The sequence below is a fragment of the Mustela putorius genome, unplaced genomic scaffold (assembly GCF_011764305.1).
Source record: "Mustela putorius furo isolate JIRA1106 unplaced genomic scaffold, ASM1176430v1.1 tig00000127_pilon_pilon_pilon, whole genome shotgun sequence".
Classification (NCBI taxonomy): Eukaryota; Metazoa; Chordata; class Mammalia; order Carnivora; family Mustelidae; genus Mustela; species Mustela putorius.
In genome coordinates, this window is record NW_025421288.1 from 16297781 (window position 1) to 16503690 (window position 205910).

Below are 205910 nucleotides of genomic sequence, written 5' to 3' on the forward strand. Positions count from 1 at the left end.
GACATCTTTGATCTGTAAGTGATTTAGAACTCACTATGTCACTTGATTTTCAAATACTTCCTCGCTGCCTTATTGGTACTGGTTTTCAGTTAATTTCTAGTTTGGTGAGAAGGCGTACTGTAATGATTTCAGTCCTTGGAAACTCATTGAGCTGTATTATAGCCTGGTGGTGTTCTCGAGATCTTGATGAATGGTCCACATGGGCATGTAAAGGACATGTATTGGGGACTCCTGGGTAGATTGAAAACACTATAGGTCAAGTCCACCCATGGTGTCTTTCAGATCTTTGCCAGCCTCACTGAATTTTTGTTTATTTGCTTTACCAATTACTGAGGGGGGAAAGGTTAAATTCTCCAAATCTGATGGATGTATCTGTTTTTCCCTTAAATTTTGTCAATTTTTACTTGGTGTGTTTTGAACCTTTGTCATTAGGCATATACATAGCTAACATTGTCACGCTTTCCTGTGAACTGGCACTTTATCATTGTAAAATGACCCTTTTTATCTCTGGTAATAGTCCTTGTCTCGAAGTCTCCTGTGTCTGATAGTAATGTAGCCACTTGGGCTTCCTTGTGATTCTCAATCACAGGGCATACATGCTCCCATCTTTTCACTTTTAACCTCTCTGCATACATATGTTTACAATGTGTCTCTTACAGGCAGATTATGGTTGGCCCATGCTTTTATGTATCCAATCTGAAAATAATTGCCTTTTTAATGGGAGAGTTTCATCCACTTACATTTATTGTAAATTTTTATATTATTGGATTTATATCTACCACTTTATTATTTGTTTCCTCTGTATGCTATGTGTATCTTTTCTCCTGGCCACTTTGAAGATTTTCTTATACTTTTTTTAGCACGTTGACTATCATGTGCTTACATGTGATTTTTTTATCATTTATTCTCCTTAGGGTTTGCTCCTTGGAACTAAGATCCTTAATTTTTAGTCAAATTAGAAAACATTTGGTCATTTTTTTCCCTTCAAATATGTTTTCTATCATCTTTTTCCTCTCTTCTCTATAATCAACTTAACTTCTGACATTATCTCAGGTCACGGAGACTTTTTAGAACAAGCATTTCGTCTTCATTCCTCAGTGTAGATCATTTCTACTCACCTCCTCCAAACTTGTTGATTCTTCCCTGTGCACTACCCTATCTTCTGTTAATGATGACTCATTCGTAGCCATTACATGACTATTTTATTTCAGATTTTTTTTTTTCAGTTTTAGGGTTTCCACTTGGTCATTTTCCAGAGTTTCTCCTGAACTTCCTCATCTCTTTTCCTTCCGTTATATCCATGTTCCTCGGAAGTTACTTCACATCCTCATAATGGCTTTTTTAAAAATTGCGTTGTAATTTCAAAACATAATCTCTGTGGGGTTCTCTTCATCTCGGCTGTGGGTCACACTCTCACGCTGTGCCCTTCTCACCTCGTGTGCGACACATGGCAGAGACTTAGATTCTGTCATCTTCACTGCAAGAGTGTTCTGTTTGGTGCTAGCAGGAGGCAAACTATTGGTGGATTGGTGATCTTGGGGAAGATGCTTTAGGCTCTGTTATCTGGACATCGTTCAGTTTTGTGTCGGGTTTCAGTGACTCCAAGCCACAGCTCCTGTCCTTACCCCAGACGCAGTGCTGATGGAGTTTTAATGGGAAGTGCAAGCCATCCATCAGGTGTCTCAAAGGTGGCCGACTTCAACTCCAGACTCGTGCCTCTGTCAGCCGTCCACTGTTTCTTTCCACCGCACTGCTAGAGTTGCTCCCGACTATGTGCCATGTTTAAGAATTCAACCAATAACCTATGGCTACCTTGTTTCCATACCTTCCTTCCTAACTTTCAGTCTCTCAGCAGCCTTGAGCTTGGACCTGAGACTCCTGAGTCCCATGAGCAAGCCGCATTTTCCTTGAGCGCTGCCCAGAGTGCTTGCAACTCGGGGCTGTTCTTCCAGGGGAAGCCAGCAAAATGTGGACCATTCCTCTTTGGCTTCTCTTTCTCAAGGGCAGTACGCATCTGGTTGCCATCTGCTATTAGTTGCTCCCCATACTTAAAACAGTCATACTTTATCTTCCGACTCAAGTGTATCATCCTTACTGGCAGGCGTGCTAGTCTGATATGACCTGTTCCAAAAACACTGACCACTCACACCAGTTCATCCTGTCATCCTTTTCTTCTTTATTCTAAAGAACTTTTGACATTGTCCACACTACTTGTTCAATGCTGTGCACCGTCCCCCTGCTCTGTACTGGTTTTGCCCGAGACACCCGCTCTCCCTTCTGTTTCCTTCATACCCCTGCCTGATGGTCGCCCTCTCGCATCTTGGTCTGTTACCTTTCTCATCCATCTTTCACTTTTGGCTTCGCTGAGTCAATGTTGCTTGAATTAATATTATCTAAAATATGCTTCATTTTCCTTTTTATTTTTTCCCTCCAAAACTAAGCCCCCCACTTCCCAAGGGAAATGTCTGCTGTAATAGTAATGAATCTTTCCACTTTAGTTGGTTTGACTTGTTCGTTGCTTGCTTGTTTTGAGATGGCTTCTCCTGACCTCTGGTATGTCCCTACTCATAAGGGCCATGGGTTCAACTCATTCCCAGACTCACGAGTCAGGTCGGCCATCAGTCAGTGACGACATAGGACATGACCACATCTTCCCCCAGGCCCAGCCTCTTCACTCAAGCCCTGCAGGTGAGACCCACCCTGCAGACGGTCTGACGCTGGTTAGGGGCAGGGGGAACAGGCTGACACTGGGCTGTGGCTCTAGGTGCGTGTGATAAGGGTAGGGAAGGGTGCGTCTAACATGGCCCTTAGAAGGAAAGCCACAGGGCAGTCCCTGAGAATTGGCCCCAGCCAGGTGGGTCTTCTGGAGCTTCACGGTGGGAGGAGGATGGTGGGGTAGATCCCCAGCCTGAGCCCAGGACCATGGCCCTGGCTATCCCTCCTTTGGCCCCTCAGGAGGCTCCCAGAGGTCTCAGAGACACGGGGAGCTTGCTCTGAGAGCTTCTGCATCTTTGTCCAGGTCCTCTCCCCACTGCCTGGGGCTGGACCTGTCTAGACTACAGGCTCCTCAGCCCACCTGGCTTTTGACTCCCTGATACCCTCAAGCAGAAGCCAATGCTGCAGACGAAGGGGTGTTTGCTTTCCTCTCCCCAGCTGGTGACTTCACCCTGGCTCTGGGCCAGCCTTGGGGCCCTGGGCCCCGTCTCCCAGTGGGACAGAGGCTGGAGCAAGTTCCCAGGAGGCCTGGGCATTCCTGGGGCTCAGGCTGAGGGCCCAATCTGGGAGCTTGACCTCAGAACCCCATCCCCTATCTGCAGACACAGAAAAGGGGAACAGGAGGTCGAGGACAGACTCCAAGACTTCGCTGCCTGCAGGGGGGTGAGGCGGGTCTCATGGGGGTGTCCCAGCTAGGCTCGGATGCAGAGTATGACTTACAGGTAGACATGGGGCTGGAAGTGGGCAGGCATCCTGGGGGCCAAGATTCAGAACGGGCATGGTCAGGGGGTGAAGAAGTGGGAGGAGGAAGGGGCTCCTGGGTGCCCTGGGGAGGTCTCAGCCTAAAGCCCCAGCATCGGAGGGTTAGCCTCCCACGGCCATGGGGCGGGGGTGAGCCGCGCTGCCCGTTGGTGGCCTGGGCACGCCCACCCCACCCGGGCCTGCCAGCTCCACCTAAGACAACATCCTGGGCCCGATAAGGCCAATTTCACGCACTGGGGTGCACACAGCCTTAATCTGCCAGGTCATCCAGGCCAGGCCCAAGAGAAGCCCACACCAGGCGAGGACAGGGGAACAGGGAGGGGCTCACTCTACTGCCCCAGCGCAGCTGTCCAGCAGGGTACCCCCCCTTCCCGGTAGGGGTTACCTTGGAGCTATGCCCACCTAAAGAGCAGCTGGGCCAGGAGGGACCTCCATCCATGGAAGTGGCCAGGCCCCTGGCTGGCGGGGATGCCCATATGTGGCAGGAAAATGTCAGGACCTCTAACCCCTTCCTGGATGGCCGGACACAGACCAGTCTTGCAACCAGGACCAAGTCCCTGGACCCCTTCTCAATCATGCTGTGGGCAAGGGGGCATTCGCTGGGTGACTCTGGGTCTCCATTCTCTGGCTGGACACTGAGAGCACTGGGGCAGGCGCATCATGGCCCCGGGCTCCTCCCCGGGACTGGGCACTGGGCACGCAGAGGGAGGAAATGAGATGCCTGCCCACAGAGCTGTCTGCCAGGGTACAGGGCATGGGGAGAGGGAGAGCTTCTCCCTGTCCCGTGGGGTGCAACAGGTTGGTGGGTGCAGGAAGTGGTTCCAAGGTGGGAGCTGAAGGGGGTAGGCCCCGGGAAAACCATCTGGGAGTGAGGCCAGCATGCCCGCACCCTGCAAGCTGCTTGGGAGCAGACAAGGGGGCACCGAGAAGTGACTGGCACGGTGGGCACCGTGGAGTGACATTGGGCCGCTCTGGGACCACAGCCCCGTCCCCTCCCTCGGGCCCTGGAAGCACTGGCTATGAGACTGGGCCAACCTCCCCGGGAGCAGCCCGCCGCCCCCACAGCCCGCTTCCTGGGCACACGGGCCCAGCCCCTCGTCCCCGCCCCGATGTCCCCAAGCACCAGGACTCCCAGGCCGGTGCATCTACCCACAGAGACGCCCCTCACCCTACAGGTGGTGCTCCCCACAGCCCTGCCCACCCCTGCTCAACCCCTCGGATGGGCCAGTGTCTGTTGCTCCCTCTGTGTCCAGAGAAAGGCCTGCCCGGCTCCCGGCAGCAGGTGACCACTGCCGCTCAGGGATTTACTCCACGGACGCAAAAGTAATTGGGCTGAACAAGGCACATTCTGTCGCCAACCCAGAGCGTGTCAAAGAGCAAATGCTCCACAGAGGCCCACTGGCCAGCGACTTCGCCCCTGGGCATTGCCCCACGTGCTGTGGGGCTGGCAGGAAGTGTGCTGGGGACCCGGCGGGTCGGGCCCCTGGTGGGACACTGTCTACGCCACACTGCTGGTTGTCGCCCTCAAGAGCGGCTGGGTCCTTCCAGCGGAGGGCCTCCTCTGGCAGGTCGACCCAGCGCAGGGTCCAGCTCGGGGAGTCCCCAGCGTCCCCCCACCTGGAAGAGCCGGTGCGCCCATGGAGCGGTGCCCGCACACAGAGGCTGCTGCCGCTGGTACTGGGCACAGTTGGGGACAAAGCCTGCTGGCCTTTCTGGCCTGGGGTTGCCGGGTGCCTGGCACCTCCCATCCTGCCCCAGGGGACAGCACTGGCCAAGCTGACTTGAGGGGGTGTGGCGGGGCGCGGCGTCCCCAAGCAGACAGGTACAGGAAGGTCACGCCTGCTCTCCACCCGCCCCCACCGCCCACCAGCGCAGCCGGCCTCTGTCCACCACGGGCAGTGCCAGGAGGGGCCTGTGTCACGCTGGCCAGCAGACCCCAGTTCCCTGGCTGGCTGTGGACTGAGGAGGCCGCGGGCCCCTCACCAGACCGTTCCACTCTCCTGCTCCCCAAACTCCTTCATTCCTTCCTCGGCGTCTGTCCCACACGTTGGTGCGTCTCCACCCTCTGGAGCACGTTGGGGCTCGGGGGACAGACGACTCACACGCACTGGCAGTGTGAAGGGGCAGCTTTGGGTCAGCGCTGGGAGCCGGGGGGCCCTGACCCCGGAGAGTCCTTGGGAGGCTTGAGGCCAAATTCCAGGCCCCAATCACTGGGCCCGAGCTGGGTGGACGCAGTGTGTTCTGAAAGGCTCACCCGTGAGGCCGCAGGCCTGCTGCATGGGCCCGTCCCTGTCCCTGGGGCCACCTCACGGACCACGCTCACCTGCTCGGCCCAGAAAGTCGGCCCTTTGCACCCCTCCCTCCCCGTCCCGGGCGCTCCGCGGGGACTTAGTGCTGCTGAGTCCGCACTCACAAACCGCCAAGCTGGTGAATTTTATGTTAAGTGGTTTTTGCCTCAGGTAAGAGAGAGAGGGAGAGGAACCCCTCTGGCTGAGGCAGCGGGCGCAGGCACGGAAGGCACCCGCTCTGCTCGGCATGTGACACACCGGCCGCCGCCCACACGAGAGGACAGGACCGCGTGGGCCTGCAGATCGAGAGGCCTGGGGACTTGGGGGCTCCGCAGACACGCGTCCCGGCGGCCGTGGGTGGGAACACTCTCCTTCTCTCGTTCAGCAAACGGGGGTTGAGCTCGACCATGCAGCAGGCACCGCTGTGCCCAGGGGAGCGCTCGTTCTGCCCGGAGCCCTTGACCCACGGGGGGCTTCCTGGGGAGCCGTCTGAGCAGGTGATCTTGGCAGAGGGGGCCTGCCTCCGGGAGGCCGGGCCCCAACCGCGGCCTTTGCTGAGGGTTGTGGTGGATTAATGGGCGTTTGATGACAGCGCAGGATGACAAAGCCGAGGGCTCCGGCCCCGGGGCTAATCCAGGATCTCCACAGCGCAGGGCACAGCGGTTCCGGGTTCCCTGGGGAAGCCTGAGTCACAGGCTGCGGCCCCGTGAGGTTCACAGGCCTGTTAGCCATGTACTTGGCACCAGGACAGCAAAAGTCACGTTGGAAAATGCGGTCTCTGGTCCCCTCCTCCCTGGGAAAACAAAGGCCTGGTTCATCGGTGCCTTCAGGGACATGCCCTGGGCTGGAGAGGCCAGGTCCTGGCGGGAAGGAGGGGAAACATGACTCAGCCGCGACCGAACCCTGGGCCATCGGAGGCTGACCAGTGTCCCAGGAGCCACTGCTCAGGCCTCAGTCACGAAGGGGCTAGGGCACTGGGGGCCGACAGCCGGACCGAGGGTCTCCAGATGCCCCTTCTGAACAACCCCCCCCCACAATGCCCGGGGCCGATCTCAAGGCCTGGGCTCTCGCCCCTTCTGGCAGGTCGGGCCCGGTGAGCAGAAGCCTGTGGCCCAGAGCCAGGTTTCCCCAATGGCCAGACTGCCTCCACGCACCGTCCCTGGGGCTGGGCTGCCCGGCAGAGCACATCCCAGCCAAGGCCCAGGAGGACAAGGGACAGGCAGGAGGTGGCCCCACCCCTGGACCTCACAGCTCAGGGGACAGGATGGCAAATAGTAGTCACACGGGTGGTGACCAGAACATTCAGCAGAGTCTCGGACCGCCGCCGCCCCAGGCAGCCCCCGTGCAGGGCGCTGGACCGCGGGATCCTGGACTCAGGGACCTTGTCCTGCCACCCCCCAAGGGCTCCCAGCAGCCACCCACGCCAGCCCACTGGGCTGGAGACCATCCCCTTGCTGTTTAACGACCGCTATGTGGGGTGCTCAAAGCAGAACTCCCTTCGGGGCACCCGTGGGGCGGCGGGGAGGCCATCGGTCCACCTGCAGAACTCACACCCGCCCTTTCCAGGGCCCCCATGACCAGGCCCACAGGAGCGGCCCAGGGAGAGCAGGACCTCGCTGGCCCTCCCCGTCGTGTTGCAGGACAGGAAACCTGGGGTCACCAGAGCAAGTCTTCGGGTTTACGTGAGCAGCGAGGAACATGTGGTCTACCCAGCCCGGCCTTTGTCCAGCCCTGGCTGTGCCCAGGGCCTGGAAGGAATTGGGGAGGGGGGCGTGCGTACTGGTAGGTCAAACAGAGGCAAGGGCCCCAGATGTCAGGTCACGGCGTTTGGGGCCCGAGCAGCCCTACCTCGCCTGCTCAGCTGAGGCCAGGAGGTCCGTCAGAAGGACAGTCCCCTGGCTTGCCCTGTGCCCAGCTTGCAGCCATCTGGGGCAATGTGGAAGGGCAGAGCCTGCCGGCCACTGTCCCTCCCCAGCAGGGCCACCGCCCCCAGAACGCACAGGGTTCACTCTGCCTCGGCCCCCACCGACCGCGAGGGGTGGCATTGGCGGGGACAGGCCAAGGTCAGGCTGTGGCACACAGGTTCCTAGCTGCCCTCGATGCCAAGGCAGAGGACAGACACCCCACGGTGCGGGCCCAGGATGGTGGAGAACGGGCCACACAGCCCTTCCTACGGAGCCCCCTGCCGCCACCCCCGCCACGCCCCAGGATCCAGTGGAGACGCTGGGGAGCGCGGTTTCCACGGGTCCAACCTTCGCCGCGCCCCTGTCATATGAACCGCGGGGCTGCCATGGGTGGAATGAGCCCGCCGGCATCCCCAGCTGCCCAGGCCGGACCCGGGAGCCGGACCTGCAGGGCCCCCAGCCCCAACCGAGCCAGACCTAGGATGGAGCCAGCACAGCCCCGGCAGGCCACACTGAGCAGCCCCAAGCTGCTGCCTCCGGGTCCTGGGGCCTGTCCCCTCCCACGGCCGCTCTCCCTTCTCTTGGCGAGTCACCCCATGGGCCGGGCCGGGCCGGACAGCAGGGATGAGGCTACCGTGGTCCCCGAAGCCCCTGCCCTGTCTCCGGGACAGCTCGACCCCAGCCAGACCAGGCCACTGTCCCCTTGCACTCGGAAGGGACCTGGGTGAGGACGTGTGGGCGCTGCTGGGAGGGACGGTCCCAGAGCCGGGGCTTGCGGGGGGCTGTCCATCCCCACCCCCTGAACTGTGGGGCTGTCCCCACGGTGCTTCCTGTTTGCACATGGGGCCTGGCCTGGCCGCCCCGTTGGGTTCTGAGATTGACGGGGTTTTAGTGAAACCTCACTGATGACGCACTCGCTGCTTAGCACCAACGTGGGAACTGGTCTAGGAAACAGACACACAGAGACGCGGAAGGGCGCAGAGACAGAGCCCGAGGCTGCTTTGCTGGGGGGCAGCTGAGCGGGAAGGGGCAGCAGGAGGCCGCGGGGACGCAGGCCAGTGAGGACCCGCCACTTCTCCCAGCCTCGTCCCGGCCCGGCTCCCAGCCGTGGGGGTCGGCAGTCAGCCGCGGTGCCCGTGGGCCAAGGGGAAAGATGTGTATCGGGGCCATAATGACGATGACCAGCCAGGGCCATGGGCCAGACCCCCCGGCATCTGCTCCCCTCAACCTCCTGCATGCGCCCGGGCGGCTGGGTCGGAGCTCCCACAGCTGCCCAGCCCGGCTCCAGCAAGGGCCCAGCCCGGGGGTCTGCTGAAGGGGACACATCAAGGTGGGGCTGAGAGCCTGGGCTTGTCACTCCTTCCTCCCTCAGACTCTGGGATCCCCCAACAACTGAAAAGGGGCTTCCGACAAGCCCACACGGTCCATCCACATGCCGGACTGTCCCTCAGCCTGAACACGGAGAGACACGCTGACGCCTGCCACAGGATGGACCGGGGGGATGGGGTGCGGAGTGACTATGACGCAGAGGGACAAACACTGCAGGATCCCACCCAGATGGGGTCCCTGGAGTCTCCAGATTCGCAGGGACAGAGAGTGGACGGTGGCCAGGGGCCGGGGGAGGGAGGGGGTCGGTGTCTCAGGGGACGGAGAGTGGACGGTGGGCGCCGGGGGAGATGGGTGTCAGCATCTCCTGGGGACAGAGTCTCCATTTGGGAGGATGGAAACCCCGGACACGGGCGGTGGGGACGGCCGCACAACAGTGTGAATGTGCTTCGTGCCCCTGAGCCGTGGGCTTACAGACGGGAAGACGGCACGTTTTTTGTATATTTTGCCACAATCAGAATTTTTTAATTTCATGAAGAGGAACAACACTGGGGCAGCTACGGGGTTCTACCCCAGCAGTAAAAGACAAACGGCCTCGGAGGGGAGGGACCTGCTCTGTGGGGTGGGGTCTCGTCTGGGCACTGCTTTCACACAGGAGGCCACCGTGAACACCAGTGAACGGGTATGGGCTGCCTGTGCCCGAAGCCCTGTCCGGCGCCCTTCCCCAGGAGGGTCTTGGCCAGCAGCACTAAGTGGGGTCACAGCGGGGCCCACACTCACTGCAGGGGTACCCCCCAGGTTCTCAGCATGGGTCCAGTTCCCTCTGGGGTCCTCAAGCAATGGTGGGAGTCGACTCTGCCGGCAGTAGGGGGCAGCTCGGACAGTGGAGGGGGGCAGGCAGCTGGGGTCCAGGCTGCAGAAGGGGCAGTGTCCAGGCTCCCTGGGGAGGGGGCTGGCTGGAGCTCAGGGACAATGGGCAGGGAGGGGGCAGGCCGGCCCCATACACCACTGCTCACCTTGCAGAGCTGTGGCAAAGCCCGTCCCTGTCGTGGGCAGACCAGGAGTGCCTCGCAGCCGTGCAGGATAGTGGACAGTGGCTGGAGAGCTCGCTGAGCCCAGACAGGCAAAGTGCAGTGAAGCGGCGCTGGCCCGGGGACAGCCCAGTGACCGGCTCCGGCCGCCGGGAGGAGCCCGCTGCCTCTCTGGACCTCCCCCCCCAAAGAAGCCGGCTGACAAGTGAGATCAGAGGTGGACATGCCCAAGCCCCCGCCGACTGCAGGGAGGGAGCCCAGGAGCAGGGCTGGGGGGACCACGCTGGCCGCAGTGCGTACCGAGGCCGCACTCCCGTTTCCGCCAGCTCGCCCTCTGTGAAGTGAAGATGAGGATCGACCCCCAGCTCGCCGCGCAGACCCAGTGGCTCTGCCCCTGGCCCAAGGCGTGAGCGGGCGCGTGCTCCGCCTGCCCCGTCCCCGCCTGTCCCCCGAAGCACCTCGGCTGTGCGGAAACCGCACGGCCGGCTCTGGGTTCCCGGCGGGCACCCGCTCCTCCCTCCCGCGCCACCGCGGCGTGGGGCAGCCCGCGAGGGTCCAGCAGCGCCGCCGCCTCCTGCGCTCCACCGGGAGTGACCGGAACACGCTGCGAGGACCGGCTGTGCCGCGCGGTGCTCGAGAAGCACCGACAGATCCACCGGCCACGAGGGGGTTCCCGCTCCGCCCACGTGTCCGTCGGGAGAGAAAGCCTCCGCGGCCCCACGCTGGAGACCGGCCGCTTCCTCTGTCCCTGGAGGCCGGCGGCTTCCTCCGGAGCCTGCGGGTGCGGCGCTGCCTGTCGCCGCCCCCTGCTGCTGCCCCGCGGCGCTGCACCTCCTGCCGGCCCACGGCCAGGAGTGTCCTTGGATCCTGGGAAAGCCCCACTTGGTTGGGGTCGTTGGGACGCGCGGTGCGGAGCGGGGGGGTTGGTGCACAGCGAACCCCCCCAGCCTGAGTGCCTGAACCGTCAGAAGGTGGCGAACAGCCTTGGCCGATTTGGGCAACGGTCAGACTCCTCTCGTCTGGAAGTCGGATTCACCGGCCGTAAGCCGCCTCGGTGGCCGCTGTCCGGTAAATGTCAGCTGCGCCGTCCCATGCCCACCACGGAGCGTGTCCGCGCCACCCCCCGGCCGGTCCCTGCCCCAGGCCCCCGTCCCAGGGAACCATGGCTCCGCCCTCTGCCCCCCAACTGTGTCCGCTCCGGACCCCTCAGCAGGACCCACAGGTCGTGGGTCGCCCACTCCTGCGAGAGGCACCCGTGGTGCACGCCAGCACAAGCCCGTGTTCACCACTCGGACAGCCGGAGCGGCTCTGACTCCAGACAGACGCACCCCTGGAGACAGCGGTGGGGCGACAGCCAGGAGGGGCAGCCGCCTCCGCCCCCCGCCCTGCCTCCTGCTCAAGGAAGCGCTGCTCAGGGTAGGTTCTTTCCACGGAGGCCCCATGACTGAGGGCGGGACGGTGGGACCCAGGGGTCCCCTCACCCGTGGTGCCCGGCAGAGCCCAGGAGGAACACCAGCGTCTGGCTGGACGTCACGTCCCGACAAGGTGACCCCAGAGCCCCTTCGCTCTCTGGGGCCGGGCAGGGGCCCGGGCTCTGCCACCTCCCCCCGTGGTGAAGAATGAGCCCCCGTGAGGCCTGGTGGGCAGCAGGCTGGCCACTGTCCGTTTGTGGTTATGGTCACGATCCCACTGGGAGGGGACGGGCTGGGAGGGCGTCCCAGGCCCTCAACAGACCGAGGCTGGGGCATAGCCGGAGTCTGAACCGGACAGACCTCTGGAGGCCACACCAGGCCCGTGAGGCCGTCCTGCTGAGAGTGCAAATGCCCCCTGCCCCACGGGACACGGTGCCCCCCCCCCCGGAACCAGGGGCAGCAGCACTGTGAGGCACGCATCTAATCTAGGGGACGCGTGTGGACAGACAACGTAGGCCAGTGTGGTCAAGAGAGGCCCTAACCTCTGGACACTACGTCAAGCCCTGGTGGCCAGGCCCCTCTCCCCAGAGCACCTTCAGGCGCAGCAGGGACCGCGTGGCCCAGCGTCCAAGCTTACAGCAGGAGCAGCTGCCACCTGGCCCTTGATCCACGTCCCGCATCCCCACCGAGCCCCCCACAACGCAGCTCAGGGGCGTGGGCCGGATGAGGCAGCCAGAAGAGCCGGACGGGACGGAGCCTCTCCCTCACTGCCTGTCACCCCTTCCCCTTCCCCACCCCTCCTCCTCTGAAGAGGACGCCCCAGCACCTGCCCATCTGGTTCTGGGCAGAGGGACCCCAAAAAGCGTGTCCTGGCCGGGCCAGCAGGGCGAGGGGCTGGGGGCTGCCAGGCCCCTGCTCTGCTGAGCCCTCACTGAGAAACCCCAGCTTGACAGAAGGGCACCAGGCTGGGTTCCCCGCACACAAGCTGGAGCACATCTGAGGCCGGGCCCCTGTGGTCTGCTGCACCCAAAGGCTGCGAGAGGCAGGGCACAGAGCCGCATCCCCAGTGGGACCCAGGCTGTCAGGGCACAGGAGGAGGGCCCTCAGCGGGGCGAGGGTGGCCTCCACACTGGGGTCTCCACACGGACCCCTCCCTGGCTGGAAACCAGACCTGGAGCAGTGCGGGGCCCCCACAGAGCAGGCTCGGGCACTCTCTGCCGGAGAGCCGAGGCCAGGAAGCTGCGGAGAGAGGGCTGGGCGGGCACGGCCAAGGCGCTTGCTCCTGGGCAGAGGGCATCCCCAGCAGGGCCCTCACGGACACAGAGGGGCAGAAGGAGCATCCTGTAAGACGCGAAGAGCTCCCCCAACCCCCGGGCTCGGGCAGGGCCAGACTGCCGCGCAGGGCACACAGCGTCCACGCGTCCCTCCAGGGAGCGCCTGCCCGGCTGCCCCTTGATGACCGCTGGTCACCCAGAGCCCCTGCCTCACAGCTGGAGAGCCAGGAGGTGGATGAGGACACTGGCCCGAGGCTGACCATCCTCCCAACCGGATGCAGGCCCTGAGCACCCCCACCCCGTTCCTGTCCTGCAGGTGGTCCGGCTGGAGGGGCTCAGCCAGGCAGGGCAGAAGTGACCCACCGCCAGGACAGGCCAGGAGCCCAGCTCCACGTCCACGGAACACACCATGCTCCAGGAGCTGCGAGAGCTCAAGGCCCTGGAGGCCCTAGGGCTGGGGGTGGGGACCTCGAAACAGGTGCAGCTGCGGGGGAGACACGGTGACTGACGACCACTTTACAGAAAGGCTGGTTCTGACGCCCCCAGAGACCCCACGCGGCCATGCAGCAGAGCCTGGGAGCCCCTACCCCATGCCCTCAGCAAACCTCCTGCTCCAGGAGGTCACTTGGCGGCTGCAAGGCCAGTCCAGGCCACCTGCCCCCTGGAAAGTCCGCAGGTCTTGGCCAGGGACGATGCAGGTTCCTGCCATCACCAGAGGGAGCTGTGCCGGGGCTTCTGGGCCCCACCCTCAGGCCAGGAGGGCCTTGGACTGTCCTCCGGGTCCCAGGGTCGTGGGTCCCAGGGTGATGCGCAGACGAATCCTGACGGCCCATCACAGCCCTCCCTGGGTCCGGCAGGGGCAGGTCGGGGAGGGCTCAGCTGGCTCCTAGGGATGCAGTGAGTGCACAGGAGGGGGCTCTGGTCTCCGCAGTGCAAGCCCTCACTGGCCCCCAGCATTGCGGAGCCCACCGTGGGCACCAGCCTCCCGGAGAGCCTCCATTCGGCCAAGGTAAACTGCCTGGGGGCCTCCCCTCGGGCTCCAAGGGTACTCGCAGGTGACTTCACCCCAAGCCCTCGCCTGCCGGCCAGGCTGGGGGTCTGCCCCCTCGGGAAACACAGCGGGCCCCGCCTGACCTTGCGAGCTCTGGCTCAGGTCCAGCTCTCTCCACGGCCACCCAGACAGCCCAGCAGCCCGGCACTCTGTCGGAAAAGGACCAGAGGAGCCCCTTCCTGAAAATTCCCATGTTGGTGGCTCCGCTCCCACAACCGCTTCCCAAATACCCACGGGCCGGTGGCCAGGCGGTGGCGCACACACACAAGGTCAGCCTCCTGCTGGCATCCGCAGAGCCAACCTGAACTTCCGCACATGGGGTCTAGGGGCTGGTGGCCCTGTGGGCACGCCCAGCAGCAGGAGAGACCGGCCAGGCCTGCCTCGGCCTCAGAGCCAGCTTGCTGCCCCGGTCGTGGACCAAGAACAAAGCTCTTCGCAGCAGAGAGACCCAGGTCCAGGCACGGTCCCCTCACACAGATGCAAACGCGTGCACATCCCCACTTGAGTCACACATGCACACACGCCCTGAGCCTCTAAGACCCCGGACAGCCCCTTTGTGCAGTCAAAGCTGGAAGTCCCGGAGGGGACACCTGCTCCGCCCCGGCTCTGCGATGTGCCAAGAGCAGGACAGGACAGGGCTTCCGCAGGTGACCTGGGGGAGGCGGTCCCTGGGGTTGTCCCCCCCGGACTTTCGCACTCGCTCACCCCACTGCAGCCACCCAGAGCCCAGCCCCCACTGAAACACACGGGCACAGCGTCTGCCTGAGTTTATTTGGGAAAGCGAAGAATCGAACAAAGACTCAGAAAATAAATATGGACCGAGACGAGGCTGCTTGGTGAGGGAGCTCAGAGGCCAGCGGGAGGGCACGGTGGAGGGCGGGGGGTCCTGGACGGCAGGCCTGCTCTCAGTCCCTCCCCAGGGGCAGGCCCCGGGGGCTGGCGCGCCGCTCGAGGCCGGGGGCCCTGCGCTGAGCCCGCGGGAGCCCGCACACGGTGTCCTGGCAGGAGCAGCTCTCGATGTGGGTGTAGCGGTGCTTCCGGGAGCTGCCGTCGGGGCAGCTCAGCTCTACCTCCCGCTGGCTGGTACGCCCCTCCTTGCAGCAGGAGCACTGGTGATCCAGGGCCTGGGCCTCGGCCGAGTACCTGGGGCACGGGAGGGCCAGGGTGAGGAGCCGCTCCCAGGCAGAGGAGCCCCGTCCCTACCCCCACCCCCACCCCCGGGCCTGGGCCTCACTTGACGGAGGTCCCGCAGGACCCAGAGCAGGAGTTCATCACGACTTTCTTGGTGCAGCCAGAGTGAGAAATTTCCTTGGTCATGGGGACGGTGGAACAGAAGATCCTGGTCTCATTCCGAGGGATGCCTGGCAGGAGGGGGCGGAAGCTCTGGGAGAGGGTCCGGCGGAGCTCGGGGCAGGGGTTCTCCACACCTTCAGGGGCCCACGGCTTCCTCCCTACGGCTGCTTCTCCCTCCCCAATCTCATCCGGCCTCGGCTGCCCCCAAGCCCACAGGGCATCCCGTCAAATTCAGCTTCCAGTGGACAGAGGCAAAACGCCGTCCCCCGTGCCTCTCCCACTCCAGGGTCCCGCACTCCAGGGCCCCGGCTGGACCGCCCCACCCGGGCGCACTCACATTTCCTGCAGCATCCGTTGGGCATGAGCGTCACAGAGCCCTGGAGGGAAGAAGAGTGAGCCAGGACCCAGGACCGCCCCCCAACAGTAAGCAGCCCCTGCTGCCACGGGGTGTGGAGCGACAAGGACCGGACTGCTCCTGGGGACCCCCCACTCACTGGGAGGCAGATGCTGGGGTCGAAGTCAGGGCAGGTGATGTTGGACACGGAGGAGATGAGCTGGTTGTGGATGTTCGCGCAGCTGAAGAAGGTGCAGTTGTTGGTGGGGTCGTGACGTATGTCCCCGGGCTGTAGGACAGAGGGCGGTGTGGTGAGGGACAGCAGGACACCCAGCCGGCGGGCCCCGAGCCACCGGGCAGGGGACACCCAGGAGGGGCCTCGGGACAACTGCCAGCCTGCAGTCCAGAGACACATCCACACCCTAACCGCCGGCACCTGCCGATGGGCCCTCGGGCAGAGAAAGGTGTTTCTAGATGTGACAAAGTTAGAGGTCAGGAGAGCAGACCATCGTGGATGACACAGGTGGCCCTTCATCCAGCCACCAGTGTCCTTGCAGAGAGCAGGGGCCACGGGACAGGGGGCAGAGAGTGCACGGATGTGGCCACGAACCCAGGGCTGCCTGGAGCCCCAGAGGCTGCAGAGGCAGGAAGGGCCCCCAGAGCCTTTGCAGGGAGTAGGGCCTCCCTTTGATCTTGGCGCCGGACTCGCCGGGGGGCAAGAGTCAGCCACTCACGGTGTTTCCAGCCCTCATCTGTAGTCCCGGGTCATGGCCTCCCCAGGACCCTTGCAAAGCCGCACCCAACCCAGCAGAGACCCAGCTGGGGACAAGGAGTGGTCCCAGGCTCCGCCGCTGGCTCCGGGTCGCCCGCGCCCCACCCCGCGTGGAGAGGCAGGACGAGCCCTGTGAGCTGGGGGGGGGGACTCCCCGCGCACCTTCAGGATGATGGTCTCGGTGCCGGGTCTCTTGATGATGCAGTGGGTCTGCTGACACTTGCCACAGCACTGCCCGGGCACGTCCACCAGCTCGAAGCCCTGCGGGACACGCACGCTCGGGTCGGCGGGAGCAGGAGGGGCGCCGGGAGCCGGGCGGGGGGCCGGCGGGGGCGGGGCGCTTACGGGGCTGCAGCTGTCCTCGCAGTGCACGTGGGTGCAGGAGATGATGTTGAGCCGCGAGCTGCTGTCCGTGCGGTTGGTGCAGACACAGTCCTCGCACTTGGAGGAGTACACTGGCGACCCGGGCTGGGGAGCAGGAGGCCGGTGAAGCCGGCCCCGCCCACACCTCCCGCCTGCCGCACGGGGTCGTCCGCAGGCCCCAGCACAGCCCGGAAGGCCCAGGGCGGGCACACACCCCACCCCACTACCCCTCCCCCCGGGGCTCAGCTGGTACTCAGCCTAGGACCCCCCCTTGGCCCAGGACCCTCCGCCCGGGACCGCCCCTCGGCCGGGGCTCACCTGGTACTCAGCATTCGCGTGAACACACACGCCCTTGGGCACTGGAGGAAGAGAAAGGGGACGGGGTCAGGCAGGCCCCGCACGCGACGCTGGGTGTGTGTACCGTGTGGGGCCACCCCCCGCGGCTCCCCGACGCCAGGCCCCACTGACCACAAGAGTAGGATGGGCAGCACTTCCCGGGTTTGGTCTCGCTGCTCACGTCGAAGCCCAGCGGGCACTTGGGCGGCTTCTCCTGGCACAAGCTCGTGTTGCACTCTGCGGGGGACAGAGCACGCGGTAGGAAGGGCAGGGCCTGCAGGCCGCGGCCGCCGTCCACACGCAGCTCGGGGGGACGCGCCCTGCTGGCCCAGCCCCTGCGGGCCCCCAGGTCGGAGGTGCGCGCTCGGTGCGGAGCTGGGGATCCCTCCGGGGCTCTTACTGCAGGACGTGATGTTGCAGCAGGTGTCGGCGGGGTTGACCTCGGTGAGCGGGTAGGTGCCGTCCTCCAGGCACGCGACCGGCTCCTGGCGGCACTCCTTGGGCTCGCAGATGATGCCGCGGCCGCCCTCCAGGCACACGCAGTCCTTGCAGTCGAACTCAAAGTGCTCCCCGAACTGGGGGCAGAAAGTAGGCAGGCGGGTCACAGCGCCGGCCCCCTCGCCCCCTTCCGCGTGCCGGGGCCGCCCGCCAGGCGCCGGCACTCAGCCGGGAGGGGCACCGTGGCGGGCGTGGTGCCGAGGGTCCTGAGGGACCCCGTGCCCTCCCCGCGTCCCCGCACACGGGCCACATCACTGACAACACAGCCGTGACCCAATCCTAGCATTTACCCCCACGGGCCTGGCACGCGGCAAATCGCCACACGTGTGTGTGGGGTTCGTGGGCTAGAACCAAGGATCCAGCGCACGTGGAAGACACGGACAACACGGCCAAGATGTCATGTTGGATTTGGACGGAGTGTCTGACGCCCGAGGGTGGGTGCACAGTCGGACGGACAGAGGGAGAGAGGGTGGCTGCGTGCCGGTGTGGATGCGTAGACGGAGGCGGGGGGACGGAGAGGCAGGGTGGGAGATGGGGGGGCACCCAGGGGGCAGCCAGGGGGCACCCCTGCAGGCTCAGCCTTCCAGGACTTGAACGACAGGACGCAGGGTTTGAGACTCCCAGGTTCCTGTGTGCGACCCGCCCTAGCCCCCCAGACTCCGGGTGTGTGGGTGAGTCCCTCCCCGCGCCGGGAGGAAGGGCCGACCTTTCTGGGCACGTCATCAGGTCCCACGCAGCCTGGGGAGGGGGAGAACACAAGTCCGTTAGCGGAGCCCAGCGCCGCAGGACCCGGGGGCTTCGCCGAGCCAGGAGGGCGGGCGCCATACCGCACATCTCCACGCAGACGTCGAACCCGGGGGCGTAGTTCATGGTGCCCTCAGGACAGAAGCAGCCTTCCACCAAGCGGGCGTTCTTCTGCGCCATGGGCCTGGGGGGGAGGACATCACGAGACGGGTGTGTCGCAGGCAGGGCCAGGCCCGCGGGACCACGACGCCCGACAGTGCCTGCCACCCTGGCGCACACCCGTGGGGCGAGCTGGCTGTCCCTGCGCACCTTAGAGCAGCTGTGCTAGACTCGCAGGAAGGCTCATCCGCGGGGCCGCAGGCCCGGTACTCCCTGTGCGGTGGGCACGTCATTGCTGCGGGAGGGAGAGGGATCAGAGGAGCCGCAGTCCGGAGGGAGTGCCCGCGGGCCCCCTGGCGAGGGACAGGCCTGCCCAGCAGAGAGCGATCAGCCGTCCAGCGCCGCCCACCTCAGCCCCCCACGCCATCCCCGAGCTGGGATGCAGGTGCCCAAGTGCCCAGCCAGGCTGGCGGGAGCCCCAGGCCCCCCGGCACCCCCAGCCCGTCTTTCCTCCCGCCTCAAGGCCCAGGCCTGCGTGCGCTCCCCGCCCACCCGGCCCTCCCACCCCCGACGTGGCTTCAGGCCAGACACAGCACCCAGGGAAGCCCAGAAGCCCAGAGACCCGCGGGCCGCAGGTCTGGGGTGGGGGGACACGCACAGCAGACCCCGTGGGTGTGGTTCCTCCAGTCGACACAGATGTTGGCCTGGGCACAGAGGGCGGCGTAGGCCTGCAAGCTGGCACACTCCAGGCCCGAACCGGGCACGAAGCAGCTGTCGAACACGCAGGCCTCGTAGTAGTGCTTGGGGGGCACCACAGCGTGGCATGGCGCGAACAAGCTGTGGGGGAGGGGCGGGTCATACTCAGGCCGGCCCTCCGCAGCCACCCAGCACCTCCACCCAGAGGCCCTCCTGGAGCCTGGCTCAGCCTGCATCCCCCCAAAACAGGCGCCCGTGGGAGGACAGTGTCCGGGGAGTGACCGCGCGACCCGGCCTGGGGGTGGAGAGGAGCTCCAAGCTAAGTGGCTGCCAAGGGCCGGGACCCCCGCCTGCAACCCCAGGGAGTCCCCCAGACTCAATTCGCACAGCTCTGGGGATAAGGCCCTCGCGCGCATGGCCGCTGGCTCTGGGCTTTCTCCCGGATCCCAGCCCTGAGTGCTCGGGCTGGCCCCGCAGCCCCTCTCCCTGTGGCCTGCAGCTCAGCCAGTCCCACCGAGGCAGGAGAGATCGGGAGGTCAGGAAAGGCACGGGGCTACGTGACAAGACAGCTCAGCCCCGTAGACGTGAGAAGCCCCAGTCCTGGGCCCCCCGCGACCCAGTACCTGCCCACGGCACCCTGACTGCCCTGGACGTCCCGGCCCCGTGCTCAGCCCTGGGCCTCAGCTCCTCTTTGCAGATGGGAGTGCAGCACGAGACGCCACTGCTCCCTGAGACCCTGACCCCGCAGCTTGCAAGGGGCTGGCAGGGGCACCTGTCTCTGATGAGCTCGCAGAGGGGAGACGCGCAGTCCTTGCCGGAGGTGGTGCTGGCCCCTGGCGGCGTGATAGCCGGACGCTTGGTGGTGACGCTGGTGTGGGGACAGTGTGGCTTGGAGGGATCGTTCACCACCCACTGGTCAGCCGCCAACTCGCAGTCAGACACGACCTCCCCGCTGGGCAGCATGCAGTCGTCCGCCGTGTCATTGGTGCACGTGCCTGTGTGGGGAGGGAGCCCAGGTCGTACACACCAGCGCCCGGACCCTCCCCTTCTCCCGCCTGGGGCCCCCGGAGACCGTCAGGCCAGGGCCAAGGGCACAGACGGGACAAGACCCCCATCGGCCTCTTCCCACGGGGCCCGGAGCTGGGAGCGGGAGAACCACGGAAGGGCTGGCAGGAGCCCTCACCCAGCCCCCCACCTCCGAGCTGCCCTCCTGGGGGGGGAGGGGCCCGCAGGGGCCAAGGGGCTCACCGCACTGGCCCTTGGTGTTGTTGCCAAACAGGCGGTGAGGCAGCGTGATGGAGAAGGAGAGTCCGTTGTAGGTGATGAGCGCGCCCAGCTTGGAGATCTCCACCATGTAGCTGATGCCCGACTGGTACACGTGCAGCTCGTTCTTCATGTAGGGCAAGGCCACGACCTGCCTGTTGACCTGCACCTGTGACCGGACACGGGGTCAGGACAGCCAGCGGGCAGGCGGGGGACCCTCAGCTGACCTCAACCTGGCCACTCGGGAAACAGAGCCTCGTGGGTCTGACAGGGGTGAGTCAGGGCAAGCTGAGACCTCCCAGAGCACCTGGGATCACCCCACCCCTGCCTGTTTTCAGGCTGGTGTGTCCAGTGGGTGGACCTCAGCCTGTCCCCCGGCTCCTGGCGGCGGCCCTGGTCCCTTTCCCACTTCGTTCCCATCGCTCTCGCCAGACTTGTCCTGGCCAGTCCCCGGGGGGAGGTCACAGGACACTGCACTCAGAGGCCCGGGAGACGCCGGGGCTGAGGGTGCGGCTCCGGCTCCAGGACACGAGCAGCCCCACGCGAGTGTGTGGCCAGCGCCGTGCTTGGGAAGGGGACTCCGCCCAGAGACCTGGGGTCCGGGCTGGTGGTGGAACATGAGCGCGGAGGTCAGGGGACAGCGCGGTCCACAACAGAGCGAGGGCACGGGCGCACGGCGCAGCCTGCATGGGCGTCCCCGACCTGGCCGCACACCTGGACCTTGATGGGCATCATCTGCAGGGTCTTGATGAGAACCTCCTGGGACTGGTAGCGCACCACGAGCGTGCGGGGGCAGGACACCCGGTCGTTGGCGTCACAGTGGTAGTTGTCGATATAGACACCGAAGTTGCCGAGCGTGGGGGTGATCTCCTCCACAAGCACGTACGTGCAGTTCCCTTGGTAGCTGTAGTACAGCCCGTCGAACGTGACATAGTGGGGGTCCCCCCAGCCCGCGCAGTAGCCTGTGGAGGGTGCGCCGCTGAGCCACGCAGAGACCCCGGCCCGGGCGGCGCTGGGGGCAAGAGCCGGCGGAAGCCCCGGCCGGACGGGCACCGTGAGCAGGAACCCCCAGGGCGCGTGGGGCTTCCAAGCCCGTTCTGTGGGACGGAGCCTCGCTTTGGAGCCAGAAGACCCAGGCTCTAAGCCCAGCTCTGTTCCCCCAGCCCCGGGAGCAGCACCGTTCTGCAGGGGTGGCCCTGCTCCCCCAGGCAAGCCCCTCCCTCCCCCGGACCCTCTGCCGAGGAGGGGCAGTGAGCAGGAAGCCCACCGCAGGCAGCCACGGCGTCCAGCCCAGGCCCCGCACCCAAGGGCCTCAGACCCTGCTGTCACCCCACCACCAAGGGTCCCGCGCCTCGGGGGGACCTACAGTCGCACTCCCAGTGCGGGCAGCACTCCTCAGGGCTGTAGACGAGCGTGGGCCGGAGCCCGTTGGCGCAGGTGGGCTCAGGCGGGACCTCGCACTCCACCTCCACGAGCTCTACGGTGTTGTTGTACTTGCAGATCGCCATGGTGCAGTTACACAGCCACCACTTCTCATTCTCCTGCGGCGGGAGAGCGCGGTTCAGAGGCACCGGCCGGGACCCCCTCCCACGCCCGCTGGAGGCCGAGCCACCCGGCACCCCGTGCAGGACGCGGCTCACTGCCAGCCGGCTCCCCGCAGCAGGGGAGGCTGGGGGAGATGCGGGGGCTCCAGCGGATCCTGTGCCCAGAAGGCCAGTGGTGCAGCCGCAGAGACGGGGACAACTTGGGGTGACCCACGGAAAGGCAGCGCCTGGGCTCCAGACGCCTGGTGGCCCGGTGCGTGTGCTTAGTGCCAAGGGGACAAAAACTGGCCCACGGCACACTGACCTGTCTGGGAGGGTCAAAGTCCGGGCACCCAGGGGGCTTGGTGGTGGCCACTGTGCTCAATGCTGTAGGCGTGGGTGGTTTGTGTGTTGAGACGGGTGTCGGCTTGGAAGGGGTGGGTGCCGGGGAGGGCGCGGACGGGCATGACCAGCTGAAGATCTCAATGGCGCAGGCCAGCGAGCAGTTCGCGTAGTAGCAGGTGTCCCCGTGCGTGCCGTTGTACACCATCTCGCCTGCGGGGGGGGAGGCCGGTCCCCCACTGTCCAGACAGGGCTGGCCACCGGGCTGTGCAGGTGCGTCCCCACGAGGCCACCCACCCCCACGCCCCTGGCACACGGCTGCAGCAAAGGGGGCTGAGCACAGGGACAGCCGCCCGCACCCAGCATCCAGCTTCCCCGACGAGCTCCCGGTTTCGACTCACGCCTGACCCCTCACCCCTGGTAAAGCAGAGGCCAAAGCCCCACCAGCCGGTCACCAAAGAACCCGAGTGAGAAGCTGGGATACCTGGTGCGTAGTATGTTTCGTTCAAAACGCAGCAGCGGACCTGAGTGGAGGACCTGACCGGGCCCGTGCTCACACCGACGTTGGGGGTGGAGATCGGGGTCAGGGTGGGGGTGGGCGCATAGGAGGTCGTGGTGCTGGCGGTTGGGGGCCTGGAAGGCGCGGGCGGCCTGGGGGTTCCTGTGGTGGTCGTGGACGCAGTCGTAGGAGTGGGTGTGGAGGGGGTTCCTGGGGTGGGCGAGGGGGGCCTGGTGGTGGTCTCGCTGGTAGGCGTGGTCTTCGAGGAGGTGGGGCCAGAGGTCTGCGGGCCTGTAGGAATGGAGATTTCAGGGCGGAGCTGACGGCACCGCTCTCTGAGAGGCCACAGGAGCCTGATGGCAGATGCCGCCTCCTCGCAAAAAAACCTGCTCGAGGTGTGGCACGTGGCATGGAAAGGCCGTCGTCCACTTTCCTGGCTCTCGGCCTCGAGGGAGGACAAGGAGCGCAGGGCCCACCGTTCCACAACGTTAGGTCCCCGGCGGGGAGGCGGAAGCCGTGGTCACATCGGTCCCACTGAGATCGTGCTGACCAGCTGCCCTCCAAAGCCTTACTGGGAGGTGCAGACGCAAGTGGCAGACAGAAGGAGGGTCCCTAGGGCACCTGGCCAGCAGCTTCCTTTCCCCACTGGCCCCACATGCCATAGTGGGGCTCCCTCCCTAGGCTGCTTTGCCCTGGTGCCCATCACTCTGCCAAGGACAGAGGAACAAGAACCGCGGGCAGCTGGGCCTGTGGAGAGACACCTTGGGGAGCAGTGGGGAGCCCTCAGCTCTGCCGCTCACACACAGCCTGACGCTCAGCAGCTCCCTCAATGCTCAGTAGCCACCCTGCCATGCAAGCGAGGCAGGCCGGACCCTCACGCGGGGACCCTCTCCCCGGGCAGCACGGGGGCAGCACCTCACATGTGAGAAGCCGTACAGCTCCCTGGCAGGAAAGCTCGCTCGCCTAGACCAAGGGGCCTGAGCACACCACAAGCACACAGTCTCCATGCCGATTACGTGCCTGGAGGGCTGCTCCCAGGCGAGGGCGGAGGGGAGGCCGAGGTGCCCCCAGTGGTAGTGCCCTTTGGTTCAGTTGGCGGAGAGGGAGACAGTGTGCTGGAAATCTCCACGATGGCTGTCGTGCTGGTCAGAAGCGTCGTTGATTCTGTGGAAGCAGGAAAGGTGAACTGAGAGTTGGAAGGAAAGGAAGGCTCAGGTCGGGGTTTGGGGAGGGGGGATGGGGGTCTTACCTGCAGGTGTAGAGCCCATGCTGGTGCTGATGGTGGAGGTCGAAGTCGGGGTCACCGTGGTGGTGGTCGTGGTTGGCGTTGTGGTCTCGGTGCCCGTGGTGGTGCTGATGGTGGAGGTCGAAGTCGGGGTCACCGTGGTGGTGGTCGTGGTTGGCGTTGTGGTCTCGGTGCCCGTGGTGGTGCTGATGGTGGAGGTCGAAGTCGGGGTCACCGTGGTGGTGGTGGTGGTTGGCGTTGTGGTCTCGGTGCCCGTGGTGGTGCTGATGGTGGGGGTCGAAGTCGGGGTCACCGTGGTGGTGGTGGTGGTTGGCGTTGTGGTCTCGGTGCCCGTGGTGGTGCTGATGGTGGAGGTCGAAGTCGGGGTCACCGTGGTGGTGGTCGTGGTTGGCGTTGTGGTCTCGGTGCCCGTGGTGGTGCTGATGGTGGGGGTCGAAGTCGGGGTCACCGTGGTGGTGGTGGTGGTTGGCGTTGTGGTCTCGGTGCCCGTGGTGGTGCTGATGGAGGAGGTCGAAGTCGGGGTCTCCGTGGTGGTGGTCGTGGTTGGCGTTGTGGTCTCGGTGCCCGTGGTGGTGCTGATGGTGGGGGTCGAAGTCGGGGTCACCGTGGTCGTCGTCGTGGTTGGCGTTGTGGTCTCGGTGCCCGTGGTGGTGCTGACGGTGGGGGTCGAAGTCTGGGTCACCGTGGTGGTGGTGGTGGTGGTTGGTGTTGTGGTCTCGGTGCCTGTGGTGGTGCTGACGGTGGGGGTCGAAGTCGGGGTCACCGTGGCGGTGGTGGTGGTTGGTGTTGTGGTCTCGGTGCCTGTGGTGGTGCTGACGGTGGGGGTCGAAGTCTGGGTCACCGTGGTGGTGGTGGTGGTTGGTGTTGTGGTCTCGGTGCCTGTGGTGGTGCTGACGGTGGGGGTCGAAGTCGGGGTCACCGTGGCGGTGGTGGTCTCAGTGCCCGTGGTGGTGCTGATGGTGGGGGTCGAAGTTGGGGTCACCGTGGTGGTGGTCGTGGTTGGCGTTGTGGTCCCGGTGCCCGTGGTGATGCTGATGGTGGGAGTCGAAGTTGGGGTCACCGTGGTCGTGGTGGTGGTGGGGGTGGGCGTTGTGGTCTCGGTGCCCGTGGTGGTGCTGATGGTGGGGGTCAAAGTTGGGGTCACCGTGGTGGTGGTGGTGGCCGGTGTTGGCGTTGTGGTCTTGGTGCCCGTGGTGGTGCTGATGGTGGGGGTCGATGTTGGGGTCACCGTGGTGGTGGTGGTGGCTGGGGTGGGCGTTGTGGTCTCGGTGCCCGTGGTGGTGCTGATGGTGGGGGTCGATGTTGGGGTCACCGTGGTGGTGGTCGTTGTGGTCGGGGTGGGTGTTGTGGTCCCGGTGCCCGTGGTGGTACTGATGGTGGGGGTCGAAGTTGGGGTCACCGTGGTGGTGGTCGTGGTGGCCGGGGTGGGTGTTGTGGTCTTGGTGCCCGTGGTGGTGCTGATGGTGGGGGTCGACGTCGGTGTCATCGTGGTGGTGGTCGTGGTGGTCGGGGTCGGCGTTGTTGTCTCGGTGCCTGTGGTGGTGCTGATGGTGGGGGTCAAAGTCGGGGTCACCGTGGTGGTGGTAGAGGCCGGGTTGGGCGTTGTGGTCCCGGTGCCCGTGGTGGTGCTGATGATGATGGGGGTCGAAGTTGGGGTCACCGTGGTGGTGGTGGTGGCCGGGGTTGGCGTTGTGGTCTCGGTGCCTGTGGTGGTGCTGATGGTGGGGGTTGATGTTGGGGTCACCGTGGTGGTGGTGGTCGTGGTGGTGGTCGGAGTGGGCGTTGTTGTCTCGGTGCCCGTCGTAGTGCTGATGGTGGGGGTCGGGGTCGGGGTGCTAGCAGGAGGCAGCGTGGAAATACAGTAGTCCGGCAATACACAGCATTCAACATTAATCTCGTAGTTGAGGCAGATGGGCGGTGTGATGCCCCCCGGCTTCTGGTCTTCATTTTTGCACACCAGCCCAACAGAGAGGTCGCACACCAACTTTTGCCCAAGTTCTTCGATGGGAATGTGGGGAAACATCACAGCTCTGCAAGAGATGTTGGCTGCCCAGCCTTCTTTACAGAGGCCCTGAATCGATTCAATATCCCCACCTGGTCTAGAAGGGTTCGGTTTCCCGGAATCCACCCAGCCTGTCCAGTTGCACTGAGGCACACACGGAGTGATTGTTGGCTCTGTGGTGCTTAATCCTTGGGTAGGCGTGGTGGTGCTGGTGGTCGGGGACACTGTGCCTGTGGTGGTGGTGGTCGGCGTGGTGGTGGTGGTGGTCGGGGTGGGCGTTGTGGTCTTGGTGCCCGTGGTGGTGCTGATGGTGGGGGTCGAAGTCGGGGTCACAGTGGTGGTGGTCGTTGTGGTCGGGGTGGGTGTTGTGGTCCCGGTGCCCGTGGTGGTGCTGATGGTGGGGGTCGAAGTTGGGGTCACCGTGGTGGTGGTCGTGGTGGCCGGGGTGGGTGTTGTGGTCTTGGTGCCCGTGGTGGTGCTGATGGTGGGGGTCGAAGTTGGGGTCACCGTGGTGGTGGTCGTTGTGGTCGGGGTGGGTGTTGTGGTCCCGGTGCCCGTGGTGGTGCTGATGGTGGGGGTCGAAGTTGGGGTCACCGTGGTGGTGGTGGTCGTGGTGGCCGGGGTGGGTGTTGTGGTCCCGGTGCCCGTGGTGGTGCTGATGGTGGGGGTCGAAGTTGGGGTCACCGTGGTGGTGGTTGTTGTGGTCGGGGGGTGGGTGTTGTGTGGTCCCGGTGCCCGTGGTGGTGCTGATGGTGGGGGTCGAAGTTGGGGTCACCGTGGTGGTGGTCGTTGTGGTCGGGGTGGGTGTTGTGGTCCCGGTGCCCGTGGTGGTGCTGATGGTGGGGGGGTCGAAGTTGGGGTCACCGTGGTGGTGGTCGTGGTGGCCGGGGGTGGGTGTGTTGTGGTCCCGGTGCCCGTGGTGGTGCTGATGGTGGGGGTCGAAGTTGGGGTCACCGTGGTGGTGGTCGTTGTGGTCGGGGTGGGTGTTGTGGTCCCGGTGCCCGTGGTGGTGCTGATGGTGGGGGTCGAAGTTGGGGTCACCGTGGTGGTGGTCGTTGTGGTCGGGGTGGGTGTTGTGGTCTTGGTGCCCGTGGTGGTACTGATGGTGGGGGTCAAAGTTGGGGTCACCGTGGTGGTGGTCGTTGTGGTCGGGGTGGGTGTTGTGGTTCCGGTGCCCGTGGTGGTGCTGATGGTGGGGGTCGAAGTTGGGGTCACCGTGGTGGTGGTCGTGGTGGCCGGGGTGGGTGTTGTGGTCCCGGTGCCCGTGGTGGTGCTGATGGTGGGGGTCGAAGTTGGGGTCACCGTGGTGGTGGTCGTTGTGGTCGGGGTGCGTGTTGTGGTCCCGGTGCCCGTGGTGGTGCTGATGGTGGGGGTCGAAGTTGGGGTCACCGTGGTGGTGGTCGTGGTGGCCGGGGTGGGTGTTGTGGTCCCGGTGCCCGTGGTGGTGCTGATGGTGGGGGTCGAAGTTGGGGTCACCGTGGTGGTGGTGGTGGCCGGGGTGGACGTTGTTGTCTTGGTGCCCGTGGTGGTGCTGATGGTGGGGGTCGAAGTTGCGGTCACCGTGGTGGTGGTTGTTGTGGTCGGGGTGGGTGTTGTGGTCCCGGTGCCCGTGGTGGTGCTGATGGTGGGGGTCGAAGTTGGGGTCACCGTGGTGGTGGTCGTTGTGGTCGGGGTGGGTGTTGTGGTCCCGGTGCCCGTGGTGGTGCTGATGGTGGGGGTCGAAGTTGGGGTCACCGTGGTGGTGGTCGTGGTGGCCGGGGTGGGTGTTGTGGTCTCGGTGCCCGTGGTGGTGCTGATGGTGGGGGTCGAAGTTGGGGTCACCGTGGTGGTGGTCGTTGTGGTCGGGGTGGGTGTTGTGGTCCCGGTGCCCGTGGTGGTGCTGATGGTGGGGGTCGAAGTCGGGATGCCTGTGGTGGTAGTGATAATGGGAGTGGTAGTTGCGGTGCCTGTGGTCATGGTAGGGGTCGGGGTGCCTGTTGTGGTTGTGGTAGGGGTGGTGGTGGTCGGGGTGCCCGTGGTGGTGGTCGTGGTGCGGGTCGGCGTCGGGGTGCTAGCAGGAGGCAGCGTGGAAATACAGTAGTCCGGCAATACACAGCATTCAACATTAATCTCGTAGTTGAGGCAGATGGGCGGTGTGATGCCCCCCGGCTTCTGGTCTTCATTTTTGCACACCAGCCCAACAGAGAGGTCGCACACCAACTTTTGCCCAAGTTCTTCGATGGGAATGTGGGGAAACATCACAGCTCTGCAAGAGATGTTGGCTGCCCAGCCTTCTTTACAGAGGCCCTGAATCGATTCAATATCCCCACCTGGTCTAGAAGGGTTCGGTTTCCCGGAATCCACCCAGCCTGTCCAGTTGCACTGAGGCACACACGGAGTGATTGTTGGCTCTGTGGTGCTTAATCCTTGGGTAGGCGTTGTGGTGCTGGTGGTCGGGGACACTGTGCCTGTGGTGGTGGTGGTCGGCGTGGTGGTGGTGGTGGTCGGGGTGGGCGTTGTGGTCTTGGTGCCCGTGGTGGTGCTGATGGTGGGGGTCGAAGTCGGGGTCACGGTGGTGGTGGTTGTGGTGCTGGGGCTGGGCGTTGTGGTCTTGGGGCCCGTGGTACTGATGGTGGGGGGCTCTGTGCCTGTGGTGGTGGTGGTCGGCGTGGTGGTGGGCGTGGGGGTCGGCGTGGCTGTGGTGGTAGTGGTGGTGGTCGTCGGGGGTTCTGGTGTAGGTGTGGATGTAGTGGTGGTGGTGGTGGTGGCCGTGGTCGTGGACGGGGGACACTGATCCATCGGCACACAGCAATTGACGCGAATCTCGTAGTCGTAACAGACCTCAAATGGCCCGTTTCCAAACTGGTCTTCATTGTAGCAAACGAACCCGAAGGTGACATTGCACTGCGCATTCTGACCCGCCTGCTCCCAGCTGAGGTGGGGCTCCACAGCTAGCCTGCACTCGATGTCCTCAGGGGCCTTACAGACGCTGTCAAAGGTCTCCCAGTCGCCACTGCCGCTGTGCACGCTGGGGTGGTTCTCGTTGATCCAGTCGGACCAGAAGCAGCACGTCCCTACGGAAGGAAGACCCAAGATTGGTCCCCACCCTAGACGCCGCTTCCAGGGAGCTCCCGGGGACTCAGAGAAGTCAGAGTCCCCATGACCACCCTTCCTATCATGGCCAAAGAGCCAGCTTAGAGAGTATAGAGCCAGACACGGTCCTGCAGCTGAACGCTGAGCCCGAGACAGAAGAGCCCCTCGTGCCACACCTGGGTGACAGACCCCGGTCTCAGTGCCCAAAAAAAGTAAATCCAGGGAGAGTCACCCATTGCAGTGAGGAGGCCCATGGGAAGGGGCCTGGTCTGGACTCCTGCCCGACAGTGCTCTCACCCAGTGCCAGTCTGCTCCGGGCGCTAAGCCCGGGGACCGCTGAGGGCACCCGTCTCTGCACAAGGGAGTGTCACTGGCCACCCAGCCCCACAGCTGGGTCTCCCGGAAGGTTCCCTTTTCCTCCTGGCTCACCGGGCACGGGGGCTGCCTAGGACCTACCTGGAGTTTCTGGGGTGGAGGCCAGACCTACAGAAGAACGGGGAGGGAAGGAAGCCTGTCAGCAGCTAGTTGGCCACATCTCAAAGTCTTTTTCATTTTTACGACTTCCTCTTTCCTCCTTTATTCTCTCTCCACGCCCCAGCGGCTTGTCCAGCGGCGGCTGCCGCCTCAGCAAGGCTGAGCGCATGGGAGTCTGGGACATTGGTCTGCTTTCGCAGAGACAGCCCCGGAGGTATGCCCCTGCTGGTCCAGGAAGTGTCCCCAGGAAGTGTCCCCAGGTCCTTCCCTGCAGTCTGGGCTCGGGGGTGTGGCTGTGATGCCGGCTGGCATCTTAAGGTGAAAGGCTAGGGCCCAGGAACACCCCCGAGCTGAGACGCCCGTCATTGTCACCTCCAGCCCATAAGCAGAGGTGAGAGCTCACTGTGACCCGTGCCCCCGCCCCACTCTTGGGCCCTAGAAGGGCCGCTTCCACTGGGCTCAGGGCAAGGCAGGTGCTCTAGGGGTGAGGGATGCATGGCCCTGGGGTCCTACCTGTGCTGGGGGTCGGGGAGGGGGTGGGAGTTGGGGAGGTGGTGGTGGTGGTGAGGGGGGTGCTGGAGGTGACGGGGACCGTGGTGGAAGGCGGCCGGGAGGTCGTGGACACACAGATGTTGAAGTGTCTCTCCACCGTCCCGTTGGGGCCACAGATCTCCCAGTAGCAGAAGAAGCCGTCCTGGGTGTAGTTGAGAATCTTCCCTGGAGAGCGGGACAGAGACCAAGGTCAACACGGCCGGAAAAGGACAGGGACTGTCAAGAACCCCCCCGGCATCCCTTAGCCCCCACAAATGCCAGACCCGTGCCCCCTCGGGACTCCACCGACAGGGCCCCCCATCAGGGCACAGAAGCCAGACGGCACAGAGGTGGCCTCAGCTCCCATCACAAACATGGGGAGGCTGCTGCGAGTCAGAGCCAGCTCTGAGCCGGGAAAGGCCCCTGGGGAGCCCCGGGCCCAAGGAGGGCAAGACAGAGCCCTGCCCCCAGAGTCCAGAGCAGACAGCCTGGGGGCTCTCCTGGGGGCCGCTGCACTGGGGTAGAGGCGGGGAACAGCTCACCTTCTTCTGGCTGGCAGACTTTCGAGGTGTTGGTACACACGCTGGAAAGCAAGCGTCGAGCTGCAGAGCACGGGGACGGGCCCTTCCCGGCCTCCCGGCCTCCACCCCCCGCCCTCAGCGCCCGGGGCCCAGCCCCAGGTCCTCTGCCCGTGGACGGGAACTCGCCCGGCTCCCACAGCGTGCCCGTGGGGCTCTGTGTCGGCCCGTGCGTGTGGCTGTGCGTGCAGGTGTGTGTGCACGCGCGTCTGGTGCACCCCCAGACCCCAGCGGGCTGAGCTCAGGTACCAAGACTGGCAGTCCTCCTCGCTGGGAACAGATGCTCCGGGTGGGTAGCGGGTGTCCCCGACATAGCAGCCACATTGGTCCGCCGTGACGCACCGCTTCAGGTCCTCGTCATAGATGGGCCTGTCCTCCGGGCACCGGGGATAGCAGCCTGGCGTGCACAGGACACGGGGCATGGGGCTTGGACCATGGCAGAGGGTCCCACGGCCACCAGACCCCACCCACTGTCCCCACCACGGCAGGTTCTTCTCTCCAGGATGCTCCTCCGGGAAGGCCAGGGAACAAAAGGACAGTGGACCGGACCCCCCACACTGGGCCCCACACACTGCCAGATGGCCAAGGGGACAGCCAGCACCCCCTCCTGACCCCGCATTCCTCCCATGGGCTAGGACACTCCCTCCCCAGAGCAGGCTCACTCCCTCACGCCCCGAGTTCTCAGCTCCGAGGCCGAGTCTGCCGGACCTGGAGTCCGAGACACCCTATCTTGGGCTGATCTGCAGCTTCCTGGGGGCCCTGTCCTCTCCCGGATTCTTTCTGCCTCTCTAAGCTCATGGAACACACTCTGCAGCGCGGTGGGCCCGGTCCACCTGCACCTCGGGTCCCCAGCGGCATGGGGACAGCGTCCCTCCTCGCCGAGGGCCGCTTACCCTCCAGGTAGGACACGGAGATGTTGGAGTGGATGCCGTTGATGGTCCTGCAGGTCTCGAAGCTGCGATTCCCACAGGGCTCATAGTGCCACTCACACTCGTCTGGGGGGTTGTAGTAGTCACAGAATACGGCTGCAGGGGCGGGGGTGGGGGTCAGACTCAGGGAGGGCCGAGGCCAGGCCAGCGCGGCCCCTGAGGAGCGACACTCAGCCCCTGGAGTCAGGGAGGCGGCAGGAGACCCCGATGACCCATCACTTCATGGTGAGGACTACTGTCCCCACACAGCGCAGCCCCCCCCACCCCCCCGCTCCAGGACAGGGCGGACACTCACGGCACAGGTCCGGCGTCCTCCAGAACACGCAGGCTCCCTCCTTAGTACACTCCTGAGCGTAGGAGGCCACGGCCGAGCAGAAGCACTCACAGTCCCCGCCCGTGTCGCAGGAGCAGGAGTCGTGGACGCAGGCCTCGTAGAAGGGCTTGGGGTCCACCTGCGGGAGAAGGCTCTGTGTGCCCGGCCCCGCCCCCAGGCCCCGCCCCGCCCCCAGGCCCCGCCCCGCCCCCAGGCCCCGCCCCACCCCAGGCCCCGCCCCACCCCAGGCCCCGCCCCCCACCTTGCTGTGACAGACACTGAAGACCGAGCTCTTGATGATGCTGCATTGCTTCTCGGCCCAGGAGAGGCGGTGTGGGTTCCGGGCACAGGGATCCGGGGTGACGCTCACGTCCGGACAGGTGGGGGCCTCCTTCCAGCTGTTCCCGAAGTCCAGCTCGCTGTCCACCACCATGTGGTCCCTCGTGGTGAAGTCGTTGCTGGAGCGCTGGTCAAAGTTCCCGCACAGCCCGCAGACCCGGCCCTGCAGAGACAGAGAGCAGTGGGACCGGTGGGGGGGGGGGCTCAGGGTGCTCTGGGAGCGGGCTGGGGGCACGGGGGACGGAGTGGGAGAGGCTGGGGGACTGGGGGGACCTGGGAGGCAGGAGGCGGGCAGGTGAGAGCTGCCGCGCACCTTGTAGGACGGGGCCAGCTTGATGAAGACAGTGGTCTTCTTGTCCCAGATGACGATGACGCCGATGCTGGCCTCCACCACCAGGTACTGGCCCACCTCCCGCGTGGTGTAGGCCACGTGGTGGCCCGTGTCCCGCTGAATCACCAGGCGGTGCTTGTCCTCCAGCTTCAGCTCCGTCCTCTGTGCCCAGGGGAGAGGCCCTGTCACTGGCCGCGTCCAAGCAGCCGCGAGGGCTCACACGTTCCCCGGGGTCCGGCAGCACTCACCCCCAAGAAGATTTTGATGGCCTTGGAGCAGGTGACACCCGTGGTGCCACAGGGGACGTTCTCGGTCATGACGCTGAAGGAGCCTGAGGAGGAGTTCTGGCCGCAGTAGTCCTGGGGGCCCACCCGGGACGTGAGCCAGACCGGCCAGGCCACCGGTGCCCCCCGGCCCCGCCCCAGCTGGGCTCCGCACAGACGCAGCCCTCCTCGGCAAGAGGGGTAACCACGAGGTAGGGGCCCTTGACCCCACGCACAAGCTCCTCGCTCCCTGTGCGGCGTGGGAGGGTCACAGAACGGACGGTCAGAGGCAGGGCTGGGCCCCAACCGCACCCCCTTCGACGGGGCCCCCTCGCCGGGCTGATGACGGCTCAGAGTGTGATGCGGGGCCGCGGGACAAGGGCCGGGGTGGACCGGGCCTCACCTGAACCGCCACGTAGGAGCAGTGCCCGTCGAAGTCGTAGTACTTCCCGTCGAAGGTGACGTAGTGGCCACTCCCGTAGATGGAGCAGGAGCCGTGGCACGGGGACTCGGTGCACGCCCAGCGCCCTCGGCGGCAGGTGCTGAGGGGAGCGAGAAGGGCTGGAGGGGCCGCGGGGGCCCAGGTCCTCCCCGCTGCTCAGAGGGCGGCCTGGCCGCCGGGCAGCACGGGGCCACCCCTTCAGCAGCGCGCGCGCCCGGCCTCCACGCCCTCGTCCGTGTGCACCATGCGCCCCCCCGCCCCGCCACACAGTCCCGCCGGGCCAGACCGCGTACCAGGTGTTGCAGTCCACCGTGATCTCGTCCCCGGGGGAGTACAGGTCCTTGTTGTGCGCACACGGGCACTCGGCCTCCTCGACGCAGCCGCCGCGGCCGTCGTCCATCAGCCCGTCCGGGCAGACGCAGCCGCTGACGCACTCTGTCTGGTACTGCAGGGTGCCGGGGAGGGGACAGCAGGCTTCAGGCCCCGATGGCCAAGCCGGCCTCTCCTGGAGCCGCCCCCCTTCCTGCTCTGCGGACACCCCTTTCTCCCTTGTCCCCCCGACCTCTGTGCGCTCTCGCTCGGCCTCACCACAGGCCCGGGAGACAGGCGCAGGCTGCCGGCCAGGGGTCCCCACACGGCCCCGAGCCCTCCATGGGCTGGGCGGGGACCCCTGGGACGGGGAGGGCCGAGGAGGCCCATGCGTGTGCGGGACCCGGCGGCCGGACCCCAGGGCCAGTGAGGAAGCCCGCGTCCGCCCTCCCCCATGGCGGGCCCCCGCACGCACGTGGCCGGCGGCTCGCGTCTGACAGCTGGTGGGCCGCGAGCTCTGGACGGTCAGGGCCGTCAGGTTGCTGCAGTCCACGTAGATCTTTGGGGCCGAGCAGCCTGGGGGACAGAGGGGCCACCTCAGCTCAACGGCAGCCGGGGTGGGGGCGGGGCCAGTGAGGACGGGGTGCGGGGCGGCGGCGACTTACTCTGGCCGAGCAGCCTGACCGGCCTGCAGTGCAGCCTCCCGTTCTGGCAGACGCTGGGGGGAGGAGGGCGGAGGTGAGCGGGCCGGCTCCTGGCGGGCAGGGGACGGGGCGGGGGGCGGGGGGACACGCCAGCGGCGCGGGGACGTGGGCCCTCCGCCTCCCAGCCCTGGCCACCTACCAGCGCTCCTCCTGCCTCAGCACCACCTCCCCGGCCTCCAGGTAGAGGCCATGGTGGTAGCAGGAGCACTTGGCCAGGGGCACGCAGCGGCCCTTCTCGTCCAGGAAGGTGTTGTCGGGGCAGCCGCAGCCGTCCACAGGCGCGAAGCCCTGCGGGCAGTGCGCGTCGGCCTCGGAGAGCGAGCGGCAGGTAGGCTGGCAGGTGGTCAGGTTGTACAAGAACACCTGGGAGTTGGGGCAAGAGCCCACGTCCTCGTCTGCGGAGATGGGAGGGGCGGCGTGAGGCGCGGAGGGGTGACCCCAGCTTCCTTCCCCGCCGGCCACTCCCGAGCACCCCACTTCCGTCTGGGAGAGGCAGAGGCCTGTCCAGCCAAGGGGCCCACGAGGGTCCCCAGAAGTCCCCAGCCCACCCCCAGGGAGCCCCTCACGAGGAGAGCAGTGGGCCGACCCCCCCCGCCCCAGGCGCCCGGGGCCTCCCAGGGACGGCACTCACTGCAGACTTGCTCCCGCCAGCCCCACAGCAGAACGCCCTTGGCAGCACAGGCGCGGGCGTAGGAGGACAGAGCGGCACACATGCAGCCCTCGCTGTTCTGGCAGTTACACGCGTCATATTTGCACCTCTGGGGGCGGAGGAGGCAGGCCGTGACGGGGAGAAGCAGGCGGGCACACCCCCACGTGCACACACAGTCGCACACAGACGTGCACACGCAGCAACACCCGTGCACATTCGCACACGGACGGACCTTCCCGTGTGACGGGCAGACACACGCACGCACACACACACGGACACGCCTTGCAGGCCGGGGTCAGGCCCAGCCCGGGGCACACAGCACACTGCGCGGGCCCGGTCAGGTGGCGAGTGGTGCACGTGCGGAGCCCACGCACCTTGTAATAGTCTGAGGGGTCCACAGCCGAGTGGCATCTCCCAAAGGGGGTCTCCGTCTTCTTCAGCAGGGAGCACCAGTGCTCGGCATAGTTGGCTGGAGGGGGGGTCAGGACCTCAGCAGGGGCGGCCCCCTCCAGCTCATCCCCTGAGCCCCGCTGCCTGGTCGCCCGGGGCCCCTCCCTCCAGGGCAAGACCACCGCCCTTGGAAGGCGGGGTCGCCACCACCACCCCTCCCACAACCTCCCCTGGCAGGGTAGGTGACACGGCACGGCATCGGCCCCGGGACGAGGGCCGCCACCCAGCGACGGAGGAGCAGGCCTGGCCCCTTTGCTGGGTCTCCTGGCGGGCAGCCACCGTGGGCCACCGTCCACCAGCCACGTAGCAGAAGGCAGCAGGGGCGCGAGCGGCCACCGGCCTCCGCCCGCCCCGCCCCCGCCGCACACCCCGCGAGGCCGAGCCTCACCGCTCTCGATATTGAGGGAGCAGGGGTCGTCCAGCCAGTCCAGCTTGTCGTGACAGCTCGCCTGGGCCTTCCAGGTGTTGGCGAAGCCGGCCCCCGTGGCCTCCACCAGCCCGCCGGCCGTCCTAAAGTCGTCCCCTTCCAGGCCGTTGAAGTTCCCGCAGAGGCCTGAGGGGCAGCACAGGGTTGGGAAGGGGCAGGGGGCGGGGAGGCAGGCCCGGTTCGGGGCCTCTGAGGGGGGCCCGCCGAGCGCGGCACTCACCCTGCACGCGCCCCTGCGCGGCCCGGTCCAGCGTCACGAAGAGCTGCATGACGGGCTCGAGCTGCACCTGCAGCCTGAGCCCCACGGCGGTGCTCACCATGAGGTGGCGGGAAGACGGCCGGAAGACAGAGAGGCTGGCTACGGGACGGGGCGTCGAGCCGGTCAGCGGGGGCTCTGCAGCTGCGGGGTCGTCTCCCGCCCGCAGCCCCCGAGCCGCCAGGCGCTCCCGGGGAGGGACTCACCGGTCGCGTGGGGCAGGCTCACCGGCCGCTCGTTCAGCAGCACGCTGCCGTCCGACTGGAAGGCCACAACCTGCAGGAGGGCGGGGGGGACAGCCACGCTGAGAGGGGCTGGGGGGCTCTGGGGGGCCGCACGGGGGCGGGGGCAGGGGCGGGGGCACCCACGTTCTTCCTGTCGTCCGCCAACAAAACCACCGTCTTCAGGCAGGTCTGCTTGTCGGTGGAGCCACAAGGGGCCAGCTCACCCAGGAGGGCGTAGGAGTCGTTGTGGTCGCCCTGCCAGGCACGGGGCGGTGGCAGTAACTGGTAGGAAGCCCGGTGCGGGGCCGAGCCCCACCTCAGCCCGCCCACCCGCCACCCGGCCAGCTACCTTGATCAGCACGTAGTAGCAGTCCCCGTGGAAGGTGTACCTCTTCCCGTCGAAGGTGGTGATGTGAGAGCCGCCCTCCAGGGCACAGGTGCCCGGGCACGGCAAGTCTCTGCACACCCAGCGGCCGGCGGTGCAGACGCTGTGGGCAGTGGGACACACAGCAGGCTCAGTGGTGCCGCCGGCGCTGCCCCCCAGCCCCTCGGACCGGCAGCCCTGCCCCCCAGCCCCTCGGACCGGCAGCCCTGCCCCCCAGCCCCTCGGACCCGCAGCCCTGCCCCCCAGCCCCCCGGGCCCCGGACCCACCACTCCTCGCAGTCACTGCTGAGCTGCTGGCCGGGCGAGTACAGGCGCCCGTGGAGTCTGCAGTGACAGCGGCTCACAGGGACGCAGCCGCTGCCTGCGATGTCGTCATACACGGTGCCTAGATGGTGCGGGACGCGACGTTACCCTTGGCCGGCCTCAGGAAGCCCCCAATCCCCACACCGGGGCTCCCGCGGGTGGGGCCAGAGCCCTGGGCTGGTGTGTGAGAGGTGAGGCGACCCCCGAGGTGGGGCCCCAGCCACGCCTCCCCCTCCTCCTGCAGGTGCCCCTGCTCCTTTGGGCAGCACCTGTGCCCCCTCCCCACGCTGCGGGAGCCGGGCCTCCGGACCGCCTTCCTGGGGACCTCCAGGCTCTGCGAGTGGGGCTGGAGGGCATGAGCCCACAGAGCAATGACCAGGAAGGAGCCCCGCCCAGACTCCCCAAAGCCACCACGGCATGCGTTTAGGGGGAGGGGGTCCTCCACACTTGCCAGGGAGGGGAGCACGGCACCTTACTTCCGGCACCGTGGCCGGCCCCCACAGCCCGGTTCCAGGGTGCACCGGCCTCAGGGGGCCGCATCGGGGCCACGCCCCCACCCGCACGCCCGTCCCGTGGCCTCCGGGGCGCACACCTTCTGGGCAGAAACAGCCATCCATGCGGTGCTCCTCGCACAGGCGGCTGCTCTCCAGGTGGGAGCAGGTGTCCACGCAGGGTGAGCCGCTCTCCAGGTAAACCATGTTCCCGGGGCAGCTCTTGGCTAGAAGGGCAAAGGCAGGCCCCTGAGCGGACACACACGCCCAGGGGAGGGGAGTGCGGCAGGCAGCGGAGCAGGACGTTCCCCGACGGCACCCCGCTTAGGGCCCCAGGGGCGCCCGCCTCCCCGGCCATGCCGGCCGCCCCGTGGCACTTACGGCAGAACTCGGCGGTCCTCCAGTTGCCAGGCCGGCCGCCGGCGTGGGAGCACTGGCGGGAGAACTCGGCCAGGGTGCTGCAGGCGCAGGAGGGGCCGTCGGGGCAGTGGCAGCGGTCCTGCACGCAGGCCTGCACGAACGGCTGCCGCGGCACCCGCCCCTCGCAGTCCTCGAAGGCCGCGGCCACCAGCAGCTCCTCACACTCGGCGCGCTGCAGACACGCGGAGCGGGGTTCGGTGACGGCCCACGGCCGCCCCTTCCCGCGATGCCCGCGGCACCCCCCCACCCCCAGGCAAACCACCCCCCGCCCCGGCCCTGACTCACGTGCTGGGAGCAGGACTCTGGGGCCGGCTCCTCCTCGGGGTCCTCGCACACCGCCTCGGGCTTATGGACCTTCTGCAGGTTCCCGAACTCGATGGCGCTGAAGAGCACACCTGGGGGCGCGGGGGGCCGTCAGCCGAGGCGCCCAGAGCCTGCACGCCCACCGCCCCCGCCGCCCCCGCCGGCCCCGAGGAGGCCCGCACCGTCAGACAGGAACTCGGAGTAGGTCTGCAGACCATTGTAGTCCCCACAGAGGCCGCACGTGTGGTTCCGGAACTTGCTGTCCAGCTCCAGCTGTTGGGGGAGGAGGGGCGGGTGAGGGGCCGGGGCCCCGCAGGACCACAGCCACGGCGGCCGGGGTGAGCGTCCCACGGCCGGGGTAAGCATCCCACAGCCGGGCCGGCCTCAGCCTCGCCTCCAAGTGGCACTGGGCTCGGCCCGGGCGGCGCAGGCGGCAGGGGTTACCGAGGACCAGGAGGGGCTTGGGCGGGGGGAGGGCGAGCCCAGCTCCCCTCTCCCTGAGGTTCCCCACCCTGGGAGGGCTGCACGGCCCCACCCGGGCTCCCCCACAGCACTGCCAGTCCCCACAGAAGCCCCCTGACAAGGGTCGGGCCCCAGGCACCTGCCCTCCCCTTGGACCCCAGAGGCCTGCAGGAGGCACCTGGCCCCAGGCCCAGGAGGGGCCACACCCACCATGAGTGAGTCCTCCCGGTTCCACATGAGGGTGAGTCCCGCCCGGGAGTAGACCTTGGTGTAAGCATCATTCTTCTCGATGAGCAGCCCAGAGCTGTAGTGCGGCATGCTGACCCTGGGGCAGGGGTGCGGGGCGGGACTCACTGGCCGGCCCACCAAGCTGCCCGCCACAGCAGGCCCTCCGCCATCCCTCCGCCCCAGGGGACAGGAGGGCCTGAGGCGCGCGTGGGAGTCCTCAGCTCCCAGCCGCTGTGTGGGAAGCACAAACAGCGTGGCCGCCCTCTGGGCCGGCTGGGACCCCGGCGGCACAGCCCCCGTCTGCCCCCTGGCTGTATGTCTACCTGTCCGCACCCCCTCTGCAGGGACCTGTCCTCAGAGCCGGGCTCTGCCCACCCCGGACCAGGGCTGTGCCCAGCCCACGGGGACTGGGGAAGACAAAGAGCAGGAATGAGCTTACAGCCTCATTGTTCCAGGGACAATGGGGGACAATGGCCTGGGAGCGGGAGGGGCTCCCACCGGCTCCCCCTTCTGTAACTGGAGCCTGGGTGCTGCCTGGGGCCCCCAAGGGAGGGGCAGGGAGCCCCTCGCCCGCACTGGGGGGCCGCCGCCCAGCCGCACTCACATGGCCCCGTTCACTACAACCAGCTGGCGGGTGAGGTAGATGGTGTCATCCTTGATGGTCAGCAGGATGTACTCGAGCCCGGGGCGCCCCCCTTCGCGGCCGGAGACCCGCTTCAGGTGCACCGCGAACTCCTTGTAGGGGCCCCTGCAGTCGGATGCGAAGTTGTAGTCGCACAGGCCGGGGAAGCGGAAGACGTCGCCGTCGAAGGTCTTGTAGTGGAAGTCGCCCCAAGTGCTGCAGACGCTGTGGCTGTGGTTCTGGGTCCTGCCCTCTGGGGGAGCAGGGGTGTGCGGAGTGAGCAGCCCGCGCCCCCGGGAGGCCTGTCCCGAGGCCCGCCCAGCAGCCGCCCTCCGAGTGCCCTCCGTGAGGCTGTCCTGCTGGAGTGGCCCCTGCTGGACCCTGGTCACCCTGCCCGGGGGGGTCTCAGCCTCCCAAAAGGACATCTCCAGCTGCCACACCCTCACGCCCCAGCCTGGCCTGGGATCTGCCAGGCAGGCAGTGGGGACAGAAGGGCTTTCCGGAAGCCCACGTACCCTGTCCGCCCAGCCCGGGGTCCCCTGCCCTGTCGTGGCCGGAGTCCGTGCACGCTCAGGTGGTGCCCACATCACATCCACATATTGGAGACCAGCTCCCCTCCGGGGGCTTTTTCCCCCAACCCGCGTCAGATGGAGACGTCCCCAGTTTTTCCTGGAACGACCCCTTCATCGTGTGTCCAACACCCCACTCTGCAGAAGGGCCGTCTTGGCCTCGGCCCTCCGAGGGTCCCTGACAGCTGGCCCCTCTTGGCTGCCCCTGCCTGCCCCACGCAGGTGTTTCCAGAAGGCACTGCATTCCGGACACACGCTCTGGCCAGGAGATCGCTGTCGAAGGGATGGCGCGGACCCAAGACTACGTTCCTCCTTCCTTCCCTGCACTCGACGTCTGCAGGGCTTGGTGGGCAAGACCCTGACCCCTGTGGTACGCCCCAGCGTCTGGGCAGGGAGGGTCACGACTCCCAGGTAGAGCCTCTCCTGGGGGCCGCCCTGGTCTTCCCGTCGCCTCTCACCTCTCTGGAGCTCTGCAGCCCCGGGGGAGCTCAGGGCCAGGCCGACGGCCACCAGGAGGGCGAGCGGCAGCCCCATGGTGGCTCCGGAGGGCGGGAGGGAGAGCAAACTGGGCCAGGGGTCCGGGCCTTATATGGCCCAGCAGGAGCGGCAGAGGCGGGGAGAGCAGGGGAGGGGCGAGGGGAGGTGGGGCGTTTGCCAGTTTATCGAGAAAACAGGTGTGGGGGCTCCGGAGGGGCCCCTGGGAATATTGACTCAGGCTATCTGTGGGTTATCTTTTTATTGAGCCCTCAGTAAAGCCGCCCTCCTCGGGATGCCTCCGCACCTGGGCAGGCGCGGCCCCTCCCAGCCCCGGGCCACCCTCCCCGGTGTCCCCACAGGGCCAGGCTCGAACGGGGCGCCATCCCGATGGTGGCTCCGGACAGGACCCCTGCCCCATGTGAGCTCCTCTGTCCCACTCTGGTCCCACGAGGGGCCCCAGGCCCCCAAGCCAGGGGACGGGTGGGCACCTGGGAGGTCCCGGGGCTGCCCCGCCTCCGTGTGGACTCGGCTCCCTGGCTCGGGTCAGCAGGCGGCTCCACGTCCAGCTCCCCGGCCCCCCCGCCCCGCCCCCGCCCCGCACACCCTCTAATCCCCTCGTGTTCCCAGGCCAGGCCAGTCTCTGGAATTACCTGTAACTGGAACTTGGGAAGCCCAGCCAGGGGCCGCCTAACTGAAACACATCTTCCGGGGCCCGGGAGGCCTGGCGGGAAGCTGGAAGCAGACGTCCTCGCGGGGAGTGAGGCCCAGACGCCGCGCCAGGCTGGGGCCGCCCCTGCAGGACCAGAACGTCACCTTGTGAGAAGTAGTAGGCTCGGACGCCGATTATAACCTCGCGGTCCCCAGGCTTCGGGGCAAGCGGGGAGGGACTCGCGTCAACAATCAGCGAGACCCTGGGGACAGCGGATGCCGCAGGTGGGGGCGTGGGACACCCTGTCTCCCTGGCCCAGGCTCCCCTCTGAACCCAGCGGCACCGTGGCCGACCGTCTCACCTCCCGGTGGCCCTTCCACTGCGGACAGGACCTCCACGCCACAGTGAGAGCGTCTAAGGACGAGACGCTTCTCACACCACCTGACGACTCCTGGGGTCGCATCGAGGGCCGGGATCCGACAGGGTAACCGGGAGCCCGCCCCTGCCAGGGGACCTGCGATGAAGCCCCTTCTCCCGTCTCAGTGTGACGCCAGCTGCAGGCCTGGAAACTGTCCTCATTCGGGAACCCAGGGACCCGGGCCCGAGCGTGTGGTCTGAGCCAGGAGCCACAGGGATTAGGAAACCAGAGCCGGAGGGGCCTGCCGGCCCATTATCCACTTCCCTGTGGGGCCAAACAGGCTGGCACCGAGCCCTGGGGAAACCCAAGGACAGGGGCCCCTCCCAGCCCCCGAGGCAGCGATTTTCCATGACAGGCTTCCTTGGCCCTGGTGGGATTCAGAGAAAATCCTGGCCCCGCAGTGGTCACCGGCCCAGCCCCTCCTGCCCTGAGCATTAGAGGCAGGAATCCTCCCCTGGGATTGAGAACATGGGGTCCTTCCCTGAGACTGAGAAGTTGGGGTTCTCTACCAAGATGGGGATGTGGAGTCCTCTACAGGGACTGAGAAGGTGAGAGTCCACTACTGGGGTCTGAAAAAGGCAGCCCTACGTGTCCTGTGTGGGGGGCAGCTGTGCTGACCTGAGGCCCAGAGGTCTGAGCCAAACCCTCCTGGCCCAGCTGCGGGGTCTCGGGTGGCACCCTGAGCAGCAGTGACATCAGGCCGCCAGGCACAGGACAGAGGCTCAGAGCACGTCGGGGGAAGGAGCCTGCAGAAGCAGGTGGTGAATGCATCAGGCCGGGGTGACCAGCGTCACCCCACTGCCCCTAGCAGAATCTGGGTCAGCTTCCCACGCTCAGCGCAACCCTCGCAGCCAGCTGGGCTTCCTCACTGTGGCCGTGGGGCGGCTCACAGGTGAGTCGGTGGGACACAGGCTCTGCTGCGTACGGGACGGAGATGCCCATACCGGGCCGCGGGCGCCTGGTACCGGCAACACAAACCCCCACCACCTCTACCGCGGGGACAGACGTGTGGAAGTGTCCCGTCTGCAGCTGGAGCGTGCTCTCCCCAGGGCCCCAGGGGGACACAGCCCGGCCCAGCGGCAGTGGGAGGTCATCGAGGAGACACTGACTGCCCATCCCCAACAGGTGGACCCCCAGCACAGGGCCGGGACACCTGGAGCCTCCCCGCCAGGCCCCACGCCCGGCAGTGTTTACCCTGACAAGACACCGTCCCTGAGGCTTGCGTGACCTCACCACAGGGAGACCACAAAGACGTCACGAAACAGCCTGAAGTGACTGTCCCACCGCTTTCTGTCCACAAACCTGACTCATCAGGAAGGGGGGCTGTGGGGGAGGGGCGGAAGAAGGAAGGAAGGCTGTGGAGGGACGAGGGAGCCTCACACCTGTCGGAGAGACCTGAAGGTAGCAGGTGTGTCCCCAGCCCACCAACACCCCGTTTTGAGTCACCTGGGGTGAAAGTTAATTTTATGTGTCAACAGGGCTAGGCCATGGTATCGTCGAAACGCCAGTCTAGATGCTGCCATGAAGGCAGGTTTTATATGCAAACGGATCAGCCTTCATGGTGTGGGTGGGCCGCACCCAAGCAGTTGAAGGCTGTCAGGAGGAAATAGTTCTGCTTCCAGGTGGCCTTCGGTCTGGAGCAGCAACATCAGCTCTTCCCCGATGTCCAGCCTGCAGCCCCCCACAATTCCTTCGAATGTCTGTCTCTCCCTCTCTCTCTCAGACCCTACACCCAAGCCCAGCTCCACAGCTCTGGCCAAGCCTGGTCAGGCAGATGGAGAGTGCGCCCACAGACATCATGGGTTTCATCCCATGGACACCCAGGGCGACTCCAGCCCCAGCCAGCCACGGGGACAGAGCCCCTGGCATGTGAGCGTCTGAGGACCCACGAGCAGGAAACAGCGCGCCGGCCGCGCCCATGTCTGCCTGTGTCCTCCCCAAGACATCAGAAGGGGGAACTCAAACCCCACCACGTGCCCACTACACGCACCTTCAAAGATTCTGAAAGATCTGGGGTGCGCAGGCCCAGGCCCCACAGCCGCCTTTGGGCAATCACCCCCACCTCGAGATCTGGTCCAAGCGTCATGCCCTTGCCCTGAGTCTTGTCCTCGCCACCCCAGCCAGAATGCGTCCCGCTGCTGGCCTTCCTGCTGTACGGGCCTTGAGGGCAGCTGCCTCTGTGGCCTCCTCCAGGGGCCATCTGGATGTGCTCAGTGGCTTTGCTTCTGGGGGGGCTGAGTGGTGGTCGAGGGATGACGAGCGGACGGATGGACGGACGGACGGATGGACCGGTGGACGGACGGACGACTGAATGGTTGGATGGATGGATGGATGGACGCACGGACGGGAGGATGTGGGCAGTGAAGACACGGACGTGGGGACGGGTGGCTGGTAGGTGGGCTAAATGCGTGGTAAAGAAATGACATCCGGGCTGATGGCGGACGCCCTCCATAGCAGCCCGCAGAGCTCACGCGCCGCGAAGCCTGTCATCTACAGGCCGTGGCTGGGTGTTGAGCCGCCACGGCTCATCGAAGCCCCCACGGTTCTGGGAGGCTCGGGCTCACATTACTCCATCCTAGAGGTGAGGAAACCGAGGGTCGGGGAGGGTGAACCATCACCGTGAGCTCTCGAGCCAGAGAGCGGCGGAGCCATACGGTGGATCCCGGGACCGCCTCTGCCCTGAGCCCACGGTGTCCGCGGAGCGACAGAGCCGCGGCCACGTTTCGCAAAGGGCTGGCGGCGGCTCTTTGGAGAAAGCCGGTGTGAGTGACAGGAAATCAGATGTTCCGGGTGGTATCGGGTCCCTTGCGGAGCCCCCAAGGACAGCACCCTGCACCCCCCAGCCCCTAGGGAAGTCACTTCATGTATGTGCAATACAGCTGGATGGTCTGTCACACCCCCGCACGCACCCTGGGGTCCCCGACGTCCTCACTCGGTTTTCCTCAAGCGTGTGAAGTTGTGTGAGTCGGAGCGACCGCCGCGCCGACGCCCACTGCCTCGGCCTCCTCAGCCCTCCTCAGCCCTCCCTCAAGGCCGCCGCAACCCCTGGTGTTGTTCTACCGTCATTACAGTTGTGCCTTGAATATATTTTTATGATTACTTTCCAATCTCTAACTGCCTAAATAATTTTAGCATGTCATGTTCCTCTTAAAAATTACGGCTATGGTTTTGTGAGACACTCCCGATTTCTGCTCTGAAATTTTCAGAACAAAATTTCATCTAACAGCTGCAACTCAAAATATTTTAAAACGGCTTTTCTGAGATGTAGCTCATATGCACACACCGAGCCTGCCTAGGGTCCAGGCCGTGGGTTGGACATAAACACGCACCTGAGGCAGTCGCCGCAGTCAGGCGACCCTGCGTACGGCCGGTGACCCGTGATCAGGCGACCCTGCGTACGGCCGGTGACCCGTGAAAGACTCCGCGTGGCCCTTCCCGGCTCAAGAGGTACCTCCGACCTCTTTTCTGACGCTACAGGTTAGTTTGCCTCTCGCGGGAGAGGAAATCCAGCACACATTTAAGGAAGACCAAAGAGCCTGCTCGGACTTGGGCTGAGACCGCATTGTATCCACAACCGAGTTTGGGCAGAATCCGTCTTACGGACCCCGCGTCTTCCAACCCGCAGACGTGGTCTGGCTCTTCCCGGTTCATGCCTTTCATTTTTTCCAAGCAGCGTGTGGCGCTCAGCTGCAGGGGCCTTTCGCGTCCACTGTCAGATTTTTTTTCAGTATTTTATGTTTTACACACTTTTGAAAATGGGGTTTTTATTTCAGTGTTTGATTGTTGCCAGATTATAAAAATATAATTGATGTTTGTACATTTCTCTTATGCTACCTACAAGCTTGATAAACTCACCCACTAATTATAGCAGCTTTTTTGTAGATTCTAGGTTTCCTACGTAGAAGGTCATGACGTCATCTGTGAATAAGTCTTACTTCTTCCCTTGCCAGATGCTTCTCATTCCTTAATGTGCCCGCCGTGGTTTCCGGCACGCGTCGCCCAGACGAGGTGTGAGCCTGGGTCCCCGTCACGTTTCCACTTTCAGGGAAAAGCACTCGATCGTTAAGTACGATGTCAGCTGTGGCGGTTCATAAATGCCCTTTCACAGGAAAGTCTTTTCTACTTTGAGTTTGCTGAGAGTTTGTATAGGAATGGGTGTTGAATTTTGCTAAATGGGTTTTTCCAGCATCTCATGAGAGGGTTATATGGTTTTTGCTGTTTAGTCTGGTAATACGGTGACCTGCGCAGACTTTGAATTCTCAGCAGCCTCGCCCTGCTGGAACAACACCCAGTTAGGCATGACTGTCACGTGGTTAGGTTTGATTTGCCGAATTTTAGTTCGGAATTTTTGCAACTATGTTCGTGAGGGACGTTGGTCTATGGTTTTGTTCTACTCCACGTCTCTGTGTGGGTTTTGGCATCAGGATAATTAATACAGCCTCAGAGAAAAGGGCAGGAAGTGTTCCTTCCTTTTTGATTTGTCTGGAAGAGCCTGGGCAGCACTGGTGTTATTCCTTCCCTAAATGTTCGATGGGTTTCACTAGTAAAGACGAGTCTGGGCCTAGAGCTTTATTTGTGGGAGGTTTTAAGTTTGTTTTCTCTTTCTTTAATATAAAGAGCTTTCCAAATTACTTCAGCTTGAGTGAGCTTTGATAAATTGTCTTTCAAGAAATCTCTCCGGGGCTGTCTGGGGGACTCAGTGGGTTTAGCCTCTGCCTTCGGCTCAGGTCATGGTCTCAGGGTCCTGGGATCGAGCCCCGCATTGGGTTCTGCTCGGCGGGGAGCCTGATTTCCCTCCCCTCTGCCTGCCTCTCTGCCTGCTTATGATCTCTGTCTGTCAAATAAATAAAATCTTAAAAAAAAAAAAAAAAGAAATCTCTCCATTTTGTTTCAGTTGCTACATTTACTGGCAGGAAGTTGTTCATAATGCTCCCTTCATCGTCATCCCAACGTCTGTGGGCTCTGTAGTGATGTCACCGCTTGTTCATAGTGTTCAGACTTCCTGTCTTCTCTGTTTCCTGTCAGTTTATCAATCTCATTGACCTTCTCAAAGAACCAGCGTTCCAATTCATTGACTTTCCTCTGGTGCTCCATTTTGTTTTCTGCTTCATCTGATCTGTGATCTTCTTTTCTGGGTTTAATGAACTCTCTTCTTTTCTGATTTCCCAAGGTGGAAGTCATGATGTCATTGAGGCAAGACCCTTCTCTCTTCCTCTCTGTTCTGTTTAGTCCTATGCATCCCCAAAATCCTGCTTTTGTGGCACCCACAAGTTGTGACTGTCACGTCACAACTGTGAAGCCCCTTCTCCCGGACGCTCGGTGTCTGGGGACCCGCCTGACCCCTCACCTTCTCTGTGGTCTCTCTCCAGCCATTGCAGCCTGGGCTGAACCAAAAATCCACCCTGTATCAATTACTGCCCCAACAGAAAAAGGAAACCATACTGGGTGTTTCAAACAGAGAGAATTGGTTACTCCGGTGCTGGAGGCTAGAAGAGCAAGGAAAAAGGGGTCCTGAGGCACTGACATTAGCAGCAGCAGAGAACAGCGTCCACACCCATGGCTGGGGGGTGGGCCACAGAAAGGGGCCCTGAGGGGTTTGGCATGGCTGGTGGTGGGGGTGCCCAAGAGAGCTGTGGCTGCAGGGGCTCTGGTGAAGCTGGAAACGGGAAGGAAATGCATTCCTGCTCCCCGCCCTTCAATGAGGGCTTCCAGAAGCCAGCTGGAAATACAGTTTGCAAAGTCCCAGCTACATGTATCAGTCAGCTATTGCTGCATAACAAAACACCCAACCCCAGTGGCTTCAAATAATACACACTGGGTAAATAGCTGATGGATGATGGATGGATGGATGGACGGACGGGTGGACGGACAGACAGGCGGATAGACGGACAGACGGATGGACAGACGGATGGACAGACAGACAGATAAACAGATGGATGGATGGACGGATGGATGGCGGATGGATGGACAGATGGACGAACGGATGGATGGACAGACAAATGGTCAGACGGATGTATGGAGGATGGATGGATGGACGAACAGATGGATGGATGGATGGATGGATGGACGGATGGATGGACAGATGGATGGACGGACAGATGGATGGATGGATGGAGAGATGGACCGACAGATGGAGATACATAGGTAACAGAAATAGGTAAGTGAATGACCATGTGTATGTAGTTAATATACATACATGTATTGTTCTAGAGTGGCCCACTGAGAGGACCTACACCCCCGGAGCAGCTGACCACACCCAGGACCCAGGTCTTGGTTTTTATTATTTTTATTTTTTATTTTAAGTAGCCTCCACACCCAACGTGGGTCTTCAACTCATGACCCTGAGATCAAGAGTCAAGCGCCCCTGGCTCTTGGTTTTTAAATACGATTCTCCAGTAGAAGGAAACAGGGCTCCTTGGAGGAGATGTTGAGCTTCTAGACAAGGAAATTATGAGATAAACCTGGAGTGTTCGTGGCGGCAGAAAATAAGGAAGTGTTCAAAAAATGATGGAGGAGCATCAGAAGGGCCCAGGAAGCCACCGGGGGCCACACCCAAAGGCCGGAGCTGGAGCAATTTAAGCAAAACAATTAGTAGCTGTAAAACGAGATTATCACCTGGAGAATAAAACAAACATCAATGATCCCATTGCGATACAAATGACTAGACCAGTAAATGCGTGAGCAGGAACAGCTCACTCGTAGGGAGGGATCCCAACTCCAGCACCACACCCTGCGGGACGGATCGTGGCAGCATCTCCCGACCGGTCCTGCCATCAGCCGGCCCACGTCCAAAGAGAAACAACTTACAGATTCAAAGTAACTTCCTACAGATATTCATCTGTTAAAAAGTAGAAAAAAGGTAAATTAGTCAAGAAGTAGGAAAATGGTAAGAAGCAGAGGTGCTTGGGTGGCTCAGTCAGTTAAGCGGCTGCCTTGGGCTCAGGTCCTGATCTCGGAGGCCGTGGCGGGGTCCAAGTCTGCTTCTCCCGCTCCTTCTGCCTCTCCCTCCTGCTCATGCTCTCTCTCAAATAAAGACATAAAGCCTTTTGAAAAGAAAAATGGTCAGAAGTAGCAGAAGTGGCAGAGAGACCCGGCAGATGCCCCGTCACCCCCACGGGTATGGAGCCCCGAGAAGGGCACCTCGCTTCTGCAAAGCTTCCACTGGGCCCTGAGAAATCATCCACCAGACTCCAGCTTAGGGACGTTTTACAAGACGCCTGGCAGCACTGCTGCGAAGCGTCAAGGTCAGAGGGACAAGGAACGAACAAGGAGCTGCTGCCCAGCAAAAGAGCCGCGACCGCGAAAGGGCCCAGCGGACGCCGGAGCTGAGCGCCGCAGGCTGTCCTGCCTTATCAGACCGGCGCTTACGGGCGCGTGTGTCTCGCTGTCCGGCTGCCCTCACTGCTCCAAGAGGAAAGCACCGGCGGGAAGCTGGGGAGCCGAGAGGCACACGGCTGTGAAGGAGATACTGCTGGGTCTACGGACGACGGGCCAACAGCAGCTCTGTGAGCAGGAAAAGCAAATCCATGCCCAGGGAAACTGTGGGGACCGACTGCTGGACAGGTACCTGGCCACCGGGGAGTGGCCTTGTGGTCAGCAGGGGGGCTGTGCGTTCCGCTGTACAGAGCCTGCAACCTGCCACGAGGGCCACTTTGTTCCTGGGCCACCAAGCGAGCCCCGGGGAGACTCGGGCGCTGGGCCCCTCGGACCCGGTCATCCCTCTGCCAACCACCGTGACCCCCATGGCAGGTGCTCACACGAGCCACCAAGGGCTCTGTCCACCTCCAGAGGCCCGTCCAGACCCCCACCGCGGACCTCCCAGCCCTGGGCTCATGACGCTGTGTTCCAGGGCCAGGACATTCAGCCGAATCCGCTTTGGCCGCTCTGGGAACCAGCGCAGAACCGGACGTCAGGCCGCGCCGCAGTCCAGGTGGGCAGCCCAGGCCAGAGCGCTGTCCTCGGGGAGCGCCCCGCCGGCGTCAGCAGCGTACCCGGCCGGCGCCCGTGCGGGCACACCCTGGGGGACGCTCCGACCCATGGGGGAGGGTCACCAGAGGCAAATCCTCCCCAACCCCCACCAAGGGACCATGAAGAAATAGTGTTCGCAGCTGCAGGGGCCGGCCCCAGCGTGAGTGACCCCCACGCCCCCACCAACCTGCTCAGGGCCGCGTCGGCACCGCACCCCCCCACCCCTGCAGATCCCTGAAAGACAGCACGGCTGGATTCTGTGCCTCAGACTCCGCTCTCAGGCAAGCTCCCTAGGGTCACACCCCCATGACCCCCGAGAACCAGGCCCCGGGCCTCGGCCAAGGGAACACAGAAGCCTGCAGGGGCGTCCACGGCGAGGGACGCAGGCAGGGGCGCCACGGCGGCTACTGCCCTCGCGTGGTCTTCCCGGACCTCCAGGAGCCGCAGCCCACGTCTCCGCCTCCGCCCGTCAGAGCTCCCCCGGGCCCTGCAGCTGGCCCACAGCATGGTGGGCCGGGACCCCACTCCGGGGGCAGGAGGGCTCTGTCCCAGGGCGCCCCACGGGGACTGGGGGCGAGGCAGGGCCTGTCCTTCCAAAGCAGAGCAGAGGTCATAGCCTGGGCTCCCGCCAACAGCCAGGGCCCTGAGCTGCAACGCCCCCAGCTCTGAGCGGCTGGCTGGGACGTCGCCTGTCGGCCGCAGAGACCTGGAGCACGTCCGAGAGACCCGAGCCGTGACAGCTGCCTCCAGCAGAGGCAGATTCACAGAGGGGACTGTCACTCGGTGCTGGGAGGCTGAGGTGCCGAGAGGGACTCCAGGGTTTCATAAATGCAGGCTGTGAGCCCCGAGAACGGGGAGGCGGGGGTCACCAGGACACGGCGCTGAGACACCTGGGGCTCCCGGACACAGGCTGGTGTGTGCGGGGCCGGAAGGAGCAGGAGACCCCCGGCCCCCGGCCCCGCCGCTGCTCCCACACTTCCCACAGCCTCCCCTCCACACTGGCCCTTCCCCCACTGACGCTCCCCCACCCTGCCCCCACCCCCACCCTGATGCAGCCCCCAACGTCCTCCAACGCATCCCCCCGAGCCCCTCAGCCCCTGCCCTGGCCAAGGATTCCCCCCAGGAAGCAGCTGGAAGGGGGTCTTGGAGGGGCCCCAAAGAGCGAGAGCAGAGGGGTGGCTGGGGGCTGAGAGGCAGGAGGAGACACGGGTCTGTTTGGGGAAGGGGGACTCATCGCCCCGCACGACACCCAGCACAGAGCCTGATCCCAGAGTCTTGGCCACACACTGGGCATGCGGCTCCGGCTCCGGCCAAGCGGTAAGAGCTGAGGCCGCAGGACTGGAGAGCCCCGACTGGAGAGCCCGGACCGGAGCACCGTCTGTGCGGCACCCGTCCCCGGGACCTGGAGCGTTCGCTGCGCCACCACAGGCCCTCCGCTCCGAGGGAAGGGGACGTGAGCAGGACCGTCCTGCGTCCGCCACAGCCCCCAGGCGGCTCCAACCCCCCATTACCGCCAGCCTGCCACAGCCGGGCCGGCAGGGAACAGGCGACGTCCCCTTCCTGCCACCGTGGCTCTCGGCCAGGGTGAAACTGTGACCTTCGGCGTGCTCATGCGGCGGAGCATGCTGAGAGTAACCCGGGGCCAGAAGCGTCTCAGCCGGCCCGGCCCGGCGCCGGACGGAGTCAGGGTGCCACCGGCTTAGTGCGGGGGACGCAGGATCTTTACGCACGTCCCAGTGTCCTGCAGTGGTTCACGGTGCCCCAAAAGACACGTCCACCTGGGGACCTCGAGGGTGACCTTATTTGGAACAAGGGTCTGAAGGATAGTGAGACGTGACCCCCCAGATTGACGGCCTAAATCAAACAAAGGCATCCCCACCAGAGCCCAGAAGAGACACAGAGACACAGGGATGACGGCCACGTGACCACGGCGGCAGAGGCTGCAGCAACGTGGCCACAAGCCCCGGGACCACCAGAAGCCGGCTGGGCGGGACAAACCCCCTGAGCTCCAGAACCGTGAGACGCACTTTCTGTTGTTCTCAGCTCCGGGGTCCGTGGGCCTGGGGGCCTGAGCTGGCCGGGAACGCGGCTTCCACACGCTGCCGTTTGAGTTCGCAAAAAACAAAGGCAACACTTTCACATTTTAAAATAGTGTTTATGAGAGTCTGATACCATGAGCAAGGCTCGTGCGGTAAAAATAAAGTGATCTTTAGGGGCGAGCGCCTCCCTGAGCAGGAAAGGGAAGGACACCGCGAGGAATGTCCCCTCCGAGCGCGGACAGAGACCAGCGCCTCGCCGGGCTCCCGCTGCCGCCCGACGCCCGCCCTCTGCAGCGGTCGCCGGGCTAGGACGGCGGAGCGGGAAGCGGGGGGAAGCAGGGGGCAGCGGGGGGGCAGGCCAAATTTAGGGGCGCAAATCTGCACCCACGGAGCAGGGAGCCCACGGTCCACGTGGCAAGCCTCGTGGCCAGTTGGTGGGACTAGGGACAGGGAGGCCCAGAGGCCTGAGGGGTTGACACCTGTGCCATCTATCGGGGAGCCTCTCGCCCACCCCGAGGGGGCCCGGACATGCCTGTCGCACCGTGACCGAGGGGACCCCCCATGCAGGCCTGCGGGCGTCCGAGGTCACTCTTCTCTGCAGGGGACGGCAGCCTCTGACCTGGAACGTAGACCCCGTGAGAGCAGCTGGATCCCGGGGGCAGGGGCCCGACAGGGCGCTCAGCCGCCGGCGCAAGCTGGACGTGGCCGGCGGGATAGACGGCCAAGAGCAGGCGGCAGGCGGCCCAGTCCGGCCGGCAGAGACCCAAGGGACGGCTGGTGGGTCTCGGCATTCCCAGCAGGGAAGTCGACCGGGGCCCCGGGATCCGTAGCCCACGTCTACGAGGGTGCAGCGAGCAAACCTCCCCCCGAGCCCCGCCCACAGAGACACACGGCCCCCCACCCCGCTCAGCTCCGAGGCTCCAGCCAGTTCATGGACCCCGACCCCTCGCATGGAGGGAGGACCCCGGGGCCCTGCTGGTCGCCGTCTCCCCACCTTCCCCAAAGGGCCTGCAGCGTCGGCCAGGGTGACTGTGCCCCGGGGGGGGTGGCTTGCAGACTTCGGGGGCTGCGGGACCCTGCTCTGAACCGACCCCGATTCCCAGAGGCCTCGAACGTCCCTGTCCCCACCCGGCGGGGCGGAGCTGGTGCAGGCCGGGCCGTCCACGCAGCTCTAGCCCAGGACCACCTCGCACGGGGGCCGGGGGTCCCGACCCCACCCTGCAGCGGCCTCTCCAGCTCCAGGGGCACAATGGGACCCCAGCCTGTGCTGCCCTGAGCCTCACCAGCCTCGAGTGTCGAGGGGCCGTGACCAAACCCACGAGAAGACGCACCCCCAGGAAACACACAGGGAGTGACACGCAGCTCGGGCTGTCCAGCCTTCTGGCAAGGGCCATAAGCACTCTGGCCAGTGACCGAGTCAGGTCACAGACACACAGCGGGCTTCTATGCTCTCCAGCAGGACACCCACGTGTTTCCCAAACACCAGAGCTGCCAGCCCCCCACTGTCACTGTTCTCAGCAAATATTTCATGTGAAATTCATTTAGGAGCGCCCACATGCCCAAGGGCCAGCGCAGGGGGACCCACAAAGGCTGTCCCAGCCCCATTACACCCCAGCGACGGCAGCACGATGGCCAGCCCACTGTGGAAGAGACTCTGCGTCTCCAGGAGGACAGGTGCCCGCCACCCTCCGGGGCAGAGAAACCTCGCCCGCCTTCCCGACTCGGCGCAGCCCAGACCGTGTGCCCCTCTGGTTCTGGGGCCTGCAGACCTTCAGCCAGGACCCCCCTGCGGGTCGGGTGTTCGGGGGTGGCCGTGGTCACCTCCCAGACTCTGGCCCTGCCCCTGCCCCTCACGTCACTCCCCCGGTCAGGGAAGCCTGCAACAGCAGGCGGGCACTGTTATCCCCATGTCCGGGGCCTGGGACTCGGGGCTCAGAGGGCAGGCGCCGGGGAGCCCTGTGTCCCCAAAGGCCTATCACTGGGGACCAGGATGGAACCTCAAGGGAGGAATTCCTAACACGTCTGAGCTGGTCACGTCCTCGGGCACAACATGGGCTTCTGCTCGGAGAAGTTACTGTGACTAATGAAGAGAATCAGGTACACGTCCCCGAGAAGGTGCAGAACGGAAACCCTGGGCAGCACTGCCTGCGGCGCTCTGCTCACGCATCCCCGCTGCCCCAGTGCCGTCCAGGGCCGTCCTGGGCGCCTCTCCAACCTCCTGCCACGTCGGGGGCGTTCGAGCGCCTCGTGGGGCCGCCGAGGGCAGGGCTGATGCAGACGCACCTCACAAAGCAAACACGGACCGAGGCAGGCGGGCTCCGGGCGAACCCACAGCCATAAAGTCCTGCTTCCGGCACTTCGGGCATCAGCTCAACGCAATCAAACAACACAATAAAGGACGACCATAAAGTCACAAATGTCAGCCCCGGAACCCACGTCCAGTGTCCAGCTCCCTGGGTTCCGGCCGGACAGGGAGGCCCGGGCCCACATCCCAGCCAGATGTCCAGGCCTCGGCTCTGACCCACGGACCCACCGGGCATTCCAGGGGCAGAAGGCCTCGGGGCTCCCCGATCCCTGGGTCAGTGCCCCCAAGACAGGTGTGTGGCTCAGCCCCTCTGCCTCTGACCAGACAGGAGCCAGGGATGGTCTCTCCAGGGAGGAGAAGGGCAGCAAGCCGAGGGCTCAGGAGCCGGGCAGCCTGAGACCCACCTCGGGCTCCGCGCCGTCCTCCCCAAGCCCCTCAGCCTCTGAGAATAGACTTGAAGCCGGAAGACTGTCACCTCACACCCACTGGGCTGCGTGTGACCAAACAACACAGAAGAGAAAATGACAAGTGTTAGCAGGGGTGTGGGCAGACTGAGCCCTCGTGCTCCACTGCTGGCAAGAAGAGGCAGGTGCTCTGGGACACTCTGAGGGGGCCCCCGGGGTAAAACACGGAGCTTCCGTGTGTCCCGCCACCAAGGGCTGCCCCAGAGAACCGAAAGCAGGGACACGTGTGGACACTTGCACGCCCGCGTTCACAGCCGCTGACCCACGGGAGCAGCCCCCACGTCCATCGATGGACGCGCGGGTACACATGGTCCATCCACAACACCAGCCTGTCCCTCGGTCCCACGGAGGGACACACAGACACCTGCCACAGCTGATGGACTTGGGGGACGTGGTGAGGAGTGAAATAGGCCAGACACAGAGGGACAAACACTGCAGGATCCCACCCAGATGGGGTCTCTGGAGTCTCCGGATTCGCAGGGACAGAGAGTGGACGGCGAGCGCCGGGGCCAGCGGAGGGAGGGGGTCGGTGTCTCACGGGGACAGAGTCTCCGTTTGGGAAGATGGAGAGTTCTGGAGACGGGTGGTGGGGACGGCCGCACAACAGTGTGAATGTGCTTCGTGCCCTGAGCCGTGGGCTTAGAGACAGGGAAGCCGGCACGTTTTATGTCCTGTGTATTTTACGACGACTGGAAACGAAGACTCTGCGAGTGGCCGCGCTGGGCGGCCGGGCTCGGGCCCTGAGGCCGCGTCGTTGGCTCGCTTGACAGGGGCGGGAGTCACCCCGTACTGACCGACCCGCGTGGCCACGGCGGGGGGCCCGTGTTTGCAGCCGTGGGTGCCTCTGCACGCGTGGCCGGCCCCTGTCTGCAGCCTGGGGCTGGGCCACGGGAGACTTGCCTGAAAACGCGTCTCGCGTGGGGCTCCACCCGCCTGACGCGGACGCTCCGACTCACCATGGCCACGACGCCGGCCCCTGTTCTCCTTGAAGCGACGGGGCCCCTCGTTCGTTTGGGGAGAAGGGCCGCCGGGACCCCGGGTCCGAGCAGCCACGGCACGGAGGCCGGGTTCTCCCGAGGGGCCAGGACGGCCGCGGCAGGAGAGCGCTGCCTGGGGCGGCCTGGCCGTGGGCCTCAGCTCGGGGCACGGCTGGGTGGAGAGAGATGAGGTGGTTGTTCCCCGGGACTTCGCACCGCCCCGGGCGCGCGTGGGGGGAAGGGGTGCACCAAGCCTGGTCCTTGCAAAGGAGCCAAGAGACCCCCTCCCCAGGGTCGCTTTAGCACCAACGTGAGCCGGTGAATAAGGCACATTACTTCTCCGTCTTGTCGTGAAGAGAGTCCGGAGCTCACAGGCCCCCAGAGGGTCTCAGGGCCCTCCCGGAATCGCGGGCCTCGCTAGAGAGCGGCCAAGACCGCCCACATGGGGCAATATTATCAGAATCACCTGGTGAATGTGGACGCCCGGACGGGGTTGTGGGCTGGGGACAGCTCTGTGGCCCAGCCCCTCCAGGGGTCCCTCCAAAACCTGAAATAAATCACAATGGTCAATTCTGCCACAATGGGCCGCCGTCTTCCTCAACCCGAGACGAGGCCAGGCCACTCAGAGGGTGAGCACGGGTTCCCGCTCCCTGCTCGGGGCCAAGCCGGTAGCCGCTTGGGGGCACTGGACACACACAGCGTCTTCTCGGGGCCCCGGTTCCCTCCCTGGTCACTAGGCCCTGCTGGTGGGAGGGGCGGGCTCTGTGTCTGCCGCCCCCAGGTCCAGGGCTCAGGGACAGCCTGGCCTCCCACCGGCCCACCTGCCAGGGACCCAGCGAGGAGCCTGCCGGGGCTCAGACAGGCAAAGCCACCACGCTCCTTCGAAGGATAAACAAGGTGCCAGTTCCTGGGAAGCGCTGACAGCTGGGGGCCAGGCTGCGGCGAGAGCCGGCCGGGGTCTGTTGTCCACAGCACGGCCCCACCCTGTCCCAGTTTATGGCCAGGTCCTGTTGCGGGCACGGGTCCAGCGCCAACACCCTTCCTCCTCCTGGCATCGGCCGGAACCAACCTCGGCTCCGGGAACCTCGGCTCCTCGGCTTCTCACTCCCCTGACACGGAGGAAACGGGCAGTCTTCCCCTTGTCTGGACCCCAGAACCGGGCAGTGACACAGGGAGTGGACGAGGATGCGGCATCCCCAGCCCCACTCTGCGCACCTCCCCCGGAGTCCGAGCTGTCCTCTGGGCCAGGGCAGACATGCCGTGGGCATCCCAGACGCAGCCAGAGGGGGCCGGGGCTCACGGCCCGCGTGTCTCACACTCACACTGGGGTCGCAGCCTCAGCGGAGACCCACCTGCCTCCCCTGAGCCCCGTGTAACCAACCAGCTGTGGCTGCGGGCATAGATAGGACAAGAGTCTGCACAACTGGGGGGGTCAGCCCAGGGGGTTGGGGGCTTCCTGGAGAGAGGTTAGGCTGGCCCAGGGCTGGGTCTGTGGGCACGGGGTCCGGTGAGAGGCTTGGGAGCAGTCAGGGCAGGGCCAGGCTGGCTGAGGTGGGAGGGAAGGAGCTGGGTCAGGGAGCTACGACCACGTCAGGAGCCCCATGTTAGCCACCAGACAGGGCAGGACGCGGTGCCACGCGGTGCCCTGGGAGGGCCTTCCCCGGTCCTGCGTCTGTCCCCAGGCGGGGGGACCCTGGCCACACCCAGCCCACCACTCCCTCCAGCGAGGGCCCAGGAGACCCGGCAGGGCCCTGCCCAGCCATGGCGGGGGAGAGTGGCCAGGCCGCCGTCCGCTGGGACCCACCTCTCCAGACCCAGGTAAGGTCCCTCAGAGTCATCTTCTCCCAGGTCCAGCATGGGCGGGGGGGGGGGGCCAGTGGCCACATTCCCTGGGCCCCCAACTCCTGCAGCAGCTCAGCCAGGTGCCCTAGGGGGACCCCAAACAGCCGGAAGCTGGGGAGGAAGAAGGAAGTGGGGGAGGGGAGGACCAGGGGCTGGGCCCAAGCCCCCAGGGCTGGAGGTGCCTGTTTCCGGGGCGTTTGGAGCCACAGACCCTCACTGGCCTCTTCGGAGCCCACCCACTGTTTGCTCTGGGGCCTTCCCCCGCTGCAAGCTCAGCATACAGCTGGTGTTTAATAAAAGCTCATGGTTGTTGATGGCAGAGGACAGTCCCTGTGCCCGTGTGGGTTGCCACTTCCTATCTCCATCTCTACCTGAGGTCAGCGAGGGCTCTTGGGGGGGCTCTTGCACACTGCCAGGGGACAGCAGGGTCCTGGGAGGCACAGGCCGCCCACAGCTGGGCTGCTGAGGACCAGGCCATGGGCCAGCGTCTCATCATCCCATGGGGGCCTCCGTGGAGGGGTCTGCCCATGAGGAAACAGGCAGTGACTTTGGGGCCCCCGAAAGGGGTCACCTGGGAAATGGGTACGTGTCTGGCTGGGAGTTTGAGGGCCTCGGGCCAGACATGGCCCTCAGCTGCTGCCCCCAACAGCACCCCCAATCACAGTGACCACCAAGATGACTGGGCCTGAGGGGACCAGCCCGGACCAGGCTCCTGAAGGGCATGACCCAATGTCACCCGCTTCCCTGACGTGGTTCGTCCCCATCTGGGGTGCATGAGGAAACAGGCCAAGGTCCCACCAGGGGCAGAGCTGGACCAGGCAGGGTCCGCTGCCAGTGTTCCCAGGAGTGGGGGCGCCAGGGGGTCCCATCCTGAAAAGCCTTGTGGAGAGAGCCCTCCCCCTGGGGCTGGGGTGCCCGGGCCTGGGATCTGGGGCCCACCACATTGGGCTGACGCGCCCCAAGACCACTGACCTCGGCCTCGGCTCTGACAGCACAGAGACTGACCACCAGGGTGCTTTAGGGGAAGAAGGGGGTACCTCAGATTTTGGAACCTGTGCACCATGACCTAGAGCCCCCACGAAGCCAGGAAGGCCGGCTGGGGAGGCAGAAACCAGCTCCACCCCTCCAAGTCCACCCCCATGTCCCTAGACTTGCCAGGTACTCGGTGAACAATGCAGAGTCTCGGGCCAGGCCCCAGACCACACCGCACTCTGCAGAAACCCGGATCCCCAAGGGATCAGACAGCACACAAGGCAGCCCCCCAGACTCTCTCTCCTGGGGGCACAGGACGGTGGGTCTGGGGGCCACCAAAGCTTGTGGACATTTCCCAAGGGGCATAATCAGATCTGGGGGCGGGGAACAAAGCCCCAGGGGCAGGGGAGGGGCACCCCTGGGAGGTGAAGGGAAAGCAGAACGGGGTTGGGGTGGTGATGGGGCAGGGAGGGGTGTCCAGGAGACTGGATAGCACCCAACGTAGCAGAAGGATACGGGGGAAGACCCCGCCCGAGTCCTTGGGCACGGGTCCCCCAGGGGCTGGAGGCTAGGTGACCTTCCTTTGATCTTCAGGAAACTGCTCCTACCTCCTGGGTCATCAAGCCACCCGGTCCTTGTGGGCAGCAGGGGTGGGAAGCAGCTGTCCAGTGTCTGGGGCCTTGAATATTTGCAGCAGGAGAGGGCTCTGAGTCCCTCGGGTGCAAACACTGGCCTCCGCCCCCCGAGACACGCCCAGGCCCTGCCGGCCCCGAGGTCCCAGGCCCATGTGCCCACCTGGGCTGTGCTCTGGGTCCAGGGGTTCCGACAGCCTGATGTGCAGAGACCTGGCCCCCAGGCACCCCGAGGCGTGTCCGGGCCACCCTGCACCCCTCCGCCCACACCAAACCAAGCTGGGTCCAGCCGGATCCCTGAGCCAGGCCACTGGAAGTTTCCGCAGGAGGGCGGCCCATGAGGGTGCTGAGGCCACCAGCAGGTGGCGCCAGCTCCAGCCCTGCGAGGGGGGGGGGCGCGCGGGGGGCGTGGGGTCGCGAGATCAGCGAAATCACGAGATCAAGCAGGCGTGTGGGCCCCAGGGGCGTGGGAAGGGCGAGGCCTGAGTTCACGAGCGTGAGTGTGACAGTGCGTGGCCCCGCTGTCGGGACCCCCGCCCTCAGGGGTCAGGCAGGCCAGCAGCCTCATGTCCCTGGAACCGGGTTGGAGGACATCCCGCTGTGACCTGATGCCCTCTGTCCTTGTGCAGTGTGGCTCCCGGGGGCGTCTTCCACCACTCTGGCCGCCTGCAGGCCCCACGGCCACAGGGACACGCAGGTCTGCGGCCTGCACGCAGGGTAGGTGTGTCCCCTGTCTGTCCGTGGGACAGTGGCTCCTTCTCCCTCTGCTGAATGGACAGTGATGGTCACTCGCAGCCCAGGGACCCATCGCTCTGAGAGTCACACTCGATGGGGACTCTGCCCCAGGAGGCCAGAGATCCCCTGCTCTGTCACGGCCCTGGACCCTCCTTGCCTGGTTCCTATCCCACGGAGGGCCACCGGCTTCCAAGCCTGGGCCACTGGGCTACGGTGACCGAGGCTCGAGGGAATTCCTGAGACTCGGCCTGAGGAGCAGCAACACCAGTCCTCGGAGGGGTTCCCAGGCCCCACCCAGAGGCCCCAGGGCTCAGCACAACTCCCAGAGGACCGTCAGGGCCCACCCTGGCAAAGCCGGGGCCGTCCGGGCAGTGGGTCCCTGGGGCAGGGGACGCATGATGAGTCCAAAGGCTGGTGAGGCTGGGGCATGCCCAGAATGACCACTGGGCTCCGGGGGAGGGAGGAGATGGAACCTGTCTGCACCTGCCGCACAGCCCCCCGCTCCCCATTGGTCAGCCGAGCCGCTCAAGCGCATACGGCCCGCCCCAGGGAAAGGGAGGCTATCTTCCCAGGAGGGGCCCAGCCAGCCTCAGCCACGCCACAGGCTGGGGAGCCACAATGGGACAGCTTCCGACAGCCCCATCTCCCTGAAGGAGAGGCTGTGGCCAGGGAGTGCAGCCAGCCAGGGACGGCCACTCCCAGGAGGGGACAGGGCCCCACGAAGCAGGGCCCACAGCTGGACCAGGGGCCAGGGTCCATGGTGGCCCAGCTACAGCAAGGGTGGGGGGCTCTGCCAGTGGCCACGTGCACAGGTCTCCCGGAAGCGGATGTGGCCTTTGATTACAGATTACAGAGGGGGGTGGGGGGGAAAGTCAGCGGAAAGCTCTCAAGGGGCAGCTGGGAGGGGCCTGCCTGCCTGTGGACGCAGCACGGGGCCCGCACCAGAGGTGAGGTTCCTGGTGGAGGCCTGTCGATGCAGCACGGGGTCAGCCATCGGCGATGGGGCTCGTGGGGCTGCCTATGTACCCGGCATGGGGTCAGGGCTGGGGGTGGAGATCCTGGGGAGCCCAGAGAACACCGGCCTCAGACAGAGGCCGGCGAGAAGTGCAGGCTGCCCTGGTTAGCGGTCACAGGCACCCTTGTCCTATAGACTTCAAGGGCCCCAGGGAGGCTATGGGGCCCTGGGGGTTGGGGACTGACTCTGGCGTCCAGGCCCAGGCCCGGGGTCCCACATTTATCTCGGCGATCTCCAGGACGAGGTGAGGGAGAGGGAGACTCATATCCTGGGGGGCCCCGGGGCAGGGCAGCCTGTGAGCAGCTCAGGAGGCCTGGGGGAGAAAGGCCTAGCTCAGGGGTACCCACAGCGCAGACGCCTCTCGGGCAAGGCAGAAGCCTGCATTTCCCCCAGCAACAGCCCAAAGGGCCTCCAAAAATGGGCTCCTCCTTCTGTGACAACAGCCTGCAACGGAGGGCAAGCCCAGAGGCCTTGGGAGGACTGGCCCACCCACCCGGTGCCTGGAAGATGAAAAAGCCGCACCACACAGCCGCCAGAACGGTCTCCAAAGAGCAGAGGAGCTCCTGCAGCGTGACCCCGCGACATGTCACTGAGCACAAAAGCCTATATCTGGTGCTTGGTCGTGCCCCCACATTCCTCAGGGGAGGTCCTGACCCCAGGACCTCAGATGGGACCTGACTTGGGAATAGGGTCCTTGCACGTGAGGTCTTTAGGGCACGCCCCTCATCTGATACGACTGCGTCCTTACGAGAAAGGGAAACTTGAACTGGGCTAGTTTGCAGGGAGAGGAAGGGTTGCCAGTGAGCGGAGGCAGAGGTGGCGTGCGGCTACAAACCAGCGAGCCCCGGGAAGCCTGGGCCACCAGCAGCCAGGGGAGGGACACCGCAGCAGGAACGAGCCCTGCCCACGCTGGGAGGGGCCCCCAGGGCCCGGAAGGTGGACACTGCTGGTGTCATGGCTACCCCAGGACAGTTGCACGGCCCACAGACCAGGTTCATGGCTTTGGACAAAGGGCGTGTCTATCTTCTTGTGGCCTTTCCGCGTCTTTCCACATTTTACTGAGTGACTCTCAATAAAAAAATGACTCTGCACAGTACAGTTTTTTTTTTTTTTAAATTTAAATTCCATCTCATCAAGGACTTCGGTCTCCGGCAAGGAGAGCAGTAGAGCCTGGGTTCTCCTGCAGCCTGAGTCTGGAAGGTGGAACAGAGTGTGGGGAACAGTCGTGCAGAGGCTGGGACTCGGCAGTAAGAGCCGTCGTCCCAGGCGAGGGAGACCGCATGGAGGGCACCGGAGGAGCTCGACTGCCGCCCCGGACAACAGACGCGGGGTCCAGGCAGGAGGCCCTCCGACCCGCCGGGCAGGGCATGCAGTGGGGAAAGGGCTGCGTAGGGGGGTGCTGGGCGGGGGGCGGGGGGTTGGCTGGGTCCCGAAAAAGCCAGCAGGACACCAGCCGCCTGCTCCAGTCATCGGGGGACGTTCCCCGAGCCGGGGGAGCCAGCACGGAGGCCCGGCAGCACAAGGGGACGAGCTGAACCCCAGCGACGTCCCTCAAGACACAGAGCCAGGTTCGCAGACCAACCTGGCGCGCCTCGTGTGCTCGTCTCGTGTGTAGCAACCGCGGCAGGTGGCTGTGCTGTGATGCGCACGAGGCCCCAGAGGGCACGAGGCCCCGGGCACAGGGGAGCAGCCCCCCGGGGTGGCTGTCGCCATGGCGGGGATGGTCGCAGGGGATGGGTGCGGGCCGAAGCCCACTCACCGGGACTCTTGCACCCAAGCGGGCTTCTGCAGCTGTTACAGTGGCTAGAGCTGCCGGACGTGCTCTCACCTGCCGGCAGGGAAGGCTCCCTCCCAGGCCTGTGGCTCCTACGATCTCTGGAAGCTTCCAGAGGATTGTGGGGTCCCTGGGACCCGGCTCTGAGCCTGGAGAAGGCCGAGAGCAGGGAGAGGGAGGGCCATCCTGCCTCGCTACGTGGCCGGGAGGGGCCCACACCGCCCTGCGTCCAGCCACCGGCCCCCAGGGCCTCTCTCGGCTCCTCCTGCACCTGGGGTCCGAGGCCCCAGAGGCCACCGCCCGCACACAGCAGATGTCAATGCCCCAAACCAGGCTCCGAGGGTGAGTCGGCTCCGTCCTCGTCACCCCCGCCTGTGCTCAGGGCCGGGGGACGGTCAGGATCCCTGAGCAGGGGAGCAGCCGGCTCCTCCAACCCCCGGCCGCGGGTCTGCTGTAGCAGGAGGGGGCCGCACGAGTGGCTGCTTGTCTCAGCACCTCCCCTGACGCCAGGTGGGTCTGGGGCCTCTGACCCCTGGGGGCCTCCCCCCGACCGGGCATTTCCGGGGCCTTGGCCGTCCAGTCCCATGTGTGGTGGGGCCCACGGCAGCCGCCCCTTACGGGCAGCCAGCGGTCACGGGTACTTGCTCGACACCCCCCTGCTGTCAGCGGGACAGCATGGCCCCCAGGCGGCAGGTCCAGGCCCTGAGGCTCCCCCGGGCCGGCCCAGAGGTCCACCTGGCCCCACAGAGAGTTCCAAGCTCTCCTCGAGCAGCCACGTAGAACGGCTGTGGCCAGGGGAGCGCCGGCCCACTCCTCGTCCATCTGGAGGCCTCAGGGGGCCAGTGCAGCCCACTGTGTCTGAATCGGAGTGTCACCCCTTTGTGCAGAGCCCCTGGGTTTACCCATTTCACCCTGGGTTTACCCAGGTCACTCTGGCCAGGATCGTCTCTGGCCTGGCCCCTGCCCTCTCACCAATGTTCCCACACGGCACAAACACTCCCAGGTCTGGGGAGCCTCTCCCTACCTTGGCCCTGGGGGCTCCCCTCCCCTATGCTCCATCACCACGGGGTCATGTGCACCCCGGCCCTGCCCTGGCGGCCACCAGCACCAGGCCACCTGCTCCCGGGGTCACACGGACAGCGGCCTGGGTCTCCCCACCCTGCAGAGCCCCTCACCGGCCGCCTCGGTGGCAACGCGCACTCGCAACCTGGGAGGCAGAGGCAGCGCAGAGCACGCCCCGGCCCGGCTAGGGTGGCTCCTCACCCCGCCGGCCACGGACCCAAACCCCGAATCCTGCCTTACCAACCTTATCTGTTTTCCGCTCGACATCCGCTGGCACGGAGAGGCAGGTAGCACTGAGCCAAGGCCGGAGGGCCGCTGGGGGCCAACCAGCGGCTGGTGGCCCGCCACCGTGGCCGCTCCCGGCTGGCCCCCAGCTGAGGGACAGCTGTTAAGCCACAGCTGCCGGGAGCGCTCACGCCCCGGGCGCTCGGGGGAGTGAGCCAGTGACGGATGGGGAGAGCCGCACAGGGTCCCCCAACAGAGGGCTGGGTACTCTGAGGAGCCCTGACCACAGGTGGGAGACATCAAGGGGTCCGGCGTGGGTGCCCCCGCCCGCTGCCCCCCCGAGCCCGGCCCTGGTGGAAGAGGAGGGTCGTCCAGCCCCCAGCCTGCTCTCCCAGCACCGCCGGCTCGAGCTGCCCTGGAGCTCCTCCAGCCGAGCCTCAGCCCAGGGTCAGGCCCAGCAAAGGAACGGAAAGTCAGGAGCCTGGGAGAGGCCATACAGGGCACTCACCACCCTGTTCCGGAACACGGTTCCACCAGGCCTGCGGCCACCAGCCAGTAGCTCGGGCGACAGTTTCCCCTGCCGGGGACTCCCTGACCTGCCCTCCAGGCCCAGAGGCCTCCACAACTGCCTCCTGCAGACCCAGACACGACGTCTGTCCACCTGATGGCCACACAGTGGGGCCGCAGGCATCGGTGTTCAGACTGCCCCACCAGAGGCCAGGGCTGGGCAACAGCCACCCCAAACCCAGGTCCAAGGGCAGGAAGAGGCTGAGCGTGCAGACGAAGCCGGCTCAGTCGTGGGAGGGCAGCAGGGTGACCCGGGTTTCGAGAATGACACTTGGGAGGAGAAAGAAGGAAGGGCACCTGCTGGGACCTGCTGGAACCCCAGCTGCCCCCGGATCTTGGGGTGAAGGCGGAGCCGGGGTAGACACATGACTCTCATTGCAGGCCTGAGGTCCTGGTCTGCAGGTCCCCTCTAGACCCAGGGTCTCCTGGCCTCCACCATCTGTCCAAGCAGCGGGCACCGAGGGGCTGGGCCTGACCCCCAGGGGAGCCACAGGAGGGGCGCCCTGCCCCCAGCCCCTCAGTCTTGCCCGATGCCAGGGGTCTAGACGGCCCCGCTCTGCGCCCAGCAGTGGGGCATCTAGGGCCGCACACACCAGCCCGCCTCCGGACGCTGGCCCCCCACTCCCACAGGTAGTGGCAGCTCACCAGACAGGGGCACAGCTGTCACAAAGCCACCGCCTGGCTCCCACATGGAAATCCCTAACACACCCCAAAGCCATGGCTTTCAGTCCTTTGATGTGACAGGGATCGGGAGGCCAAGCCTTAGGGGGTGAAGCCATACCCACCCGTCCCCAAAGAACGTCACACTGACAGGTGGGGCCCAGAGGGCTTAGCCGACCACTGTGCACTCGGGATCCTCTGGAAACCGGAGTCCAGCAAACCCAGGGTCTTGGGGGCTCCCTGCCTGGGACGAGAGCCAGGCCCCAAGCTTGGGCAGGAGCTTTCTGGAAGCCAGAGTCCTCAGGTAGGCTCTCAATCCCACGCCAAGGTCAGGGCAAGGCTGCTGGGATAGCCACTGCCTCGGGGCCAGCACCCACCCTCTCCACTGAGCCCCGAAGCTGGAGACGGTGGGCAGGGCCCCAGAGCCTACACACTGGGTTAGGGGCTGGTGCTAGGCCCGCCCCAGTTCCCTGCACCACGTCAGCCGGGCCTGGGTCCAAGGGTGCGGCTCAGGGCCCGGCCATGCAGACCGAGGACGAGGGCAGGGGGTTTGTGCTGGGCTATGAGGCCGGACAATCACACACTTGTGCGGCCCGCGGGTTCCGCTGCCCAAGGCTGGCCAGCAGGAGGGGCCTCTGTCACCCCCACGGCCAGGGAACAATGGCCGCACACACACACTTATCTCACGCTGTTTGCCCAGCACACACGAGCCTCCCGGGGTGGCACCGGTGTACAGAAAGGGACATGGGGCCCACCGCCAAGGAGCCCCCGCCCCACCGGGATGGAGCCGGACCCGGGCATGAGCAATGCTGGAGGCCAAGGGCCGTCCGCTAACCGTGCACACGCAGCGTGACCAGCCCCGCGGTGACGGGCACTGGAACGCATAGTAACATTTTCCAGGAAACTCAGAGTCTCACGTACACACGTGCCCAGGCTTCTCTACTCCCGGCCGCGTGGGCAGCCCAGTCCCAGTCCCCACCCCTGCTGAGGCCAAGCCTGAGCCCCTTGAGCTGCTGGGGGGTGACACTGGGGACTCCAACATGGGAACCCCCGGCCTGCCACAAGCCCTGGCCCCTTCCCCAGAGTGTGCACGTGACCACAGTCCCCTGCCTCTGGTTCCATCCGTCCCTGCCCCCTGGCGCATCCCGAGGCAAGGGCACCCTCCAGGCCATGGGACACCTGGACACGTGGAGGACGGGAGGGGTCGAGGCACTGTGGGAGACGGGACGGCACACTCTGCGCAGGGCGCTGAGAGGGAGGTGCTAAGAGGGGCAGTCAGCGGGGAGGCAGCGAGTAGCCCGTGCCCAGGCCCTGTGGTCGGGTGCCTGTTGGGGGTGCTGGGGGGGACACCACTAGCAGGTAAAGCAGTTGGGGGACCAGCAAGGCCTGGGGCTCCCTCAGCCCTGGCCTCGGGACCGAGGAGCACAGCCTCAGCCGCCCACCTTAGGAGGGGCTTTAATCGGCGGGGAGGACCCCGGCAGCCCCAGGACATTTTCTCAGCGGGGTTCTGGCCTCTCTCCTTATCCTGCTCGCTCCAAGACCTGACACGTCTCCTCCCCCTGCCCCCCAACCTGGGTGCCACCCACCCAGCTCCCTGGCCAGGACTGAGGTTCAAGGAGGGCCCACCCCGCTCCCACCCGTGGTTCAGAGCTTCAGAAGCCCCCCGATGAGTGAGCTCTCCGAGGTCAGGGAGAGCACGAGGCGGCCCTACGGCCTGTGGACCGAGAGCCCAGGCTGTGTCCCCTGGCCCTCACTGCCGTGACCCCAGCCAGCGGTGCCAGAGCATCCAAGACAGCGTCTCAGAACTGTGCCCTCCCCACCCACCTCTGCTTCCAGTGAAGTAGGGGACAGGAGCACCGAGTGCGCCTGGGGACCTCCCATCCGCCTGGCCAGGGCTGGCCACCCGCTACGCGCCGTTCTTTGTCCAAACAAGGTTCTATCAAAACTAAAGTTTACAGGGCGCCTGCGTGGCTCAGTGGGTTAAGCCTCTGCCTTCGGCTCAGGTCAGGATCCCAGGGTCCTGGGATCGAGTCCCGCATCGGGCTCTCTGCTCGGTGGGGAGCCTGCTTCTCCCTCTGACTTCTCCTCGCTCATGCTCTCTCTCTCAAATAAATAGTGTTTAAAAAAAAAAAACCTAAAGTTTATTTAAGGTAAACACAGGGCATCTACTGTTCGTGGCTGGGGCTCTGGGGGGAGGGGGCCTGTGAGGCAGGGCGCAGCCTTCCCAGCCCGGGGGGTTCCTGCACCCCAAGTTTCCGTGGGGCCAAAACCTCAGGAAAGGGGGAACCCCTGGACCAGGGCCCCAAACTCCCACACGGGGTCCCAAAGAGGCTCCCACTTAGGGCCAGCCCGCCCCAGAGTCACCAGACCCACACCTGCTCCCCACCTGCAAGAGGATCCCACAAGATCTGAGACACTCACACCTGCTGACCTCAGCTCCCTCTGACCGTAACGCTCCCCGATCTTGACCTTCTTCCGGACCTCACCTGGACCGTGATCTTGACTTTGCCCTGATCATGTCTCTCATCCTGGGTTTCACCCTGACCCCTCATGATGCTGGCATGTGTCCTGCCCACTCCCTGCTCCCCGAGATTCTGTCCCCCAGGAACCATGTTCTTCTCCCGGGGGTGGCAGGCACACCCCTGCTCCCCCACCCAGGAGGTCGGCACCCTGAGGCTGGCACCCAGCCTCCACAGAGATGTCCTCCCAGACAGGACGCCAGCCCACCAGGCCACTGCATCCCTCTCCTGTGCCCACGAGCAGCTCAGAGCCCTGAGGGTTAGAAAACCATACTGGGGGGCGCTTCTGGGTACAGCGCGACTCTCCACGCTCCCGGCCAGCCCTGCCCTTGGTTGTGCCGTCAGCCTCACCCTGGAACCTCACCCCCAAGGGCACTCTGCATCGGCTTCCCCTCTCGGGGAGTCCTCCCATGGGGGTGCCCCTCCTCCAGGTGGGGTAGGGCCCAGCATATGGGCACCTCTGAGGGCCGTAAGGTCTGAGGGAGGGTAGAGCTCACCCCAGGAGCTGTCCCGGCACTCTGGGCTCCCCCCACAGGGGCAGAGGGGTGCCCAGGGGCCTCAATCACATACCCTGGACAAATGCCCCTCGGCCCCAAGCTACGGCTGACATGCCCACACAGATCTTCTCGCCCCCAGGATGGCCCCGGCTGTGCCAGCCTGGAGCAAACCCAGGACATGTCTGCAGGGCTCTGGAGGGCCTGTGCCAACCGCTGCCCGGAGGCCCGTGATGATGCGGCAACTGCCCCCCGAGGACCTTTCCAAAGGCCAAGTCCTGATAACACGGAGCCCAAGATCCTGCTTGGCACCAGTGCGCCCCGTGGGTGCGGCCAGGGCCGGGACTGCAGCCCCTACATAAGGCATCCAGGGCCGGCCTCTCCGGCCGGCGGAGCTCACACAAGCCTGCCCGTTGTCCTGCTGCGGCAGGGGCCAGGGCCACTGGTGACCTCTCTTCTCCGCCGTCATGCTCGGGGCTCGGCTGCTGCTGCTCCTGTCCTATGGGGGGGCCCTGCTCGGCACTGGTGAGTGGGGGCCCACGGCCACACTCTAGGGGGGACAGAAGCCCTCAGAGGGTCCCTTGTTGCCTCACGGACGGGGCCGGAGTCAGGCTGGCCTCCAGGCAGCTGATGGACGACAGGCCCCTCCCTGCCCTGTAGCCATCCCACACGGCCAAGGCCGGGGTCTCGAGCCCAGCCCAGCCCAGCCCAGCCTGTGCCCAGGCTGCCGCTTACCCCCGCCCTGGGCATAGCGGCCAGGGAGGCACGATGCTGGGCTGTGGCGGGCAGACATTCCTCGGGGACATACAGTTCCCTCAGCGCCAGTGAGCGTGTGGGCCAGGGGCGTGCTGGGGGCCCAGCACCCAGAGCCCACGGCGCCCCTCTCCCCACTGGGCCCTGGGAGGGCTGTAGGACGGACGGCCGGGGCAGGGCCGCACCTTCCGCATCTGTAACAGTGGAGGAAAGCCGCCCCTCACGTGGCTACCACAGGATTAAACAAAAGGGCCGAAGGAACACACGGGAGGGCCCAGGACCCCCACCGTTTTACGAGGCTCAGAGGGACCGCCCCTCCCAGCGCCCACCGGGTCTTGCCCACAGAGCAGCATCCGCTCTCCCCCGCCCCCCAACCCACTGGTGCTACCACCCCAGGCCCCAAGCATCCCCAAGCATGGGAGGCAGCCAGCCCCGAGGGGTCCCACGGTGGGCCAGGGACCAGCCCCTCCTCGCTGACGGCAGGCACCAAGCCCTCTGCGGCCTGCCCTCTGCGTCTTCTCTATTCTGCCCGAGAGCCCAGTGGGGCGTGTCTCTCCTGTCTCCACAGCGCTTCCCTAGTGCCCCTCCTCGGGGGCCCCAGAGCCTTGGCCCCCAAGCCTGCTCCCCAGCCTGGCTGGACCCAGCCACTGGGGCTGGGCTATGAACGGCTGAGCCGAGTGGGTTTCCCCTGGGCCTGCCCCACCCCTTCCCTCCCACAAAGCCTGTGGCTCTGAACACTCAGGACTTGGGCCGGGCCTGGGCCTGTCCCTCTGAGACCTGGACCCAGAAGCAGGACAAGAAGGGAGGCTCCTGGAAGCCTGCCGGGGTGGGGTACTGGTGTGGCAAGGGGCTGCAGCATGGCTGGGCCGTGGGGGTCCGGCTGTACCTGCGGTGGAAGGGGACGGCCAGAGTCCTACAGCGGAGGGGGACGGCCAGGGTCCGGCCACATATCTGCCAGCGCCCTTTGAGGACTGGTGGGCTCTGCCCCCTGAACCAGAGGCTCCGAAAGCATGAGTTCAGATACAAGAGCCCCGGGGGACCTGGAGCTTGAGGCAGGTGGAGGGCAGAGCCCGCCGGCCAGGGCGGGCAGGGCAGCCAAGCGCCCAGGGGGAACAGCGCAAGCTCCGGCAGTCGCTGGCCTGTCCCGGGGCTGGGAAGGGCTGGAGGAGGCGGACCATGGGGCCAGGGACTCTGCACTTGTCCTGACATTCCGAGCGGGAGGTACAGAGTCCCTTGGCTGGTCCCTGGAGCGCCGCCGCCCGCAGGGGCCTGGGCAGGGGCCGGCAGCGTTCTGACAGCCGGAGACACACAAGCGTGAGGCTGGTGCCTGGAAAGCCGGCAGAGGAGCCACTGCAAGTAGAGCAGTGAAGCCACTGGGGGCGGGCGGTGGAGGCCGCGGGAAGTGTCCTGGGGGTGGGTCGTGAGCTGAGGACGAGCAGAGACAGGGGCCCACGTGGCGCACACGTGGGGGGGAGGGGCACAAGGGCAAGAGCACTGGCCCGCGGGAGCCTGTGTGCCGCCCGCCCCACCCGGGGACCCCCTGGCAGCCGGCTCTTTTCCCTGTTCCCTGACATCACCCAGAGACCCAAAAACACCGCCGAGCAGAGTGGGGAGCGGGCAGGGTCAGGACCCCCGAGGGCCGGGTGGGAGTCACGGCCGAACCGGGGGCCCCGCGCAGGTCTGCAGGGTGGGAGCGCCAGGACCACAGTGAGGCCGGGAGGAGGGGTAAGGAGACAGTGACCCACGGGCAAGTCCTCCCCTCTCCGGCCGCCCTCGCGTCACCAGTGAAGTCATGATTCCCGCCTCTGCAGTCACAGGACTGACGCTGCCTGGCCATTTCTCTGGCAACGGTCATCTCGCTCCCAGGACTGTCTAGGAAGGAGGAAGCAGTTAAGCAGCCACTTTCAGAGCCCGACAGAGGGAGACATCCACGGGGGAGGCTCAGACCTCATCCTGGGAACTCGGGGGTGGGGTGCAGCCAGACAGGACAGCTTGGACAGCCGCACGCCAACCCCAGCCCTGTGCTGGCAGGTGGCGGCACACCTTTCCCCAGGTCTCCCGTGGTCTCTTGCTCAAAGCCCGCCAGGCCCCTCCCCGAGCAGGGCCCCTCCCACCTGCGGTCCACAAGAACCACAGACCCCTGGAGCCCGGGCTGTCGAGGCTGCCGGTCTGTCCTACGTGGGCGGGGGGCGGGGGCGGGGGGCAGGAGGGGCCGCTCTGTGTCACAGCCAGTTGTGCTTGGGCCGGCAGAGTAGGGCGCGCAGCGGGCCCAGGGCTCCTCCCCCAACTCCACCCAGAGGACTGGCCATGGGGAGAAAGGCTCACCCTCTCCCCCGCCGCCCAGGGGTCTCCCACCCCTCCACCAGCAATTGCCGACCCTTCCCCCTCCCCAGGCCCCAAAGCCCTGCCATTCTGGGCTCGCAGATGGGCCCAGCTCTCCACAGCTGAGGCGCTGAACCCAGCCAGTGAGAGGGCGAAGAGCACAGCCGGAGCCGGGTCAGCCCCACGGCCAACACCGCCCTCCCCACCCCTTGGCTCCGGGCCCACACGCTGCACACCGCGGGCAGGGCAGAAGCAGGCGGTCCCAGCGCTGACCACAGCCCCTGTCCACACAGGTCTAAACAAAACGTCCTCTGTGCGCCCAGACCTCCGGAGGCTGCAGGACACCCCACCCACAGGTGAGGGCCACAGGCAGCTTCCCGTCCTCCAGAGTCACGCAGAGCCCATGTGCCGCGGCCCTACCACGGAGTGGCCGTGGCTGGGGCTTTCCATGAGGCAACTCCAGCAGCTCCAGCAGCCCCTCGCCCAGAAGGAAAACTAGCCGGGCTTCCCGGAGGGTGGGGGGCCCTGGGCAGGAGCCGAGCTGCCACAGGCATCCCACAGACCCCAGGCAGGGCAGCGGCTGAGCCCCTGTAAGGCCTGGGAGTGGGAGCAGACCCCGCCTGCAACGGGGCTCGCCCTAGGGGAAGAGGCTGTTTCCCGCCCGACCCGGAGTGCCTGGGACTTGGGAAAGGAGCATGAACTCCCCAAGGGCCCAGCTCGTGGGGTGAGGACTCCCACACCTGCCCCACCAGCCGGCGGCGGGGGGGGGACACAGGGCTCCAAGACGCTGCCCACGATCTCCACAGCTCCAGACAAGGGCTGGTGCTCCACCTGGGGGGCCGGCCACTTCTCCACGTTCGACGGCCACGTGTATGACTTCCTGGGGACCTGCAACTATGTCTTTGCGGCCACCTGCGAGGACACGTCACCCACCTTCAGTGTCCAGCTACGGCGTGGGCCCAGCGGGAACATCTCCCGGATCATTGTGGAGCTGGGCACCTCCGCGGTCACCGTGCAGAAGGCGGTCATCTCCGTGAAGGATGTGGGGTAGGCCACGTGGCTGGGCTGGGAGGCTGGGAGCCAAGGGGGTGGCCCCTGACCACTGTGCCCCCGCAGGGTCGTCAGCCTACCCTACAGCAGCACCGGGCTCCAGATCACACCGTTCGGCCGGAGCGTGCAGCTGGTGGCCAAGCAGCTCGAGCTGGAGCTTGTGGTCATGTGGGGCCCAGGCAGTCACCTGCTGGTGAGAACACCGGCCGTCGGGGAGGCTGGGGTCCCGAGTCCGGCCGTGGGCCTGGGCTCCGACGGTGGCTCTGGGCACCTTGCTGGGCAAGTTCCCGGGGCACTCTGACAGCACTGCCCGCCCGCCCACAGGTGCTGGTAGAGAAGCGGCACATGGGCAAGCTGTGTGGTCTCTGTGGGGACTTCAATGGCAAGCGGACGGACGAGTTCCTGAGCGAGGAAGGTAGGTGGGGGCCGGGCCCAGAGCCCCCGCGGCCCCGGCCGCGGTGCTGACCGCACCCAACCCCTCCCCAGGCAAACCGCTGGAACCCCACACGTACGCCGCCCTCCAGAGGCTGGACGACCCCAACGAGATCTGCACCTCCACGCCGGTCCCCAGGCCCCAGGCCCCACAGGCAGAGCACGTACGTCAGGCCGCAGGGGCCCCTGAGCCACGGGTGGCGGCGGGGGGGGGGGAGGCGGGGGGACGGGGAGGCCGGTGCTTATGGCTGGCCCCCAGGGTGGGGCAGGGTCTCCCGCCGGCATGGGAGGCGGCCCCGACCCCCGTGACCCCGCGTGGTCCTCTGGCCAGGCCCAGACTTGCGCCCAGCTGCTGACCCAGGTGGCCCCCGAGTGCAGCGTGCCCAAAGAGCCTTTCGTGCGGAGCTGCCAGGCGGACATGGCCGAGTGCGCGCCGCGGGGCCGGCGGGACTGCGCCTGTGCCTCGCTGTCCGAGTACTCACGCCGCTGCAGCATGGCCGGCCAGCCCGTCAGCCACTGGCGGCGCCCCGGCCTCTGCTGTGAGTCCTGGGGCCGGCGGCGGGGAGGGCCGGGAACCTTGCCTGGGAGCTGGAAGGAGACTGGGGAGGGGGCAGGGCAGGCGGCCGGGGGCCCTGCCCCCCCGCCCCCCCCCCCGCCCAGGGCCCTGTCTCAGAGCCCCTGTATGTCTACAGCCGTGGGCTCGTGCCCGGCCAACCAGGTGTACCAGGAGTGCGGCGCAGCCTGCGCCAGGACCTGCTCCAACCCACAGCACACCTGCTCTAGCTTCTGCACCTTTGGCTGCTTCTGTCCTGAAGGTCAGGGCAACCGCAGCCCCGGGACCCCTCGGAACTCACCTAGAGACAGAGGGGAGGCCCCGACCCAACTCCCAACACGTCAGAGCCAGGCTCGACTCTCCCCAGGGGAGGGAAGGCCCTGCAGCAGGGCAGAGATGGGTGGCCCTGGAAGACGTGGGACTTGACCCAACTAGGGGCAGCGTGTGGGTCTGGGCACAGTGGCTCGGGGGCGTGAAGCTCAAGGGCCGGGGCTGGTGGGAGAGCACCGAGCCACGGGCCCAGGAAACCTGTGTCCTACAGGTATGGTTCTGGATGACGTCTCCAAAAACCATACCTGCGTGCCGGTTGCCCAGTGTCCCTGCATGCTCCACGGCGTGGCCCACGCCCCCGGGGAAGTGGTGACAGACGCCTGCCGGACGTGGTAAGGGCAAAGGCAGGAGGGAGCGAGGGGTCACGGGGGGTCCTGGGCACCCTCGGCCCAGCAGCGTCTGGGGGTGCCATCTGGGTAAGCCAGTCCCCGCCTGCAGCCGCTGCTCCCTGGGCCACTGGGTGTGCACAGAGCGGCCCTGCCCTGGGCGCTGCTCCCTGGAAGGCAGCTCCTTCGTCACCACATTCGACGCCCGGCCGTATCGCTTCCACGGCGCCTGCACCTACATCCTCCTCCAGGTGGGACATGTGGCTCCCGGGGTGGGGGGAGGTCACGAGAAGCACCCCCAGACCCCTGGACTAAGCCGCACCACCCCCCTCCAGAGCCCACAGCTCCCTGATGGGGGCTCCCTCGTGGCCTCGTACGACAAGTCTGGATACTCTCACTCCGAGACCGCCCTAGCCGCCGTCATCTACATGTCCGGAGAAGTAAGGCCACCCCGCCACGCCGCCTCGGGCCCCTCCCCACTGTGTCCCGCCGGGCCGGCAGGAGGGGAGGCCTCCCCCTGTTCTCGGCACCCCCGTGACTCAAGCCACCCTCTCTCTAGGACAAAATCGTGATTTCTCGGGACGAGGTCCTCACCAACAGCGGGAACACCAAGTGGCTACCGTACAAGACTCGTACGTCCTCAGCCCCTGCCCAGCACCTACGACCTCACTGGGCCGGGCCCCAAAGCAGCCTGCTTCCTAAGCCCCTCTCCCCCCAGGCAACATCACGGTCTTCAGGCAGACGTCCACCCACCTCCAGATGACCACCACCTTCGGGCTGGAGCTCGTGGTGCAGCTGGAGCCCGTGTTCCAGGCGTATGTCACTGTCGGGCCCCAGTTCAGAGGCCAGACCAGAGGTGAGCCCCTCCCCGTCCCTGCCCAGCGTGGCCACAGCACAGAAAGAGCCCAACAGAGTCCTTCACCTTCAGCACTCATGACCGCAGGCTGGCCCTCGGAGGGGCCAGTGACAGCCTTGTGTCCCGGGCATGGTGACGGGAAGACAGGGGCTTCGGAGTACAGGGTGGGGCAGGAGTGCAGGCCGGCCCCCTCACGGCCCGGCCGATGCAGGGCTCTGTGGCACCTTCAACGGGGACACGACGGATGACTTCATGACCAGCACGGGCATCGTGGAGGGCACCGCCCCGCTCTTCGTGGACTCTTGGCGGACAGGGAACTGCCCGGCCTCGCTGGAGCGCGAGATAGACCCCTGCTCCATGAGCCAGCTCAACAGTGAGTGCTGGGCCCTGGGAGGCCTGCGGGTGGGCGTGAGGCCCGGGCCAGGCACGCGAGACACCCACGCCACCCCCGTCCCCGCAGAGGTGTGTGCAGAGACCCACTGCTCGGTGCTGGTGAGGGACGGCACCGTGTTCCAGAGCTGCCACGCCACCGTGAACCCCAGGCCCTTCTACAAGGTGGGCAGGGCCCGCGGGCCAGGGAGGGCTCCGGGGGGCGGGCAGCGGGGGCTGGGGGCCGGACACCCGGCTACCATGCCGTGTCCACCGCAGAGGTGCGTGTACCAGGCCTGCAACTACGAGGAGACCCTCCCCCACGTGTGCGCCGCCCTGAGTGACTACGCCCGCGCATGTGCCACCCATGGCCGCCTCCTGCGGGGCTGGAGGGACAGCGTCAACTGCAGTGCGTGCCGGAGGGTGCGGGGTTGGCGCGGGCGCGAGCGGACACCCGCCCGGCCCCACCCAGCACCCCGAGGGCCTGACCCCCAGTCCCCCCACAGCCACCCCCTGCACGGGCAACCAGACATTTGGCGACAACATCAGGGCCTGCGGCCGTACATGCCTATCACTGTCGGACCACACGGCCGAGTGCCACCCGAGCGCCGTGCCCATGGACGGCTGCGCCTGCCCCGAGGGCACCTACCTCAACCACAAGGCCCAGTGTGTGCGCAAGGCCCAGTGCCCCTGCCTCCTGGACGGCAGCAAGCTCATCCCGGCGGACGAGTCCACCATGGTCAACGGCGCCATCTGGTGAGCGTGGGGCTCCCTGGGGGGCCGGCCCCCCGCCTGCAGCCCCCAGCCCGCGGCTGGCGCGCTCACACGGCCCCCTCTTGCAGCTACTGTGTCAACGGCAGGCTGAGCTGCCCTGGGCGCCCACAACTGCTCCTGGGTATGTAGCTGCCCTGAGGCCAGGGGCCTGGACTGCCCGGTGCGGTGGTCCCTCCGAGCCCCTCACCCCAGCTCTGCCCCCTCCGTGCAGCGACCTGCTCGGCCCCTAAGACCTTCCAGTCCTGTGACGAGTCATCAGAGAGAACATTTGGGGCAGCCTGTGCCCCCACGTGTCAGAGGCTGGCCACCGGCACCCCTTGCGTAAGGCCTGGGCTGAGTGAGGCACACGGCGCTTCCCAGAGAGTGCTCCCCGCTGGGTGGGATGGCCAGTTGGTCGTGGAGGCCGCCCCCAGGGCCTCTCCCTGGAGAGATTTTCACAAACTCCCCAGGGAGGCCGGGCCCGCTGTCCCACTGTCCCCATCGCCCTGTGATGAGGGTGGCTGGTGCCCAAACGGGACTGAGAGGGTCAGAAGGGGCCCTGGCAGCCAGGAGCTGGAGGGGGCGTGTGCTTTTGTCAGGGAGCCCCTGAGGACTGTGGGCCAAGCCCCCACCGCCTGGAGAGGGGACAAAACAGCTCAGGAGTGACACAGAGGCACCAGAACGTGCCTCATGGCCCCGCTAAGAGTGAGGCCTGGAGCAGGGGGCACGCAGGGAACAGACCGGGGGGAGCCCTAAGGGTCTCAGAGGGGCCCGGGGAGAGGGCGGCCGTCGGCAAAGCCACCCTCCCAGGCCACTGACCCCACCCTGCAGGTACCCACCAAGTGTGAGCCTGGCTGCGTCTGTGCCCAGGGGCTCTACGAGAACGCCACCGGGCACTGCGTACCCCCCGAGGAATGTCCGTGCGAGTTTGCGGGGGTCTCCTACCCCCGGGGCGCAGAGCTCCACACCGACTGTAAGACATGGTAAGCCACACCTGCCCGGAGCCCCTGGTGGCCTGGGCCTGTCCCTTGGGGCCCCAGCAAGGCCCTGGTCCAAGGGGAATGCATGTGCAGCCACCGACAGCCCCCTCCGTCCACAGCACCTGCTCCGGGGGCCAGTGGACGTGCTGGCAGAGTGCCCGCTGCCCCTCCACCTGCACACTCTACGGGGAGGGCCACGTGGTCACCTTCGACGGCCAGCGCTTCCTGTTCGATGGCAGCTGTGGGTACATCCTGGCCACGGTAAGGCCCGTCCAGGCCATGGGAGCAGGGGCCCAGGGGCCCGCAGGTGGGCCCCTCCTCAGCGCCCGTGTCCCCACAGGACGGCTGCGGGACCAACCACTCGCAGCCCAGCTTCACGGTCCTGACGGAGAATGTTGTGTGTGGAAAGTCAGGCGTCACCTGCTCCCGGGCCATCAAGATCTTCCTGGGGGTGAGTGGGCCGGGCACCCCAGCCCCCAGAGCCCCACGTCCCAGCCTCTGGGTGCCCCCAGATCACCCGTCCGCAGGGCAGGCAGCCGTGTCTCCTGGGGCTGGACAGCTGTGCGAAGGGAAGGTTTTCTCCCAGAAGCCTCACCCTCAGCCCTTGGTGCATTTTCCACCATTTTCTGGAACGTTCTGCCAACCCCAGTGTCTAGAGGACAGGCCCCCAGCAGAGAGCCGGCCCGGGCAGGCCTGGCCCACACGCTCCCTTACAGATGGGGTCCCCCTGCCTCAGAGAACTTGCGCAGGGGACGCTAAGCCTGGGGGCCAGGCAGCCGCGTGACCGCCCCGCCCCACAGGGTGTGTCCGTCGTGCTGGCGGACAGAAACTGCACGGTCCACGGGGAAGACCCGCACGTGCGGCTGCAGGTGGCCACCAGCCCCCTGAACCTGGTGCTGGACGTCGTCGTCGGCAGCAGCTACAACCTGACCCTCATCTGGAACAAACGCATGACCGTCTCCATCAGCGTCACGCGCGGCAGCCAGGTACTGGCGCCGCCCCGGGGCCCGGGTCCACCCACGGGCAGGGGCAGCACCCGGCCTGACGCCAGCACCCCCCCAGGGTGCCCTGTGCGGCCTGTGCGGCAACTACAACGGGAACATGAAAGACGACTTCGAGACGCGCAGCAACTATGTGGCATCCAGTGAGCTGGAGTTCGTGAATTCGTGGAAGGACAGCCCGCTGTGCGGGGACGCCGGCCTCGCGCTGGACCCCTGCAGCCTCAACGCCTTCCGCCGCAGCTGGGCGACGCGCAAGTGCGGCATCATCAACAGCCCTACCTTCGCCGCCTGCCACAGCCAGGTGTGCCCGGCCCCGGCCCCCGCTCCCGGCTTCCCCGTCCCCCGACTCCCCATGTCCCGGCGCCCGGCTCCCCGGCTCCCGAGCACCCAGCACCGGGCACAGGTGGCGCTGACAGCCGGCTCTCACAGGTGTACCATCTGCCCTACTACGAAGCCTGTGTGCGAGACGCGTGTGGCTGTGACACCAGCGGCGACTGTGAGTGCCTGTGTGACGCGGTGGCCGCGTATGCCAAGGCCTGCCTGGACAAAGGCGTGTGTGTGGACTGGAGGACCCCGGACTTCTGCCGTGAGTGCCCCCCGCCCCTGTCCATAGGACCACACACTCTGGGGCTGGCACAGGTGCGGGTTCGGACCCCACGACCCGCGCACCGAGGGCCTGACAGGAGCCCCTTCTCCCAGCTGTCTACTGCGACTTCTACAACACGCACGCTCCGGGAGACGGCGGGTACCAGTACGACCAGGAGGCCGACTGCACGTGGCACTACCAGCCATGCCTCTGCCCCGGGTACCCACAGAGCGTCCCAGACACCAACACCGAAGGTACGGGCCAAGCAGGGAGCCCCTGCGCCCAGGCTTCGGGCACGGGCGGGGGCTGGGGGTGGACAGAGCGGAGGGACCAGGCCCGGGCAACGGGGGCGTCCCCATCACCTTCTGGACCCCTCCTCTCCAGGCTGCTACAACTGTTCCCAGCACGAGTATTTCGACCACGGCACGGGGACCTGCGTTCCGTGCAGTAAGCTCCGCGGGCCACCCAGCCCCCCCACCCACCGGCCTCCAGCAGGAGCCGCCAGCCCACACACACTTCCAGTCTCCTTCCTGGCAGCCCCTCTGCGGGGCTGTGCCCTGGGGTGCGGAGCTTCCTGGGAACCCCGGCAACCTGGGCCAGGGCAGCAGAAACAGGAAAGGCAACAGCCTCCACGCTCCGCCCCAGTCGCTAGCCACAGGGCAGACCCCCGCCTCCCCTGCACCAGCGGGCTGGGACGTGTGGGCACACAACCTGCTGGGGCCTCAGCACCAGGTCCCCCGGGCCGCTGCTGATGGGGGGACGGGGCCGGGAAAAGATGGGGGTGAAGACCAGGAGCAGGGGCCCGGCCCCCCATGGCAGCTCACCCCCGGGGTCCTCGGCCGGGCGAGGGGCAGCGCTCCTGACGGCTCCTCTCCTTGCAGCGCCGCCGCCCAGCACGCCAAGGCCCAGCACAGGTGATTGCACACACTGGGTGCCACGGTGAAGCAGGCCTACGCCAGCCCTGCCCTGGCTCGGCGGGACAGCCCCCGGCCAGCCCAGGCTGCGTCCCTCGGGCACTGCGGGGCCCAGGGTCCTGGCCACCGACACTGCCGTTCCTGCGGCCCCAGCCATCGGGTGTGGGACAGGGCAGGGACGGAGTCTGGCCCGCCCCTGGGGCCGCTCTGCACGGAGGGGGCGGCAGAGGGGAAGGGGCCCGCCGGAGCGCCCAGCCCCAGGTAGCCAGGGGAAACAAGACGGCTGACCGGGGCTTAGGTGAGGGCAGGGGACGGGGCCCCACACCTCCCCACAGACAGAACGCGCCATGAGCTCACTCGTGCCACAGAGCCCCCGTGCTTCGGACCAGGGCTTGGTTTCCGTGAAAGCCTTTTTCTGAGGATAACTGGTCACAGAATGGGACCGTTCTTTGCTGCCTGACACTAGTGAGAAAAAACATGTAGGACAGGTCACCTAGAGAACCCCTGGGAGCCCACCCTGTCCCACCCAGCAGAACCCCTTCCAGCAGCCCAGAAACCATAGGGGAACAGGCCATCTATTCTATTACCAATGGTGGGTGGACGGAGAGGCAGTGGCCCCGTGAGCGCAGGGTCCTGGAAAACAGCAGCGAGACCACTTGAGCCAGGGCGGCCGGGGGTGTCTGCGGGGGCAGCCACAACCCTCCCACAGCATACAGCAGTCAGGGGGGCAGGGAGCCCAGGTCCAGGGGGAAAGTGCACGAGCTCTGGAGGAATGTTCTGAGCACTGCTCCCTGCAGAGTCACCTCGAACCATCCCTGCCATCACTCTACGGCCCACGTCGGAACCAGCCCCAACGGTAACTCTCAAGTCCACGGCCACAGGACCCATGGTGACAGGGGCCACAACGAAGTCCACAGCATCCACACTCAGCTCAGTGACGCGATCGACAGCTCAGTCCACAGAGCACAGCACGGCTTTCCCACGGACCCCAGAAACTTCAGAGACCTCTACACTACCCCCACCGAGTAAGCACACCCTCATGCCTGTCCCCAGAAAGGGGCAGAAGCTCATATGCCTGCAACGCACCAAAGCTGTAGGGGCCGGCATGGCGCTGCATGGGCCACAATGGGCCAAAATGTGTGGTGCGCCACCAAGCCACAACTCCAAACTCACAGCACCAGCGACACGCCACCCAACTTCCCACGACCACAACGCCAGAGCCCCAACTCACCGCAACCACCGCATCCCACGTGACCACAGACCCAAAGTCATGCCACAGGTCACAATGCACCTAGAGCACACTTCCCACACCCTCAGAGAAGGCAACACAACCCCAGTCTTCCCAGGGCATTGAGAGAAACACACGTCCCAGGACAAAAAGGGGATGGCCAGGGGGACAAGCCCAACCCAACCCGAAGGAAGAACTGAGAGTACGGAATGTCACAGGTGCCACTAAGGGCCACACAAAAGGGACCACAGTGAGCTCCTGACAACTATGCTGAAAGGAGTAACAAAAACAATTAAAAAAAACATTTAGAATGCGTGAACAGACACACTCCGAAAACCCCTGGACCGTCACCATCGGGGATGTGAGAAGCCCGGGAGAGTAGGGCCATAGGCAGGCACAGGGGACAGGAGGCGCGGATCGCCACTGCGCATTCAGAAGCAACAGGACAAACTGACAAATAATGTTTCCCCAGCAGCCACGACTCACACGAGGACCCCAACCGCTCATGAGACTGCAAGGACACAACACACAGAAGGAACGTCGTCACAGGAGAGCACGAGCAGCAACAATAGCAACCAAACGACCCCCACACAGCACTCGACACACACGGCCTTCAGGACCACACAAGGAGAAGCCACTCCCAGCAGGCCACACGGAGCCCTGACTTCACAATCCACATCCATGCCCCCCGTATCCAACAGCGCCCACACGACAGGTCCCCCCTCGGGGACGTCCTTCCTGACGACCACAGCTTTACCCACCCCATCGCGCCCCGAGACCACCCTCTCCACCCACGGGGCACCCCCTACCACGTCCTCCGTGACGCCCACGACCCACCTAATCATCACCCCAACGCACCCGGAGACCCCTACACCCCCCTCCACTTCTACCAGACCCACGGGTTCCTCGTCACCTTCCCCGCACGTGCCCATCACGCGCACACAGCCCACGCACACGAGCCTGCCACTCACTCAAACCACGCACACCCCGAACTCCGTCAGCACAGCCAAAACCTCCACGTCCTGGGAGACCTACCCTTCCGCACCCAACCACCATGAAACCTCTTCTGCCCCCAAGCCCACCGTCTCCCACCAACCAACGGCCACGGGAACCCTGAACACCGTGACTCACGACGCCACGGCCACGGCATCCACGAGCAAGCAACACACGCCACACACGTCTCATTCCACACCCACTCCCCCTGTCCCCAACAGCGCACACACGACAGGTTCCCCCTCAGGGACTTCCTTCCGGACAACCACAGCCTTACCCACCCAAACGCACCCCGAGACCACCATCTCCAGCCACGCTGCCCCCTCTACCACGTCCTCCGTGACGCCCACTACCCACCAACTCATCACCCCAACGCACCCGGATATTCCTACACCCCCATACACCTCCACCAGACCCACAGGCTCCTCATCTCTGTCCCAGCACACCTCCCTCACGGGCACACAGCCCACGCACAAAACCCCACCACTCACACGGACCACGCACACCCCAAACTCCATCAGCACAACCAAAACCTCCACGTCCTGGGAGACCTACCCTTCCTTACCCAACAACCATGAAACCTCATCCGCCACCAAGCCCACTGTCTCCCACCAACCATCAGCCACGGGAACCGTGACGTCCGTGACTCACACCGCCACGGCCACGGAGTCCACCAGCAAGCGACACACGCCATATACGACGCAGAGTGAGTCTGCGCAAACGACGACTATCCCCAACAGCGCCCACATGACAGGTCCCCCCTCGGGGACTTCCTTCCGGACAACCACAGTCGTAGCCACCCCATCACGCCCGGAGACCACCGTATCCACCCATGCTGCCCCCTCTACCACGTCCTCCGTGACTCCCACTACCCACCGGCTCCTCACCCCAACGCACCCGGAGACCCCTACTTCCCCCTCCACGGCAAGACCCACGGGCTCCTCGTCTCCGTCCCCACATGTCCCCATCACGGGCACACAGCCCACGCACATGACCCCGCCACTCACCCGGACCACGCACACCCCGAACTCCGTCAGCACAGCCAAAACCTCCACGTCCAGAGAGACCTACCCTTCCGCACCCATCCACCATGAAACCTCATCTGCCCCCAAGCCCACCGTCTCCCACCAACCACCGGCCACGGGAACCCTGACCACTGTGACTCACACCGCCAAGGACACGGAGTCCACGAGCAAGCGACACACACCAAACACGTCTCATTCTACACCCACTCCCCCTGTCCCAAACACAGCCCACACGACAGGTCCCCCCTCAGGGACTTCCTTCCGGACGACGACAGCCTTACCCACCCCATCGGGCCCCGAGACCACCGTCTCCAGCCATGCTGCCCCCTCTACCACGTCTAATGTAACTCCCACTACCCACCGACTCATCACCCCAACGCACCCGGATATCCCTACACCCCCCTCCACCTCTACCAGACCCACGGGCTCGTCATCTCTGTCCCAGCACACCTCCATCACAGGCACACAGCCCACGCACAAAACCCCGCCACTCACTGAGACCACGCACACCCCGAAACCTGTCAGCACAGCCAAAACCTCCACGTCCTGGGAGACATACCCTTCATTACCCAACAACCATGAAACCTCATCTGCCCCCAAGCCCACCGTCTCCCACCATCCAACGGCCACGGGAACCCTGACCTCCGTGACTCACACTGCCGCAGCCACGGAGTCCACCAGCAAGCGACACACTCCGCACACGTCTCACTCCACACAAACGACCCTTGTCCCCAATGGAACACACACGACAGGTCCACCCTCGGGGACTTCTTTCCGGACGACCACAGCCATACCCACCCCATCAGGCCCCAAAACCACCCTCTCCACCCACGGGGCACGCCCTACCACGTCCTCCGTGACGCCCACTACCCACCGACTCCTCAGCCCAACGCACCCAGAGACCCCTACTTCCCCCTCCACGGCCAGATCCACGGGCTCCTCGTCTGCGTCCCCGCACGTCCCCATCACGGGCACACAGCCCACGCACACGAGCCCGCCGCCCACTCGGACCACGCACTACCCGAACTCCGTCAGCACAGCCAAAACCTCCACGTCGTGGGAGACCTACCCTTCCGCACCCAACCACCATGAAACCTCATCTGCCCCCAAGCCCACCGTCTCCCACCAACCACCGGCCACGGGAACACTGACCACTGTGACTCACACCACCAAGGCCACGGCATCCACGACCAAACAACACACACCACACACGTCTCATTCCACACCTACTCCCCCTGTCACCAACAGCGCCCACACGACAGGTCCCCCCTCGGGGACTTCCTTCCGGACGACCACAGCCTTACCCACCCCATCGGGCCCCGAGACCACCGTGTCCACCCATGCTGCCCCCTCTACCACGTCCTCTGTGACTCCCACTACCCACCGACTCATCACCCCAACGCACCCGGAGACCCCTAGACCCCCCTCCACCTCTACCAGACCCACGGGCTCGTCATCTCTGTCCCAGCACACCTCCATCACAGGCACACAGCCCACGCACAAAACCCCGCCACTCACTGAGACCACGCACACCCCGAAACCCGTCAGCACAGCCAAAACCTCCACGTCCTGGGAGACCTACCCTTCCTTACCCAACAACCATGAAACCTCATCCGCCACCAAGCCCACTGTCTCCCACCAACCAACGGCCACGGGAACCGTGACGTCCGTGACTCACACCGCCACGGCCACGGAGTCCACAAGCAAGCGACACACTCCGCACACGTCTCACTCCACACAAACAACCCCTGTCTCCAACAGCACACACACGACAGGTCCCCCCTCGGGGACTTCCTTCCGGACGACCACAACCTTACCCACGCCATCGCGGCCCAAGACCACCGTGTCCACCCATGCTGCCCCCTCTACCACGTCCTCCGTGACTCCCACTACCCACCACCTCCTCACCCCAACGCACCCAGAGACCCCTACTTCCAACTCCACGGCCAGATCCACGGGCTCCTCGTCTCCATCCCCACATGTCCCCATCACGGGCACACAGCCCACGCACACGAGCCCGCCACTCACTCGGACCACACACCCCCCGAATTCCGTCAGCACAGCCAAAACCTCCACGTCCAGAGAGACCTACCCTTCCGCACCCAACCACCATGAAACCTCATCCGCCCCCAAGCCCACCGTCTCCCACCAACCAACAGCCACGGGAACCCTGACCTCTGTGACTCACACTGCCGCAGCCACGGAGTCCACCAGCAAGCGACACACGCCACACACGTCTCAATCCACACAAACGACCCCTGTCCCCAACAGCACACACATGACAGGTCCCCCCTCAGGGACTTCCTTCCAGACGAGCACAGCCATACCCACCCCATCAGGCCCCAAAACCACCCTCTCCACCCACGGGGCACCCCCTACCACGTCCTCCGTGACGCCCACTACCCACCGACTCCTCACCCCAACGCACCCGGAGACTCCGACATACGCCTCCACAGCCAGACACACGGGCTCCTCATCTCCGTCCCCACACGTCCCCATCACAGGCACACAGCCCACGCACACAATACCGCCACTGACTCGGACCACGCACACCCCAAACTCCGTCAGCACAGCCAAAACCTCTTCATCCTGGGAGACCTACCCTTCCGCACCCATCCACCATGAAACCTCATCTGCCCCCAAGCCCACCGTCTCCCACCAACCAACAGCCACAGAAACCCTGACCTCCGTGACTCACACTGCCACAGCCACGGAGTCCACCAGCAAGCGACACACTCCGCACACGTCTCACTCCGCACAAACGACCCTTGTCCCCAACAGCGCCCACACGACAGGTCCACCCTCGGGGACTTCTTTCCGGACGACCACAGCCATACCCACCCCATCAGGCCCCAAAACCACCCTCTCCACCCACGGGGCACGCCCTACCACGTCCTCCGTGACGCCCACTACCCACCGACTCCTCAGCCCAACGCACCCGGAGACCCCTACTTCCCCCTCCACGGCCAAATCCACGGGCTCCTCATCTCTGTCCCCGCCCGTCCCCATCACGGGCACACAGACCACGCACATGACCCCGCCACTCACTCAGACCACGCACACCCCGAACTCCGTCAGCACAGCCAAAACCTCCACGTCCAGAGAGACCTACCCTTCCGCACCCATCCACCATGAAACCTCATCTGCCCCCAAGCCCACCGTCTCCCACCAACCACCGGCCACGGGAACCGTGACGTCCGTGACTCACACTGCCATGGCCACGGAGTCCACCAGCAAACGACACACGCCGCATACGACGCACTCCGCACAAACGACCCCTGTCCCAAACACAGCCCACACGACAGGACCCCCCTCGGGGACTTCCTTCAGGACGACCACAGCCTTACCCACCCCATCGACCCCCGAGACCACCGTCTCCACCCATGCTGCCCCCTCTACCACGTCTAATGTAACTCCCACTACCAACCGACTCCTCACCCCAACCCACCCGGAGACGCCTAGACCGCCCTCCACCTCTACCAGACCCACGGGCTCGTCATCTCTGTCCCAGCACACCTCCATCACGGGCACACAGCCCACGCACAAAACCCCACCACTCACTGGTACCACACACACCCCGAAACCCATCAGCACAGCCAAAACCTCCACGTCCTGGGAGACCTACCCTTCCTTACCCAACAACCATGAAACCTCATCTGCCCCCAAGCCCACTGTCTCCCACCAACCACCAGCCACGGGAACCGTGACGTCCGTGACTCACACTGCCCCGGCCACGGAGTCCACCAGCAAGCGACACACTCCGCACACGTCTCACTCCACACAAACAACCCCTGTCTCCAACAGCACACACACGACAGGTCCCCCCTCGGGGACTTCCTTCCGGACGACCACAACCTTACCCACGCCATCGCGGCCCAAGACCACCGTGTCCACCCATGCTGCCCCCCTCTACCACGTCCTCCGTGACCCCCCCACTACCCACCACCTCCTCACCCCAACGCACCCAGAGACCCCTACTTCCAACTCCACGGCCAGATCCACGGGCTCCTCGTCTCCATCCCCACATGTCCCCATCACGGGCACACAGCCCACGCACACGAGCCCGCCACTAACTCGGACCACACACCCCCCGAATTCCGTCAGCACAGCCAAAACCTCCACGTCCAGAGAGACCTACCCTTCCGCACCCAACCACCATGAAACCTCATCCGCCCCCAAGCCCACCGTCTCCCACCAACCAACAGCCACGGGAACCCTGACCTCTGTGACTCACACTGCCGCAGCCACGGAGTCCACCAGCAAGCGACACACTCCGCACACGTCTCACTCCGCACAAACGACCCTTGTCCCCAACAGCGCCCACACGACAGGTCCACCCTCGGGGACTTCTTTCCGGACGACCACAGCCATACCCACCCCATCAGGCCCCAAAACCACCCTCTCCACCCACGGGGCACCCCCTACCACGTCCTCCGTGACGCCCACTACCCACCGACTCCTCAGCCCAACGCACCCGGAGACCCCTACTTCCCCCGCCACGGCAAGACCCACGGGCTCCTCGTCTCCGTCCCCGCACGTGCCCATCACGGGCACACAGCCCACGCACACGAGCCCGCCGCCCACTCGGACCACGTACTACCCGAACTCCATCAGCACAGCCAAAACCTCCACGTCGTGGGAGACCTACCCTTCCGCACCCAACCACCATGAAACCTCATCTGCCCCCAAGCCCACCGTCTCCCACCAACCACCGGCCACGGGAACACTGACCACTGTGACTCACACCACCAAGGCCACGGCATCCACGACCAAACAACACACACCACACACGTCCCATTCCACACCCACTCCCCCTGTCGCCAACAGCGCACACACGACCAGTCCCCCCTCAGGGACTTCTTTCCGGACAACCACAGTCATAGCCACCCCATCGCGCCCCGAGACCACCGTCTCCAGCCATGCTGCCCCCTCTACCACGTCCTCCGTGACGCCCACTACCCACCGACTCATCACCCCAACGCACCCGGAGACCCCTACTTCCCCCTCCACGGCCAGACCCACGGGCTCCTCATCTCTGTCCCCGCACGTCTCCATCATGGGCACACAGCCCACGTACAAAACCCCGCCACTCACTGGGACCACGCACACCCCAAACTCCGTCAGCACAGCCAAAACCTCCACGTCCTGGGAGACCTACCCTTCCTTACCCAACAACCATGAAACCTCATCCACCACCAAGCCCACCGTCTCCCACCAACCAACAGCCACGGAAACCCTGACCTCCGTGACTCACACCGCCACAGCCACGGAGTCCACCAGCAAGCGACACACTCCGCACACGTCTCACTCCGCACAAACGACCCTTGTCCCCAACAGCGCCCACACGACAGGTCCACCCTCGGGGACTTCTTTCCGGACGACCACAGCCATACCCACCCCATCAGGCCCCAAAACCACCCTCTCCACCCACGGGGCACGCCCTACCACGTCCTCCGTGACGCCCACTACCCACCGACTCCTCAGCCCAACGCACCCGGAGACCCCTACTTCCCCCTCCACGGCCAGATCCACGGGCTCCTCGTCTGCGTCCCCGCACGTGCCCATCACGGGCACACAGCCCACGCACACGAGCCCGCCGCCCACTCGGACCACGCACTACCCGAACTCCGTCAGCACAGCCAAAACCTCCACGTCGTGGGTGACCTACCCTTCCGCACCCAACCACCATGAAACCTCATCTGCCCCCAAGCCCACCGTCTCCCACCAACCACCGGCCACGGGAACCCTGACCTCCGTGACTCACACCGCCAAGGACACGGAGTCCACGAGCAAGCGACACACGCCACACACGTCTCATTCCACACCCACTCCCCCTGTCACCAACAGCGCCCACACGACAGGTCCCCCCTCAGGGACTTCCTTACGGACAACCACAGTCTCAGCCATCCCATCGCGCCCCGAGACCACAGTCCTCACCCACACTGCCCCCTCTACCACGTCCTCCGTGACACCCACTACCCACCGGCTCCTCACCCCAACGCACCCGGAGACCCCTACTTCCCCCTCAACGGCCAAACCCACGGGCTCCTCATCTGCGTCCCCGCCCATCCCCATCACGGGCACACAGACCACGCACATGACCCCGCCACTCACTCAGACCACGCACACCCCGAACTCCGTCAGCACAGCTAAAACCTCCACGTCCTGGGAGACCTACCCTTCCGCACCCAACCACCATGAAACCTCATCTGCCACCAAGCCCACCGTCTCCCACCAACCATCGGCCACAGGAACCCTGACCTCCGTGACTCACACTGCCACGGCCACAGAGTCCACCAGCAAGCGACACACGCCGCATACGACGCACTCCGCACAAACGACCCTTGTCCCCAACAGCACACACACGACAGGACCCCCCTCGGGGACTTCCTTCAGGACGACCACAGCCTTACCCACCCCATCGACCCCTGAGACCACCGTCTCCACCCATGCTGCCCCCTCTACCACGTCTAATGTAACTCCCACTACCAACCGACTCCTCACCCCAACCCACCCGGAGACCCCTAGACCCCCCTCCACCTCTACCAGACCCACGGGCTCGTCATCTCTGTCCCAGCACACCTCCATCACGGGCACACAGCCCACGCACAAAACCCCACCACTCACTGGTACCACACACACCCCAAAACCCATCAGCACAGCCAAAACCTCCACGTCCTGGGAGACCTACCCTTCCTTACCCAACAACCATGAAACCTCATCTGCCCCCAAGCCCACCGTCTCCCACCAACCACCAGCCACGGGAACCGTGACGTCCGTGACTCACACTGCCATGGCCACGGAGTCCACCAGCAAGCGACACACTCCGCACACGTCTCACTCCACACAAACGACACCTGCCCCCAACAGCACACACACGACACGTCCCCCCTCGGGGACTTCCTTCCAGACGACCACAGCCATACCCACCCCATCAGGCCCCAAAACCACCCTCTCCACCCACGGGGCACCCCCTACCACGTCCTCCGTGACGCCCACTACCCACCGACTCCTCAGCCCAACGCACCCGGAGACTCCGACATACGCCTCCACAGCCAGACACACGGGCTCCTCATCTCCGTCCCCACACGTCCCCATTACGGGCACACAGCCCACGCACACAACACCGCCACTGACTCGGACCACGCACATCCCGAACTCCGTCAGCACAGCCAAAAGCTCTACATCCTGGGAGACCTACCCTTCCGCACCCAACCACCATGAAACCTCATCTGCCCCCAAGCCCACCGTCTCCCACCAACCAACGGCCACGGAAACCCTGACCTCCGTGACTCACACCGCCACAGCCACGGAGTCCACCAGCAAGCGACACACTCCGCACACGTCTCACTCCGCACAAACGACCCTTGTCCCCAACAGCGCCCACACGACAGGTCCACCCTCGGGGACTTCTTTCTGGACGACCACAGCCATACCCACCCCATCAGGCCCCAAAACCACCCTCTCCACCCACGGGGCACCCCCTACCACGTCCTCCGTGACGCCCACTACCCACCGACTCCTCAGCCCAACGTACCCGGAGACCCCTACTTCCCCCGCCACGGCCAGACCCACAGGCTCCTCATCTCTGTCCCCGCACGTCCCCATCACGGGCACACAGCCCACGCACACGACCCCGCCACTCACTCGGACCACGCACACCCCGAAACCCGTCAGCACAGCCAAAACCTCCACGTCGTGGGAGACCTACCCTTCCGCACCCATCCACCATGAAACCTCATCTGCCCCCAAGCCCACCGTCTCCCACCAACCACCGGCCACGGGAACCCTGACCTCCGTGACTCACACCGCCACGGCCACGGAGTCTACCAGCAAGCGACACACTCCGCACACGTCTCACTCCGCACAAACGACCCCTTTCCCCAACAGCACACACACGACAGGTCCCCCCTCGGGGACTTCCTTCCGGACGACCACAGCCTTACCCACCCCATTGCACCCTGAGACCACCATCTCCACCCACGCTGTCCCCTCTACCACGTCCTCCGTGACTCCCACTACCCACCGACTCACCATGCCAACGCAGCAGGTGACCTCTAACTCCCCCTCCACGGCCAGACCCACGGGCTCGTCTCCGTCCGCACCGGCGACAGGCTCGAGCTCCCGTGGTCCCACTTTCAGCTCCTCACGCTCCCCAGGCACAGCGAGTGGAGTCTCCAGCTCTTCCTCTGCTTCCCCCCCAGACGCCTCCACTGCCCCACTGTCCGCGGTGCCTTCCCCGCCCACCCACGCCTTCTCCACCCCTGCTCGATCCTCCACGCCTCCTCCCGATCGGACTCCTGGCCCCCTGGGCAGCACCAACGTTGTACCTTCTTTGCCCAGGACCACACCCAGCCCCCCCATGTCCCACACCCTCTCCTCCCTGTCTACGACCTCCCAGTCTACGACCCTCACCACCCGAATCCCTCCATCCAGTCTCTTCTCATCCACCGTGGGGGTGACAGCCATCCCGACTTCTCCAGTCACGAACCTCACCACCGGACAACCCAGTAGCACTGGAGTTTCAATCACCGTGACCCTCGCCAGCTTGACCTCTGTCCACGGAAGCTCATCCCTCCATTCCACGGGGTCCTTGTCTCCTGGGGCACCATCCATTTCCTCTCAGGTGACAGCCACGTCCCGCTCTCCAGGTAAGGGGTAGGACTCTCGCCCACCTCACGACCTTGGTGCCCCGCATCTTCCGGCTCTGCATCCTCAGTCTGGAGAGCACGGTCGTGCCCTCCCGCAGAGTCCCTGCCTTTCCCTGTCCTCTCGCACTGCCCGATCCCCTTCTGGGCTGTGCTCCTGCCTCCTAGTCTGTTCCTCACTGTGCCGTACGTAGTCCCAGCCCGACGTGCGTGCCCCAGACAGGAGCTCCCTGGTCATCCTGCATGTGACCTGCTTTCTTCCCCTTGAAGCCTTCATTCTCCTGAGGCCAGCAGGCAGACAGCATACTAAGCTCAGACCTAAGGCCACAGTCATCCCTCGGAGCATCCCCATGTCCTCCGGGCGTCTGCGAAGGCCACATCCCCCAGCAGGCAGGGACTGCGCCATGCCTCCCTCTTCTGCGTGTCCCCAGTCCTTAGGACAGTTCTCACAGCCTCCCGTTAGCTGCCTCCTCCTCTCCCCTCGTCTCTCTACACACCTCTCTTCAGACACTGCCATGTGGCCACAGTGGGTGCGTGGCCTCCCCTTGGGGCACCCTTTCCGTCACCTGAGCCTGCACGCCAGCCCCGTGCCTGGCCCACCCATGCCCTGCCATCGTCCCGGCCTCCGGGCGAGCCAGCTCACTCAGAAGCCCTCCACGGCTGCCCCTTCGGGAGCTCACAGGCGTTCAGGGGTGGCAGGGGTCCCGTCTCAGGTATCGCCCTGCCTGAGAAAACGGAGAGAGAAAAAGGAAGCGCCGTAACTACAAGTGTCCCCGCTGGACAGCACTGGTGGCAGGCAGGACGAGCAGCCGAGGCCTCCACCATTTTCCTGCCCCGCACCGTCCTCGAGAGACACCCCTCCCCTCCAGGTGCTCACTGCACTGTACTGTGGGTTCCCCCTCACACGTGCCCTGCCGTCCCCCAGGCAGGCCTGTCCATAGTGACGAACGTCCTCCTGGGAGACAGGCCAGGCACAGGCTGCCCGTGAGCAGACAGGGTGTAGGAGCAGAAGCCGGAGGCAGGGTCAGAGGACAGCTGAGGGCCACAGGGACCCGTGGAGACGGCCCTCCTCTCCCCTCCTCCAGCAGCCACGCAGGCCAACTGGGCAGTAGCTCAGGAACGCCTTCACTGTGTCACTTCATCTCTCCACGGGCAGCTCCTAATGCCAGGCCGGCCGAGGCAGCTCGCCAAGCAGACCAAGGTCTCCAGCCGGGTGCACACCCCGCCCCTCCAAGAGCACAGACCCCAGCAGGGAGCTCCTGGGGCGCCATCCATCCCCCCCACGGATGTGCAGACCCTGCCCCCATCCCTCCGGCAGCCTCTGGCTCCAACAGGCCAGAGATGCCCACAGGCTGCTGCTGGACCACGAGAGGAGGGGCCTGAGGGTTGCTCACCAGAGCTCAGAAAACTCTTGACCTGGGGGGACTCCCAGGGTACCCAGGTCTCGGGAGGAACGCCCAAACGGAGAGCCCATCAGCGTCTGTTCCCATGCAGAGCTCTGAGGTCCGAGGTTAGCGCGGCGGGGACAAGGCGAGACCACCTGGGGCCGCCAAGTGCAGGGGGCGGAGCCCGGGGAGGACCCACCGCAGCAGGAAGGGCTACTCGTCCCACGTGAGCAGCCGCACAGCTTTACCCAACTGAGCCACGTTCATCCCCCTTGCCAGGTCCTGTGCCCGGCGGCAGGTCTGTCAGCCCCGCAGCCACGCCCTGGCCTGGCATCTGACCGCACCTCTCTCGTCCCCCAGGCGTCTGTGACGTGAAGGAGCTGCAGCAGGAGGTCACCTACCGAGGGTGCACTGCCAATGTGACAGTGACCCGCTGTGAGGGCTTCTGTGCCTCCTCGACGAGGTGAGTGCCGGTCCCGAGCAGCCTCCCCACAGGGCTGGGCCGGACACGCAGAGCCTGCCCCACCCAGGAGAAAGCTCCCCAGCAGTCAGGTCGCCCTGGCCAGCAGCCTCCCTCCATCACACCTGCGGAAGGCAAAGGCAGACCCCGGCCGACGGCCTCAGAGCCGGGGAGGGCGGCGAGGGCCAGGAAGGTAGGGCAGGCCCGAAGGCCCCTCCTGGGAACTTGGGACCCACCCTCCTCTCTGGAGTGGTCCGGGACGTCCAGGAGCACTCACTCCTGGGGCAGCGGCCCTGACCCAGGCTCCTGGCTCCTGCTTCATTGCAGCTTTGACATCCCCACGAACCAGCCGGAGACCCACTGCAGCTGCTGCGAACCCCTCGGCTCCTACCAGAAGCAGTTTGTGCTGCCCTGCCCGGACCCTGAAGCGCAGGGCCGGCAGCTGGTGCTCACCCTACAGATGTTCAGCAGCTGTGCATGCAGCCCACAGCACTGTGGGGGCTAGGGCACACGGCACCCCCGGCGTGAGGGCAAAGCAGCGCTCCCACCACCCACGCCCCCCTCCCGGCGCTGGCTTGCCGTGCCTGGCAGCCCCCCTCCTTCCACAAGGCAAGGCCTCAAAGCGCCCTGGCACGTGACTTCCCGGGGCAGCCGAGGGAAGGGGGCTGCCAGGCAGGGGCCGCAGACCCTGACCAAGCCCAGCCAGCTGAACCACACTGGCGGCCTCCTGACCATCCCCGCAGATTGTCCACTCAGCCTCCCCGACTTTGAAGAAGGCCTCTCGTCCCTCCCAGAACGGGTCCCTGGGAACAGCCAGAGCAGCAGGTACCTGGGTGGGGTAGCGAGAAAGGCCTCTCTAGAGGTAGGCCTGAGGAAGGGGCCACCGGCCCCACGCGTGCAGGACGCCTGCGCTGGGACGGGCAGAAAGAGGCAGGGGCGGCAGCGAGAAGAGGACCCCGGAGCCGGAGCCGGGATGGGACGGGAGGCGCAGGGCCACCGGCATCAGCACCTGCGCCGCAAGCCAGCTCTGCCTGGGGACAGGCATCACGTGTGCTCCGCACGACAGCCCCACCCTGTACAGACAAGGAATAAACAGCATTGCTCAACGCACAGGTGCCGGCCCGAATGCTCTGTCTGTGTCGTCTCCCACACACGTGCGGCATTTGTGAGCCTCCAAATCCACACCCCCAGAGTGACAGGCCCACGACCCTGAGCGCGGGCCTCTGCAGCGGCACCAGCACCAGACTGGGATGCCCTCCACCCGCCTCCCCGAGACCCACACCAAGGGCTGCCTGTGCCCCTTGCCACCACCCCAAAAGGCCCCCAGGGCCTGCCTCTCAGGAGCCCAATTCCTGCTGCTTGGCCAGAGGAGCCCGCAACCGAGCCTGGCTCTCCCTGGGCCCACAGGTGCTGAGAACAGACATGCCTGCTCAGGATGGACGGGCCTGCCGCCCCCCCACAGCGACGCGGCACGGCCATCCCAGAACACAGGCCCTGGCTCAGCTTTGCTCCCGGCCTGGCCCCTCAGGCTGCAGGCAGGTGCCCGGGCAGGCGGCTCATAGTTCCAGCAGCCTGTGAGAGCCGAGGCCAAGAACAGCCCAGGCTGGCCGGCGGAGCCAAGGCCGGGCTCCAGCTCCCCCTCGGCATGGCTCTGCGCTCCCTGACCACACAACGAGCCCCTCCTCCACCCACACAAGGGCCCGTGGGCCCCAGGAAAGAGACCAACTCACCCTCTAGAACCTGCTTTGCCACCCACACTTGATCCTCTGATCAAAACCAGGAACTAGTCCAAGAGGACCATGGTCACGGCGCACTTCCTCAAAGCCCAGAGCTGAGCAAGACCAGCTACACAGCCTCCGAGCCAACAGCAGCCCTCCCACCGCTGGGCCATAAACTCAGGGCCTCAAAACACTCAGACACCGCGCGCTGTGGGTACCCCGTGAACACCACCGTGTGGGGAAAGAGATACAGACCTCCACCCAGTCAGCACACACGGTCTTGTGGGTCATCCTGAAAAACACCCAATGTTTGCAGCTTCTGGGTTTCAAACCCTGCCCACAAGGCCCCCCCTAAGGCCACTGCAGCAAGCCCACGCACACCGTTCTCCCACAGCCAGGTCCCTGAAGACAGCAGCCGGGCCGCACATGCCCGTGGACCTCGTCACATACCTCCTGCCCCTGGCACCACCCAGCACAGCAGCCAAATGGCCCAGAGAAGATCCCGCCCCAGTACGGACAAGCTGCTGCTGCGTCTCTCTGAGAATCGGAGATGAACTATGACCAATAGGGCAGAAGCGTTTCGACACCATTTCAAAAAAATCTGCATTTTCATTCAGATTGTCACTTCCCTTCACTTGGGAGAGGCCGCTCAGAAGTGCCCTGACCTGTGTGAACACGGAGCGCGGGGCCCACTCTCCTTCTGACCCGACTGCAGTGCGGGCTCAGCCGCTGGCTCTGAAACACACGCAGGTCCCGCCATCCTGACCCGAAAGGGATCCGGTTTGGAGAAACGAGGCTGGGAGCCACCTGGGACAGGCCCGTTTATTCGCGACAGGACAGCGAAGACAAAGACGAGGGACAGCGTGGCGCGCAGGAGCCCGGTCCTCCGTCCTCGCCGGTCAAAACTGCTCGGACAGCAGCGCGCACAGCCTCCGCGAGACGGCCTCCTTGCTCGTGCGCAGCGTGAGCCGGTACATCTGCAACGGAACCCGCAGGTCAGCGGCTGCTCACAGGCTCCTGCCCGCAGCCCACGGCCCCCGAGCTCCCGCAGCCCAGCGCGCCCCCGCGGGCAGCCGGCGCTTCGCAGGGACGTAGCAAACACACTGTCACACAGCCACGACACAGGCAGTTTGACAGCAACCAACCGCAGCCTGCGTGCGGAGACGCTGGGAGCCCCGGGGTCCGCACCCCCAGCCCAATCGCTTCCCAAGTGAAGGGAAGATGGACAGCCGCACCGCGGCTCCACTCCAGACGGCCCCAGGCAGCTCCGTGGGGCTCGGTCAGCTAACGGGCACACGAAGGGCCACCGGGGTGAGGGCTGGAGCGCGGGGTCATGGCAGTAGTCTCTAGAGGAGGTTGAGCCGGGTGGAGGGCGAGTGGCCCCCAGGGAACTTTCCGGAGTGATGGAAATGTTCTCTGTACCAGCAGGATAGCAAGGGGCTACCCAGGGGCACACATCGATCAGAAGTCGTCAGAGGACTCCGCTCGGGCCCCACAGCACAGCACAACCAGAACACAGCTCAGCCACGCACAGCAATTTGCTCAACAAGTCGGACCTGGGCTTGCAGATTCGGCTCCAAACGCAGTAAGCATCCGATCTGGGTGGTTCTGGTGTGTATGATGCCGGCCCCCACGAAATTCGCAGGATTAGGATCAACGTCTTCAAGGAGCGCAGAACCAAACCCGATGATCTGTGCCACAGAGAGACAGGTGCATAGGGCAGCGTGACCGCGGCCACAGAGGAACAGCAACACAACCGGCCGCCCTCCGGAGCCCCGGCGGGCGTCCCGACCCTGGGAATACCCATCAACGGGCCCTACCTTGGCTTTGGTGATTTCTGTGTCCATCGGATGCTTTGCTTTGAAAATGTTCTGCACTTCCTGTTGGGGACTGTGAGGTAAAATCAAGGGTCACCACGCCAAGCCGCGTCAGCTCGGGAGGACCGGGCCTGCCCCTCCCTGGAGCCCCCTCGCTCACCTGCTCAGCTGCTTCCAGCGCTGGAAGAAATCCTGAGAAGCCATTTCTGTGGGCTGGAAAAATTTGTTGAGTGTGATAGGCAGCTTAACAGACACATTCTGAAAGGTTCCCCCATACCTACGAGCAACACAGAGACACAGTGAGCAGAGCACGTGAGCCGCCGGAAGTTCTGAACCTCAGCTACACACCTGAACTAGTTTGCGGGCACAGGAACACCCGCTGCTGTGGGAGACGGCAGGTGGGCACGGAGTGTTCTGGAAGGGTGGCACGAAGCCACAGAGAGGCCCAGTCCATCCCCATGTGCAGCGTCACTGGCGGACGAGGACTGACCAACCGTGCACCGCGCCTGCCTCTGTGAGTGCGGCCAGGGGTGTGCCTCCGACCGGGCACCGCCGGGCCCATCAGACCAGGTCAGGGATGGCCCAACCTTGGGTTTCTACATCTCACTTTTCCCCACAGCCCATTTTCTACGACTCCAAGTTGGTTTAGATTATATGGGATTTTTCATTTTTCCATGAAAAGAGACGAAGCCAAGGATTTGCCTACAGAATAAAACAGAAATTCCCCTGAATTCTATAGAGTACACAGTCTTCAATTCTGTTTTTAATGTTTGAAAATGCACTCTTCCAAAACTTCAAACCTTACACACGCCCATAGGACTCGGCTGTTCACACATACTCTCTCCCACTCACTGAAAAGGACAGCCCGAAACCAAGGAGCGACAGAAAACATATTTAAAAAAAATAATAAAACGCAGGGCACCTGGTTGGCTCAGTGGGTTGACTCATGGGTCCCGGGATGGAGCCCCTGTGTGGGGTCTGCACTCAGTGGGGTCTGCTTGAAAGTCTCTCTCTCTGCTCCTCCCCTGCTCTCCTTCACTCTCTAAAGTAAGTTAAGTCTTAAAAAAGGTAATGACCAAGCGGCACGTAGGGGACACCAGGCAACAATGCACCCCCAGATGGAGAGCCTGGGGTGCCATCCCCACAAGAGACCCACAGAGCAGTGGCCACGCAGGGGCACACAGGACCCAGCTGGTCCCAGCCCCATAGCGCAGCACCCCCCACCCCATTCCTGTTGCTCAGCTGGAGAGCACAGGACCTGAGCAACACAGCGCTGGCAGTGGCCTCCCGGGACCCTGCACATACCGCCTCTCCCTCATTTCCCAGACACTGTGCACCTACCTAACACTGTAACGTGCACGGTGGGGGCCGCGACTCACTTAGATCACCCCCTCAGCCCTCACAACAGCCTCCAAAGGAAGGACGCAGTCAGGACTCCGTGAGGACAGAGGACTCCCAGGGACATGGCCGTGTGCAGGCACGACCCCAGAGCCCCAAGCTCCGGAGCAGAGCAGGCTGGTCACCCGGCCCACAGCCCCATGAGCTGCTCACCTGAACTGGATGTTGAGGACCGGGGCCTCCGTGAAGTCAGACACACACTCTATGTTCACAACCTGCTGCACCTGTGCGCCGCCGTCCACGGTCGGGTCCACGGGCTTGGTCTGCAAGCTCAGATGTGTATGTGTCAAGGAGGCCGTGTCAACACTGGGGAACTGTGCCCAAGCTGAGCAAGCCCCAGAACGTTCTAGAACAGGGTCTGTAAGAGAGCTCATGCTCCTGGTCTTGGAAGAAACCTCTGGTACAGCTGATTCTACGTACACATTATTTCTAATGATCGATCAGAAACACTTGCTTTAACAATCCGTGTTCAACTGTCACCTTACAACAAAAGTGGGCCTGGCCTGCGGCAAGCAGGTTGCTGCTTCGCACACCTCCTTCAGGAGAGGCAACGCCCTTGTCAGGCGCGCGGGGGGCGCTCCCAAGCCTCACTTGGTTTGCTCAGCCGGTCCCTGGGACAGAGATCTGGAGAGCAGAGCCGGCTTCGGCTGGCACGTTCCAACCACGTTCCTGGCACTTACTGGGGACAAGGCTCCAGTGTGGGCACAGCACAGCACGAGCCAAGCCGGAGACGAGCACCGCGGCAGGAGTGCGCGGCCCGAGCGCGCGTGTTCTCAGCAGCTGCTCGCTCAGGGGGACGCCCAGGGGAGACCAGGGCTCAGAGGGGCTTGAACATCACATGACAAGAGGACAGAACAAGGAAAACCAAGTGACTCCAGGGAAGCCGAGGGCTGGGGCTGGAGGCCTGCGTGCCGGTCCCCACAGACTCACCCGCCGAGGAGCTCCCTCGGGAGGCGAGACAGTGGCTGGAGGCCGCCATGGCAGCTGGGCCATCCAGCTCTCCTGATACAAGCAAACACACACAGTCCCCTGGGGCGCCCGGGTGGCTCCTCACAACCGCGGGGGACGGAGCCCCGCATGGGACTCTGCTCCGCGGGAAGCCTGCTGCTCCCGCTTCCATTCGCTCTCTCGCTGTCCCTCTCTCGGTCAGATACATTTTAAAAAACAAGTTCCCCAAAACCCTCCTCTAAGCCCCAAGTGCCTGTCTGCTGGGGGCACAGAGGACACGAGACCAAGGATATTGGTCTGAAGGTCGTCCGAACAGATCAGCGTTGGAGTGAAACTTAAGAACTGCGTGGAGGTCTTATTTCCGTAAAATATAAACATGCGACCTAGAAGAGAAAACACAGTGTGTCTCATACACACCCTGCACCGGAACGGTGAAAACCCAAGAGGCCCGGTGTTGGGGCGGAGCTCCGGGTGGGGGGGCGGGACGGGGACTCGGGGCGACATGGGGTCACAGCGCCCCCTGCTGGGGCCGGAAAGTGCATCTCAAATCCTTTCCTGAGGACGAGGGCAGCACAGCAGGCAGCAGCCCCGGCCCTGAGGGGGGCGCGTCCCTGGGAGGAGGCTTCTGCTGACCCTCCAAGAGTCCCTAAAGCATCCCTGGAGGGCAGATGCGCTACTTCTCTCCTCTGTCCCCACGCACACTTGTTCCTACACAGAAGACACCGCCCTCAAACAGCTCAGAGGCGGCACCCAAGAGGGAGACAGGCTGTTGTCTGTCCACCGGTGCCCCCAGCAGCACCCCAACAGTGCGTTCTGGGGAAAGCCTCAAAAGCATTTTCTAAAAGTCATGCTAATACACACATAAAATGGATCATCTTCAGCATCTCTCGGCTCACAGCCCAGGGCACTAAGTACATTCATAATGTAGTGTAGCCGTCCTTACCAAGGTTCTCCACAACTTTCCATCTACCTAAATGGAGACTCTGTCCCCATGAGACCCCAACCTCCGTATTTTCCCAGCCCTGGTGCCCACTGTCCACTCTCCATCCCAGAGACACCAACCCCCATCCCTCCCCCAGGACCAGTGCCCACCGTCCACTCTCTCCCCCTGAGCTTCTGACCCCCATCCCTCCCCGGCGCCCACCGATCACTCTCTGTCCCTGCGAATCCAGAGACTACAAGGAACCCCATCTGGGTGGGATCCTGCAGTATTTGTCCCTCTGTGTCTGGCCTGTTTCACTCCGCATCACGTCCCCCAAGTCCATCAGCTGTGGCAGGTGTCTGTGTGTCCCTCCGTGGGACCGAGGGACAGGCTGGTGTTGTGGATGGACCACGTGTACCCACATGTCCGTCGATGGACGTGGGGGCTGCTCCCGTGGGTCAGCGGCTGTGAACGCGGGCGTACAAGCGTCCACACGCATCCCTGCTTTCGGTTCTCTGGGTGCATAACTAGAAAAGGAACGGCCCGATCACACGGTCATTCCATTCTCAATTTCTGCAGGAACCGCCACGACGTCTTCCACAGCAGCTGCCCGGCTTCCATTCCGCTGACCGTGCGGGGTGCAGGGTCCAGCCTGCACGCCCTCCCACACGCGGGGCTCCCGCTCTCTGCGGATGGCAGCCGTCCTGACGGCGGGAACCGGGTCATCACCGGAGCTCTGATGTGCGCATCCCAGCTTGTGGGCAGGCTCTTCTCGGAGGGTGTTGGCTCTAGTCCTCTGCTCATCTTTGAGTCGGGTTGTATTTCTGTTGCTGAGTTTAGGGCTTCTTTGTATATTCTGGAAACTAAGCCCTTATTGGATGCGTGACTTGTGAATATTTTCTGCCCATAGCTCCTAAGTGAAGGTTTTCGTTGAGTAATTAAAGCACATACCCAAATTCTGCCGGAACTCAGACTTCAGTCCAATCTGAAGCAGCTGGTTTTCAAACAGCACACCATTATTTTTACAGACAAACCTAGGGGGAAGGGACAGAGTGTGAATCCCTCAGAGCCACCCAATGGAAATCTAAAGATCTGCTTTGAAAAAGAGTCTAACAAAAAGGCCAGAAAAACCTCTATGGGACTCAGAGTAAAGTTAAGGTAGGAAAGTATTACAGAAACACCAGAAAAAGGGTGCCCACTGGAGACCTGGATGTGACCACACAGGACAGGACAGGACAGGATGGGGCTCTGTCCCCCACAAACACGCCAACCCACGTTCCAACGCGCACACGGTGTAGCCTGCACGTGCTTTCAGGCCAGAGCTGGTGCAGGGCGCTGGCCACGGCTCTAGGGCTGACCACCGGTGTGGCCACAAGGCCCCAGTGGCCAGGATCCCCCACTTCAGATGCCATGCTGGGGAGTGGGCAAGCTGCCGCCAGACAGCACCACGCATCCCACACCCCAACCCCTGTGAGGAGGCCTGTGGCTCAGGCACCATGTGCACCTGCACACCCAAGGGCCAAGAATGTCGGGGGACGCCCCTACACCAGACCACTGCCCAGAACAGGACGTCCAGTGTAGAGCCCGGCTCTGTCCCCAGGCCTCGCGGCCTGCGGTATGCGTGCTTCTCAATCTCCCAACTCCACACTTCCAGAAGCCACAGACTATAATTCACACCCGTCCGAACCCACGTCTCCTCACCACCTCCAACAAGCAGCAAGAAGCAAGAATTCACACGCAGCACAAACACCGAGAGACCGGAAAACCACAAAACGATACAAATCCTGCTGCTGTCATCGGGACAGCCAAGGACAGGGGCCGCTCTGTGAAGACACTCCATCTGGCCGGCCCACCCCATCCCCAGGCCAGGCCCTCCCACACCTCCTGGCCAGTTGAAGACCGGCAGACACACAAGGGACAGAGAGCAGACAGAGAAGGTACGGAACCACACAGCAAAGAAAGCAGGAAAGAAAACACGCTGGGAAGGGCACTGTGATGTCCATGTCCTGGAGACGGGGACAAAGCGCCCCGCGGAGGGCTCACAGCAAGCAGGGCTCCATGCACAGTGGGGCGGGATGTCCTGATGAGGCAGGGAAGACGGGGCTGGCGGGGGAGGGTGGCGGCGCCACAGACAGACAGGGAGAAAGCAGGAGGGCGTGCTAAGGAGTGCGCGTGAACACAAGGGCAGGCCGGGCACCCGCCGGCACGCTCACAGATAGAAGTCTCTTCTTCAGAAACTTCACCACCTTTCTCGAGTGAGGACTGACGCTCCATGAGCATGGGGCCAGGTCCCGAGCAAACCCGCCAGCACGCTCTGGGCAGTGAGGACCGAGGCCCGCTGCCAGCAGCTGGTGCAGACCGTGGGCCCCGGGCAGGAGCCAGAGGCCGAGAGAGTCCCAGTCTCGAGGACACAAGAGACCAACTACCTGGCGAAGTTGTCTTCAGAGCCGGGAGCCAGGGGCGCGACTGCGGAGGGTGAGTCTGAGAACACGTCCACGAGCAGCCCGCCGGAGGAGGGTGGGGGGCCTGCGGGGGCAGGGGGTGTGGCCCCCAGACCCAAGAGGTCTGCCGATGGAGAAGGCGTGGACTGGAAAACAGGGAAGGTGAGGGTCAGCGGGAAACCTGCACACACGCCAGAGCCAAGCAGGCACAGGTGCCCGCGCCCCCCCGCCCACGGCTCCCGCCAGGCCGCGCAGGACCAGCGCGCAGCACGGGAGTGGGTCTGTACCCCAGGGTCAAGCCTGCAGCCCCCAGCTGGAGGGTCAGTCATAATCTCACACAACCAGAAAAAGAGCAACCTTTTATCATGAAGATTACCTGAACGGGAAAAAAAGTTCTGAAAACACTTCTGCCACAAAGGAGGCCAGAAAGAACGGAGGCCTCCCACGCCAGGGTCCCCCTTCCAAAGGGGGGGGAGTGAGCTGAGAGCCGGGTCCACGAGCGGCCAGCACATGCTCTCAGTCTACCCGTGTGTAAACCCTACTGAGTCACAGAGGAAAAAGCAGATTAAAAAACCTACAGGACACACTTTTTTTAACGGCTGCTTTTTGATCCTAAGCAGAAGACAAAGAGCCAACCCACGGGGGACCACTGCCGCACAAAGCACTCACTCAGCTGATGCGAACATCTGGCCCCGCACCCCGGGCGGCGAGCAGGCTCTCGTCAGCCCCGGGGCGGGCCACTCGGCCTTGAGAATACGTCTGGAATGACTTTTAAGCGCTCACGGCATGTCCGTGGAGGCACAAGTCAGTCTGGGATGCCCGGACTAGGCCCTGAGGCCTCCGTATACCGCCGCGCTCACGTTTGCTGGGCCTTAGCACACCCCCCCCCCCCCGAACACGACTACCCCGTGAGCCGAGGGAGGCCGAGCGCCTGCCCCAGCACGTGAGCGCCCACCCGGGGGCACTGGCAGGTCGCACCGCAGCCAAGGCCTCTGACCGCCGCCTGCTTCCGGCATGGCCACCCAGGCCTGGGGACGAATGTCCGTCTCCGTTTCTGCAGATATCCGCCTCTTCCCTTCCACGCTGAGTGACAACGTCACACTGAACTTCTAAAGGATCTCGTGTCACAGGTGGTATCACGTAGCGATGCCATTCCAAGCTAAAGGAGGCATCCCAAAACGTGTGTTCTGCGCAGAGCGTGTGCTCTGACGGGGCCGAGAAGCCTGCTCCGGGGACGCCCCTCCTTCCTTGAGGCCGCGGCTGTTCTTGGCGCACCAGACGGGCTGGGCTCCTCAGGAAGGGGAAGGCCCAGGAGAGGAGCGGCATCAGTCACATGGGCCCGCAGAGAAGGGATGGGGACCACAGAGGAGCTGTCGCGAGAAGGAATGCCAGAAACTTCTGCACCATCAGAAAGGGTGTGTATGTGACCTCTCCAGGTGGCTCCTGGCCCGCCCTGCATCTGTGTCAGTGCTCCTGGGAGCACAGCGCCTCACGGCACTGCATTCCTTCCACCGTCGTCGTAGGAGTCTGACCATCTGAGGAGCACCGAAGGGGACCACCACAGCCGACAGACCTACAGCCTAAATGGGGATTATTTCCCCTCACCACCTACTGCAAGATCTTTACCACTGTTCCTGAATAATGGTTCCAATGTTCGTTTTAAGGTTTCTTGATTTATTTGCAAGAGATCGAAGAACAGGGGTAGAGAGTCCCAGGAAGACTCCATGCCAAGGACGGAGCCCAACGTGGAGCGCAATCCCAGGACCCTGAGATCGTGACCCAAGCCAAAACCAAGAGTCAGATGCTTAACCCACTGAACAACCCAGATGCCCTGATTCAAATGTTTTTGTTTGATTTCTAAGATTTTTAAGATTTTATTTATTTATGTGTGCAAGGTGGGTGGGACCACGGGTGGGGGAGGGAGATGTAGACCCCCTGCTGAGCAGAGAGCCCGACATGGGGCCCGATCCGAGGACCCCGATATCGTGACCTGAGCCGAAGTTAGACACTTAACCGACTGAGCCACCCGGGAGCCCCAAATGTTTCTTAAAGAAAATCTTTTGTCCAGGGCGCCTGGGTGGCTCAGTCGGTTAAGTGTCTGACTCTTCGTCTTGGCTCAGGGCCGTGAGACCAAGCCCCACGTCGGGCTCTGAGCTGCACAAGAAGCCTGACTGAGACTCTCTCTCTCCCTCTGCCCCTCCCCAACCCCCACCAAGCATACGAAGGTACACTGTCTCTCAAAAATATTTTTGAACATTTTTAAAGAAAAAAGAAAATATTTTGTCCAATTAAGTCAAATATGCCCCCCCAAAATCACAACAGACTAAAGCAAGGCTGTTCTGTTGGGAGGACCTCCCTGGACGACCACTCCTGCCCCAGATCCCTGGAGCAGGTCTGCTCAAAGGCCGGCGTGCTGAGACCCACTGCCTCTCCGCGGCCACCTCCTCCTTCCAGGACTCAGGGAGACAGTCCCCGGGGAGCCTGCCCAGCGCCCATCGGCACAAGCCGCCTCTCCTCACTTTGACGGCAGCAAGAGCAAGAATCAGAACAGCAGCAAGAGCCCTGCACGCCTACAGACTGCATGTTGACTCCAAGCTCCGCTGAGCCGGAAAGCCCCAGGGGCACCAGGCAGTCTCCAAACATCCACCAGCGATGGTCCTGGTGCCACCAAGAGACGCTCGCCGCGTCTGCTCACCACGCACAGCCAAGTAACTGGGAGACCCCAGGGCCGAGGTCCCAGACCCACAGAAGGTGGACGCACGGAGAGCTGCCTGTTGCAAAGACAACATGCTTCCAGCCTTGTCTGTGGCCCCGAGTGAGTCAGTCTGACCAGCACCACACCACAGGGCAACACACCGTTCTCCATGTAAAATCCAGACGCCTCAAGGCCATTGCGAGGCAGGGCCTCCCCTCTGAGGTGGGAAGGAAGACCAGAGGAGACTTTCAGCCCAGAGGGACCTTTCCCCTTTTCTGTCCTGCTTCTCCTGTCCCCTTTGGAGGGGTCTCTGACCACATCCCCAGCCACCTGAGCACTGGGAACAGATCACCGCTCCTGTCACCGTGACGCTGTCCACAACACTGCCAGCTCTCAGCTCACAACCACAAACATCTACTCACCAAGCACTTGCTGGGCACCGCTCACAGGCAAGCAGAAAGCTCACAGCCGGAGTGTAAAACACTTGCCAAGTGAACCTGGAAGAGAGGCAGCCACTCCCCATCCCGAAGAACGTACCCTAACAACAACCTGTTAAATCTTATCCCTCCTGCCTTCTCAAAGTGGGACTCACCGCTCACATCCAGAGTCAGAAAGGGAGCCAACAGATTCCCCCAAGTGCCATAGCCTGGGCACAGCGGGGCAAACCAGGTGTGGCCCACAAGCTGGTACACACACGCCCCTCCAGAAAAGTCAAGAACCAAATAAGGAGACACCACTAACAACGGTGAGAACAGACATTAAAGCCCACCTTCGGCGCTCACGTCCGCGCGATGGGCTTGCGCTGGGGCTGCTGGAGAGGAGGGTGCGGGCACAGAGAGGCCAGCCCTGCTGCTCCTGGGAGACAGCCCCATGCTGCATCATGTGTGTCCGGCTCTAGATGCCACCGCTGGCAGGGGAGCCCCCACCCAGCACCGTGGGAAGACTCCACCTGGTGGGGCATGAACATAGTCCACGCACGAGCCGCAGAGCCACGGCCTCCAGAGTCAGGCCACTCCCCAACGCCAGCCACCGCCAGCACCCTGGCATATGGTGACCGTCGGGACCTCCTCACAAACAAGCGTCTGCGTACTTGGGTGGGGGAAGCCAGTCAAGGCCTTCAAGACTCGGGTCCACTCTGTGCCCAGGGAACAGGCACAGAGGCAAAGAGCTTGGAAAAGCCACCCTGTTAACTTCCTCAGGGACAAAGGGATGGCGACCACCTGGAGAAAAGCGTGGATCTAACGTTCACTGAGAAACCAGCGCGCGACATCCGGCTGCCAGAAACCACAGGCATCACAAGCAAACACGCCAGCAAGCTCAGACTAAAGAAGGCACCCCCCGAGAGAGAGCGTCAGGGCTCAGGGGACCCCTGTTGCAGCAGGGACCTCGAGTCAGGGGAGAGGCAGCACTGAATACAGAGCTCATGGCAGGCTGGGCAGTCTCAGCGCGAGGCCGGACACACGGTCGATGGGGCCACGCAAGCAGACCCCACCGAGCAGAACCAGGGCTCGGACATCAGCACGCTCCTGACAAGCAAAGGCCCTGGTCTGTCTGCATGCGGCACACATTCTCTGACACTCCTCTTCACAGAAGCCACCTGATACCGCCAGTAGCATCACTCACGTCACGGGACCAAGATCCCAGACGGGAAACAAAGCTCTCCAGGATCCCCTCCGTGATGGCCGAGCAGAGAGCCCCCAGTCCTGGGGAGCCAGTCCCAGCGCCCAGGTGGCAGCTACGTGGCAGGGCTGGTGTGCACGCTCTCACGAAAACTCCTATTCCGGTCAGGAAAAGACAATACGCGGATACAACTCTTGGACCTACGTCTCCCACCTGACAAGCACCAAGAGATGAGTTTTCATTCACACGTGAATATTCTCACCATGTCACACAGAAAAAAGAAATTGATACTGACCCAAGCCACTGTTGAAAACCTCTAAGAACAGCATGAGTCGGGTTCGGTCTGCTCTCAACCAACAAGAAAAAGCTGGACAGGCCTCCTACACAGGGCAATCCCGCAAAGGTGACCACGTCATCTGAGCCAAAGACAAGACAGAGAGGAACTGGGAGTGGACTCTGGACCGAAGACAGCGACCTGAAAGATGTTCTAGAAGACGGGCCACAGTGTCTGAGTGAAAAGAGCTTTTGGAGGTCACGAGTGAAAGAGAGGTGAAGACCTAAGCTTGGATGCACTGCCTCATTCTTGGCACACGTTGTAACACTTAACACAGAATTCTCAAACTGGCGCAGGCTCTGCCGGCCCTGACTCTCAGGGACCGGGCCGCCCAGCAGGAGGGCACCCACCGCGGCGCTGGCTGGCGCAGGCTCGGGGCCTCCGTTGACATCCGCGCTCCTCTCCCGCTTGGCCTCCTCCAGGTCCGTCACGGTGTTCGGGCCCTTCTTCTTCTTGAGCTTGGCCAGGATGGAAGACTCGCGCTCCGGAAATGGTGGCATCTCCTCCAGGACGGTGGCCTGGAGAAAGAAGCCCCGGTCGCCATGGCTCCGAGCCCCGTGGCTTCCAAGCCCGAGACCCGGGACAGCACAGCAGGGGCACAGGGCAGCCAGGGCCTACCAGGATGTCAGTGCTGGCGACCGTGCTGAGCCTCAGGTACTCCACCGCCCGCTGCTGCAGCTCCACGTCCGCGTTCCTCAGCTGGCTATCGCTGCGCAGCACGTCCTGAATGGTGGCCTTCACCTCCGGGAAGAGGTTCACGAACTTGATGTAGGTGGACAAGAGCAGCGCCCTGGTGGGGACGCTGCACAGGTGGAACTTGGAGTGAAGCAGGTTGAACTGGATCAAGGGGCTGTGGGGGCACACAGGGCACTGGGTCAGGGGGCTGCAGGAGGAAGACAGGGCACTGGGCCAGGGGGCAGACGGGGGGCACACAGGGCACTGGGTCAGGGGCAGACGGGGGGCACACAGGGCACTGGGTCAGGGGCAGACGGGGGACAGACAGAGCACTGAGTCAAGGGGCTGCAGGGGGCACACAGGGCACTGGGTCAGGGGCTGCCAGGGACACACAGGGAACTGAGTCAAGGGGCTGCGGGGGGCACACAGGGCACTGGGTCAGGGACAGACAGGGGACACACAGGACACTAAGTCAAGGGGCAGACGGGGGGCACACAGGGCACTGGGTCAGGGGCTGCCAGGGACACACAGGGCACTGAGTCAGGGGCTGCAGGGGACACACAGGGCACTGGGTCAGGGGGCACACAGAGGGCACACGGCACTGAGTCAGGGGCTGCGGCGGGCAGACGGGGCACAGGCAGAGTGGGGGCACGTCGCCCCTCGTCTCCTATGCCCCGTGCGCACCCCAGCACCTGTGGCTCTCACCGTCACAGTGAGCATGGAGCAGCACTGGGAAAAGGACCCACACCACGCAAGAACCACCCCGGTAACGTGCAAGAGCGCGCGGTTGGGCCGGCACCTCCAGCTCCAGACTAAGCGCAAACCTCCCCTCCGGTCAACTAGAAACCCCGTCGGTACAGCCTGAGAGAAGACGGAACAGTCTCCCGCAGCGGAAGTGCTCTGGCTCTGGCTGTGCCAACAAGCAGGTGAGGACCCTCACCAGCCTTCAGTCCGCGGAGGCCCAGGGCCACGACACGCCACAGTACCCGCCCGACTCCCAGGGGGCTCTCTCACCTGGATCTTGGGTCGCCGGCTATCAAGTTTCCGAACTCCCCCAGGATGTAGCCCCCGACTTTGACCAGGTTCTCATGGCACGCCGGGGCCTGAAGAGCCTGTAAGACAGAGAGCCCAATGAGCCTGATACACAGGCGGCCCCGACCTGCCCAGGTCAACAAGTGGGGACGCATCTGCCAGCAGGGCAGCGGTAGTGACGGCGACACACTGAAACAAGATGCAGGTCACTTTCCCTATGTAGGTGCAAGCTCCCGGCAGAGCTTCCAGGAGACCCTCCCGGCGCCCGAATCCACCCTTCCTTCCCTTCCCGTTTCTGCAGCTATGTCCTCAGCAAGGGAGTCCCCGAGGCAGAGACACGGCCCATCCGGCCCTGGAACGGGGCCTGTGCTCTACTTGGGCCCTGGCCGGGGGCAGGGGGAGCAGGTGCGCACCCCCATCCTCCTGGGGGCCCACGCCCCTCGTCAACGGAGCCTGAGAACCACACCACGGAGGCTCGTGCACACCAGAGACGAGCTCCAGCAAAGGAGGCGTCCACAGCACGAGCTGGAACCTCCCAGAACAGCTGGCAGGGAACACATGGTGCCCTGCAACACCCCCCGGAACCCCACGCTTTACCCAGAGAAAGGCACACGGGCCACACCTCGAACACCGTCTTGGCGGCGTAGCCCTGCACATCGTCCCGGTTGATGACGATCTGGATGACGCGGTACCACACCTCCTCGCTCACGTAGTCACCGGCAATCCGGATCAGGTTCAGGATGGTGTCCACGTACCACGTGTAGTCCACGGCATACTTCTCCGCCAGGATGGCCACCTTCAGCACCTGCAGGGGGCGGCTGCTCAGGGGAGGTGCTCTGGGCCCCACGGCATGCTGCCCCATGTCAACTCCAGGGCTTCGGAAGGACCTACACACGTGCCAAAGCTTGGGTGTGCAAGAAGCCTCCACCACGTTCTCAGGGGAGCCCAGAAGGTTAAGACTGGTGGCTTAACTGGGGAAAGCCAGACCACCCTCCAGGAATAGACTCAGAAGGTCTAGGAGGCTCATGCCTTGTTTCCTAGTCTAGAAGGATCTAGGAAACACAACAGGGTCGGGTTACGGCTGCAGGAGGGCACAGCAAGCCGTGCCCTGCACTGCCATCCGGCTGCAGTCCAGGCAACCCTGGCGTGGGGTCTCCTCTCAGCAGCCCCATCCTCGGAGCGCCAGGGCCCGCTGGGTCTCCTCCTGTTCCGGCCGGCCCTTCCCAACACTGTCCCCTCTATTCTTCGTAGGAGGCCGCACCCACTCGTTCACCCCCATGCGTTCCAGAGGGCTCTATGGACCCCACGCACTGCCCCAGGGCAACAGCACTGAGCTGCCCAAAAGCAGACCACGCCCCCTCCCCCAGTCACCTTCTTGGGGCGCCGAACTCCCCTGAACGGCACCAGCTGCTCTTCAAGCAGCTGCCTGTCGTCAGAGCCCACCCCCCCCACTCCGTCAGCCTCCTGACTGCGTTCCAGAGCCGCTGCCAGAGCCCAGACCACCAGCCATGTGCTCTGCCCACCCTCCGGCACCCACATCGGCTCTCCACAGTAATCCCAGCACCTCGCTCCAAAACTCCCTGTGTCACTGCCTTGGCTTCAAACCCTTCAAACCCAGAGCTCACCCCTGAGGCTGAGCACTCAGGGCCTCCCTGCCGACTCGACACAGGCCGGCATCTTCGCTGCCGCTGCCACCCATGCTGCGCACCCCGTGACAGCTCCTCCCCAGCCGCCCCCCTGCCCGGGTCCGAGCCCTGCCTCCACCAGTCCGCAGCCACACCACAAGCAGGCCCACTGTCCTGCCTATAGGACCTGCCATCCCTATGCACACAAAGGCCCCCTGTGAGCACGGCAGCCGGCACACCCAGGTGTGGAAGCCCAGCAGCCAGCGCGACCCCAGGGCACATCCTCAGACACGCCAAGCTGCACAGGCACACGGACAGAGCACTGACCTGCAAACTGAGAAGGTCGGTTTCACTCCTCATTCAACGAAAGCGGATTGAGGAACGTCACTTGTCATTTGAAAGGGAGCAAGAGCCAACACGGCACTGGCTAACGTTCAAGACCTTAACTGGAAGAACACGCCCCTTCTGTCTCTGCTCAGAACACACCCGGCAGTGAAGAAAGCCGTATCCCGTTGACTACAGTCCCCAGAGCGAGCGAGCGCCACCTGCACAGGCATCCAGCCTCAGCCCTGCTGCCTGACCGCCCTCCAGACCTGACCCCACCCACCCCGCGCTCCCCTGCAAGTCTGTTCTTGGGTCTTCCTCCCGGTCCCTCCCGGCTCCCCTGCCGTGCCCAAGCCCTCCTTCCTGGGTGGGCATCCGTTCAGCGCCAGGAGTCTTCCTTGACCACCTTCTCCAGGGCAGCCCTGCTCCTCACCAAAGCATACCACTCAGCACTGAAGAGCCAGCACCTGCCCCAGCCTGGCCACGGGGGCCACAGCCGTTCCCTAAGTGATGGGCTGGAAGCCCGAGTGTCCGACCGCATGCAGGGACACTCGTACCCAGAAGCGTGGCCACCGATCTCTCCACACATACTCCACTGAGCCCTCTAAATCACAACACACACTCGGGCCCCCCGTATGCTGGCCACAGGCTACCTGGAACCCGGCGCACCCCAATTCTGCATCGCCGTCAGCCTCTCCCCAAGCCGGCATGTGCAGGACCCTGACAAGGTGTTCGGCATGTGCAGCCACTTCGCCAACGACCGCTGCCGGCAGCGCAGGCCGCCCGGTGGGAACTGGCGGCTGTGCGCAACGGAGCAGAGAGCAGGGGCCCCGCGCGTAAGCAGGAGCTCCGTGGCTCAGACCTGCACACCTTGGCCCACAGGACTCTGAACTCATGGTCACCTGAGTTGCACAAGTATCTCACTGTGAGGGTCCCTGTTGCACAGGTTGTTTAAAGTCCCTCCTGAAACACTGAAAGCCTCCGCTGAGGACGCAGACGGGAAGCTACGGTGAAGGCATCTCTCCCCAGAACCAAGGAAATTTCAGGACAACGTCGAACAGAGCCACGCGCACTAGGGAGAGGCAGACCGGGCTGGAGGCACAGCGGCCGTCGGACTCACAATCTCTTCTCGGATGGAGTAGTCGGCCGTCTCCAGGTAGCTCAGCATCTCGGCCACGATCTGCTGGGCGTTGCTGCGGTCACACATGGCGTAGAGGAGGTCCACGGCCCGCTGTCGCACACTCACGTCCCGCTCCGTCTAGGGAAGTGAGGCACAGCGTGAAAAACCGCTCAAGCAGACCGTGGGTGGGGCGGCCAGGCCCCCGCGGCTCAGGCCCCCTACTCCGTCCCAGCGCTCGCTGCCGGCTCTCCCTGCAGCGCATTCAGACCCAGGGATTCCCGACACACTGCGCTCACGCAGAGCCCCTCACTCCACGTGGGCCCAGCAGCCTTGGACTGGCCGGAATCAAGCGCATCCCGGGGGTGGGTGAGAGGTGCCTCCACTGCACGGCCGCCAACCGGCACCACCTGGGAGCTTATCACAGTGTCGCTCTCGGGTCCCTCCCGAGACCTGCTCCGCCAGCCCCCACAATGTCGTGAGACCCCAGCTGCTCCCAGCACAGGACAGGCTGGGAAACACGGCTGAACCACCAAGCAACAGGCAAGGGTGAGGGCAGGTCTCTCTGACTCCTGGCAGTGAAGCCAGGGCCAGGAGCACCCAGAACCAAAAAGCTCAGCTGCCAGCACTTCTGTGGTCTCTTGCTCAAAACACCGCCCGAACATGCGAAACCCCAAAGGGACAGAGTCAGACAGCTCTTAACCGTGAGTCTGGTCAGAACCAGGGGCTCTGCAGCGGACCCCCTGCCTTTCACTCTCTGGCGCACCTCAGCCAGCATCAGTAACGCTGGGGGCGCCGTGCTGTCCCACCGAGGGCAGCCGGCCCGCAGAGGAATGGCAAGGAACGGGAGCAGGCAGCCTCAACTTGGCTCACTTTAAATTCCTTAAGAAAGGTGAATTTTCTTTTGCAAAGGGTGAGTCTTCTCAGAGACAAGGACGAAATATTTTCTCTTTCGACAAAAAAGAACAGTCTGCATCGACTCAAACATCTCCCGTGACTCGGCTCTGTGCGGAACAGGATGCTCCGGACTGCGTGCTCCCAGCTGGCCCCACCGGCAAGGAGAGAACGAGGCCCGGGATGCCGGCCCCGGGGCACAGGCACTTGCCTTCAGAGCGTTGATGACTGTCTCGATGTGCGTCTTGACTGCCTCGTGGGAGAACTCGGAGCTGGCCAGCGTGCACATGCTCTCCAGCGCCAGGTAGCGCAGGTTGGTCTCCCGGTGCTGCAGGAACTGGCCCAGCTGGTTACAGGCGCGGACGAGCAGGTTCGGCTCACTGCATAGACAGCAGAAGCGGGCGGGGAGGGGCTCCTCAGCGCGTGCCCCACAGACAGGGCCGCCCACAGGTCAGCACGGCAGGCGGCGCTCACGGCCAGCACACTGCTGGAGGGAAACCTCAGGGCCCCCCACCACAGAAGCTCTGAACTTAAACGCTGAGGCCAGTTTTGCATCTGCTCTGTTTGCAGCCACCTCATCTGCAGAAAGGCCTCAGACCAACACTGAGTGTGGCTTTGTGTCACAGGAAAGCTACCAGCCACCCACCCTCGCCTTTCCTGTGAGGTCATGGGAGAAGCCGGGCAGGACCAGAGCACCAGGAGGAACAGGAGAGGCCCTCAGGGACAGGCAGGGCCACGGCGAACAGGGCGCAAGCTCGGAGGCCAGAGAGAGCACGAGGTGCTGGAGGGGAGCAGAGAAAGGGCAACACAGGGAGCCCACACCCGTCTGCGGAGGGCAGAGGCGACGCGTCTGCATCGGGAGAGAGGGGAGCACTCAGTGACACCCCGCGGGCCTGGCATCAACGAGAACAAAACACCTCCACGTCCTCAAGAGGGGAGCGTCCTCCCACGGGGCGCGGCCAGCGGAAGGAGAGCACAGTGACCCTGACGCACCTGTCGTGGTGAATGATCAGGCTGATCGCCTCGAAGAGCACGGCGTTCTTGGCATTGGAATGCTGCACTTTTTTTGACTTTGGTGGTTCCTGAGCTTTGTTCAGAACCGTCTCTAGGCACTCGGTCAGGCGACCTCGCACTGCCGGGTCTTCTGGGCGAGACAGAGCACCGTCAGGCCAGGCCCCCACCCACCTTCCCTCCCAGCCATGGTGCCTCCCAACAAGGGGCAGACGGCCAGCAGGAGCTCCTGGTCCGACCGCGGAGCTACTTCAAATGAGAGGGTTCAGAAGCTAGGGTAACTCCCCATGAGTTTTTGTGGGGTTTTTTAAATGTTTTATTTATTTATTTGACACAGAGAGAGAGATCACAAGTAGGCAGAGAGGCAGCAGAGAGAGAGGGGGAAGCAGGCTCCCCACCGAGCAGGGAGCCTGACGCGGGGCTCAATCCCAGGACCCTGAGATCATGACCCGAACCGAAGGTAGAGGCCCAACCCACTGAACTGCCCAGGCGCCCCTCCCCATGTGTTTTAAAGCAAATAAGGTGTCTGACATTTTCGCGGCATTACGGAGCACACAAATCGAGAGAAAATAAAATCTCAGAGACACAGACAAAACACATAATATAAAAGTTTGAAAGACGGACCAAAAGATTTTTTTCTCCACCTTCATTCCCAAAAGATACAGGGAGTTCTGTACCAGCTGCTCTGGGAAGGCCAAGACGTGTAGCAGCATCACAAAGGGGCCACAGAGGAAGGGCCAGCGCCAGGAAAGGACTCACAAAGGCAGCAGACAGAAGCCACAGAGCCCAGCCCCGAAGCAGCTCCCAGAGGCCGCGGCCGCGCCGGTTACCTGGGGGCGGGTAGCACTGCAGCAGCCGCAGGAGCTTCACAGATAGCCAGGGGGCCGGGACAAAGTAGTAGGTATAATCCTGCAGGTCTGTGGATGCAGACGTCACGATCTGTAAGACACGCCAGGGGCGGGCAGGTGTCACCAAGAGAAGCCCTCCGTGGGGTCCTCGGATCACACACTGCCTGAAAAATGGCTCTGCTTGATGAGTGGAGGGTATTTAACACACTGCTCTGTCCCCGAGGTCAGGGGGCACGGCGACACTGCACTCACAGGGCAAGCAGCTGGCCACCATCGTCATCGGGGGCGGCCCCACACACTCCTGCTCTGCGATGACCACCCTACCCCGCACGCACAAACCGGCCCGTGCCACTGACCTTGAACTGCTCCAGAACCCAACCGCACCTGCACTGGGAACCCAAACTCTCCTTCGTGGACCAGGAGGCAGATTAGACACAGAGGGAGGACTCTGGTCCTCTCAGGACGCAGCTGGTGTTCTGAACCCAGCCCATGCCCTCCACCCCCAGTACAGCCCTCCAGCGCCAGCCCCGCCGAGAGCTCACCGAGGCCTGAGAGCAAGCTTCCTTCACTCCCGCTTCCATCTCCCTGGCCGTCAGAGTCCTGGGCAGGGCAGACCCGCCCTCCTCCTCCTGCACACCCGACTGCCCCGAGGACAGTTCGCTTCCATGGACACACCTTCCTCACTCCCCGAGTCAGGGAGGTCAGAGGAGCACCACCTGGCCAAGCTCCCAGCTGTGACACTTGAGGTCATATGTAATAAGCATGTTCGGGAAGGTCTCACCATGACCCCCGCCCTCAGCTGCAAGGCTGCAGCCCAGACCCAGGACATGGCCTGGGAAGGAAGGTGAGCTCCGCGCTGGGGAAGGCACGGACAGGGCTAGGGTTAGGGTTAGGGTTTTAGAGCCTACGGGCACACAGAGCAGGAAGCCAGGGGACACGCAGCACCACAGGATGGAAGGAGCCAGAGCAGGCCACCGCTGAAGCCACGCTCAGAAGCGTCCGACTTAGAAACGCACACATGTGAGCCAAATACAAAAATAAAAGCAATGAAGAATTCACCCCAAAAATGGACAAAGGAACTAGCAAATTAACCTAAGAAAGTAAAGGAAGCAAAACAAGGATAGGAACAGAAAGCTGCCAGGGAGAAAAAACAGCAGAGAGAGCCACCAAGTCAGAAGGCGTCACGCATGACAGGCTCATCGGGGAAGTGAAAAAGCAAAAGCCCCAGAGCAGGGCCGAGCTGGGGCGGCTCCACGGCCCGCCGCCGCCGCGGCCAGCACGCACGGACACTGATGACCGCACGCTGACCATCCGGACAAACTGCAAACGTCAGAAAACCAACGCAGCCGAAACCAATGAAAGCACAGAAAACACAAGCGCCCACACCTTATCAACTAAGTCGGATCCAAAACAAGACACTGTTCCACAAAGAACCCTACCTTCAAATGGCTTCACCAGTTAACTCCAGATAAAAGTGTTAGCCAAGAAACAGAAAGAAATTTCCTTCCTGTGACAAAGCGAGCCAACGGCAACAAAATCAGCAAACACAACTCGTCACGGTGAGACACTGGAGACCCCCCTCTGAGATGATGAAGAAAATCCTCTCTCGTGGTTCACACTGCATGGAGGGCCCAGTGGCAGCCAGAAAGCAGGAAACACAGATAAACACAGGCTGGGAAAGAAAACTCCTCGTCCACAGACCTGATGGGAGTACGAAGAAGACCTAACGCAATCTACAAAGAAATCACTAAGATCACTAAGTGAGGGGGCACCTGGGGGGCTCCGTCAGGGAAGCACCTGCCTTCAGATCAGGTCATGATCCCGGGGTCCGGGGATCGAGTCTCTCCTGGGGCTCCTTGCTCAGCAGGGACTTGCTTCTCCCGCTCCCTGCCGCTCCCCCTGCTTGTGTGTGCTCTCTCTGACAAATAAATAAAATCTTTAAAAAAAATAAGTTAGATCAGTGAGTTTGACAGAACTGCCAACTCCAAGATCGATGTACAAGAATCACTTGCACAAATGTACAAGAATCACTGTAAACACACAGTGGTTACAGAACACATTTAAGACATCACTCAGGCGCTGGGCGGCTCAGCAGGTTAAGTATCTGACTTCAGTTCAGGTCCTGATCTCGGGGTCCTGGGATCGAGCCCCATGTCAGGCTCCTGCTCAGTGGGGAGCCTGCTTCCTCCATCTCTCTCTAACCCCTCCCCCAACTCATGCTTGCTTGCTCTCTCTCAAATAAATAAAATCTTTTTTTTAAAGATTTTATGTATTTATTTGAGAGATCACAGGTAGGCAGAGAGGCAGGCAGAGAGGGGTAAGTAGACTCCCGCTGAGCAGGAGCCCGATGCGGGGGCTCGATCCCAGGACCTTGAGATCATGACCTGAGCCAAAGGCAGAGGCTTAACCCACTGAGCCACCCACGCGCCCCAAATAAATAAAATCTTTTAAAAAAAAAGATGTCATTAGGAATAGCATTTTTAAAATAAACTGTATAGGGGCGCCTGGGTGGCTCAGTCATTAAGCGTCTGCCTTCAGCTCACATCATAATCCCAGGGTCCTGGGATCGAGCCCCGCACTGGGCTCTCTGCTCGGCGGGAAGCCTGCTTCTCCCTCTCCCACTCCCCCTGCTTGTGTTCCCTCTCTCGCTGTCTCTGTCAAATAAATAAATAAAATATTTTTTAAAAATAAAAAATAAAATAAATCAAATAAACTGTATGGAGATAACCCTAACAACACATAAAGGAACTGCTACTCAAAAAGTTACAAAACACAAATGAGAAAAATTAAACTGACTCTCCAGATGGGCGGAGAGGGATACCATGGTCATGGATTCAAAGACTCAATACTGTAAAGATTTTACTTCTCTCAAAACTGGCCCCTCCAGTCCCAACAGGATTTGGGGAGTGGGGGAGCAAGACAGGAGGGCGTGTTCCACGGGACGTCAAGTTCCAGTAACTAGGACAGCATGTCGCTGTGCAAGATGAACAGAGACAGCGGGGGAGGGGCAGAGACACAGCCCAAGGCCGAGGGGTCCCTGCTGCAGAGGTGGGGCCGGGGTGGGGGTGCAGAGGCTTTAGCAGGAGCACTGGGACAGCTGGTATACACAGAAACCCGTCCCAAGGCAGCTTGTCAACCTAAACGTGAAGCCACAGGATAGGGAAAGACGCCACAGATGGGGCAGCAGAAGCACCAGCCGCAGAAGAAGGGCTAGCACAGTGAGCTGCGGGTCCGTGATCACAGAAGACCTCACCCAGGCAGTGAGACGGCCAGCTAGAGAGGAGCACAAGGCTCTTCTAAACACAGAGCAGACTGAAGCACACGCACACGGCATTTCTGGAGACATGTGGCCGGCTTGGTTCAACCTCACGCAACCAACAAAACGCTCGTACCTAAAACAGATAAGGAATTTCTTCTACAGAACAACAAAAAGGTGACGGCAGAAAAATGAGCGAAACACTGAAAAGGCACTTCACAAAAGACATTCAAAAAGGCAAGAAGGGGTGCCTGGTGGCTCAGTGGGTTAAGCGTCTGCCTTCGGCTCAGGTCACGATCCCAGGATCCTGGGACCGAGCCCTGCATCGGGCTCCCTGCTCAGCGGGACGCCTGCTTCTGCCTCTCTCTCTGCCACTGCCTGTGCCCTCTCCCTGTGTCTCTGTCAATAAATAAAATCCTTTAAAAAAAAAAAAAAAAAAGAGCAGCCAGGCTGCTCCACCTGGAAGGTGACGACAGAAACGCAGACTCACATGACAAGGAGACGCCGTCTCACCCACGGACGGCCGACGCGCCCAAGGCGCACAGCCGCCCCATGACCCAGCGACGCCACCTCCAGGGACCTGTCTCGCAGCCATCCGCATACAAGAGCCAAGACCCAGCCAAGCGGATCGCATCAGGCCGCTCCCCATCGCCTCAGGGTCAGACGAGGGGACGGGTCCGTCGGCTGTGCGGCACTCGTGAAACGCTCCATGGCATCGCCACGAAGGGACGGCACGCGCACAAGCCCGCCGACCCCGCGGTGCTGTGCTCTACGGGTCACACACAAAGAACACGGGCTGCTGCGGAGTCCCTGTGCACGACTCGGGACAGCGTCCGAGCCGGGTGTCCGAGTGCGGGACACGTGCTCAGGCGGCAAAGGAAAGTGAGAGGGAGGCAGCGCGGATGAGGACGGGGCTCCCCGCGTTGGGGGGCGCCACCGCACCCCCACGCCCCACCCGGCACAGGGGCTGAGCGGCGCTCGGGCAACATGACTGTGGGCTCTGCCGCTTCACTGCGGGCACTTTCCCGTAGGGACAGAACATTTCTCAAGTGGCAAAAAGGTGGAAAGAAAACCCAACAAATTCTGAACCAAGACAAGTTCTCACCCTGGATTCACAAACTGAGTTCAGTATCTTGCATTCTAAACAGTAAGCTAACAGTTAAATAAAAAACTCAGACGAACACGTATCCTGAGACCCGCTCCCATCGACAGACTTACCCTGCTTAATCTGGAGACGGCCAGAGAGACAGACGTCTTGAACTCCTCGGGGTTCTTCTGCGCCAAGGTGGTGATGAGGCTGGTGGCGGCGGTCACCACACCCTGGAGCAAACACACGACAAGTACGCACTGTGACCACAGCCAACATGCCTGCGGCTGGCTTCCAACAGTAAACTCATTTTCCAGGTAAAACTTTAAACCGAAGGGCGTCTGGGTGGCTCAGTGGGTTAAGCCTCTGCCTTCGGCTCAGGTCATGATCTCAGGGTCCTGGGATCGGGCCCCGCATCGGGCTCTCTGCTCAGCGGGGAGCCTGCTTCCCCCTCTCTCTGCTTGCCTCCCTACCTGCTTGTGATCTCTGTCAAATAAATAGTCTCTAAAAAAAAGGAATGCAATGAAAATGCAAATAAAGCTCAAGCAAGCACTGGGCCACTGCTGGTGCCCCTGGCCCTCCTCCACCAGGCTCCTGAGCGGGCGGGAGAAGGCCGGCCGCTTCCGCAGCTGCAAAGGCGCAGGGAGGGAGCCCCGGCCACGACGGAGCGCTCCTTCGGCTTTCTAAGGACAACGTGAAAGCAGCATTAAAGGCACAGATAGAACGGGCCTCCATGTCCATGTCCTGGCAAGCAACAGCGAACGGGTTTCCCTCGCAGGACAGCTCTAACAAACTCAGGATCTGCAAACACCCGTCCCACCCGGGCAGAGACATGCAGCAGAGCTCCTGAGCGTCTGCGGCTCCGCCTGGCCCCCCAGGAGGACAGAACAAGCCTCCGTATTCTGACAAGAGTCAGCTGGGACTCGCTGGCTCGAGCTCGGCTTCTCCCATCCTCTGCTGTCCCCGGAGTCTTCGTGGGAAGGGCAGCGTGACAAGACCAGGGGGAGCCCAGATGGCCCCCAGTGCCGTCCCTCTGGCCACAGCTCCCTGCCTGCCCCACGCAGACCCCCGGGCTCCTGCCCTGCTCTCAGGACAAGGGCACACAGGGGCCTGCTGGCCTCTGGCGGCACAGCCAGCCAACACTCCTGAGCCGGAGACAAAGCCAGCCAAACCTCGGGCCATCTTTAGCGACAAAGCCAAGAGGCACAGGACAGAGAAGCCACAACCACATAAAGGACAGCCACCGAGAGACCAGAGAACATGGGACGAGAAGAGAGATAGAAAAAGACAGGGTGATGGGCTGGGCCTTCCTGTGGGCCAGCGGGCCAGCGCCTCTTCCCTCTCCTCTCCGAGCTGGGCCCTGGCAGCCCACAGCAAGCATGTGCCAGGCAGCGCGGCCGGTGAGACCTGGTCGTGCACGTCCAACTGTGCAAGCGAACCACACAGCTGGGGCGACCGAATCGTGCCGTGTCAGAGGAGAGGCCCTTCTCGGCCACTGCTCTGAGCAGCGCTCAACACCTGTCGGCCACGAGGCGCAGGCCCCCTACGCTGCCCCAGCTCTGAGCCTTCAGCACCTCCTGGCCCAAGTCCAGATGTGCAGAAGCCACTGCAGCCCTCTGAGCCTGCGTTCCCACAGGCACGGGACTGGAGAGCGCCCCCGCCTCCCAGGGCTGCCGGGTGGGCAACTTGCGGCCTCGAGCCTCACAGCCTCCTGCGCAGCTTCAAGATTCCACTGGTGGACTCGGAACCTGGACGGACTGAGAGGGACCCACGCAACCTGGCGTGCACTCCCAACACCGCCTCCCAGGTGCGTCCCCCTCGCCCTACAACATGGCTGCGCTGACCGGCCTCCGTGCTGAGGAAAGGCTGCCCCGCTTGGATACAAACATCCCAGGACGCGTGGGCCATGACAACGTGGGAACAGCCCATGGGGCTGCCACCCCACAGCAAGTGTCCCGACACAGCCACGAGCTCTCTCCTCTGAGTCTGCATGCCATGACTGTTTACTTTTAGTCAATCGTCTTTTTGGAGAGGAGAAGGAATGAGGGGAGAGAGGAGAGAGAATCTCCAGCAGGCCCCACTGAGCACGGAGCCCGCTGCAAGGCCTGACTCCCTAACTCTGGGATCACGACCTGAGCCGATGCTCAACTGGCTGAAAGCGCCCTATTTTTAATTTAATTTTTAAGGTAGATTCCTCCTGAGCAATAATACAGAAACCAGCTAACAAACTCACACTGATCGACTCAAGAAAAATCTGTGTTGAATTTCAATTCTCATTTATACAACAGAATTCATGCAACGCAAAGCCGCCGCGCCCAATGTCTGCTCCGACTTGACTCCATGTGCTGAGGTCACGTCCCTGTGTGCCCCGTCGGGTGTGGACAGCACCCATGACCCATGTCTAACCACTATCACCTAGTCGCCCTGCACCTCCCTGTCGTTCCCGACGACACAGGGAGGACACACGGGCCTGGCCTGTGCAGTGGCCATGCCAGAGCATAGGTCAGGTCACAGGACACCCCCTCAAAACCCCAGGGAGAGAAGCACACGCTTGCAGTGCCCTCGCCAGACAGGGCATTTCCAGAAGACACTGGTTTCTGTCTTGTTCAGCTGCCCAGCCGCAGCATGCAGGAGGCCCTTCCAATAACGAGCTCTGCAGTGAGCCAGAGGCTGCATCTGCGTTATCCTGTCCCCGGGGAGCGGGGAGCCCCTCCCCCAGCCACAGAGGCCCCCAAGTGCTCACACACTCAGTGGGCTGAGCTGTGATGTACCCCCCCCAGCATCATGAGAAGCCACACAGAGCTGCTTTCACAATGGCGATTCCAGAAACGGTTCCTCGGTGGGGCGCGGGGGGACACGAGTCCAAAGACATTTACCAAATGCTGGTCGTTGAGAAGGTGCACCACTCGGGACGTCCAGTCTCCCATGGGGACGAGATCAGGAGACGTTCGGTACAAACGCAGCAAGCACAGGGCGGCGCTCTGCTTCACACTGTCCATGGTATCTCTGAAAGACAGACACCAGCGTCACTCAAGAAGGCAGCCGGCTCCCCACGCGGCCCCAGCTAGCCGAGCGTAGCCCCGAGCCTCACAGAGAAGAGCCCAGAGGAACCGGGGGACCAGGAGGCTCCACCCTCTCCATGTGCTCAAGTCCACACCCCCTCCTGCGAGAGGTCTTGGTGTGGACCGGGCCCGGAAGGCGAGACGGCTGTCTGCTCCGAAGACTTGCCTCGGACCCCACCACGACCCTCAGCAGAGCCCTGCCAGGAAGCTCTCTTCTCCAGAAATGTCCGTTCTGGTATTTTTCCCAACTGCCGCCCAGGACCTTGGCTGTGCAAGACAGAGCAGACTCAGCTACTGTTCCTCTCTGTCTGGGTTCCAGAGAACTTCTGCGTACAATGCACTTAATAACACACAGTCGAAACAGACAGCGTCGGAGCAGCGACCACCACAGAGCCCCCGGCGGTTAAGCACAGCGGACCAGAGGGAGGGCTCCTGCGCCGCGGCAGCCAGCGTCTCGGGCACGCCGATAACACCGAGAAGCCAGGTCAGAAGGGCGCACACCCCAGGAAAGGGGCGTTTGGAGGGTTTCCTGTTCAGGCGTCCATGTTCGCGGAGGGCACACAATGTTCCCGATGCCCGTTTACCCCCTGCCCACCACGCCCAGCCGAACTCCGCGAGCCGCCAGGAAGCCACAGGCCCGCCTAGGAGAATCCGCGCAGGCGGCGGGAGAGAGAACAAGTCGGCGTTCTCAGAGTCCCGGGCGAAGCCGCGGAGGCGCTCCCACGCACAGGGAAGAGAAGGGCCTGGGGGTCAGCCTTACCATCCGCCTCCATGGTTGCTTTCTCGTTCCTAAATGAGTCCAAGCCAAGGTGAGAATCCCCAAGCCGCTCCCCACTCTACTCCAAAGAGAAATCGCCCCAGTCAAATGCTCCGTCAGATACTAAAAGCCCCGGGAGCAACAGGTCCGTGCCCCTCTCAGGCCACACACCGTCCTCGTAAGCAGTCGCAGGGCAGCACGCCCCGCAGGCCTCGAGGCCCAACTGTGCCGGCTTCTAGCCAGCGTGCTTCTGCGCTCGCGATCGCCTCCCCACCGCGCCGCTCCCGCACCGCTCCAAGGCCAGCAGGGGAAGAACCTTCACGGAGAGGGAAGTCCAACATCCAGTGACCCTGGGGAGCCCAGGCAGAGCGCTGCCTGCTTTGTCTCGGACCCAGGGCCCAGGAGCCGAGTGCCAGCTGAGCCCTACACCACCCCATCCCCAACATGCCAATTCTGACACAGTGACTTGACTCTGTGACCTGGACTCTGACAGACACTTCAGCAGGGCAAGGCCCCACCTGGGGCCCCAGGCCTCACAACTTGTAGACACAACTGTCCCCTGGCAGCGGCCTCTCTCTCCTCTCGCCCATCCGCTTTGGCTTGTCGAGGCCGGGCCGCGCTGCACACCCTCTGCGTCCTTTCAATCTGCAAATGTGTCCATCCTTTATTTCAGGAGAAGGTTCTTGAATTACCACCTGAATACTTACCAGAGATGACCTGTTCTACACCTCATTCATCCAAGAGGTATTTATCAAGCCTGTACCATATACCAGATATGGTTCAAAATGCTGGAAATAAATCAGCAGCCGTAGTGGACAAAACCCTCGGGCCCCAGCGAGCTTTCCCTCTGAGGGCGGAGGCGGACAGTACACAGACGCGTTCGCTGGCGTGCGCCAGGCACAAGGAAGGGCCTAGGCAGCAGCCGGAGGGAGCAAGACGGTGAGGGAAGGCCTTGCCAGACCCGGACCAGCCCTAACAAGGAGGAAGAGAAGCCTCAGGCCCTGAGCCCACACCGACCCCGGCCATCTTCCGGACGGACCCGAAGCCTCTTCCGTCCCGGTGACTTTGCTCTCGGGGTGCCCGCCGTGCCCTGAAGCCCCCATCAGCAGGCGTGGAATGGCATCACCTCGGCCCCCCAGCAGGTTCCTCAGCTCTGCAGCCCCTTCCAGTGCACGACCTGACACTGGCGCACCGTCTGGGAGCCGCCCCACTCCCAGTCTTCCAGGGCCTCGCGTCCAGCCTGGCCTGTCTGCCTCTGGCACACGCCTCACACACCCCTCCATGGCCTGTAAGGCCACAGCCCTTCTGTTGCTCATCTAGGCCAGGGCTCACCCCCGAGGCACCGCGGACCCTTAGGGCGGGGCATCCCCAGCACCACCAGATGCGCACCAGCACCCCCGGAACCCACGCCCACAGCACGCTGGCCGTAGTCTGCTCACTGCCGGTCGCCCCAGAGAAGCTGTTCCCCCAAGTCCTGATGAACTGCCTGGGACTGGGGCTCTTGTGGAGCCACACGCGTCACCAGGGTGTGGCCCAACTCAGCTGAGTCCTGGGACACCAAGCAGGACCCTACCTCCGCCGCGCCCCACGGCCCCGGACAGCCCAGCCCAGTGTCAAAGTCCTCCCAAACTGCCTGCTCAGCCCTGCACGGCCTCTCCCCAGACTCAAGGGGGCAGAGGACTCTCAGGATTCGAGTAACGCTCCTGAGAGAGCAAGGGGCCCTGGGCCCCACCACGGGGCGACTGCGGCCCTCCTTCCGCGGCCCTTCCCGGTCAGCTGTGGTCGGCAGGCTCTTCTTCCACGTACTTTACAACCGCCATGTACCGGGGGGCAAGGGTATGAGTGGACGTCCCCAAGCACCTAGACGCACAGGCCTCCCACACCTGAAACAGGCAGATCAACTCCTCCGATAAATTCTTCATGTAATTACAGACCCGACTGACTTCACACAGACCTACCCAGCTACGAGGATTTTCGGAATCTCCCCAGCGAAGGCCTCGGCCATCTCGCGGCTGCCCACGTTGGCGATGCAGTGCAGGGCCAGACCCATGAAGGTGGGGTTCCGGCTGGCCAGGTCGTTCTTGATGGCGTTGTTGATGAGCCGGATGAGCTCGCTGTTGGAGTTCACCAGCACAGAGATGAAGAGGTAGCCCTGGGTTCCAGAGAGACAGGACAGACGCTCGTGACCACTGGAGCCCGCACAGGACAGCAACGCACACATGTGCAGCCCTCGGGAAGCCTCCCGAAGCCTCCAGTCTGCCTGTGTCCCGCACAAGGAGTCAGGCCGCTCTGAGGAAAACAGCCGTTCCGTGAAGAAGCAGGGTCTGCTTCCAGCTTTGCCGTCAGGACAACCCTGCAGGACACATCTAAGAGGCATGTAGCCAGATGACCCCCGGTCCCCACCCCCGCCACCAGTCCCACTCACCTAGCCGTGGTGCCATGTGAGCAAACTGGACTCACTGCCACCCTGAACGGGGGAAGCCTGACCAGAAGGCCCTACGAAAGGGCGGCGAGCTCCAGAAACCCTGCTGATTGCAGCTTTAGCCTCTTGCCCTCAGCTTCCACTCAGTACTGACCAGACTCCAGTCCCGTGTCATCCCTCATCCACACCCTTCCCAGGCAGGGGGACACAGTGGCCTTCCTGAGACTCACCTGATCCCTGACCACGCCGGTGAACTCCTGAGCAGCTTCCTGCTGGTCTTGGGGGAAAGCCCCCCCCCCCACACCCACCCACGTCCGCTCTTCCACTCTAGCCACTGCTGCCCCATGTTCGCTGCCCGTGCCCCTGGCCAGGTGCTACCTGCTCTGGCTGCCCCCATCCCCCAGTTAATTCCTCCTCCGCCCGGGCCCACGCCCAACGCCCTGCCCAGGGGACCTCCGTACTCGCCCACCCCCTTTGCCGGCTCCCGGAGGGCCTGTTCCCTGCGCACCGGCCACAGCTGTTAGTTCTCTATCTGTGGGCTGGATGACACCATCTCCTCACTAGGACGGAGAAGGGCCCACATCTGCTTCTGGCTCCTATGTCCCCAGAGGCCTCCCAGCGAACTGCGTGGTCCATGGAAGACACCCAAATTCTTACTGGGTAAATACCAGTATTTTACAAAATTCCTGGGGGACCTAGCTTTTTGTTTGTTTTTTGGGTTCTTTTTTACTTGCTGTAAGTTAAATTTTTAGACAGAAAAAACTGTTATTTTGCAACATGGCAGAAAACATAAAAGTATCATCATCCCAAGAGGCGATAGACCTTAAGCTACGAAGTCTGAGACCGCTTCAGGCGCCCAGGTACTGGCACCATCTAGGAAGCCTCCAGAAGCCGGGAGCAAGGCAAAGGCGCACCCATTTACAGCTCCAGCTCTTAACCCGTGTAGCTGTCGTGTCCTTGTCAGAAACAGAAAGTTGTGCAAGAGGCCACCAGGAGAAGGGGTCTGTGCCAGCGCGTCAGCCCGGCACTGCGGGGAAACAGGCACGCCCACAACACCCATCACGTCCAACCCAGGCCTCGTGCGGCACCGGCAGACCCGCAGCGAATTCCCAGACTGCAGGGGGTTGTAAAAAAAGATCAAGAAAAGGGGCGCCTGGGGGGCTCCGTCAGTTAAGGGTCTGCCATTGGCTCGGGTCATGATCCCAGGGTCCTGGGACTGAGCCCTGCGGTCAGGCTCCTGCTCCGCGGTCAGGCTCCTGCTCCGCGGTCAGGCTCCTGCTCCGCGGGGACCTGCTCTCCCTCTGACACTCGCCCTGCTCGTGTTCCATCTCTGTCTCTCTCTCTGTCAAAGAAACAAATAAAATCTCAAAAAAAAAGAAAAAAGAAGAAGAGGGAGGGGCGCCTGGGTGGCTCAGTGGGTTGAGCCTCTGCCTTCGGCTCAGGTCGTGATCCCAGGGTCTTGAAATTAAGCCCCGCATCGGGCTCGCTGCTCAGTGGGGAGCAGCAGGGAGCCTGCCTCTCCACCTGCTTGTGATCTCTGTCTGTCAAATGAGTAAGTAAAATCTTTAAAAAGAAAGAAAAAAAGAAGGAAAGAACTAGAAAACAAATGGCCACCTTGGGGCGCCTGGGTGGCTCAGCTGGTTAACCTCTGCCTTCGGCTCAGGTCAGGATCCCAGGGACCTGGGATCATCGGGGCTCCCTGCTCGGCGGGGAGCCTGCTTCCCCCTCCGCCCCCTGCTCCCCAGCTCGTGCTCTCCCTCTCTCTGGCAAGTAAGTAAATAAAATATTTCAAATAAAAAAAAGAAAGAAGAAATGGCCACCTCACCAGAAGAGTGTCCCACAGGGAAAGAGCCCCTTCCATCGGCAGGACGGCTTCCTGGAGAGGGAGGCCCTGGAGCCACCTCACCAGTCTTCTCTGCCGGCCCCACCCCAGCCCTGCGCCCCTTCAGCAACACTCACGATCTGCTTCTCCGTGTATCTGTTGGAGCTCAGCAGGTTCACGGCCTCCATGTGCCCAAAGTCAATGTCATGGCCCAGCAGAAAGATGAAGAGCAACTTGCAGACGTATTTTTTTTTACTATAGCCATCGAGAGCCTTGTCGCCTACGGAACAGGTGGGGAGGGCGGGGAGAGCGGGGAAGTCCTCAGCCAGAACCAGACAGCAGAGGGCGCGGGGGCTGCCCCAGAGAGGCAGGCGCCTGCCACACGCACGGCACAGTGCTGAGTGCCAGTGATGTTTCTAGACCGGACGGTGCGCGTCAGAACCCAAAACAGAAGCCGGAATCTCTGGCAGCAAGAGCTCCCTCCCAAGACAGCCCGGGGCGGGGCAGGCCAGGCCCCGGGGGGCCTCCCTCCACCTAACAGAGCCCCAACTTATACATAAAAGTCAGTCTTTCAAGTAAGTTTATTAACATAGGCAGGTAAGCAGTGCTCTAGGTGACCCCCGTTTCACTTCAGTTTTAGGACAAATCACCCACCCACGGAAATCACACAAGAGCAGCGGGGCGGGGAGGGTCGCCTGCATGGCTCAGTCCCTCGAGCGTCTGACTATTGGTTTGGCTCAGATCGTGATCTCAAGGGACGTGATCCCAGGGCCAGGGGACTGAGCCCCATGCCAGGCTCTGCACTCAGCCTGTCCCTGTCCGTCTGCCCTCTGCTCCACCCTCCAATGCCCAAGCTTGTTCTTTCTCTCTAAAATAAATAAAATCTTAAAAAAAAAAAAGAGCTCTGCAGACCTCTCCATCATGGCTGTCTCGGCAGAAAGCCTCCGAGGGACACGGCTGCCCGATGGGCCTCCCACAGTTTGCAGTGAGGACAGGAGGAGCTCCGAGGCCCCTCCGAGGCCCCACCCTGCCCGTAACGTGCACCCAGCCCCTCGGTGCGACCCCGGTGCCCACGCCGGCATCCGGATTCCCTGTGCAGGCCCAGGACACTCAGCTGCCTGAGGACAGTGTCCCCCTCTGCGCTCCTGACAGCCTGGCCCCGGCCAGGCCAAACCAGCGACCTTCTCTGCTCTCCAGGGAGGGACCCCCTTGCTCCAAGGAGGGGCCTTCAACTCTGTCCTCCGGGGGACTCTCCTCCAGCCCAAGGGGCCACACTCCCTCCTGCGTCACCTTGAGGAGAGCTCAGGACTTCCCCCAGGTGACCGTCCCTCTAACCCACTGTGGTTCCACTCTCCTCACCAGACCGGTCTAGGGGTCCTCCAAATGTTGGTTTTAGCACGGGCGAGAACCGCCTCTAGGCCAGGACTTTCTCACCCCGAAATCGCACTCTCCTGCCGGAAAGGGCGCAGCCCGCGGCCCGGACCAGAGGACAGAGGCGGCGGGAAGGCCGGCCACGCACCGCACCGCGTCTGACTGAGGCTCAGGGTCCAGTCTGTGCCCCTGGGGCCCCCCAGCTTCTCTACAGCCCCCTCCCCAGGGGCCAACACGGAGCTGAAGCAGGACCGCGGAGCCGGTGGCAACCCGGGCGCCGGGCCAAGGGCAGGCGAGTCCAGGGGCGGTGGGGAGCGGCTGGCCGCGCGCACGCACACACACACACACACACACACACGCACACACGCACGCACGCGCGCGCACACACACGCACACGCACGCACGCACGCAGCGAGAGCGCCCCCTGGTGGCACCGTGGCCCTCAGAGACCCCCTTCAGGGCTCTTTCCGCAGGACCTTTCCAGAAACAGCGACGCTCCCGTGGCCTGTGGCGGCCTGTGGCTGCGGGGGCTGAGGAAGGCGGCTGAGAGCCACGGGACGCAGGCAAACCCTCGCCGTGCTGGAAACGATCTGCCCGCGCATGCCGGCGGCGGCAGGAATACACGTAGCTTCCAGAATCCGAAGTGCACATTGAGGACATTGTATTGTGCGTGAAGGTCTCGTGAAGCCGACGGTCGAGCGCACCGGGGAGACGAGCACAGGCGATGCCAGACCCGCGCCGAGCCCCCGGCGCGCTGCAGCCTCACCGTGAGCGTCACGCTCCCCACGGAAAGCCGTGGTTAGTTCAGTCCCGCCACACCCACAGTAACCTGAGGTCTTTGTGGGCACTTCTTTATTCACACGTGCACCCCTAGAACTTAAGGGCCACCCAGCGGCCACTCCGGTAGCGTCTACCATCTGGTAGACTGCAGCCGAGCAGAGACGCGCCATCACCGTGTCCTTGTCAACGCTAAGTCAGCAGCCGTTTCCCAGTGGGTTCAAGACAGCACGCCGGCTCCCAGCACAGAACTACCCCATTCCACCCCAAAACTCAGGGGCTTAGGTGACAAGCACCAACTTCTTGCTAATGAGCATCAGCAGGGGCGGCCTCCAGTCAGCGCAGATCTAGGCCTGTGCAGATGCCTCCCTTCTCTTCGCACAGCAGCCCCAAAGCACGTTCTTCTCAAGGAGGCGACGGGAAGACCCCCAAGGGGCGAGTGGCCACGAGCTTAGGTTTGGAAGTGGCACACAGACACTGTCTACAGCCCGTGGGCCATGTCACACGCCCAAGCCCCACACCTTTCCCCTGCAGCAGAGCTCCCCGGTGAAGCCATCGGCCTCCAGCTCTCTTGAAGACAAGGTTTGGGATCAGAGATGCAACTTCCTAGTGTTCCTGGGACAGTCACGTTTCATCACCTTTTGTTTGCTGGCAAGTGCTTCATTGCACACGTATTCGTAACTCCCCAAGGAGGTCTCCTGCACAAAGATCGCCTCCGTTTCCGTGCGCATCTGCCACTCCTTCCCTCTCTTCCGCCCCTCCGGCCTGTCCTCCGGGACTATTTGCTTCCGGCCCAAAACACATCCTCCAGAATTTCGTGGGCTCCATTTTTGTCTGAAAAAGGTCCATTTCAACTTCATTCTTAGAAGACACGCTGGCAGGGCACAGCCTCCAGCTGGTTGGTGAGCACGCGGCCGTCGGGCAGTCCGCCATGCGCACCACCGCCTGGCAGCACAGGGCACCCCCCGCCTGGCTACTGCCTGGACCACCCGACGCTGCGCGCCTGCAATCCCACAGTAACGTGTCTACGCACACGTTTCACTACAGTACGGTAAGTTTTATGCATTTTTTAAAAGATACACAAATTTATTAAAATATTGAAAATATCTAACAATCTTTTGAAGTCAGAAAAATAAACTGTCAATGCATAAAATCTAGAAAGGCAGAATTAGGAATTGGATTTCAAAGGATTCAGGAGAAACAAATGATGGCGGCAAAGCCTCACCGGTGCTGGCCTGAGGGCTTCCTCCATCCTCGTCAAGGGGACCGCAGACCCTCGCTCCTCACACACACGACTTCCCACGATCTTAAAGCTGTACACCCCCCTTTCCTCCTGGGACACCAATGACGCCTCCCAGACCCTCTCAGCGGCCCCTCTCTGCGGCCTCCGTCTGCCCCCGTCTGCGCCGCATCCGGGCTCCCGTACCTGGGACGGGTTTGGTTCTCGCCTGTCACTCAGAGCACGAACCCCGCCGCAAGCACGGGTGCTGTTTGAGACCCTGAGTCCTTCTTTCTGGTTACTGCAGGCCTCGGTTCTGGAAGGTCCGTCTGGTCCTACCACGATTCGCCACGTCCCCTTTCCCACCAGAAGTCTCCTGCTCAAAAGTTCAAGCACACCTTTTCTTGAAAAATGGTAGACGGACTTCGGTACTGTGATCTGAAATCCGGTCTCAGACTCCCGGTAATTCCGCCTCTGCTTCTTGCTCGTGCTGTCGTGACGCGCTGGTCACAGCGACCACATACCGGACATGCTGCGTGAGAAGTCGGGTCTAGGATTCACGTGTGCCCTCCTGCAGGGGTCGTCTCCTCACCCGAAGCCGGTGTGAAGTCTGAGGTTCTGTGGGACACTCGGGGGCCCGAAGGCCCGCTGCACGTCCACGACAGTCCGCCCCTGCCCTGAGGACCTTGCCTCTGAGAGTCTCAGTGTAACGTGGCAGACCCTCCCCTTCTGGGGGGGTTCCAGGCTTTGATCCTCTCCTGGAGCAGGACTGCCCACGGCCGCCCGCTGCATCTGTCCTGGGCGTGGTAGGACAGCGAGGAGCCTCCCAGACCTCTGCCCGCCAGACGGCAGCAGCGCACCGGCTCCCGGTGGTCACGGCAGCCTCCCGGTGTGGCCGTGTCCCCGGGGAGGCAACAGCACGCTGAGAGGTAGCGCGCCTCAACCCTCACGGAGACCAAAATGTCTCGCGGCTCGCTCTTCAGGGTCAGCAGCCGCTCTCAAGGCACAAACAGCTCAGGGCTGTCCTCGCTTCTGTGGACACGACGTCTTCCTAGAGCAGCCTCGGGAAGCCCCCCCCTTTCTTCTTGTCACTCTGTTAGACTTTCAAAGTTCTGTGTACGATTGTGTCTTTCTGTTTTCCGCAGAAGACATGGCTGACGTCTGCACCGTCCGGCAAGTGGCTTCCGGCCACACACGGCTGCTGAGCCCCCGAAGCGTGGCCGGTCTGAACCGAGTGTGCTCTGAGCATAACCAGAGTCCAAAGACTCGCATGGAAAACATGTAGGATACCTCTTTATAGGAAGAGAGACCTTTTTCTGTTGACCACACACTGCAACAACATTTTAGGCATACTAGACTGAGTAAATTAAAAGTAGGTTTCTTTAAGTTTTGGTTTTTTGTTTTTTAGTAACGTCTGCACCCAGCATGGGGCACAAACACACAGCCCCACGTCAAGAGTCACGTGCTCTTCTGACCGAACCAGCGAGGTGCCCCCAGAATTAGTTCCATCTGCTTCTCTTTTAAATGTGGCTACTAGAAAACTGAGACGCACGTGTATGTCTCCGTTAGTGACGTGCACTCCGTTTCTCCCAGATGGCGCAGACCTGACTTTGCTCATCAGCCCTAACTGCAGCACACGCCCCGGGGTGCGCGCTCCTGAAGACCAAGGTCGGTCTTCTCGTCTCTGTCACCGGTCAGGGCACACACATGCAGCAATGCCAACTGCTCCACAGAGGAGAGGGAAGCTCTTTCCCATCTAGGACAGCTTGGCTCAGGCAGGCACCAAGACCGAAGAAACAACAGATGCCTTGTTCGCTCCCAAAACATTTACACCAAGAATCTGAAGGCTGACCATCCGAAGGGCCGTGAACTCTTTCTCAATGACAACACGATTAACGCCTATTAGGCATTCACTTTCTATGCAGCGATTTTTACGGATCTCCAAACGTAGATGTAGCCTGTGCAGCGGACGCAGACCCTCCTTCAGTTAAGGACCGGAGCTGCGGAGTGTGGTTAGCGGCAGGGTCAGTCCTGTCCGGGGCTGCCTTCCTCGGCTGAGCAAGCGGATGCAACAAGCGCCCAGCCGATCCCACCCAATGCAGGCGCCTCTCACAGCAAGCTGCACCACGAAGCTCGCGAACAGGCCAGCGGCTCCACGGGCTCCTCCGCCTGCCTCCAGCCCTCTCCCTCCCTCAGTTCTCACGGGCCCTCCTCTCTCCGAAATCCTGTGTCCTCCAAGCCCACCTCAGCACCTGCTTCACAGAGAACCGGCCCGAGAAGGTCATCAACACCACACGTCGCAGCTGAGCAGACACAGGGTACGTGACGCGACCAGCATCGGAGCAGGAAGACATCTGCAGGCGGGCAGAGCGCCCTCACTCTGGACCACCACGTGCTGGCCCTTGGAGAGACAATGAAAGCCACAAGTCCTCCCCCGAGAAGACCCACAGACGGCAAACGAGCGCACAACACACGCCATCAGGGAAACGCAGATTAAAACGAAAGTGAGACCCCCTCCCCCCAATAAATACATAAATAAAATCCTCACAACAGTCGTGCGCTCCCTGTGCGCACCTGCCGGGACGGCCCAAAGCCAGCCCACGGGCGGCACCAGAGACCGGCTCATCTGTGTGGCTGGTGGGACGCACGGTGGAGCGGCCACCCTGGGAAACCGTCTGCCGGCTTCTCACCCAAGGACACGCACTGTCACCGCGCGATCCGGCGGTCACGCCCCCTGGTCTCCACCGAAGGGGCCGGGAGCTGACGTCCACACAAAACCCGCCCGGGCGTGCTCGCGGCAGCTTTGTCTACAGCTCGTGCCGCGACTTCCGTAACCGACCCAGCTTGGAAGCCGCCGAGGTGTCCTTCAGCAGGTGGCCAGGCTGACCCTGGCCTGTGCATCCGTGACAAAGAGAAAGGAGCCGTGAAGCCGTGGGAAGGAGCTTGCGGGCACCTGGCAGCGGGGAGGAGGCCGGTCTGAAAGGCGGCGTCCTGAGCTTCCGGGAAAGGCAAAACTACGGAGACGGTAAAAGACGAGTGGCGGCCAGGGTTTGAGGGGAAGGAACGGAGGAACAGGCAGAGCACAAAAGATTTTCAGGGCAGTGAAAGTACCTGCCTGACGCCATGATGGTGGTTACATACCATCACCCCTTCGTGCAGAACCACAGAACACACACCGCGAGTCAGCTGTGGACTCTGGGTCTAGCGGTGCACGGGTGGCTCGGGTCATGATCCCAGGGTTCTGGGATCCAGCCCCGTGTCAGGCTGCCTGCTCAGTGGGGAGTCTGCTTCTCCCTCTCCCCCTGCTTGTGTTCCCTCTCTCTCTGACAAATAAATAAATAAAATCTAAAAAAAAAAAAAAAAGAAGACAATGACAATGACGATGTGTCCATGTAGGTTCATCAGCTGCAGCAAATGCGCCAGCCCGGTGGGGTGTCGGTAACGGGGAGCGCATGTGGCGGCAGGGGCATGCGGCAAATTTCTGTACCTTCTTCTCAATTTCACGATGAATCCAAAGAAATAAAATCTTAACAAAAACAAATTTCTAGGGGCGCCTGGGTGGCTCAGTGGGTTAATTCTCTGCCTTCAGCTCAGGTCATGATCTCAGGGTTCTGGGATCGAGTCCCGCATCGGGCTCTCTGCTCAGCGGGGAGCCTGCTTTCCCCTCTCTCTGCCTGCCTCTCTGCCTACTTGTGATCTCCGTCTGTAAAATAAATAAATAAAATCTTTAAAAAAAATTTTTTTCTAAAAACATCTGAGCAATAAAAGTTACAGACTCCCAAAATGCATGCGCGCGCGCACACACACACATATATTCCAATGTGTGCGTACATATATGCAAAAGCGAACCTCACACACAGTTTCAGGAGTTTCAGGCCCAGTTAAAAATACGAAAACATGAAACAAGGCCGTCACAAGGAGGAGAAAAGACAAGGGTGCAGGAATTCCGAATAGAAGCCGCCCCCAAAGGACGGCCCGCGCTCCAGAGACCCAGTCCACCTGCCCCTTCTGCAAGCCCAGCAAGTCTTCTGCCGTAAGAAAAGGACCGCACCTGCAACACGGGAGTCATCTCTCGCACTGTGCGCCCAGGGGCATCCCAGATGCCTATCACGGATCTGTCGGAAGCAGGGGCACGTACCGTGACTGGATAGGTGCCCGGGCGGCAGCCAGTCGACAGCAATGCAGAGGACCCACAACCCTGGCCGCGCCACCTGCCGTGGGCCTGTCCCGCCGCCTGCCAGTCCAGAGACATTCCAGGGTCCGGGGTCTGGATCCAGACCTTCAGAGCCCTCCACGTGTACGGAGTGGATGTGAGTGTGAGTGTGAGTGTGTACAGCCGCAAGCATGGCAGTGTGCCTGCGGGCACGGACTGGAGGAGGGGTGCGCTGCTGGGTCCCCCAGGGCCCTGAAGACCGTCATTGGCCAAGAAAGCCGTGAACATGCTTGCTTCTCCTCAGAGCCAGTGTCCCAACACTCTGGGCAAGGGCAAGGCTGCCTCACCTGCACTTGCCTGTTGGACCTGGACTGCCCTCCCTCCTCCCCTGACTTCCAAGGCCTGTGGGCTGAGATTCCGAGCCACATCCTGTAGCCAGAACAACCCCTTTGCAAGTTCAGTTACTTCTGTAGCAGAGGGGGGCTAGGTCGGGGAGCGCTGTCAGCCACAAGCCCTGAAATAAAGCAGCGGATGAAAGAAAAAAAAAAGGAAAAGAAAACAATACTTTCCCGAGCACTCAACAGAGAAATACCCAATTCCACTGGTTTCTGCATCACTTAATGACACAGGATATCCATTCTCGAGTCCTGAAAAGCCATCCATTCCTAGAAATTCCGCCTGCCACCCACCCCTCCAGCTCTTGGACTCAGGCCTAGCCCTCTCCTCCTCTTGCTAATTCCGGGCTGCGCGAACGCTTGAACTGGATCTCAAACCCAGAAAAAGCAAAGGCTTCCAACCAAGGCTCTCCAGTCAAGACTAAAATCCTATGCCTGACAGTTCTTCAAAATGGGGGTCTTTTCTCAGGGAAAGTGGCGGTCTACTGAGAGGGTGAGGTCACGTCCACTCCTCATCCACAAAGCCAAACGGGCTTCCGTATGGGAGCTGCTGATTACCTGCACCCCAAACCCACGAGCAGCCTCCGGGGGCGCCTCTCTTTGAGACCTCCACCTGAACCGGGTCAGGGACAAGGCTGTGTCCAGCGAGGGGCCGCCCGACCTGGTCAATTCCACATGAGCTGTCTACGTCAACAGCAACCAACGGCTTGACTTCAAACACATCTTACTCCTGCGGCCCGGGCTGGCCCAGTCAGCTGACCGTCGGACCCTTTGATCTCACTCAGGTCCTGATCTCAGGGCTGCACCGCCCAGCATCGGGCTCCGCACTCAGCAGGGAATCTGCGTGACAGTCTCTCCCTCTCCCTCTGCCCCTCACACTCACTCACTCACTCACTCTTTCTGTCTCATAAATAAAAAACTAAAATCTTTTAAGCAGATTTCTTTTTTTTTTAAAGACTTTATTTGGGGCGCCTGGATGGCTCAGTGGGTTAAAGCCTCTGCCTTCGGCGCAGGTCATGATCCCAGGGTCCTGGGATCGAGTCCCGCATCGGGCTCTCTGCTCAGCAGGGAGCCTGCTTCCTCCTCTCTCTCTGCCTGCCTCTCTGCCTACTTGTGATTTCCGTCAGTCAAATAAGTAAATAAAATCTTGAAAAAAAAAAAAGCCCTTTTTATGAAAAAGATTGAACATACTTACCTTTAAATTTTGATCTAATGTTTGCCAGTTCCTTGTTTATTCTCTTTATTTCTGCTTCTTTACTTTTACCTAAAAAAAGAGAACACAAATGCATTTTTACTTTAAGTGATTTCTATGCAAACATCTGTCCCCTGACAAGACCAACACGTCAGAATCAAAGGCAGAACCAGTGCTTCTAGGAGGCAAGGAAAGAAGCAATCTCCCAGCAGCCGAAACCAGCAGGGAAGTGCTTGGGACAGAAGCTGGGGCCTCACACAGGGCCCCCGGGTCAAAACAGGGCAAGTCTGTAAAAGCACCACACAGGAAAGCAGCCACAGCAGGACAGGACAGGAGGGCTCTACAGCGCCATTTTCAATCCTACCTTTTGCCACAGTTCTGGAACCGAGAGTACTCAAACACCTGCTAAACACTTTCCACAGTGAGTCATTATCAGCTGAAAGTTTATTCCTAAAATTGACTGTTACAGCCACAGGCAATTTTTAAAAGTATGAAGTTTTAACTATAATATGCTTCTAATTTTCTCTACGAAATGCACCAACCTACGAAGTCTGGTAAATGCACTTCTACCATCTGGGATGAGATCTGGAAGTTTCCCGCACCACGTGTAAAGGAGACGGAGAGCACGCCACATGCCTGACAGCCCCAGACGCTGCACCGGACCCAACCCCACGACGTCTGCGCGTGGCGCGTGTCCGAGGAAGAACGGCCATCTGGCCACGCTCGGGTTCACTCCGCCGTGGCCAAGTGTGGAAAGGGAGGCCTAGAGAGCGTGGGAGACCTTCTAGGGCTACACAGGTGACAAGTACTGTAAAAGTCCAAGAAAGGATTCCTCCCACGGGACACAGAGAGTTGGAGACGAGAGCACATCTCCGTAAACCCCCGACTGCGTGGGAGCAGGACGAGGTTCCCTCTGGAGCACCGTCTCCGGGCTAGTCCTTGCACTGCCACCGCATTCGCAGGGGGAGCAAAGGCCTCCAGAGCAGCCCCCCCGAGCACCGCCAGCCCCACGCGCTCTACAGCTGTCCAGACACAGGGCGCATCCGTGTCCTCCAGAAACGCTCTCCACATGCTCAGCCCTCGCGGAACTTACGTCACCTCCTCCAGCAAAGCGACCTCCTCCTGTCCGGGACACTCCCAGAACATCATTCTTCTTTTACTACCAACTCGCTAAAACACAGGGCCCTAGAAAGCCCCGGCAGAGCAGCTGGTCAAGACAGGGCCATGTGGCCGGCTCACTCACCAGGTGCCATCTGAGTGCCAAGAGGTAGGTTAAAACGACACTTCCTGGGGCACCTGGGTGCCTCAGTGGGTTGAGCCTACGACTTTGGCTCAGGTCATGATCCCAGGGTCCTGGGATCGAGCCCCGCATCGGGCTCTCTGCTCGGTGGGAAGCCTGCTTCCTCCTCTCTCTCTCTGCCTGCCTCTCTGCCTACTTGTGATCTCTGTCTGTCAAATAAATAAATAAAATCTTTAAAAAAAAAAAAACGACACTTCCTGCGCTTGGGGAGTCACTGTTCCAGGCAGGGGGAGGGCAGGAGACCTTTAACAGAACACGCACGGCGGCCGGCTCTGGGGAGCGAGGGGCGCAGGCAGGCACCGGCACTGGCCCTGATGTCACGCAGGCCAGAGCTGGTCGCGGGAGTAACAGAAGGAGCAGCCAAAGGCTCCCTGAAGGGTCGGGGAAGGGACAGGGAACAGGTGAGAGCAGTGGGCTTTAACGGCCCAGGGCGGCAGGTCAAGGGCCACCTGTTGCTTACACAGGGTTATCTCTGCCGAACCCCGCTTTCCCGACCTGGAGCAGGTGGCCATGGCCACAGCGCCCCGGCGGCCCCTGCTGACGACAGGCAGCTTGACCCACGGCAAACCGCTGTGCAGGCGTGTGCGGCCGAGCGTGCCTGTGTGCGAGCGCGGATGTGTGTCTGGGTGTGAGTGTGCACCCGCGAGTGCGCACCCGTGACCCCTTGTGCACGCGCGCTTCTCACCGGCGTACAGGAATCCACTTCCGCCCGGCCGCACCTACGCGGCCCTACAGGGCCGGAGAGCCGGAGGGGCAGGAACCTGTGCTGTGCAGCCGTAAGGGGTCGGTCCGGAGCGGAGCTCGGGGTTAGAAGTGACGTTAAATGAGCGGGACCAGCTGTCATAGGAGCCACAGGTCTTAGCCGGGACTGGAAAGCGTTAAATCAAACTAGAAGCGCGTGAAGCGAGAGGCGTTACCACCAGGACAGACACAAAAACACAAGCGAGCCAGGCGGCGGCTGCGGCGGCGGCCTCGCACCAGAGCTTCCTCGCAGCGGCCGCTTCCCGGCAAACACAGGACCACGCGCTGCTGTCCCGCCATGGCCGGCGGCGAGGCGTCCCTGGACAGGGGCACGGGCATGGGCGCACACGCGGGGGGCCGGAGAGCCAGCGCGCAAGGCCCGACTCGCTGCTCGGGGGCAGCTGCCGTCACCCGGCAGCGCACTCCCTCCCCGGGAAAACCCCCAAGGCCACAGGCCTCCGCGCAGCTCGTCCGCCGAGGTCGGAGAGAAGAGAGCGGCCGGCCCGCCGGACCGGAGGGAGGGAGGCCCGAAGCGGACCGGCGCGAGCTCCGAAGGCTGAGCCTGGGGCCCAGGGGAGCTGAGCCGCCGCCCGCCGCGCGCACACCGGGGCCTGCTCCGAGTCCCGCCGAGCAGCAGACGAGCGGAGGGTCGGGGAAGGCCCCGGGAAGCAGGGCAAGCCCGGAACCTGCGAAAGCGGTCGCCGAGGCCGCAGCCGGGGAGCGCTGCGGAAAAGCCCCCCCGCACCGACCCTGGCCCCCGCCATCCGCTCAGAAAACTGCCCTCACATACGCGTCAGCCACAGCCAGTACCGGGCTCACCTCCCACGGGAGCGGACGTCAGAGCAGAGGCCGCGGGAGCAGACCAGCAGCCCCAGGAACAAGGAAAGGGCCCCGGGAAGGCCCCCGGCCAGAAGCAAGCAAAAGCAGAGCCCTCTCCTTCAAAGCATGCGGAGAGACACGAAGAAAACACAGTCCACTAGAAAAATTCAGGCATCCGGGAACAGACGTCAAGTAAATCAGAAGTGCGCACTCCGGAAACGAAGACGAGCGCGGCAGCGATGCGAGCACAGGTGACAGAGGTCTCGGCAGGAGAAGACGCGGACGCGCCCGGCGCAGCAACGAAGGCCGCAACGAAGGACTCAAGACAAAAGTCGCGAACGCCGCAGCGGAGCGAGACCCACCCTGGGGCCAGCAGAGCCCCGAAGGGAAGGGCCAGCGCGGCAGCAGGGCAGACGGCAGCTGTCACCCCACGGCCTCCCCGAAACCTCCACACCTGTACCTGGGCGTCCTGACCCCAAATAACACGAACCGACACCTACTTTCATGACAGCGCCCGACTGCAAAGGGAAAGTCCTCTGAACACCGAAGAAGCGCAAGCAGCTCACGCGAGAAGGAAAATCGAAGACACTCGGAGTCTGGCCGAGCCCCGCCACAGAAGCAAACGTGACGGCCGAGCCCCGCGCAAGGAAACGTGCGACCGGGACTCTCCATCCAGCACAGCCAGCCCCCCGCGCGCCCGGCGCAAACCTGACCGAGGGCGAGGGTCCAGAGCGCCATGGGCGTGCCGCAGGCCCCCCGCGACAGTCCATGGCAGCGAGCGGGCACCGAGGCTCCCGGGGACAGCCACGGAGCCGCACGGCGGTGAGGAAAGGGGAAAACACGCAGGCGGCGGCGCGAACGTGAGCGCGGCCGCGGCCGGGCGGGCCAGGAGCGGCACTGGGCCAGGTGGCCCGGTCACCACACTGACGGTGGCGGGCTCAGAGCCTGTCGTGCTGCAACAGCATGAAGGTCACTCACGAGCGATCAGGACATAGCCTACCCAGGCACCCCCAGCGTCCTCGAGATCCTGGGGTGGACGAGCTTCAGGAGAAAAGCCCGGCTGTTCCGACCTGAGCTAGAGTCCACAAGGGCCTCGTGAGGCATTTTCCCCTCAAGATGCGCACGTGTGTCCCCTCCAGCTGTCCTCACAGGAGGCTCAGAACAAGACGATGTCGGTGGCCGAGCGCACCCCCACCTCCAGGCTGTGCTCCGGGAGCACCATGTCACACTGGTGCACAAGAAGCCAGGCTTCCCGGCAAAACTGCCGAACCCACGACTGGGCGAGGCCCACGGCAACCTGGACTTGACGAGGACTCTCAAAGCGCGCACACCACCAGGGCCACGTCGGGAACACTCGGCACCCAGCGGAGAGACGCCATGAGCCAAAGGGGGGACAGCCCGAGCTTCCAAAAGGATAAAAAGTGCCGTGGCCAAAATTCACAAGAACAATTAAATCCGTGAGTTCAAAATTTTATTTAAAAAAAAAAGCACCTCATTAGCTGAGGATATTAAGGAACAAATTAACTTGGAAACTAGGCACTGGAAGAAAGAGCCAAGCAGCTGTCGTGCCTCTTCCACATGAAGCGCCCCCGGGCAGCCGCTCAGGAAGGGAAGGGGCTCTCGGTCCAAGCATCCCAACACGTCCATGGAAGGCACGGGCCGACCACCATCGGGCGTCCTCCCAAAGGACTGCCTGGGACAGAGCAGGGAGGCGCACAGCGGCTAGGTCACGGGCGTCAGCAGACACAGCACGGGCCCCCCGGAACGGCAGGGCAGCACCTCGAGTCTGGCCAAGGTGTCAGCTACATGTGATCTGGCCTCCGTCCCCAGCTGCCAGACGGCCAAGAGCACGGGGGACCCCACTAGGGGTTCCCAACGTAACGCCCCTTACGCGTCCTGGGTCTTCAACAGCCTGCTGTGAGGAAAAGGAACGCGGACGGAAATACTGAAGAACAGGAAATGTTTAGGAGCGCGCAAGACCGAAGCACAGCGTTCAGGGGCACCCGTGTGGGAGACCCGTGAGGGGTGCAGAGGTACCCAACGATGGCAGTAGGTTTTGGGGAGGTGAATGGGAAAGGGCACGTGGAAGGGCCTCTGGGGCCATCACCCCGGTGGAAGTGACGAGGGTGTTCCCCTTAGCATAACTCGTGAACCTCCAGGCCCCGGTTTCCCGGGACGCCTCCTGTTTTCCTGCACAACGAAGAGAACAGAAGAGCAGACTGCCTATGAGGCAGTGGACCCACGTGCAGGGATGTTCACGCCGAAGCTGGACGCTGCCCTGCTGGGTCCTCGGGTGCATCTGACCACAGCTGCCCCTGCACGAAACCCGAGTCTCTTCCACGGGCGGAGGGGGCCATCCACGCCTCCAGCGCGGCCTGCGCACGAGGTCCCGCGCACTGTGCATCACGCTCCCGTAAGGGGGACCCACAGAGATTCTCTGGAACCCCTAGCCATGCCCTTCTCCCCCCACCCTGAGTGCTCTGCAGCCGCGTCCCCTCCCCCTCCCCCTTCCAACTAAGCAGTGAGGATGGCAGCCTCAAGACACCCCCGACCTCTCCGAACAGGGTGGGGTGCCCCTCACGCCTGCTGCCACAGTGACCTCAGTCTCCCAGGCACTTCCTGTCCCTGCCCCCACCCGATCCTCCCCAACCTCAACAGCCTTGCACAGGCGCGCGCACACACACACACACACACCCTGCCACAGGGCTGGCTGGCGACCAACAGAGACAAAGGAGGCTGGGCAGGATGAGTGGGGTTCCCTCTCGAGGGGAGGAGCCCATCAGCCCACGCAGGGACTCCCAGCAAGAGGGGAACTCACAAGATGCTGCACAGACACCTCAGTGGAGGGCCCAGTGCGGGAGCCTCCCTGGGCTCAGGTTTAGGCCAGACCACCCAAATCACTGGGCTGGGCCCAGACTATGGCCCAGGGCCACCATCTCACACAGAGACACCACCATGGAGGCCAAGGAGCACCAGCCCTCACAACACAGCCCACAGGTGGAGCCCTTAACTGGACACGGGGCGGCTCGGACTCCACTGACCAAGGCCATCCCCAAGCATCAACCCTGAAAACGCCAAAGGGGAATTGCACCTGCTGCACTGGGCTCGAACGTGCCGGTCTAAGGTAAGTTTTAAAGGAAATCTAGGGGCACCTGGATGGCGCAGAGGGTCAAGCCTCTGCCTTCGGCTCAGGTCATGATCTCAGGGTCCTGGGATCGAGCCCCGCATCGGGCTCTCTGCTCAGCGGGGAGCCTGCTTCCCTCTCCCTCTGCCTGCCTCTCTGCCTACTTGTGATCTCTGTGGGTCAAATAAATAAAATCTTTTTTAAAAAATTAAAAAATAGGGGCGCCTGGGTGGCTCAGTGGGTTAAGCCACTGCCTTCGGCTCAGGTCATGATCTCAGGGTCCTGGGATCGAGCCCCGCATCGCGCTCTCTGCTCAGCAGGGAGCCTGCTTCCTCCTCTCTCTCTCTGCCTGCCTCTCCATCTACTTGTGATTTCTCTTAAAAATAAAATCTTTTTAAAAAAAGTTAAAAAATAAAAAATAAGGAAATCTAGTATGACTGCAAGTGACCGATAATCCATATAAGGGTTAACACATTCAAACCAACAAGATGTCCTAAATTTACCAAATGCCCAGGCAGGAGGCCCCTTCCACGGTGCACCATCAATTCACCATTGTCTGTGACGTGAGGACATCGCAGAGCAACCTGTCCACCGGGGTTGGGCAAGGGCTTCCCTGGCAAAGGCTAGGTCCTGCTCACTCATTCTGTACCTCTCTCCAGGCAGAGGACACCAAGAGCAACCAAGCCACCCCACACTGCTGGGAGCAAATCTAGCAAAACCTCTTTTCAGATGAAGCATTAGCTTTCAGGATGGGAGAGGTTTACTGCCCGCCCCGACTTCAAAAACCAATTTCCGAAGGGAAAATTTGTCGACGAGAGTAACTGGACTACGGCGACGAGCCTCACCGGCTTGACCTGCTCCACGGTGAAGACATTCTGGTCTCGGCCACCCTGTGTGTCTCTATCTAAACGCAGCAGGTCAGGCAGCTGCTGAGCAGGCAATCCGACCCACAGTGAACTTAGGGCTCTGCGAGCTAATGAATAACCTGGACTAGCCCAAAACCACTGCCCAAAAACGAGCTACAATTTGTGCCCAGTAAGTAGCAAAGAACGCACTCTGTGGAGAGGCTTCGATAAAAGCTCCTGGATTTTCAGAATTACGGCCCCTGGTCATTCTTCTGGAATAACATGCTGGTTAATGATTTCTTCTTGTTTCCATGCTGAACTAATCAACCGACAGTAATGTGTTCTGTGACCCCAACTTTGGAAACAGAGAGTACAGGAGCCCATCACAACTCACCAAAGATACCAAACCACTAAAACGTGAAGGGTGTAAGTATGAAATTCACAATAAAATTTGGTCTAAATAGAGAACTTTGGTCTGTATATAAATGCTTTCACTAAGTAAACCTAAAGCCCAAAATTTACCAAACAAAAGCCTATTTTTTTTAAGTTTACTTATTTTCAGCAATCTACGCCCAATGTGGGGCTGGCACTGGACCCCGAGATCACGAGTTACACTCTCTGTCCGAGCCAGGCGCACATCCCCAAAAACCCATTTCTGAAGAAAGATACTGTTGCTGAAGTTCCACGGAAGGGGCAAACACGGGGGTCCACAAAGTCGGCCACCGAGCCGGGACCGGATGCTGCCCCATGTCTCCGCAGCTGCGTGGCCCTGCCGTGCCTCAATTTCTCCTTCCTTACAGGGGACGACCATCCTTCAACGCGCCGGAACAAGCAAAAAGTGCACACAGCGCCGGGAGCGCAGAAGGGCTGAGGAATCCTCCTCGGGGATGCGCTGCACATTTTCTCCTTACTCCTGTGCAGGAAGGGGCGGTCTCAGCACAGAAACCCTCAGCGACCACAAATCAGAAGAAAAGACTTCCAAGGTCAAAGTCATTCTGCCACAGGAGATAAAGACACCCTGACCTCTGACAAATGGCCCGCCGGACCGGCTTTTCTTCACTGAATATGGCTGACACACAATCGTGTTAGTTTCAGGTATACAACACCCGGATTCAACGTTTATATACGTTCCAAAGGGACCGCCCCTGGGGCACCCGGCTGGCTCAGTCAGGTACTGACTCCCAGCTTTAGACCAGGGCGGGATCTGCCAGGTGGTGAGATGGGGCCCCAGGCCGCACACCCAGGCGGGCGGGCGTCTGCTTGAGACTCTCTGGTGCGCGGCTCCTGCAGTCACAGGCTCTTTCTCTCTGTAACGTTTTTAGAAAAGGGATCACCGCTCTAAATCCAGCTGCCGTCTGTCATCCTACTAAGCGGTTATGTATTATGAGCCATACATTACATCCCCATGTCTGATTTATTTTATAACCGCTAGTCTGTTCCTTTTAACCCCCTGCCCCTTTTTTGATCAAGCCCCAAACCTCCTCCATGGCAATCACTAGTATGTTCTGATATTTTTTTCCCCAAGATTTATTTGGGAGAAAGCGTACCTCCAAGCACGGAGGAGGGGCAGAGGGAAAGGGAGAGAAAGAGACAACCCTAAGCATATTCTGCACTGAGAGCAGAGCCCAACCCAAGCTCGACTCAGACCCTAAGACCATGACCTGAGCTGAAATCAAGAGTCGGACGTTCAGGGACTTAAGCCTCTGCCTTCGGCTCAGGTCATGCCCCAGGGTCCTGGGATCGAGCCCCGCGTCAGGCTCTCTGCTCGGCGGGGAGCCTGCTTCCCTCTCTCTCTGCCTGCCTCTCTGCCCACTTGTGATCTCTGTCAAATAAATAAAATCTTAAAAAAAAAAAAGAGAGAAATAGCCTTAAAAAAAGGGGGGGGGTCAGACGCTCAACCAAACAAGCCACCCAGGCGCCCCCATTTTGTTGGGGTTTTAATACTCTATTTTTTTTGAGAGCGAGAACAAGCAGGGAGGAGAGGCAGAAGCAGAGGAGAAGCAGGCTCCTGGCCGAGCACGGAGCCCGATGCAGAGCTCAATCCCAGGACCCTGGGGTGGCCACCTGAGCTGAAGGCAGAGGCTCAACGGAGTGAGCCATCCAGGCGCCCCTAAAGTTTTACTTCTTAAGGAATCTCTGTGCCCAACGTGGGCCTCAAACTTACAACCTCAAGATTGAGAGTCTCATGGCCCACTGACCGAGCCAGCCAGATGCCTGGCTTCTCACTTTCCTGATAGCACTCTGAAGCATCAAAGTTCCAATTCTGATGAAGTCTAATTTTCTTGTCACTTACACTTCTGTCAGTGTGTCTGACCGTTTCCCGAGGTCACCAAAATCTACTTCTGTATTTTCTTGTAAGAGTTCTATAGCTTTAGCTTTCGCATTTAGGCTTATGACCATTTTCAGTAAACTTTTGCGGCGAGTGTGAGGCAGGGGTTAATTTCATTCTTTTACGCGTGGATGTCCGGTTCTCCCAGCACCGTTAACTAAGAGACTCTTCTCCGCCCTCACTGAACCAGCACTTGGCACTCTTGTCAAAAATCAAATGACCAAAAATGTAAAATGTATTGTCTTCTCAGTATCATTCCATTAATCTATACCTACCGTTATGCCATAGCGACACTGTCTTGATTACTTTGTGTCACGTTCTGGAAAAGGGAAGTGAATCCATCAACTCTGCTTATCCTTTCCAAGACTACTTTGACCACGATGAGTCCCTTGAATTTTTATGTGAATTTTAGAATCAGCTTATCTCGAGGCAAGGGGGAGGGGGAACCGAGGGTTTTTTTTTTTAATAAGGGTGCACTAAATCCCTAGGTTAATGGGGGATTATTGGTGTCTCCCAATCCACAAACATGGGGCGTCCTTAGGACACCTTTACTCCCTTTCAACAACTGTCTGCAGTTAACTGTACGAGCCTCACATGCTGCTACAGCTTATTCCTTCGCAGTTTGTCCTGGGGCTCCAACTCGCAACCCCAAGAGATATATGCTCCGCCACCTGAGCCAGGCAGGTGCTCCTGTATTTTGTTTCTTGATGCTATTATAAATAGGACAGTCTCCTTCATGGTTGGTGTAGAGAAATACAACTGACTTTTCTCTATTAATTCTATATACCACAACCTTGCTCAACCCATTTGTAATTCTAACAGTTTTCTCCTGGATTCCTTAGGATTTTCTATGCACACGGGGTCCGTTCTCTTTCTTTCCAACCTGGATACCCTTTTCCCTTTCTCTTTTCACTGCCCAGGCTACAATCTCCAGGAGTAAACGGGAGCAGTGACAGCAGAAACATCCTTGTCATGTTCCCAATCTTAAAGGGAAACATTCGGTCTCTCACCATTAAGTCAGATCTCAGCTGCAGACGTTTCATAGATATCCTTTATCAAATCAAGACGCTCCCTCATATTTCTAGCTTGTTGAGTATTTCTATCCTAAGAGTGTATTTGCAGGACAGCTGGGTGGCTCCGTTAGTTAAGCATCTGCCTTCGGCCCAGATCATGATCACAGGATTAAAAAATAAATAAACTTAAAAAAAAAAAAAAACAAGACTTTAGCTTCTAGATTCACAACAGATTTCATACTGTAGTTTTCTTTCCTATAATGTGCTTGTCTGATCCTGTTATTAGTATAATAATTACCTCAGAGGGGCGCCTGGGTGGCTCAGTGGGTTAAAGCCTCTGCCTTCGGCTCAGGTCATGATCTCAGGGTCCAGGGATCAAACCCCGCATCGGGCTCTCTGCTCAGCAGGGAGCCTGCTTCCTCCTCTCTCTCTGCCTGCCTCTCTGCCTACTTGTGATCTGTGTCTGTCAAATAAATAAAATCTTTAAAAATAATGATAATAACCTCAGAATAAGTTAGAGAGTATTCCTTCCTCTTCTATTTCTTTTTTTTTTTTTTAAGATTTTTTTCTAAATTTATTTATTTGAAAGAGAGAGAGAGTACACACGTGCACAAGCAGGGGGAGCAGCAGAGGGACAGTAGGAAGCGGACTCCCAGCTGAGCAGGGAGCCCAGCGTGGGGCTCGATCCCAGGACCCTGGGATCATGACCCAAGCTAAAGGCAGACCCTTAACCAACTGAGCCACCCAGGTGCCCTTCTATGTCTTTTCAAAGAGTGTGGGAAGGATCAGAACTGTTTACTTGAGTGTTTGATAGAATTCACCAGTGGAGCTATCTGGGCCAGGATTTATTCTTGTGGGAATGTTTAAATTACTAATACAATTTATTTACTGGTTGTAAACCTATGCAGATTTTTTGTTTCTTCTTGAGTCAATTTCAGTTATTTGTGTCTTTCTACAAATTTCTCCATCTTATTTAAATTACCCAATTTGGGGGGCGCCTGGGTGGCTCAGACGTTAAGCATCCGCCTTTGGCTCAGGTCATGATCCCAGGGTCTTAGGATCAAGCCCCACATCAGGCTCCCTGCCTGGCGGGAAGCCTGCTTCTCCCTCTCCCACCCCCCCTGCTTGTATTCCCTCTCTCGCTGTGTCTCTCTCTGTCAAATAAATAAAATCTTGAAAAAAAAATAAATAAATCACCTAATTTGGGGTATACAATTATTCAAAGCATTCCATTACAATGCTTTTTATCTCTGCAAAGTCAGTAGTAACGTCCCTTCTTTCATTCTTTTTTTTTTTTTAAAGATTTTATTTATTTATTTGACAGAGAGAGATCACAAGCAGGCATAGAGGCAGGCAGAGAGAGAGAGGAGGAAGCAGGCTCCCCACCAAGCAGAGAGCCCGATGCGGGGCTCGATCCCAGGACCCTGAGATCATGACCCGAGCTGAAGGCAGAGGCTTCACCCACTGAGCCACCCAGGCACCCACCTTCTTTCATTCTTGATTTCAGTAATTTTGAGTCTTTCCTTTTTTTCTTGGTCAGTCTAGCTAAAGTTTTGTCAGTTTTGCTGATCTTTTCAAAGAACCAATCTTTGATCTAATCTTTGTTATTTTCTTCTTTCTACTTGCTTTGGGTTTTGTTTGCTCTTTTTTTTTTTTTCCTGAATTCTTAAAGTGAAATATTAGACTAACGATTTGAGATCTTCTTTCTTAAGTAGGTATTTGCAGCTGTAAGCCCCCCCCCCAAGCCCTGCTCTTACTGCATCCCTTACGTTTTGGCAGATTGGGCTATTTTCATTTATCTTATTCTTTTACTCTCCCTTTGTTCAGGGAGATCATTAAGAAGATGAGATTCCCAGTTAACCAGAGACCTAGACGCAGGCAATCAGCACCTCCTCACCGCCACCCTGTCCTTGGAATGTGGGTTCCCCTTGGATTCTCCTCTCCCAAAAGCTGCAGCAAGTGTAGGGACAGCCTCGAGAGATCGATGCGGTCCTGAGACCATCTGGACAGTACCCGTGACTGAAGCCAGTCAAGGCCTCTACGGAAACTTTGTAAGGAGTGGTGAGTGGACACAGAGACCCGTGAGTCCTGCAGCTGCTCAAGCCATCCTCACTTGTTAAGTAGTTTTGCTTATGAAACCCGCCGCCCACCACTCTGCAGCAGCCCGCTCTTCAGTCCGTCTCTCCCTGCCCTCCAAACAGAGCCCAGCGTCGACTAATGCCCAGGAAACTCCCAAGGAGCTTACAACCCAACACCCTGTGTCTTCTTCTGTGACGCGGTGGCTCCTGAGGGCAGTGTTTGATCTTCACAAACTCGTCAATTTTCCAAATTTCCTTCTATCACTGATTTTTCTAATTTCATCCCATTGTGGCTGAAGAACATATTTTGTATTATTTCAATCCTTTTAAATTCACTGAGGCTTTTGTTTATGGCCTAACAGACGCTCTAGGCTGAAGGATGCCCCCGTGCACTGGAGGAGAGGGTGTGAACTCCGCTCGCTCTGGGGGGAAATAGTCCATACATGTCAGGTCTGGCTGGTCCGCAGTGCGGAGTCTCTATCCGCTGCTAATCATGTCTGCTTGTGTGTCGATCCCTGAGAGCGGAGCAAAGTCTCCAACATCACAGTCATCTACTTCTCCCTTTGAGCTTATCACGGATTTCGTCTCTGTAATTCGGGCTCTGTTACTAAGTGGGACTACATTTATGCTGATGTATCTTGAGAGAGTCACTCCTTACCATTATAAAATGTTCTTCTAGATCTCTAAACTTTTGTCTTAACGTCTATTCTGTCTGATCCTAGCACAGCCTCTTGAGCTCTCTTCTGGTTACTACTTACAAGGCACATCATTTTTCTTCCTCTTACTTGCTGTCTTTTAATCTAAAGACTACCTCTGCTTCTGTTATTTTTTTAAGAAGGCTCAACACAGGGCTTGAACTCACAACCCTGAGATCAAAACCTGAGATTAGAGCAAGAGTCACTCAACCTATAGAGCCACCCAGGTGTCCCCATGTCTGCCGTTTAATTCAAACGTTTAATCTGGTTACATAAAATAATTACTGATAAGGTAGGATTCTTATCTGCCATTTTGCTTATTTTTGATATATCTTGTACCTCTGTTCCTATATTCTTCCCTGACAGTCTTCTTTTGTGTTATTTTTTAGTGCACCACTTTAATTCCCTTGTTTCTTTTTCTGTACTTTTTTAGCGACTTTCCTAGTAGTTGCCTAGACATTATAATTAACACCCTAACTTAAAGCGACCCAGTCCGGGTTAACATGAAGGTTCGGAGAAATTCTACGCCGCTCCCGCTCCCTCCTTTGCACTACTGTAATACAAATCACCTCTTTATACATTAAAAGCCCATCAGTACAGTTCTATTTAAACTGTATTTAAATTAAGATTGTTTTATGCAATTGTCCTTTAAACCAGGTAAAAGACAAAAGGTGGTTAAAAACAAACCACCTGCGCTTTTAGACGCACCCACACAGGCCCCACACAGTCGTCTTAGCTGCGGCTCTTCCTTCCTTCGTGGCCTCTAAGGCTTCATGCCCCGCGTTTCGGCCTGAAGCACTCCCTTTGGTATTTATTGTGGGGCAGGTCTGCGAACAACAGACCCCTCTCTCGTTTACGGAACGGTATCTTAGTTTCCGCGTGTCTGAAGGATGCTCCTGCTGTAGACACAGTCTTGGCTGACAGGCATTTCCTTGCGGCATTCTGCAGCTGCCGGCCGCGGACTTCTGAGCTCCCGGCTTCTGATGAGAAGTGAGCTGTGAATCTTGAAGGTCTCTCAAAAATGAGAAGTCACTTTCCTCACTGCTTTCCAGAACGTCCCCATGTCTTTGTCTTTCAACAGACTGACTGTGACGCGTCTAGATACTGATCTCCCTAGATCGATCCTTCTGAGAGGTCATCTCGGATGCGCAGGTAGGTGTCTGAGACGGAAAGCAGGGAGTTGATGTCTTCAAATAACCTTCGCGCACTTTTCTCCTATTCCTCTCTTTATGAAGCTCTGATTACGGGTGTATCAGTATGCTAGATGACATCCCACAGATCTCCAAAGCTCTGTTCTTTTTTCTTTTAAGATGGTATTTATTTGGGGCACCTGGGTGGCTCAGCAGGTTAAGCCTCTGCCTTCGGCTCAGGTCATGATCTCAGGGTCCTGGGATCGAGCCCCGCATCGGGCTCCTTGCTCAGCAGGGAGCCTGCTTCCTCCTCTCTCTCTGCCTGCCTCTCTGCCTACTTGTGATCTCCCTGTCCAATAAATAAATACAATTTTTTTTAAAAAGACTGTATTTATTTATTTATCTGAGAGAGACTGAGCGAGCGAGAGAGAGAGAGAAACTAGAGGGAGAAGCAGACTCCCTGCTGAGCCCAACGCAGGGCTCAGACCCAGAACTCCAGCATCACGACCTGGGCCAAAGGCAGACATTGAACAGACTGAGTCACCGAGGTGCCCCTGTTCATTTTTTCTTTGTTTTTTTTTTTCTTTCTGTTCCTCAGATTAGATTTATACTTACCTTGATATTGATCTTAATTTAATTATCTTAACAAACCAATTCTCAAATTCACGGATTCTTTCTTCTGCCGGCTCAGATCTGCCACTAAGCCCCTCCAGTAAATTTTTCAATCTAGTTATCATATTTCCAACTCCAGAGCTTCAATTTGTTTTTTTTTTTTAATGATTTCTACCTCTTCTTTGATATGCTCTATTTCGTGAGACATCATTTTCATGTTTTAATTCTTCAGACACAGTTTGAGTTCTTGGCACAGATTTAGAATAGCAGATTTGAAGACCTTGTCTAATAAGTCCAACATCTGGACCCTTTCAAGGATAGTTTCTACTGGCTACTTTTTTCCCTGTGTATAGACTATATCTTCCTTTTTCTATGTACATCTCATAATTTTATTGAAAACTGGACATTTTAGGTAATATAATGTGGCGATTCTGGAGACCCAAATGCCCCTCCCCGGGAGTTACTGGTGTTATCTGCCGTTGCTCTGTCTGTGGCTGCGTCCGTTTCTTCAGTGACTTCCTGAACTAGTTCTGTAAAGTCTGTAATTCCCTAGAGTTTACAGCTACCGCAGTCTTGGCTTAGCTAACTTAGTGGTCAGTTCATGACTGACCGGGGATCTCCTTCAGGGCCTTGAGCAAGTGTCCCAGACACTGCCAAGGAACTCTGGGTGTTAAGCCCGTCAGCACTCGGCCAGATGTAACTCTGCCTCTGCGCCACTCCCTGTTGGCACCCGGACTCACGACTGGCCGGAGGTGAGAGCCTGCGGCCTTCTCAAGTCTTCCCAGGCAGACGTACAATCCTGCGCTCAGGCGGCCTTCCAGACCACAGAAACCTGTCAGAGCCTGTCAGAGCACCCCGATGGCATGTCACTCTTTGTATCTTCCTGTGAAGATTTAGGCCAGTTGCCTGCTTGCCCCCAACTGTGATATTAAACAAATGTCACTGAATGTTTCCCACGACACACTAGGACAGGGCTTTTCCCACTGAACAAAGTCAAATAATGGTAAGTTCTGCAAATGGGGCTTTTCCGAAAAGCTACAAGCCTGGCCAGACAGTAACCATGCTCTAAGAACAGGACTTTTTGAGGGGCTCCGAACCCGTCCGGTCTCTCCAGTGGCTGCAAGGCTGCTTGTCTCCACAGCTACCTGGTTGTGAAGCTGCTCACTGTCAATGCCGCTGCAAATCACGCGAGAGGAGAACCAGAGGAGGTCAAGTTAGAGGTTCAACAGTTTTGTTGAATAAATCCGCCTGACACTGTTTGAACCTTTGGCTAATTTCCAGAGCTCTGGCAGAATCAGTTAGACCGTTTTTACCACTGTTTTCAATGTCTTTTCAGCGGGACGGACTGATAGAGGTTCTCAATCCACCACTCTGAGTAAATGGCATGTCTGCTACAGGTTCAAAGCCACTACTAGGAAAGAGTACTTGACCACCCGCACCCTGTCGATTCTGCTCTCTGCATCTCCAAAATCCACCCCTTTCCATTCCTACTCCATCGATTCAGACGCTCACCATCTCCTAGACCAAAGCAATTTCCTGCCTCTAAGCCTAGTCTAAAATCCATCCTCTGCGTTCAAAATTACTATTTTACTAAGAAAAAATAAGTTGCATAGGGTCACTGTCCTGCTTAAAATGCATCAGTGGACCACATCTTCCAGAGGAGGTCCCCCATGCTCTGCTCCGGCCTGTCTCTCCTGCCCTGTCCTACTGCCAGAACCCCACCACCTGCGAGACACTACTCCTGCTAAAGACCACCCACAACTCCATGCGTCCTGCTGCCGTTCTTCAGCGAGACGCACGGTGTTCCCCAGTTTCCTGGGCCATCTCCTTGCACTGTGAGCTTAGTAAGACCTGACCCGAATACTATCTCTGGATGACCTGATTGCTCTCCCCTAAGCTCATCATCACTCATTGTCACTACTCATCTCACACCACTTAACATTATGCATTCAAGGGCTTGAGCAACGCTGAGGACAGAGACCATGTCTCATCATTCCCAATGTTTAATGTGCAAAAACAAACAAACCAAAAACAAAAAGAAAGAAAAAGCCACAGTCTTTCCGATGCTCTACGAAGGCCCTCCATAGCACCTGTCTCCCCAGCTCCGTACACTCTGACCGACCCTCCGGCTCCTCCCTCTGGGCTCGCTCTCCTGCAGCCGCACCGGCCTCCTGTCTCTTGCATACACCGCTCATCTCCCCCGCCCCCCCGTGGAAGCCTTCCCACGTGTGGTCCCTCTGTCCAAGGTGTTCTCCCGCTCACTTCCCTATGGCCCAGTGCCTTCAGTTACCTTCGCAGCAAGACCAATCCTGATCAGCCTATTTGGAGTTGAAAACACAGCCTCATGTTCCCCGCCACCTTCTCCCCCTAACTTCTCTCTCTTGCACTTACTGTCTTCCCACATAAGCTAGAATTTCTACCAGAATGTACGTGAGCTCCCTGCGAGTAGGCAGACTTGTGCGTCCGAGTCACTGGTGTGGCCTCGGAGCGCCGGACAGGACCTGGAACTCAGCAGGTCCTCAGTCGATGCTCCGTGAGGACAGCAGGCCCAGCACACAGAACGCGTTAACAACGGCGTACGTCTGAGTACTCATCATAAGCTGAACTGTCCCAAGAGCTTCACACACTGAGCTAACAAACCACTAAGTTTGGGGTTGCCTGGGTGGCACAACTGGTTAAGCGTCTGGCTCTTGGTTGCAGCTCCGATCAGGATCTCCGGGTGGGGAAATCAAGCCCAGCATCAGGCTCTGAGCTCAGCAGCGAGTCTGCTAGAGACTCTCTCTCTCCCTCCGCCCTCTCAATCGCATTCTGTCTCTCTCAGTCTCTAAAGTAAATAAGCAAATAAATCTTAAAAAAAAAAAAGAAAAAAAGAAAAAAAAAAAGGGTGCCTGGGGGTGGGGAGGGCTGCGCATCTGCCTTCAGCTCAGGTCAAGATCTCAAGGTCCTGGGATTGAGCCTTGCATCAGGCTCCATGCCCAGCGGGAAGCCTGCTTCTCCCTCTCCCGCTCCCCCTGCTTATGTTCCCTCTTGCTATGTCTCTCTCTGTCAAATAAATAAATAAAAATCTTAAATGGGAAAAAAAAAAAAAAACCCAGCCAGGGATGCCTGGGCGGCTCAGTCTGTTAAGCATCTGCCTTCGGCCTGGGTCGTGATCCCAGGTCCCTGGGATCGAGTCCCACATGGGGCTCCCTACTCAGCGGGGAGCCTGCTTCTCCCTCTGCCTGCCCCTTCCCCTGCTTGTGCGCACTCTCTCTCTCCCGCTAGCATTCTCTCTCTCTCTGACAAATAAATAATCTTTTAAATAAATAAGTAATAAAATAAACATATACACGTATACATACAGAATACATGTATATAAAGTCAGTCCGAAACTTACGTAAAAGAAGCAGCCCGGACGATAAGAGCCGTCACCACCATCAGGGATGCTGGAAAGAGAGGACCAGGCAGCGACTACTCAGACCGACAGCGCGAGCTGGGGCCCAGCCTGCGAGACGGAGAGCTAGTGGAAACGAGCCTTCCCGAGGACCGGAGAGGCCTGGGACTGAAACCGCCAGGGGCCTCGGGAGGTGGGCCTCGGGAGGTGGGCCTCGGGAGGAGGGCTGAGCCTCTGCAGGGAGCAGCGGGCTCCCTCGGGCACACCCTGCTGTCAGGCAAACCACCCGCCACCACCAGCAGAAGACCAGAGGTTCCCCCTCTGGAAAAGCAGGAGCACAGAAGCTCTAGCCCCGGTGACGCCAGCGGAGGCTGGGACACGGGGCTGCACCGAGCAGAGCAGCCCTGAGTGACGACTCACCGGTGGGGAGCCCGCCGTCCCGGGTGAGCGGGGCTTACAGCTCCCGCCTGCCTCACCAGGCAAGAGAGGAGACTGAAGCGTCCCTCTGGAGAGACTGAGGAGACCACTGACGTGCAGGTTCCCCCAGGGACAGAGACCCCTCCCCCTCCCGAGCAGGGAGGCCTCCGGCGGGAGCTCTGACCGCCCGGGCGCGTGCGGGCCCAGGGTCCCACCACCGGGCGTCCGGGAAGTGCCCACAGCCCGAGCCAGAGACCAAAGCGAGCCTGCAGGAGAGGCTCTACGGAGCAAGACACTCCCAAGCAATACAGAGAAAATACAGGGTTTTTTAATATTTTATTTATTTATTAATTTGACAGACAGAGAGGCAGGCAGAGAGAGGGGGAAGCAGGCTCCTCGCGGAGCAGAGAGCCCGATGCGGGGCCCGATCCCAGGACCCTGAGACCATGACCCGAGCCGAAGGCAGAGGCTTTAACCCACTGAGCCACCCAGGCGCCCCGAAAATACAGTTTTAAGAACCAGATAACACCAAAAAAAGGAGAACTCAGAGAATAAGAAAGGCCTCGAATTATAAGAGTACTTGCAGAAATTTTTAAAAGTTCAAAAGAAGGGCCAGAGGACAAAGTTGCAAGTGTCAGAAATGAAGGAGCACAGGGAAAAAGAAATGGAAGAGGAAAGATAAAAAGGCAAGAAAATGTGAGTCAAGAGGTCAACCCTCAGCTCTTAATAGAAGACCCTGAGGGAGAAGAAAGTGAAAGGGAATTATCAAAGAGATAAAACACACCCGCAAACACGCCCACACCCACGCCCACGCCCGCGCCCACACCCGCGCCCACACCCACACCGAGAGGACACCCAGACGAAAAAGGTCACCTGGAGCCCAGGGGGCTCAGTCCGAGAAGCCGATGCCTTCGGCTCAGGTCACCATCCGGAGTCCCAGGGCTGAACTCAGCAGGGAGTCGGCTTCTCCCTCTGACTTCTCCCCTCTCATCCTCTCTCTCTTTCTCTCTCTCTCAAATAAATAAATAAAATTTTTAAAAACAGAGAGAGAGAGAAAGGTCACCATGTGCCACGCCCCTGGCACAGCACCTTAAAATCGCAGACACTAGACACCAGGAATACAGCTGAGCCTTCAAAATTGAGGAAAAGTTACTTTCAGCTAGAATTCTACCAGAGCCAAATACTCAATAAAGTACAATGGTAAAAAAACGCATTCTTTTCAAAAATGCAAAATCTCTGAAGAATTTTACCTGCTGCACACTCTCACCCAGCACAAAGCAACACCAGCCCAGAGGACAGACACGGAGGTCCAGCCAGAGACAAGGCCCTCGGGACTACAAGGAAGGGAAGTCCCAGCAGGACAGCGTGAGCAGAACCGACCAGTCCAGACGACGACGGCAGAACCGATCACCGCACGAAGGCCATGTCCAACACGCAAGGTAGGGGCTGAGAGGCTGCCAGCTGGTCCAGCCACGTGACCCGGACTCTTCCAGTCACACCCAGACGGTCACGGCTGAAAAGCAACCGGAGCGTTAATGCATACAAAAAAGTAGAGGCCACTGGGCTGGCTCAGTCGGTGGAGCACGTGACTCTTGATCCCAGGATCATAGGTTCGAGCCCCACACGGGCTCGTAGTAGTAGTACAGATTACTTAAAAATAAAATCTTTAAAAACAACAAAAGTACGAAAACAGTAATTAACACCAAAGATATTAAGTTGAACTACCGAGCCAGCTGGGGGGCTCCGTTGGTAACGCATCTGACTTTGGCTCAGGTCGTGATCCCAGGGTCCTGGAAGTGAACCCCACGACGAGCTCCCTGCTCAATGGGGAGCCTGCTTCTCCCTCTCCCTCTGCTGCTCTCAGTCTCCTACTCTAATAAATAAAGAAAATCTTTTTTTTTTAAGATTTTCTTTATTTATTTGACAGAGATCACAAGTAGGCAGAGAGGCAGACAGAGAGAGAGGAGGAAGCAGGCTCCCAGCAGAACAAAGAGCCCGATGCGGGGCTCGATCCCAGGACCCTGAGATCATGACCTGAGCCGAAGACACAGGCTTAACCCACTGAGCCACCCAGGCGCCCCAAGAAAATCTTCTTTAAAAAAAAGTTGACTACCTTGGGACGCCTGGGTGGCTCAGTCGGTTAAGCAGCTGCCTTCGGCTCGGTCATGATCCCAGCGTCCTGGGATCGAGTCCCACATCGGGCTCCTTGCTCCGCAGGGAGCCTGCTTCTCCCTCTAACTTTGCCTGCCTCTCTGTCTGCCTGTGCTTGCTCTCGCTCGCTCTCTCTCTGACAAATAAATAAATAAATAAATAAAATTTTTTTAAAAAAAAATTTCCGTAGGGAAAAAAGAAAAGTTGACTACCATTCTCAGCTGAGAGTATTTTCAGACATTAAATGCTATACATTAATTAAACAAAATATTGCGGCATGTTAGAGAATGACACAAGGAAAGCTCAGGTAAATTAAATCCTTACCCTCCAAAGTAAGAAGTCAGTAAATCATAACTAAGTGGGAAGAAACACCCATAAGTGGTATAACATGGCATTCAGTAATTACATTTTTTTACAGTAAATATGACAAAAAATGCCATGAAACGAAAATAAATGACTCTGCGGTTCAGGAGTGGGGAGATGAGGCCAAGGTCAAGTGTTTTACAAGGAACTGCTTAAACTGCACTCTTGATTTTAACCTCCTTGTAACTTTTCAAAACCTTCAGGACCAGACGAGACAGGAAAATAACAAGAACGCACAGCACGGAGAAGACCATTGCCCACCGTGACACGACCTCTCTCGGCACCACGCCCGGCTCACCACCGTTGGTGATGAATGTCCACGCACATGGCTCCTCATAGGGTCTGGTCCCCGCCCGAGACACCCCGCCAAAGTCACCCTCCCACCCATGGTCCACCGCAGGTGTCCTGCCAGCCCCAACCTTCCAGCCCACTCCGGCAGGTAAGCCCAGTCTCCTGGCCGCCATGAGCCCCTGACCCAGGGCCTGGTCTTCTCTCCCTCTCTCTTTCCCTCCCTCTTCCCTGCCCCTTCCCCAGGGTCACCCAGTCGTAGCCAGCTTCAGTCCCACCACACATGCCAAGTCCTGGCCCTGCTTCTCTGTCTGTGCACCTGCCTGGTAAAACCCCTCCCTGCTGAATCCCATTCTTGGCCACCTGGCACCACGCACGGCCCGGACAGCCGAGTGTGCCTGCGGAAAGCACACACCCAGCCGCTGGGCCGGCCTCGCACGCGCGGGGAGCCAGGGAGGCCCTGCCCGGCTCTCCTAGGCTGTCCTGAACCGCCACCCCACGGCTTCCCCTCTACCCCCAAGAGCCGCTCCCTCACCGCCCCCGCTGGCCACCAGAGAGCCCCCCCCGACAGCACCGGCGCGCCCACACCACCGCCCCTGCCGCACCTTCTCCCTGGCTCTGCTTTCTCTCTCCCAGCAGCCCACAAACAGGCTCTACCTCCCCCACGCCCCAGGGCCCTCACCTTCCTTCCCTGGTTCAGAGCCTCCTAACCCTCTGCCTGCTTCCCAACCCCTCCTCTTCCCAACACCACCAGCAGAATTCTTCCCAAAGCAAGTCCCTTCTCGACTAACCGCCCGCCCCTCCTCCCCACTGGCTCCCCGTCACTCAGGATGAAACCCAGAGCTCTCCGAACAGCCACGAGATCCCCAGCATCTCCCGTGCCCCCTGTACCCAACTCCAACGTCCCAGGCTCTCTCCCGAACCCTCAGTCCGGCCGCATTGTCCCCCAGCACTGAAGGGGGGCCTGACCCCCAGCTGCACTACCTCAACTGCGGTTCCCTTCTTCTGCCTTGTCCCCCCGTCACACGCGGTGCACGGGGTGCGGAGTATCGCGCTTACATCACGTCTCCCTCGCCAGAATGGAAGCCACACAGCGATGCTCTTGTCTATTTTGCTCACTGTCCAGAACTGGCACTCAGTGAACTGATGAACAAATGAATTAAACTCAAAAAAACTTTTTGACCCCACTGTGATAGCAGAATATGCACCACCCCGCCGCCCCATCCTCCAACGACGCCCACACCCTAAAATTAGGGCCTCCTGGGACATCTTCCAGGGCAAAAGGGACTCCGCACGTGTAATTAAGACAGGGGATGGACCTGGGTCCTGCTGACCGGCCCAATCGAATCTGAGCCCTTAAAAGCAGAGAACTCGTTCTGCCTAGAGGCGGAACATGAGCCAAGTCGAGAGATCGTGCTTTGAGAGGGACTCCCTGGAGAGGCCTCCTGCGAGCCTTGAGAAGGCAGGTGGGCTGGCTCTAGGAGGAGACCAGCAGGGAAAGGGGACCCCATCCCTGTGCTACAAGGACTGACTGGAAGCAGCGTCACCACCAGAGTCTCCAGAAGGAACCCCCTGATCTTAGCCTTGTGAGGCTCTGGGCAGAGGACCCTGCTGGGCCCGGCCGTGCAGGGCTCCTGACCCACAAACAGGAGCGAGCACAGGAGGCTGGGCCCGGCCGCTCACTCTGTGCACCCGTCGCAGCAGCGACAGAGCTCACTCGCCCTCCGCAACCTGCACTCACCATCTCTCTCTCCCCTTTACGGGAGAGCTCCTCGAGGGTTGACTCTCGGGTTTCCAATTATTCTCCCTTAAACGACCGCGTTACGTTCACCTCTGCACCAGACTGCTTCCTCCTCACTGGCCTGCGTGCCTCCCAGCTGGACGCGGCGCTCCTGACGGCTTCCGGTCTGCATGCCTGGAGCTCCAGCCACCGGCCCGCGAGCCGGGCCAGCACTGAGCTCAGGAGAGAACACTCGGAGCAGGTCGCCCCGGTGTGACCCCGGATCTACCTCTTCCTGGGCAGTCACATGGCCGTGGGCTCAGGGCCTCAGGCTGCCCATCTATGGACAGGGAGGACCGCAGTACCTACCGTGAGGTTACCATGACGGTCTGATACAGCAGCGAAGGCAGCGGACTCGGAAGCATGCCGGGCACGCAGGAAAGCTATAGGAGTGAGAGTACAGCTCTCTCTACAGGTGACTTCTACTCACTCCCTCGGTGAGCTCCCAGGCTCATGGCTTCAAACAACACCTACAAGGAATGCCCCCGTACTTTTACCCCAGCCCAGACCTCTTCTCGGAATTCCAGTCTTGGAATTCATATCCAACTGCAGACTCAACGCCTCTCCCCAAAACCTAAAGGTGATAAACAGGGACACGATTCACCTTCCCACCTCAGGCAACTAAACACCTGTTCTCAGGAACTGGACAGCAGACTACGGACAAGAGTGATCACCGAGAGGCAGAGAAGAACCAAGATGAGGCTTACAACTGCTCCTGCTTTCTGCTTCGGGAGGGGGACCCCAAACAGAGCCCTGAGGTCTCTGCGAAGCGAGGAGACAGACCGAGGAGGCTAGAGCGTGCAGGGAGGAACGCTGGAACAGAGCCCGCTGCCGGGAGAGCAGAGCGCCGGGGGCTGCAGAAGGGGCCTGGCGTCTCGGTCGCACTACTTCTCTGCTCAAGCAAGACAGGAAGCTCCTGAGGCTGTTGAAAGAGCCACTGGAAAGAAACCAGAGGGTAAACCATGGAAGGCAGCATAGGGCCAGCAAGCCAGAGGGAAATCTCATAAAACCAGGGCACGGAGCTGAGCTCTAAGCAGGAGCGCTATCCCTCCAGGGTGGGGTCAAATCAGTCCCAGACTAAAGGCTGCTCCGGTCCCTCCTTCTAAGAATCAAACGGTTTTCAGGTAGTTGAGCTTCATCCTGGCACAAAACTCAAGGATATTTAAAGAAATACAACAATATTTAGGACTGACAAGGTGAAATTCACGACGTCTGGCATCCAGTAAAAAGTTAGATATGCTAGGTGCCTGGGTGGCGCCGTCAGTTAAGCATCGGACTCTTGCTTTCAGCTCAGGAGACGATCTCAGGGCCTTGAGAGGGAACCCAGTGGTACACCAGGCTGAGCAGGGAGTCTGCTTACGACTCTCTCTCCCGCACTCTGCCCCTCCCACTGCTCGCACTCTCTATCAAATAAATATTTCTTTTAAGATTTTGTTTATTTGGGGCCCCTGGGTGACTCAGTGGGTTAAAGCTTCTGTCTTTGGCTCAGGTCATGATCCCAGTGTGGGCTCTCTGCTCAGCGGGGAGCCTGCTTCTCCCTCTCCCACTCCCCAGCTTGTGTTCCCTCTCTCGCTGTCTCTCTCTCTGCCAAATAAATAAGTCTTTAAAAAAAAAAAAAAAAGATTTAGCAGAGGCTGAGGGAGAAGCAGGCTCCCCACAGGGCAACCCTCACAAGGCCCAACCAGTGGTCAGATCCCAGAACTCTGGGATCATGACCTGAGCTGAAAGCAAACACTGAGCCAACTGAGACACCCACGTATCCCAATAAATAAATCTTTAAAAAAAAATACACACACACCTTCTTCAGGCGACCTGACCTGACCACATTCTTTGATATCAGGAACCTCCCCCTCTCTGTTCATCTTCCCTACTTGATTTTCCCCCACAACAGATCAACAAAAAGATGAATGGATATAAATAAATACATATTTTTCTCATCTATTTTGTCCGCCTACTCTCGTAAGCACTGAGGTTCTGAAAGCAGAGGAATTTTTGTCCATTTGGTTAACCACTGAATCCCGGGGCCTAGAAGAGATAGTGCCTGGCACATACCAGGCGCTCAACAGATTTCGCAAATGAACGAACAAATGAATTGTACAATTAAATCAGAAAACACAATCCAGAAAAATAAACGAATTTTGAAACACATGCCTTCAAAATATACTTTGCTCTTGGGCTTGTACCAAGTGTATAGCAAGACCATAAGAACACTGTAGGAAGAACTTTGGTTTTTTGACCACTTAATATTAAAGAGATTTCAATTACATCTGCAGCAAGTGCCGCAGGAGAGAACACACATCGGACGTGAGCACCCAACAGAAAAGCATGTCTTGCCCCTCTGCGACCAGCATCTGTGCAAGCGGTCCACCACTCCAACCCATGGGTGACAATCTCAAAAAAAAAAAAAAAAAAAAAGAAAGAAAGAAAAGAAAAAAGAGAAAACCTCAGGAACTAAACAACTTGGCACAAAAGGCCCCTCAGACAATGAATCACCTCCCCCCCACCTCTGCTTACTCGAACAAAAGTTACAAGCTAATTAAAAGAAATAACTGCGGGGGAGGGGGGGTCGGCGCCTGGTGGCTTCGTAAATGTCTGCCTTTGATTCAGGTCATGATCCCAGGGTCCTGGGGTCGAGCCCCGCATCAGGATCCCTGCTTGGTGGGGAGCCTGCTTCGCCCTCTGCCTGCTCCCCTGCTTGTGTACGCTCTTTCTCTTTCTCTCTCTGTCAAATAATTAAGTAAAACCTTTATTTTTTAAAGATTTTATTTATTTATCTGACAGAGATCCCAAGTAGGCAGCGAGGCAGGCAGAGAGAGAGGAGGAAGCAGGCTCCCCGCTGAGCAGAGAGCCTGACGCGGGGCTCGATCCCAGGACCCTGGGATCATGACCCAAGCAGAAGGCAGAGGCTTAACCCACTGAGCCACCCAAATAAAATCTTTTCAAAATAAAAAATTTAAATTTAAAAAAGAAAAGAAAGAACAGAGACTGTGAAGAATGTGTCCTATAGAAGAAAGGCCTGTTGAAGACTCGCGGAAGGAGGCATGTTTCCACCACATCCCCTGCCTGGCACCGTCCAGCATGAACTGTCACAGAAGACTCTGATTCCCATGGGCACAACAAGGTTCAAACTCAGGTTCTGATCTGATCGTGCCGTACCTGACACTGAAAAGAAAGGCAGGGGGGAGGGCACCTGGGTGGCCTAATGGGTGAAGCGTCTGCTGTTTGGCTCATGACTGAGGAACACCCTCCCCCTCTTCTGCTCCTCCCCCTGCTCACGAGAGCACGCACCCCCGGACCCCCCACACACAAATAAACCAAATCTTAAAAAAAAAAAATTTTTTTTTAAAAGCTACAGAACTGTATTTTTCAGTAGCAATAAATGCCACCCAAAAATGTTTCAAAATACTCATTTTCCTGCTCTATTTTTTCTATCAGTTCAGAAGTCATCTAAAACAGCATCAGTTGTGGGGCGCCTGGGTGGCTCAGTGGGTTAAAGCCTCTGCCTTCAGCTCAGGTCATGATCCCAGGGTCCTGGGATCAAGCCCCGCATCGGGCTCTCTGCTCAGCAAGGAGCCTGCTTCCTCCTCTCTCCCTCTCTCTGCCTGCTTGTGATCTCTGTCAGATGAGTAAATAAAATCTTTTAAAAGTAAAAAATAAATTAAAAAGTAAAACAGCATCAGTTGAGTATCTTTTCTCAATGCTTTTTTTTTTTTTAAGATTTTATTTATTTACTTGACAGACAGAGATCACGAGCTGGCAGAGAGGCAGGCGGGGGTGGGGAGGGGGGAAGCAGGCTCCCTGCCGAGCAGAAAGCCCGATGTGGGGCTCGATCCCAGGACCCTGGGATCATGACCTGAGTGGAAGGCAGAGGCTTAACCCACTGAGCCGCCCAGCGCCCCTTCTCTGTGCTTTTTAAACCGTATTAGAAACATGAAATTGCTCTCAAGCACATTACATGAAGGCAGGCCGGCCACGCAAATCCCAATACGGCCCTGCCTGCCTAAGGAGCTGCGAGTGCTTTAGGTCCGCGCCGTCACCAGTCCTTATGACGCTCCTGACCTGGCACCAGGAGGGAGTTTAACGGGAAGGAAAACACCTTACGATGCCAAACGGAAACAAGGCAGCCCAATGTGGATGCTGACCCCACACTTTTACTCGTGAACAGATGACGAATCCTGGGCATGTGACGAGGGAGATGGGAAACACCCAGAACACAAGGAACACACAAAACCGCCACAGCTGTCCCTGGGTTCAAATTTGGAGCAAAACTGAAGACTCCAGACTCCAGAGAGCCACAGTTTGCAAAAGTGAGAGACGAAAGGAAGCAGTACCAGCATCTGGCCCAAAGCACCCGCAGAAACTTTGGTTCCCCCTCAAGTCCCTGTTTCCTGAGGCAGCAGGAAGCTGAGGGAGCCGTCCCAGGCCAGAGCCTAGCAAAGGAGTGGGTCTCAGGCTTGTTGCAAAGACCGTCCTCTCTTCGTGGGGCACATCATGCCCTCTCCAACCTGTCGTACCCGCACTAACACAGACGACCACTCCAAGGGCCCGACCGCAGGCCCCATCCCCTCGCCGGCCGTGCCCCCCACCTTCCCACCTGGGAGCTCCCCACTCCCACTGAATTCTCCTGACTCCACCCCCACACTCCCACGGTTCGATGACTGGGCCACAGCCCTCGTCCCCTTGGCCGAGAACAGTGAGGGAAGAAGAACCAATTGCTGGCGGGAAGTGGCGCGTGAAGGCAGGAAGGACCCCGAGTGTCACAAGGTCAGGCCGCATCTCCTAAGCAGTCCCGACAGTCCGGCACGGCGAGGACTGGCCTCTCCCTCTCTGGCCCGTGCACCCCGCACCCCGCCACCCCCACGCTCTCCTTGCCCTTCTTCCCGGCCAGGACTAGTGGCCAACAAGGCCACTTCCTCCCTGCCCATTGCCCCCAAGCACCGCCAAGAACCCTCTCGGCCCTGCATGCGGCCCTCCATGCGAGGGCGAGGGCGAGGGCGAGGGCGAATCTTATCGCTCAGCCTCAGCTCCCACCTCCCTGCGGGACCGCCCCCCGGAACCCGTCCGCCCTGAACGGGGCCTAAGCAAGAGGCACATACAACGTCTCATGACATTTCAACCATGTAAACTTGCATCACGAACTCAGTTAGGTTTAAAAAGGTCAATGCCAGAATCAATAAGCGCAGTTGGATCACCTAAATCTCAGACATCACACGACCCAGTGAAAACTGTTCATTCTAGTGACTTAAGAGCACCACTCGTGTTAAGGTGAGGGCAAAATTATCTAATCTACTTCACACTGCACGGAAGAGGGCAGAAACCACCAACACTCTAGCTCCCAAACGTGTGTTTTGTTTTGTTTTGAAGGATTTTATTTATTTATTTGTCAGAGAGAGAGAGCGCACAAATGGGGAGCCGCAGGCGGAGAGAGAAGCAGGCCCCCCCGAGCCAGGAGCCCAACACGGGGCTCGATCCCAGGACCCTGAGATTGACCTGAGCCAAGGGCAGAGGCTCAACCCCCTGAGCCCCCAGGCGCCCCGTCCCACCTGCGGTTTCAGCATCAGAGCCCGGCGCTGAGCACCATGAAGGCGGACAGCCGGGCACCGTTCCTATCTAGCTATCCCACGTTCAGCTCATCCTGCTGGTCCAGGGAGGGAACGGACCACACACACTTCAACAAAAGAAGAATATTCCACAAGGTCAAGGGTAAATACGAAACACTCCCAAGTCTGACTCAGAACTACCTTTTGTAGGTGCCGGAGCTCCTGGTGTTCCTCTGCTATTCCGTCTGCCCTCTAGGACCTCCCCACGTGCTTTCAGGGCAAGGATTCATCTTGTTACCGGACAACTGCTTACTCCCCTAATTCTGCGATCCAGAGTCCTGAATACAGGCGGCGCTCAGTAAGGATGCGTCCACTGGCCAGAACTCGTCGTTTGTCTGCAAGCTCTTCGGGGGAACAGGGACCACACATTCTATTTCTCTGAACTTCACAAATTTCACATAACAGGTCCAGATGCCATCCCTTACCCAAAACCCAAGGCCCGATGCGTCCCAGAATCCAGAAGGGCTCAGACTCTAGGAGGAAGCACAGGACCCAGTCACTGGCCTAGAAGCACGATGCACTTGTGCACATTCGCACAGGAGGGAGGCCACACAGAGCTTCGTCGCTGTATTTTCGCCAAATGAGTTCACCAAAGACTCACAAAAACACTTTTTGTTCTGGGAGTCTTATAAGCTTTGAAATTTGTGCTAAGGGAAGACAGCCCTGGCCTGAGGAATTCCAAGGTGCTCCGAGCCCCGCCCACTCAGGAGCTCCCACCGGGGAGCCCCTTGTCTGGGGGGGGGGGGCATCACGCCTGAATCCACCCCTCAGCTCTGGCTCTGCGATTTTTTAAAAGCCAAGGAGATGCTACTTAATCTCCCAAAGAGAGTCTTCCCAATAATTCTGCAACTACAAAATCCTGACACATGCTGTCGCCAAAACAACAGAGCAAAAATCATTTTAAGAGGAAAGAGAAGTCGGGGTACCGGGGTGGCTCAGTGGGTTAAGCCTCTGCCTTCGGCTCAGGTCATGATCGCAGGGTCCTGGGATCCAGCCCCGCATCGGGCTCTCTGCTCGGCGGGGAGCCTGCTTCCCCACCTCTCTCTGCCTGCCTCTCTGCCTACTTGTGATCTCCGTCTGTCAAATAAATAAATAAAGTCTCTAACAAAGAGACAGAGAGAGAAAAGAGAAGTGATGTGAAGTACCCGGCATGAGAGCTCGCGTACACAACACTCCAGCTTGTCATGGAAGAAACGGGGTCCCCGCTCCAGAGGAGCCAGGAGGGAAACGGGGAAGAACACACAGGTATTTCCGAGCAGCAGTGACCACCCACCTCGGCAGAAAAATTCAACCTGGATCAAAGACTTCCTTCCTCCTCCCGGCATGCCGCTCCCTCCCTCCCTTCCGGCTCTGCCACACACTTCCTAAATCCGTTTCCAAGGAATATCAATCATGCAGAAGAGTGCAAAAGAAAAAGCAAGAAGAGCATTCTTTTTCAAAAAGTCAGCATTTTTTAAACGTCCTGTCAAGACGAAAATGACCATCAATCTTTTTTTAAGAACTGTACAAGTTAAAAAGCAGACTGGCAAACTCTGACTCTGATCTCTATCATTACTAAGGAAAATCAGGTACCAACGTCGCGTTTCACTTCCTACACTGATGCTTAAGCGGAACTTCAATTTTTTATGTTCAGTTTCTCCACGTTCAACTTGTGACTCGGAACAAATGGAATTTCATAAACAAATAAGTGTTTTAAACTTTAGTCATGCTGAAAACCAATTCAAAGGGATGCCCAAGGCCAACAAGGCTACCAGAGACAGAAAGGACACCGTTTTGTGCCCAACACAACGAGCAGAGCACGGACACTCCCCCAGTCTGTCGCTGCACCTGCAGCGACACCACACGCTTTCTCCAAGAACTCGGGAAATGTGGTTTTTGCCAAACAGCTGATTACATCTCTCCACTCGTCTCCCTTCCTTCGAGGGAGTGCCCCGAGGGATGAATCCAAATGCCTCCAAGCCCAAGCCCGAGGACAGGCCTCAACTCATCTGCACAGCACAGCCCCCGCCACCACGTGCGCAGAGGAGTAAGTGGCGATCTCCTGCCCACTGGCTACACCACGGGTCTCACAAGAATGAAGACCTATCACTTCTCTCTCACTGCAGTCTTGATTACTCTGCAATCCACTCCAAGTCTGGTGTTTTCAGCAGGGTTTTACATTCTCAGCACGGTCACAGCGCTGACCCGTCCATGGCGGCGCACAAAGACACGCGTTAAGTTCTGTACGACCGTCTGCCAACAAAGCACACGTGTGAATGTAAACAAAAGTGCCAAAGTAACTGAAGAGCAAAGAGCTCTTCTCTTCCCAATGTCAGCAGTTCTCTCATTTTCTTTAAATTCATCCCTTGAGGTGCGCTGGGTGCCTCGGCTGAGGGTCTGACCCTAGGTTTCAGCTCAGGTCACGATCTCGGTACTGAGAAGGCGCCGTGCCCGCAGCAGGCAGCCGGCGGGGGGCGGAGCCTGCCTGACCCCTCTCTGCTCCCTCCTGCTCGTGTGCACACGCACACGCCTGCACACCCGCGCTCGTGCTCTTGCTCGCTCACTCTCGCGAATAAATAAATCTTTAGGAACAAAATCCGGGATGCCTGGATTGGCTCATCAGTTAAACATGTGCCTGCGGCTCAGGTCAGGATCCCAGAGTCCTGCGCTAGAGCCCCGCATCCGGCTCTCTGCTGATGGCGAGCCTGCTGCTCTCCCCGCCTGTGCACTCTCTCTCTCCCTCTCTGACAAATAAATAAAATCTTTAAAAAAATAAAATAAAATAAATTTTAAAAATTTAAAGAATTTTTTTTAAAAATCCACCATTTGGCTATGATAAACATCAATGCAGCCGCCTGGATGGGCTTCAGGGGACTGTGCAGAGTGAGAAAAGCCCACCTGGACCGGTCACATACCGCACAACACCAGTCACACAACCTCCTTGGGAGAACAGACTAGTAGCTGGGAAAGGGTAGGCGGGCTCTACGGAACAACACAGGGGCTCTGGGATGACGGGACAGCTCTCCCTCCGATTCATGTGGGGCTTGCGTGAAGCTAAATGTGATAAAAGTACAAAGGCCCACCCACCCACACCCACCCACACCCACCCACACCCACCCACACACACCCACACACACCCGTTAGGTAAAACTGATAAAATGTGACTACGCCCTGTGGAGTGTAGCAATGCCAGTTTCCTGGTGTTGAAACTGTACTGTTATGCAAGAGACCCCTCTGAAGAGGTGGGGTGAAGGGTGCTGGGACCTCCCTGTCGCTCCGTTTCTCTGCAACTTCTTGTGAATCTATATTTATTTCAAAACAAAAAATTATTTAAAAATTGGGACTAAATAAAAGGGTTAGGATTTTAAATATCAATTTAAAAACAGACAGAAAGAAAGAGTTCATTAACTCCCATACACCAAACTCACATTAGCCAAATTCAGCGGCTCTCGGCTGAAGTTAATCAAAACGGGTCAAGTGAGGGGCGCCTGGGTGGCTCAGTGGGTGAAGCCTCTCCTTCGGCTCAGGTCATGATCTCGGGGTCCTGGGATCGAGTCCCGCATCTGCCTCAGCATCCCTGCTGACCAGGGACCTGCTTCCCCTCTCTCTCTGCCTCACTCTCTGCCTACTTGGGATCTCTGTCTGTCTAATAAATAAATAAAATCTTTAAAAAAAAAAAAAAGAGGAGGAAGGCTCCCAGCCAGTCACCCGAAGTGAACGACTCACATGAGGTGCAGAGGCACACGGCCACTCCTGAAGACCTTAAAGGGAGCAATTTAAGGAGAGCCGCAGTTTTAGAGCTGAACCAGGCTTCAGTGACACTCTCGCTCAGAATGCGCCCTCTTCATCAGCTGAGAAACCTGGAGGTCAGCGGCCCCCGGCTTTGGATCGTGAAGCAGGTGAGAAGCAGTCAGGGTCCAGACCCCTGCCACAAACTCAGTGACCTCTCTGCATGGAGCCTGCCTACATCATACCAAGAACCCACTACACACACAAAATCAGAGGTGGGCAAGGAAAGGGGGCCACAGGGACTGCTCTCCCTGCCCCACCGGAGTTATGCAGACCGGCTCTGGCCAGGGTTAGCTCTCCGAGACCACCCGCAGCCACCGGCCCACACGTGCCTCGAAGGTTAACCCCTGCGGCCGGCCACGAGCACGTCTCGGCCCCTCCACCTGCAGTGCCGTCAGACAAACCATCTTCCAGGGACATCCTCTCTGGCTCGCTCGCCTACGCTCCTCCTGGGCACATGTCTCATGCCGGACCCTTTGCAAGCAGTAAGGACAGACATGACAAACAAGACGGGCGCGGAGCCCGCCTCACGGGGCTTCCGGGGCAGCGTGGGCACAGCACCCCAAGCCCACGACACTGCCCGGAAGGAGGAGCGCAGCACTACGACGGATGGGACACAGGTCAGGGCACAGCGCGGTCGCAAAGGTGTTTCGGAGGAAGGGGCCATAATAAACAGAGACCTGCCCCCCAGGAGGGCGAGGCGCGCCTCCCTCCTGATGCTCCTCCGGGAGAGCGCGGGTCTATTCCCTGGCCCTGCGCCGGAGCAGACCGTGTCCCGCTCGACAGTGTCTGCACAACTTGGGTGGCTGTCGCACGGAGGCAGTGACTGTCCAGAGGCCCGGGAGGCCGCTCTCCACCGCCACTGGGCAGCTCAGCTCGACAAGGGCCGGGCCCCAAGCTCCACAGTGTGGGGCTGGGGAAAGTCTGCCCTACGGTCCGTGGCCAAGTCCCTGCAGAGTCCTCCGTGCGGGGCAGGCACCCACCGGCCACTCCAATGGCCACCTAGCACAGGACACACGTCTCATACGCAGGTGACTGGCTGTCCAGGACGGGGTTCGAGCTCAGTGTCTCTCTTGCCCACCGCATTTTCCTCCGAAAATGGGAGAACTGACATCCCTGCTAATGTAGGGCTGCGAGCCCTCCGGCCAAGGGCTCCCCTGCGGTGAGGGTTGGGGTTAGCCCTAACCCCAGCCCTAACCCTAACCGTGCGGAACAGCAAGGGAAGGAAAAGCTCCGTGTGAAAGCTCGGCTCTGACAGAGGTCCCCACGCGGACCTCGGTTTCTCACACGGCACGGAGAGGGACAGAAGAGCTGAGCGTCCCCAGTCTTGGGGAGACCCAGCCGGGCGTCTGGGTCCTCCGGTCTAAGCAGGGGAGGGGTCAAGGGCAGGCCCCACAGGGCAGCATCTACCGGCCGGTGCGGGGACGTTCCTCGAGACCACGCCGGCCCGGAGGTGAGAAGTCAGGCAACTATCCACGGGACGCACAGCAGCAGCAAAGCACCAGGTAGGAAACTGGCTTGTGTCTAATTTAAAACGAGGACGGCGTTCTCTGAGCACCGTAGCTCCTCTGCAGACCAAAGCCAGGTTTCTGGGTGGACCCGCGGTGCCCCCACCAGCCTCCTGGCCTGCTTCTGCTGTCCCACCGTGAGGGGACACGCATGTCCCCGAGAACGCACACAGCGGCCAGGCCAGTCGCCCCAAAGCCATGCCACCCTCTACTGCCCTGCGTCTGGATCCCCCGGGGAATGGGTCACTTTAATCAGGGGGAGCCACCAGAGCCCGGCAAGACAGGGCTGTCCCCACTCCCCAGCGGAGAGCCGTGCTGCTCTGGAAAACGCTGGGTTAAATGCTCCATCACCAGACGACAGCAGACTGCTGGGGATGACATCATGGGGGGGGGTCCTCGTCGGAACCGGTCACCGATGCCACAGCCCCCCCCTGCACCCCGCAACTCCGGCCCCACTGCTGCCTTAGCCGCAGGCCCCAGTCCCACCCCGACCCTGCGTCCCAGAGCCCTGCAGGTCCCTCGCAGCTCCGGCCTGCGCCCCCTGACCCCTGCCCTCCGGGTCCGCACCCAGACACCCCCGCACCCCCACACGCCAAGCCACGTCCCTGGACTCCGACCCTCTAGGTTCCCAAGTGGGACCCTCGCGCTCCCTGCCTGCGCGCCTGAACCCCTGCCCTCCGGGTCCGCATCCTGGACCCCGCCCCGCACCCCCACACCCCGACCCTACGCCCCCCTCCGAGATCCCCACCCCGCACTCCGGCCTGCGCCCCGGGACCCCCGCCCCCCGGGTCCGCACCGGGGACCGCGCCCCGCCCCGCGCCCCATGACCCCTGCGCTCCGGGTCCGCACCGGGGACCCCGCCCCGCACCCCCGCACCGCGAGCCTACGCCCCCGAGATCCCCCAGCACGCACTCCGGCCAGCGCCCCCGCACCCCCGCCCTCTAGCTCCGCGCCCGGGACGCCCCCCCGCACCCCACACCCCGCACCCCCGGGCCTGCGCGCCCGGACCCCCGCCCTCCGGGTCCGCAGCCAGGATCCCGCCCCGCCCCGCGCCCCGGGCCCCCGCCGTCCGGGTCCGCCCCGGGCCCCCGCCGCCGCAGGCCGGGTCTCGCGCCGCGGCCACTCACAGTTGCGGATGTCGGAGATGAAGACCGCCAGACCCCGCATCCCGTCCCCCTTCGACACGGCCGGCATCTTCGGGCCCCGGGGAACGGCCGGCGCGGGCGCGCCCGGAGGAGCAGCGGGCAGCGGGCGGCGCGGAGCGGGCAGCGCGGAGCGGGCAGCGGGCAGCGCGGAGCGGGCAGCGGGCAGCGGGCAGCGGGCAGCGGGGAGCGGGCAGCGGGCAGCGGGGAGCGGGGAGCGGGTCGCCGCCGCCTCTGGGGCCGCCTCAGCCGGAGCCGCCTCGGGCTCCGAGCGCCGCTTTCAGGGCCCGCCGCCGCCGCCGCCGCGCGCGCGCACGCACAGACGCTCGCGGTGCCGTGCACGCGCACGTTCGCTCCGGCGGCGGCCGGCGGCGCGGGAACGAGCCCGTCGAGCGCGGGCGCAGAAAGTCAGGCGCGAGGACGCCCCCTGCCGGCAGACGCGCGGCGGGCGGCTCTGGGCGCCGGGGTTCGTGTCCGGGCTCCCCAGGACCCCCTCCAGGACCGTGTCCACCGTGGGGGGCCCTGAGGGCCTGCGGCACGTCACCCGCTGCCCAGGGCCAGCAGCCCCTTCCTTGACAGAGGGGGGCCCTGAGGCCTGAGGAGTCAGGACCGCCGCCCCGACTGCACCGGATGACCACAGGGCCCAGTCTTCCCTTCCATCCCTCAGTGCCCAGCCAGGGTCCTTTGCCACCACCCAACTCGGCCCCGAGGCCTGGACAGGGCGCGGACCCCCAGGGAGTCTGTTCCCAGGGCAGGTGTCCGGGCTGAGCCTGGCCTCTGCGGAGCCGGACGGCTTGGAGCGGGAAGCGTCCTCCTGTGCGGGGTGGGCTATCCGCCCCCCACCCCCACCTGCTACTGGCCCAACCCACGGACGAGACCTCTGTCCCGCCCTGGCTCACTTCCTCCGTTCCCAGGGAGAGGTCCGCCGGTCTGGACCCTGGCCCGGAGGAGGAAGGGGTGGGGCCCCTTGCGCAGACCCGGCCCGCACCCAGGCTCTGGGCCTGCCTGCGAGACCCCCGGGAGTGGGGGGGAGACCGGAACTGTGCAGACTCGAGTCCTTATAAGGCAGCAATTTCACCGCCTTCCAAAGAGCTGGGCCAGCAGACAGCTTCCTGCAGGAGGGGAGATCCCCAGGGAGCGCAGGCCGCAGGCCAGCAGATAACCCTCCGCGGCCAAGCCAGGGGACTCAGATGAGCAGACCCTGACCCACACCCAGCAGCCTCTGGAGGCCGGGCAATGCCCAAAGGTTGCGGGGGCCCACCTCCCCGATGCGGAGGGCTTTTCTGAGGAAGGGCTTGGAGCTGGGCAGGCATACCGCCCCCTTCCAGTGCTGACTGTGGGCCTCCCAAGCCTCCTGGCATTCCCCCAAGCACGTGTGTGTTCGGGGAGGGGGTCCCAGAGCCTGATGAGACACACAGGCAGCCATAAGAAAGACCCCACACTTCCTCCTAACTCCCACACCTTGCCAGACACACAAGCCCTCAGGGCGTGACTACCACCAGACCTCAGTCCTGAGTCCACTCAGCCCTGCCTAACCAGCCTGACTCCTCGGCAGGGGACAGGCCACCTTCTAGAATATGAAGTGCTCGTTAACAGTCTCATTTCTTACATCGCGTGAATTGGACATCCGTGTCACAACGGTGTTTCCAGGGGCAAGGGCAGACCTCAGAGTCTCTTTCCAGCGTCCCTGGCCTATGCGAAGTAAGGACACAAGCCCACTGCAGGCATGGTGAGGGAGAAAACAAGAGCTGGGGAGCCCAGAGCCCGAAGCACAGCCACCGTGTCTGGGGACACTCTCTGTCTCCAGCTGGCCATCCTTCCTCCGTCCCAGACCTGAGCCTACCCAGCCCTCTGGTCACTTGCGCAAGTGATGCTTCCCGTAATCTTTGGAGAGGGTTGCAGACAATGACCTTTCCAGAAAACTGGGGCTGGTGGGCTGGCCCCGACGTGACCAGAGGAGCTGAGCAGCGTGCAGGGACAGGGATGAGGCAGTCCTAGGCACCTGGTCACCAGGAATGACCTGCTTGGGGAAGGCCAGGCTCTGGGAACCAAACATGTCCCCGGCCATGGACAACAGCTGAGCGTGAGGAATTCAAGAACTCTGTGGAGGGCTGGGGGTTTTTTTGTTGGTATTGTTGTTTTTAAGATTTTTATTTATTATTTTTATTTATTATTATTTATTTTATTTATTAATATTTATTTATTTGTCAGAGAGAGAGAGAAAGAGAGAAGCAGACTCCCTGCCAAGCAAGGAGCCCAATGCGGGATTTGATCCCAGGACCCTGAAATCATGACCTGAGCCGAAGGCAGTGGGTGGCTCACCAACAGAGCCACCCAGGTGTTCCAGGGCTGCTGTTTTTTTATATTTTTATTTTTTTTTAAAGATTTTATTTATTTATTTGACAGAGAGATCACAAGTAGGCAGAGAGGCAGCAGAGAGAGAGGAGGAAGCAGGCTCTCTGCTCAGCAGGGAGCCTGACGCGGGACTCAATCCCAGGACCCTGAGATCATGACCCGAGCCAAAAGCAGCGGCTCAACCCACTGAGCCACCCAGGCGCCCCTCCAGGGCTGCTGTTTTGAATGAAACAGACCGACTAGAGAAGGAAAGTAATGGGCTCAAACTCCTGACCACTCTTCTTGGGGAGGCAGGAAGCTGCCCAGTCTGGGGAGCCTACTTCTGACAGCTGTCAGGCTGAACTCAAAGCCAGCCCGCTGGATTGGCTTGTTGCAAAGCAACCACAGAAGCTGAATCTCCAACCTTTCCAAATCTGTGGGAGAGCAGGAGGGCTGCTGTGGCACCTGTAGAGTCCAGGGACCGGACCACAGTAAATGGCATAAGCTAGGGGCCTCTGCCCCTCGTTGGCAGAGGGCTGCCGGCCAGCCTCCACAGCCCCTCTTCCCCCATTGGATGAAGTTGTCCCTGCCCTTGAAGATACTGTAATGACGTCCCTCGAAGGAGTTACTTTGTAGGAGAAAAGTCTGTTTCCTCAAAGTCCCCTGCCCCCCCACCCCAGACCTGGGAGAGTCCGGTTCCCAACATAAAGCCACGCTCCAACGGGGAAGGCTTAGCCACCAGGAGAACAGGGAACCACAGGAAGTAGGCTTGTGCCGGCAGAAATCTGCAGAACATGTGGGGGACGAATTCGGAGAGAGTGGACCTGCCCCCCAGGGCGCCCGGCGATCTGGGTCAGCCGGGCGAGCGTGAACAGCGACAGCCTGAAAGCTGGACTCTGGGGCCAGGGTTAAAACAGGCTTGAGATGCCAGAAATTCCGGGGTCTAATGCAGAGAAAGGAGTTCAGAGATTTCTTCTCTCCCAGCTCTGGAAGCTGGACGTCAAGGTGCGGGCTGGGCCAGTTCCTCCTGAGGCTGTGGGTGAAGACAAGGCCCAGACCCCGCTTGGCTTGGACATGGCGGGCTTCTCCCTGTGTCTCCTCACGAGCTCTCCCTCTCTGCCCCCCCTCTCTCCCTCTGTCCAAATTTCCCCTTTCCACAAGGACACCAGTCACACTGGATATGGGGTCTGCCCTACACCAGTATGAACTCAATTAATTCCACCTGAAGTGACCCAAGTAAGGTCACATTCTGAGCGACTCCAACATGGGAGCTTCTAGGAGACATGGTTCACCTCTCAGCAGACGGTACTGTGAGCACACGCAGGACAGGATTTGGTGTCTGTGCCCCCTTTTCCAACCTGGCTGCTCTGACAGCTGGAGCTCCATCTTGGATGACGACGATGGCCCCTCCGCTTGTCACTACGCCGGCCACAAACGTCCCGTGTTCACACTACTGCCACCATGACTGGGGGCCCTGCTGCCTCTCACCCAGTCAAGGGCCTACTTAACACCTATTCCCATGCCTGACGGCTCAGGTGTCGTTGAGGCTTCTGGGACCGTAGGAGCCAAGGCCTATTGAGACGCCCCCCCCCCATGGCTTGTGTTCCAGACCCCTCACACTCACCCCCACGGAGCTCCAAGGGGCTTGCGGAGCGCTGTCGGTCATCAGCAAACAGCTTTAGGAGCCACGCAGCTGGTAACACCAACCAGGGGAGGGCTAAAGGAGCCATCTATGAAAATCCAGCTGTCCCCACAGGGTGCTGCTAGATCAGGCTTCCTGTCCCCTCCCCCAAAGGAAGCACCCATGACCTTCAGTTTTCCCAAGTTACCTGTTGAAAAACACACTCTTTGACTTTTTTTGAAGATTTATTTATTTATTTTAGAGAGAGCGCGAGCACGAGCACAAGCAGGAGGGGCAGGGAGAGGGAGAGGGAATCTCAAGCGGGCCCCCCACAGCCCGGTGCAGCTCAGAGCCTGACACGAGGCTTGATCTCAAGACCCTGAGATCATGGCCTGAGCTGAAACCAAGAGTTGGATGCCCAACCGACAGAGCCACCCAGGCGTCCCCACTCTGTGACTTTGAAGGCCAGGCCAACCGTGCCAGCAGCCAGCCAGCTGTCCATCACCTCACGGCTTTGGGTGTTTTGTGGCAAAAGGGCATCCTTCTGGGCCCCTATCCACCCAGCAAGTGTGACCTGACGCAGTACATGTCCACTTTAAGATCGGCCTACGAAACCCAGTGTCAGGAAAGCAAACACGGCCTCCCGCCTCAGCTCAGGTCTCCCTGCTCTACTGCACCAGGGGCCTGGGGCGGCCGTCACAAATGACACAAACCCGAGGCTTAAAAACAAGAGAAATCCGGCTGCCTGGGGGGCTTAGTTCTGTGTCCACCTTCAGCTCGGGTCATGATCCTGGGGTCCTGGGATTAAGCCCCACATCTGGGCTCTGTGCTCGGCGGAGAGCTTGCTTCTCCCTCTCCCTCTGCCCCACCCCTGCTTGTGTTCCCTCTCTCTCTCTCCCTCTCTATAAAATAAATAAATAAGTAAAATCTTAAAAAAAAAAAAGAACAAAGAGAGAGAAATCAATTCTCTCCCAGTTGTAGAAACCCGAAGTCGAAGACAAAGAGGTCAGCTCTGGGAGATACCTGTCCCTGCCTCTCTTCCCGCTGTTGGCGACTGCCGGCGCCCTTGGCCCAGAGCTAAGTATCCCCGGTCTGTGCCTCTGTCATCTCCATGTCCTCGCTTGGGTCTGCGTGTCTCACAGCTCCCTCCTCTCTCTTACAAGTATTCCTGACATTGGATTTGGGGCTCACCTTAAATCCAAGATGATCTCTTTCTAAGATCCTTAGTCACATCAGCAGAGACCCTATTTGCAAACAAGGTCACCTTCCCAGGTGCTGGGCTTTGGGACACAGACAGGCTTCTGGGGTCCTCCATGTGCCCCACTCCACCAGCAGGGAGTCTGGACCCCTTGGTCTCATCCTACCCCTGCTGCTGGTACGGGGTATCTTAAGGTTGGTCGTGGGATGATGAGAAGCAGAAAACGCAGCACTGGCGTCACAAAGCGCACAGCCCCCTGCAGGGCCTCGCACCCACCGCGGACACCTGGCTGGGGCCCATCCCCTGCCTTGCTTCTGCCTGGACACCTTCACACCTGACGGCACATGCTACCTGGGTCACAGCCCTCACCGTGGCCAAGGCCAGGTGGGCTGGCGGGGGCTCCCACGGGAGACACAGACAGAAAGCATGCTGTGCTGGCTCTAAGCTAAATCTGAAGGCCTCCACTGCACAAGAGGGTGCCCCCCCCTTCTTCCTTCTGGCTGTGGACTCTGCTTATCCCAGACCCAGGGAGGATGTCTCCGTCCATGAGCAGGGCAGGGCTCAGCAGCAGGAAATGCTGATGTGGGTCTCTCTTCCTGGGCTTCCGGCCTCATAACTGGAACGTTCTGAGGTTCAGGAGTGATAGTACACAGTCAGTGACAGTGGGCTGGGCCCCGTCCTTGGGACAACCACTGGCTGAGGCCTCCCCCAGTTCAAATAGGACAAGTCACGGGTTGCCCCTGCTGGGAAGGGCCTTGTCTTGTGCTGACTTGGCAAACGAGGAGAGGCCCAGGGCCACTTGCGAGATGAGGACACCCCACTCTCACCACACCCGGGAAGGTACAAGCCTAGCACCCAGAATTCCAGCAGCCACCAGGCACCTCTGACAACCAGGTGCATGTGCTCTTGGGGTGTAATGAACTCCCCATAGTTACTTAGGGACACTTTCTTTTTTTCTTTCTTTTTTTTTTTTTTTAAGTAATCTCTATGCCCAACATGGGGCTTGAACTCATGACCCTGAGAGCAAGAGTCACATGCTCCGCCAACTGAGCCAGCCAAGTGCCTTACTTAGGGACACTTCTGTAGCTGTCCCAGAGGGGCAGCCCCAGGTTAGGGTTGCACAGCTGGCCAAGTGCTCTGAGGTGGGGTGCTTTGGCTCTGAGGGTGTCCCCAGAGCATGGAGGGGTCATTCAGTCGGCAGAAGGAAAGCTTGTCTTTGCGCGGTCCCTTGCTCCATGTGGGCGTGTACCTGCCCTCTTCTGTCCGCCCCCCCCCCCCGCCCCTCGCCTTGCCCGTGCCGGTGCCGGTGCCCATCGCAGACAAGGACAAGGAGGAGAACAGTGTGAGGACGGGCCAGACCTGGGCTTGAAATTCAGAGCCTGAACCTCTGTCTGGGTACCCACACCCAGCCCAGGTAAGGTGGGCTGCCTCAAAGGCAAGAGGGCCCGGAATGGGGCTTGGACCCTGGGTTTAGGGACCGGGCAAGGGGGTTATACTCCAATTAACATTCAATTTAAGTAGGATTTAATTTATTGAAGTTACAAATTCAAAACTTAGCTTTTGGAGCGCCTGGGTGACTCGGTCCTTGGGCTTCTGCCATTGGTTCAACTCATGATCCCAAGGTCCAGGGATCCAGCCCCGCATTGGGCTCCCTGCTTGGCAGGGAGCCTGCTTCTCTCTCTCCCTCTGCCTGCTGCTCTGCCTACTTGTGCTCTCTCTCTTTCTGTGTCAAATAAATAAATAAAATCTTTTAAAAAAGAATTCATATATTCAATAGATGAAAATTTTGAATGCGTTGAACCCCAAGTTGTCTCAAATGTTCCTGAAACATGAAATACTGAACATGTCCAGGTTTCATTTACTATGTGGGCGCTAACACTCTGGTTCTGCTTCACTTTAAACCTTACTGTGGGGGCGCCTGGGGGGCTCAGTGGGTTAAGCCTCTGCTTTTGGTTCAGGTCATGAAATCAGGGTCCTGGGATAGAGCCCCAAATCGGAATCTCTGTTCAGCGGGGAGCCTGCTCCATCCCCCACCCTGCCTGCCTCTCTGCCCACTTGTGATCTCTCTCTTTCTCTCTGTCAAATAAATAATAAAAATCTTAAAATAAAATAAAACAAAATAAACCTTACTATGGCTGATAGTTGTGTACCCATTCAAAGTCGGTTTTCTATCCAGGTTCTAGGGCCCTTTGGCATCCACCAGCAGGGAGCCTGACACCCCAGAACCCTGCCCAGGGGGCGGTTTTGCACTGTTCCTCCTTCCGGCCTGCTCTTGAGTTTCAGGCAATGCTGGCTCAGAGTGAACCCCAAGTGGACTTTGCTGTTCTTCTGCTGTGAAGACCTCTGACCTGAACGGGAGCTCATTTCGACACTGAATCATGCCTGAATGCCTTTCTCACTAGACCTTTGATACTACGGGGTCTCCTTAGCATTCCCAGGACTGAGTAGGTACCCGGTCACCTAGCAGAGCTGACTGGGGTCTTCTCCAGAGCTCTGCCTGACCTGGGGTCACTACCCAAAGGTCAGGCCTCAGGGCTGAGCCGGGTGCCAGGAACAACGAGCTGCCTGTGGCCACGGGCACATCACGTGGGTCAGCGCTCCAGGCCTCTCTGGGAGGGCTGCAGAGGGTCAGCTGGCAGGAAATACGGGGAAGAGAAAGAAGGAAACAGGACTAGGAAGAGAGACCGAGGTTCGGTTCAGAAAGAAGCGTCTCGGCGGCGGAAATGGGGAAGCGAGCCAGGCCGCGCGCCCTGGGGCTGGAGGCGCAGAGCCGGCGGGACGGCCGTGCGGTTTTCTGCGGGAGACTGCCCGGAACAGCTAGGGATGGGGCGGGGGCGGCACGCAGAGGAAAACGCCTGGGGGTGAGGATCGCTGGCCACGTCGTGCCCAGTCCCCGCGGTGCCCATTCCTCCTGACCGCGCTGGGCTGGAGGGGCTTCTGCCTGCCTCTGGGAGGGCTCCGGCCTGTGGGAGCGGCCGCCGGCCGCCGCAGACCCTCGGGGCAGGACGGAGCCCCGGGGCTCGGCTGGCGGGGGCGCTCGATGTCCCGGGGCCACACGGACGCTCTGCGGCGGAGGACCGGGCCGCGCTTACTCGGGGGCACGTGCGGGACGTCGGGAGAGCCAGGAGGGAGGGTGGCCGCCAGAGGGGAAGGAGGGGCGCCGGGGGACGCGACTCCCGATGCTCACCGCGTGGGCGCCTCGCGGCAAGGCTGGGGCGCCAGCCCCCACCCCTACCCCCGCGGTCCCCAGCCCGGGCCCCGTCCCGGGCCCCCTGGCCTCTGCGGGGAACCGGGTCCTGCATCAGACCCCGGCCCGGCCCCGCCCGGCCCCGCCCCCAGCCCCGCCCCGCCCCAGCCCCGCCTTACACCGGGGCCCCGCCCCCGGGCTTCGGCCCCGCCCCCGCCCCGGCGGGCCGTGCGCGGCGGCTGCGCTCCAGCGTTCTGGGGCGGGACTTCCGGCAGCGCCTGCGAGCGTCTTCCGGCCGCGCGGGAGGCTGGTCCGGCCGGCCTCCGGTACCTGAAGGTGAGCCCCGCGGCGGGCGGCCGGGGAGGGGTCGGCGCCCCGCGTCTCGGCGCCTGCCGCGCCTCCTCCTCGCGCGGCCTCAGCTCCGCGCGGCCTCAGCTCCGCGCCGCGCAGTGGGCTCGCGGGGGACGCGTGTGCGAGCAGGAGGCGGGCGCGGGCGGGCGCGGGGGTGCGGGCGCGGGAGGCAGGACCTGCGGAGGAGACGAGTGTGCCAGCGCGCGGGGCGTGAGTGCGGTGGGCGTGAGCCGGAGCGCGCGGGTGTGTGCGTGCGGGCCGGCGCGTGCGAGCGGGTGCGAGCGGGTGTGAGGGAGCGTGCGGGCCGGTGCGGGCCGGCGCGACAGGTGAGAGTGCGGGGCCCGGGAGAGAACGGGCGTGAGAGCCGGTTCGTGCCAAACGGTGTGGGAGTGAGCGCGCGACGGAGGGCGGCCAGCACCTTGCTGTGCCTGGGCTGCCGAGCCAGGGCGTGGTGGCCGCCCTGTCCCAGAGGCCACGCCGGGGTGCGGGGCAGGTGGCCCGTGCGGGTTGGGGGACGCCGGGTGGGTCCCTCTGCGTTCGGCCGCGCGCCTGGAAAGCCGTGGACGCTGCGCTCTGGAAGGTCACGGGGCCCTCGTCTGCGCAGAGCCAGGGGACAGCGGGTTGGTGGCAAAATGGGCCCCGAGCCCCCTGCGGCGTCCGGTGTCCGTGGCTGTGTCGGGGGCGTGTCGCACGGGGCCGCGCCGCAGCTTCACTCCGGGCCGGACGCTCTCCGCTCCCTGGCCCGGGCCTGGCACGCCGCACGGGGGCACTGAGGGTCCCAGGGCCGTGCCCGTCCCGCCTCGCACGCTGCCCTGCCTGGCCAGAGCCGCTCGCCCGTCACGCGGGAGCGCGGTCGGCTGCGGGTCGCGTGCGGCCGAGACCGCGCGGGATGGACCGCGGCTTGCGGCGGAGCGGCCGGACTCTGTTGGCCAGTGGCTCGGGTGCGCCGCGTGCTGGTGACACGCTCCGGGCACGGCGGCCAGCGTTTCTCACGCTGCGTCGGACAGAAGAGCCAGACGGGTCCCTTTTTTTTAAAAATTTTAGGTATTTATTTGACAGACGGAGATCACAGGTAGACAGAGAGGGTGGGGGTTGCAGGCTCCCGGCGAGCAGAGAGCCCGCTGGGGCTGGATCCCAGGACCCTGAGACCATGACCCGCCCGAAGTTGGAGGCTTCACCCACTGAGCCACCCAGGCGCCCCCCCCTTTTTTTTGAAAGATGGATCCGTTTCGGGAGTGAGCCGGTGGCGGCCGGACCAGGAGAGAAGCGCAGTCCCCGCCGGGCTCAGCAACCGGAGCCGAGAGCCGGCGCTGGACGCTGAGCCCGCGGAGCCACCCAGGCGCCCCTAGAAATCAGTTTCTTTAAAATGAGGCGAGGAAGATTCGCAGCGTTTCCCGAGCGGGGGCCGCTCTGGTGAGCGGCTTTCACGCGACACACGCCTGTGCACACGCACACCTGTTCCGGCCCGTGACACACCGCTCCTGTGGGTCTCACAGAGCGCTTGAAGGCTCCTGCGGTGACGTGCGGTCCTTGGTCCGCACACGCTGGCAGTCCTCCCAGGAGCTCGGGGTCCGCGGAACTCGGGCTCTCCGTTGTTGGAGCAGATCGGAGACCCCTGCCTTCCAGGGCCCCTCTCGGGGACCCCAGACCTGAGCGGGTCACTGACACCACACTCTGCGGGCCGTGCTGCCTGAGGGAGGTCACTGGTGTGCGTGGGCAGCTGCAGAGAGCACGGGAGAATTTGCCCTCGGGCCTCGGGAGGGATGGCCATCCGCGGTGCTAGCAGGGCGCCGTGGGAGGTGCCAGACAAGGCCTCCCCGCGGCTTAGCCACCCCCTGCGCCCCCCCCCCCACGTCCCAGCAGCTCACACAGTGTGTCCTCCCCACCACAGGTCGGGCATTCGGTCTGGAAAGTGCATGGCCGGTCAGGGAGAAGCCCAGCACTCACGCGCAGCGCACTCATGACACCATCGCGCCTCACGCCGGGGCTGGCCGCTGGGCGCAGTCGGTGGCAGTGCCAGTCCAGGCCTTGCGCTCAGTCTGGCTCTTTCCGTTGCTGCCTCCACTGTATACAGAGCCGGGCAGGGTCCATCTCCTCCCCCAGACCAGCTCCGCTTCTATCCTTTCCTCCTTCCCCAAGGTGTGAAATAGGTCAAGGGGCAGGTGAGCCATAGGCAGAGGGGTCTCTAGGTGGGCGGGCGGTGAGTGGGGCAGCCGTCCGTGGACAGAGGACGTGGAGGCTACTGGGGCACACCCCAGGCTACTGTGGATTGCTTGAGGACCACCCTACCGCTTGGTTTCTCGTACTTTCCATACTCAGTGACCCAGACCTCCACTCTGGAGCCGAGCCAGAGACTCAGGTCATGGAGTGGGCCCAGGGGGGGCTGGGGTCAAAGGTGGGGGTGCCCGGCAGAGTAGGCCGTACTCCTCACACTCACCGCCCCACTCCACGTGGCTCCTGCCGGCAGGTGCTCTTGTCCGTGGATGCACAGCTGGCCTCTCAGCTCCGCAGCCCCCCGTGCAAGCACCTGTGCTCAGGTGTCTTTCTGGCCTCCTGGTGGCCAGGCCTCCGAGAGTGAGCCCCTCACAGCTTGGCAGCCTCGGTGTCGGCCTAACCCAATGAGTTTTGGGCCACCTGCCCTCTGCTGTGGCCGAGCTGTGGTCACAAGATGGGAGGGGCAGGGACTGTTGTCCTTGATGATTCTGATGCCAGGGAGTGTCAGAGAGGAGCTGCCGGGCGGGGCGGGGCCGCGGATGGCAGTCTGGGCCTGGGTCCTTGCTCCCGTCCCCACAGCCCCTTCAGAGTTGCCCTTGCGGCTGTGTCCCTTCTGTCCTCCTGTGAAGCCCTTGGGCCAGCCTTTTGTGCCTCCCTGCCTCTTGGGGAGGGACCTCCAGGGCTCCTCACCCTGGCCTCTGCTCTCCCAGGGCAAGTATGCCTTGCAGCTGCCCAGGGGGTGACGGCCCGAAGCCGTGCAGCCTGTGCTGCTCTGCCAAGGAAAGTCGCTGAAGAGGAGGGTCTGGGAGGAGGTGAACACAGGCTGCTGGCCAGGAGGTGAACGGGGGAGGGGATGGAGGGGGGGATGGGGGGAGGGGATGGAGGGGGGGATGGGGGGAGGGGATGGAGGGGGAGTGCTGCAGAAGGCCTGACTCTCCGCACATGACACGGCACGGTACACGGCACACCCTGCCGGGGGCTCTGGTGGCCCCATAGCCACTGCTCATCAGGAGGCTCTGCTGGCTCCCCGGGGCCTGTGGGGTCTCCTCTGCCTCTGCCACCAAGTGGCTCCTTAGCTGGTCTGGAGGGGGAGTCCAGCTGTGAGTCTCTGGACCCACACACTTGCACACCTCAGAGCCTCATTAAGACTACAACCAGCCTGGGCCTGCCTGTGACTCGACTGCCCTGGGAGTGAACCACGAGGAGGCAGAATGGCTGGGGGGTGGGGGTGGGGGGCAACAGAACCTGAAGGAACCACAGGCTCTTCAAAGGCCGGAGCAGGAGAGCCAGAAAATACAGCTGAGCCAAAAAGATGCAGGGTTCTCCGCTGATAGCTTCCTCCTTTACTTTGTAGTATCGCCCTTTCTGTACTTTGCTCTGTAGGTGTGTGTGCACACAGGAATTCTTAAATAAGACTGGGATCCTTTTGCATATGTGCGTTTCATAACATTTGCACCCACCAGTGCACTGTGCACCGAGCACCCCCGTACCTGTCCGGACTCCGCGTACGGAAGCGTGGGTTACCCTGTTGAGGCAGTGCCGTGATGAACCACCTCTGTTCCCCACAGAAGCGCAGGAGTCCCCCAGACTCTAATTGGTGAAAGGAAACGTATTGGAAAGTATATTTATGACTAGATTGTCATCCCAAAGGTGTGTGCAAATTTGGCGAGAGTTGTTGCTGCCCCAGGTCCACACTGTTAGCGCCGTCATCTCTGGTGCTCGCCAGCACTGGGTGTCCGCTCCTTCCTTCAATCGCTGGTGAAGCGGAGGTGCTGTTTCTGGGGCTTAGTGCCTCTCTGTGTAGTCCAGGAGATCTCTGTATATTCCAGGGCGTCTCTGCCTATTCCAGAGGATCTCTGTGTGTTCCAGGGGATCTCTGCCTATGCCAGAGGATCTCTGCGTATTCCCGGGGATCTCTGTGTACTCCAGGGGATCTCTGCCTATTCCAGGGCGTCTCTGCCTATTCCAGGGGATCTCTGTGTGTTCCAGGGGATCTCTGCCTATTCCGGAGGATCTCAGCATATTCTGGGCCACCTCTCTGTAGTCCAGGGGATCTCCACGTATTCCAGAGCGTCTCTGCCTAATCCAGGGGATCTCTGTGTGTTCCAGGATGTCTCTGAGTATTCTGGGGGATCTCTGCGTGTTCCAGCGGATCTCTGCATAGTCCAGGGGATCTCCGCGTATTCCAGGGCGTCTCTGCCTAATCCAGGGGATCTCCACGTGTTCCAGGGGATCTCTGCCTATTCCAGAGGATCTCTGCATATTCCAGGGGATCTCTGTGTGTACCAGGGGATCTCTGCCTATTGCAGAGCGTCTCTGCCTAATCCAGGGGATCTCTGTGTAATCCAGGAGATCTCTGCCTATTCCGGAGGATCTCTGTGTATTCCAGGGCGCGTCTCTGTAGTCCACGGGATCTCCACGTATTCCAGAGCGTCTCTGCCTAATCCAGGGGATCTCTGTGTAATCCAGGAGATCTCTGCCTATTCCGGAGGATCTCTGTGTATTCCAGGGCGCCTCTCTGTAGTCCACGGGATCTCCACGTATTCCAGAGCGTCTCTGCCTAATCCAGGGGATTTCTGTGTGTTCCAGGATGTCTCTGTGTATTCTGGGGGATCTCTGTGTGTTCCAGGGGATCTCCGCATAGTCCAGAGGATTTCCGTATATTCCAGGGCGTCTCTGTCTATTCCAGGGGATCTCTGCGTATTCCAGGGCATCTCTATGTATTCCAGGGGATCTCTGTGTGTTCTGGGGCATCTCTACCTATTCCAGGGTGTCTCTGTGTTACTGGCATCTCTGTGTCTGGGGCATGTATAACGTGGGGTACTTCTGCATTATGGGTCATCTCTATGTTACAATGTGTCTGTATTACACAGTATCTCTATTATGGGGTATCTGTATTGCGGGGTTTGCCTGGCTTTACAGGGTATCTGTGATTGCGTGTCTGTATGGGGTACCTGTGTGTTAGGGAGTTTGAGGTTCTGTGTAGTAAGAGGTATGACTGCACCTCTTTGTTTCCTATATTTTTGCAGTGGGGCATTTTTTTTATTGGAGTGTCTTTTTTCTTTTTTGTATAAGATTTTATTTATTGATTTATTTGGCAGCGAGATAGTAGGCAGAGCGGCAGGCAGAGGGAAAGGGAGAAGCAGGCCTTCCATCAAGGAGGGAGCCCAGTATGGGGCTTGATCCCACGACCCTGGATTGTGATCCGTGCCGAAGGCAGCTGCTTAACTGACTGAGCCACCCAGGCGCCCCTTATTGGAGCCTCTTGTTCTTTTTCTTTCTTTCTTTCTTTCTTTTTTTTTTTAACATTTTATTTATTTATTTGACAGAGAGAGAGATCACAAGTAGGCGGAGAGAGATCACAAGCAGGCAGAGAAGCAGGCAGAGAGAGAGGAGGAAGCAGGCTCCCTGCTGAGCAGAGAGCCCGATGCAGGGCTCGATCCCAGGACCCTGAGATCATGACCCGAGCTGAAGGCAGAGGCTTTAACCCACTGAGCCACCCAGGCGCCCCTTATTCTTTTTTTTTTTTTAAAATAAATATTTTATTTATTTATTTGACAGAGACAGTGAGAGAGAGAACACAAGCAGGGGGAGTGGGAGAGGGAAACACAGACTTCCCGCCAAGCAGAGAGCCTGATGTGGGGCTCAATCCCAGGATGCCAGGATCATGACCTGAGCCAAAGGCAGACTCCCAGTGACTGAGCCCCCCCAGGCAATCCGACTCTTTTTCTTGATTTGTAAGAGTTCTTTGTTCATTATGGATAGATAATGGGTAGGAATGCTTTGTGAAGTACGTTCTAATTTTTTTTTTTTTGGCTTATTCTTTAAATTTGCTTTTTTATTTCCTAAATTAAAGTGTCACTTTTTTATTTTTTAAAGATTTTATTTATTTATTTGACAGAGAGCGCACAAGCAGGGGGAGCGGCAGGCAGAGGGAGAGGTAGAATCAGGCCCCCCCCCCCCCGCCACCAGCAGGGAGTCCGATGCCCGGCTCGATACCAGGATCATGACCTGAGCCAAAGGTAGCTGCTTACCAACTGAGCCACCCAGGCGCCCTTAAAGTGTCACGTTTCTTTCTTTTTCTCTTTTTTTTCTTGCTTTCATAGGATTTTATTTATTTATTTGAGAAGAGAGCACAAGCGCGGGGGGGAGGGGCAGAGGGAAAGGGAGAAGCAAACCCCCCACCGAGCAGGGAGCCCAGCGCAAGGCTCCGTCCCAGGACCCTGAGAGCATGACCTGAACTGAAGGCAGAGGCTTTAGCGACTAAGCTGCCCAGGTGCCCCTAAAGTGTTACACTTCTGTGTAAGGAATTCCGTTGGCGTGTTCTTCCCTAACCTCCCGGCCGCTGGCGGACTTGGGAGGGCCTTCTCCGCCTGAGCGTGCAGAAGAGGACACTCATACTTTCTTCGAGTCCTTCCTGTGGCTCCGCTGTTTTACGCTTAAGCCCTCCCGTAGCCTGGATTTCTTTGGGTTGGTGGGAGGCAGCCGCCGTTTTCGCAGATGGCACCCATGGTCAGGGCAGCCCGGAGGCAGCGGGGAAGGGTTTCGGACGAGCAGCAGGGAGACCCCTTTCCGGGCGTCTGAAGAACGAGGGGCCGAGCAGGGCCGGGGGCTGGGCAGGCTGCTCAGGCTAGCCCTGGGTGGGGCTCTGTCCCGGGACCAGTGCCCAGGCCAATGCCACAAGGACCCAGGCCCCATGAGGGGCTCCTTTGGTAGAGGGGACACCGCACACTGCTGGTGGTCATGTGTGTTCTGCTGTCCCCGCAGCCCCCGGCCCCTGCGGTTGGAGCGCACTGTGGCGCTCCCGCCATGAGGACACTGCTCGGCGCGCTGTGGCTCGCTCTGGCCTGCAGCCCCGTCCGCACTACTCTGTCAAAGTCAGATGCCGGAAAGGCCGCCTCGAAGACGCTGCTGGAGAAGGTAGGCGTGTTCCGGAGGCTGGCTTCTTCCTGCCGCCTGGCGTCGTGTGTCGAGGCCTGTGATGCTGGACTCTGTGGGCCCAGAGCCTAGGGCCTTGGCCTCCTTGGGCGGCCGGCCGGTACTGCCCCAGGCTCTGGCTGATGGCCTGAGGGGGAGCAGTTTCTGGCGACGGGGCTGAGGGTGTGCCGGCCCTCGCTAGCCCAGAGTCAGCCTTCGCCCTGCCTCTGCGGCTCCCCGCGGCCGCGCTCTCATCCTGCGTTGTGGAGTTCTGTCACATGCGCGGCAGTCGGGGGATCCCTCGAGACACTCGCCACGCCTTTGTGCCATTTTGCTGGCATAGGAGAGTGAGTCCTTGGGACTGTCGGCTTGCTCAAGGGCGGGCCTTTCCCTGTGGGCTCCGGTCAGCGGCACCGTGTTGGTCGCAGGACACAGTGCCTGCCTGATCAGAGGACCGTTGCTCAAGGTCCTGTGGCCTGCCTGTGGTCGGCAGGCCCTGACCGCTTAGTCCTTTTGCTTTTATCTCAGACTCAGTTTTCAGAGAAGCCTGTCCAAGACCGGGGTCTGGTGGTGACAGACCTTAGGGCTGAGGATGTCGTTCTGGAGCATCGTAGCTACTGCTCAGCCAAGGCCCGGGAGAGGCACTTTGCCGGGGATGTCCTGGGCTACGTCACTCCAGTAAGCCGGGCCCTGGGGCGGGTAGGGAGGTTCCGAGGGCAAGGTGGCCACTGGAGTCCACCTTCCAGGGCTGTGCCATGCAGGGGCGTGGGGAAAGAATGATCGAACAAGTGACAGCCATCCCATGGGTTTTCCGGGGACTTGTCTTGCATGGCACAGGTGGGCCTGTGGTGTCCCGGTTCAGAGGTGTCTCTAGGGCCCTCTGTCCACAGCTACAAGCGCACTCACCTGTTCTCCATTTCCTGCCAGTGGAACAGCCATGGCTATGATGTTGCAAAGGTCTTCGGGGGCAAGTTCACACAGATCTCACCCGTGTGGCTGCAGCTGAAGCGGCGGGGTCGGGAGATGTTCGAGGTCACGGGCCTTCATGACGTGGACCAAGGTTCTCACGTTGCTGCTCATCTGTGCTGGTCCTGAGGGCTCAGAGGGTGTGAGTGCATGTCCGCCTGTGTGAGTGTGAGGGTGTAACTGTGTGGGGCTGTGTGTATAGCTGAGTGTGTGTGCAGGAGCATGAGACTGTCGGCCCTTGGCCCAAACTCTGTCCCCTCTGGCGGTTTGTATGCAGGGTCCAGGGAGGAGGTGTCTGGGAGGGCCCAGCTGTCTTGGCGGCCCCCTCTGTGAGCACGCACCCAAGTCCACATAGCTGTTCCCCTCTGCAATTTGAAGAGGGGAGGTGTTAGCTAGTTGTGGTGTTCCAAGACCTGAAGCCATCCCTTGATGCTGGACACAGGCTGGGCAGCACTGGGACCTGGCCCTCAGGCACCCTTTAGCTCCAAGAAACTGCCCCAGCCCCCTTGGAGGCCACCTTTGTCTAGATGTGGCCAGTGCCACCACTTTGTCTCGGGTGGCCCAGAGGTCTGACCTGCCCTGGCTGGTCCGTAGAGGGAGGAGAGGGGAGGGGAAGAGGAGGAGGGGCTAGGCCCACGGAGTCTCTCCTGCCGCCTCCCCTCTTCACGCCCGTTGCAGGTGCCCCCGCGCTCTCTCCCTCGGGAGGGGCCGCGGCGTCCTGCGGCGTCCCACGGCGTCCTGCGGCGCTGCTTTGACGCTCCTCTCCTCGTCCCACAGGGTGGATGCGAGCGGTCAGGAAGCAGGCCAAGGGCTTACGGATAGGTAAGTCCGGTGGGCCTGGGTTGTCAGGGCACCCAGCCTTTAAGCCACACGCTGTGAGGTAGAGGCCCTGGCAGGACTAGGCTGAGAGTGATGCCAGCCCTACCTGCCCAGTCCCGGGGCTCACAGCTGGCAAGGGTGTTCCCAGAGCACAGTGGGATTAGCGGGGTCTGGGGATTGGAGCAAGCGAACAGGTGACAGCTGCACAGGAGGAGCCAAGCCGGGTGGGGCCGGCTGGGGACTGATCCGGGTGGAGGACAGTCCGGAAGGAGCCAGGCAGTGAGGAGCTGGGAAGCTGGGGTCTGGGCATTCAGAAACTTGGCGTGTGCAGGGAGAGGGGGTCGGCATTACCCGATGCCCCCCACCGCCAGGTCACATGGGTGCTTAGCTGTGTGGTCATTCTGCTGTGTGTGGTGGCCAGGGGCTACCCTGAGGGCAGGGCCAGGTACAGAGGGGTCACTTTCCCTGTGTGGGTCTGTTCCCCCAAGTGCCCCGACTCCTGTTTGAGGACTGGACTCATGAGGACTTCCGGCATGTCTTGGACAGCGAGGACGAGATAGAAGAGCTTGGCAAGACCATGGTCCAGGTGGCCAAGGTGAGGCCTGGCACTGCATGGGCTTCCTCTTGGCCACAGAGGTCCTCTGGGCTAGGGAGGCCTCCCTTGGGAGATACCTGGCTGCCCACTGCCCTCCAGGCCCCCAGGGGTTGGGGTTGGAGAGACACATGCGTGAACAGGACACACGAGGCTGAACCCTTCTGCTCCTGGCTCCTGTTGGGACCCCCACACTGCCCCCTTCAAAGAGGGGCTTCGGGGCCTGCCATGACCTCCCCGATGTGTGGTGGCGGCTCTGTGACCTTCCCATCCACCCCTCCGAGCTACTGGACCCCCTTCACCTGCCCTGTGCCTTTCAGAGCCAGCACTTTGACGGCTTCGTGGTGGAGGTCTGGAGCCAGCTGCTGAGCCAGAAGCACGTGTGAGTGGGCTGTGGGCTCTTCCTGGCCCCCCGGCGTCCTGGAGGAGGCTGAAGGAAGGACTGAGGGAGCACGGTCGTGGGGAGGGCCCTCGTCCTCCACCCCGGGCACGGACGGCACCCCAGAAGCAGTCAGGGGCCAGCGTCGGGCCCTCACCACGCTGCATGGATGGGGAAGGGGGCGTGCTAAGCGTCCCCCAGGGATGCCTGCCGTGGGGGATGCCTGTGGCAACAGCACGGGTAGACTGGGACGTGAGCAGGAGCTCCTCTGCCGAGAAGAGGTCCGCAGAGTGCGGCTACGGAGGCATCCAGGGCGAGAGCAGCCGCCCAGGCCCGCAGGCTCTGCGTGCTCCCCTCGCAGTGGCACCCACACCGCCTGTGGCCAGAGTGACCAGCAGAGTGGGAGTGGTCAGGTGTTGCCTGCAGTGGCCACCACCCATTTCCGTCAGGGTCATAGGGTCAGCCCCACAAAGGACGGGGGTTGTCGAGCTCTCCTGTGCGGGCCGCTTTGGATGTTTGCACAGCAGAGCAGTGGTGTGACCTGCACGGGGCCGGGGGCAGCAGAGGCTGGCGGCCAGCTACCCCTGGCTCTGGAACAGCCATCCCCTTGCTCTTCTGCCTGGAGAAGTCTCAGCTCAAAGCCTGAGCCGCTCCCCCACCTCGCTTCTCCCTAGCAGGGGGCCCTGGGCTCGGGCGGCCCTCCCTTTCTGCCCTGCAGCTGCCGGCCATTCTCTGCCCACTCTGGGGCGGCGTCGGAGTGCCGGTGGAAGGCGTGCTATTGGCTCTCGTCTCTGCCTAGGGCCCGGCAGGCCTGGGGGCTCCCTGCCCAGGGTTGGAGGAGCAGGCCTGGCTGGGCAGCTGTGGCTCCCAGCACACTTGGGCCCGAGTCCGTAGCCCCGGGAAGGCCCTGAGGCCCAGTTTGTGGGGGAGGGTGGGTAGAGATAACGTGAGCCAAGTTGAGGGGCTTCCCGTGTTTGTCGGCAGCCGGCATAGGGCCGGTGTGCACGGGGTCCTGGCTCAGCCCAGAGACCCTCACCTCTCCTCCCAGGCAACAGCCCTGACAGGGTGACCTTGCAGAACCTTCTGGAGGTGGAGCTAGAGCCCTTTCCTTGCAGCTTCTCACCAGGCAGCTTGATTCTGCCCGCTCACTGCAGGGGTGGACACCTGAGCCGCAGCTAGGACGGAGCAGGCACGTGTGACGGGCGGGCCAGCAGGGCGGGCGGGCCAGGTGGAGTGAGGCGGAGAGCAGCCGGCGGAGCAGATGGCTCGGGCCACGTTGCTGCCTGGGAGCCATCTCCCAGGACGGGATGGGCCAGGCTGCAGTGAGGCACGATGGGAATAGTTCACGAGGCCGTCCCCACCTGTCACCGTCTTCGGGGCGTCTGACGAGGTGTCCGAGGGCACCATTTCCTTCTGGAGAGGTCAGCCCGGAAAGGCCGTTGTGGGCAAATGCTATGGGGCACATAGCCTGTGCGGTGTGGTGGGGACGACAGCACAGTGCTGCCTGGACGGCCTGGACTCCAGGGTCTGGCGTCCTCCGGCCTCCCTCCCACGCAAGTCCTCTGGGGAGGAGCAGGTGGTCTGAGCAGCTGGAGCAGGCAGGGCGGGCGCCAGCGAGTGGCCTGGTCCCCACCATGCGCGCCCAGGGCACACGGGTGACCCTGGATTCACAGCTGGTGAGTGCCGCCCCCGGTGCACAATACCAGCCGTCCCTTCTCACAGAGATGCAGTCCCAGGGCCGTCCGGAAAGCAAGGAAAGCTGCTGACGGTGCTGACGGTGCTGTAGACACCGTGACAGCTGCTGGCAGCATGGGTGGGCACGTGCCCTGCAAGGTCCTGACCGGGGCCCAGGCCGCCTCGTTGCAGGAGAGACTCCCCCACGCCAGGCCCCACTCCTGCTGAGCCACGCTCCCACGGTCGGTACCCAGCCCGTGCTTGTCCAGACAGCCGGGGCCGGACCTGGACCCTGCGCATGTTTGTGGGGCCTTGAGGTGGGCACTGGGCCCTGTGCCCTGGCTGTGCGAGGGTAGCCAGGACAACACCCCCCATCCCTGCCGGTGAGCATCCCGCTGCCCCAGCCCTTCTGATTGGCCCCGTGCGTGGGCACTGGACTCACTGTGCTCTGCAGACTGGGCCCAGGCCGGACAGCCCAGGAGCAGCTTGGCTGCCTGCCTGCAGGGCTCCTGGGTGCCTGTCCCTTGATGGTCCTTGCTGCATGACCTGAGGGGGTGGGGTGGAGCCGGGTTAGTTTCCATTCCACTGGCCATACCTGGTGTGCCTCTAGGGGCCAGAGGAGCCCATGACTGCAGCTCCCTCTGTCCCCCACCTGGTGGCCCACTTCCTATTGAGACATGTCCAGGCCCAAGTGGAGAGTCGCACCTGCTGCCCACCCACGGGTGTTCCTTCTGTGTGTCGCAGGGCCGAGGATACCCCCAACCCTAGGCCTGAGACAGACAGCTGTGTCTGGGTCTTCCAGGCTCGGGGGTGGCCACAAGAAGGGACTGGGGAGTTACGGCCAGTGCTCTGGGGCGCTGGGCTAGGACACCACCTCAGCACAAGGCCTGGTTGGTGCAGCTGCCCTTGCTTTTCCTGTCCCGAGGCACCTCGCAGGTGCTCTGTGACACCCAGTAGGTCAAGTGGTGTTTTGTGGCCTAGACTGACCCAGTCACCAGCAAGTCAGCACCCAGGACACCTGTAGGTCCTTCCTCACCCCTGGGCCAGGCTATGTGTCTGGGAGATATTCTGAGGGTGACCCTGAGCAAGGAAGGACAGGAACCAGCCACATTCTGAGCAGGCCCAGTTTGGGGGAGGGTGGCCCCTGCGGGAACTGCCAGGCCGCCTTGAGCGTCTGCATGGTGCAGGGCCACACTGGAGCCCTCCAGGATGCTAAGTGCCCATACAGGGGCGCCGGCCCCGTAGCAGGTCAGGCCCCTGGCCTTCCTGTCCCTGATCTCCGGGTTCTTCGCAGGGCTCTCATCCACATGCTCACCCACCTGGCCGAGGCCCTGCACCAGGCTCGGCTGCTGGCTGTCCTGGTCATCCCACCGGCGGTCGCGCCCGGGTGAGTACCAAGCTTGCTGGGGGCAGGCCGCTCCTTCCTGGTCGGTGGCAGAGTGGGGTGGGTAGATGCCGTGGCGCTGGGGACCCGCGTCAGCCACTGCGGCATGTCCTTGCACAGCCGCAGCGGAAGGCTGCGCCCGTCCCCCCCAAGCATTGGGAGACGTTAGAGGTTCTTAAATTTGAAGGGCCACGTCTCTTAGACACTTCCACTCACTCTCAGGTGCAGTCCTAGACCTTCCCCACGACATAGGTCCTTGGGCGGTCAGGGCCATGTGGTCACCCGGCCTCCTTCCCCAGCCCAGCTCTTCACCCTTCTGGACCCCAGGGGACAGGGAGGCTGAGCAGGCCAGGCCCTAGTTGTAGGAGCCATGTCCCCTCTCCCCAGGACATCACCTGGTGCCCGGCACCACGGATGCTCCAGCTCTGTCATGAGGACCGGGGCAGACCTGGGGTCCAGGGGCGTTGTTGGGGAGCTGGCCACAGAGGTCTGGGTGGGACCAGCTGGGGGCTCTGTTTGGCCTTTGCTAGCCTGGCGCCATGGCCCACAGGTACCTGCTGCTGTCCCACCGCTGGCCCGGGAGGAAGCAGCTGGCCCCCCATCGAGTGGCCACAGGGTGGTGTGCTGAGGGGGGGAGCCGCACAGGGGTGCCTTGGGGGCCTGGGATGTCCAGCCGCGGTTCAGAGCCCAGCGGGCTCGCGGAAGCGCCAGTTGCCACACGGAGCCTGCAGGTCACTCCAGCGGCTACAATAGCTGCTCCCTGGGACAGCCCCGGCCTGGCCTTCATGCCCCACAGTCCCCACCATGTGCCACCAGAGGCTGTGGGCTGCGCCCCTGTGCCCTTTGCATGACTAGGGCAGCGCTCTGCTAGCGGAGTTTCCTCCCCGCGCTGTCAAGGTCCTCAGTCGACACCTGTGTCCCCAGGCCGGCAGCTCCCTCCTAGAGCGGGGCGGGCGCCGCTCAGCCCAGGAGGGAGCGCGGCCGGGGCCCCATCTGTCTGTCTGTCCTTCATGCTGCACGTACAGACGTCGGTGTGCATGTTGGTGAACGTGTGTGGGCTGCGCGTGTCCTGAGGCTCTGGTGGGGCTGCTGCTCCCAGGGCAGCGGCTCTTGTGGCTGCCTGAGGGTGGAGCTCAGGCTAGGCCTGGAAGAGGAGCTTTCCTCTGCGAAGGCCGAGGGACAGGCCCTCTAGAGCCTGTGGGCTTGGCTACGGCACTTGGTGCCCATTTCCCGGGTCTCTCAGATTCTGTGGGTGGCTCGGGGAGCGGAGCCGGCTTGGCTTTGTCATTGTTTACAGCCAGGAGCCACCCGTGGGATGGGTGCAGGGGGCACCGTCCTCAGAGGCGGGGCCGGAGTGCCCACCTGCGGCGCTCTCCACAGAGCCTAGCGGCTTCTGGCACGGGCACAGGGCAGGGGTGCGGAGGATGCGCTGGAGAGTCGGGGTGGTGACGGGTTAGCCGCCCCTCGGGGCCACCCCCCTGGGCCTGGCCTGGAAGGGCAGGGGGACTGCGGTGGGGTGCATCCATGCCCAGGGGTTCTTACTCTGAGCTCCTGGCACCGAGGCAGGAAGTAGCCCGCCCCTCACTCTTCAGCCACCAAGGGCACATGCGCCGTGCTAAGGCAGCTGAGGGGGGATCTTGGGTGGACCATGGCCAGTGTGGTCAGGGCTGAGGGTGGGGCTTTCAGCTGTGATGGACGCCCCTCCTGGCCACCTGGGTGTGCACTGTCCCAGCTGTACCCAGCCCAGTGTTTCCCCGAGGCTCTGGCTGGTGGTGGCCCACAGGAGCTCATCCCGTGGACGTCAGGGACCCCATACACACTTGCTGACAGCTCCCCAGCAGGCCCAGCAAATCCTGCGTCCTGGCATTTTCTGTGGCAGGATGTCATCATGTAGTGGGACGCCATCGTCCCGTTGTCCACCTCCCGAAGGCCTGCTAGTTCGGGCAGCCGTGCTGACTTCGAGCCCTGCCTGTGGGGTCGCAACCATGCCCCGTGGAGCTGCTACCCTAGAGCCGTCACTCATCTGTGAGCTCCGGTGGAGGAGGAGCCGAAGGCTTGGGTGGCCCCCAGGCCTGTGGGGAGCAGATAGGGAGAGTGTGGGCGGTGGCCCCTGCCTTCCACACACCATCTCTCAGGTGCCCAGCAGGGCTGTTGTGGGGGCCGCCCCGTGGCTAGTGGCAGAGCCCAGTGGCCACACACAGAACCTACACTGACCCCAAGGAGGACTGGGTGCCAGAGAGCTGGTCGGGGGTAGGACTTGGGGTTTACCACCAATAGGTGACCCCTCTCTGGTGTCTGGGGGCAGATAGAGGAGAAGGGGGGCAGCGTCGAGCCACAAGCATGCGGCCGGGGGGGCAGGGAGATGGGGCAGTGTCCTCCCGGGGGAAGAGATCGGTCGGCACCATGGGAAGTGGGGTCCCCTGGGGTGCCTGAGTGGCTCAGTGTGTTAAGCCTCTGCCTTCAGCTCAGGTCATGATCCCACAAGCCCCGCATCGGGCTCTCTGCTCAGCAAGGAGCCTGCTTCCTCCTATCTCTCTGCCTGCCTCTCAGCCTGCTTGTGATCTCTGTCTGTCAAATAAATAAACTCTTCAAAAAAAGAAATGGGGTCCCCAGCAGGTTGGGGTGACTGCAGCAGTGGGGCCGAGGGCAGACATGGCCGGTCAGGGTGACGGCGGAGGGAGGTCTCCGTGTGGGGTGAAGCAGGAGGGGCTGACGGCAGAGCGTTTGGGGGTCCTGGGGAGGGCAGCAGCTGTGGAGGCGCAGAGGCTGGGAGCTGCAGGAGGAAGTTAAGGGGAAGACAGACCCCAAGGGGGTGGCAGTGGCTGCAGGGCCCCACCCTGCCCAGGCCAGCCAGCTCGGTGAGCAGGAGGAACCGTCTGGACGGGAGGCAGGGAGGGCCAGGACGGAGAGAAAGGAGCCTTTGCGTGAACGCCAGCACTCGGCTCGATCTGGTGGCCTTCTCAGCCCATCCCTGCTCTTGGAGTGTGGCCCTGACTTGGCTGTGGGCTGGACCCTTGAACTGAGTGACAAGTCACTTTCCGGGGAAAGTGACCTGCAGCCCTCCGCCAGTGGAGGAAGGAAGGGGCGTGGTCTGGGAGCCCCCGCAGCCGGCTTGCTCGGGCCTTGGGTGGGCTCAGGTGCCCGCTGGAGGTGGGGCTGGCTGGGCTGTGGGCGATGGGCAGTGGAGGACGCGCGGCTCTTGTCGCAGGACCGAGCAGCGGGGCGTGTTCACACACAAGGAGTTTGAGCAGCTGGCCCCGGTGCTGGATGGCTTCAGCCTCATGACCTACGACTACCCCACAGCACAGCAGTGAGTGTGTGCGCCAAGGGCCCCGTGGGTTCTGTGCCTTGGGACAGAGATGCTCACTTCTGGGGCCTGGACACTGGACAGGCAGAGGGGGCAAGGCCTGGTTGGCCAGCAGCGTGCGTGGGGCCGTGCTGCTGTCAGCTCTCGTCTCCAGGGACGCAGGGGGCCTGCTCCCTTTTCCTCTGAAGCCCACAGTTGCCTCTGCACTGAGCAGCCTTCACATTCTCGGGGCATGTGAGGGGAGAGGACAGCTCTCATGGGAACACCGTCGTGGGGTGTCCATCTGTGCCAGCATAGTGGCCGCTGGCACTGGGCCTGCCTTGTTGCTAAGGAGAAGCTGCTCCTCTGGGTGGGGTCCCTGCCCCCAAGGGAGCCCGGGGCACGGGCGGAGTCACGGTGCTGTCCGCCCGGAGGCCTGGGTCCAGCTGGAAGGTGCTGCCTGCTGTCTGCTGCCTTCCTTCCCCCCGTGCGGCCCGCTGCGCCAGCCTGGGGTGCCCATAGGACGTGGCGGGAGGCCTCTGCCTGCGGCTGAAACCCGCTCCTCCCTCGCTCCCACAGGCCTGGCCCCAATGCACCATTGTCCTGGGTTCGAGCCTGCGTCCAGGTCCTGGACCCCAAGTCCAAGTGGCGCAGCAAGATCCTCCTGGGGCTCAACCTCTATGGCATGGACTACGCAGCCTCCAGGGACACACGCGAGCCTGTCATCGGGACCAGGTGAGCCCAGCGTCCCCATGATGTGGCACAACCCTCATTCCTGTGGGTCTGTGAGTCTCCCGGGGGTGGTGGCTTAGAGCTGGGGAGGGGCCGGGCAGGGTCTGAGCCTGTCGGGTTGGGGGGCACTGTCCTCGCACTGCCGCCAGGACACCCCTTGACCCCTTGAGGTGGCGCCCCGTCCGCAGGCAGGCAGACCGCCTGCCCAGTGCGAGAGGCAGGCAGGCCTGGCCCAGGAGGCCCTCCGTTCGGGCGCACACCCACTCCGTGTGGGGTCGTCTCCTGCCCAGGGCCCCCTCGTGGCTCTTCCCTCCCTTCTGCGGTGGCAATTCTGTCAGCCTCATCCGGCGCTGGTTGTTTGGAAGGTGCTTCTCCTGGGCGTGTGGCCCCAGGCTGTCTCGTCCCTGTCTTCCTGCCACAGCTGTCCGGCGACACGGCGCCAGGCACACTTTGGTGGCCGTCCTGTCACATGTTTTCCTTTCTGTGTTTTGCACTCGGTTTGCGTTGAGTTTTGGGACCCGTGTGTTTATACTTTTAATGAAATTTGGAAAAATGTTGGCCAGTTTCTTCCAATTCTTTTTTCTGTCCCGCTTTTCCTCTTCTACTTCGGGCTCTCAAATCCGTGCGTCAGGTCAGTCGTCCCCGCTCGCTGGCACGCGCGGCCTTTCCTCTCTCGCTCGGTGTTCACTGGTGTTCCGTGCCCGTGGCTCGCGTGCTGTCCCCTCGCTGCCTTTCCCGCTCCCGTGCTGTGGGGCTCACGTCCAGAGGTCCGTGCTGGGTGGCCGACCGGGTCCCCCGCTCCTCGCACGTGTGGGCTTGGCTGCAGCAGCCACGCTCGGAGTCCGGCCGCCCCGGGTCCGCTCTGCCGGCGCTCCTCTCCCGTGCTCCTGGCTGGCCGTTGCCCTGCGGACCTGTGCTCCTGGGGTGGACTCTTCATTTGAGGCGTCCGGACGCCGTGCGGGCTGGCCGCTCTTCGGAGCGCCGTCCCGTCGGCGCGGACGGGGTCCGCACGCTGCGGCCTGGGGGCCTGCCTGTCGCGCCTGTCGCGCCTGGAGTCCGCGCGCTGCGGCCTGGGGGCCTGCCTGTCGCACCTGGGGTCCTTGCCGGCACTTTCTCTGTGGGTCACCTGCAGGCCTGCCTCGGCCAGGGACCCGGCGTGTCATCCTGGGCCGGGGGCTGACTGCTCAGTGTGCTGCCCCACCAGGCCTGTGTACGCCTGTCCGGACCTGTTGTCCGTGGAGACCCTCCAGCAGTTTCCGGGGGCGGAAGCTGTTCGGTTGGCCCTCGGCTAGACTCGCGTTCTGAGGGGCTGCTCCTAGCCACCTACCCTGGTTGGAGCAGGGGGGCTTCCCTGTTTCCTCCAGGCCCCTCCTGCTCTGAGGGCTTGGCTTCCAGGACAAGGAAGAATGCCCGTGGGGGGGGGGGCACGACCACCTCTCACTTCGGCTGTCCCTTCCTTTGGGGGGACATCAGGATCTGCTCTGCTCTGTGGCGGGGACGGACTGGTGGTGGCCTCACCAGGACCACGTCCTGTGTCTGCACAGCTGATGCTGGGGTCCAGTGCAGGCCTGTAGTGCCCACCCCTCACCTGCCCCTGGCGCCGGGCGCACTCCGTCTGAACAAGGACCTGCCCCTCTCTGCTGGGAAGGGCCTGGGGAGGTGGCGTGGCGGAAACAGCAGGAGCCGGGACAGGAGGCCAAGGGCTGGCTCCTCAGCTGCTGGGGGCTGAGGTGGTGCCTGGCCAGTTGGCAGGGACGCCGCCCCATCTCCCCGAGGCAGACTGCGGTTCTCGGCACCGGGCCGCCCCGTCCCCGAGAGCTCCCCGCTCCTCTTCATCTGTCCTGGCCAGGGCTGCTCTGTGCTCCTCCTGCGCTGCCCCTCCACCATGGCAGCCCCGCACTGATGGCATTGCTGAGAAAGTTCTAGAAGCACTGCTGGGGGCCCCTGCTCTGCCTGGTGTCCCTGACCCAGGTGCCCGGCTCATGGAGGCAGTGGCAGAGCCGTGTCCAGAGCTTGGGCTCCCAGCACCAACCCCCAGGCCTTCAGGGAGCCTCGCAACCCTGTGTACCGACCGGGCGACTGGGCGTAGGATCCTGCATGTGAGGCCAGAGGGCCCCAGTGCCCCCTGCCTACCCCTGCTCCAGCCTCGGGCTCTGCTGGCCCAGGTCTGTGCAGCCAGGAGGCGGAAGCCCTGTGGTGCTCAGGCCGCCTGCACTTCCGTACCAACACTGCGGACCCTCACTGTCCCCAGTCCCGGAGACTGGGAGTCCCAGAGGCAGGAGCTGGCAGGACGCCCACCCCCGCCCCCGAGGCCTCTCTCCTCGGGTGCGGATGGCCGTGCTCTCCCTGGGTCCTCATGGGTCGTCCCTCCGTCCCTCCGTGCAGGTCTGTGTCCTGATCCCCTCTTCCTGTAAGGACCCCAGTCACATGGGATCAGGGCCACCCCAGGGACCCCGTGTCCCCTCCAGCACCTCTGTGGAGGCCGCAGCTCCAGATGCGGCCCCATCCTGGGGTGCTGGGGGTCAGGGCTCCAGCATGGGGACCTGGGGGACGCAGTTCATCCCTGCCACCACCTCTGGGGGGAGAGTCACCGTATTCACTTGGGGTGGGCCCACAGTAGTACGTGGCGTGGATCCTCAGGCTTGTTAAGCCCCAGTCTAGCCGTGAGTCCCACACCCACCACCTGCCCTCAGACTTGCGGGACTTCTGGCTGCCCCCCCATCCTGCTCCTCACCCCCTTCGGAGATGTCCCCCACTCGGGCTGCAGCCCACTCCCCTGCGGGCAGGAGGCCGAGGAGAGGACGGCATGGCTCCAGCCTGAGGGCAGCGGGTTGGTGGGAGGCTGTCTGCGGGCCCAGAGGATAGGGCTGGGCCGTGTGTCCGGGATAAACACGGGCGGCCCTGTCCAGTCAGGCAGGAGGCCACCACCCAGCCTCCGCGTCCCCCGGCGAGCAGATGGCAGCTCAGCAGGGCCTCCCGTGTGTCAGAGTGGGCACAGTGCTGAGCTGGCAGGGCAGCGGCCCATGCATCTCAAGGGCACGTGGAGGTCAAGCCGCCTGTCCCACTTCAGCCCTGACTTTTGGGTGTGTCCCATAGAGATGGGCTGAGGGACCTTGGGTGGCGGTGACAGGCCTGTGGCCAGCAGGCAGGGGCAATACTGTCGCCTCTGGGCATTGGGTGCTGACCGACCTGAGGATTTTGAAGCAGGCAAGGGGTCACGTCTGCTTCTCGGGAGGGCCGTGGCGGCAGGCTACCCCAGAGTCCCCTCCACCCCAGGCCTCTGCCTGCCTCACTTTAGAATGGGGCCAGGCCTGGTGCCCTGAGACCAGGCAAGAGACTGTGGTCCTGCTGGTGGCTCCCGGGTCCTCCTCGTCCCCCTCCCCCGTTTCTCCCCTTGTCCCCTCACAGCCCCCGGGTGATCACAGGCTGCAGGGCAGAGGGGCTGATGCCGCAGGCTTTACCTGGTCTTTTATCTGCCTGTGTGGTGGGATCCAGGTGGATAAAAGTGTCCTTCGTCCCCAGGGATGTTTGAGGGAAGGAGTAGGTGCCCCCAGGGGGCCCACCTCCTGCTTCACTTCCCCCTCCCCTGGGAGTCCCCCTCTGGATCAGGGCCGCACCCTCCACGGTGGGCAGGAGAGGCCATGGTGGGGGGAGTGCCTGGGGGACTGGCTTCTGAGCCCTGTGAGGAGCCCCCAGGGTCCCGGGAAGGGCTTCTCACTGGTCCAGTGGCAAACAGGGCTGCAGTTCCAACAAGGGACCCTTGAGCCCCAGATGAGGTGTGGAGGGGCAGACACATGGCCCTCAGTGTGGTCACTCCCCACAGTCCCCCATGCGGTCAGATTCACGTTTAGGGGGCCTTTGCCAAAGCGGGGTCTCAAGCAGAGCATGTTCCTGGCACAGCACCTTCTCTAGGCCTCGCGGCACGGTGAGCTGGCCCGGTGGAAGGCACACGGGGCTGCTGGGGATCAGGAGTGGTGTCCCCTGCCTCCGCAACAGGGGAGTCGAGCCTAGGGAGGGCATCACATCCCCCACCCCAGGTCAGTCTGGGGTGAGAGCTACAGTCCAGACAAGGACCGCAGCTCCTGGTGAGAACAAAGGGCACAGAGTGGGGTGATGGCGGCTGGCCCCCCCAGTGTGGGCTGAGCACTCTCCCCACACCCGCATGAGCCCCTCTGCACCTGAGTGCCTCCCACCGATGTAACAGCAACAGGGAGCTGCTCCTCGGGCCCCTGTGGGTCTGTCTCCACCTCCTTTGCCCACAGCCTGATTCTTCCGGGCAGTCCTCCTGGCCTGCGAAGGGGCCTGACCTGGGTGCCCCTCTCAGGACCACACCTCTTTGATCTGGAAGCCACATGTTAGAGCTCAGCTCAGCAAGGCTCTGGATTGAGGCTGGGGAGGGGGTGGGGGGGCCCTGGTCGGGCACCCTAGAAAGGCAGTTCACCAGGAGACACACTCTGGCCAGTCCCCGCAGGAACCTGCAGTGATGCACCCTGTTCCCCACGCAGCTGATGATGGGCCAGGTGTGGGGTGCTGGGGGGCCCCGCAGTCACTCAGGCTCACCAGCTCTGCATCAGGAGCAGCCGGGGCAGCCTGTTTCAGGGTCGTCTGCCATCCCTGTCTTGGCCTCTCCGACGCTGAGCCCTGGGCACATTGCGGCAGGTGTCCCCAGTCCCTTTCAGGGAGTGTGGGACCAGCCACTTCACCATCTGCTCGGCCCCAGACAGAGCCAGGAGCCTGTGGTGGGGCAGGAGGCCAGCTCCCTCAGGCCTGGCTTGTGGCCTCCTGGCCTCTGCCAGCCGGGCCTGGGTTCTGTGACTGCCAAGGGAGCCTCAGGGACCGTGGTCTGCAGTGCCTGAGCGACCCTCCCAACTTACTAGTCTCTGCTGGCCACCCCCAGACAACACACAGGCCTGTCATGACCATGGCCAGGCTCCTCTGTGTGGCCTGGTCAGTCTCCAGCTTTGGGGATTCTGGGCAGCTGTGAAGCCCCCAGAGGTGGTGTGGGTCTAGGTACTGATCTGTAGAGCCCCGTGCCTGCCAAGTCCTGCCCAAGAGGCCGTCCTGCTTCGCTGGCGGGCCGAGATGTTCCGTAGGGCCTAGCCAGCCCCACGAGATCCCCCGCACCAGTCCAGGTAGACACCTGTTCTGAAGCTCTGGGGCCTGCAGCCCCCACCCGGCGGGGCCTCTCCTGCCCCTGCCCGGGGATCCCTCCAGGACCCCAGGGAAAGGCAGCCCCAGCTGGACCACAGCCAGATGGGTCCCTAACGGGCAGGTCGTACTTGGCAGTCTCCTTGAGATCCAGGGCTCCAGAGCGTCTCAGGCACTCAGGGGCTTGGGGATGGACACTTCCCGGCAAGGCCAGTCCCTGTGGCCTGACAGCAGTGCTGGGAATCAATCCCACTCCTCCTGGTCAAGGACAGCAGGTCTGTGCAAAGGCCCCATGGGCGGGGAGCTGTAGGGTGGAGCTCGCAGGCAGGCTGCTGGGTCCCCATCGCCATGCCCCATCTCACTCCAGCAGCCCCTGGGCGACCTCCCTGGGCTGCTTCTTGGGTCTGAGTTCCTGGGGCCCTGGGCCTTGCTTTGGTCTTCGTCACCCTTTCTTTTGCTGGGTCCTGCTGCCCAGCAGCCTGCTCTCGTCTTGGTCCTGGGCCTCCTCGTGCACCTTGCTTGGAGGGTGCCCATCCTCACGGCCTGGCTTCCCGGATGCCTTCTGCTGTGCTCTGCCCATGAGGGGCAGCCCTGGGGGGGCTCCGCTGCCTGTCAGGGGGCCCTGCAGGCCAGGGTCCTCATGTCACCCAAGACGTGACTGGCCCGGAACCCACTGAACTTCTAGCGTGGGCCTACATCAGGGAGACCCTGCGCTCCCCACCCCCAGCCTGAGAAGACTCACACGGCCTTTGGGGAGGTGGGGTCGGGACCGCTCCGAGGGGGCTCCGGGTCGGCAGGGCCTGGGGTGCGGTTGCTCTGGCTGCGGCAGGACCGGCAACAAGGAGAGGCCACTGGGCGTGTGGATTCTGTGCTCGGTGTTTGTCAGGCCCTGGGCCCCCTGGCCAGTGGGAGGTCAGGAATCTGGGCTGGCGGGGACCTGAGGTCGGGGTGCGGGCAGGTCCGCAGGCCAGCTCGGCCGCGGTCCAGCATGGACGGCTTAGACTTGGCCCAGCCTGTCGCGTGCCTCCGGTCTCGTGGGGGCAGGGGTCCCAGCGCGGCGTGCAGGGGGACCTCAGGCCCTGCCACAGCAGGTGAGAAGCCACAGGCTAGTTTCCTTCGGAGCCGCGGGGCCCCTGCACCCTTCTCCCCTCCCTGGCTGGGGCGGGTCTGCACACGCGCATCCTGATTCGGTCTGGCCTCGTGGTACTTTCCAATCTGAGGCCTTGTCTCGGCGGGGGAGGCGTCCTTCACACCCACAGACTCGGCGAGGCCAAGCCTGCCAGGCAGGCCCGTCCGGTGCCTCCATCTGTGTGGCTGGCACCTGCGATTCCATAGTTTCCTCACCCAAAGAGAAGCCCTGAGCCCCCTTAGCAGCAGTGCCCTGGACGACTGGTGAGCACAGCCGCGTTCTCCTGTGACACTCAGCAGTCCCACGAGCGCCAGCTCTGCCCCCACACGCACATGCCCTCACTCTGTGCACACGGACACTCGTGGGGCAGATCGAGGACACAGCCGGAGGCCCAGTCGGGACGCCCAGCGCCTGGGTGCCGTCGCACACTTGCCGCGCAGCCCCAGGTGCCGCCGGGCCCGGGCCCGCATCTCAGCAGCCGTCAGTCGCCATCTCGTCCTTCCCCTGCCCCCGAGGGAGGACTCGGCCCCCAGCCCACACGGGCCCAGGGCTGCGGGTCCCAGGCGCTGTCCTGGGCTCCCGTGTCGGGGGTGCACACGTGACCCTCCCACAGTGGGGGTGCTGCGGGCGCTGCCTACACCGGCCGGGGTTGTAGCCGCCACGTCCTGCTGCCTGCCTGTGACAGCCCCAGCTGGCGTGGCCCCTTCAGGTGTCCGGACGGTCTCCAGGACGCCCACACCCATGCCGCGCGCCCCCCCCCCCCAGGTACATCCAGATGCTGAAGGACCACAGGCCCCGGATCACATGGGACAGCCAGGCAGCAGAGCATTTCTTCGAGTACAAGAAGTGAGTGTCCGGCTGGAGACCCTAGGTGAGGGGTGCGCCTGCCCAGGCTGGCCAAGGGCTCCGGGGCCAGCAGCCTGAGCACCGCCTCCCGAGGGCTGCGTGGCCCGAGCAGTGGGACCCGTGGAGGGCCCTTCCCTGCGGGATGCAGAGACCTCTGCTGGAAGGGGAGGCGGGGCCGGCTCCCCCTTCGCCTGGGGATGGGGGTGGTGGGAGGAGCAGAGGCCGCAGGAGGCCCAAGGCCCATCTTCTTTTGCAGAAGCCGAGGTGGGAGGCACGTGGTCTTCTACCCAACTCTGAAGGTATGCGTGGGCCGGCCTTGATGCTGGGGGTGGGCAGCAGGTGTAGCCCCTCCCACAATGACCCTTGCCCTCAGCGAGGAGGCGGGGAGGCCTGGCTGACGCTCCCTGTGGTGGCAGTCTGTGCAGGCACGGCTGGAGCTGGCCCGGGAGCTGGGCGTCGGCGTGTCCATGTGGGAGCTGGGCCAGGGCCTGGACTACTTCTACGACCTGCTCTAGGCCTGGCCGTGAGCAGACGTAGGCTTCCCCAGCGACACAGTGACCGGTTCACACGCGAAATACAGACTCTTCTCGGTTTTCCGTTCCGTGTCTGCTGCAGTCCTCGAGCGGTGGCCGAGGGGTCCTGGGAGCCAGGCCTCTTCGCCGGCGGTGTGCGGAGGGGCCGTCCTGCCGGTGCTGCCCAGAGGACACGGGCCCCTCCCACGCAGCCCTCACTGCGGCCGGGCTGGCTCTCTCCACTGTGGACCCCCGGGCTGTGCTGAGGGGGCTCGGCCTCTCACTGCCCATACCGGCCGGGTGAGCTCGACAAGGGTGTGGGGGCCGCTGGACAAAGCCCAGCGCAGAGCAGCTGTTCCTGTCCCACAGAAGGACCCCGGTGGGCCCCTGGGTGCCAGTGGGCTGGGCGGTTGTCGGGTCTGCCCGCAGGTGTAGCCAGGCTCCCGGAATGAAACCGCAGGAGAGACTCCGGGACTGCCTGTAGCCAAAGACAGCTGGCCCCTGCCCCCACAGCCCCCCAGCTAGAAGGGCTGCTGGCCCCTGCTCCCCAGCCGCTGGGCTCGGTGGCCCATGGGCTCCAAGCAGCACAGCCCCCTCGGTAAGCAGGCCCGGCCAGGGCCCGGTGCTGTCCACAGGGCCAGAGTCCTGCCGGGCCAGACCCGACTGACCGGGCAGGCGCTGTATGGGAACTTGGGGCTTCCATGCTGCAAGTGTGGGGGCAGAGGCCGTGCTCCCTGCTCTCCTGCTGTGGGACATGAAGCAGGAAGGGCTCTGAGGGGCAGCCAGTGCCCTGGTGGAGTGGCCCCACAGAGGAACCCCGTAGTTCTGAGGGGGACGGGCCCTGCCAAGTGCCCGGATTCCTAACCCAGCAGACTTGCTGGGGGGCGGGGGCAGGGCAGCTGCTGCTAGGGCAGATGAGGAGTCTGGGCCCGCGCAGAGGGACGGAGAGAGCGTGGCGGGGGGAGCGGAGCTGTCGTGGGGAGTCCGTGTGCACACCTGTGGGGGCGTGTGTGTGCTGCTCAAGCACGCGTGTGCATGTATGTTCGCATGTACGCCCGTCTGCTTGAGGGTCGGCTTGTGGTTCCCCGAGTCCCCACACCAGCGCCCCCGGCAGTGGGCAGGAGCAGAGCAGGGAACTGTGGGCACAGGCCGGCATCCCCTTGACCCGGCTTCAGAGGCCCGGGCAGGAGGGGAGCCCGGAGGCCATGGTGCCAGGGCTGGGGTGCCAGGCTCTGGGAGGTCTCAAGTCTGTTCTGGAGCTGGGGGTGAGACGCGGAGCCGGGTAGGTGACAGACACTGGGTGTGGGGGGGAGGGGGGACCAGTAAAGTGGGGAGACCCCTGGGGGCAACCCACGCAGAGCAGTGAGCCTCGGAAGCAGAGAGCCAGCAGGGGCGGTCTGGGCTGGAGGGCAGGGACCCTGGGCTCCAAGGCCACTGGAGCGTCATGGGGGAAGCTGAGTCAGGGCTGGAGTCTGAGGGTCACATGACAGGCTGTGAGCCGAAAGGGTCCAGGTCTGCGAGCCCTTCCCGTGGGTCCAGGCTGGCCCGCGGCGTACTCCGGAGCAGCCGGGCGTGGGGCAGGTCTGTCTGTGGTCACACATACCAGTGGGGGGACCTGGTTCCCAGCAGGAGGGCTCTATGGACACGGGGGGGGGGGGGTCACATGGAGACTGCTTTGCTGGATATGCGACGGTCCTGCTGGTGTTCCAGTCGTTTGCGGCTGGTGGGTGAGAAATGGTTTAGTTTGGGGCGTTGACCACATGCCCTGACATCACTACACTTTGGTTCTGGTGGTTTCCGTGGAGTGAGGACAGGTGGGGTCAGTGGGCTTCTGAGCACAGTGGCTGCCGTCGTGGCTGTGGTCAGTGCTTGGTCGGGCATCCCCAGGTGGGCCTGCCACACGAGGACAGTGATGCAGGGTGTTCCTGGGGGGGCAGGAAGTGGAGATTTGGGGGGTCGTGGGCCGCGCAGCTAGGGAGGCTCCTGGGAGGGTCCCGTCCTCCCCCAA

The 205910-nt window shown here is 61.9% G+C and overlaps 4 protein-coding genes and 1 pseudogene across 19 annotated transcripts; 2 read left to right on the forward strand and 3 right to left on the reverse strand.

Moving 5' to 3' along the window:
- Window positions 1-14515: 14515 nt before the first annotated feature.
- Window positions 14516-40408, reverse strand: MUC2 (mucin 2, oligomeric mucus/gel-forming). Its single transcript, XM_045066792.1, has 51 exons — window positions 40306-40408; window positions 39261-39531; window positions 38639-38753; window positions 38149-38239; window positions 37949-38058; window positions 37625-37835; window positions 37345-37470; window positions 36717-36834; window positions 36414-36552; window positions 36209-36319; window positions 36047-36116; window positions 35805-35942; window positions 35546-35710; window positions 35082-35176; window positions 34690-34816; window positions 34198-34453; window positions 34020-34072; window positions 33830-33930; window positions 33339-33490; window positions 33007-33145; window positions 32589-32699; window positions 32323-32502; window positions 31933-32172; window positions 31653-31809; window positions 31322-31453; window positions 30678-30825; window positions 30393-30433; window positions 29833-30036; window positions 29302-29328; window positions 26704-28826; window positions 23775-26484; window positions 23546-23689; window positions 22511-22816; window positions 22010-22239; window positions 21528-21702; window positions 20876-21123; window positions 20147-20330; window positions 19671-19893; window positions 18861-19039; window positions 18413-18497; window positions 18187-18287; window positions 18066-18097; window positions 17262-17436; window positions 16994-17098; window positions 16844-16884; window positions 16508-16630; window positions 16325-16423; window positions 15551-15679; window positions 15394-15433; window positions 14998-15124; window positions 14516-14906 (listed from the first exon to the last, which is right to left on the reverse strand). Exons 1-51 carry the CDS (start codon window positions 40379-40381, stop codon window positions 14669-14671), a joined length of 11721 nt encoding a protein of 3906 aa, XP_044922727.1. The 5' UTR covers window positions 40382-40408; the 3' UTR covers window positions 14516-14668.
- Window positions 40409-68108: 27700 nt separating this feature from the next.
- Window positions 68109-93194, forward strand: MUC6 (mucin 6, oligomeric mucus/gel-forming). Its single transcript, XM_045089727.1, has 31 exons — window positions 68109-68166; window positions 71010-71072; window positions 71523-71763; window positions 71833-71959; window positions 72091-72181; window positions 72253-72362; window positions 72530-72737; window positions 72891-73013; window positions 73293-73413; window positions 73520-73658; window positions 73743-73847; window positions 73967-74039; window positions 74126-74263; window positions 74475-74636; window positions 74724-74818; window positions 74912-75041; window positions 75139-75388; window positions 75475-75527; window positions 75618-75727; window positions 76217-76368; window positions 76485-76626; window positions 76706-76816; window positions 77166-77351; window positions 77428-77667; window positions 77796-77952; window positions 78066-78206; window positions 78337-78399; window positions 79664-79891; window positions 80810-90763; window positions 92506-92608; window positions 92933-93194. Exons 1-31 carry the CDS (start codon window positions 68109-68111, stop codon window positions 93108-93110), a joined length of 14052 nt encoding a protein of 4683 aa, XP_044945662.1. The 3' UTR covers window positions 93111-93194.
- Window positions 93195-95125: 1931 nt separating this feature from the next.
- Window positions 95126-170749, reverse strand: AP2A2 (adaptor related protein complex 2 subunit alpha 2). 11 transcript variants are annotated; one of them, XM_045066803.1, is made up of 24 exons: window positions 170599-170745; window positions 135902-135997; window positions 135541-135609; window positions 126568-126710; window positions 124145-124338; window positions 121244-121373; window positions 118499-118600; window positions 114007-114115; window positions 113159-113306; window positions 112377-112545; window positions 111275-111412; window positions 108828-109010; window positions 108188-108285; window positions 107117-107348; window positions 106849-107016; window positions 102226-102387; window positions 101835-101995; window positions 100360-100442; window positions 98780-98869; window positions 97692-97815; window positions 96301-96417; window positions 96144-96213; window positions 95880-96014; window positions 95126-95300 (listed from the first exon to the last, which is right to left on the reverse strand). In XM_045066803.1, the coding sequence occupies exons 1-24, from the start codon at window positions 170663-170665 to the stop codon at window positions 95223-95225; spliced, it is 3066 nt and encodes a 1021-aa protein (XP_044922738.1). In that variant the 5' UTR covers window positions 170666-170745; the 3' UTR covers window positions 95126-95222. The 11 variants fall into 11 exon arrangements, 10 of the variants coding, with proteins under 10 accessions (XP_044922738.1, XP_044922735.1, XP_044922757.1 ...); XM_045066800.1 differs by having other exon boundaries at window positions 113159-113309; XM_045066822.1 differs by lacking the exon at window positions 170599-170745 and adding an exon at window positions 137523-137556 and having other exon boundaries at window positions 113159-113309.
- Window positions 129775-129874, reverse strand: LOC123388739 (annotated as a pseudogene).
- Window positions 170750-178365: 7616 nt separating the features above from the next.
- Window positions 178366-203986, forward strand: CHID1 (chitinase domain containing 1). Of its 6 annotated transcripts, none has more exons than XM_004781132.3 (13): window positions 178366-178455; window positions 186286-186438; window positions 186964-187113; window positions 187363-187495; window positions 188179-188223; window positions 188709-188815; window positions 189133-189194; window positions 192160-192252; window positions 195458-195559; window positions 196115-196270; window positions 203310-203390; window positions 203647-203689; window positions 203807-203986. In XM_004781132.3, exons 2-13 carry the CDS (start codon window positions 186328-186330, stop codon window positions 203903-203905), a joined length of 1182 nt encoding a protein of 393 aa, XP_004781189.2. In that variant the 5' UTR covers window positions 178366-178455; window positions 186286-186327; the 3' UTR covers window positions 203906-203986. The 6 variants fall into 6 exon arrangements, 5 of the variants coding, with proteins under 5 accessions (XP_004781189.2, XP_004781188.2, XP_044922774.1 ...); XR_201391.3 differs by lacking the exon at window positions 178366-178455 and adding an exon at window positions 178462-178627 and having other exon boundaries at window positions 203310-203415; XM_004781131.3 differs by lacking the exon at window positions 178366-178455 and adding an exon at window positions 178462-178627.
- The last annotated feature ends 1924 nt before the right edge of the window (window positions 203987-205910 follow it).

Excerpts from the sequence above, each read along its gene's own strand:
- MUC6 (XM_045089727.1), top strand. The coding sequence starts at position 68,109 with ATGCTCGGGGCTCGGCTGCTGCTGCTCCTGTCCTATGGGGGGGCCCTG. Across the intron at positions 73,659-73,742 it reads GCACCTACATCCTCCTCCAG|AGCCCACAGCTCCCTGATGG; the intron begins GTGGGACATGTG and ends ACCCCCCTCCAG. Across the intron at positions 77,953-78,065 it reads GAGGACCCCGGACTTCTGCC|CTGTCTACTGCGACTTCTAC; the intron begins GTGAGTGCCCCC and ends CCCTTCTCCCAG.
- MUC2 (XM_045066792.1), bottom strand. The coding sequence starts at position 40,381 with ATGGGGCTGCCGCTCGCCCTCCTGGTGGCCGTCGGCCTGGCCCTGAGC. Across the intron at positions 29,329-29,832 it reads CTCCCCGACCCCCAGCACAG|GTCTGGCCTCCACCCCAGAA; the intron begins GTAGGACCCCAG and ends GTTCTTCTGTAG. Across the intron at positions 16,631-16,843 it reads ACGCGAATGCTGAGTACCAG|CCCGGGTCGCCAGTGTACTC; the intron begins GTGAGCCCCGGC and ends CCTGCTCCCCAG.
- CHID1 (XM_004781131.3), top strand. The coding sequence starts at position 178,490 with ATGGGGAAGCGAGCCAGGCCGCGCGCCCTGGGGCTGGAGGCGCAGAGC. Across the intron at positions 187,114-187,362 it reads TCCTGGGCTACGTCACTCCA|TGGAACAGCCATGGCTATGA; the intron begins GTAAGCCGGGCC and ends ATTTCCTGCCAG. Across the intron at positions 189,195-192,159 it reads CTGCTGAGCCAGAAGCACGT|GGCTCTCATCCACATGCTCA; the intron begins GTGAGTGGGCTG and ends GGTTCTTCGCAG.
- AP2A2 (XM_045066800.1), bottom strand. The coding sequence starts at position 170,665 with ATGCCGGCCGTGTCGAAGGGGGACGGGATGCGGGGTCTGGCGGTCTTC. Across the intron at positions 111,413-112,376 it reads CAGTCATCAACGCTCTGAAG|ACGGAGCGGGACGTGAGTGT; the intron begins GCAAGTGCCTGT and ends TCACTTCCCTAG. Across the intron at positions 102,388-106,848 it reads CTGCGCCAGCCAGCGCCGCG|GGTTTACACACGGGTAGACT; the intron begins GTGGGTGCCCTC and ends GTGACTCAGTAG.